This window comes from Corythoichthys intestinalis, chromosome 20 (assembly GCF_030265065.1).
Source record: "Corythoichthys intestinalis isolate RoL2023-P3 chromosome 20, ASM3026506v1, whole genome shotgun sequence".
Lineage (NCBI taxonomy): Eukaryota > Metazoa > Chordata > Actinopteri > Syngnathiformes > Syngnathidae > Corythoichthys > Corythoichthys intestinalis.
The window spans coordinates 18270998-18559355 of NC_080414.1; the positions used below are offsets into that span (position 1 = coordinate 18270998).

The following is a 288358-nucleotide window of genomic DNA, read 5'->3' on the forward strand; positions in this document are numbered from 1 at the left end:
GTGTTCCGGGACTTATTTGGGCTGATCCGGCACCTGTCGTGTATAGAAAGTAGTAATAATATAAAAACATTTTTTTTTAAATTAGAAAATAAAATAATATGCATAAATTCATTTACAGAACAAATCCCAAGAATTACCTGTTCTTTATAAAAATTTCATGTCATTTGAGATTTGTTGATGCACTGAAAAGCTGGACCAACAAATCACACCCCTGACATTAAAAAAATCGAAATTTGTGGGATCTGGGGAGCAAGCAGCCAGGATCAAACTGTATATTAACATGCCAAAAGGACAGTTGCATGTACTGTCTTTATTCAAAAAGAAGGAAGATGGTTCAAAACTGGTCAGAAAAGCAACAATAGGCGATGAGGGCAGCTGCAGCGATCATGCTAACGGGCGGGACCCAGTGCAGCAGGAGGCTAGCACCACAGCAGCGAGACAGGTTCACGGACAGCAAGCCAAGCCGGGTCAGGAGGCTGCTACCGAGGCAGCAGTTGGTCAGGTTCAGTGCCACCCGGAGTGTGGGCCAGCTACAGCGCCAGCAGTCAGCCAGGCAGACCACCAAAAGCTGGAGCAAGAGGCCAAGTACCCTTATGGGAAATTCGGGTTTGGGCTGCACAATTTGTAAGGCGGTGGGAACTTTGGGGCCAGAGAAGACAGGGAGGATAAAACTCACAAAAGAATGGGTTTGTGATCATTATTGTAATTTCTGATTTTTTTTTGTTTTGCGAGTGAAGCCTGTTGAGAAACTAATTGACTGTGTACTGTAAGTCCCACCTGTGGTTATGTGAGCAGTTGCCCTTGCTGTGCAGCGTATAGTCTAAATAATTTTAAATTGTTGTTATAACATTTATACCATGGATATTATCTGAAATTGAGGCCTGTAAGTCTCACAGCATGAAAAGTGGGCATTTGCGTTTGTTTTCAGCACCATTTTCTGCGTACGTTCCGGGACCTGTGCCCGTCTCGTCATCTCTGCGCTGTAATATGTACTTTGCGTTTTGGCACCTTATGATTTACAAATTAAGCACTGCTTGAAAGGAAAAACATGAAAGTTTAGGTATTTTGGTAGCTCGTGAGGAAAAAGCGGCATGGAAAATGAATGAATGAAAAAGATAGGAACGCTGAAGAAATGCAGACGTCGCAAGATGGCGCTAAACCCCCAAATATGCTGCTTTTTTGCTTCCTCATTGGACTAAACCATTATATCAGAGGAGCAGCTTGGATATATTACGTAGAATCGATTCTTGAAACAAAATATTTAAATTTTTAATTACAACAATTATTTACTTATAAAATATAAAAATTAAAGCCAAAACATAGAGAAAAACGGACCTTAAATGAATTGCAACGCCCCCCTTAACCGGCTCCTTTTGTCAATGGTATGGACTGACTGTCATGGCGCCCTGAGTTTGGAGCTATTACCGAGGCGTGAGCGAATTTTGGACAAAAAAACCTTTTCGCCATTTAAGTGAACGTTCATGGTTTGACGTCGACGCGTGCCGAGTCACCATGGCGGGCAGCAGTACGGCTCAGAAGACCTGGGAGCTCACCAACAGCATGCAGGAGGTTCAGAGCATCGACGAAATTTACAAATATGACAAGAAACAACAACAGGAGATCCTCGCTGCAAAGCCTTGGACCAAAGAGTGAGTTAACAAATGGACTCATATTGTTTGTTGTTTACTTATTGTTGGTCGATTAAAATTAATTTTGGGTTGTTTAAAGAGCACCAACACCGGAACTGAATGTGTGCGAATGACTATGCACAGTAAACCCCCGCTTACATGTGGTTCAATATTCGCGAAATACTTCCACGATGATGTGGTTACTGGGCATCTCTCGATAACAAATTTTAGTGTGCGTTAATTTATCTCATAAATAATAATAATAATTTATCTCAAATTATTGCGATATGCGATATTATTACCCATTTTTTTATTTTTTAAAAGCAATTTACAATAAAACAGTAAGAATACAGTATATATTTATAGATCAAGTAAACCCATTTAAACATGATAAATGTTTACTCTTAAATTAAAAAATACTTTTTAGAAATCACAACTAAAAACAATATACCATGCCTCTTTTAAGTAAAAGACAACAATATTATTACCACACAGAAACACAGAATAAATGTCTTTTTCAAGAAAATAAATTGCACTTAACAACTCAAGCATTTAAGCAAATGAAAACTTTTCCCCTCATAGCTTCTGCTATGGCGTTCCGTGTGTAATAACCTGATTGTATGTTTTCCGAGGCAACCTGAACGCAACGGTGATGTTTTGTTCATGTGACGCGGCAGTAAGCGACAAACAGCCTGCCGAGAACCTCAGGTTGATGAAGTGTTGTAGCGCCGTGTGTTAATAAAAAAAAAAAAAAAAAAAGTCAGCACGTCGTGTGTTTGATATCATTGCCACACACATAATAGGACACCATACAGCTTCCTTTTTAATGCTGTCCTTATAATGATGATCTGCTGCATCATAAATCGCTTTGTGGCTTTCCACCTCCATGATGGAGCGTTCTTCGTCCATGTTCGCTGGTTAAACTGTGAATAAGCAACGGGGCTGTTGACTCCAGGCCCGGCTCCGTTCATTTTGACGGATGCATCTTCGGCAAAAATAAAAAATAGCCTAAACCATCCGGCGGGCTCCGGCATGGTGCCGATGGTCCGCAGTCAATTCGGAGCACTGACGCGGCTGGTATAAGTTGAACAATCGGATGGATATAATGGGAACAGATTGGCTCAGGCGCTATTTTTTTGCCGGCTCTGGAACGAAAATGCATTTTGCGAAGTTGGTAACAAGGAAGCCGAACATTTAACAGCACGTCTGCCGCACGCATGTGCACGCGAGGCGATAAATCGCAGCGGAAAAATTACCGCCTTCATTTTTATTTACCGTGCGATAAATGCAATTATTGCATATTGCGACAGGCTTAGCGGTTACGTATCTCTCTTAACAGCCACCACTACTTCAAGTACGCCAAGATTTCTGCGCTAGCACTACTGAAGATGGTGATGCACGCCCGCTCCGGTGGCAACCTGGAGGTGATGGGTCTCATGTTGGGGAAAGTGGACGGCGAGAGCATGATCATCATGGACAGCTTTGCGCTGCCCGTGGAGGGCACGGAGACCCGAGTCAACGCACAGGCCGCTGCTTATGAGTACATGGCAGCCTATATTGAGAACGCCAAGCAGGTTGGTGGTGTGAACTGACAGACCGCTACTACGATATACGCTCGTGAGTTATTTCATATCACGTTGGTGTCAGGTGGGTCGACTGGAGAATGCCATCGGCTGGTACCACAGCCACCCTGGCTACGGATGCTGGCTGTCGGGCATCGACGTCAGCACTCAGATGCTCAACCAGCAGTTTCAGGAGCCCTTTGTAGCTGTAGTGGTAAGTATATGAAATGAGCTAGCGTTACTCTAAACATCTACACTGCTGGCCAAAAGTAATAGCACCCCTGCAAATCTGGCAAATAATGCTCAATTTCTCCCAGAAAATGATTGCAATTACAAATGCTTTGGTAGTAATACCTTCATTTATTTTGCTTGCAATGAAAAACACAAAAGAGAATGAAAAAAATAAATAAATCATTATCATTTTACACAAAACTAAAAAAATTGGCTGGACAAAAGTATCGGCACCCTCAGCCCAATACTTGGTAGCACAATCTTTAGACGAAATAACTGCGAACAACCGATTCCAGTATTCATCATTGAATTTCATAGAGATCTCTGCTGGAATTTAGACCTTTCTTCTTTGGCCAACTGTTCCAGGTCTGTGGGATTTGAAAGGTGCCTTCTCCACACTGTCATTTTCAGATCTCTTCACAGGTTTTCTATGGGGTTCAGGTCTGGACTCATTGTTGGCCACTTTAGAAGTCTCCAGTGCTTTCTCTCAAACCATTTTCTAGTGCTTTTTGAAGTGTGTTTTGGGTCATTGTGTCGTTGAAGACCCATGACTTCTGAGGGAGACCCAGCTTTCTCACACTGAGCCCTACATTATGCTGCAAAATTTGTTGGTAGTCTTCAGACTTCATAATGCCATGCACGCAGTCAAGCAGTCCAGTGCCAAAGGCAGTAAAGCAACCCCAAAAAATCAGGGAACCTCCGCCATGTTTGACTGTGGGGACCATGTTCTTTTCTTGAACGGCCTTGTTTTTTTCCCCTGTAAACTCTATGTTGATGATTTTTCCCAAAAAGCTCTACTTTTGTCTCATCTGACCAGAGAACATTCTTCCAAAACGTTTTTGGCTTTCTTGGTAAGTTTTGGCAAACTCAAGCCTGGCTTTTTTATGTCTCTGGGTCAGAAGTGGGGTCTTCCTGGGTATCCTACCATAGAGTCCCTTTTCAGACAACCACGGGTAGTACGGGTTAACACTGTTGTACCCTCGGACTGCAGGACAGCTTGAACTCTTTTGGATGTTAGTCGAGGTTCTTCATTTCCCATCAGCACAATCTTTCATTGAAATCTCTCGTCAATTTTTCTTTTCTGTCCACATCTAGGGAGGTTAGCGACAGTGCCACGGGCTTTACACTTATTGATGACACTGCGGATGGTAGACACAGGAACATTCAGGTCTTTGTAGATGGACTTGTAGCCTTGAGATTGTCCATGCTTCCTCAAAATTTTGCTTCTCAAGTCCTCAGACAGTTCTTTGGTCTTCTTTCTTTTCTCCATGCTCATTGTGGTACACACAAGGACACAAGACATAGGTTGAGTCAACTTTAATCCATTTTAACTGGCTGCAAGTGTGAATTAGTTATTGCTACCACCTGTTATGTGCCACAGTTACGTAACAGGTGCTGTTAATTACACAAATTAGAGAAGCATCACATGATTTTTCAAAGGGTGCTAATACTTTTGTCCGGCCCATTTTGGGACTTTTGTGTAAAATGATAATGATTCTTTTTTTTTTTTAAATTCTCTTTTGTGTTTTTCATTGCAAGCAAAATAAAATAAGATCGAATCATTTTCTGGGAGAAATTGAGCATTATCTGACAGAATTGCAGGGGTGCCAGTACTTTTGGCCAGCAGTGTAACTTGCTCTATCTGGTTGCTTTTCGACAGATTGACCCTACAAGGACTATTTCAGCGGGTAAAGTCAACCTAGGTGCCTTCAGGACGTACCCAAAGGTAGAGGGAAGCGAATTTTTTGTTTCCATGTGTTGCATTTTCATTGACATCTCTTGTTTCAGGGCTACAAGCCTCCTGATGAAGGGCCCTCCGAGTATCAAACCATCCCTCTGAATAAGATTGAAGATTTTGGTGTACACTGTAAACAGTGGGTCGTGTTCATCCATCCATATACAACAGGCAGACTCGTGTTCTTGGTCTTGGATTAGAGTTGTCTTTGTTTTTTTTGTAGGTATTATGCCCTGGAAGTAACGTATTTCAAGTCATCCCTGGACAGAAAGCTGCTGGAGCTCCTTTGGAACAAATACTGGGTCAACACGTTAAGCTCTTCCAGTCTCCTCACGGTAACGAGTTTTCCCATTATGGAAGCAATTCTGTCTCCACCCAGCGTGACTGAGTGAGCAGGCTTATCCAAACACAACAAGACGAATTGACTACACGTCAAAAAAGTGACAACAGCGCGATCCATTGTGCTTTAATGAGCCTCCCCAATGACGACGCATTCGCCTCACCTTAAGCAAACGCTTCCAGCGACTCGTCTCTGGCTCATCAGTCAGCACGTCTTTTTGTGTTTTTGTGTCAGAACTCGGACTACACCACGGGTCAGGTGTTCGACCTGTCTGAGAAGCTGGAGCAGTCGGAGGCCCAGTTGGGTCGGGGAAGCTTCATGCTCGGCCTGGACACGCACGACAGGAAGTCTGAGGACAAGCTGGCCAAAGCCACCCGAGACAGGTATGTCAAACTGAGAACATACTGAGTAAAAATATAACAATTCTATTACTTAAAAAGTTTTGAAAAATCTTAAAAAAAAAAAAAAAAAAAATGTAGTTCCCATTTTGAATGACAAATCTAAAAATGATGTACAATTAATGTGCCCTTTCGAAAAGAGATTTAAAAAAAACCACCTCGACCTTTTAATATAAAATTTGTCCATAGATAGACTTCATAGTGTAATTGACGGGACACAGGGCGTGGGGCCGATAAATAGGGGGCCTGCATTGTTGGTGAGGCCGTCAAAGCTGACCGAGTGCAATCACAGACAAAGAGCTTTTTTCGTTGAAAATTCTTGTGAATAAATGCTTAAATCCCTGAATTCTATGTAGATATGGACATAAAACAGTCTCGATTCTTGGTTGAAAGCAAAAAAAAAACGTGCAGGTAGCATTTATTTTACTTACATATTGCGAAATATGATGCCAATGCCTTAGCAGCTAATCTCCCCATTTTTTCACGTTTCAAAATGCATGCATGGTACGAAAAATCTAATTATTACCTTGACTCCTCGAACAAATCACTACTGAGACAATCCTTCTTGTTTGTATGTGGTACAGCTTTCGTACTTTTTGAACCAAAATCCACCGTTAGTTTGCTGCATGCGTGTTTGTGAATAGCTCCTCTTGATGTGGGCGGCCCCCTGCTTGAAGGAGTTGCGCAGTGCATGGCCGAGCTGACCTGTCAAAAATGACGTCTATGATTTGTCAACAATAAAAATTGGTCATTAGTTGCCAAGTTTGTCTGTGTTGCCTGAAATTTAAAGCTCACGTTTTCCCTTTTTTTCTGCCTTTCTTCAGCTGCAAGACGACCATCGAAGCCATTCACGGCCTGATGTCACAAGTCATTAAAGACAAACTCTTTAATCAAATCAACACATCTAATTAACTTTGTTCCAGCACTTGCTGGATATTATGTTTATGACTGAAAAGTCTTTTTACTGCACCCTTGTAGTCAGAAAAGTATATTATTGGATTAAATAAAATAGGTGAAAGTACATTGGTTTTGTCATTTCTCTTGGCTGACCCCGGTTTGACTTGGTATTACAATGGTATTCATTGTGCGCCATATTTTGGTGATCATCAAAGATTTGAAGCATTAGACACATTAACATGCCGGTTCTTTACTTGAATTCCTTGCTTTCAGACTACAAAAGGCAAGTTGAAAATCATTACAAGAAGTGCTGCCCCACTTCATCTTGAGGGAAAAAAAGCAGACACGTCTGACGCCCTCTCTATGGACTTCCCACCTCAGTTGAACATGACATCCAAAATATACATTTGGCCATTACAATACCCTAAGAAAACGACGTGACACTACATTGACGTGGACGCAGAGCAGCTCCCTGGCCTGAATGGCCTTCAGTGTGCTTCTGTTTCTGGCCTGTGTCACTGCCACTCCGTCGACCCAAACGGGAGGGCCACAACGCCTCGGGACGCGAAATGTGGCCGGGAAGCGGACGCCGCGGAAGACCGACTGATCCTGAGCAGAACCTTGACTTGCTTGTTCCATTATGTAATGGGGGACAAGCTACACTGAGGTATTGGGCCGGTGCTGAAAGAAGAGGAGGTGGTTCTGTTCTCTAAACTGTGAGGCAAACGTGGTAACCTCAAGCCCAGTGGTTCTTAACCTATCTAAAGTTACCGAACCCCATGGGTTGCACACGTGTATTAAAGCGAACCCTTTGGAATGATAAAAATCTTTTGTTTTCAAATTCAAAATCGATATAGCTCAGCTAGCAAGCTAAAACCCAAGTGAATTTCCATTCAAATTTCTCAATTTAGACAGCATGTTTTTAAACAGGTCAAAATGTACAGTATGTTTATATCTTATCAGACTACTAAACCAAGACTGGCCCAGAATTTTTCATTCAAATTTGGAGGAATATATCTTGTATTGTTCAACATTAAACCTGCTTGGTTGCATTAACCTTGACTGTGCTGTTTCTGTCATGTTTCTCTCAAATTGCATCAAATTTAATGAAAAACCTGGCACAAAAGATCGCTGAATTTGTACACAAAGAGGTGTTAAAAAAAATAAAATAAACATGATTCTTCTCAGAAATCCAATGTAAATTTTTGGCTTTTGATTTGCTTTTCTTGGAAAATGAAATTAAACCCGATTCGCTTCAAACTTCCTATTCTTTTTTTCATGTCAACAGTCTCATTATATCACATCCTTGCCTCACATACCATTTTAATGGCGTAAAATGTGACACAAATGTTGTTTTTATGTAAACACAGTGCACGTTACCCATAGGTCTGTTGTACTACCTCATACCAAGTGAGAGTCAACCTTCCACTGAGCAAACCAGTTTCTCCTCCCATCAGACAGAGGACTAGCAGTTGAAAGAATTGGAATAAAGCCTGTAAATTGGTGACTAACCAGTCCAAAACATGGTCTGAAACACCACTTTGCCTAGAATTGGTCACCGTCCAAAAACAGGACTCTGCATGTCTTAACCTTCACCGAACCCCTGGGGTTCGATCGAACCCAGTTTAAGAACCACTGCTCTAGTCCAATGTGTTACTTGACTACAAATGTATCTTTTTAGTTGTTATTGTAATTGTTTTATTAATAGTGTTTAAACCATTAAAGCAGACATGTCCAAAGACATGTCAAATGCGGCCCGTGGTCAAATTTCATCTGGCCCCCAGCCTCATAAAATGTCATAAAATCATTAACGTCTGGCCCGCACACAGATTTAATAAATTGGTCAGCAGTAGTGCTACTAGCATATCAAGTAGCTTACACACTTAATGCTGCTCCTCATTTACCCACTAAAAGGCAGCAGCACTCCAAGCAACATTACCCCGTGTGACCCTTTACTCCCAATTTTCTAAAATGGCGACAATCAACAAAAAAAGAAAGTTGACTGCGATGGCCGACCCTTCAAGGATAGGTGAAAATTTGACTATTTCTTCACTAAAATACGCAACATCTGTGTCTGCCTCATTTGCAAAGAGACAGTCGCTGTTTTTAAAGAGTTCAACGTGAGGCGATATTACCAAACAAGACACGCTGACATGTACAACAAGATTACAGGGAAGATGCGTAGCGAGAAATTGAAGCAACTTGAAGCTAGTTTAATTTTACAGCAGCAGTATTTCGCAAGAGCCCGAGAGTCGAAGGGGAACGCCACAAAGGCTAGTTGCGAGATTGTTGAAATTATTAATAAAAAAAATAATAAAGCAAATGTGACAGACAGAATGGCTTGCTAAAATGAGCTTAAATATATCGTTCTACGTAAAGGACGTCAGTCAAGGTCGGCCCCCCAAATTTTTACCACACCAAATCTGGCCCCCTTTGCAAAAAGTTTGCATTAAAATTTTATTTTCTTAGTCTAAACGAGTTTTGCGCTCGCTTCCGGTGCATTTTTCAGCGTTTCATGGTTTCCATGGTGACGCTTTAGCGGTCCCAACAACTTTTCGACGGTCTTTTACAACCTTTTTTTCCTCCCATTTTGACCAAACACGTGTTGTAAAACAATTCCGTTGAAAGGCACGGTATTTTCTAAAATTCTTAATATTTGAGTGCGTGGAGTCGAGGTCAAGCGCGATATGTGACGTACCGTACGTCATTGTTGTACTAACTAAATTAGCATCAACGGCTAACTAGAAGAGTCCGTTGCGACTTTTGTGATCTTAAATACTGCATATATTCTATATATTAATACAGTCAGCGTGTTATAATCTTGTATCACCGTCGTGTACGTGAAGAAAACAGTTCATGTCGCGCGAGATGTTGACATAATGACAAGTGAAGGGTTGGGTTATGTGACGTCATCGCCACGGTGGTGAAACACAATGACGTATTTCATATCTTTGGAGCAAATTGAGAGATACCAACCATTAGCAGTAATTACAGTTAACAGTATATTAATTATGATTTTTCCTTAGGAGGGAGACAAACTGAAGGCTCACCATGGTACGCCTGACCATAGAGCTGATAGCAAAGTCCAGATACAACTTTAAGAAAAAAATAGGCCTCTCTTTCCAGGACTACCTAAGGACCCTCACGCACCTTCATTTCTCTGGATACAACATTGAAGACATCGTGAGTAAACTTTTGTCCTTGAATCTTTCATTGACAGCGTCCAAGGTAGCCAATGAGTATCTAAAAAAATAATAATAATAAAATAAAAACAAGAACAGTTTTGTCTTGATTGTGCACTCAAAAAAATATGACCAATGGTTACTTTAAAAAATTGTGGCAACAAAGTGACACTTAATATAATTGAATAGATTTTAATGGCTAAAATTTTGATTAAAATGCATTGAATACATTAACTTAAACCCAAAAAAATAAGTATATGTTAACAAAAGCAACAGCTGAAATGTGTTGGATGTAGTAACAGACAACAAATGATGAGTTATATCACCAAAAGAATTTTAGTTTATCCTACTCTATTTTACAAGGAAAGCTGATTTACATTCACTAAATATCTGGGGGGAAACTGATTCATATTTACTGATAATCTAGGTGAAATTGAGTTATCTTTGTTAATTACATGGGTGATATTGATTTACATTTACTAAATATATGCATAAAATTGATGTGGATTAATAAAAAATAAGTTATATCAACTCATATTCTAGCACATTGTTGCTTAATTCAACACATTTACACTGTTGTTATTTTTCTGTACCTAAAATTTTTTTTTTAAATTATAATTTGTATGACAGGATTTCACGTCATACTGAGTGTTGCTTTGTTGCCATAATTTTTCTGGGTCTAGTTCACCCAATATCCTGACCAAAATTAGATAAACTGCGGCATCAAGAAACATCAACAGATTTCAGTGAATAAAACGGCAGCAGTATAACATTTATTTGTGCTAGTTGTGTTAAGATGTAAAGTCATGTAACAGGCCACATTGCCACACATGACAACACCAAGAGACAGCAATCTTTATAGAACACAACACAATTTTAATAATATTGGCAACCACCACTGACAGTCGTGGTTGCCCCAACTCCCATAATGCAATTCGGCGGAACATATAAGAATCGTAATCATAAAAGAATCATAAAGAATTCTGCTTTTAACACGCCACTTGAGTAAAAATGTTACGAGTACAATTTAATTTTATTGTAAAAACTAAATGCAGTAATTTAAATTACTTAAGACGTAACGGGGGGGGGGGGGGGGGGGGGGTCTTGGGCTGTGGCCAGGACACAAAATTAAATAAAAAAGATTAGCTTGTACTTTACATCCATTATATAACCGTATTACGCTATACTCGGGAAACTCACATTGAATTGTGATACTGAGACTTTTTCAATCATTGCAATGCTTTTAGTCGAATCAAAGAAAATGCAGACTGACTTCAGTCACTAACACTAGAACTTCATTTTGACTGAAAGTGCAGTAAAGTTGCCATGTTTAGTAATTTGCAGTAACACAAAGCAATGTTTAACTGCTGCAGACACTGGAGTTGTTAACTAAGAACAATTAAACAGGTCTTACTTTTAAGCAAACAGTAGTCTGTAAAATGTGTGGCAGACTTGTCGTCATGTGATGAAAAATGCCTTGGGCGGGAAAATAAGACCTTCCAAATTCCAATGAGTAAAATTGATCAATTTTGTGCACTTTTGACTTTCCTGATAAACATAACTAAATTCTACTCACTGGTTTTCAGATGATTTTATATACAAAAAAAAAACTAATTAAAATGCAGTTGATAAATTGTTAAAATTTGGTGAATTCAGCTCAGTGTGATTCTAAACTGCACAGTCGTTTTTTTTTGGATCAAAATCTCTTTTATTTTCCAAAATTTCACACTAGTTGTGCATGGGTTTCCAGTTCAAAAAGGAAAAGACAAAATGCGATGAAAAGCGGGACTGACATCCAACACCCACACAAATAAGTAAAGATACACGATAATATCGGTCACCGATAATTATCGGCCGATAGTGGAAATGATGACGTCACACAGATAATCCAGATAATAAAAAAATTCAACCGATAATGCAATCCGATAATTATATACTTGATTTTGCCTCCAAATGTGCTCAACCGAAGAATTCAGCACGCCGCCTCCTCAACCCCTCCCCTCTCTGAAGCCCCTGAGGGAGGAGGGGTTGAGGAGGCGGAGTTACAAGACAAGAAGTAGTTGAATATTATGGCGGCTGTACCTAAAAAAACGACGCTCTCGCCATCTGCGAAACATGTACCGTACAAGTTCCACGAGGCAGAAAGAACGTGTCCTCATTCAAAACCACTAACCCAGCAGCCATTTAAAACTGCATCACAAAGAATTTTGGAACATATACGAGGTTGCTGCTAGCAGGAACGCTAAAGCTATTGTAAACACTAAGCTAAACTACAGGGCTTGTGACGATACAGAGTCGGGCTGTTTGGGAATGCAGCCCAAGGCGGGTGGTAAATTCCGACGGAGCCCTTCGCTTTGGCCAGTCCGGCAGGCCGCCGCCGCCTCGCCATAGGCGGGGCGGGCCGAGCCCGGTTCCCCGGCCTCTGGACCTCCGGCGAACACCCCGGTTTCTCGAGCGTTCCCCCACGGCGTGCGAGCAGAGCCAGGACCCGAATACGCTGCGGTGAACCGGCCGGGGCGGGCGGGCGTATTATCCGGTACGAATGTAGCTGCCGCCGAGACGAGACAGTTTTTTTTTTTTTACCTTAATGACACGAGAACCAAAGCCCTGGATAAAAGAAATAATGCAGTTTATACGACCACCATTCTTCATGAAAAAGTGATGTCCGGTAAGCAAGCTTATCATGACGGCACAGTGGTTATAAGATAATTTAAACATGAAGAAAACGAAGTCAGCCAGTCAATAATGCATTCAGAATGTGAAATGACGAGCGGTCAGATGACTTTGTAACGCTGCCTTTATTTTCGGCTTAATAAAACTCAGGCACAAAACAACACGCACACGGATGCGAGCGCCAACTCCGTCCAAATAGTACTGCCGTGTAGCAGTTTAGCTGCTGTAACGCAAATGTCGTGAAAGCCGCAAATGTAAACAAAGCGCTGCAGAATGGGTACATGACATCTCGCTCTTTTGAGGTAATCATTTTCACAGTGTGCAACAAAGCATATAACAACTTAACTTATTTCTTTGCTCAATTACAGTCACAGTAGCTAATCAAATTCTTAAATCAATATTCTGTAGCCACAAATATTATTCAAAATCTTTCCTTCTTCAAGTTTTTTTTTATTTTTAGGATTAAGTATAATAATGTATTGCTTAAAACAAGGCTGTTAAGATTATTTTCAGCTAGCTATTTCTCTTCCAAGAAATCTGAGAGAAATACACTTGAAGCGATGGCAGATTTCACTTATTGCCAATAGATTTACACTTAAAACTGACTAGTTTTAAGGAGGTGTGTTTTGCAGCGGATTAATGTTATATATGTTAGGAATGGCTTACTTTTAAACGCATTTTTGTGCAACTTAGGTATTTACTCTGTAAGTAATTGTTGCCAAAGGTTTACCATTACACAATGTCAGACAATCTGTCATTATTTAAATGTTTGAATTGACGACTTGTTCATACATTGTGTTGAAAAAAATAGCAATAAATTACATTTTTGCACAGTAATATTTTCTTTTGTGTATACTTTAAAATTTTACATAAATCTTTTAATAGAATTATCGGCTTGACATTATCGGTTATCGGTTGGAATGAGGAGGAAATTATCGGTTATCGGTATCGGTTGAAAAATGCATTAACGTGCATCACTACAAATAAGTAAAAGAATAATAATAATAATAAAATAAAATGAAAAACAAACAAAACAAAAAGAAAACCAACAAAAATAAACCATTAAATTAATCCCCGTCACTGCCAGTGAACTTCGTGACCATTGAACATTGAGTTTTAGTAATAGTTTTGGATAATAAATATCAATACAATAAACAAAAGAGTTGCCAGATTGTGGAATGCCAAGGGCTTAAGAGGACTGACAAATGTTTAAAAATGGTCCCCAGGCACGTAAGAATCTACCATTAGAATAATGGAGAGAATATCTGATCTTTTCAATTTTCAAGCATGTCATTAAGGCCGTCAGCCATTCGGTATGTGTGGGAGGGAGGGGGTCCACCCACCTTAGGAGGACACAGTCTTTTTTATTATGTATAGTCTACTCTTATTTATTTTGCAAATATTACCAAACCCTGATCACAGTTTTTACAGTGTGGCAATGACATACTTATTTACTTTTTTTTTGCTGCATTTCCAGGGCGACCTCTCCGAATGCCGCAACCTGAGCGTCCTCTACCTATATGACAACCGTGTCACGCACATCCATAACTTGGACTTTGCTCACAACATGACTCATCTGTACCTGCAGAACAACAACATCACACGCATTGACAACCTGTCCCATCTGCGCAAACTCTACAAACTGTGAGTGAGTTTTTTTTTTCCTTAACCATTTGCGGTCATCACGTTTTAGGACCCACATGTGTGTTTTGCAGCTTCCTGGGAGGTAACAAGATCTCAATGGTGGAGGGCTTGGAGAACCTAGGCGAGCTGGAGGAGCTGCACGTGGAGAGTCAGAGGTTGCCCCCTGGGGAGAAGCTGCTTTTCGACCCCAAGACCCTGCGCTCCCTGGCCGTATGACCCACTTTTCTTCCTTTATTCACTGTACAAAAATAGTCATCCATCAGCTGTGCACTTGAAAACGATGCAGCGAGGTCAGATAAGAGGCCGAAAACACACGTACATGTTACAAGCCTCGCTGGTTGGTGGTCCATGTAAAGGGGATGTTGTTTGAAGATGTCAAAGAGGCCTGTGTGGCTCCGTTTAACGGCTCAAGACGCGTTCAGGTTCTTGTTTGTTTAGATCATTCAAAGAAATTGCTGTGCAAATTGAAAGAGTTCCAGATTTTTTTTTTCATAAATGTTGCCGTTTCACAAGTTTATCAAGGTGACTTAGATAGCAAGAAGCAGTGTTAATACAGAAAATACAGCCTTAAAAGGAGGACTCTGCCTCCCACTGGGAAATAGAGAAATCCAGAGTCACTGCCTGCAATAACTGCACAGGCCGTGATTGAAGTTACATTTTAACATTCTTGACGACCATACAAGTGTTAAAGGGATCCACGGATAGAGAGACTTGTAGTTCTTAAAAGATAAACGTTACTATGAGTTAAAATAATTTGATATTGAAACCCCTCTTGATCTTTCGTTTTTATACAATTTGTAAAATTTAACTAGTACGTCGCCATTATTGTTGATGTCGCAGGGCGGTGACGTCACATGGTTACTAGAGGTGTGCGAAATTTCCGATTCTTAGATTATTTGCGATTTAGCCGTGGAAGATTCGAGAACGATTCACAAACATCCAAATTCCGATGACTGAAATATGTGAAGTAAAGCGAAAGTAAAACAAACTCAGCGCGCCGCGCAGTCTTCGGGACGCAATGAGGAACGGAGCGAGAGTAGCTAAACATCATGCTTGTCATTACCCGGCCCCTCGGGTAATGCCAATGCTCAACTCACGGCTCTAGCTCAACTCATGCCGCGAGATAAAAAAAACAACAACATACCTGACTGCTGCCGAAAGCTGCTACAAAGTACGTCCACAATACATAATGTTAATGTAGATATCATATTTATATAGGACTAGATTTAGATTAGACTCGGTGGCGATAGCAGCACATGTAGAGAAAGCTAGATGCGGACGTTAGTAAACGGCCGCCATCTTAAAGCAGTACACTTCCCTGCAAGGCTGTTGTAGCGAACCTTCTAAGAGAACCTAATTAACTTTTTATCTAAAATACTCCTAAATCGGTAAAATATTGACTTGAATCTATCTTTAAAATTGTTTTAAAACTTTCACATGTCGAAAGTAGACAAAAGGGAAATTACGGAATAACAGGAGCAATTTTAACAACTTTAACAGTTGATTGACAACATTAAATTAATTGAATGTAGTTTAAAGCTGCTGATACAGAATGGGGATTTGAGTATATTATTTATTGTTTTTAACTGTTAACTTGAAACTGAAATAGTCGTTTGTTATAGGCTGTTAAAAAAAATATATTTTTTTTTACAGTTTTTGTTAACTAATGTACAAAACATTAGCAGCTAATAGCGGGGGGGGGGGGGGGGGGTGTCATCAATAATCGATTTATAATTGAATCGTACCCTCTGAATCGTAATCGAATCGTTAGGTGCCCAAAGATTCCCACCTATAATGGTTACACTGCCGGCCTGACCGACTCTAGCGGCATAAACATGTCATTTGTTCAACCCTTACAATTTGAACCCGAGAGGAATATTAATGAGCATAACAGCACTGTCAATATTTCACAAAACGAGCAGCAAAAGCATAATGGACAGGAAAGTCGGGATGAGACGAGAGTAGGAAAACAAAACGGTGTTCTGCCAAAATGTGCTACACCGGGGAAACGTTCTACAAGAGGTGAATTTGACACCCAGTACTACCATGCGCTTTCAGCTTGTTTTGTTCAGATGAATACAGACAGAACATACTAAAGATGCCTTTAGAAAATACTTAAATATAAGGGTGGTTTTAGATATGCTACGTGACTAATTCAACAGATCAACATGCTGCTTTAAAGCTATCACAAGAAAACACAATGCTTAAAGGTGTAAGAGGGAAACACATGCAAAAAGTATTTTAAGGCAATGAAAAGTTAATAAGAGACGCAATAAAAACACAAATAGTAGGTTCACTACGCTTTTAATCAATGAGCGCATGTGTTGGATGTCTCGCCGCGTAGAAGGAATTGCAGTAACCCGGTAGTATTTGTCGATTAATAGTGACAATCTACGTCATCACCCCTAGTGTCCATTGGTCGCCTAAAACATGGCGCCCTCCGTAGGTCAGAACATGTACTATATATTATAGATTTTTAAATCAATGGCAATATTTTATGTTTTCTCATAACATATTTTAGTAAAAGAGAACAATTGTGGCTTAGTAGATCCTACAAGTCTTTAAGTTTGAGGGTTCCCTTTAAAAAAGTTGACCACTCTATAATCAAGATTAAATTTATAAATGTGACTCACCTGTGACATGGGTAGTGTTGACAGTAAACAGAAGGCAGTCGACTGTCCATTTTCTGTCCTATATTGTTGGTTTTCCTAGTACAGGGAACTCAACAAAATATCCTACAGTCTGGCAAAATTAGTGACATCTTGCAATGCGAGCTCTGGCATATTAATGCTGAAGCATCACAAAATATTCTGAAATCTCAAGAGACATGCTGAAGTCTCATGAAGTCTCAAAAGATTTGTTGTAGTCTTATGAAATATGCTAGTTTTTTTGCTCATGTTCAACTATTGAAAGATAATTATGAGATTTTCATAAGATTTACAGAATTCTTATTCAACGCTTTGAATTCTTGTGAGGCATTCTTAAATCTCCCTAAATATTAGGAGTGGGAACCTCTTGGTACCTCACGATACGACACGATTTGTGATACAAAGCTCACGATAACGATGATCTGACGATATGGCGATACAACGATTATCGATACATTTGTAGAATATCCTAGAATGATTTTCTGACCAACAACTAATAAACAGAAAAACAAGCTTCTGCTGTAAATTGGAATGAGTTTATCACTAGTAGACGTCCAATCCATTTGAAATGGGAGGGTGGCAGCGAATTAACATTCGTTCATTCGCTGCCATCCCTCCCACTTCAAACGGATTGAACGTCTATGGCCGTCACTGGCAGCCAATGCCAGGCAATGAGGTAATTCTGGCATTTACCTGTTGATCTTTAGTTACTTCTTATTGATTTTGGGGTATTTTATGGGTCACTTCCTGTTGATTTTGAGTTACAGAACAGGAAGTGACCTGGGAATCACCCAAATGAATAGGCAGTGACTCAAACTCAAAAGGAAATGACCTATAAATGTCCTAAAATGAACCGCAAGTGACCTGTAAATACCCTGAAAACCCCCAGTCTAAAAGGATTGGGCGCCGTGCACCGTCAATGCCGCCTTAGAGTTAACTGAGACACTATTATGGTGGAAGATTTTGGTAGCAACTTGTTGGTTCCTTTTTATTTTATTTTTTTAAACACTGACACCTTTTTAAAACGATATCTCGGTTCTTGGCAGGAGCATATCGATAACCTTTTGGGATATAAAGTATCACGATATATCACCATTTCGATATTTTGTCACACCCCTACTAAATTTCATCTTAAATATACAGCAAATCTCCTGAATGTTTCACATTTTTTCCAGAAAACTCTGTGTGTCCTCAATGTCAGTAACAACAACATGGATGAAATCCGCGACCTGGCTGTGCTGAAGGAAATCCAGCATTTTTCCGCCTTTGACAACAAGCTGTACAACGTGCAGGTAAAAGTGCTTCTTTGAAAATTACTTTCCCTTGAAGTCCGCCCGAGCCGTGATTAGCGTGAAGGCACTCATGTAGCTGTACGCAGCCATGCGTGAAATGATATGGTGATACAGGTTCTACACAACCAAATCCTACAAATCCCACCGTTGGCTCGAATGACTCTCTTGAGGTTGGAATTATACAGCAAATCAGTGAGGTGCTCCCTGGAGAATTTTGCTTGTTGACAGCTTACAACGAGCGTCAGGTATAGCTTGATTTTTGTTCCTCATATCCTATTGGGAATTTGCTGATTGCTTTCTAAAGGGTGTCTCCAAACTTGGGACCGGGAATCGTTTTGAGTAAGTTTTTATTGTGAATATCAATTCAGAGAATGCTGATCTTGTTTAAACACTTTTTGTTTATGTTCTAAATTTTTGGAACAAGTCAACCATTTTAAAGAATATTTGGCTTCATAAAACTTCACAAAATGAAACCTTTAACATCACATTTTTAGCTCTTTTTCATTCATTTAGTTGCAATAAATACTATTTCGACAATATGACACAGAATTTCTTGAAAGCCTTTTACTTTCAACTTCACTATTTTAACACTTACTTTCCGGTTACAGTAGCCATTTTCTGGCATGTCAAGTTAAAGGTGCACAATGTAAGATTTGCACTTCAATTATTCATGAAATTACTATTATATTTCAATAGACATTAAAGAAATATGTTTTTGGAAATACTTTTATCACGGATCTCAATGGTTAACCAGAGATTTTCCCATTCTAAAAGACGATTTCAGCGTTGCAAATTTGTTCCTGTTTAGCTTCCATGTTCATCATCAGCCAATCAAGAGACAAGATTCCAGTCTTCGTCCGGGTTGCCACAGCTCTGTACTCCCCGTAAAGTAAGGCTGTGCCAACTTTGATAAACAGTCTGAATTATGTCTAGTTGACTACTCTCTTAATTAAAAAAATTTTAAAAACTTTACGGATCTCAAAGGATTCAAGACCACAAGAGAAGCAAAAACAGGATATGTATTCATTTGGCGTGGTTGTGCTACGTTATTTAGCATGTGGCTCTATTGACCGGTGTTCTGCTGGTGCTATGTTATTTACCATGTGGATCCATTGACCCAGGCAAAGATAAAATCTTTACACATGTATATATTTAGTGGGTAATTGAAATTAAAATGGATGGAGCAATTAAATCGTATTTGTGGATGCTGTCAATGCGTTACCAAATTATAAATTTATTTGCCAGTGAGCTTATACATTGAAGAAAGTAGCCCTCCCTCATTTTGGTCATGGTGACATAAACTAACATGGACCTTGTATCATGGCTCTTTTAGTCATCATTACATTGAAAACATCTTTCATGGAAAATTAAAATTAAGATGTACCTTCTGCAGAGGACTTGTCGCTTGCCCCTTTCAAGTTCTTTTCCTGCAGGTTCTCCAATGTGAAGCGGTATTCTGGCAATCCGAAGAGGGAGGGCATTTTGTGCTAGCAATGTTGTTTTTGGTAGCCCTTTCAATTTTCGTGTTAGTCTTTTGGACTATAATGTCTTAGTCAAATTTTACTCATTTTACTCCAGTTTTTCTTCATATAGTTTTGTTGACAACAACTCAAACTAATTTCATCTAGTTTTACTCAACGTTTCCGTCTGTAAAATTTAAAAGTATTACTCCAAAAATAAATAAATAAAGGTTTCCAACTTTTTCAAATGAACATTGACAGATGAGCAAAAACTAGTATTATAGCATCTACAAATCTATCATCAACTTGGTGATAATACTCACTCAACAGGTAAACAGTGGATTATTTTTAATTAATTATACCCACCTGGAAGCCACGAACTGTATTTAAAAAAAAAAAAGTTAGCCGTTTCCATTAGCCTAACGCTAACGCAAATGTGAATGCTATGCTAACGCAAGGAGTTACATTTATTGTGTTATGATCACTCAGCACAGACCTTTAAAGGCTAAAGCAACATTGCATATTCTCTTGCAAAGATAAAAAAAACAACAAATCTTACTGTGTGTTTCAAAACAAGCAATGGGGAGACAGGAGAGGACACTGGTAAGTAGGTTGGGGGGGGGTTGCGGCACGTCACATGAGTGGCACAACCAGACACTGCTACGATGCAGGCTAACTACACATAAAATGTCACAAATTGTGAACATGTGACAGAAACTATTGCGCATTTTCGTCAAAAACTGGCATTAGTCTCATTATGTTTTAGTCTCCCAAGAGACGTTTTAGCTCGTTATCGTCTTATCATCGTCATGAAAAAATTGTTAGTCCTTATAGTCTTCGTTGACGAAACCAACAATGTGTGCTGGTCAATATTTTGATCTAGTTGCAGTAACATTTTTGGCCATCAATCATACATTGTGCACCTTTAACACAATACATTTTTAGCAAGAAAATGGCACATAAGACATTTTCTTCTAGAGGACTTAATTACTCTACAACATGTCATTTTTGTTAGCCCGTATCTTATAATTTATAAAAGATGTCTGCTTCTATCGATCCCTCAAATACAGGCCTCTAAAAGAATCCATTGTTTTTTTCAGTTTATGGATCCCCCCCAAAATAGATTATGACAGGCAGTCAGCTTCAGTGACAAATGGGGAGCATCTTCGTCATCAATCGAAGCGCTGGTCAAATGCAGGTTCATAACTGGCCCATCATTAGCCCGGCTGAGCTGGAATTCCCAGCTTCCCTCTGGAACTGAAGGGGGGGGCTGATTTAGCCTCAGTGGCTTCTGAGTGACGGCCCTGACACGATCATTTATCAAAGCTGCGCTCAGGGGGTCCCCCCCCAACACACACCCCTCTGAACTGATTGCAGCGCCACTCGGTAAAGTGGAAGCGCTTTGGCCAAGACAGGAAGGCAATGAACAATCAGAGCGTGTCCAGAGAGTGTTCATATTTCCACAGCGTGGATTAATGTGCCTTTTGGATAAACATACAAGTGCAGACCCCTGGGGGACACTTGAAGTTAACATGACACCAGCGACACTGTTTATTAAAACAGACTGATGGCTTGTTTAGGAACTTTGTGTTAAAAATCCTTCCGTGTTTGTCTCTGATCAGCCACATACTAAAAAGTATACTTGCTGCAAAAATTGGACAAAGTGGCATGTTTTTTTTTCACCAAACAGGAGCTTGAAGATGTGTTGGGGTCCTGGCCTTTGCTCATTCAAATGGATCTACGGGGAAATCCTGCGTGTAAAACCGCCAAGTACAGAGACCGACTGATCATGGCGTGCAAAAGACTCCGTAAAATTGCTCAATTGTTGTTTTTTGCTCTTTTAAAGTCAAACATTTGTCAATTGTTTGTATTTCTATGGCTGCATAGAGGTATTAGATGACCGCGACATTAAGGAGGTGACCAGACAGTTTCTTGTCAACTGGAAAGCATCCAAAGAAGCCAAGAAGAAGAAAAAGGAGACGGCAGCGTTAAAGCCTGCGCCGTTAACAAGTAAGGGATTGTTGTATATTCCTATTCATTGTTCATTCAGTTGAATAATTAAATGCTATTCTACAGTTGCACCAGTAAATTTAACCATCAAACTCTGCATAATGTTACTTATTTTTTCAATTAAATATAGTACATTTCTTAAGTACAGTTCAGTTATATTGAATAAGTCCAACATATTTGAATTATTCTTTTTGTACAATTGTTATAAGTATTTGCTTGGTTATTTTTCTATATTTTTACTAGTGTTAATATTCAAACAATACTTTGAGGATGAAAACTTTTTAAACATTTTAATTTTGCCATTATGGTACTTGGACTACTCCGTATTTTTGAATGAAATGGCCCTTGGTGTAAAATGTTTGACAAGGAATAAATCGAAGTGTATTTTCACATATAAATGAGGTGGTTAAATTTTTTACATTATATAATGTATATTCTAGTGTCTCAATAATTTAGTAGAGGATATTCTTAAGAAAATAATCTTGCTTAATAGGGGTTATTATATAATTATGTCGTAACTGAAACAGCATACAAAATAATTTTACATCACAATCTATTATATTATGCATCCAAAGAAGAAAATTTGAAGTCTTGTATTCTAAGGGAGTATACACTGAAAATTTTGAAAAACGTCATCAAAAGGTAACAATATCAAGACTTATTGCAAGATACTATAGAACATGATATATTGTTATTATACTACTCATAAGCTGTGTATTTCCTTGTGTCGTAGAGAACGGCAGCATGGGTCAGGTTGGACCTCCGCCGCAGCCTCACATCTGCTGCCATGCACGCGCAAGGCTGGAAGCAGCAGCAGCAGCAGCCGCCTCAAAGGTCCGCTATCATCATTCATAATCTTTGAATTTGGGAAAATCAAATTTTATTTTTCTATTGCCTTCTAGGGTGCAGCAGTTAAAAAGCTTCCTGCACAGACAGCCCAGCTACATAACCGTCACATCAGGCTCATGTAAAAAAAAGAAAACATTTCGATGGAGGGACTAACTTTTTCTCACATAAAAAGCACCTTAATGCTGTTTTGTTTTTAAATATCATTTACTGATAGAAATGCCACATTTCTGACAATGTGTCTATGTTCTTGTATGAATTTTGTCTTAATTGAAATCATAAATGGCAAATTGTGACACGGGCATCCAAATGTGAGCGAGGTAATTAGGCAAATAAGCTTATTTGACCTTCCTCTACTTAGCTGGCGAATGAGTAGCCCTGCAGGATACTGTTACTCAGGCCTTACAAAAACAAAACCTTTTCTCCCCTGTTGGGGCCATTTAGTATGAAAAAGTTCTCTCATTGCTGGAATTACAGTTATGATACAGTAAGAACAATGTTTAGGGGGCATTTTTACAGCACTAAACTTTTGCATAGCTAATTATTTTCATTTAACATACCATTCATCAGGAAGTCTCTGGAGAATTCTCATTGTTGATTGCCCCCCAAAAAGTTTTTTTTTTAAATATCACCTCTTCAACTTGTCTTCACGGTCTATTGCAAGAAACCTTTTGATGGACAGGCCTTTCATCCTCAGTGACTTAAGAAGGGAAGAAAAGAGGGTGGGCATTTTCTTATAGGCCCACGAAGGCAGCCAATTAGAATGTGACTGCGGCCTGAAGCAGTAAGAGTGGAAAAGGAAGGGAACTCAGCCCTCAAGACTCAAACACCCAGAGAAAGAGAAGAGGAAAAGTCCAGTCACACTGGGAGGTGATTAATTAATTTGTGAAATCAATTCGAGACAAGCCTTTTTTTTTTACCCAGGTGAAGCATCCTGATTGTGGAGACAATTAAGGGCCTTTTTTTTTTTCCAATGGTGGTATGCTGGCTTTGATGAAGCCTTGTTGGAGAACTTCAGGTGGGTCTTGACTCTTGATTTTGGACATGATTAGGCTAATCTTTTGTACAATTACGGGTCAAATTGGCCCATGTCATACTGTATCGTTCCTTAGTAGGACCATAAAGTAGAATTGGGTATGAATTGTTGTGTGTTTACTCAACATTATATAATACAGTGCTTAATTCTATTTTTAAATCAGCTAGTCAATTTAAATTAAAAGGTGTCATGAGCATTTATCTTGCTTACTTTCTGTTTGGATATGTAAGCATTACAAAATGTTAACGTGCACATTTTGTTTGATGAAAATATTGATGGCTAATTTTTTGGTCAATTTGACTAAATTTGTGCATTTGAGAAACTGCCTACAACTTGTCAATGCTATCGTATAACTCATTGAAAAAGTTTGAATATTGTTTAAAATGTAAGAAAAACGAGTGAATTCCACATATAATTTTAAATGAGCTGATTATTGTTTTGATGGGTGAAATTGCATGTAACAAAAACGTGTGGTACAGTATTACATTGAACTCATATGCAACAATGCAGTTTCTCATTAAACTCTTATTTACGCAACAATCCTGTTTACTTCTTTCTCTGTCATACATATGAAGATAACATTTTCATGGGAACACAAGTGACCTTATTGACTCATTGAATCATTTTTTGCCGTTTGTGATAACGCAATATTATCAGTCAAATAGCACAATTCCCCCAAAACACTACTGTCACTTTTTTTTTCTATAAGTTATCCATCTCATGGAGTTGTTTTTTTTTTTTCGTTATCTGGAACTGTTGAGAAATGACTGCCAACGATGTATTATGTACTACTTAACCCTAAGTCAATTGAACCGTTATGAGAACTAAACGTAACGTGTGTCATCAAACTCGTAAGGTCAGTAAGATGGTCGGGAGGCAGACGCACCGAATGGAAAGCGTGACGGTGGTGGACGACAGCCCGGGCTCCAGTCCGAGCTCCAGCCCGGCGGGCCGTGCGCCGCCGCAGGCCGGCGGCAGGGGGCGGCCGGCAGCGGCCAACGCCGCGCGGGAGAGGAGCCGCGTGCAGACGCTGAGGAACGCCTTCCTGGAACTGCAACGGACGCTGCCGTCGGTGCCTCCCGACACCAAGCTATCCAAACTGGACGTGTTGATACTGGCCACCACGTACATTGCCCATTTGACTCGAACTCTGCAAGAGGAAGGCGTCGAAGAAGGCGAAAGCACAAGACAGGCGGAGGCGTTACACTCGCTCAAAGGGCAAGGATACCTGCACCCGGTCAAGGTCAGTCAATACAAATATTCATAGCATTATGAATTATTTTGTCATAAGTATAAAAAAAAAAAATACTAGTATTATTCCAAGTTTTAGAGATCATTATAGAAACAATGCTCACGCTAAAAAAAAAAAAAAAAAAAAAAATTTAAAAAAAAAAAAAAAAAAAAAAAATATATATATATATATATATATATATATATATATATATATATATATATATATATATATATATATATATATATATTTTTTTTTTTTTTAATTCATTTGATTTATTTCTGGACTAAGTATGAAAATTAATGCAACAATATTAAACCATGCATGTTCTAAAGATTGGTGAAAAAATATTTAGTCACTGTTTTAAAACAATAACAATATCTAATTTATTTATACCTGTACTTTATTTGCTATATGATTAACATTTAAATGAGCAGTATTACATATTTCAGAAAAAATATTTAGTCACTGTTTTAAAACAATTACAATATCTAATATATCTATACATGTACTTTATTTGCTATATGATTAACATTTAAATGAGCAGTATTACATATTTCATAAATCTGATCTTATTCAATTGTAATTTTTAGGCTTTATTTTTATGATGAACATTGATTATGTAAAACCAACTAAACTATTGATTTAAAACACATTTTACATTTACTTAAACTGCCTGCACTTCAAATTAATAATTGTACTATTACAATTAGCAAAGTAAATTACCGGTCATGGATACATATTTGTAATATAATTTGCATTTGGGTTCATTCTTTTATTTCCGAGTTGGTCACGACCAACATTAAAACACAGTAATAATATAGAATACTTAAAAATTTGATAATTTAATATTTCAAGGAGTAAACGCTCTATTTAAATATCACAATTTAGGGACAAAAATTTAGAGAAATGAAATTATTCTACGAAAACGTTAAATACAACTGAATGTATTATAGGCAGTGATTCTTTCGCCTACCACCTCAGGGAGCTCATGTATACCACTAGCACCATACTTGTGAATCACTCCAATACAGTCAAAACATAATGTATTTCACCTCATTTGCTGCCATTGACAGCGATACACATCCAATTTCGACTTTCCTATAGTCAAAACAGATTGGACGTCTATCCCCGTCAGTGGTTGAGTAATTGCATTTGATAGCGACCTATAAGTATTTGTATGTTAAATTGGAATATATCCTGTCACAGAAATGGCCGATGAGATCCAGACTGTACGTGGGAGCGAGCGGTCATTTCCTCAACACTCCCTCCGAATCTGAGAACCAAGGCCCATCATCATCGTCTTCATCATCATCCAGCTCCAAGTAAAGCAACCAATTGGTTGCCATTTGCATGAGAGGTGCTGAAGGACACATTTATTCCACTATATATACAGGGAGACGGTGTAAATTAATATATGATGAGATGTGTTTTACCAGTCTTGTTTGCATTGTGCAGCTCAATACATGCCCCCCCCCCACCCCTTATACCGCCTTTCCGTTGGTAAGATCTTTGGCTGTAATAATAATAAGCCAATCATGCTTGGAGTGTGCACTTTCAGCTTTTGCACTAAAATGCATGTGTGAGTAAGTTAACATCTGTCATGTGAAGTGGTCTGTCAGAGGGTCAACAATAGGGGGGCTCACCGGCTCATGTTCCCCCCCTATGGTAGTCCCCCCCCCCCCCCCCCAACACGTGCATGCTTTGAAAAGTGTTTGTGAATGAAAAGATAAATTTGAAAAGGATGTAATTATATTGTACTATATATCAAGGCTATTTAAGAGAAGTAAAGATGAATAATAATGAAAGCATGGGTCGTTTATTGAATTTTTGTACTAAATATATTTTGTATTAGCTGTGTATTTGTGCTTAACCCAAACAATTGATTAGGTTTTACGGAAAATGATTAAATTTTTGAAAATATGCATTTAATGTAAAATTATTTCCTTTTTTTTCCAATTTAAAATTACATTTTCTACTCAATAAATGGACTTTATCTAATCTTACATACATATTTGAAATAATCAACATATATTTCAAATTCAAAGCATACATTTGAGATTATATAAACACTATTTAGATTCACAAACTTCATTATACATCAACATTTAAAAAATATATGCTATTATTTTATCAAACATTATTAGAAACATGGTGCAGTACATTTATTTTCTGTTAGTTTCGGGCGTCATCGATGCTTACGTTTGCGCCCGGCTTTCTGTGCTCTACTGCGCAAGCGCGGAAGAGTCCTTCCTTCCTTTCCAGCAGGAAGACGAGAAGTACAAGGCGGCTGTCGCTCGTTGCTCTTCGTTCCTCGCGACAAATGACGACTTTTTGGCTGAATTCTCGACTGATCGGAGACTTTAGCAAGTGAAGAGGTGAGTTAAGGTAACTGGCACGTAGTAGGAGTATTAATAGTGGGTCCTAATGCACTAAATTTGGTTGAAGACGTTGGTTAGCTGTAGAATGTGTTGGAGGAGCTCGCATGGTGACCACGTGGAGAAGAAGTAACGCTCGCTTTCTGTCTCGTTTTCTAAATCCATAATAAACTCACGACTAATTTGAATTGTGTCCTATTTGCGAATATAATGTTTTTTTCGACTGTAGAGGTAAGTATCTGTCTGGCGTCCTGTGAAATACTCTGAAATTTAGATAAGTACGATTTTTCATGTTGAAACGGCAATTAAAACCAGTACTGTAATAATATTTTTTTTCTATCAGTGTCAGGGCTACTTAAAAATGAAATATTGTAATTGTTATATTGGAATATGTTTCAAATTTGTTTTACATTACCAAAATTAACAGTGGTAGTATTTGAAAAAACGAGGTATATTTATTGCAATCTATGCGATTTAAATATTACAAAATATACATATTAAAAAATAAACAAGTGCATAATAATAAAAATAAATTTAAAAAAAAAATAAAAAGGTTAGACTTTCCTAAGGGCGTAGGTTTGGTCTCAACATCGGTAAGGATGATATAACAGCATAACCTGCATGTACACTTTTTGCTGGGGACGGTACATTTATAAGACCAAATTAACTGGGTGAATGGGGGTCAGGGCTACATTTCTCACCAATATGAACCTAATGCAAAATCTGTATTGAGTTATACTTTCATGTGTATTGATTCAGGTGATACACCGTTCGATTCAAATCTTTGTTTTCAAAAACTACTAAAGAAACATTTTGAAAACTTCCAGAATAAATGTCTGGATTTTATCAGCAAATTTAAATTGCAATATTTGAACACAAATTATATTAACAAACACAAGAAATACAAACTTGTTCATCATCAATTAACTATTTATAAGGGGGTAATCCTTAGTTCACTACATGTCTTAGTTTAACATTAACAGTAGAAAACATACAGGAGGATATTTCAACGCAGCTTCCTCTTCAAGTTTGATAAATTCACACAGATTGTTATGCTCACTCTGATGCAGGTTGGACTTTCAGTAGCAAAATTAGTGGTGTGTTCCACACCTCCATCTTTTTACATTACTTACAGTGGCTGCTGCTGGCGGAAAAAAACTTCTAATTTCCCTCATCTTCGAAGGGGGCGGAGCAGGCGGCATGTTGTGCTTCTGTCTGGCTGTGAATGAGTCTGTGTGTGTGTGAGGGGCGATGGGGTCAAGTCATCAGCCAATCAAACGTGCGTTTGAAGGGAAAAAAATGGACTGGCACATTCAGCAAGTGAAAAGGGGTCTATGTAAGTCTGAACATAATGAAAGTACTTTAATTCATTTAATAATGGTCTGGTCAATTCTATCCTGACAACATATGGGAAGACAATGTAAATGACTTATATAACTGAAGTCATTAGAGGTGTGCAAAATTTTCGATTCTTAGATTATTCGCGATTCGGCCGTGGAAGATTCGAGAACGGTTCACAAACATCCAAATTCCGATTATTGAAATATGCCAAGTAAAGCAGAAGTACGACACACTCAGCGCGCCGCGCGGTCATCGGTACGCAATTAGGGACGGAGCGAGAGTAGCTAAACATCATGCTTCTCATTACCCGGCCCCTCGGGTAACGCCAATGCTCAACTCACAGCTCTAGCTCAACTCATGCCACGAGATTAAAAAAAAAAAACAACAACATACCTGACTGCTGCCGAAAAGCTGCTACATGCCACATTATGTTACGGTAGATATCATTTATATAGGACTAGATGCATTAAAGCTTCGGTAACGTTACCAGCACATCTACAAAAAACTAGATGCTGGCGTTAGTAACGGCCGCCATCTTAAAGCAGTACACTTCCCTGCAAGGCTGTTGTTGCGAACCTTCCAAGCGAACCTAATTAACTTTTTATCTAAAATACTCCTAAATCGGTAAAATATTGACTTGAATCTATCTTTAAAATAGTTTTAAAACTTTTACATGTTGAAAGTAGACAAAAGAGAAATTATGGAATAACAGGAGCAATTTTAACAACTTTAACGGTTGATTCACAACATTAAATTAATTGAAAGTAGTTTAAAGCTGCTGATATAGAATGGGGACTGGAGTTTTTTATTTACTGTTATTTTTGTATATTTGTTTACTGCTATATGTTAACTTGATACTGAAATAGTAGTTTGGTTTAGCCTGAGAGGATTTTTGAACAATTTTGGAACTAATGTACAAAACAAATTTAAAAAAAAAAAAAAAAAAAAAAGGAGTGGGGTGCATCAATAATCGTTTTATAATCGAATCGGAGCCTCTGAATCGTAATCGAATCGTTAGGTGCCCAAAGATTCCCAGCTCTAGAAGTCATTATATAATGCAAATAGGGTTGCTTAAAAGTTTGTGGGGACAATTTCAACATCCAGAAAAGTTGGTAGTGTTATGTCCCTACCGTCCCTATGCAAACCTACGCCCTTGGTTTGTATACGTCCTGGTAGACCATGATGGATAACGGGAATTAACAGACTTTGTCAATAAAGTCCTCTTGGAACACAATACGATTGAGTTTCAGTCAAGTTTGCAACTTTTTGAAGCCTGCCATCGATTGGCTCGCATCTTATTCCTTGAGGTGAAGTTATTAATCATCATGATAGACAAGTGAAAGTGTCTATATTTGTCGCAGCACAGAGAGGGGACGTGGCCTCTTGGCCATTATTTAGCCGCTCCCCACAATTTGCGGAAACAAGGTCGCGGCAGAGGTTGTGACCCGATGTTGAACCCTCAGCCTCAGACGCTTGTGTTCACAAGCTGTGTCGTGGCGGCGCACTTTGACCTTTAGGTAATCCGTCAACGGTATTGGCGATCCCGTCGGTGTACTATTGGTTAATCAATAGGGCTTACGTCTTAGGGTCATTATGAGTTGGATGTCTTTTTTTTTTTTATTTAAGAAATGATATTAAGTTGAATCCCCAAGACAACACTATCATGGCCACTCTTGCAGCATGAAATGATGAGTTCACATTTTCGCCGTTTACCCATCAGACAAACCAGTGGTGAGACCGTGACAACTGAATTACTTGCTGCAAGATAGGAGCCATTTTGTGAAAAATTGCTGTAAACGATTGTGGAACTAATGTCTTTCTCTCCCGATGTGACTACAGATGGGCAGCTCAACAGTGAAACATGATCATCTTTCTCTGTGAGTACACCAGCTAAAATAAACCACACTAACTAACCTGTCTTGTCACGAGCGCTAATGATGAGCTCACTTTTTCGCCGTTTACCCATCAGACACTAGACTGGTGACATTGTAACGACTGAATCGCTTGATGCAAGACGATCAATAGCTGTGTCAATGCACAAACACAATTGGAGAGTATAAAAATGACTTTTTTTCCCCCTGCAGATCATCAGCAACCACAAGGGACTGAATATTGGAAGGCTCTTGTCTTTGGTAAGAAAACTGTCAATTTGACAACTCTCCATTTTAATGGACATAATGATGAGCTCACCTTTTCGCCGTTTACCCATCAGACAAAAGGGTGGTGACACTGTGACTACTGAATTGCAATGCAAGAAAAGAACTTCGTAAATGAGCTTAATTGCTTCAAATTTTTCACTGTTTTTTGTGCCTACAGATAAACGGCGGTGTTCAGAAAAAAGGAAAGCCTACTTGAGCTCTTCTTGGGTACGTATTTTTAAAAGGTGTCAAACTGTTACATGCAGGGTTTCCCTCAGTGCTTTATAAGCCTACTGTGGTGGGCTTCTGCCAGTGGTGGTAAGTGGAAACCCTGCAAGCTGTCTTAAAATGTAATTTCTGAAATAAAGGATTAAAAGAAATCTACTTGTCGTCCTTACTTATCAGAACTGATGTGTATGTATCAAGCCTCTCCTCTGCTACTCCTCTGTGACATACACGTCTGCTTGTGGCGCGTAGGCGAGTATGAAGCGTAGGATGTCCTGGTGGAGTTGCTCCAGGGCTCTGTCCCTCCGAAGCAGGCTGTCTGCATCTGCCAGCTCGCCAGGAAACACAGCGTCGGGTGGGATAACGAGCACGGCAGTCCCTTTTCATGACTCGGTTATGTAGTTGTCGCGGAGAACATAAAGCTGTGATGTTAAATTTTTTAAAAACTTACCATGCTTGAGAGTGACAGAGTTCTCACAAAGGAGCACTGCAATCACTGCATCTTCCTCAAGAATTTGCCGTCTCAGGCTTAATTTGCAATGGGCCTCTGCTAAAGAGATCCTGTTTCAACAAACATGAAAAGGATCACTCGTAATAATCAAGTGCAGTTTTTTAACGACTCGAATGCTGATTTAAAGGTAGTAAATGAAGCAGAACACTCCTGATTTGACTCCCTCATATATTTCCAATGGTTTGATGCAGATGTCACTAGCTACATGACAAGTCTGCTTTGTGGCTTACTAGGGACGACAACGCCACTAGGTGGATGATAAGGGAACTGCAAGTGCATATATTTCATATATGGCGGAATACACAGACAAGGCTGAAAAAGCAGTTTCTGCTCTAACACTCCTCTATAAAATAAACTATTTTAAGCCAAAAGAACTGTGGTGTCTGATAGAACGATCTGTAAAAAAGTCACGGATATCTACCTCATAACTTATCACGTAATTGTATTTTTTCGTTACTGTCGCATTTTCCCCACTATTGTAGATAATCGATCCAAACAAAAATTGAAAAAAGTTTAAAAGGGTAAATATCTGAAAATCTCGATTACTCCTTGACGTCTGCAATTTCTACAAGGTGCCCCTTGTTATATTACTATGTTTCACCCATAAAATCCCAAAAAAATCCAGCTGTGGCCATTCACATCTGTCCTGACAATGACACATGCTATATGGAGTTTTTGGATCTCATTAAAATCGGGGCGTCTTTAATTCTGCTCTCGCGTTCTCTCACCTCCAGTTAGGATTTTGCCGTTTAAAAAAATATTAGGGCTGTCAACCGATTAAAAATTTTAATCGAGTTAATTACAGCTTAAACATTAATTAATCGTAATTAATTGCAATTCAAACCATCTCTAAAATATGCCATATTTTTATGTAAATTATTGTTGGAATGGAAAGATAAGACACACGACGGATATACACATACAACATACTGTACATCAGTACTGTATTTATTGTAACAATAAATCCACAAATGGCATTATTAACATTCTTTCTGTTAGTGATCCACGGATAGAAAGACTTGTAGTTCTTAAACGATAAATGTTATAGTTACAAGTTATAGTAATTCTTCATGTTTTCGTTTTAATAAAATTTGTAAAGTTTTCAATCAAAAGTAGAGTTAATATAATAGTAATAAGAATAAAAATAACAATAATAAACAGAGTGAAAAGTTTTACGTGTATTTTGCATAGCTATTTTGATATGGAATGCCAGTTCATTTTGCATTGTTGTTTAACTGTGTGTCAGAATAGGGCCTCATTACTATAGACTGAAGTGCTTTCCTTTTTGTGAACTTTTTTTTTTTTTTTTGAGAGATAGGAATATTATTTTTGTTGTGCTTTCACTAAACGATACTTATGTTTGTTGTGAAGGAGAAGCTTATGCCAATAAACAGCGTGGTCCAAAGAACGCCTGTGTCCACTCGCCTTTACTGTATAACATATCTGTACATATCTTACCCAAAATAAAACAAGAGACACATAATTGCCACTAAAAGAAAGAAAACTTACCGAAATATGTGTGGAGCACAAATAGCAATTTGCATTGCATTGTGAATACAGCATAAACGTCTCACAACTACTAATTCTCCCACGTTTAGAGGACATAACATGAGTATGGAACGGCGCTGCCCCCAAGCGGCCGGTGGCATTCTCTTCACTCTTAATGTCCACAAACGGCCTCATTGTGATGTTTGAGGCAATATGCCAGCGGGTCATTCATTGCATGCGTTAATTGCATCAAATATTTTAACGTGATTAATTTTAAAAATTAACGCCCGTTAACGCGATAATTTTGACAGCCCTAAAAAAAAAATATATTTTTTAAATGCCCTCCTGGTCAAAAATTTTTCCTCAGAAAATTGACATTTTAAGCTTTCCAATGATGTATCACACGTGCAAATCGGACAATTTTGAACGGACAATTTAGAAATTTGGCCAAATTGGGGGTTTCAGTGCGGAACTTCAAGTCACCCAAGTGTTTTCCGCCATTTACATTTGGTATAGTCGAAAGCTTACAGCAATTTGATGGAAGCTGCAGACATCTTGCTGCTATGGCTTTGTGAGCGGACTGCACGGCTGGCCATGTAATACCCATGTATTATCATCTGTGCGCTGGCACTTAAATCTACTTGAAGGTTTTGTGCATATGCCACCAACTGCAAGGAAATATGGATAAAAAAACATTTTAAAAAAAAAACATTATGGTTAGAACGTTTTCACACCTCCTCGTAGTCTTCACTGCCGATGTCCAGCGAGGATGGGTAAAGGTGTTCCCCGGGTTGTATTGCCTGCTGAAGGGTATGCACAGACTGTGCAAGGGCAGCCTGGTTCCCTGTGTGATCGACACATCGAACCACTAGTCCAAAGCTGTCTGCCAACTGAGGTGGTATAGACCCCAGTTCCTGTTCGTGAAGCGATAATGCATTGAACTGTTCAAAAGTAAATCAGGTAACTTAAAATTTTTGGCACCTACCGCTGCTCCCAATGCAATGTCAAACTCCCTGTTGGATCTTCGAGGAGCGCGCGTTGAGTCTGTGAGGGCCCAGAAGCTGCACAAGACAGGGAAGGACAGCTGCTCGTCTACATCTTCGCCATACTTCTTCCCAGGCATGAATATGGACACAGTGCGGCTGTCCAAAGCTGACACAGCAGTCAAATGATTAACATTTCTCAAATTATAAAACACTAGGCATGTGCCGGTTACCGGTTTCAGGGTTTACCGTTGTATGAAAACGTCACGGTTTCAAAACCACTAAAATTTTTCGTCCTACCGTAGTAAGGTATCGGCTTTATGTCCCAAAATTGCAGCGAGAAATCCGTGGCTTGGAGCGGCAGCGCTCACCCCTCCCCTCCTGTTGTTGCTCTGTCCTGTGTCTGTCGGTGACGTTACATCTGAGCCTTTTCCCCCTCGGAAAAGACAAAGTCGCTAGTTTGGGAGTACTTCGGCTACTGAAAAACTGACGGCCGCCCTTTGGGGAGGAAGGACAGCAAACATTCTTGCGGAGGGTTGTTTGCCAGGGGATGCAACACCTCCAACATTATTTCACATTTATGTGACCATCATCCGTCACTTTACACAAAATTTAAGGTAAGTAAACGCTGTCGTGAACGTTTCCCACCAGCTACGAGAGTTTACGCCAGCATGTTAAGTGTGTCTAGCGATGGTAAAACAAATACTATAACGTGAGCTTGTTAAAGAGGCAGATAACGTGGTTGGTTAGCATGCCAAGATGGCTAACTAGTTACCTCTCTACCATTAGCCTACGTTTGTAAAGTCTTCCGCCATAGTAAACATCTGTTCAAATAACATTTTCATAATACTGACTGTTGCTTTTTCTCTGGCGACTTTGTATTGAGAGGTGTGTGTGTGGAGAATGTGTAAATAAGGATACAAGCCATACACACACGCTGTCTCAATCTCGCTCTCTATTAATATTCAATTAATTCAAATTAATTGCAGTCGTGGTGTTTTACATTAAATCAGTTTGATCGTATATTGTTTAAGTCCAGTTGTATATTACCAAGGGTTCTTGTTCTAATGTGGAGCAACTAGAGCTGTGGCTGTGGGTTTAGTCTAAGTTTTACTTATTTCAATTTTATTCAAAATATTTGTTATTTTTTGTTATTTTATTTATTTTTACATTATATTCATGTTTATGTTCCAATTTGCCAAAATGTTTTGAAAAATTAAAATCGTGTTTAATGGGAAAAAAAAGTTTAAACCCATACATCTCAAAATAACCCATTTTAGAGCTATAATTGCAATACCACGGTATTTTTGCTTTAGGTTATCGTACCGTCAAAATCCTATACCGGCACATGCCTACACTAGACCAATTTTAGATAGCATTCCAGAGGTTACGTTTGTGAGAAAGCCAGTTATTTACAGGTACCATGTAAACACAATAAAGGTGTTGTCTGTCCCTTTAAGGCTATAAAGTCCCACAAAGATCCACCTGACTGAATAGCATCCAGTTTATCCTTTTTGAAGCCACTCAGATCTCCCAGCATGCAAACTCCGCCGCTGGCAAGCAAGACTGAGCCGGCGTGGATGTTGGCGGTGCCCACCCCATGCTCGTCCTGGGATAGGGACGCAAACAACTTCCCCGAAGCTGGATGTCGCACCCCGCGACGTGTGAAGTTTAAGGCATATGCCATTAACCTGGTAAACAAGGCAACTGAAGTTTAATTTATTCAGAGACATAATAGATTCAGAGCATTCTACCTGTCTAATATGAGTTTGTCATCTGTCGTAACCAAGAGATCCAAGTTGAATATTGTGTTTTTTTCAGTTGCTTCAGTATGCACCATGCTGAGTAACAAGCAAAGCTTCAAGGTGTTGAAAAGACCCGGAGGAACCACGTCCAGACCGAAGGACTGAGTGATCACAGCTGAGAACCTCCAAGGGGAATCTCTGGTGGCATGAAGTAGCTCCTTCAATTTAACGTTGATTTCATGTGGATCTACATGTAGAAAAAAAAAATCAGGTTTTTAAGGTCGCGAAAACCCTTTGCGATAAATCGTTTGGTTTTACATTGTAGGTGATTTAAAAAAAAAAAAAATCCTCCCCCACTTGTATTCAAGCACCTTTAGCCTCCATGTTGATACACAGTACTCACTAAAGGGAGCCACATTTCGTTTTTCATTCGTAGCACACGTCTGTGTTTGTTTTATAACAATTGAGCAGCAGGCAATAGCAAAACCAAGATTTGGCAGAAATCCAGACTTGCCCCAAAATCAACTGCGGCAAAATATGTCAGGTCGGCGAGAAAAAAAACCTAAACACCCACCCTATCCGTGAAATTGCAAGTGTGTGTGCATATCCGCAAATTGTAATAAAACAATCGTGTGTGCTAGGTGAGATGAATTTTTTTTTAAAAAAAATCCCTGTTATGTACTGCCAGGCCTCCCAGATGAAATGCCTTGGACATTCATCAATGTCAATGCTCATGAGTTAAAAAGGTTAAATGCTAACATGCTAACAGCTGCTATTCTAATTTAAAGCATTCTATTTCACAGTGCTTATACAAATGTTTATTTTCTGTGGTCTCCCTTACACTCCAGCTCCCACGGTTGGATGCTGCTGGCCTCGACACTCCAAGTGATGTTGGGCACCCGGTGAACATGCGCAGGTATGCCGATCACTCTGTAGTGCTGACCGATGCTCATCACGTTACAAAGCTCATCTGTAGGCGGACAAACAAAGCAATCAGTCCCAAAGGGAGCGAAAAAACTCGCATGCCACCTACTCGCCGCTGCCAAGACAAACAAGCGTGAGGCCCTTTTCGAAACAAAGATTCGGCTGTGAGCGAGTCATAATGAGCGCCCCTTTGCACCTATTAACATGTTCGTAACGGGAAGCCGGTGTATTCCATTCCAGAATTATGTTAATCCCGGCCGCGGAGTTTTGCTAAACCCTCCAGGGGTAGTGGCTGGACAGCGTTACAAGCGGGGACAGAAACACTTAATACCCCTCCGAACCAGGCACCGACATGTATTTATTTGAACTATTCCCCCTGCAAAGTTTGTGTTCCGAAGTGAGTTTCATTTAACAAAAGCGGCACAATATTAATGAGAAAACTCCACCGATGTGACTGTGTGTAAATAGTAGGAATTAAAATCGCATTATTCAGTGTTAGGAGTGAACATAATAGATGGAGTGCGTTTTACAAACAAATAGCGGCAATGTTTGGCCTGTTAATTTTGGGCACCTCTTTGCCTCGAAAATGAAATCTGATACACCACAACTCAACAGCACTAGTTTGATTTACTGTTCTCCCCAAAACAGTGACATCATTGTACAGTGAAACCTCCAAATTTGTGCTATAATTTTACTACGAACTTTCCCCATGAGGGTAAGGGTAATGAATGGTTCCCCGCATTGTAAAGGCTTGATTAATTCAAACAGGAAAGTTTTGTGTAACATTCCTCCCATTCAAGTACACAGATTAACTCTAGATACTTTAAAGTCTTTGTATTGTACCTGGGAAAAAAACATGGATTCCTGTCATTTGACCCATGTACTAAAGACAGAAATTGAAAACTCCCCTAATTTTTGACAATATAGACACATTATACTAAAAGGCACTATCACCTCAACAACCATAAAACAAGAACACAATAAATTTAACAACCCTTATTTTATGACACATATCTTAACTGGTAGGTCTCACATTCCTTACATTTAAAATTGTACTCTCTTGCATGAAATTTTGTTTGAAGAAAACTTCTAGTCTGTAGATGCAAATAAAAAAAGTTGGTGACATTGTAGGTGTAACTGATTTTTTGTGAGGCTGGGATTGAACCCTTTTATAACTGTAATCAAGTACCGTAATTTCCGGACTACAAGCCGCTACTTTTTTCCCTTATTTTGGGTCCTGCGGCGTGTGCAATGATGCGGCCAATTTGTGTATTTTTCTGACGGCCGCCAGCGGCGCTCGAGCATGGAATGTGGGAGTGAGACACGTGGAATATATGTGTGGAGGAAGACGCTAGTTTCCACTATTACCGGTAGTTTAACTTGGTGCGTTGTGCATCCGCCTTTGTGCATGAGTAGAATTGGCATACCTGCATCATGGAAAATGCTCGAAGAAATTAAATTGGCCATCCGAGTTGTATGGGAAGCTTTGATGACGAGCGGCGAGAGATCGTTTGCCAAGACTCGCCGCATGCAAAGAGCAGCTTTTGCACAGGTTTGCCGGGGGAGCCTGGCAGCGTGAAGCACTGTGAAAGAGCCCGCCATCACCAACGGGTTTTGAAGGGGCCATTCTGCTGCGTTACGAGGGGGACAGCACGGGCTAGGAGTGAATTTGCCTCATTATGGGAGACATTGAAGGCGACAACGAAGGAGAGACAGTAGGTGCGTAGCGAAGTGCATCTGAGCGTCTTCATATCCGACACTGAGGATGAAGACTTCCATGGTCTGAATGCACAGGAGGAAGATGAAGATTGCTAACAAAGACTTTTATGTTTTTATTAATCAGCACAATTAGTGCTGCACCGCCATGCTGATGCTATGTAACTTCCGTGCCGCTGCTATATAACTGCCGTGTTTGCCGGCGCTGTTTGGAACGAAAAGTTAAGGAGTGTTATTAAAATTTTGAAAACTGTATATTTCTTTGTCAATGTCTCTTGTTACTAAGTGGGCACACGCGGCTTATAGGCAGGAGAGGCTTATGTATATACAAAATGTTTTTTCCTTTAAAAATGTACTGGGTGAGGCTTGTAATCAAGGGCGCCCAATAGTCCAGAAATTACAGTAACTATTTTTGGTAAATTAAAAAAACCCCCATCAAATCCTGAGGTTCCTGACATTCCTATAGACAAGTTTCCAAGGTACTTCCACTTCACGTCTTTATGTCTGCAAGCTAGTTCTGTTTTACACTTTCTCCACCCAAAACAACAGTGGAGCTGGAGTAACATTACTCATCAAAATCCCTTAAAAAAGACAATTTGAAAATACCGCATCCATCTGCCATCATCACGACAGGGAAGGACAACATGTTCATGAAGGCAGATTTGGAACCGAGATCGTGCCACCACAAAGACCGGGTGTTTTTGTAGCCATGTTGCCACTGTGTTATGGAAGGTATGTTCTTCCTATCCGTGCATTTTAAGGTGTCAGGTGCTCAAAAAAATACTAAAGCTAAAATCTTGCGCATGAAACGACTTGTTGCCTTTGATATTGTTATTACGATAATGATTGTAATTACGATGATCTTTAATATTATTTACTACAACTACTGTATCTTCTGCTAGCCTATTGCTAATCAGTACGTGTAGCTGCTACAATTAAGTCAAAGCTAAGTGCGAGTGTTACAAGTTTTTTGTTCGTTTGTTTACAGGTGGAAAACGCTGTTAGGCAAGGGAAGATAAGTTGATGTGGCACACAGCAACACTTAGTGTACGTTGACGGACATATATCGGGACTACGTCGTTCTACCCGGGGGCGGCGGAGAGGCTGGAGGCGGTGGCTCGCCTTGCGGCGGACCGTCAGCTCGTTTCCGAGATTGAACTACGAGCTTTTTAACTGCACCAACTTTAAGATACGCTATTGGAGCTGGAATTACCGAGGACGGCGGGAGAAAACCTGTCTGGATGCAGCCGAAGGTCTCCGTAATGTCGGGAGCTCTGCTGTCTGATAACACATTCCTCGGATGGTCAACCTTCGTTAATATTTTTCTAATAATTTCATAAATTACTAGATATTGACCTGTTTTGCACATGCACCAATCGTTTTAAATAAAACAAGAAATGGAATCATGTTGTCCAAATGTTTTATTGCGATCAATATCGGCAATAAAAAAGAATGACATACTATTTTTGTATATGTGTACATATGTAGTAGTATTTCCTTGTAACAACAAAATCCGTGTCAGCCCTTCTGCATTCAGCAAATGTAATATAATTTGTAATTTCACCTCATTTTGGTCACTCAAGCTGCCAGCATATCAATCTATACCTCACATCAACACAGGCTGACAGGTTGTTTTAATTTTGTCCACGAATGATCAACGGAGTGATAAAACCAATCATACAATATCATCTACGTCATGCTGAATCCATTTTTGGAAATTCCATGGGTTCCTCTGGCTTAACTTTGCAATTTTAACTTTGTCAACACACTGCTTACGTCAACCGCAATTCATGTTGTTCTATCTAAACCGGAACTTCCGAGCAGACATTTTCCAAGATGGGGCCACTCATATTTTGCTCAGGAAACGTCTATGGCGGAAAACACTCAGGTGAATATTTTGGCCAAATTTCAAATTTGTCCTTTATGCATGTGTGATACATCACTGGAAAGCTTAAAATCTCAATTTTTGGGGGGGAAGAAAAAATTTGAACAGGAGGGCATTTAATTATTATCATTTATTTTTTTTAAATAGAAAAACCCTAACTGGAGGTGATAGCATGCGAGAGCATAATTGAAGACGCCATGATTTTAACGACATATTGTCGCATACTTACCTTGTTTCGATCCACAAACTCCATCATCAAGTGTCAAGACACAGATGTGAATGGCCACAGCCGGATTTTTAGGGGATTTTATGGGTGAAACATGGTAATATAACAAGGGTCGCGATGCAAAAATCGCAGACATCAAGGAGTGGTCGAGATGTTCTTTTTCATATATTTACTCTATTAAACTTTTTTTTTTCAATTTTTCTTTGTTCGGATGGATTATTTATCATCTAAAATATTGGGGAAAATGCGACGGTAACAAAAAAATACAATTAAGCGATAGTTATGAGGTAGATATCCCGTGACCTTTTTAAAGACACCATTTTTTTCATTGTGACGTAATTTGTTTAAAAGTATAAAATATGCGAGTGAATAATATTTTAAAGTCGTTATTTTTTAAAAGACTAAATATTAGACATCAATTAATGAATCTAAGCTAAAAATGACAGACATTTCGAACTATAAATATAATTACTGAGCTTCTTTTTATGGCTGGGTTGAAACAAAAGCTGTTGTGCGACGTCTGTAAACCGGGGTGTCCAGGGAGAAACGGACAAATTAAAAATAGTTTGTGGGCTTAATGCGCCATGAATCTGCTATTGCAGCATACAGACATATTGTTCTATCAAACAACAGTTCTTTTGGCTTAAAAAACAGCAGTTTATTTTAAAGAGGGGTGCAAGAGCAGACCTGCTTTTTCAGACTTGTCTTTGTTTTCTGTCCTACGTTCACATTTTAAGATATGTATGCATAGTGTTAACATTCTGTAGTGTGTACGCCAGCTCTCAATTATATATACCCTATTTTGAAAAATGATTAATAATCCTAATTTTTAAAAAAATCAATGAATAAATAACTATAAATGAATGCTTATAAAAACTGAATTTATGAAAATGAATAAAAACAGAAATACACTGATTATGTCCCTCAACAACACTGAAGGTGATTTTTAAAATTTCATTTATTTTTTAAAATTGGATAGTCTTTAAATGAGCACCCTATACGGGTAAATTCAGTTGTAAGTGGCCCCAAAAAACCTAATATTTACTTGTTGAAAACTGCAGGAAGCACTTAAGACTTTTTACAAAAAGTACCTCTGAGGAACAGTGTGACTGACTGGTATCTGAGCGAATTCTGTTGATGGGACCGAAGAGCATTGAGTGCGTCGCCGTGGATCAATTCCACAAGCTGCTTGTCTATCACAAAGAATCAAGGATTTATAGGTATTGTCATTTGCTTTTTACAAAAATGAATGGAAATAAATATTAAAGCAGTCTTCTGTGCTCTTTCTCACCCCCCAACACTCTGAACTTGACGTCCTCTTTGAGAGGGGAGGTGCAGGCGTTGCAGATAAAATCCTTTCTCACCATCACCGATTCCGTGGCTCCAGGCACGTGAACTCGGATGGTGTGGAATCCTAAAGCAATCATCATATGGTAGTTGTCAGTATCTCGTGCTACAAAATGATCCATGAGCAAAAGCTTAGTTGTCCGCAGTCCGCATAATCAGAGTTCCTTACCCTTAGAGAATGGGCAACGGTCATTACTGCAAAGGAACCTGGCCCCCCGAGTGTATTTGGTGACCCTTGTAGTAGCTATGACGAGGCCTTCCATGACAACAGGCCTCATGCTGCGACGCATGCGAGGAAAACTGGCCAGGTCCAAGGTGTACTCGGGGAATGGGGGCAGGTGCGTCAGCTTCAAAAGGACGTGAACCTCAACAGATCCAGAAGAACACTTGTTACAAGCCTGCAGCTAGCTATTCGCAAACTGACTTCTAAAAAAAAAAAAAAAAAAAGGGGGGGGGGTCACCAAGGGTAATTAGCAGTCAACAGAGCCTATTCCTAAAGTATTGAGCATTAGTTTTGCTGGTACAGTGTTGTTATAAAAAAATAAATAAAAAAAAGAAGAAGAAAAACACCAATTAAGGTAAATGACATTTTTCAAGTAAACGCATGTTGTATCAGATTAATTTTAGTTAATTTACCTGGCACTCTGTGTCTATTTTGTCCACAAGTGACAGCGTCTTTATGGCTGCGAAGCAAACCTAAAAGGAGTAATTACAAACAACCTGAATGCGACAACATTTGGGGGAGATAAAATTAAGTGTCCTTACGGACTGAAACAGAGAGGCAGCTCGCTCGGGGTCGTGCAAAATGCAGTCACCCAATTCAGGGTCCAACTCAACCACATCAGAGGGGTTGACATTAATGCAAAAGCGGTACACGGCCTCGTTATGCTGGTGGTCTATGAGCAAAAATGAATTATGCTAATTAGCCCAAAGCTAAGTCGGCATGACAAAATATAACGAAAAAAGTTTGTTTTTATTTTTTTTACCGTCAAATGACTGGCAGTCGTGGACGAGTTTCCTGAGGCCGCCGTTGGTGTTTAAGTAGGAAAGGACAGACTTTTGTAGGCTAAGTATGTCCGACATTTTCAAATGGAAACAAGTTGAATTTGCTAAATCGCGCTCATGAAAGTAGTTTCCATGGCAACCAAACGAGAGTAGCGGGAAGCTATAACTGACGTCATCAAAATGGGCCACCGTAAAGTTCATGCACACTTGCACAGTTCGCTCTAGTTTTCATCGGACACAATAATTCAACGCTCAATATTTTAATAAATCCTCATTTTTTTGTTGAAGTATTTTTTCCTTTACTTTTCATCTTTTGCTTGAGGCGAGAACAATTTCAAAACCAGACAAACAAAAGCAAATTCACATATATTCACATAATTTATTGTAAATAAGAATTCGTAATTTTTCGACACTCAAGGCAGACATTTTTCAAGATTTTATCTCATTACTGAGACCTAAAACCTAAGTGTTTGTCATAAACATAAAAAAAAAAACTGACCTGTGAAATGCAAAAAAAATAATAAGCTTTTTTGTGGTCTCAAGTAATTCTACAGCTGGTTCAAGAACACATGAAATCATAAATCTACATTAGGTGTGAGTCAATGACACACATTTTCTCATCCAATTCTGTCCTTTAAAGTCCAGTGACATTTTTTTGTTTTGACAAAGTTAAGGCACATTTTGGGGTGACATCAAGGCTGAATAAATGCCCATATTTTCTTAAAATAGCATCTTTCATCTTTATACATATATATTTATATAAATACAAATGGGTAAAAAAAAATATGATTTCTTCCAATCATAGTGTGTTCCCAATAAAATATTTTTAAGTGCCATTGCATGAATCATAGCTGCTTCCTTTGGCTTTGTAGAATACACATGATGCATTTTCTTCCCTTTTAAGAAGTGACAATGACGGACCGTTCGTTAGGGAGGGATAAATTATAGGAACGAGTCATCGGAGGGCGGGGCGTATGAGAAGCCCACAAAGGCGTCATCGGCTTCCATTACACTGGCGTTGACGATGGAGTGTTCCTGGGTCCAACAAACAGAGTTGGGCACCATTTCCTCTGTGAACTCGGGGTCAAAATTTGAGATGTCGGAGAAAGAGTTCTGTTCAAAAAGAAGACAAAAGAGAATATTTAGTTTTTCTTTTGTTTATATGTATTTTCTTTTACTTTTTTGTTCCTTCAATTAAAAAATGTAAACAAAATTAAAGTGGAGGAATATATAAGTAAAATGACATTAAGAGGCTCCAAAAATAGGATTAGGTCCATTTATAGTCGACAATTTCTAAACGATTCATCACCTATAGAAACAGTTGCTGATTAATTTGATACTCGATTCAACTGGGCAGCCCTGCTGTTAATGGCAGCCAATAATTACCACGTTGGGCGTAAACGGGGGAGGGATTTTCTTCTGTTCAAGATCATTCCAGTTGATGGAGGCAAAGAAGGGATGCGTTTTGATTTCATTCTGTAAAAGAAAACGTTTTGTGTTGCAATGACATTAAACATTCCACCAGATGGCGCTAACACAGTACTAAAAATGTGTTCACTCACCAAGTCATCTCTGGCTCCAAGTCGGAGTGCTCCATCTTTTTCCAGGAGGCCTTGCAGCAGCGACCACGCTGCGTTAGATGCACCTGCGCGTATTACCAACGGCTTGTGCAGAATGTTGTCATACATCTCGTGCGTGTCCCTGCTGTAAAATGGCGGCTACGGAAAAGGACTCTGATTATTTGGATAAATGTAATTTTTTTTAACTGATATTTTCGCAGACTTGAGGGAAGACTCACCAAGCCAAATAGCATCTCGTAGAGTACGGAACCAAGACACCACCAGTCCACCGTATTGTCATACGGCTGCTTCCTTAGCACCTCTGGAGCCAAGTACTGATGAGATAAAGCTTTCTCAGTCAAATTGTGTTATAAAAGTAGATTAAATTCAGTGTTAGTGAATATGTACCTCAGGCGTGCCACAAAAAGTGCTGGTAGTGTCCGTCTGGGAAATGCCTTCCTTGCACAAACCAAAATCTGTCAAAATGATGTGACCCTTTAAAAGAGGCGAGGGGGACGAGACAGGGAAAGTTTTAGTCGACATGTGCCACAACAAGCATTTCGTTTATTACACGAACGGGCAGCTGAGTGAGGCTATTGTGAGCCCCCGGAATGTTGGCCGGAGCATTTGCGGTTCCTGCATTTTCTGCCTGTTGCTAGGGTGCTAAGGGGGGTTCATTAGCTAATCCAATCACATGCAATCTGTTACAGATGGAACTAGAAAGTGCAGAATAAGGGGGAAATGTGGTACTCACTTCATGGTCAAGCAGGATGTTTTCAGGTTTCAAGTCTCTGGAAGGAAGGATTCTCATTTTAGTTTACTGCCTGCATCAATGTAGAAATTTATTAGTACATACCTGTATACAATGTTGAGCGAGTGCAGGTAGCCGAGGGCGCTGGCCATTTCGGCGATGTAAAACTTGGCTCGCGGTTCCAGGAAGGTCCGCTCTTTTTGAAGGTGGAAGAAAAGCTGACAATGACATTTAATTAAATTTTTTCAATTAGTTAACATTTTAATTGCATATTTGAAATTCAAAACAATACATATGTTAAAGTGTCATTTAATTTTAAATAGTCAGAATTAACCATTCAATTATTATTTTTTAAATATTTTTTTAATTGTGCTTATGTTTTGAAATTTTATTTTATTCTAATAAATAAATTGTAATTCATATTCATCCAAATTCAAAACAATACGTATGTTAAAGTGTCATTTAATTTTAAATTGTCAGATTTAACCATTCAATTATTATTTTTTAATAAATATTTTTTTAATTGTGGTTATGTTTTGAAATTTTATTTTATTCTAAAAAATAAATTGCAATCAAATTATTATAAAAATATTTTTGTGATTTTTTTCCCCCCCGTAATTGATCGACAACCATTTTGATAGTTGATTCGTTTATAGACTTTGTTGACTTGAAAATTGTCCAAATCTAAAACAGTAAACAATCTCTTTAAAATTTATTTCACAATTTTTTAAATTTAACGAAAAAGGCTGAAAAATAAATATTCTCTTGATTTTTTAAATTCCTTAAAAAAATCATTTACATATTTTAAACTGACAAAAACAAAAATATCCTTTGATTTCTGTGGTCCTCGATCTTTCATTGACCTCAGTGGCAAGTTTCTTTATTTTTTTGTTGTTGTTGTAAAAAAGCGATTTTCTTAGGCGGCAAAATGCCGTGGTGGGTCAGATCTGGCCCCCGGGGCAAAAGTTTGACACCTGTGGCTTAACAGAATCTTTTGTTTAATCAAACTAGGTGTGGAAAATCAGTCTTCACTTGGCGCTTGTGACATGCGCTAGCATCCTTGTCAATATTAGCATTCTCATGAATCAAAATGTCATGTTTTCTCTCTCCGACTCACAGTCACAAGGCAGCTTTTAAAAGCAAGGCCACAGAGGAAGTTGTGATAACGATGTCCATAAATGCGCTGGCTACAATTCGGCTTTCGAGTCAAACCCCTCTCACAGTGCTAGCGTGTTTTCATTTTTCCACCATCAGCTGTTTTTTTGTGTGTTTTTTTAAAATCGTGACTCACTACTCACTTCCCCTCCGTTGACGAAATCCAAGACAAAATACAACTTGTCTGTGGTCTGAAAGGAGTAATGGAGGCCCACCAGGAAGGGATGTTTCACATTCTTTAGCAGTACATTGCGCTCGGCCATGATGTGTTTTTGCTAAGAGACACAAAAATCAGCGTATGTGCTCGAAAAAAACTATGCGGTTGCATCTGATTTCACGCTTACCTCTTTTCTGTTGAGAATGACCTTTTTCTGTAGGACCTTTATGGCATAATACTTAGCGTCCAGCTTCCTTTTGGCTAGGAACACCTGCATAGCGTGAAAGACACATTGAGGAAGAACAAACCACAGCTGTGCTTGATTCTTACTTCCTCATGAACGAGAATTTGTTTTATAAATAAATAAATAAATAGTGACGACTTTGTGACTATAGTCAGTGTTGTTCATAACAGCAGTAGAGTATAACTGCCTTATTTCTTTCAGTAGTGGGTAATCTAAAACTTTTCCCATCTTTGCAACGCCATTACCGTTACTGAGGATGTGAAGGGGCACGTTACTACAATTTGGTTGAATGAAGCGCAAGTTGAGGACAGTTGATTTTGTCACACATTAGCTGCCTCCTGACTGGAGAAAGCAGACCGGTAGAGGGGAGGAGGGAAGGGGGTGGTGACGCCATTGCGAACGCGATGATGATTGGCTACGTAGGCGGATCATGCCCTGCTTCACTGCACGCTCTGGGAAACACAACAAGACAGCCATAATGGCAACAGGCCAGGGAATTTTAAAGGTACCGTTCTCAAACTTATTGTGCGGTAGGCCTAACATACACTTTCAGAGATTTGCACTGATTAATGATCAGTTTACATTTGTATTTTCTTAACAGACTAATATATTTGATCCAAATACATACCAAATGTTCTAAAATACATTATACAGTGATCCTCGCTACGTTGCGCTGCAAACTTTGCGCCCTCAGGCCATCACGGACTTTTTTTTTTCAATAAGAAAAAAAAAATACAGATGACCTGTCCCAAGCCAATCGTGTAGTCTCACTCTCGCTCCCTCCCTTTCCCTGCTCTTTGCTCGTCAGGCACTGCACTGGAGTTGCTTATTAAAGTTAACGATGCTGACAGATGTTTGTGTTTGATCTTGCCAGAGTCACAGACTTCAAAAGCGCTGCATGCGTTTATCATCGTTTAACTTGTTAAACAGTTGCTGTAGCAACTCATTGTGTGTAAGTGAGCAGCTTAAGAGGATTTGAGTAGACTCACTATGAAGCATTTGATAAACGCAAGCATTTTCCAACTTCTATATTCTTCTTTAAAAATAATTCGGTCGGACAGTAACATGTTTAAAACTTATCATAATTATTACATTTAAAGTGCTTCAAAAGCATTTATTAATATATCTATATATTTATTTATTTATACATTAAAAATAATGTTTAAATTATTAAATTATTATTATTAAATTATTTAAAAAAGTGAAAAAACATGTATCTTTTTCCAATGCTAAATCTGAATAAATACATTGAACACGGACAAAAGAAAATTTGAGGGGGGTGTGGGGGTGCGCTACTTTGCAGTTTTTCACTTATCGCGGCGGGTTTTGGTCCCCATTTACCGTGAAAAACGAGGGGTCGCTGTATAGTTTTTTTTATTATTCAATCAGTAAATACAAACATCTTTGATGTCAAAGATGTTATAGAATTTATAATGTAACTAGGGCTGCAGCTATCGATTGTTTTAGTAGTCGATTAACTGATGAATTAGTAAGTTCGAATATTCAAGTAATCAGATAAGGAACATGAAAAATTAAAATACCTGAGCGGAGCCTCAAACGGTGTATGTATATATATATATATATATATATATTTTTTTTTTTTTTTTTTTTTTTTAATGAGGATCTGTGTACAACAAAAGAACAATTGGCTAACTTACATAGCAAAAGTCCACCAGCTTAAATGCAATAAAATGCTGCCCTTGTTTTTGTAATGTACCTAACAAATGGTTCAGAAACTTATTCCGACAAAAAACGGCTAAATATACCTATAAACTAAATTACGAATGCATTAAAAGGTATGAAAACGCAAAGGGGTGGTAGACATCAATAGAACCGTTATGTGCCAAGATAACAAATATTGATAAAGTTAACAAAAAAATCAATCTCATTAATGAGCAATTATCGAAAATAGATCGAAAATGACAAACATTTCCGAAAGTGTTCCGGAAACAGCCGAATGGGGTGGAGACGTCATAACAAGGAAACAAAAGGTCGAGGCAGGCGCCATCGTTGTTTATCGACGAGAGAGTTGCGTTCGTGTTTTATCAAAAAATCGCTAAAATGGTTCAAACCTGTCATGCTATGTGGTTTACAAATAGCAATTTGTCGCAATGTAGTACCCATGAGTTCCCGAACGCGAGAAAAAGAGCTGGACTACGCAGACAATGAGTAAAGTTCGTCAGTGCTAATTTTGCAATTTTACAGGGAAAAGGCAACCTGACGAGCCAGAAGATGTGCCTACAACCTCAAAGAAAACAAAATTTATGCTACTTCCCAATCACTAAAGACCCACGAACTGCGAAGGAGTGAATTCGTGACCCGTATGTGAATAAATCGAGTGATTCGAGCATGTCTGTGGAACAGGAATATCAGCTTGTAGAGATCGCAAATCACGGCAACTTAAACGTACATTTGAGACAACAACTCTACCGAAGTGCTGGATTAAAGTCATTTCGGAATATCCTGACATCGCTATGAGCGTGCTGCAAACTGTGCTACAATTTCCAACATCGTGTATTTGTGATGCTAGCTTCTCTCACTCTCCCATCTCGGGACCATCTCGTCTTAACGAAACGAACTCAGTCCTCCCACTGATTCAGCGGGTGAGTTGTATTTTTTCCCTGCACTTAACAAGACGGGGCTAAAAACAAATGCTATTTTATATTTGCTGTATTTTTCTGCCGCACATTGCCGGTGTTCTGACAAAGTTGGCATGCGCGTAACGTTAAAAAGGACCGCGAATGCAGTGATTCCTAAGTACACACTACAAACTTTCTTTAAAGAAAGGAATATTAACTTACGTTTGCCATGTTTGGCGCACACAACAACTGCACGTAGCTCTCTCACTTAATGACTTCGCCGTGTCGTTAAGCGGTAATTTACGCCATTTTCGTGTTGCACATGTATGTTTGTGATGTAAATAGTTTTTTAGCACCATTGGATAACATTGAGAGTCCCACTGAATATAAAAGAGGGCTTTTTTCACTGCCACAAAAGCTTTGGGAGCAAAATTTTATAAGGGTGCAAAATTTGACAGGACACCGGTCCGTGAAAAAAAGACCCAAATCACACCGGTCCGTGGTGCAAAAAAGGTTGGGGACCCCTGCTCTAATCCCATTCATATTTGTGTCGGTTGGCAGAGCGAAACCGATGATAGCATATTAAATGATAATTATTTTATACATTACTTTATTTTGCGGTCACGGTCTATCAGCTTCACAAAAAGAAATGCAAAACAAACCATTCGGCGATTCTGTTGCCGCCGGTGTTTCATCAGTGTGATTGCTCTTCTCAGTGATCCTTTCATTAGGCTGCATTGGCTTTCGTTTCGGCTCAAATTGATAACCCAAAACACCAAAGAAAGGTTCATAACTCTCCTCGTCACCATTAGAAGAATGTTCGTTACATCGGATTCGTCGCTGCAAATAGAAACAAAATTGTCCGCCATCATCGCCGCCATTCAGTACTAAGCACTGAGCCGGGTGTTTCCCTATAGTGACGTCACGCACACAATATGCTAGATTTCCGGCATCTCGGGGGCGGCTCCTTTTAGCTTGACAATCGACCTAATTTCTATCATTTTCTTGGTGTTGCGATGTGTGTAATTACACGAAGTGGCATGATATGAATTCAAAAGGCATGCGTTGATGGATAAATGATGAAATATTAGCATTTGCCCAGGTGTTGTCATACCCTTTAAAAAAAACTTAGCTCAAACAAAAACGTTACGTTGGTCTTAACAGGGAGCAGTTGGATTCAGCCATGTGAAATGAGGCAGACCAGAGGGCAGTGTATCCACCCTAATCAATAAAAGTAAATGCAATCACTTTTAAAATAAACCATTACGACACTTTATTGAAACGAATACTTGATGCAACAAAATTTAGTTTGAATGTTTTTTTACTAATTGAATACTCGAGTTAATGGATTAATCGTTACAGCAGTAAATGTAACGTGTTCTACATGAAAAGTAACAAGTTACTTTGCTGAGTAACTAAGTACTCTTACAATGAGGTTACTGAGTTACTAACCCAATTACTTTTTGGGTGAAGTATTTTGTGCCTGTAACTAATTACTTTTTAAAAGTAAGATTAACAACACTGCTAATAGTCGTGTAGCATGTACATATATTGGATCATGTTTCTGTTTTACGTATAACTTGGGTGATTTGGGGAAAAAAAAGGCATTAAACTCTTTTTTTTTATGTTGTTTTCAGTTAACTAGTTTGTCTTGCTGTATGAAAAGCCAAATAAATAGAGCTGTGTTTCATGATAGTAGCACAGAAAGGTACATTTACAATTTAAAGCATTTTTCAAATGTTACCAAACTGCACTTCCCGCTTTTATATCATTTGCATACCTTCCCAAAACTTCCCTTCCCGATGACTTTCAAAAAGTCAAAGTCAGTAGGCTTGGCGCTGAAAAAACAAACGACGGCCCATCATTCTTCCAAAATTTCCTAGAATGTGTAAATCATTGCATATTGTGAACATACTGCGGGTTTCCAGAAGGCCCCAGGTTAATGTTTCTGGAAGATGAGTTGTTCTGTCAAAGAGCAGAGATAAAACATTAGCACGTGATATTAGCAAGTTCAGTGAAAATCTATATTTTTATGTTGACTCAGCATAATCTATATTAGTGAATTTCTAAACATTTTGTTCTGAGAAAGAACTACTTAAATACCTAGCGGAAACAAACCACACCAGTGACCACAAGCGAACAGTGATACAAGCTAATGCTAATAGAACATAATCAAAAGTAGGAATATGAAATAACTCTGAAATAACTGCAAAATAATAGACAGAAAATACGAACGTTTTGTTGAAACTCCACTTACTTTGTCGTCTTCATCTTCGGACGCGTCGGAGTTTTGCAGATTTTGCATTTTGTCCATTAGCAGGAAACTCCTCACATCTGGACTGCAATTTTTAAAAAAGCAACATAAGATGTATGTATGTATATTTACTGTACCTACAAAAACTGGGATTTTTTGGCAACCACTCGGACCCTTATTAATCCCTTACTTGTTGCAAAGCTGCGGAAGCGACACGATGCCTTTAATGAACTCGTGCAGCCCGGCTCGTCTCTGCTTGATGAACTCTATAACCGAAAATGGAGCGCGTGAAAAATATTGGCTCTTATTTACAAATTGTAGTGAAGTGAACCGATACAAACCGGGTTCAAAGTTATCGCCAAAGATCCTCTTGGCAGGAATCTTCAAGCTTAAAGACGGGAACTGTTTTTTTAACTGAGACAAAAAAGACCCACGTAAAGATCGCAAGTCACAGAACAAGTCAGAGAATGGCCGGCACTTACTGCGTTGTAGAGTTTATCGAACTCGGCGTATCGTCGGAAGACGAACCATTCTTGCTGGCCGACGTTGACAATCACTTTATAAACCTGAAAATGGTGAACAGTTATATTTTTGGAGGGTAAAAATGACCTTGGGCGTACCGTGTAGCGCTTTTTCTTGTCTCGTTGCTCATTGTGGCAAGGAATGCTAACGTTAGGCAGGTCCGATTGGTCCTCCATTTTACAGCAGGCGAAAAGTGATAATGAGGCTTGAGGAGTCAACGGTGCATCCTGCTGCGGGACCACAAAAAAATGAAAAAAATCATATAAAAATGGCAGTAAAAGCAGAATCATAGTATATTTGCATTAATAGTAAAACTTAATCTTGTAAATTTTATTTACAAAAAGAATGTAGCACAAGGATATAACAATAAAGGGACTTGTACAAAAACTTAAATGTGTGTTTTTTGTAATCCCGCCAGAATTCATTCAAGTGTACACGCGACAACTGCGCCAACGTACAGTACGACAGCGGCCATGAGTTATGTCACGTCTTCCGACAAAGCTCTTTGTGTGCCCGTCTCAGAGCTTCCATTGTGTGGTGTGCAGTGAGGTCAGCTTGGTTTGTTTAGCAGTGCTTTTGTCTGTCTCTCTTGCTTCGAGGAAAAAAACAAACATTTCTCTATTGATCTGGGAGCAAACGCATCCTGACAGGATGCGCCATTCTGCTCACGTCCAAGTGGGAGGAGGAACGCTAGCGTTAAAAGAGCTGGGCCTCTTTAGGATGCAGCCAACGTGACACTAAGGCCTCCTTTGGTTTTGGCTTTAGGTTTTTTGCACTGAGGATGAGATGGCATCAATAGATGCCATGGCTTTGAATGTTAGGCTATTGTCAAGATATTGCTAAAATAGATAAGTCACGGATTTACGAAAGGGAGGAGCAGAATTCAAAACATTAGGTACACCTGCACAATCCAGCAGGAGGCAAAGCAGTACTACTCCAAGAAATAAAACAAAAGAAATACTGTGCATATTTATAACACCAGATCTACTGTATTAAGAAAAAATACAAAAATGTGACTAAAAAAGTACAAAATTGTTTTATTAATAAATACACTTTAAAATAAACATTGGAAAAAATGTTTTTAACAGAAAAATATAGAGCAAGGGTTATTAAATAATACATTTAAAAATGTTGTGCAAAAAAAAAAGCAGAATTATTAAAAAAAAAAAAAAAAAAAAAAATCTCTTTGTACCAAACAAAAAGAAAATGTAAAATATGTAGGCACTATTTTAACACAAAAATGAGTGGAAACAAAAGCTAAGGTGTAATATTTATACTGTAGTTCATTTAAAAAAAAAAAAAAAAAAAAAGCATAAATATTAGACATCAAATTGGCCAAAGAATACAGAACTATTACTGTAAAAATACAAAACAATTTTAGTTTAAAAAAAAAATCAAAAAGTAAAGATAAAAAATATTAGACAGTTCCTATGCTGTTTCGTGCCTCATTGTCATCATAGATGTCAGCACCCAGTAAAATTCCTTCCATCTGAGCTCCACTCCAATGCCTAATGGACCTGAGCTCATGTTTTAACGTTCCAGAACAGGGGGAGTACAACATTATGGTACTTACAATTTCAAGTTCAACCAAAACAGATGTTTCTAAATATGGAATGCAGCAGTTTACCACAAGCACTACTTAATGGATGTAAAGAGAAACAAATGGGAATAAACCTGTTACTCGCTCTCTGCGTTCAAACCTCAGAGTGAAGCGACTTGTGCTGACAGGCATAAATATGCAAGGGCTACCATAAGGAATCCAAAATAGAACACTTCCTTCCTAAGAGGATATACTTCTTTTTTTTCTGCACGTTTGATACATCATGTGCAATTGGAGTGCACAGTACAAGCAAAAGTTCACTCTTTTTTTTTTTTTAATTAAAAAGGAATCTAAAAACCTTTACTGGAAAAATTCTGACTTAAATGTTGCTTATTTATCTAAAAATATGTGACAAAAATATTTTATTTATTTAATTTTTAATCATTGTATGAAAATGTGTAAAAATGGTGGACAAAAATCATGCATGTACAGTATTCGGGGGGGAAAAAGTACCAACAATGAAAAATGTAAAAGTTTTTTTTTTTTAATTATTTTGTTTTAGAAAATACTACAACATGGAAAAAAATCCTAAAACATACCGACAAAACAAAAACATTAGATGAAAAATACTTAATGTGTTACTTAAACAATACACTAAAATATACTTAATATAAAATGCATAAATCGTCGGCATCAAAATTTCAAATATTAAGTAAAAAGTACTAAAATGCTAGATAAAAACACCAATATTAGGAAAACAAATATTTGAATATTCAAATTCTTCAATAAGGTATAATGATAAATTCAAACTGAAATAGAATAACAAATAATATTACGCTAAATTACAAAAGAATTCCCTGGAAATCTAAAAATTAGGAATAACTTAAAAAAGTCAGTATATGAATATTAGAAAATATAAACTATTTAACTCAATTAAACCATCCATAATATTTATTGAACATTTAAATCTTACAAAAATACAGTGTAAATGAAATAGAATGGTAAATGTTTATATTATTTTAATGAATAAATGCTCCGGAATTAGAATAGCTTATTTAAGTAAATCAGCTGTATAAAAACCTCCGTCTGAATATTACAATGAAAGCAACCAAGCAATTAGGAAAGTCTGCGTTACGTAATATAGCAGCGACTCAACCTTAAAACACACATATATACATAAAAAGCTTTATTTCCCAAGAATAAATGAGCTATGACGGCTAGCCATTTCGACGTTAGCGATGCAAGCTTCGACAGGAAAAAAAAAGGTCACGTTGAAGTCCAGCTCGTACCTTTCGGTGTTTCCAGGCGGTGCTCCACGAAACCTCAGTCAACCCCACATTTGTGCTGTTTTGGTTAGGAAAAAAGGGACCCGTGCGCCCCCAAACCCTCCAAATCGACACGGGTGGTGATGATCTGCTGCTACCTGTGAGGTTCGGCGCAGAGAAGAAGGAAACATCAGTCTTTCCTGCGAGGAGAAAGTTCCGATGTAAATTCGTCACGGGACCTGAATGCAACAGGCGTGTAATTTTCACCTTGAATGCACGTTTCTTTCTGGTAGACCTTCAAAATAAAACACGATAGCTGTGTGAATTAGGGAGTAAAACATCATTAAAGATACTGTGATGCTTCCTATTAACTAAATGACACCCAAATGTTTTTTCATTTATTTTATAAACCTTGCAAAGATATAAATCCTCGTCTACAAACATTCGATGCATTTACTTTGTTTTACAATGTCCGGTTTTGTGTACTTTGCTTGACATACTTGAAATAGACGATGACTCAAAAATGCAGCGTCGAGCCTAAAATTGTGTTGAATGATGCCACCTACTGGTCAAATTTGAACATGCTACTAAATAAGCACACTTTGGTAGATATAAATTCATTTTTATTGAATACAAAAACGCTACAAATCCTGTTTAATCTAATCGTATATTTTGGTTGGGGTAACCAATGGAAAAACTTTACGTTAATGCAAATATTGCATTTTAAAAATAATAAAACATGGTGATCTAACTATTTTGTCCACTGGATGGCAGCAAAAACGTTAAATTATACTAGAAAAGCTAACTAAAAATCTAAACTCGAAATTCACATTTTAATGCCTTGAAATTGTACTCATTAGTTTCTCTTGGATGCTCTTCCAATCACATTTCTTTCTCTGCCATGTCAATCATGTCTACCCAGAGAGGGCCAAAATCTGATTTTCTCGTTGCTTTAACCTCAAAGGCATGTTTATGTGTTATGTGCATTTGTGTTTTATGTTCTTTGATATCTACACTTTCATGTAGTTTGACGTGTTCCGTGTTTTATGACGTCATCAATTTCCAGCTAACTTGACAGAGACCTCGCTGTCACTGGGTTTTGTTTGACAAAACAGTGAATACATAGGATAAACACATTCGTGGCAACTACCCTCAATAAAATTAATTGTGTGGTTGTTGTGAACCCCCTAGAGAGGCCCCGCAAGCCCCTACATAGCCAAATTCTGGGTCACTGGCGCCCGCGTGAAAGAGCCATTCTACTATCCCAAGTGACAGGAGTACTTGTCCGCTTCCTCAAAATTTCCACCAATCACACGACTCCTCTCGTAACACTTTTAGCCAATCAAAAGTGAGCCTCTCCTCGATTCTGACCAATCACAGGTGAGGCCGCCCACGAAGGGGGTTGGGCGCGAGAATCGGCGGGATGGAGAAACATCACCCCGTCGAACGAAGAGAGACAAGCATTTTCCTACAGCAAGTAACGAAAGCAAAATTTATCATGTTTTTAGCCTTTTAGTTCATATTTAAAGTGTTATGAGTGATTTTGTTACTACACGAGGACGACGTTAGTTCTTCGAAGGGATGTTACAGCCTTTGCACTTGCTTTTCTTTTCTTTTTTAGCAGAGCGAAAGTAATAATGACGACTTAATTAGCAGGATGGCTAGCAGAATAATGCAAATCAGAGGCCAGTTCCCACGGACGATTCTGTGGATATACGTCCACTTTCTTGGCATTTGAGTGTATTGAGGAATAAAAACACGCAGAAGAGGTCCGCGCTTCCCTGCGGTTGTCATGGACAACGCGAAGTCGTCACGCAGGTGGGTGCACTGACGTAAATTGAGATCACTGTCTTGGTACGTCACTTATGTCGATTGAGGACGATCATATGCAAATAAATGTTTTATTAGAGTATTTTAGCAAGAAGATTTGTAAATAACATGTATGTTATTGATTCAAATTTTAATTATGAACGCATATACATGCACCTGCTTGTTATCCTTAAGGGAAAAACTCGTGTAACGTTATAAGTATAATGTAACACAATAACTTTCGCTTTAAATATGCATAAATTGTAATTTTGACAAATATGTCTAAGACAAATGTATTTTTTCTGAATGAAATATATATATTTTTTTCATGTAATAAATATATTAATTACGTGTTAGAGTAATAACGCAACTTGATTTTTGTGTGTGAAGTCAGAATAGGGACACGATGAATCGATTAATTGGCAGTTCAGTTAAATGGTTAGCAAATTAATGCAATCATTTAGTGATGTTGTTGGCCTAAAAATGGTCAAAATTCTGTTTTTTTTTTTTTTTTTTTTTTTTTTTTTTTTGAGCCTCCTAATAGTAAATTTTCTCATTATTATTAGTTATTTACTTTTTTTTTCTTTCTCATTTTTTACATTAAAACAACAAAAAATGTGTGGGCGGCTTAATAGGTAAATTTCAAAAGTCCTTAGTTGTTGGAGTAAATTATTCTTGACCTAAAAATACATCTATTTTCTTGAATATTAAATATTCACTTATTATTATTATTATTATTATTATTTTATCTTTTCTATTTACCTAAAAAAACAACAAAGGAAAGAACAGTAAATACAGTGCTGCTCAAAAGTTTGTGAACCCCCTCAACATTTTGGAATTTTCTATTATTTCAACCTGATTTCCTAATCAATCAATTCAGTAGTTTTTTTTTGTTTTTTTAACAGTTGTGTTGTCGAGACTAAATTAAAAAGAGTTTTCATCAACTGATGTAGGTGCAAAATTGAACTGTTTGGTCACAACCAAAACCGCCATGTCTGGCGAAAAGTCAACACTGCATACCACCAAAAGAACCTTCTCCCAACAGTGAAGCATGGAGGTGGGAATGTCAAGATCTGGGCTTGCTTTTCATCCTCAGGACCTGGACAACTCCACATAGTCCAGGGAATCATGAATTCTGAGGAATATTGTCAAATCCTAGAACATAACCTGACGCCATCTGTTTTGAAGTTAAAGCTTGGCAGAAGGTGGATCATGCAACATGATAATGATCCAAAGCATTCCAGCAATACAACCAAGGAATGGCTGAAAAAGAAGAAGATTCGTGTTCTGGACTGGCCCAGTCAAAGTCCTGACCTAAATCCCATTGAAATGCTGTGGCGGGACCTGAAGCGAGCAGTTCATGCCAGACGCCCATCAAACCTCTCTCAACTGACCGCGTTCTGCAAGGAAGAATGGGCAAAAATCCCCCAAAGTAGATGTGAGAGGCTGATTAGTCACTACAGAAACCGTTTGGTTGAGGTAATCTCTGCAAAAGGAGGCGCAATATCCTATTAACTGAAGGGGTTCACATACTTTTGCACACATGATATCTGAGTTTTTCTGAAATCAACCACTTTTGTTAAATAAAGAATGACAATATAACTATTTCTTTTGTTTCAGTCCATTATTTGGAATGTCAGTATTGTGGATTTGGGTATAACTTAACATTTAATAAGGTTATTTTAGGTTTTTTTACAAAAAATCTGACCATCGCTGTGGGGTTCACAAACTTTCGAGCAGCACTGTATATATATATGTATATATTTTAAATTTTGGGGGGGACAAAGGAAAAATTCATTTGTCGTCAGGAATTTGTCATTTTAAGTGATAGTCTTAAAAATTACACTTCGCACCATCATAAGTTATGATGCTTTTAATGTTTGACTGCCAATGACGTTGATAGACGTCCGATCAATAAAATGACTTCATTCAGACTTCTGTGAATTTAAATGAGTTGTCACTAGTATCTGGCAGCAAGTCAACCTTAGATTCGATTATTCTGTGAGTTAATATTTGAACACAATTGGGGATTTGTCACACCCCAACTTACCTCTGGAGGTGAAAGAGCCCGTTGATAGCTCAGGAGAGCCCTCACCCTTCCTGTTTCTACTTATGGTGTTGACAGAAGCAGTTCCTGCCAACATCCAAGTGACTTACTAAGAGTTTCCACACTGATGGAGCTCTGGAGGCAACACAGTTTCCCTCCAAAAATATTGGATGAAAAATACACAAGCATTAGGTAAATGTACAACTATTTGGAAAAAATCGGTTCAAATGGACGTCTATTGCCGTCGATGGCCCGTGAATGAGTTAATAACACAATTTACAATAGGCAACAAATCTTGTCAACTACATTACACCATCTTTGTTCTTTTAAGTGATATACATAAAAGAAGAAGGCAGAGTCTCCTTTCATCATGGATCAAAGATGCACACTATGTAAAGCTAATGAATGAATGTTACCATCATACATGTTCATTTTGAGTCAATCGGCAACATGTTTGCTTGCAGCCACAACGAGGACGACGCCGACACTACAGAGAGGAGCAAAGAAAAGAAGTTTTTTTGCAAAATTAAGTGGTCCCGCGACGAGGTAACGTTTCGATATTTAAGTTTGACTGCTTTACTTGAGAAGAATTGGGCCAAATTTTTCTTTTGGTTTTTCACCCAAGGACGAAAAGCTGAAAAAGCTCGTGGAGCAACATGGCACAGATGCCTGGAAAGTTATCGCCAACTTTTTTCCTGTACGTGCATCGTTGCGCTATGCTAGATGGGAGAAAGATGAGTGGTGGATGAGTGTATTGAGGTGTTTTTTTTTACACGTCAGGGGAGGACAGATGGTCAGTGTCAGCACCGCTGGCAGAAGGTACTCAACCCCGAGCTGGTGAAAGGGCCGTGGACAAGGGAGGAGGATCAGAAGGTAAGAAGATACGGGAGACAGAAGGTAGAGCAAGCGACATTTTTATATACCGCCAAAATGAAAACGGTCTTGGCTTTGGCCAGGGGCGCCAGATTCAAATTCTCCACTTACATCATTGCTAGTAAAAACAACATACAAGTGCTTGCTTTTAGTGCTTTTCCTGTAGGGAGGGAATGCAAAACCCATTTATGAATGAATAATGCAGTGTAAAGTAGGGCTGCCACAGACGATTCTTTTAATAGTTGACTTATCAGAGATTATTTTTGATATGAGTCAATCAGCTTTACTGTATATATTCTATATATTTTTTCTGAACACTGGAATCCTTTGTTTAGGTGATCGACCTGGTGCACAAGTACGGCCCCAAACGCTGGTCAGTGATTGCCAAGCACCTCCAGGGCCGCATTGGCAAGCAGTGCCGCGAACGCTGGCACAATCACCTCAATCCGGAGGTGAAGAAATCATCGTGGACGCAGGAAGAGGACCGCATCATTTACGAGGCCCACAAGCGGCTGGGCAACCGCTGGGCCGAGATCTCCAAATTACTGCCTGGGAGGTAAAATGCCCTGCTAACATACAAACATGTGAAATTGTGTACAGAAAATGTGTATTTTGACTCAGGACGGACAACTCCATTAAGAACCACTGGAACTCGACAATGAGGAGAAAAGTGGAACATGAGGGCTACCTGCAGGACACCGCCGCAAAAACGTGCGCGTCGACCCACGGAGGGGCCGGCAAGAGACGCCAGCACTCGCCGCGTCAACCTTTGACACCTCTTGAGGCACCGTGCTGCGAACAGAGCCCCCAATCAGCCGCGGCACCACCCGACCATGTCCGCCTCCACTCTTAATTTCATGTTGATTGCACTTCCTTTCACTTTTAATGACTGGTACATTTTTTTCTGTTTTTCTAGATGCTAGACTACCATTCTGATCCGATAGAACGCCAGCTGATGGACTCTTCAGGTTTTATTTTGGTGAGTTTCAACCATTTAAACTGTCTTCACTGTATTTTTTGGACTAGACTGTGTACTTAAAATCCATAAAATTGACTGTGTTTTGCATAAATTATGGTTGTGCTTAATGTCTTTGAAACAATTCAGTGACCTGCCAGGCTTATAAAGCACTGGAGGAAACCTTGAAATAAAGTAATAAAACAATAGTAACAATATTAAAAGATAAAGAACAAATGACAAATGTGGTGCACTGATCCACTAATGCACCTTACGATAATGAAAAATATACTCGTTCATTAATGGCACACGTTCTAGTCTGAATAATACTAAATTTTTGTACTTTCCTTTGTTGATTCTTGTGAAAACTAAAGCTGCAGACTCCAATTTCCTGTGATTTCTTTTTGGCCTCCTTTCCCATGTCATTTTTTTGCCGTAAATCTGTTTTGGTGTTGTCCTCTTCTATCCTTGCTAACTCCGTCCTTCTTTAACATCCGCCTCCTGCCACACCCGTGACAGCCAACCTGCCCCGATGATCCCGACAGAGAGAAAAGAATAAAGGAGCTCAAGATGCTGCTTATGTCAGCCGAGAGCGAAGTCCTGCGCAGAGTCCCATGTGTAAGCGTAGCACACTTCCCAGCACCTGTTGGGTGTTAGCTGGTAGCTTGCCTGACTGCCTTTGTATGTGCGTGACATACATACGTTGCAAAAAAAGTAAAAAAAAAAAAAATTCAATTACAAATGATTTTTTGCAGTGTATCTATGCAAAAACAAGAATGGTGCACTTCTTTTTTCTTGCTGTAGTGCACAGGTGTCAAACTTGTCGGCAGATATGACCCGCCATGTCATTTTGTGTATTTTTATTTATTTATTTATTTATTTATTTTTTGCTCAATCTTTGTAGTCCTCAATAAGAGATCAAGGACTGCAGACATGAGAGAATACTAGAATATTTAAGTTTTTTCCTTTTTCGTACTAAAAAATATAAAATAAAATGATATTTATTGTTCTTCCCCTTTTTTGAATGTATGTAAATAAATGTAAATTTAAATAAGAAAAAATAAAAATACAAAATAAATGTTGGACTTGAATATTTACTGTATTTTCATTTAATTGCCATATTTTTCAGACTATAAGTTGCATTTTTTTTTCATAATCATGTTATTTATGCTATAGGTATCTGAATAACTGAATAGCTATGTTTGGTGTGATCCTGCCTTACGTTCCATGTTGATGCCTTTCTCTCTGTTTGAAGACCGGTATCCTCAGGGGTGAGGTTAACTGGCAACACCTGTGGCTCATTCGAAGAGCCTTTTTAAGCGCAGGCCAAACAAACGCACACCAGTTGCCAAAAGATTCCAGCACAAGGACTTAGAAGTCTCACTCCTGAGAAGCCCATGCTTCCCGAATACACCTTTTGTAGCTCGTTTTTCCCCTTTAGGTTGACTTTTTGTTTGACACTTTGTTTTTTTTAATTAAAAAGGTACCGCCTCTGCAATTGGGTCCACGGCATTTCCTGATAGTCTTACAACATACAGTGGTATGAAAAAGTATGGAATCTATGTAAAGTATGGAAGTATGGAAAAAGTTGGAATTTCTGACATTTCTGCAGAAAATCACCATCAAATGTCAGCTGATCTTTGTCAAAATCACACAGATGAAAAAACTGTCTGCTTTAACTAAAACCACCCAAACATTAATAGATTTTCATATTTTAATGAGGATAGTATGCAAACAATGACAGACGGGGAAAATAAGTTTTATGTTGCCCTCCCTTTGGCAGCAATAACTTCATCCAGACTGATGTAACTTCCTGTACATCAGTCTGGCACTTCGATCAGGTATAATCTTGGCCCATTCTTCTCTACAAAACTAATGTACTTCAGTCAGATTCCTGGAATGTCTGGCATGAATCGCTGTCTTTGAGCTCCACCGCATCTCAATGGGGTTCAAGTCTGGACTTTGACTTGGCCACTCCAGAACATGTATTTTGTTCTTCTGAAACCATTCTGAAGTTGATTTACTTCTGTGGTTTGGATCATTTTCTTGTTACAGCATCTTACCTGGTGTTTTTGTTTTATAGTGGGCAGGGCAGCTTTAAACCACTCATCAGTGATTGGGCACACACCTTACTCACCGACTAAAAATGTTAAGTAAAAATTGGTTTCAATTGCTCTTTAAGTCTCCTTAGGCTGAGGGTTCACTTCCTTATTTTTGCCCGTTCTGTCGTTGTTTGCATGCTATCCTCATTGAAATATGAAAACCTATAAATGTTTGGGTGGCTTTAGTTAAAGCAGACACTGTATTTTCATCCGTGTGATTTTGACAAAGATCAGATCACATTTGATGGTGATTTTATGCAGAAATGTGAGAAATTCCAAAAGGGTCAGATACTTTTTCATACCACTGTATGTTACGTCAACATACCAAGCACATTCTCAGTTCGTTGTTTATGTTTATGTAACGTTAGCAGTAGGGCTGCAGCTATCGATTATTTTAGTAGTCGATTAATCGATGAACTAGTTAGTTCGAATAATCGAGTAATCGGATAAGGAACAGGTATTAACAGGTATTAAAATACCCGAGCTTACCCACAAACGTTAAAAATAAATAAATAAAATAAGGATTTATGTACAACAAAAGAACAATGGGATAACTTAAACAGCAAAAGTCTGCTAGCTTAAATGCTATAAAAACGGCAATTTAATTAAAAAAACAAAAAAAATTGTTACAATGCTCTTAACAAATGGTTCGGACACATATTCCCACAGAAAATGGCTAAATATACCTGTAAACTTAATTACGAATGCATTAGAAAACATTAGCTCAAACAAAAACTTAGCTTATGTTGGTCTTAACATGGACCAGCTGGATTCAGCCACGTGAAATGAGGCAGACTAGAGGGCAGTGTAGCCACCCAAATCAATAAAACTCAATGCAAACACTTTCAAAATAAACCTTTACAACCCCACTCTAATTAAACGAATACTCGAGGCAGCAAAATTGATTCGAATATTTTTTTCTAATTGAATACTCGAGTTAATCGATTAATCGTTGCAGCACTAGTTAGCAATAAACACATGGGAAAAACACCTAACTTTTAAGTAATGTGTGTTACGGGCAAAATGACATTTTTAGGTAGGAAATAAGATTTCTTTTTATAAGATCTAGAAGCGTTTTTGAGTGAAAGCCGTGAATTTGTTTTTTTTTTTTCTAGTCATCTGAGATGCAATTGTTGGTCTTTTTCAAGCCTTTTTACAATGTATATGGAAAACGAAGACATTGTCTGAAATTTGTTCAATATTAGGCGAAATGTCTCATTTTTTCGTGTATATTTATAATTGCTCTTTACCTAAAAAAAAATATATGTTCTATCCAATTACTCGATAGAATTTTCAGTCGAATACTCGATTACTAAAATATTCGATAGCTGCAGCCCTAGTTAGCATAGCGTATACTCATTCAGCCAGTTATTCTCTATTCAATTTTTATTTTAAATTGCCTTTTAAGATGTCATATCTGTTCTTAGTGTTGGATTTTATCAAATAAATTTCCCTCAAAAATGCAACTTATACTCCGGTGCGACTAATACGTTTTTTTTCCTCTTCATTGCGCATTTTTTGGCTAGTGCGACAGATACTCATATGTGACTTATAGTCCGAAAAATACGGTAATTAAAACATTTTGAAAATAATACATTTAAACAAAAATCATGGATACTGTTTTTCTCCTTTTTTGATAAAAAAATAAATTATAAATGAAATGAAAAATATACAGTAGAAGAAAATATTTTTCTGAGGAGTCATTTTATCGGCGATTTTTTTGTCGATTAACTGTGGCAGTCCTAGTTGTGGCCTGTTACAAAGATGAGTTTGGCACCCCTGCTCTAGTGTTTCTCTAGTTGCTAGTTTCCCATCTCGCTTCTCATCTGGACTGGCCTGAAGCTGCAATCACTCCATCGCCATCATTTAGGACCCCTCGCCATCTCAAGCTCGCTCATTCTTACAACTCACGGTCTATTCCCAGAGCTCGCAGCCGTACGTGAACTGGTCGAATGGCAGGAGCGGCCAGGAGGTGCGGGTCAATGTGACGTCCTGGTCAGAGCCGGAGAATCCGCAGGGAGGCCCCAGCCAGCTGAGCGCAGTCCCTGGCGTGTTTGTAGCTTTAGAGCCCAGCATGATGCTCACTACCCTGCAAAGCATACGTGACTTCACGGAGTCCATGGAGATGTTAGACTCGGTAAAGAATGAAAATACTTTTTTGGTTCAGGTAATTTTTTTTGTTTCAGTGCACTGAAAAATTCAAGAAAAAACTACCAAACCCATCCATGTTTGTATTTGGTGAATAAATGAGACAATTAATGCACAAATATGAAAAGGATTACCAATTTTAAAGCAAAATAAAATACATCAGAGGACAATTATTTTGATACAAATGGAAAAATAGTTGATAAATATACAGGGTGGGGCAGGGCAACTTGCTAATTTAAATTTGGTGCCCTGAAGTGATGGTTGCTCTGCGGATGGTAGGGATTGACTTATTTGAGAGGGTGGGGGTTAAAGTTTGGTTTAACGGGCGTTATTTATTTTGTGTTTATTTTTCAGGAACCCCAGTGAGCATCATGGAGTGGACAAAGCTGGAACCCGCTTTCGCTGTTGAGGCATTCTTTTTTTTCAAGTGGTCGCTCAGTCAACGCAACTTGCATTCAGTAGACATTTCAATATTGCCCTCCGTTCCACACCTATCTGGTTCAGCGTTGGCTGGAAACACTCATTGATCATATTTACATAACAGTCAGATGTCACCTATACTGCCTGTTTGTTTTCTTCCAAAAAAAAAAAACATGGGCCAGTTATGCCAGCTCGCAATAGTGCATACCAAACAGTTAAACGTAGTAGGTGTAGAGGAAGTCAATGAAGTTCTCTGGAGTTTTCAGGACTCCAATAGCGCGTGTTTTGCTTATTTACAGATCCCGAAAGATGGAAGTTAGCATCATCACTGAAGAAAATAAGTGTGTCGACAGGCAAGCCCAAAATCGCCTCACATCCATTTTCACGAGCAATAAAATCGCATGGATTAAGTTGCACCATCGCTAATTTGTAGGGATAATTCAATTCTTCATGGAAGATTCGTCTCAGAGAACGAGCAGACAACCCAAGAGCAGATGCGTGTTTGCGGGCAGACCGCCGGGGAGATCCAAAACAGATTGTCTCACCGCGTCAATGTCACATCAGCCGTTTCCCTGAAGTTGTTTACTCTTAAACAATTGACGGCAGGCCAGGAACACGACAACGGAGGGCAATATTGAAATGTCTACGGAATGCAAGTTGCGTTGCGACGATTGAGCGACCACTTGAAAAAAATGCCTCAACGTCGTCCACTCCATGATGCTCATTGGGGTTCCTGAAAAATAAACACAAACTAAATACCGCACAATAAGAACCAAACTTTAAGCCCCACCCTCTCAAATAAGTCCGTCCCTAACATCCTCAGAGCAACCGTCGCTTCAGGGTGCCAAATTTAAATAAGCAAGTTGCTCTGCCCCACCCTGTAGCTGTCAATAATACAATTATATTAATTTGGCAAATGCTAAAATGTGAGAATAGATCTACTCAAATATTAGACAAAATGTTGAAAAATGTTACATTTCACAATACAAACTTAGCGGGAAAAATACAGAAATATTACGAAAGAGAAATATTCGAGAAAATGTTACAAAATGCCAAAACAATACCTTGAAAATAATTCACAATAGTACATAAAATATGTTAAAATAAAAATGCTGAAGTAAGAAACAAAATGTTCAAAACTTTTTTTTTTTTGGGAACTTTTTTTTTATGTTCAAAACTTTTAACAGAAAAACAAACAGCTGGAGGTTTTACAAAATATTGAGAAAATGGGGGGAAAAAATGTATTTTTAAATGTTAGTGGTAGTATATAAATGAATATTATTTATTGTTTAAACTATTTTAAAAAAATATGTATGTATATATATTGTAATGTACAGAAAAATGCAACTATGAGTAAAAAATATTAGAAAAAAATACCAAACAAAAATTTTATATGGCAAAAATATACCAAAGGAACGTATTCAACATTGACATACGATGGGTTTTGCCTCACAGGACCCCTCAGCATGGAGCGACGTGGCCAGTGTCGACCTCGCTGAGACGGCGGCGGCTCTCTACCATGACCAGGCCACCTTCGTCTCTCTCCTTCACGAGACGAGTGCTGCCTCTTCCAAAATGTCCACCTCCAGGAAGCGCAAGAGAGAATTGAGCGAACCGTCGCCTTTGCGTGATAGGACCTACTCTTCGTTTTTGGAAAACGTTTCCAACACGCCCAAGGGAACCCCCACCAAATTGCTACCGTTCACGCCGTCACAGGTAAACCGCATTGCTCGATATTCTCGTCATCCATTAAGTCTGTAACAGCAATTTTGACATTCCTTATCTTGTAGTTCTATAATAAATCAACCTCAGAGCATCTGAATTTGGACTTCCCAGCGCTCACCTCCACGCCTGTGTGCGGACAAAAGTGTCTCCTCGCCACACCCACGCACCAGAAAGAAAATGATGGGTAGGTTTTCTACTACATGAATGGTGTACCATGCGACAAGAGCTGCCACAAACCATTGATTTGATCATCGATTCATCACCGATTATTTTGGCAATTAGTCCGCTAATCAGCTGAGATGTAAATCACGTCAAAAGCAGATGATTGTAAGTATCACATTTTGATTTATTACGAGTTTTTCCAGTCAAAAATGTCTCTGACGGTTAATTGACTCCCAAAAAAGCCAAAACAAACAGACTGAGAGTTTCTTTCCAAGAGCTGTCACTGTACTCAACTCAATTTTGCACTGCTAATGCCACAACATTGTCACATGCTGCTCACTAGTTAATATGTTCTCAGACATCTGCTCAATCTGGGTACTGCATATGCAATATTTGCACAGTCAAATTATAGCATTTTTGCACTTTTAAATCAATATTTATACACAAACTGTCATTTGTATCATTGCACATCAAGCCAACCATCTTCCTCGTCTGAGTACTGTAAATTATCATATACAAACTGTTATATTACTACTACATCACCACTTGCTGCTCTTCACCTATTTACTTTATTCCCACCCTGTGTACACTAAGGGTGTGACAAAAAATCGAAATGTTGATATATCGTGATGTATCCTAAAAGGTTATTGATATACTCATGCCAAGAAAATACATGTTGTTTTCAAAAGGAGTTACCGTTTACAAAAAAGGAACCAACAAGTCCCAAAATCTTCTACTAGAATAGTATAGGACTGCAGCTATCGATTATTTTAGAAGTCGATTAATCTATCAACTAGTTAGTTCGAATAATTGATTAATTGGATTAAGAACATGTAATGCGTTGCAGAATACATTTTAGGAAATGTAAAAAAAAAGCCTTGCTAAGATTGCTCTTTCAAAAGAGCATTAAACGCGATTACAAAATAAAATTCCTTAGTGTTTGTTCAAACGATGCAGAATTGCACTTTCATTTAAAAATAAATTAAAATACCTGAACTTAGCCTCAAACGATATTAAAAAAATAAATAAATGAGGATCTAAATACAACAAAAGAACAATTGCCGGACTTGCATAGGATAAGTCCGCTAGCTTAAATGCTGTAATATGCTTTTTTTGCAATGGTCTTAACAAATCGTTCAAACACATATTTCCACAAGAAACGGATAAATACCTATAAACTAAATTACTAATGCTTAAAAAACATATTAGCTCAAACAAAAACTTACCTAATTTTGGTCTAAACAGGGAACAGCTGGATTCAGCAATGTTAGACACGTTATGGCATTGTCACTGTTGCCAGTTGCCACTAGACGGCAATGTATCAACCAAATCAATAAAACTAAATGCAAACACTTTCAAAACAAACCATCACAACGCCCATGCTTCGAATACTCGAAGCAGCAAAATTTGATTCAAAGCTTTTTTCTAATCGAATTACTCAAGTTAATCGATTAATCGTTGCAGCACTAGAATAGTATCTTTGTTCACTCAATGGCCGCCATTGACGGCGCGAGACACCCAATCCATTTAGGAGCCGTTTACATGGTGACGCTGCAACAACAAGACGCAACGATTGTGTTCCGGATTGGCCTCGCCTTTATAAGGTGACGGCGAAAACGGAAGGCGAAGACACAAACGTTTGATTCCGGCCTCCAAAGTGGAACGATTCCATTGCGGGGAATGCCCCGCAACCATATGAATGGAACACTCTCGCTCCGATGACGTCAGCACTCGCACACGTCACTTTGGGCATGCGCAGTCGCTGCTAGTAAACATTCAAAACAGCAAACATGGTGGAACGTTGGCTTTAATGTACTGTTTTTATAATATTTTTAATTTAAATGTATTTTATGTTAGCATTTTTGTGCCTTTTGAAGCAAAAGAAAAAGCCCAGTGGGCGCTTTCGGGCTGAGGTGGTTTTGGCAAATAAGTACATCAATGGCTGTTGCCTTGTAAAACTGCACTGCCCGCTAGGTCCTGGCATGAATACTACATCGTTTTCGCGCGAATTTGCGACATCGTTCGAATGGAGACAGAACCAGGACGGAACCATGTAGATGCAAACATGAAATTTTTCGTATTCTTGGAGCGTCACAATATAAATGGCCCCTTAGCCTGGGGCGAATGAACGTTCGCTCATTCGAAACCATAGCATTCACACCCAGTCTTTCTGATTTTTGGGGCATTTACAGGTCCTTTATGTTCATTTTAGGGCATTTACAGGTCATTTCCTGTTGAGTTTGAGTCACTGCCTATTTATTTGTGGAAATTTCCGGGTGACTTCCTGTTCTGTAATCCAAAATCAAGAGGAAGTGACTCCCTAATTGCCCCAAAATCAACAGGAAGTGACAAAATCAAAAGCTAATGACCTGAAATTCCCCAAAATTAAACTCATTGTTTACCATCGACCGCTATAGACGTCCAATCTGTTTGAAGTGGGAGGAATGGCAGTCAAAGAACAAATGTATATTCCCGGCCATCCTCCTATTTCAAAGGAATTGGACATCTACTAGTGATAAACTCAATTCAATTCACAGCAGAAGAATGAGAAGAGCTTGTTTTTCTGTTGTTTACTTGTAGGAATTGGACATCTACTAGTGATAAACTCAATTCAATTCACAGCAGAAGAATGAGAAGAGCTTGTTTTTCTGTTGTTTACTTGTAAAGCAAAACATCGTATGATGACCTATGTATCGTTAATCGTTATATTGCCATATTGTGAGATCATTGTTGTCTTGAGCCTTGTATCGCAAATTGCAATGACAATAAAGGCTCTCTATTCAATTTCTATTCTAAAATAGCTGCTGATTCATTTGACTATTGATTAGCTGTCGATCAATTTTGGCAGTCCTACATGCAACCCAAATGTACTTGTATATAAATATATGTAGGGGCTCGATTAATCCATCAACTAGTTAGTTCAACTAATCGAGTAATCAGGTTAGGAACATTTCATGTGTTGCAGAATAAATTTTAGGAGATGTAAAACAAAGGCTTGCTAAGATTGCACTTTCAAAAGAGCAATAAATGCGAATCCAAAATAAAATTCTCAAACGGTTCTTTAAACAATGCAGAATTGCACTTTCATTTAAAAATACATTAAAATACTTATAAAATAAATGAGGATCTGAGTACAACAAAAGAACAACTGGCTAACTTGCATGGCAAAAGTCCGCTAGATTAAATGCTACAAATTGCTAACAATTTTTTACAATACTCTTAAGAAACCGTTCACGTTCAAACACATATTCCCACAAAAACGACTAAATATAAACTAAATTATGAACGTATTAAAAAAACATATTAGCTCAAACAAAACTTACAACCTTATGTTGGTCTTAACAGGGAGCGGCTGGATCCAGCCATGTGAAACGAGTTATTTCATATTGACTGTTGCCACTTGAGGGCAGTTTATCCACCCAATTCAATACAAGTAAATGCAAACACTTTCAAAACGACCCATTACAACACTACTCCTGATTAAACAAATACTCGAAGCAGCTAAATTAGATTGAAAGCTTTTTTTCTAGTCAATTTACTCGAATAATCATTGTAGCACTAACTATAAACTGAAAATTTTCAGTTCCAGAACACCCAAGTTACGCAAAATGGTCACAATTCCAACACCGAGGACACCGACACCCTTCAAAAATGCTTTGGCAGCTCAGGAGAAAATGCACGGCCCGCTAAAGATGGAGGTAAGAGTGTTGAAAAACTTGATTGTTCCCAGAATTAATTGATGGATATTTGTGTGTTGTTCCAGCCGCAGCCTTTGGCCTTCCTTGAAGAAGATATTCGCGAAGTTCTGAAACAGGAAACCGGTGCAGACATTTTTAACAGAACCACGGCGGTGCAGCCTGACTACAGAGCTTGGAAGGAAAATGTAAGGACCGCACGTGCGATCCTCAACCAGCCCAACTCAGTTTTTTTAACCATTTTTTTGTGTGTTTCTTATGCAGATGGACGGTCCAGCCAGAAAAGTACGCAAGTCTCTGGTTCTGGAACCCTGGGGGGAAGATGGTCTCTGCGTGGAACTGTTCCAAGATCAGCTCAATGATGCGCAGGTCAGTTTTGGTTGACATCACAAAATTATTTCAAAATGTTGCAGTGAGGAAAAAAGAATCACAGCATTGTTATTGTTGGTGTATTTGAATAAACAAAGCAAAGTAGTAGTAAAAAGTATCAAAAGCATTTGACGAAAATAAAAAGATATGTGGGAAAATGCGTGTATTAATTTATTAAAAAATATGTAAATAAAATACTTGACGAATACAATTTATGGATAACGAAAAATATCAGGACACAAAAATATTCGATACAATACAAATAAATATATTTTTTAAAAAAAACAAATATTAAAAATGTGACGATATCACAACATATATATTTTGAAAATATTTGATGAATTACCGAAAAACTGTTAAAATGTTGCAGGAAAAAACTACAAAAATATTATAAAAAACAAATACACAAATTAAAAAAACACATTAACATTAAAAATGTCACGCTATCAGAAAATATATATTTTTTTAAATACACAAATTACCCAAAAACGTAAAATATTGGAAGAAGAAACTACATTAATATTAACTAGGCCTGCAAGCAGGAAAGAGCCCTAGCAGTTTGGCACAACTCGGACGTCGCGCAACTCAGACGGCACGCAAGTCAGGGTAGTAGCAGATCGTCCCCCTCTCATCATCTCATGAGAACCTAACTTGCTCGCCTCTTTTTTGGGGGATTTTTTGGGACATTCACACCCATAGGAGAAAAAAACCCTATTGAAGAGGGTCCTACAAAAAAGGTGCTACTGAGCTGTGCAGCCACACCCTTATTCAAAACCAAAATGAATCTTCTAATTGGACCAATTCGACCAAGTGTCACGCTATTAGAAAATATACATTTTGTAAATAGACAAATTACCCAAAAACTTAAAATAATGGGAAAAAAACTACAATAATATTAATAATATTCTATAATATTAAATACAAATATGTAAAAAAAAATACAAATAACAAATATTAAAAGTATAGATTCTAAAAAGATTAATTATCTAAAAATTACCCAAAAAATGTAAATAACTCAATATTAAAATTTTTTTTAGAAAAATATTGAAATAAATACAATATTAATTAAAAATATGTAGAATTTAATATGAAATAAAAATTAACAATATGGAATTAGTTCAAAAAATATAGATTTTATATACATGCATACACACACACACACGTATATATGTATATGTGTGTATGTATTGTGTATGTATGTGTGTATATATTAGGGCTGTCAAAATTATCTCGTTAACGGGCAGTAATTAATTTTTTAAATTAATCACGTTAAAATATTTGACGCAATTAACGCACATGCCCCGCTCAAACAGATTAAAATGACAGCACAGTCATGTACACTTGTTACTTGTGTTTTTTGGAGTTTTGTCGCCCTCTGCTGGCGCTTGGGTGCAACTGATTTTATGACCATGAGAATTGTGTAATTATTGACATCAACAATGGTGACCTACTAGTTTACATTTTGATAGAAAATTTTACAAATTTTATTAAAACGAAAACATTAAGAGGGGTTTTAATATAAAATTTCTATAACTTGTACTAACATTTATCTTTTCAGAACTACAAGTCTTTCTATCCATGGATCGCTTTAACAGAATGTTAATGTTAATGCCATCTTGTTGATTTATTGTTATAATAAACAAATACAGTACTTATGTACAGTATGTTGAATTTATATATCTGTCTTGTGTCTTATCTTTCCATTCCAACAATAATTTACAGAAAAATATGGCATATTTTATAGATGGTTCGAATTGCGATTAATTACGATTAATCAATTTTTAAGCTGTGATTAACTCGATAAAAATTTTAATCGTTTGATAGCCCTAATATGTATATATGTATTTATATATGTATATATGTATAAATGTACCATGCCTCCTGCCTGTTGTCAGCTGGGATAGGCTCCAGCACCCCGCGACCCTCGTGAGGATAAGTGGTTCAGAAGGTGAATGAATGAATACTAAATTTAAAAAAGGTTTTTCATAATTTCCTGCCTTAACTGAAGTAAAGAACATATTTAAAAGGTGGAAAGGCGCTATTCAAGTGTAACACCATTTACCATTTATTGCTATTCTGCTCATTCAGGTTCCTGACGAGAGTATCATATCCAGTTCGACTGAGGAGGATAAGGAGACCCCTCCTCCTCCCGTGGCGATGGCGTCACATCCGCCTCGCCACTGCATGGGAAAGAAGCCCCTCAAGCCGGCCAAACAGGTGACTGACACTCAACCATACAGCGGAAAAGAATGGGACGCCGTCGTCTACGGCAAGACAGAGGACCAGCTGACCGTCACCGAGCAGGCCCGCCAGTACCTTGACCTGGCGCTCTCTGGCTCCGCCCCCAGGGCTCTTGTGCTCTAATGGCAGCCAATGAGTTTTTTAAAAGTCGTTTTTATACTTCTTATTGTTTAAACAGGGGTGTCAAACTCATTTAACTCATTTTGCTGCCATTGACGGCATGAGACGTTCGCCTCTCCCAGTCAAAACAGATTGGACGTCTCGTGTTGTCAATGCGCGGGAATGCTAGGGCTGCCATGATTAATCGACTGAGCGATTAGCAAATGAATCGGCATCCAGTGTGGTAGTCAGTAACCGATTTAGAGACGTTATTGACCTCGATTTATTACAAATCCTATTTTTGAGCTTATTAAAACAATTAATTTTGCATTTTTATTTTCCCTTTAAAAAAAAATATTTTACAGTATTTTGAAATGAAAGTTTGTTTTTTATTAAAAAAAGGAAAAACAAATATTGTCCTTTATATTTATTTATTTTTAACTTAATTTATTTACTAAAGGGGGAAAAACATTTTGGATTTAATTCAAAAATTAAAAGGAAATAATCGTAAATATTCTCTGGTTTTTTTGACTACAGAAATTTTACATCAATTTGATTTTAGTGAAAAAAATGAAGGTGATGCATGTGATGCACAACATAATAATCTGGCCCCCGGGCTAGAAGTTTGACACCCCTGGTTTAAGACGAGCACTTGTGATTGTTTTTAGTTTTTATTTTGTAGGTGGAAAAAATGAACGTCCGTCAGTCCGCAGCCGACTTGAATGTATTTCAATGGAACAGAAAGGGTACCTTAATGTTGACTTGTATTTATTAATATGATTAGATGTTAATATAAATCAGAGAAGCATGAATAGCCGTTCTAAAATACATTGTAAACAGCGCTTGCTGTTATTTATTAACTAATTTATTTATTGACAAGAGCGACTATGGAAATACTTTAAAATTGGTGACCTTTTCAAATCCAGCCAATCATCATTTAACTGTTTTTTAGCTGTTCCTAACCATATTTCTGACCTCTAATCATAGAGAAATTGCACTCTTTTTTATGGTTTTTAATTCTAGATTATTTCTTCTCGTTCATGAAGATGTAGAGTTTGTGTATTGGTGTGAATTTTTATTATCCTAATCAAACACTGACATGAGTTGCATATTTTACCATACGACTTAAAGCGTGTCGGACCCCCACTTCGGATTTAAAGCGACACTATTGGGGTCTTTTTGTTTTGTGTAATCTGGATGATCCCGTATTACAAGTGAGAATAAGAAGGGAATCCTGTCAGGGGGATCAAGTGGAAAGATTAAGAGAGGGTATGTGTATATATTGTTTTGTTAGGAATGGAGTTAATACAGTTTATCAATAGAAGCAATACTACTGTAATCAGGCTTGTATTTTTGTAACAATATTTTCTAGCCAAGGTGTCAACCTGCTCTGAATTTCAGATAAATAAATCAAATTTTTTTTGCCTGAATATTGGGGTTTATTTTTGTTTTAAATTCAGTGAAAACAGCAATAGTGAAGTACCCACTTTTTTTTTTTTTTTTTTTTACCGAAGTAAGAGTACAAATACAGCGGCAAAAAAAAAAAAAACAGACTTCAGTAAAAGTACAAGAACCTAAGAAAAAATTTACTCAAGTAAAAGTACAAAAGTACCTGCTTTAGAATTTACTTTACAAGTAAAAAGTAAAAGTATTTTCTCGCACATCGATTGCGCCGAAGGCATGAAAACGAAACTATCAATTTACAATGAGGAGGGAAAAAAAAGTTAGAGTAACGTGTAATGCAGGCGACAATTTGAAAAGTAGTGGAGTGAAAAGTACTGATACGTGCTGTAAAATATAGTGAAATAAAAGTAATGTATACAATAATATATAACATATTTGTACTCAAGTAAAGTACAGATACACAAAAAAATATACTTAAGTACAGCATTAGAGTACTTTTACTTACGTTACATTCCACCCCTGTAAAACAGCACAAAAAATTTAAGCATTTTAAATCATAAGTTAAAAACAAAACATTTAAAAGCAAGTTCTAAATTACTTACCGTATTTTTCGGACTATAAGTCGCACCTGAGTATAAGTCGCACCAGCCATAAAATGCCCAACGAAGAGGAAAAAAAAACATATATAAGTCACACTAGAGTATAAGTCGCATTAATGGGGGAAATTTATTTGATAAAATCCAACACATAGAGCAGATATGTCATCTTGAAAGGCAATTTAAAATAAAAATACAATCGAGAACAACATGCTGAATAAATGAACAGTATGATAATGTTACATGATGCATGAACAACAAAATGCGAACGTGGCCGGTATGTTAATGTGACATAGCTATTAAAGAGTTATAGCATAAAGAACATGCAAGTTCACTCCAAAATACCAAAATAACATGTGAAATGATATAATAATGTGTTAATAATTCACACATAAGTCGCTCCTGAGTATAAGTCGCACCCCCAGTCAAATTATGAAAAAAACTGCGACTTATAGTCCGAAAAATACGGTAAATGGATTGGACATCTATCGCCATCAATGGGTGTGAGTGATGATATTCAAACCCATTGATGGCGATAGATGTCCAAGTCAGTGGCAGTGAATGAGTTAAAAAAAATACTTGAATTGTAAATAATTAATTAGTAAATATTTTATGTTTTTCATTAAGATTTTGCAAAATTGAACTGTTAATTGTCAGATGCCCAAAAATGTCTGCAAAGTAGCATCAATGCGAGTTTCATTAGCGACTTATATTTTTTCCCATTATCCATTAGCATGAAGCTATTAGACTTTTAGGCTTCATGCCTCCAAAAATCCTCCACATGACCTCAGGTGTTTGCGACAGGTGAGCGGGTGTGGCGATGGACGCGAGCCCTCTCAACCCGCACAAGAGTCCCCTTCCCGGGGGTCAGCTGCCGGGCTTAAAGGGGCCCACTGGGCCATGACTTAATGCCCCCTGCGGGGCCCTTTTGTCCTGTACACATTCACTCAATTGGCCACCAAACGGGGGGAGAATAGGACCACTGGCCTTATGGCACCCGCGTATTCGCACGCCACGTTGTTTTTGGTCAATGCGGCCGTGTGTGCGTACAAGAGGGTCTTTTGTCAGGGGGCGACTCTGGCAAAGATGAGGCGGAGCTCATTTGCTCTTATTTGGCTCCTAGCCTTGAGTTGTTGATTTTTTGGGCAGAACAAAGGGAAACCGGGGTCACTTTGCTAATGTTTTGGAGTCTTATGCCACCGTTTTTTTTGTTTTTTTTTTTTTTTTAATTTCAAATTAGGAGCCTATGATAAACTTGTCACATTAAAATCTTTACTTACTACATTAAAATGTGTAATGAATCACTCTTTAACAACGTTGCATGTTATAACTTTTATAACCATTTTAAATCATTAAACCTATAATTTTAGATGTGAAATTTATAACATGAAGTAATTAAATAATGTGAAGTGTTTCACTATGGAGTAAAAATGTGAAATTTCTCACGTTACATTGAATTTATATGACAATTTGATAACATGAAATTTATCACATTAGAATAGAATAGAATATAGCCCAGCCCTTTATTGTCATGGTAAACTAACGTAATTTTCGGACTACAAGCAGCTACTTTTTTCCCTCATTTTGAATCCTGCAGTTTATAGTCCGGTGCGTCTTATTTGATTTATTTGGGTTAATAGGTAACACTATATTTGACAGCGGCGTCATAAGACTGCCATACGACCGCCATAATTATGACATGACACTGTCGTCGGTGTTAATGAATGCTTATGACAGATGTCATTAAGTGTCACCTGGAAAATTTAGTCACTAACTCCATTTATGTCCCGCTAGGATCTTTTACATCTATTCAAAAGTGAGATAATTTGCCAGATGACACAAAATGACATCTGTCATATGCATTCATTAATGCTCCTGTCAGTGTAATGTCATAATGTCAAATACAGCGTTATCAAATACCATAACTAGCAATTGATGAAACAACTGAAACAATAACTGAAGAAATAATTAGCACAGAACATGAATTTTGATTGTTATTTATGTCTGTAGCGCTGCAATGAATGCTAGGAGGCATGTTGAAGGACAACGGTGTTGAAAGCAGGTGGAGCAGTGATGGCCAAATGAAGCTTCTTGAAGCCTTGCATCCAATTGGTTCAAAGCTTCATGGTGGTTCATTTGGTCTTATGACAGTCTTACGATGCCGCTGTCAAATAAAGTGTTACCGGTCAATATATTTTGGTGAAAATGTCCAATTATAAAGTGAGGACAGCTGCGTCTTATAGTCAAGTGTGGCTTATTCATGAACAAATGCCATTTTCGTGTCAAATTTGGTGGTTGCGGCTTATTGTCAGGTGCGCCTTATAGTCCGAAAATCACGGTAATCACATCAGAATATGAAACTTAGCATGTTATAACGTCGTTAAAATGTTCAATTTAGCATGAAATTAATCAATTTAAAACATGAAATTCATCAATTAAAATTTAAAATTCATCACATATATATATATATATACACACACACACACACACACACATTCAGTGGGTAAATAAGTATTTAGTCAACCACCAATTCTGCAAGTTCTCCTACTTGAAAAGATTAGAGAGGCCTGTAATTGTCAACATGGGTAAACCTCAACCATGAGAGACAGAATGTGGAAAAAAAGACGGAAAATCACATTGTTTGATTTTTAAAGAATTTATTTCCAAATTAGAGTGTAAAATAAGTATATGGTCACCTACAAACAAGCAATATTCTTCTTCTAAAGAGGCTCCACTCATTACCTGTATTATTTGGCACCTGTTTTAACTCATTATCGGTATTAAATACACCTGTCCACAAACTCAGTTAGTCACACTCCAAACTCCACTATGGCCAAGACCAAAGAGCTGTCGAAGGACACCAGAGACAAAATTGTTGACCTGCACCAGGCTCGGAAGATAGAATCTGCAATAAGTAAAACGCTTGGTGTAAAGAAATGAACTGTGGGAGCAATTATTAGAAAATGGAAGACATACAAGACCACTGATAATCTCCCTTGATCTGGGGCTCCATGCAAGATCTCACCCCGTGGCGTCAAAATGATAACAAGAACGGTGAGCAAAAATCCCAGAACCACACGGGGGGACCTAGTGAATGACCTACAGAGAGCTGGGACCACAGTAACAAAGGCTACTATCAGTAACACAATGCGCCGCCAGGGACTCAAATCCTGCACTGCCAGACGTGTCCCCCTGCTGAAGAAAGTACACGTCCAGGCCCGTCTGCGGTTCACTAGAGAGCATTTGGATGATCCAGAAGAGGACTGTGAGAATGTGTTATGGTCAGATTAAACCAAAATAGAACTTTTTGGTAGAAACACAGGTTCTCGTGTTTGGAGGAGAAAGAATACTGAATTGCATCCGGAGAACACCATTCTCACTGTGAAGCATGGGGGTGGAAACATCATGCTTTGGGGCTGTTTTCTGCAAAGGGACCAGGATGACTGATCTGTGTAAAGGAAAGAATGAATGGGGCCATGTATCGAGAGATTTTGAGTGAAAATCTCCTTCCATCAGCAAGGGCATTGAAGATGAGACGTGGCTGGGTCTTTCAGCATGACAATGATCCCAAACACACAGCCAGGGCAACAAAGGAGTGGCTTCGTAAGAAGCATTTCAAGGTCCTGGAGTGGCCTAGCAAGTCTCCAGATCTCAACCCCATAGAAAATCTGTGGAGGGAGTTGTTGTTGCCGTGTTGCCAAACGACAGCTCCAAAACATCACTGCTCTAGAGGAGATCTGCATGGAGGAATGGGCCAAAATACCAGCAACAGTGTGTGAAAAGCCTGTGAAGAGTTACAGAAAACGTTTGGCCTCCGTTATTGCCAACAAAGGGGTACATAACAATGTATTGAGATGAACTTTTGGTATTGACCAAATACTTATTTTCCACCATGATTTGCAAATAAATTCTTTAAATATATATATATATATATATATATATATATATATATATATATATAAATAAATAAACTACTAGGGTTATGCCTGCATAATATTTGTAAAAAATTCAAATTTTCTTTCATAATCTTATTGCCATGGCACGGTCTTAATTATTTTCCCTTGTTGGAAAAGTGCTCCTTTTTCTGTACACGCACACACTCACGTGTCGCCTTTGTGTTTGGTAGACAGCAGATGGCGGCCCATTATGAGGCTGACAGAGCCGTCATCTGGCAGGCCACCCGACTTCCCTCCCCCTACTCCTCACCAATCGACCCTCCCTTGCTCCGTGGCAACACACATTTTTGGCGGGAGAGTCCGTCCCGTAATTTGGATGCGGCGGCGCATCCATATAGGTCAGCGTCGGGTGTCACATGACCTGTGAACGCTCCCTTGGGGACTCCTCAGGTTTTTGAGGACACCCTCCCTTGAGCCTCGCTTGTGAATTTTGTGTTGGCGCAATGACTGAATTACTGAAGTGGGCTTGAGTTAGAAAAAAACCAAGATTAAAAGATAGTTTTTTGTTTTATTTTGAGAAAAAACATTTATTTAAAACATCAATCAGGATGGGCGTAAACTGGGGAGGGGTCTCCTTTTAGTCCCCCTCAAAGGCTCCATTGGTGCTTCCCTGACATTCGCTCTTCCTGCGACGCCTGGACAGCATCCTGTGCAGCAGGCCTGGGGAGCGCTGCATCTGTGGGGAGTCGCGGGGGGTGCCGGGGGCCAACGTGGGCCCCCGCATGGGGTCTTGCTCCGCTTGCCCTCCCGAGCGGCTCCCCCCACGTAGGGCTTGCAGAATGTGACCGCTGCATGGGCCACCAAGAGGAAAGAACACAAAACAATAGAGATGATGAGTCTTCTGACCTCAATGTGCACAACCCAAGTGATCATTTGACCGTAATAAGGTGTAATATAAGGGGGGGAAGTGAATTAGAAATGTGAAACAAAAGTCACAGAATTAGGAGAAATTGTAATTTTGTAAAAAGATCGTTTCAAGTATTGTGAACTCCTAAGTCAAGGCAAAAATGTTTCATTTTCATGAGCGCTTCCTTCCTGAGCTGTGGCTTTAATGAGATGCTATGAGGCGGGATGGGGCGTGCTTTGTCAACTAATGAAGGACCACCTGTTTGGGGGGGATGTGTTTGTGTTTGGTGCAAGGGCGGATATCCCGGGGGGGAACGGGTGGGACCCGTTCCCCTCCTCAACTAAGCTGTCTCCACCAATAATTTGGGACACAATTATTTTTGGAGCTGTAGACTTAAATCAAAGTTAAATCTATTCAGTTCTTATTTTAGTCGTGCAATAATGTGCTATTTAAATACTGTATTAGAATCTTTTTCTCTCCCCTCCCTTCTCTGAAAATGGTTTTAGTCCACTCCACACGGTAGAAAATGAACTCCGTACCGTCTGCCCTCAGCATAAGTGCCAAGAGTGCAACGCTGCAGGATCGGATGAGACATCCATAGACAGTCACAAAAGTTCGAAAACATCCCGTGAACTAAAATCTCGAGGTTCAGACTGTCTGCATCATTTCTCCTGCATTGTTCAAAGGTATAACTCTCCATTACTGAGTGCTGTTAAACTAAGGGGCCGTTTACATGGTGACGCTGCGACACCAAGACGCAACGATTGTGTTGCAGAATGGCCTCACCTTTACACGGTGATGGCGAAAATGCAAGGCGAGGATGCAAACTTTTTATTCCGGCCTCCAAAGTGGAATGATTCGGTTGCGGGGAATGGAACATGAATGGAACGCTCTCGCTCCGATGACGTCAGCACTTGCACATGGCACTCTGGGCATGCGCAGTCGTTGCTAGTAAACATTCAAAACAGCAAACATGGTGGAACTTCGGCTTTAATTTACTGTTTTTATAATATTCTTAATTTAAATATATTTTATGTTTGCGTTTTTTTGCCTTTTGAATCAAATGAAAAAAACTGCGTGGACGTCATTGCTTGGAGTGGGCGGGTATGTTGTCTTCCGGGCTGTAAAAGTCGTTGTCAAGGAAATGTACTGCCCCCTAGGGCCTGGCAAGAATACTATATCGTTTTCAGGCGGAATTGCGACATCATTCGAATGGAGATGGAACCAAGACGGAACCATGTAAATGCAAACATGAAATGTGTCGTATTCTCGGAGCATCACCATGTAAACGGCCTCTAAGCCAAAAGCTTAATAATAGCTAAGCATAAGGTGACAGTCACAGACAGAGAAGAGAGGAGCTGCCTATTTATATTAGAAATAGTTCAGATTTTAATAACATTTTAGATTAATTTCCGGGAAGTATATTTATTAAGGTTTTAGAAAAGTATTTTGTCATACAGAATCAATTATTCACCACTCTTAATACCGCTCTTATATTGCTAGGAAAGTAAACAACAACATGTAAACAGGTTTCGTGAGTACTAATACATTTCTTATTATCATAACACTGCAAGAGAGGTTTAGAGAGAACGAGAAAGATTACGTAGCATAAAATGATACCATTCATCGTAGGAGTGGGAACCTCTTGGTACCTCACGATACGATACGATTTGCGATACAAAGCTCACGATAACGATGATCTGACGATATGGCGATACAACGATTATCGATACATTGGTTAGGAAATCATTCTACGATTTTCTACAAACAACTAATAAACAGAAAAATACGTTTCTGCTGTGAATTGGAATGAGTTTATCCCTAATAGACGTCCAATCCATTTGAACTGGGAGGGTGGCAACATTCGTTCATTCGCTGCCATCCCTCCCCCTCAAACGGATTGAACGTCTATGGCAGTCAGTGGCAGCCAATGCCAGGCAATGAGGTAATTTTGGGCCATTTAAGATCATTTACCTGTTGATTTTCAGTTACTTCCTGTTGATTTTGGGGTATTTTATGGGTCACTTCCTGTTTATTTTGAGTTACAGAACAGGACGTTACCTGGAAATCACCCAAATGAATAGGCAGTGACTCAAACTCAACAGGAAATGACCTGTAAATGCCCCGAAAATCGGACCGAATGACTGTGAATGCTCTAGTTTTCAATGAACGAACGTTCCCAGTCTAAATGGATTGGGTGTCGAGCACCGTCAATGGCAGCCTTAGAGTTAACTGAGACACTATTATGGTGGAAGATTTTGGTAGCAACTTGATGTTTTGTTTTTTTAATTTATTTAAAAACATTGAGAACTTTTTAAAACGATTTCTCGATTCTTGACAGGAACATATCGAGAACCTTTTGGGATACAAAGTATCAGGATATATCACCATTTCGATATTTTGTCACACCCCTAATTCATAGAGAAAAGCAGAGTTTTCTGATTATGAAAAATTACTAAACCGACTTAGATTTTTTTGGGCGCGATAATTAGTTCACTCATTGCATGTTCACTTGATTTAAATCATTTGGTTCCCCCCCAACAATTATTCTCTAAGTTTTGACTGTTTATTGCCCCCCCCCACACACACACACACACTTTGAAAACGTATCTCCGGCCCTTGTTGGGAGGGCAACAGCTGTCAGGAGCTGGGGTTCGTTCCTACCTGGCATTGTTGCAGCGTCCGTCGCCGTCCGAGAACGAGGCGGCTCTCTGTGACACGCTCCTCGTCCACCTTACGCCGGCTTTGGCGGACACGTTGTCCTTTAAACATAGAAAGAAAAAACATTTGTGATTTGACATTTAAAAGATGGAGTATTTTGAGTTAGGAGCAACCTGTCCAAGCTCTGGGAAGTGGCCGTCCTGCAGGTGACCTGAAAGATCATGGGACAGCACCGTTATGACATCATTGGTGGACAGCTCCAGCTCGTCGGGCCAGTGGGGGATGTAGCTGTGCATCGACGCCATCTAGTGGACACAACCGCAAGGATCAGGAGAAAGGAAGTTATGTATTTGGTTCCATATGTCTGTTTGTTCAGGATAATTGAAGAATGAATAAAGGGATCATTAAACTTGCAGGATATGTTTGTAATATGAAATATAAGAGGTGATTAATTGCCAGACCTCCCAGTTAAAGGGGATTGGACGACTACCGCCGTCAGTGGCAGCCAATGAGTTAAATTTTGGGGTTGAAAACGTGGTCAAAGGTCAGTGTGCAAAAACGGAGAATTTAGAGTTAACTTAGTTCACTTTTGGGATCGTGACTTCGAAGGTCACAGTGCTAAATTGAATTTGGAGGTAAATAAGGTAAAATTGGGGTCAGATCAAAGGTCACTGGGCTAAATTGGTGAGGTCAAAGGTAACAGGGACGAATTGAATGTGAAGTAAAATTATATATATATATATATATATATTAGGGCTGTCAAAATTAACGCGTTAACGCGCGGTAATTAATTTTTTAAATTAATCACGTTAAAATATTTGACGCAATTAACGCACATGTCCTGCTCAGACAGTATTCTGCCTTTTGGTAAGTTTTACAGCAAGGCTTTTTGTGCTGTCTAACAGCGAACTCTTGTGGTCGCTTTGCGACATGGTTTTTTGTTTTCTTGCCAGTTCAATATGGCTGCACAACATCTCTGTTGTGCTTATATGATCCTTGGACAAGATTTGTCCGTAAGTACGGTTGTTGTAAAGAATGTACATATTATGTTAATAAGCGAAATGTTACATTTTTTGTATGAGACGCTTTTTGTTTATGTTTAGTTAACCTGTACAGCGTGCTAAGCTAACGTTGTTGCTAATGCAAAGCTTGTGTACTTTTTTTTTGTAGTTTTACAACGGTCTAAAGAGGACAATGGTTTGAGGCCATTTTATTAATAAATCAGATGAAAAAGGAAGAAGTCTGATTATTAAGGCGTCGTTCACTAACTGTCTAGCTTTGGAAAACGTAGACGCTTCGGAATGAGGACAGCATAGACAGATTTAAATGACAGTAGAGTGAAATGCCCACTACAGTCTTTATGTACCGTATGTTGAATGTATTTATCCATCTTGTGTCTTATCTTTCCATTCCAACAAATTATTTTACAGAATATATATATATAATTTACAGAAAAATATGGCATATTTTATAGATGGTTTGAATTGCGATTAATTAATTTTTAAGCTGTAATTAACTCGATTAAAAATTGTAATCGTTTGACAGCCCTAATATATATATATATATATATATATTCCACCACCAAAATGAATTGTTTTGAATTCATAATCTAATTCATATGTTGGGGGTACAGAATTAAAGTAATTATTATTATAAAGTATTTGGAGTACAAAAATGTAACTGGTCTTTTTCAATACAGTACTACAATTGAGTAGCCCTTAACACTTTGTCACGTCTCGGAAGTCTTGTTAATGTTTTGTGTTGGTTCAAGTCAGATCCTTTTATTTTGGTAGTGGTGTGCCTCCTTGAGCAAACTTTACTTCCTGCTCTTGCCAATCAGGCTGATCATGTCCACCTGTGACCTTCTGTATATATAGCCTGCAGCTAACCATACCCTTGAAACAATCCACATCTCACGGTTACTTCCTCGTTGTCTACATGCTGTGGAAATGGACGTAACACAGGGAAAACTCACTAGTCATCTTCCATTCAAAATACAATTAATTTTAAGGTGACTCTTTTAGTTTATTAGTGTGAAAGGTAGGCGCGGGTCCGTCATTTGCGGTGCGTGGAAATATCCCCTTTTGGTGCCTTCAAGAGACACCAACAGCATTTAACCAACTGTCTTGGTGGTAAGAGCGCTCGCCGTTCGTCCTCCCCAAGTAATGAATCCAAGTCTGAACGGATCGTGTCGTGCAGCTCTAAGTAATTAGGACGTATTGTTAACGTTATTTTTTCTCAGGGGAAATGTATTTGTACTTTCAACCTGTCATATACAAACAGTAGCCACCTCCTCAATGTTGAAGTATTATTGGGCCAAGCATGAGAATTAAGTTTCTGATAATCCCAAGATAAACACAGGTATAGAGCCATTCCGTTACCTACCCACAGTAGCTTTTTTGGTAATTTATTAGAAATCGGTAATTAAGCTATAATTTATTTATTGTCCACTTCAGTTTTTTTCTGATGGGCTATGGTAGCACTTACATGACGAAGTGGGGAGTCAAGGAGGCAATGCAACTGTTGATGAAATTGCAAAAGTGCAACGATGAATGGCTGAGCCGAACATGGCACGCAATGCAGATTTACTTCAATACTGGAGGAGCCAATCCAAACCTCTTTCAAGTGGCTGAGAAATTCTTGTGCATGCTGGCATCGTTGTTCCATGCGAGTGTGTGTTGTCCACAGCAGGTGAAATTGCTTGTTTTAAAAAAAATAAAAAGGAACCAACTAAATTTTAAACATTAAAAAAAGCAGTTTTTTAATAAAATTTTATCAGAACAAAAAGTCCACAAGCATCCTCATTCACCCATTCATTTTTACTTACATTTTTACATTATAATATATGGTCACATAATTTAAAGATATGGAATAATGCAATACGAATGCAAAGACTTAAATGATTTGATTTTACTATGTCGTCAATTCAGTGTCAGTCTGTCAAGTGGGTTGCCTGTAGTGATTATTTATGTCCAGCAGGTGTCAGTATTCAATGACACTGTATCCACACTGTGTCAACACAGTGTGTCACTGTGTCGACACGCTTCATGAGGTCTCACGGACCGGTCCCATCACTACTTTTGTTACTTTGTTGACTTTGCTCAGAATTTTGGTATCCAGCAAGTGCTGTGAATTTTTGTTAAATTTGCTTAGAATTTTGGTGTCCAGCAAGCGCTGTGATTTTTCGTTCTCTTTTTGAACTCCTATGAACTGAAAATAAATATTTTTGTTTAAACGGAACATTCGTGCATTTGGGTCCTCAGTGAATCCTTGTCACACTTTGACACATGAAATGACATTTTTTTGAATATGTGTGAACTGACATTGGACAATTAAGTGTTTTCATCAACGATGACAATAAAGAAAACTTTCATGAAGGAACAATTTTTTCGTGATGATGTCACGATGACGAGCTAAAAACCATAAGCGGATTTTAAGGGGGGGGGGGGGGGGGGACAGGACCCGTCTGGTGGCCGAAAAGTGTCATTACATGTATTGAATTTCCTAATATATACAGTATATAAAAGTTGGAAAGCAATAAAACTGCAACAAAAATGAATGAAATGAACATGGGTTTTATAATGGGTCGAAATTATTCCTCGAGCACCTTAGACCGTCATTTGCTTTGCATATAATGTAAAATATATATAAGAGAAAAACTTTTTTTTTTTTTTTTTTCTTTGATTGAAAATATATATATACTTTTTTTTTTATTGAAGCAACTTTTTGGGTGATGCCCTAATCATATTATGGCCCAAACACAAAAAGGATTGCTTCAATCAAAGAAAACTTGAAAAATTAAGTGTTCAAATACAAATTTTTCTATCTCAAATATTTTTTCTATGATTGAAATTTTTCTTTTTTTAATTGAAGTGATTTTTCTTTTTGAATATATTTTTTTAAGCAACTTATTCTTTGAATAATACAGAAAAATGTCCTAACCAAAATGTCACCCAAACACAAATCAACATTACTTCCATCAAAATGTTGCTTCAATCAAAAAAAAAAAAAAACTTCAATCCCCCCCAATTAAAAATTTGATTAAATTGAAAATTCATCAAAGAGAAATAGCTTTCACATGCATATTTTTAGTTTATAATTTATTTTTGCATTCATACATTTTTTTATTGAATAATAAAGACACATCTACCTCCATATGGCTCCGCCCAGGGGATACAATTTTTGACTGGGGTAACTACATTGGCATGACACCGGCGGGCGTACCAAATTCAATGGATGACGATCTTGGCGAAAACTATTGCCTAAGCAGCCTGATTTTGAATTCCCCTCAAGAATGATGGGAAACCAAAAAACGCTCATTGTCAACTTTGTATTGCTGAGACAGTTTTTGGGTCATCAACATGTTGTGCCCCCCTTCCCCAAAAGTCAAACCCCACCTATGCTAAAAATGTGTCTTGGGAGACTAAAGCAGAACGAGATGGATGCCAGTTTTCATCTGACTAGACGAGAACGAGATGAAAATTCGCCATAATTTCCGTCATAGGTTCATAATGTGTGATATTTTCTTATCGTATGTGTCTTTAGCACGCATCTTAGCGTTTGGTCAGGCCACTCATGTGACGTGCTGCACCTCATCCCTGACCCCCCACACGGGCATTCCTTTTGTGAAACACTTGTGTCCGGGGCTGCCTGGTAAGTTTAGTTTTTCTTATCTCTGCTATGCAATGTTGCTTTATCCTTTATATTTCATGTGGTCAGTTTGATTCCTTTGAATATATTGTCATTCAGCTAAAAAAACCCTTGCAGAGCTGCCTTGGTAACAATTTACAGACCACCAAAGTATAACACAATGTTTTTTGATGAGCTTACCAAAATACTGTCTTCCGTCTGCATGGACTTTGATTGTGTTGTTTTAGTGGGTGACTTTAACATTCATGTTGATAATCCTGAAGAAGGATGTGCTAGAGAGCTTTTAAATATTTTGGATACATTTGGTTTATCTCAGCATGTCACAGTTCCAACACATAACAGAGGGCACATACTGGACTTAATAATATCCAAAGGTCTTAACATCTCTGAGGTCACAGTGAATGATGTTGCTCTGTCTGATCACTACTGCATTATGTTTAAAATGACCACCCCTGTCCGTCCTCTGAAAAGGGAAACAGAGGTGATTAGGAAGCGTTACATAAGTGATAACACATGTGCGTTATTCACACAGGCCTATGCCTCATCATTAACCCCTACAATAGCTCCAGTGGAAGAACTTGTAAATAGTTTCAGTTCCAGTGTAATGACTGTAATGGACACTATTGCCCCGATTAAGACAAAAACTCTGTCAAGAAAGAAGAGGTCACCCTGGAGAAATGCCATACCAGCTATAAAACAAAAGCAAGTTTGTAGACGAGCAGAACGCAGATGGCGAAAAAACAAACTCCTAGTTTTTTATGATATCTACAAAGAGAGTCTTCGCAAATACAACCAGGAACTGAAAAATGCTAGACAATCATATTTTTCAGAGATCATTAGTAGAAACACTAACAATACTCGCACATTATTTTCTGTTGTTGACAAACTGACAAACCCACAAGCATCAATACCTCAGGAATTGGCATCTGAAGTGTCCTGTAATAATTTCGCAGCATTCTTTACACACAAAGTACTAAAGATTAGACAGACTGTGTGCAACTCCGGATTAACAAATGTTACACTAAACGCCTCCCAAAATGTCCCCCACGTCAATCTTAGACAGTTTAGCCTCCTGGACTATGCCACTTTAACAGAAATTGTGTCGAAATTAAAGCCCACAACATGCTGCCTTGACATCCTTCCTTCAAACTTTTTCAAAACTGTTTTTCATTGCATAGCCCCAGACATACTTCAGATTATAAATACTTCCCTCCAAACAGGAGAGTTTCCTCAGACTTTAAAAACTGCAGTAATAAAACCTCTCCTAAAAAAACCTAATCTGGATGCCTCAACCATTAGTAATTACAGGCCAATATCAAATCTGACATTCCTGGGGAAAATTATCGAAAGGGTTGTGTTTGAACAGATCCAGACTTTTATGATGCAAAACAATCTTTTTAACTCATTTCATTCTGGATTTCGGCCACAACACAGCACCGAGACCGTGCTTATCAAAGTCCTAAATGATATTCGTCGGAATACTGATGCAGGCAAATCATCTGTTCTGCTACTATTGGATCTCAGCGCCGCATTTGACACGGTTGATCACAACATACTACTCAGCAGATTGGAACAGTGGGTAGGACTTACTGACACTTCTTCAGTGGTTCACATCCTATTTACATGATAGAGATTTCTTTGTGTCAATTGGAAACTATCAGTCAGAACGAACCAAATTCATGTGTGGAGTCCCTCAAGGGTCAATTCTTGGACCACTCTTATTTAACATCTATATGCTTCCGTTAGCTCAGATAATGGAACAGTATGACATCTCCTATCACGCCTATGCAGATGACACACAACTGTACATTTCTGTGTCCCCACATGATTATAGTCCCTTAGTCTCCCTGAGTAAATGCATTCATCAAATCAATGAATGGATGTGCCAGAATTTTCTCCAGTTAAATGTGGAGAAGACAGAGGTGATCATTTTTGGGCCAAAAAAGGAAAGTCAAAGATAAGCAGCCAACTTAGCACAATGTCACTTACAGCTACAAATCAAGTCAGAAACCTTGGCGTAATTATTGACTCAGACCTAAAATTTGATAGCCATCTAAAGTCCGTCACTAAATCCGCTTATTACCACCTAAAAAATATAACCAGAATTAAGGGGCTTCTGACTCAACAAGACATGGAAAAACTTATGCGTGCATTCATTTTCAGTAGATTGGACTACTGCAACGGTATATTTACAGGTCTTGATAAAAAATCAGTCAGGAAGCTGCAGCTAGTACAGAATGCTGCAGCCAGAGTCCTCACAAATACAAGGAAGCTGGACCACATTACACCGGTTTTGAAATCGCTACACTGGCTTCCAGTGAGTCAAAGGATAGACTATAAAATACTACTGCTCGTCTACAAAACACTTAATGGCCTTGGACCAAAATACATGCTTGACTTGTTAGATTCCTATGAGACATCTAGACCCCTAAGGTCGTCTGGAACGGGTCTTCTGCATGTTCCAAGAACAAGAACCAAGCAGGGTGAGGCAGCATTTAGTTATTATGCTCCTCACCTCTGGAACAAGTTACCCGAACGTCTGAAGTATGCTCAAACTGTTAGCTCCTTTAAATCAGGGCTAAAAACACTTTTGTTTGGCACTGCATATCCATAACTGTCTATATATTTCAACCTACCTGCCTTCTATTCCTCTTGTGCTTATCTCCATTGCTGATTTCAATGATTATTATTAGTAGTAGTTTTTGCTTTATTTTTATTTTTGTTTTATTTTTATTTATTTATTTTTATTCTGTGATTAAATGCGATCATTTGTCTTGGTTTTTACGTTGTGTTGACTTAAATGTGATTTTTATGGTCTTCATGTGATGTAAAGCACTTTGAATTGCCTTGTGTTGAATTGTGCTATATAAATAAATTTGCCTTGCCTTATAGGTCTGTGCTGAGTGATCATCACACACTTAACTAACTTGTAGCGTTAGCATAGCATTAGCATTTAGCGCAGTGACTCGCTGAGTGTCTTCTTAAGCTCTTGGAAAACTTTATATACAGTTCGAGGTGTCCAAGTGACTTTAATTGATTGCATATAATGTGCTATTTTCCTGCTGTGTGTATTATCATCATGAAGATGTTGATGTCCTTGTAGACTCTACAATTATGTGCTCGTCTGTCAATGTTCATTCAAAATCGGTGGAAACTATTTATTTATTTATTTATTCATGGACTAAAACGTTTATAGACGAAGACACTTTGAGAATTGTCGACTAAAAATGATGAAATTTGATGAGTTTTCGTTGATTAAAACTAGACGAAGAAGAACACATTTTGAAATAACTAAAGACTAAAACTACCATCATTTTCAGACTATAAACCACTACTTTTTTCCCTCATTTTGAATCCTGCGCCTTATAGTCCAGTGCGGCTTATTTGGTGATTTATTTGGGTTAATAGGTAACACTTTATTTGACAGCAGCGTCATAAAACGGCTATAAGACCAAACGAACCACCACGAAGCTTTGATCCAATTAGCTGCAAAGCTTCATTGCTTTAAGAAGCTACATTTGGCCACCACTGCTTCCTTAAGGGAGACAGTCAATCTCTGCTGCCACCTGCTGTCAACACTGTTATCGCACAACGTGCCTCCTAGCATGCATTGCAGCGCTATAGATATTGACAACAGTGGCACTATAAAACTGTCATGAGACCATCATAATTATGACATGACACTATCATGGGCATTATTGAAAGCTTATGACAGATGTCATTAAGTGTAATCCTGCAGATATGTCATTAACTCTATTTATGTCCAGCTCGGATCTTTTACACCTATTCAAAAGTGAGATAATTTGTCGGTAGCGCTGCAATGCATTCTAGGAGGCATGATGAACGATAACAGTGTTGCCACCAGGTGGCAGCTGAGGTTGACTTTCTCCAAGGGAGCAGTGATGGCCAAATGAAACTTCTTGAAGCAAGGAATGCTTTGCGGTCTATTGGTTCAAAGCTTCATGGTGGTTCATTTGGTCTGATGACAGTGTATTGATGCCACTATCAAATACATGTCAATTCAAACTTTCACCCGTTAATATCTTTTGGTGTAACTATCCCATTATATAGTTAGGACAGTTGCGGTTTTTTGTCCAGTGCGGCTTATCTATGAACAAAAGCCATTTTCGTGTCAAATTTAGTGGGTGGCGGCTTTTAGTCAGGTGAGCCTTATAGTAATAAGTATTTTTGTCCAAAAGGCTAAGACAAAAATTATAAGGGCTGCCAAAAAAAACACTAAACGCAAACATGAAAATGTTGAGTCTACTAGTACATGCATTTTAAAACACACACACACAAAATATATACTGTATATATTATACATATGGCGGAAAATACTCAGGTGACGAAGTTCCGCTCTGAGACCCCCAATTTGGCCAAATTTAAAAATTGTCCGATATGCATGTGTGACACATCACTGGAAAGTCTGGAAAATCTCAATTTTCTGGGGGAAGAAAAATTTTGAACAGGAGGGCTTTTTTTTTTTTTTTTTTTTTTTTTTTAAAACAGGAAAACCCTATCTGGAGGTGAGAACACGCGAGAGCAGAATTACAGACGCCATGACTTTAACGAGATAGTATCGCGTACTTATCTTGTTTCGATCCAAAAGCTCCATTTAGCATGTATCACCGAGTGTCAAGACACAGCTGTGAATGGCCACAGCTGGATTTTTGGGGGATTTTATGGGTGAAACATGGTAATATAACAAGGGTCGCGATGCAGAAATCGCAGACATCAAGGAGTGGTCGAAATTTTCTTGGTTTCATATACAGTATTTACTAGAGATGATGCTGATCGATCGGGTCCGATCACATCATTTTCAGTATCGGAATCGGCAAAAAAATATCGGACATGCCTTTTTTAAATATATATATATATATATATATATATTTTTTTTTTAATTAAATGGTTTTCTAATTGTATTTAACGTTACAGACATATGTTACTCTTCCAGAGTCTTTAGTTTAAGCTTAAGGTAATTTAATTTAAGCAAATTTATCGCGTTAACGGCGAGAATTAATATTTTTTTATATTTATCACGTTACAATATTTAATGCAATTAACGCATGTGCTGCATGACCCACTCACACATTGTCGTGTTCAATCTATAATGGCGCCGTTTTACCCATACAGTATATAGAGCTAAAAGGTAGTGTAAAATGAGTAGAGTGAATTTTGGCAACCTTTGGAGCATTTTTTTTTAAATGGCTAAAGCAATCCCACTCCCAACGATTAGAATAATCGTGGGAAGCAATGTGGGGGAGAAAGGTAGAACTTGATCTCCTTCTGGTATTTCCCAACGCAGAAAAGATATATCAATTGGTATCACGACGCACAGTCATGGTTGTACTTACCATCATGCATTTGGGCAGAAGTTAAATGGCTACAGTATTGTTTACTGAAAGCTCAACAAATACACTAGATGGCAATATTTAGTCACAATATACAAAGTCACATTTATCCTTTAAGAATTACAAGTCTTTCTATCCGTGGATCCCTCTCACAGAAAGAATGCTAATAATGTAAATGCCATCTTGAGGATTTTTTGTCATAATAAACAAATACAGTACTTATGTACTGTATGTTGAATGTATACATTCGTCCTAGTTTTATTCATTTTTTTTCTTAATGCATTGCCAAAATGTATATGATCGGGAAAACTTATCGGGAATGATTGGAATTGAATCGGGGAGCAAAAAAAAAAGCAATCGGATCGGGAAATATCGGGATCGGCAGATACTCAAACTAAAACGATCGTGATCAGATCGGGAGCAAAAAAAACATGATCGGAACAACCCTAGTATTTACCCTTTTAAACTTTTTTTTTTCAATTTTTCTTTGTTTGGACTGATGAAACTGCTTTTTCAGTCTTGTCTGTGTTTTCCGCCATATATATATATATATATATATTTTTTTTCATATTGTTACATGACTGTCACCATTGACGACAGCATTCAGTGAAGTGCAGAAACGCTGAATGAAGCGGATTACTAGTCAACGGGATTAACGGGCGCGCAGCACCACGGCTGGTGAAATAGAAAACCTAAATGCAGCCTCTGAGCCGCTCCTAAATATCTCTCTTGCGCAAAATCGGCTCAGTATCGGCTAGTACATTGAAGCCTTATTATTGGATTTTGACTTGGAACGCTCTTATCTCAAATCATATTTTTTTGCTTTCAACCTAATTTGTACACGGGGAACTTCTAAATTGAGGCGTCATCGTGTGATAAATGAAAAAGGACTCACCTTGTCATCGTTGCCTTTGTACGGATGGCAGGCTGTTGGAAAGAGCTGTCAATACAGTTCCAACAACAACAAAAAAAAACTGTTGCCATTGAAAGGAATGGACGTCAAATCCATTTTGATCATACGATCGCTGCCAGCCCCCCATTTAAAATGGATTAGACGTCTATCGCTGTCAATGACACCCAAGCACGTGTCGACTGACCTCGAGGGGTGAGCACTGTGGTGAAGACCTCCAGTTGCTGGTGGCGGCTGTGCAGGTAGACTGTCTGCATCTCGGGGAGGCTGCCGGTGGCAAACTGGCAAATGAACGCCAACCCGCCAGGCGACTTTGTGGCAAAACAAATGCAAGCGCTTGGAAGTAATTGATGTCAAGTTCAGGTCCTTGTCCTGAATGGTGTGATTCGCTAAATACAACTAAGGCCAACAGGTTTACGTAAGCAAAAGTCGCTGTTAAGCAGCTTAGAAAAGGGATCTGATTGATTAGGCCGATTCTTAAAAGAGCACGGCGGAGATTAAAACAATGCAGAGGAATTATTAAACAGATAAATATTCCTGACGGATTTGGGAGAATTATAATAACTACACATTTGTACATCTTAATAATACAATACAGTAAGACTTTATTTGACAGTATGTTCTTAATACTGTCACAAGACCTTTATAATTATGACATGATGCTGTCATGAGCATTAATGAACGCTTATGACAGATGCCAGAAGTGTCATCTGGAAGTTTATGTCACTTTTGAATGGATGTAAAAGACAATAGCTAGTGTGCTGTGGCAACTCATTGTGCAAGTGATAGGCTGTTCTCAGCAGCGTGAGTGGATTTGAGTGGACTCACTCAATGAAGCATTTAATAAAGACAAGCATTTTTTATGTTATTCTTGTTTAAAAATAATAAAGATGCACCGATACCAGTATTGGCAGGGGGGGTGATCCGGCCTGAAATGGTGGTATCGGCGAGTACCAACAAAGGGGGCGCCGATACCTTTTACCGGTTCAGTATTATAACTAGTGTTGTTCCGATCATGTTTTATTGCTCCCGATCCGATCGTTTTAGTTTGAGTATCTTCCGATCCCGATATTTCCCGACCCAATTGCTTTTTTTTTTTTTTTGCTCCCGATTCAATTCCAATCATTCCCGATAATTTTTCCCAATCATATACATTTTGGCAATGCATTAAGAAAAAAATGAATAAAACTCGGACGAATATATACATTCAACATACAGTACGTAAGTACTGTATTTGTTTATTATGACAATAAATCCTCAAGATGGCATTTACATTATTAACATTCTTTCTGTGAGAGGGATCCACGGATAAAGACTTGTAATTCTTAAAGGATAAATGTGACTTTGTATATTGTGACTAAATATTGCCATCTAGTGTATTTGTTGAGCTTTCAGTAAATGATACTGTAGCCATTTAACTGTTGTGCCCAAATGCATGATGGGAAGTGCACCCATGACTGTGCGTTGTGGTAACAATTGATATATCTTCTCTGCGTTGGGAAATAACCTAGGGTGTTAAGGATAAGATCAATCACTACCTTTCTTCCCCACATAGCTTCCCACGATATTTCTAATCGTAGGGAGAGGGATTGTAAGGCTTTAGCTAATTAAACAGATGCTCCAAAGGCTGCCAAAATACTCTCTACTCATTTTACGCTGCCTATTAGCTCTATATATAGATAAAACGGCGCCTTTACAGATTAAACGCGACAATGTGTGAGTGGGTCGTGCAGCGCAAGTGTTAATTGCGTTAAATATTTTAATGTGATAAATTATAAAAAAAATAATAATTACCGCCGTTAACGGGATAAATTTGATAACCCTACCTTAAGCCCAAACTAAAGGCCCTGGATGAGTGTAACATATTATGTCTGTAATGCTAAATACAATTAAAAAACGATTTAATTAAAAAAAAAATATATATATATATATATATATATTTATATTAAAAAAGAGAATGTTCGATATTTCTTTGCCAAATCCGATACTTTGAAAATGACGTGATCGGGATGCCGATCGATCGGGACATCTCTAATTATAACAACTGCTACCAAGAGAAAGGGGGCTGGACCGGAGCAACAAACCCTGGTCAGCTCACTTATTCTACTTTACTTTTATGGTCTTTTACTGAAATGCCGCAGTAATTTGAAACCGGTTTCAAAAGTAGGGTTGCCACATTTCAGAAATAGAAATAAGGGACGCCCCCTTTGCGCCCAAAGTTGTACAGGCGACAAAAAAAGGGACATCCCCAAAACTCCTAAAATGCATAGAAATGTATCAATTTATATATATTCCGTATTTGTTCAATACGGAACGCAACTTTTAATCCCCAATTCGAAACGATTCCTTATTTCAAAGGACAGGTGGCAAGCCTATCAAAAGTGTTGTAGAAGTAAGCTTAGTGGCGAAGTGTAGGTTGCTGCTGGTGCACAAAGAGGGAGGCTAATCGAGGGACAGAATGCTATGGCTAATTATTACTTTCATGAAAGTTGCACTGTTTGGCCTTTGAGAGCCAAAATTCAGAGTTTAAAAAAGTTGAATTATTATTCATTCATTATATTTGTACTTTCTTACTGTTGGGCTAGCATTATACATGTTTTAATTTCAAAAATTTAGCACTATTTTGGCCTTTGAGAGCCAAAGGTTTATTTAGCTATTGTTACCCACACCAGGTATGCAATAAAAAGTTCTACTGGATTTACTTATATATAAAAATTTCAAACAAAGTGGTATCGGTATGGTATCGGCCGATACTGCACAGCCAGGTATCGGTATCTGGGGCAAAACTTTAAAAATCACATGATGAAGGCGGCACAGCGGGACAGTAACATGTTGTAAATTTTTGTTTAAAAAACTTTTTGGTATCAGAATGGGGCTCTGTATCGGCAGATTCTCAAATTCAGGCGACCCTGACGCAGGTGCAAAAATATTCGATCGGGACATCCCTAGTGATAACCATTGGCTTAGCGCTTTGGATATCAATTCGATGGGGAGTATATTTCAACAGAACACCTGCGCCAGCCTCCCAGTGACTGTGTTGGTTTGCATGTTCTACCATGCTTCACCCCAAAAACATGAATGCTAGGCTTATTGAACACTCCAAATTGTCTGTGGGTGTGCGTGGATGGTTGTCCGCCTCTCTGCACCCTGCAACTGGCTGGCAACCAGTTTGGGTGTATCGTGCCCGTTGTTAGCTGGAATAGGTTTCCTCGACCCTCTGAGGATAAGCAGTTCAGAAGATGGATGAATGAAAAATCAACCCCAAAAAAGGGTTTTCTTCCATTTATGGACTATGCTAAGGCTGCAACAACTAATCGATTGAAATCAATGCCAACTAATTTGATAATCGATTTTTGCCGGCAGCTATGAGCAGTCCCGTTTGGGTCCTTGCTTGTGGGTGAGGCTGAGCCAGTGATTAGAGCAAGAGAGAGTTCACTGCTAGTCTGCGGCACACAGGGTGAGTTGCTGAATCAATTATCACATAAGTGTTTTTTTTTTTGTTAGATTCAGTGTGCCTCCATCAGAGGTGAGTAAATGAAGCCAATTGTATTGTTTGTATTCTTTGCTGATGAGATGTTACAACTTAGCACGGAGCGCTACGCTGGTTAGAAATTATGCTAATCATTGTCTTAAGTGTCCGTTAGTATTGTTTTGGAGAAGCATATTAGCACTTGAGTTGTTAGTTGTCTAATTTGTTATTCAAGAAACCAGACATAAATCCTTCCATATAAAAGCTTAGTCTGTCCTTTCAACACAAACTCAAACTGTAAATTGTCATACAAGAGAGAGTGCTTTAAAATTGGATTTAGATTATTTATGAACGGATTAAAAAAACGGAATTAGTCTGCCTCCTAAATAAACTAAACATGCCTAAAACAACTTCAAGTTAAATTGTGAAGGTAATTGAAAAAAAGTGACATTTACTTAATCGTCCGATTAATCGATTATAAAAAAAATAATCGTTAGTTGCAACCCTAGTGCTGACAATCTTGATTGTGTTTTAAAAATATGAGTAGTCCATCTCAATCAAAGCTAATGAGTTAGTTTTTAATAGAAAGAAAATGCATTTGTTTCAATTAGTTTATGCAAAATGACAAACTTTCACATTTGCTGCAATACATTAATGTAGGGTTGCAAAAATTCCAGATGAAATTTGTGGATTTTTTTTGTGAAAACCTTTATTAGCACTAACTAACATAACAGTTTTGAGAAGCATTCAGTTCTTTTTCGGGTGAAAATTTACAAGTCTTTGCAGTTTTTCAGTCATCGCTTGCCAGGTTTGGACTTCTTTCCCATTGGAGCTTTTCCTCGCTGGGGTTTCCCTCCCCGAGCGCCCTTCTTGCCTTTGCCTTTTCCTTTGCCGCCAGCCGGCGCATGATCTCGCCGTCCCTTCCTGCCACCCCTCTTGGCGCTTTTGGCTGCGGCCGCCTCTCGGTCTTCCTCCCTCATCTGCTTGTTAACGGCTTTGGTGACGTCCAGTTTGGGCCTCTTGGTGTCCATCAACTTGAGGAGCTCCAATTGCTTTGTCTTTTCTGAGGAAAAGTCGCCGATGAGTGGCTGGAACTTGCGCTTCTTGCCTAGTGGTGAGAAAAGTTCGGGTAAATTTTCACAGGAAGATTAAAAATCAGTATGTGTGCACTTTACGAACCGGTGGATTTGGGTGTTTTCTCCTTGGGAAGCCCCTCCTGGAACCTCCCCACGGAGGCGGTGGAGGTCCGCGCCACGCCAGCGGCTCGAACCAGCTCGTCTTTGGACTGCTGGGCGACGGGCGCAAGACCCACGCCGGGCACTTTGATTTTCTGCGCGCGGGCGATGTTGCGCAGCCGGTTGAACTCGTTCTTGGCAACCCGCTCCTTCTTGGCCGCCACGCGTTTCGCAAACTGGTCTTCGTTGGGGTCGGCGGTTTCCGGGACCTCGATCAGCCACTCCTTGGTGTCGTCCTTGGCTCGCTTGTAGCCCCAGCGTCGCCGCCACTCTTTGGCCGTCTCGTCCCACACCAAGTTGGTCTTCTTCTTCTTTTGGATGCCTTTTAGCTTGGCGAATTGCTCCCACTTTGGAGGGAAAGAGAAGTCAACAAAAATTATCGCTTTCTTTTTATGAGCCATTTCAGCTAGGTGAATGATTTAACAAATTTTAAGCATTTTTTTTCGACAGGAAATTTAGCATCTTTTCTCCAACTTGTAGTTAACAACTCCCTAAGCCTAAACCCTAACCCTAAGTTGGCACCACATGAGATGCAAGTTTATATGAAAATGATGTCATTCGTTTGTGCTATCATTTAGAAGATATTTTCAATTCTTCTATAAGTCAATCTGAAGTCAATCAACCCCCATTTTGATTTAAAATTGTTAATGCTTGGTTTGTGCTCCTATCATTTTTTAGATATTGAGATATTAATTTCCAGTGATGACGTCACGCTCCCCCCATTTATTGCAAAATGGACTCGAAAGTGCATTTCATTTATGCAACGTTTGTGCTGTAAAATTTTTCACTTGTGCCGTTATCGTTTTATAGAGATATTAATTTCGAGTGATGACGTCACTTGCAGCTTTTCCATATCCAACTCTCGCGGCTGACGAAGCGTACAAACTCAATAACAGAAGGGTATCCCAACACAAGCGCAAATGTATGTAGCACAAACAAATGGCCCCCTTTCAAGCCCATTTTGCAGTCGATAAAATATTTAGATATTAATTTCGAGTGATGACGCGACTTGTAGCTAGGGTTGGGCATTGTTTGAAACGATTCCGGTTCCAATTCAGATTCCACGTTTCGATTCCGGTTCCGAACGATTCCCAATTCCGATTCTTTTAAGATCAAAATAAACAAATGAAGGGTCCAAAAAATTGCATATTAAAGTCTAAACTTTTCGACGTTTTTTGAAATTAAATGAACTTCTCACATGGCTAATTATAACTTGTATATAAATATCAGTCTTTAAACTAGAGCAATTTTTTCCCCCACTCGGCAGTCAGGGCATCGAAACAAGGAATCGAAATTTAAAAATTCGAACGATTCCGGGAGCATCGGAGTTTTAGAATAGGAAAATATGTATATTTTTTACGGGGAAAAAAAAAAAAAAACTGCTGATTTTTTTTTTTTTACCGTTTTTGAAAATATAAAAAATAGTCATTAAAGAGTTCAAGTAAAACATGAAACAAATACTGAACTTTTTTAATTAAACAAAGTTTTTTTTTTTTTTAAATACTGGTTTTAGGAATTGTTTCAATTTTTCCCGACTGATCGCTTCCAGTCGAAATGGATTAGACGTTTATCGTCGTCAATGGCAGCAATCACAGTTTAAATGGATTCGACGTCCATCGCAGTCAATGGCAGTGAATAACTTGAAAATAAAACTGACCAAAACTCCGCACCGAAAACTTGACACTATCAGAATTTAACTTACAAAAACTCCTAAATAAACAAGTTATCCTAACCTTCGTCGGAGGTTTGGGCTTGGGCGGTGGCTTTTCCCGGGGTAAGGAGGTCGTCGGCTCGGGTAGTTTGGCGACCACGGCCTCCTGGAGCCTCTCCGTGGGAAGCTTCCACAGCTCGTTGATAAGAAGCTGCGTGTTATCGCGGGCTAGCGAGCGGAGAAACTCGTCCTTCTCCTCGGCCAAATTGCGACGCTCCACGCGGTTCTTGTCGCATGCCAACAGGTTACCCAAATCGAAGTCCAGCTCTAGCTCCTTGTCCACGGCGATACTGCGGAGCTTCTCCGCCTCATCGCGCTCCGCTTGGGCGAGGAGCTCGTCCACGTTACAAGTAGTTGTGGCCATGTTGGAGCGGGACGGGAACAGCGTTATTCGCACGTGTTTTGAGAAAACACTGTCACTTCCGGGTTCAAGCATTTCCGGGTTAAAGTTGAATATGTTAGTTTGCACAAATTATACACGAGAGGGCGACATTTTCCCATTGTAGCTCAATACATACCTCAACATATGCAACTTTTTAATTAGAGCAAACAAAATGTTATTATTCTGATTATTATAATTTATTTATTTATTTTTATTTGTAATCCAACTATGATAAGGTTATAGAATTTGGGGAATTAAACTGCACTGTTGTTATTTTCTCATGTTGTATTATTTAAAGATATAAAATAAAAATAAAAAATATATACATCATATATACATACATTCAAACCTTTTCTTTTAAAAACCTATTTGTCTTGGTAATTCATTTCTAAGGGTATTTTTATTTTTGTGTTCTCTGTTTTTCTGAATCATTTTTTTCACTGTGTTTCTGAGTAATTTAATGTTGTTTTTCTGAAATTTATTTGTATATTATTTATATATTTTTTAAAAAATATGCTTCCCCCCATTATTCTAAATATTGTCTTTTTCTTCAATCTGTAAAAAAAAAAAAAAGTGGGAGGAAAATAAGTAAATAAAATGGGGAAAAAATTATGATAATAATAATAATAAAACTCAAAATAAAGTACTTTGCAAAACTGTTGTTTTTTTTTTAAAATTTGTCAAGTGAATGTAATATGGCTCCAAAATTCGCATATTTTTGAAACTTAAATAAAAACCTTGTGACTTTTTCTACATTTAAATATATTTTTTTATTTTAATTTTTCCAATTAAAAATATTTATTTTTCCATCAACCCTGAGAGAATCACAAGCTAAAACTGCATTCCCTATTTTATTTCAAGATATTCATATTGTTCTTTTTAACAAGTTACTCCCGAAAGTCACAGCCCATAATTAGAAATACTTTGGTCCCTTCACTTTTATGACTAAAAAAGTAGCTAAGATCAACTTTGAAACAGGATTAACGTCAGCGTTTCCACTGTGATTAAATCCATTGATGTATATTTGTATAAAAATACATGCAGCATTAGTCAAAGGTTGTTATTTTGGTCCTTTTCCTCCCTAATTTGAAGGAAGACAAGTGCCCGATAACGATACGATGATGCTATTATTTAGGGCGCGCCGATAATTACGTCGTTCGCCGCCTGAATGCTAACGTGCCTGACAGGCGCGCAGATAAGGTCACAAGCGAGTGGACGGCGGATAATTGGTGGCCCATAGTCCCTAGTGGGATTTCAAAAGACGCCTTAGGTCCCCACTGACGTGAACGCATGACGTCCGGAAAGCAGATAGTTAGGAAATAGAAACTAAAAATTTGGAAACGTCAGCAAGCTAGCCGCTAGCAGCCGGCGTTAATTATCCGTATTTTGGGGGTACATAAAGCTTAAAAAAAGAAGCAAAATACTCTTGTCAAGTGTTGTTTTGACTGGCATTGAGCTGGTGTTATTTTAAAATAACCCTCAGAGGACTTGATAAAAAGTCAAAATGGCCGCCTTTTTCTTTTTTTCTGTTTTGCTGACTTTTGGATGCAGGGATGAAGGCAGCAAATAGGATTACTTTTCACAGGGTTTCTTTTATAGCACTTTTTTGCCCCTTGACGTATTGAAGCTTTTCATCAAATGGAAATCCTCACGCAGGTTCTTCTGCCCAAAGTGTCTTTGAACGTCTCCAGTGAGCTCTTAGTGGGAATCAAAAGGTCTTTTGACAGAGATGATACACCTTCAGTCAGCCCTTTACAATGTCGAAAGGGCTATTTTTACATGCAGGAGTGCTCCAAATGTGTCAGTGTGAAAGGGTTTCTACACATTATTCTTGTTTTTTTTCTCAAAAACTTTGCTTTTATTTTGTTGATCTAAAACTTTGTATTGAAGGAGATAGTACCTTTTCTCGTAGGCACCGTCTAACTGTTTGCATTACTCTAACACACTTAATATAATCAATCAGAAAATAGTATCATTTCTCGTATAAACTTTTTTACTGTTTGTATTACTCTAACACACCCAATGTATAATAAATAGCACTTATACCATAGTTTAGGGAAAACAAGCAGAATATAGGGCATTAAAGATACACGACGCGTTCTTATCACGGAAGCCCAACGTGTACGTCATGAGCAAGATTGACGCACCAACTCTCGCAAACAGTCAAGAACAAATGGCGGGACGGTCTGTCCCAACACAAGCAGCACCCGAGAATGCCCGATATCCAACTGATAACACGACTGACAAGACTCCAAGAGCCCCTTTAACGCTGAGGTGGCAAAATCCACAACTCTCGTTGCCCGGACAACAGTAACTCCCGAATCCTCCTGTCCAATCCACAAACAGACAATAATCCCAAACACACTATTCTTCCTGGCCATGGCCCGCCCCCCAAGAGCCTTCAAAAGACTGAATGTTTAACTAAGCGTTGTCATTTTTTTTCGTGAACCTTTTGTTGACTTTTGATAGGGTGACCTTGGAACAATCTTGCCTAAGTGTTTCTGTTTTGCCTTGCCGTGTTGATCTCTGTCGACCTGAATAAATTTTCAACTTGTTTTGGGTGAGCCTTCTTTAAACCTTTCAAAATTGAGTCAGTATAAAGGGTTAAGAACACATGGTGGGACAGTCTGTCCCAACACAAGGAGCACCGGAGAATGCCTGATATCAGACTGATAACACAACTGATAAGACTCCAAGAACCCCTTTAACGCTGAGGTGGCAAAATCCACAACTCTCGTTGCCCGGACAACAGTAACTCCCGAATCCTCCTGTCCAATCCACAAACAGACAATAATCCCAAACGCACTATTCTTCCTGCCCACGGCCCGCCCCCCGAGAGCCTTCAAAAGACTTGAATGTTTAACTAAGCGTTGAAATTTTTTGGGGGGAACCTTTTGTTGACTTTTAATATGGTGACCTTGGAACAATCTTGCCTCTCCTTGCCTAAGTGTTTCTGTTTCGCCTAGCCGTGTTGATCTCTGTCGACCTGAATAAATTTTCAACTTGTTTTGGGTGAGCCTTCTTTAAACCTTTCAAAATGGAGTCAGTATAAAGGGTTAAGACTAAGATGAGCGCGCGTAGTTTGGCCCTTCCGTGATTCCGGCGGTCAGGCTGGAAGATCAGATTCCTTCAGTATCTAGGGGAAAAAATCAACATAATACCGACAAGGATGGAATTTCAACCTTTTATTATGCATTCAATGGTAAATTATTTATGAGTTTTTTTAATGTAATACATAAGGCTGCAGCAACTCATCGATTAAAATCGATTCATAATTAGTTGCCAGTGAATTTGATAATCAATTTTTGCTGGCAGCTATGAGCCATACCATTTGGGTCCTTGTTTGTGTGTAATGTGAGGCTGCACTTGAGCGCCAGTGATTACAGCAGGAGAGAGAGTTCACTACAACACTCAGGTTGGGTTTCTGAATCAATTATATTACGAAGTGTTGACCGTTAGCTTGTCTTTTGTATTGTTAGATCCAGTGTGCCTCTGTTAGATTTGAGTAAATTAAGCCAATTGTATTTTCTGTATTGTTTGTTGATGAGATGTTACTACGTAGCACTGAGTGTTAAACTGGTTAGCAGTTATGCTAATAAGTGTCTCAAGTGTCTGTGTGATGTTTTGGAGAAGTATATTAGCTTTTGAGTTATTGTTAGATAGTAAAGGTTCTTTTAATAAAGATGCCACGCGCATAAACCCTTTCATATTACAGCTTCGAGTTTTTCAACACAAACTCCCATTCAAACTTAATTGTCATACAAGAGAGTGTGCTTTGAAACTGGATTTTGATTGTATTTATATCAGCGCTTTCCCCACAAGAAAAAAAATGTCAATTAGCAGCACTTTAAAAAAAAAAAAAAAAAAAAAAATGTAATCAACAGGACTTTTGTCTGATTTGTGTACTGAGAAATTCTTTTTATGTTTTATACTCAGAACCTTTATTAAAAACTTAAACAAGTTTTTTGTACTTAACTGCAGTCTACAACTGTACTGTTTTAAGTCAGGAAGCTGTAATAAAATATTTTTTGGAAGGCTATAGTCATCCATTTTGTCTTCATTGATACTTACAACATGCCTAAAACAACTTCAAGTTAAATTGTGAATGTAATTGAAAAAAGTGACATCTACCTGATTAATCAATTTTTTTATTAATTGTCCGATTAATCAATTATAAAAATAATCGTTGGTTGCAGCCCTAGTACTTTTTTAAAATTTTAATACAATTTTCAATTCAATTTAAATTGTTTTTTTTTATACATCATAGTATATTATTTACGTACTAATTATTACCACAAAATACTTAATAATTAATACTTTTTTTTTTTTTTACTTGGAGAAATTAATTGAATTTCTAATTTCACATTAAATTTTTTATTCTGACTAATTCATTGAATTTCTAATACAACACACGTGTTTTTTAGTTTTTTTAGATTTTGACTTGTAGTATTTTGTACCTCTGTTACTGTTTGTACAGGAAAAAAACAATACATAAATGGTAAATGGTGTTACACTTATATAGCGCTTTTCCACCTTTCAAGGCGCTCAAAATACCTTTTTTTTTTTTATGTAATTTGCAATTTAGTAACATCATTTTAAATTCAAAATACTCTATATTTTTGAAAATACAATTTCTGATTCAATTTATTTTTAATTTAATATTAAATACAAGAATTATTATGAATAATTTTCTATTATTTAACATGCAAAACAAATTTTGAATTTAATTCATTGTTTTTACTACACTTTATTAAATGAATGAATTTAATTTCTATTTTAACTTGTTAGATTTTCAAAATTTATATTATTCATATTATTTTATATATTCCATTTCTATTCATATGTTTATTATTATTATTATATATTATGCATTTATTTTATGAGTTATTATTTATTTATATGTTAGATATCTTCATGTTCTTACTATACTGTCCCCAAGTGGTCATGCTAAGTACTTTAGAAGGAACACCACAATGTCAATTGAAATGAAGCCAAAACAATTGTCTAAAACCATTTCAGCCTTAACTCATTCACTGCCACTGACAGCAATAGACGTCCATCGCCGTCAATGGCAGCAAATTGTTACAATGTAAAAAAAAAAAAAAAAAAGTCTTTTGTACTTGCAAGTTAAATACAACCAAACTGCAGTTCATTCATGACATTTTTTCCACTCGCGTGACGCCCGAGGGACGGATGATTACGTTTGTTCAAGTCACCTCTAAACTGCTCATGCACGACAAATAATATTCACCTAGCCGCCCAGGCTTAGGCACTTTTCGTGATTACATTGGCCGCTTCCTGTTTCCATCTGCTAAAAATGCCATTTTGGCGCAAGGTAAGACCCGAGGCCCGAGCCAGGCTATTCGGAGGCGGATAATAAGAGCAAATATTGACCGGGTCTGTCGTCCGTGTTTTTTGTTGGCACGGAGACGCAAAGCTTGGCAAATATCCATCGGGCCCTCAGGTGGGGTCGGAGAAATCCCCTTTGAAGCCTCTCCATTAATGAGCACCGGGGCCACCTTACGTGAGGGGCATCCAGGGTCCGTATTGATCCCTCCTTAATTAGGCCTCCGAGTGCACATCAGCGCATAATTAGACTGATAGTGGGTGGAATGAATGCGGGCAGATACTAATTTGTCCCAGGAGAGAGCTTGTTCACCACAGGAAGGAGGAATGAAGAATTGGGTCAATTAGACATTATTTTCTCAACTTTTGTCTGAAACATATTCACGTCTTCTCTGTATTGTTTCGGACAGAAAAGGAAGGACATGGAAAAGGAAGGACGGGCTCGGACTCGGCGTAAAATGCTACAATTTTAATGATGCTGCACAGTGTACAGTAAATGTAGAATTTAATTTAGGTTTAGTTTAGTTTGAGTATTTTTGTTGTATCTGTATTATGTATATATATTTCTGGAGTGTGTTTTTGTTCGTCTCGACTATATATTATCACATAATTTTTTATTTACATCTTTCCGTTATGGAAGGAAGACGTTATGTACTGTTTGTATGTCTGTATGTTTGTGATCAAGATAACTCAAGAATGAAAAAAGGGATTCTTATTAAACTTGTTAAGTTTGAAATATGAAACAGGTTGAATTTTGGGGTAATGAGGTCAAAGGTCATAGAGGTAAAAAATTACTTACTTCATAACAGATTAGCCTGTAGGTGATATGATGAGAAGAGAAAGGGTGAAAGGTCAAAGAGGTCAGAAATATGGTGCTGCTTTGAATTTGGCTGGTTTTACTTTTAAGTCAAATAATATTTTAGAATTTTAATTACAGGTAGTCCCCGAGTTATGAACGAGTTCCGTTCCTACGCTGACGACATAACTCGAATTTCCACATACAGTAAGTTGAAACCCTTTAAGCACCCCTAAATACCAAAATAAGCATGTTATTTTGCCTCATTCAAATCTTAATATCCGAACATTTAAATATGTAAACTAAAGTGCAATCACATTCGTAATTGAATGGCTTCTGGTTTTTGAAATGTAAATAAACCAGTCTATTGTGATAAAACAACAAAATTGCAATAACTGCATTAACCATCAAAGTGAAGTCTAACTGTAACTGTAGTCTTGAAACAAATTTGAATCAGGAAAAACATTGCAATAAAACAATGCAAACCGGTTAAACTTGAGAGTAGCTGAGATCTGTCATGACAGAACATCGCTTCAATGATATCTGGCGCAGTCTAGTGTCGTGAATGGGTATAACGTCTAGACCGCGAATATAAGACGACCCCCGCTTTTTCAGTCTTATTTCAATGCAAAAAACACATTCTTATATTCGGGCCAATACGGTAGATAGATAGGGAGATAGATAAATGGATAGATATTATTTCTCTCTGGTGACACTGATCACACCATAGTTCTTTTTACAACTAACATTTATTAATTTGTCACTGTCAAACTATGAACACACAATTAGAAAGTAAGATACAGTAATGACAAAGAGAGGACAGTAATGCTATAAAGTAAATCAATAGAGAAATATTGTTAGGTTTTGTGTTTGTTTCCACCTAGTGTGCCTTGTCTCTGTGATTGCCCATTGATTTCACCTGTTGTGCCTGCTCCTAGTGTATCCTCCAACCGGCATCCTCCTGTGTCACCCACCTGTTCCTCTTTGACTCGTTACCCCGTGTCTGTGTCTGTATAAGCGCCCCGTTTTTGTTGAGTCTTTTCGCGACATTGTCCACGTTCATGTCAGTGTTTTTGCCAGTTCCTCGTCCTGCTTCGACAGTAAGTTGATTTGCTAGCTTGCCTTCTGTTTGCCCTAAGAGTTTTTGAATTTGCGGGTCGTTTTGTTTGTACTTTGTTTTTTGTTGGCATTAATCAAAACATTTTCCACCGCCTGACCGCCTTGCCTCCCTTTACCTGCATTTGGGTCCACACCACCTGCCCGCCTGCGTTTCCTTGACACATATTTGCATACAAAAACATACCTCAATGGTTGCACAGTAATACCGTGGGAGATGAGGTCCAAATCTTGGCCAATTCAACAAGTAAAACGGCTGCTATTAGTGGCAGCGGTCCAGCACTGAAGATGAACGCTGTTCAGTAAGCTAGCGGGCTTATAGCGAACTAACAGGGGGCATCACCGAGCCCGTGCTGTTTACAGTTTCTCTGCCTTCTTGAAATGTTAACTGGTGTTCACCCCCGCACATATACTGTAGTATAAAGAAATACTAGATATGCATAGCAATTACTGTAGAGACCAACCATTTGCATTAAACCTGATAAATAACAAAATTAAATGACAAAATAATATACTGTACTGACCATCAATGCAGAGACGTGGCGTACGAGACGAAGTTGTGTGACCAAAAAAAAAAAAAAAAAAAATGAGTGGAGGAAAAACAGCGGCCGAGACACGTCGTAAAGTCGAAATCCCGAAGGTCGGGTACGTCGTAACCAAGGGACTAATTGTATTTTTTTTCCAAAGTATTTTGAATATTGAAATACATTTTTAATCTTTTTATTTTAGTTTTACAGTGGTATGTAAAAGTATCTGAACCTTTTGGAATTTCTCACACTTCTGCATAAAATTGTCAAAATCACACAGATGAAAAAACTGTCTGCTTTAGCTAAAACCACACAAACATTTAAAGGTTTTCATATTTTAATGAGGATAGTATGCAAACAATGACAGACAGTGGGAAAATAAGTTTTATGTTGCCCTCCCTTTGGCAGCAATAACTTCAACCAGACTGATGTAACTTCCCATACATCAGTCTGGCACTTCGATCAGGAATAATCTTGGCCCATTCTTCTCTACAAAACTGCTGTAGTTCAGTCAGATTCCTGGAATGTTTGGCTTGAATTGCTGTCTTTAGCTCATGCCACAGCATCTGAATGGGGTTCGAGTCTGGACTTTGACTTGGCCACTCCAGAACGTGTATTTTGTTCTTCTGAAACCATTCTGAAGTTGATTTACTTCTGTGTTTTGTATCATTGTCTTGTTGCAGCATCCATCCTCTTTTTAGCTTCAGCTGTCTGACAAACAGCCTCAGGTTTTCCTGTAAAACATCTGATAAACTTTTGAATTTGATCTTCCATAAATTAATGATTGCAAGTTGTCCAGGCCCTGCGGCAGCAAACCAGCCCCACATCATGATGCTCCCTCCACCGTGCTTCACGGTGGGGATGAGGTGTTGATGTTAGTGAGCTGTTCCATTTTTCATCCACACATGACGTTGTGTGTTATTCCCAAAACATCCAACTTTGGTTTCATCAGTCCACAAAATATTTTGCCAAAACGTCTGTGGAGCGTCCATGTGCCTTTTTGTGAACATTAAACGAGCAGCAATGTTTTTTTTTTTTTTTTTAGAAAGCAATGGCTTCCTCCCTCCGTGGGCTCCTCCTATGAACACCATTCTTGGCCATAGTTTTACAGATAGTTGATGTGTGCACAGATATTGGACTTTGCCAGTGATTTCTGTAAGCCTTTAGCAGACACGCTAGGGTTCTTTTTTACCTCTCTGGGTATTCTACGCTGAATTCTTGGCATCATCTTTGGTGACGGCCACTTCTTGGGAGAGAAGCAACAGTGCCAAACTCTCTCGATTTGTAGACAACTTCTCTGACTGTCGATTGATGAACATCCAGACTTTTAGAGATGGATTTGTATCCTTTCCCAGCTTTATACAAATCAACAATCCCTGATGAATTCTTACCAGGTGTGTTTTATAGTGGGCAGGGCAGCTTTAAACCAGTCATCAGTGATTGGGCATACCCCTGACTTAAATTGTTTGGTAAAAATTGGTTTCAATTGCTCTTTAAGTCCCCTTCGGCAGAAGGTTCACTCCCCCCCCCCCCCCCCCCCCTTCTGTCACTGTTTTCATGCTTCACTTCCCCCCCCCCCCCCCCCCCCCTTCTGTCACTGTTTTCATGCCATCCTCATTACAATATGAAAACCTATGAATGTTTGAGTGGCTTTAGTTAAAGCAGACACTGTTTTTTCATCTGTGTGATTTTGACAAAGATCAGATCACATTTGATGGTGATTGTATGCAGAAATGTGACATTCCAAAACGTTCAGATACCTTTTTATACCGCTGTACTTCAGTTAGTATTTTTTTTTTTTTTTTAATTTTATATTGATTTTTACTCCACTATTTAAAATATAATGGTATTTTCCCCATTAAATCTTAACCGTTTAATGGCTGACCCCAAGAATAATGAACAGAAAATTCAGATTTTTCACATTTGAAAACTTTGTGTTCCATAAACATAATTAAAAAAAAAAAAAATATACAAAAAATAATATGCATATGTGTTTTCTAATTTGTAACATAAATGATAGATTAGGCGTTACATGCAGTTCTCGTGATAATACAAAAATAACTCAAGTCAAATTGAACACAATACGGTTTTAAACAGTTTTTTTTCCTGCAATGAGGTCTAGAAATGCTTGTATCAAATTTAATGCATTTGTCAATATAGGGTTATATGTTATTCTTGAGTATTTTTATTTCCTAATGTACACTTGTATTTTTTCCGAAACAACTTTTAGTTCCTGTTTTTTATTGCTCACTTTTTTAATTGTCATTTTCCTGTTCATGAATTCAATATAAGTCGACTGTGTGTTACTTTTTCAAGCATTTTATGAACGCAAATAACACGTTTTACATTTTAATAATTAAGAATGATAAAACTGTGCATTGCAGTTCCAATCCGACCCAAAGTGACTCCAGTGGGCTTTGCCTCCGCTTCTTGATCAATATGCCGATTTGATGACATTCACGTCCCTTTTCGCCCGGCGTGATGCAACCGCGGCAAAATTCAACACATTCACCTAAGCGTCCTCGGCGTGGCCGCTTGACAGTCGCTGAGCGCCCCCCCTGATCCCCGGAGGAATGATCCCAAGCTATAAATAATATGGATTGTATACGTCTATGCCCTGGAGCGTCGCTATAATGGCTTTGATATGGAGATTAAAACCACTTCAACCCTGGAGTTTGAGTCAAACAACTCCTCAGACGAGTTTCAAACACCTGGAGGCTTCAACAGTTAGAGTAGACTACTTGACTATCAATGAGACGCCATATTTAACGCATTTACTGCCATTGACGGCGCTGGATGTCCAATCTATTTTGACTGGAATGGGATCCGATATGGCGGAGTGACTCCACTAGAATGGCAGAGTGACTCTACATACAGTGGGAGAAAGAAGTATTTTGTCAACCACTAATTGTGCAAGTTCTCCCACTTGAAAATATTAGAGAGAGCTGTGATTGTCAACATGGGTAAACCTCAACCATGAGAGACAGAATGTGGGGGGAAAAAAAAAAACTGAAAATCACATTGTTTGATTTTTGAAGAATTTATTCGCAAATCATGGTGGAAAATAAGTATTTGGTCAATACCAAAAGTTTATCTCAATACTTTGTTATGTTCCCTTTGTTGGCAATAACGGAAGCCAAACGTTTTCTGTAACTCTTCACAAACTTTCCACACACTGTTGCTGGTATTTTGGCCCATCCCTCCATGCAGATCTCCTCTAGAGCAGTGATGTTTTGGGGCTGTCATTGGGCAAGACGGACTTTCAACTCCCTCCACAGATTTTGTATGGGGTTGAGATCTGGAGACTGGCTAGGCCACTCCAGGACCGTGAAATGCTTCTTACGAAGTCACTCCTTTGTTGCCCTGGCTGTGTGTTTGGGATCATTGTCATGCTGAAAGACCCAGCCACGTCTCATCTTCAATGTCCTTGCTGATGGAAGGAGATTTTCACTCAAAATCTCTCGATTCATGGCCCCATTCATTCTTTCCTTTACACAGATGAGTCGTCCTGGTCCCTTCGGCGTCAATTTCCATAGGACGCGTTTCACGAGCAGAGCGTCTGTTGAGCGGCTCGATCGGTTCACGCGAGGATTGCAAGATCGCGCGAGAATAGCGGGTATTAAAAGGTAATAAAACAACAACACTTTGCCTTTCAGACCCTGCGTATTGGCCAGCTTTCTTTTTGAAAGAAAGAAGAAAAAATAAGTCATGTGCTAAAGCAAAAAGCAATCCCAATGACAAAGATTTTAACATTTTTTTTCTTATGAACATTTTTATAAGCTTTATTGATGTTTTTTCTCAAGTTAAAGCACCACGCAGGAATTAATTTAATTGTGTAGCAGGATTTGTGTATTATTCGTATTAATTGCAGGTGTTTTAGCTCATTTCAGTTTATTTTATTTATATAGTAAGTTACGATTGCATATTATTTTGAAAATCGACCGGATCCACCGTATTTTTACACGAGTGACTTCCGGCCTGCCCGATCCTACCTTGTAGTACTGACGCAGGGGGGCCGGGTGTCGCGTCAAAAAACAAACTCTGCTGTTCTTTTCGCGTGCGTCGCGTTTAGCGCTTCTGGGACGCGTCTAACACGCGGACGCACTGCGACTGGTGTGCATTGGCTATTGACTTTAAGGGCCGCGTTTCGAAGCCTAATCGCGGCGAGATCGTTGACGCGACGTTCACGTTGCTGGTGTGTTTGAGCCTTTAAATGGGAGGCGACTGGCATGTTATTATGACGCATCACGTAAGAGCCTACGTCACCACGTAGATTAGGGTGTTGACTGTTGACCCGGGGTTTTGCTTTCACACTGCATGACGATCAGAGCCGAGGTGATTTTAACGCGGGTCGCTTGGCGGGTTGATTGACACGGGTCGAGGCGGGTCGCTGCACCTTTCCCACTGCCACCAAAAGCCGATTGTTAGTGGGTTGACACGGGTTTTTTGGCCAATGGGAAAGGGGTATAACAGACGAGCATTGTACTTCGACATATTTATGTAAAATAAACGCTAACTGCACTTTTTTATTTGCTGTTAACCAAGAATCTTGAAAGAATTCAGCAATTTAAGCATTTATTCACAAGAATTTTCAACGAAAAAAGCTATTTGTCTGTGATTCCCCTCGGTTAGCTTTGACGGCCTCGCCACCAATGCAGGCCACCTATTTATTGGCCCCGCGCCCCGTCGATACATCATGAATTATATGCTTTACATAAAAACTAGGGCTGTCAAACGATTAAAATTTTTAATTGAGTTAATCACAGCTTAAAAATTAATTATCGTAATTAATCGCAATTCAAACCATCTATAAAATTTGCCATATTTTTCTGTAAATTATATTTGGAATGGAAAGATAAGACACAAGACCGATATATACATTCAACATACGGTACATAAGTACTGTATTTGTTCATTATAACAATAAATCAACAAGATGGCATTAACATTATGTTAAAGTGATCCATGGATAGAAAGACTTGTAGTTCTTAAAAGATAAATGTTAGTACAAGTTATAGAAATTTTATATTAAAACCCCTCTTAATGTTTTCGTTTTAATAAAATTTGTAAAATTTTCAATCAAAAAATAAACTAGTAGCTTGCGATTCTTGATGTCAATAATTAAACAATGCTCAAACCCATAAAATCAGTCGCACCCAAGCGCCAGCAGAGGGCGACAAAACACAAGTAACAAGTGGACATGACTGTGCTGTCATTTTAACCTGTTTGAGTGGGGCATATGCGTTAATTGCATCAAATATTTTAACGTGATTAATTAAAAAAAATAATTACCGCCCGTTAACGCGATAATTTTGACAGCCCTAATAAAAACATTAAAAAAGTTCTCTTTCTCGTCTCATCCAAAACACGTTTTCAGCGGCTCATCATGATGTCATCATCATGAAAAAAATTGTTCGTTGACGAAAAATATTTTTGTTATCGTCACCGTTGACAAAACCAACACTGCTTTTATGCGACTTGTCCTGTTCAAACCGTCAAGTTAATGCCATACTCGAGTCGGAAAAACACACCAAAAAAAATTGTATTCGTGCATTAAGACCTGCGGTATGAACCTAGCCAAAGTGACTCTCCAAACATGGCGTAGTGACTCCACTAAGCTGGTAGATTGACCCCACAAACATGGCAGAATGATTCCACCAATGTTGCAGTGGAATCAGTTAACAAAAATGATCTTTTTTAATCTAAAAAAAAATCCAAACGGAGTACCTGAAGTGAACTGTACTGATGTAAACAGAGCTAGCATGATAAGCAAATCAAGCGTTCCATAAAGTGTAGCCATTAATCCCTGATCGTAAAACATCACTTCACGACAACTTGTGAAAGTCAAAATAAAACAAACACATGGCCGAATGCCCAGAAAAGTGAGACTTCACCGCCATGTCCAATGAAACTTTTACGAGGCCTGAACATTTTCACATTTTCATGGGGTTAGTAAAGATTCTACTTTGCCGCGTGGAACGTAATCCTACTTCTTGGCGTGAACTTTTAAAGAATCATTATTTGGCAGCGGTTTGCCCCCTCTAGCTCGCATTGACAGGCGATGCAGAGCGACAGATGCCAGGACTGGACGGCGACGTCGATCGGGAACAGATAACAGAAGCGTCCTTTCAAAGTGTGTGAACCGCCGCCGGATATTTACCGCTTGGCTGCCCATCAAAAATAACCGCTCAGAGGCTCGGAGTTACGTCATAAGACCTCACATATTTATAGATGTGAAATGTATATTTATACACATAGCGTATTTCTATACATCAAATGGCGCGAAGGCGAGAACTGACAATGACTTGACGGCCTGGTGAAGACTCCAAATCCCACCTCTAATTAATGTTTACATAAGCGTCTTGTGTAATTGGCGCCCTGGCACGTCGAGAAGCTTTGAGGGGGCTCCTGGCGGAAGCTCGGGGCAACGGAGGGAAGCCCACCTGATTTCACGCACGGCCCAGTGAACTGAACAATTAGATGACGAGAATAGCAATTAGAAATTGAGGAAGTACCGGAGTCTTGTCCTTTGAGGAAAATCTAACAGGCGAAGGATAATTAAAGCAAAAAAATAATGACTGTGCTGATTGGTTAGAAATTCACTCACGGTAATAGATTTCCAATCCTTTCGAACTGGGAGGGCGAATGATCTAACTAAAAAAAAAAAAATCATAGACTTCATAATGATTGACGGGCCTGCATTGTTGGCGTGGCCGTCAAAGCTGACCGAGTGAAATCACAGACAATAGGCTTTTTCTGTTGAAAATTGTTGCGAATAAATACTTAAATCGCTGAATTCTTTATAGATATGGACGTAAAACAGTCTCGATTCTTGGTTGAAACGAGAAAAAAAACGTGCCGTTAGCAAATATTTTACGTAAATATGTCGAACTATGATGCTAGTCTGTCACTCAATGTGGCGGCCGCCAGATGTAAACAGAGCTTTTCAGGTAAAAATTCTTGTGAATAAATGCTTAAATCCCTGAATTCTTAATAGATATGGAAAAGCAAAAATAAAAAATATGCAGTTAGTATTTATTTTACGTAAATATGTCGAAGAATGATGATGGTCTGTTGGACAAAGTGGCGGCAGCCTCACGACAAAGAGGTTTCTGCATTGATAATTCTTGTGAAAAAATGAAAAATATGATAATTACCTTGAATCCTCGAACAAATCACTCCTGAGACAATCCTTCCTGTTTGTATGCGGTACAGTTTTCTCACTTTTTCAACAGACAATAGGCTTTTTCCGTAGAAAATTCGTGTGAATAAATGGTTAAATCCCTGAATTCTTTATAGATATGAACGCAAAACAGTCTCGATTCTTTGTTAAAACAACAAAAAACCGGGCAGTTACGCATTTATTTTACGTAAATATTTCGAAGTTCGAGGCTAGTCAGTTAGTCAATGCGGCGGCCGCCATTTGTGAACAGAGCTTTTCCGGTGAAAGTTCTTGTGAATAAATGCTTAAATACCCAAATTCTATATAAATATGAACGTAAAACAGTCTCCATTCTTTGTTAAAAGAGTAAAAAAAAACGGGTAGTTAGCATTTGTTCTATGTAAATATGTTGAAGAATGATGCTAGTCTGTTAGTCAATGTGGCGGCCGCCATTTGTAAAAAGAGCTTTTCCGGTGAAAGTTCTTTTGAATAAGTACTTAAATACTCGAATTCTATATAGATATGAACTTAAAACAGTCTTGATTCGTTGTTAAAATAGCAATAAACAGGGAGTTGCGCATTTATTTTAGGTAAATATTTCAAAGTACAAGGCTAGCCTGTTAGTCAATGCGGCGGCCGCCATTTGTAAACTGAGCTTTTTCCGTTGAAAATTTTTGTGAATAAATGCCTAAATCCCCGAATTCTTTATAGATTTGAACATAAAACAGTCTCGATTCTTTGTTAAAAGAGCAAAAAACCGAGCAGTTCTGCATTACGTAAATATGTCAAAGTTCGAGGCTAGTCTGTTAGTCAATGCGGTGGACGCCATTTATAAATAGAGCTTTTTCCGTTAAAAATTCTTTTGAATAAATGCTTAAATCCCCGAAATATTTATAGATATGGACGTAAAACAGTCTCGATTCTTTGTGAAAAGAGAGAAAAAAAAAAAGGGGGCAGTTATGCATCTATTTTACGTAAATATGTCGAAGAATGATGCCAACGCCGTAGCATCCCCTCTTCCTATTCCCGAAGGCCGGTTGATGGGGGCGTGGGTGGCCCGGGGGACCACCCTGGATCCCTGGGGGGGTGACGATGGCCCCTTTGCTGGGCTGCTGGAGGAGGGATGGGCTGCGCTGGCTCACCCCCGCCACCCCCACACCAACCCCCATCGTCGCCCTCCCTCCCCGGGCTGGCTGGGTGGGGGCGTCTCCTCTCGTCTGCGTAGCTGTCGCATTCTTGATGTTGCTCGCGCACGGCTGGATGTGATTGGGCGGGCTCGGGTTGGGAGCTTCGGTGCCGGGATTGGCGATGGGGCAGCCTAGGGTCGGTTGCCAGCGGGCATACACTCACAAGGGATTCACACGATTACTGGTTCCTAGCTCACGGAACTGATTTGTGTACACTCCACCCCTCCCAATCACTTTATCTTACAGACACCCCCCCCCCCCTCCCTGGTCAACAGGCCCCCCACATGGTGTCAACCATAATACATCTAGGTGATGATAGCACCAACATATCTATAGTTAGTGTAGTCGTTCAATGTATTTCTTGTTGTTGGTTTGTGTTTTCTTTCTTGTGTAGAAAAAAAAAGTGTCCTGCCCTCGTGTTTATTCTCCAAATCAGCAAGTTTTGACCCAGTCTTTTGTTCACCTCTTGAGTTTGGTTGTACGTTGCTTTTGGGAATTTTGTTTGTACTTTTGAGTTTTGTCACTACGATTAAAACATTTTTGAGTTCGTTGCCACCCTGCCCTGCCTCCTTCTTTTCCTGCGTTTGGGTCCACCTCGTCCACGCATCCTTACATCAGGTTTGAGTAATGTGAATGCAGAGGTAGGTAGAGTAGCAAATAAAATTTACTGAACTAAGAGTATAGATTTCATAATGTATTGACGGGACACGGGGCGCAGGGCGATTAATAGAGGGCCTGCATTGTTGGCAAGGCCTTCAAAGCTGACCGAGTGGTATCACAGACAAAGAGCTTTTTTTGTTGAAAATTCTTGTGAATAAATGCTTAAATCACTGAATTCTTTATAGATATGGACATAAAACAGTCTTGATTCTTGGTTAAAAGCAACCAAAAAAAAACGGGAAGTTAGCGTTTATTTTATTTAAATATGTCGAAGTACAATGCTAGTCTGTTAGTGTATGTATGTATCCACCACAGACAGTCATTGTCATTGTCAATTTACCATCATGCATTTGGGTGGAACAGTTAAATCGCTACCGTATCATTTAGTGAAAGCACAACAAAAATGATATTCCTATCTCTTAAAAAATAATGTTCACAAAAAGAAAAGCGCTCATTGCGAAGAGAACTGGCATTCCCAATCAAAATAGCTATGCAAAATACATATCAAACTTACTCAGACTTTGCTTTGGCTAGATCTCTAATTTAAAACTCGCCATTGACACCTTGTGGTGTATTTCAATCACTACGTTACGTAGTTAAAGACACTGTGGAAGAACGGCAGGGAACCCATGAGACGTCCCGCTCGGCGACGCAAACAATGGCGAGCTATTAGTTTATTTTTTCATTGAAAATTTTACAAATTTTATTAAAACAAAAACATTAACAGGGGTTTTAATATAAAATTACTAGTACTCAAATGTATCTTTTAAGAAGTACAAGTCTTTCCATCCGTGCATCCCTTTAACAGAAAGAATGTTAATATTGTTAATGCCATCTTGTGGATTTATTGTTATAATAAACAAATACAGTTCTTATGTACATTATGTTGAATGTTTATGTCCCGTCTTGTATCTTATCTTTCCATTCCAACAATAATTTACAGAAAAATATGGCATATTTTAGAGATGGTTTGTAGAGATTTCCCGATCGATCGGCATCCTGATCGATCGGGTCCGATCACGTCATTTTCAGAGTATCGGAATCGGCAAAAAAACATCGGCCATGCCTTTTTTAAATATATATATATTAGGGCAGTCAAACGATTAAAATTTTTAATCGAGTTAATTACAGCTTAAAAATTAATTAATCGTAATTAATTGCAATTAATCGCAATTCAAACCATCTATAAAATATGCCATATTTTTCTGTAAATTATTTTTGGAATGGAAAGACAAGACAAGATGGATATATACATTCAACATACGGTACACTACATTCAACATACGGTACATAAGGACTGTATTTGTTTATTGTAACAATAAATCAACAAGATGGCATAACATTATTAACATTCTGTTAAAGCGATCCATGGATAGAAAGACTTGTATTTTTAAAAATTTTTAGTCCAATTTATAGAAATTTTATGTCAAAACCCCTCTTAATGTTTTCGTTTTAATGAAATTTGTAAAATGTTCAATCAAAAAATAAACTAGTAGCCCGCCATTGTTGATGTCAATAATTACTTACACAATGCTCATGGGTGGCTGAAGCCTATAAAATCAGTCGGACCCAAGCGCCAGCAGAGGGCGGCAAAACTCCAAAAAACACAAGTAACAAGTGCATATAACCCTGAGCTGTCATTTTAATCTGTCTGAGCGGGTAATCTGCGTTAATTGCGTCAAATATTTTAACGTGATTTATTTAAAAAATTAACGCCCATTAACGTGATAATTTTGAAGCCCTAATATATATATTTTTTAATTAAATCGTTTTCTAATTGTATTTAACGTTACAGACATAATATGTTCCACTCATCCAGAGTCTTTAGTTTAGGCTTAAGGTAGGGTTATCGAATTTATCCCGATAACGGCGGTAATTAAATGTTTTAAAAATGTATCACGTTGAAATATTTAACGCAATTAATGCATGCACTGCACGACCCACTCACGCATTGTCGCGCACAATCTGTAATGGCGCCGTTTTACCTATATAGAAAGATAAAAGGCAGCGTTAAATGAGTAGAGTGAATTTGGCAGCCTTTGGAGCCTTTTTTTAATTGGCTAAAGCCTTACAATCCCTCTCCCTACGTTTAAAACTATCATGGGAAGCAATGTGGGGAAGCAAGGTAGCAAATGATCTTTTTCTTAACACCTTATGTTATTTCCCAACGCAGAGAAGATATATCAATTGGTAGCACTACGCACAGTCATGGTTCCAATTCCCATCATGCATTTGGGCATGGCCACAGTATCATTTACTGAAAGCTCAACAAATACACTAGATGGCAATATTTAGTCACAATATACAAAGTCACAAGTCTTTCTATCCGTGGATCCCTCTCACAGAACGAATGTTAATAATGTAAATGCCATCTTGAGGATTTATTGTCATGATAAACAAATACAGTACATAAGTACTGTATTTGTTTATTATGACAATGTCGAATGTATATATTCGTCCGAGTTTTATTCATTTTTTTCTTAATGCATTGCCAAAATGTATATGATCGGGAAAAATGATCGGGAATGATTGGAATTGAATCGGGAGCAAAAAAAAGCAATCGGATCGGGAAATATCGGGATCGGCAGATACTCAAACTAAAACGATCGGGATCGGATCGGGAGCAAAAAAACATGATCGGAACAACCCTAATGGTTTGAACTGCGATTAATCACGATTAATCAATTTTTAAGCTGTGATTAACTCGATTAAAAATTTTAATCGTTTGACAGCCCTAAATTAATTATTCACTATTGACAAAAATAACGCCGTTATACTCTAACGCCGTTATTAACAACATTGTTGTTGATTAGTCAGTATTAATCATGGCAGCACGTTTGTCCATAATAGTCTTCTATTATGATTTCTGTATGGCGTATTGAACTTTATTTTGGGTTTTCCGATTGGAAAAAACAAGTCTATTCACAGATTCTTAAATACACATCTGATGTTGCGTGTTCTCGTTTTGCCTGAGAAAAGAGAAACTGGTTGCACATTGTTACATCTTATCATCTTCTCGTCTTCTCCGATATTTCCCGAGCGTTGCTGTCTGCCGCGTCCTTTCGCATTTGGCCAGGTCTCGTCAAAAAAAAAAAAAAAAAAGAAAAAAAAAAAACATGTTGGTCCTCCTTCCTCTAATGAGCTTTTCTCCATCTTTATGTGAGCGTATACTTCTGCTCGGTTCATTAAGACATCTCACTTGGCTTTCTGGAAAGCATCTTCACTGACCTGCGTCTACTGTTTTATGACCCATTATGTTATCTATAAAAAAAAAAAAAAAAAGGATTTTAGTGCACATTTTTCTAGTCTTGTGAAATGAAATTTTCAACAAAAAAAAGGTCAGCGGAAATAACAAACGCTTTGTGAAATGACCCAAGCGTTATCACGCAGGCCGGCCCGTCCTCACGCCGAAGCGTAACTCGCTGTGACTGCCGGCGTCTAAAAAAGGTTACATGCTCGACCGACGTCGCCCGCAGTCTTCTGACAGTTGTCGTTCATTAGCTTGACAATAAGCTCTTCTTACACTTTTCGGCGACCGGAAGGACGACATTTTAGCACGCCCGCCTGGGTGACGCTGACGTGAAATGAGCGGGACTGGAAAACAATATTTTTTAAGGTCAGTGAAGCTCCGGGCCACAAAGCCACGTCGGGGATAGAAACAGATTTTCTGCTTGGTTTGTGACAATTCAATTAACTCCTTTGGTACCAGACTAGGTATATGTATCGGATTCACAACGTATGTGGTGTCGTAGTTACCCCTCATTTGAATATTATTACATAAAAATAAGTCTTAAGCCCCTTTCACACATACCTGAACTCCGGTTGATTCCCGGGATTTAAACGGGTAGCCCTTACAGTGGGGCAAATAAGTATTTTGTCAACTACTAATTGTGCAAGTTCTCCCACTTGACAATATTAAAGAGGCCTGTAATTGTCAACATGGGTAAACCTCAACCATGAGAGACAGAATGTGGAGAAAAAAAAACAGAAAATCACATTGTTTGATTTTTAAAGAATGCATTTGCAAATCATGGTGGAAAATAAGTATTTGGTTAATACCAAAAGTTGATCTCAATACTTTCTTATGTACCCTTTGTTGCCAATAACCGAGGCCAAACATTTTCTGTAACTCTTCACAAGCTTTTCACACACTGTTGCCAGTATTTTGACCAATTCCTCCATGCAGATCTCCTCTAGAGCAGTGATGTTTTGGGGCTGTCGTTTGGCAACACGGACTTTCAACTCCCTCCAAAGATTTTCTATGGGGTTGAGATCTGGAGACTGGCTAGGCCACTCCAGGACCTTGAAATGCTTCTTACGAAGCCACTCCTTTGTTGCCTTGGCTGTGTGTTTGGGATCATTGTCATGCTGAAAGACCCAGCCACGTCTCATCTTCAATGCCCTTGCTGATGGAAGGAGATTTTCACTCAAAATCTCTCGATACATGGCCCCATTCATTCCTTCCTTTACACAGATCAGCCGTCCTGGTCCCTTTGCAGAAAAACAGCCCCAAACCATGATGTTTCCACCCCCATGCTTCACAGTGGGTATGGTGTTCTTCGGATCCAATTGAGTATTCTTTCTCCTCCAAACACGAGAACCTGTGTTTCTACCAAAAAGTTCTTTTTTGGTTTCATCTGACCATAACATATTCCCCCAGTCCTCTTCTGGATCATCCAAATGCTCTCTAGCGAACTGCAGACGGGCCTGGACGTGTACTTTCTTCAGCAGGGGGACACGTCTGGCAGTGCAGGATTTGAATCACTGGCGGGGCATTGTGTTACTGATAGTAGCCTTTGCTACTGTGGTCCCAGCTCTCTGTAGGTCATTCACAAGGTCCCCCGTGTGGTTCTGGGATTTTTGCTCACCGTTATTGTTATCATTTTGACGCCACGGGGTGAGATCTTGCATGGAGCCCCAGATCGAGGGAGATTATCAGTGGTCTTGTATGTCTTCCATTTTCTAATAATTGCTCCCACGGTTGATTTCTTTACACCAAGCGTTTTACCTATTGCAGATTCAGTCTTCCCAGCCTGGTGCAGGTCTACAATTTTGTCTCTGGTGTCCTTCGACAGCTCTTTGGTCTTGGCCGTAGTGGAGTTTGGAGTGTGACTGACTGAGATTGTGGACAGGTGTCTTTTATACCGATAATGAGTTAAAACAGGTGCCATTAATACAGGTAACGAGTGGAGCCTCGTTAGACCTCGTTGGAAGAAGTTAGACCTCTTTGACAGCCAGAAATCTTGCTTATTTGTCGGTGACCAAATACTTATTTTCCACTCTAAATTGGAAATAAATTCTTTAAAAATCAAACAATGTCATTTCCTGTTTTTTTCCACATTCTGTCTGTCATGGTTGAGGTTTAACTATGTTGACAATTACGGGCCTCTCTAATCTTTTCAAGTAGGAGAACTTGCACAATTGGTGGTTGACTAAATACTGATTTGCCCCACTGTATGTATTGGATTCACAACGTATGTGGTGTCGTAGTTACCCCTCATTTGAATATTATGACATAAAAATAAATCTTAAGACCCTTTCACACATACCTGAACTCCGGTTAATTCCTGGGATTTAAATGGGTAGCCTTTATGTGTGAAAGCAATTTCCTGAGTCGAGTGACACGGTGATGACACGGACATTTACCCATAGGCGGAGTTTGACTTTTGGGTCAGTGGGGGCACAACATGTTGATGACCCGGAAACGCAGTGTCAGCAATACAATTAACTTACAAGAATATTTATAATAATAAGTTGACAATGAGCGTTTTTTTTTTTTTGTTTCCCATCATTCTTGAGGGGAATTCTAAATCAGGGTCCTTAGGCAACACTTTTCGCCAAGATCGTCATCCATTGAATATGGTACGCCCGCCGGTGTCGTGCCAATGTAGTTACCACAGTCAAAATTTGTATCCCCTGGGTGGAGACATATGGAGGTGGATTTGCGTCTTTATTATTCAATTTTAAAAAAAAGTTGCTTCAATTACAAAAAAAAAAGTCACTTCAATCAAAAAAAAAAAAGTGTTTGCAAAAATAAATTTGAAACAAAAAAAAAATGCACGATAGCTGCACAACAACTGCAGCCGAGCTGTAAATTGCTCGGCGAAGACAATCGACGACCCAGTCATCATGTGAAATTATCCGGGTAAGTAATGTGTGATTTTCCGCGTCGGAAACTTTGAAACATCACTCGGTTCGGGTTAGCATGTCGGCTAGCTGTCACCCCTCTTGGTTTGTTTACATTCTCCGAAGCCGGGGAAGGGAAATGACATAAGCCCGATTTAGGTGGCATAAAATATCGTGAAGTCAACAGTTTTGACCATTATGGAGTAATTTTGCCATGTCGTCCTGAATAAGTGCATTTTTATTATTTCATATTCCATTTAGCACAAGACTGTTTTTTGTCATGACCATGCCATTTATTTATCAATTGGGGAAAAATACTTGGATAAAAACAATATCCTGTAAAAATATTGAAGTAGAGAGATAGAAACATTTTGCAGCTCTCTTCGTCGCGTTTTCCTCGCTGTGAATAATTCCCCCTCAACGGGCTGACTGGTTCTTCTCAAGCCATTTATTTAACTATTGGGGAAAAATACTTGGATAAAAAGAATATCCTGTAAAAACATTGGAGTACAGAGACTGAAACAATGACATTTTGCGGCTGTCTTTTGTTGTATATGATTCTAATTCACATAATAATCCTATTTAAGACTTTTTTCTCCTGTCGTACGCACTTTGATATCACATAAAATTCCTCAAAATGTTGAAAAATTGGATAAAATAGATAAACTCACCAAAAAGCTTGTCTTCCAAAGCATTTATTTACTCCGTCTGTGCATTTTAGTGGGATTTGTGCCAGTCAATCCACCTCAGAAAGCCACATTTTGGGTTAAAACACCAAAGTTACTTTTTGCCTGAGATCGTGGATTCCACCCCGATGCCCCTCTGTCCGCATGCCCGAAAACTGTAAGCTTGGGGCGGCCGCGAGAGGGTTGCGATCTGCCCAGATCCGCCGCGCTGAAAGTGGTAAAAAATGTCCACGTTCTTTCATTCCAAACATTCGTCACTTTTTATCCGTGGATTGCCGCTCATTAAAGTGCCTATGACAGGATAAAAAAAAGTTTTAAATAGCCTTATCCTGTGAATTAGAATAATATTTTGAGACGATTCGACTATATACAACAATTTGGCAAAGCGCAGATGACGAGAAATTAGTCTTTTAATCTTTCGTTTAGCCACGCCTACTATTATAGGGCTCGAGCGTCCCCAACAGGAGGATGACATCGGCAGGGTCATGGTTTCATCTGATTTAGAATTCAGCCCATTGAGGGGGAATTATTCAGGGTGAGGAAAATGCGATGAAGAGAGCTGAAAAATTTCAGTTTCAGTCTTTCCACTCCAATACTTTTACAGGATATTCTTTTTATCGAAGTATTTTTCACCAATTGCTAAATAAATGGTATTGTCGTGACAAATAACAGTCCTGTGCTAAATGGAATATGAGATATTAAAAATGCATTTATTTAGTACGACTTGGCAAAATTACTCCCTAATGGTCAAAACTGTCCACTTCTTGCACCTGCCAAACTATATTTTATGCCACCGGAGTTAGACCGGCTTTTGTCATTCCCCTGCCTCTGCTTCGGAGAGCGTAAACAAACCAGGAGGCGTGACAGCTAGCCGACATGCTAACCCGAACAGAGTGAAGTTTCACAGTCTTAGTCTCGGCTTTCAAAGCGAAAAATCACACAAAACTACCCAGGATCATATTACACGGCGGTGGGGTTGTCGATTGTCTTCGCCGATCGGCAACCTGCCTGGCGTCACGCAAGTTACTGCTCATCGTACTCGTTCCCTGCTGCGGGCAGGAGAACTCGTTTGCTGAGGAAGCAGCTGGACAAACCGGCCGACGTCGGAGGAGCGCGTAGCTGCCACATGGTCAACACGAATATGGTGTAAAATCATGCTTTACTACACAGCGAAGACGTAAACAGTGAGAAAGCGGCGTGCAGTTGTTGTGCAACTAACATGGCAGGATGTTTCTGAAGAGAACTTTTCTACATGTCCGTCCATGATCAAACGTATGTAAATAGTCCTTTATTTAAAGTTTGTAGTGTTTACTTTGAAATCGCTGTATTCGCGGCCGTTTTTAACACAAAGTTGCAATTTCTAATGGGGTTGAAAATTTGACAGCACACCGGGCATACGAAGAGGGCAATAAGCCGAGTATAGCGCTCTCCGGGCAGGCACGCGAAGGACCGAGGAGGGTGTGCGGCCGAGTGGCATTCTCGGTGGACAATCGGCCACCAAATGCAAGCCACCTCTGTATTAAAACGTGTGCAATTATCCCAGTATTTGACATAATACAAAATACGATGTTTACTCACTTCCTCGTAAGTCCAATGATCTTACAGTAGTAGGGCTTGTTTTGGCCAATATCCACGGTGAATGGGAACCTTTTGAAACCCAAAAATTCTCACACGCCTCTCTCTGGTGCAGCAACAATTTTCTGCAGCACATTTGGCTGGCGTGATGCGAAAAATAAACAAATTAATCCGCAAAATCAGATGAATCCGCAGTCCATCTGCATGCTATAAAGCAATGCTGTATCGTGAGATGCTGACCCGGGTGACTTCACATTCGCATTTTGCCTCAAAACAGGAAGTTATTCATTTTCGTGGCGCGGGATTTAAAAAATTGAAGAAATAAAACGATCGCTTCCACACACATCCAAGCGGTCCATTTCATTCAGGAGCATGAAATACCGCGTGAAATATGAAATAAACATGCTTTTTGGATCCGCCTCAGAGTGCCACATTTTGGCCTAAAACAGCCAACATTACACATTGTCTTTTAGTCCAAACCAGAAGTGCAAACCATGGGGAGTAGGTAGAGCCTTAATTAATCGCGCTTAAAAAAAAAAAAAAAAAATTTAATGACGGCATCAAAACGCGGCTTAACTGACAGTTTAACTGACAACGATAGCTTATTGGTCAGACTTGCTGGATATGTTTGTAAATATAATACTGAGGAGGTGATTACATTTTGGGCTAGTGAGGTCAAAGGTCACAAAAGTCAGAAATATGTTTGTGTTCAAGATAACCCAAAAAGAATAAAGGGATTGGCATTGTTGCAAACTCCCCAGTATGGAAAGTAGCTATTGGCTGTCCTAAAAGTCACTAGATGACGTCATTGCATAATTTGCATAATTGGCAATTTGCATGTAATTGTAATGGTTGCTGTAGGAGAGAGGAATAACGTCATGGGAGAAGCAAAAAGTGAGTATAAAAAACACACCAGAAAAAGTCACTAGATTTTGTCGCTAGTCGCCAAGAGGCTTTGGAAAGTCGCCAGATTTTGCAAGAAAGTCTCCAAATTGGCAATATTGGGAATTGGCCATGGTGTTAAAGGTCACAGGTCAGAAAAGGAATTTTGCGATTTGATAACAGATTTACCTATTTAGCTCATATTTCCAGGGTAGATGACAACAGAAAGAGTGATGGCATTTTAAGTAATAAAAAAACAACATATTTTAAAAAATGTCTAATAATAATAATTCATAATATAAAAGTTTATCCTATTAAACAACCAAAAATAGTCACTTGCCGTAATTCAAAGAACATTTAGCTTAAAAACACCCATCAATGGCAATACAGCGTCCAATCCAATTTTACTGGGAAGGCTGTCAGCGATCCAGTTGCAGATCCAGTCATAATGGATTGGACATCTGTTGCCGTCAATGGCAGCCAAACAATGAAATACAATAGTTTTTTTAATCAATAGTTTTTAACTTCTTCAATTTAACCAACCATAAAAATAAGTACAATTATTTCTGGACTAAAAACGGTGAATCTAGGAAGTTGGATAATCATGCATAGGAGTTCAAATTTATGAAAATAGATTTGTTTTAAACATTTAAAATTATTTTAGGAGTCAAAGCTTTTTTTGTTCCATTTTTGACAGGTTCTTGACGTGACAATTTCTTTCCCATTAGTGGCCGAGTGACACTCTCCTCTTGAATGGAGCCAGTTATGACACTTGATGACAGCAAATGAACCTTTAAGGCGCTTTCTCAAACACAGACAATAGGACTGATGCCCGCGTGTACAATTGTAGCATATCTTCAATTTGCATCATAAAAGTAAGGCGGGTTATGTGCGAGAACAGCAGGTGCAGCTGATATGAAGACATTAGGCGGGTGATGTACCTGAGGTTTTTCTCAGAAATTCCATCAGTGTAGAAATATATGGAACAAATTCCCCTTCGAATGAATCAATCGGGTTACAGGTCGGAGCCTCTTCTTGTGGGTTCGAAATACAACAACTGACTTTCCCACACTATTGTCCCAATTCACTTTTTCCTTGAGTAGCCTTCATGCTTATTATGATTTAAATCTTAAATATTATCATTTATAATCATTTAAATCTAAATATTATCTACCTGTTTCCTCAATACATTCCTTCCAATAAATTCCTTGCCTAAATATCAGTAATGTCCAAATGTAGCTTTTCCGAAATAGCCTTCCCCTATTACACTATTTCTGATATTTTCCATAGGTAGCTTTTCCTCAAGTGGCCTAGATTTTCCTTGAGTAGCCTTTCTCCTAATATTTATACCACCATTGTCCAAAGGTCATTTCTCCTTGAGTAGCTTTTCTCCTTGTGATCGCTTTACACCCGATATTTTCCAAATTGAACTTTTTCTGAAGTACAGTTAGCCTTTCTCATAACTGTAAAACTAGAATTGCCCAAATGTAGCTTTTCCCCAACTAGCCTTTGTCTTTATGATCATTTAACGCTTGATATTTTCCAAATGTACTGTATCTATTCCTTAATTAGTCTAATTTATTTATGATTGCTGTACACCCAATAGTGTCCAAATGTACTGTAACTTTTCCTCACATAGCCTTTCTACTTGCCTTAATCCCAGTTTTGAGCAAAATTACCTATTCCTTAATAGGCTTCCTGAAGTAGCCTTTCCTCTCTTCCTCTGATTTTGATATTTTCCTTTTGTTGTTTATTCTTGTTCATTTCTTGTTTATTGCTTTATACTAAATATTGTCTGGATGCACTGTAACCTTTCTTCGTATAGCCTTTCTACAGGCTTTAATCCCAATATTGAGCTAAATTACCTGTTCCTCAAGGAGCCTACTTGTGGCCTTTATTCCGTTCCGCTGATTCTTATATTTTTCATTTGTAGTTTTTCCTTAAGTGGCCTTTCTCCTTATGATTGCTTTACACACAATATTATCCAAATGTACTGTAACTTTTCCTCGCATAGCCTTCCTATTCACCTTAATCCCAGTTTTGAGCAAAATACCTGTTCCTCAAGTAGCCTTTCTATTCACCTTAATCCCAGTTTTGAGCAAAATACCTGTTCCTCAAGTAGCCTTCTTGAAGTAGCCTTTCTTCTGTTCCTCTGATACTTATATTTTTCATTTGCAGTTTTTCCTTGAGTAGCCTCTCTCCTTATGATTGCTTTACACACAATATTGTCCAAATGTACTGTAACGTTTCCTCGCATAGCCTTTATACGCACCTTAATCCCAGTTATTGAAGTAGCCTTCCCTCTGTTCCTCTGATCCTGCTATTTTAAATTTGTAGTGTTTCCTTAAGTAGCCTTTCTCCTTATGATTGCTTTACACCCAATGTTGTCCAAATGTACTGTAATGTTTCCTCGCATAGCCTTTATACGCACCTTAATCCCAGTTATTGAAGTAGCCTTTCCTCTGTTCCTTTCATCCCGACATTTTCCATTTGCAGTTTTTTCCTTAAATTGCCTTTCTCCTTATGATTGCTTTACACCCAATATTGTACAAATGTACTGTAACCTTTTCTCGCATAGCAATTCTACTCACCTTAATCCCAGTATTGAGCAAAATTACCTGTTCCTCATGTAGCCTTATTGAAGTAGCCGTTTTTTTCCTCTGATCATGATGTTTTCCTTTTGTAGTTTGTCCTTAAGTAGCCTTTCTCCTTAAGCTTACACTAAATCTTGTCCTGATGTACTGAATTTTTTCTTTGCATCGCCTTTCCTCTCAATTTAATCCCAGTATTGAGCAAAATTACCGGTTCAGCAAGTAGCCTTCTTGAAGTAGCCTTTCCTCTGATCCTGATATTTTCCATTTGTAGTTTTTCCTTAAGTAGCCTTTCTCCTTATAATTGCTTTACACTAAATATTGCGCGCATTGTGTTACTGATAGTAGCCTTTGTTACTGTGGTCCCAGCTCTCTGTAGGTCATTCACTAGGTCCCCCCGTTTTGACCCCACGGGGTGAGATCTTGCATGGAGCCCCAGATTATCAGTGGTCTTGTATGTCTTCCATTTTCTAATAATTGCTCCCACAGTTGATTTCTTTACACCAAGAGTTTACCTATTGCAGATTCAGTCTTCCCAGCTTAGTGCAGGTCTACAATTTTGTCTCTGGTGTCCTTCGACAGCTCTTTGGTTTTGGCCATAGTGGAGTTTGGAGTGCGACTGACTGACATTGTGGACAGGTGTCTTTTATACCGATAATGAGTTAAAACAGGTGCCATTAATACAGATAATGAGTGGAGCCTCGTTAGACCTCGTCAGAAGAAGTTAGACCTCTTTGACAGCCAGAAATCTTGCTTGTTTGTAGGTGACCAAATACTTATTTTCCACTCTAATTTGGAAATAAATTCTTTAAAAATCAAACAATGTGATTATCTGTTATTTTTTTCCACATTCTGTCTCTCATGGTTGAGGTTTACCCATGTTGACTATTACAGGCCTCTCTAATCTTTTCAAGTAGGAGAACTTGCACAATTGGTGGTTGACTAAATACTTATTTGCCCCACTGTAAGCTGCACACAGACTACTTTTCATTTTGTCAGTGTTGTCCCATGAAAAGATATACTTAAATATCAGCAGAAATGCGAGGGTCAGGGGTGCACTGACTTTTGTGATATATTGTGTCTACTGTATAGAAGCTTGTAATATAGAGAAAGTGGCTTGATGGCGTATTTCCATCGTGACGTAGCTTGTTCCCACTGCAAGGTTCGCGCTACTCCCCTTGTTGAATAATTAAAATAGTTTTAAAGCAACTTCACACAGAATTATTGATAATACAATTTCATAATGCTTTGAATACTTAATACACGTCCACTTTACAATGAAAAGTTAGTAGGGTTCACACTGCATAATTAACAAGGTTGGTTTTACAATGGGCTTTGGTAATATTTCAAGTGGTTAATCCTTGCTGTATTTTGTTCAGAGTTACAGACATAGCTGTTGTTTTGCTTTGTTTTACAACGTAAAAAAACTCGAAATGTCACTTCTTGCTTGGCTATGCTCGCAGCAAAAGGTCATTGTTCGCCTGTCCGGCGAAATGTTTTATGGAAGATAGTAAGATGTGGTAAAGCGAAACCGACAACTAAATGGACTACATGAAGCACCTGAGTAACAAGTTGAAAGCAATCTTGCTGATTAGAACGGGAATGCTCAAATTATTTAAGGGAGCCACGCGGCCTTTCAATCAGTCGCCGGGGAGAAAAACGGAAAATCATTTCCGAACGCCAGGTCGCCATTGCAATTCCCCTCATCGCATTTATCTAACTCTAATTAAGGAAACGTCGTTTAAGCCGAATAATCTCTTCCGCTGACGAGCGATTTGCAAAGGAGGCGAAGCGCGTTGACCACGAGCTGTTTGCTATTTGTGTCAGCCGACATGTGTCCCTGATGATGGGAGTTGACGCCTCGCCGCCCCGAGGCCACGTCACGGGTCGCTACGGCAGGGAGCATTTAACACCGGTGCCAATTCCATCACTTGAAAAGTGACAGACATCACAGAGGAATGGATGTCCCTTTAAAAATGAAGGATGAAAACTGGTCAGGGAGGCGGCAAGATTAACTATGCAGCTGCAATTGATGCTTAAAACAGAATCTGCAGGAATTTATGGCAAGTTGTGGAAGTGTCCAACACAAGACAGCAATCTGCATTGCTTCTTACTATGTCTGGCAAATGAAGATATTATGCAAGAAGGAACCTTACAAAAGCCGAAAGGTCAAGGTGCTTTAGAACAATGACAAACATAGTTCATTATAAATAAACGGCAGGAAAGTCCTATACAATGACATGAGCAAGAAAAAAAAAAAGAAAAAAACCCCCACAACGCATCGCGATAAAAGTCAAAACGGCAAATAATGTTTATCTAATATTAGGGCTGCATGCGTTAACGGGCGGAAATTAATGTTTTTAATCAATCACGTTAAAATATTTGACGCAATTAACGCATGCGTTGCTTCAAACAATTTACAATGACGCCGTTTTCGCAAATTGAGAGCGAAAAGGCAGAGAAATGCGAGTGGACACAGGCGTTCATTGGACCGCGCCTTTTATTGGCTTAAGCTTTGGCAGTCACTACTAACAGTCATGGTTGCCCAACTTCCCATCATGAATTTGGGCGGTGCAAGAAACAATCTTTTTCTTAACACGCTTAATTGAACACAACGCAGAAAATACTGTATACCATTTGCAGCCACCACTGACAGTCATGGTTACCCAACTTCCCATCATGCATTTGGGCGGAACAGTTAAGTCGCTACAGTATCATTTCGTGAAAGCACAACAAAAATAATATTCCTATCTCTCAAAAAAATAATGTTCAGAAAAAGAAAAGCGCTCAATGCAAAAAGAACTGGTATTCCCAGTCAAAATAGCTATGCAAAATACACATAAAACTTACCCAGACTTTGCCTTGGCTAGATCTCTAATTAATTTAAAACTCGCCATTGACACCTTGTGGTGTATTTCACTTTATGTAGTTAAAGACACTGTGGAAGAACGGCAGGCAGCCCGATGTGATGTCGCCGCTTGGCGACGTCAACAATGGCGAGCTATTAGTTTATTTTTTGATTGAAAATTTTGCAATTTTTATTAAAACGAAAACATTAAGAGGGGTTTAACAAAACAGAAATTCATATTGTTTGATTTTTGAAGAATTTATTTGCAAATCATGGTGGAAAATAAGTATTTGGTCAATACTAAAAGTTCATCTCAATACTTTGTTATGTACCCTTTGTTGGCAATAGACTCTACTCACCTACGTCACAAAATGACGTGTCGCTGTATCCGGCCGCCATATTGTCTGTATTTTTTAGACTTATTCTCATTGTTTTCAATTAGTCGTGCAAGTTATAGAGCTATTCATGGAAGCCCCGGTGTTATCTGACGCTGTAAACTCATTGGATGCGATGCATAAAAGGCGTTATGTGGAAAAGCTTCAGTTTATCCATTCGCCAGATCCATATTTGATGCCTAAATCGATGTTTTTCGACCCGCTGTCTTCGCCGTCTTTGCCTGACATCTGCTAGCTACCCTGATATTTACAACTATCTTGTCCACACAAAATCAGCCTATTCTCACGAAAGTTTGAAAAACTTTAAGAGCTTGGAGGCTTATAAATACTTCGTTGCTGGTTGGGTGAAACAGGTCCTCGTCCACGAAAATTCGGCAGGAATCTATCGTGTGCTCGGGAAGGTGAGTTACGAAATTTTCAATTCAAAATCTTTTTTTCTTGCTAACATCCACTGTCAAGTCTAATGTATTTCATGTCATTTGTCAATGGAGCTAGGGCTTTTAATGTTTATATGGTTTAGCGATAGCACTGTCACTACATACATATATAATAAGTAATAAATATGAAGTGCGATAGCACTACTCCAGATTGTCCCTAGATGAATTTATTTTTGGGCTTTTGACCTCAATAGTGAAATTGTAAATTAATTGTATGACAACTGTCTGATTATCCCCTTATAATTATATATTTTCAGGTAGTTCATTCACAACGTCTGAGTGTATGTTGTCGGCGATTAGCCTAGCAATGATCTTAATTGTGGTTGTCAGCCCAAAACCCTCCAAATATATATTAAATGCATCTTACCAGATATAAAATGACTACTACATAATCTGTGGTAGTCGTTTGGAGCCCAGTTTTCTCGTCGAATTGCAGCAGTCAATCTCGCTCTCCTCTCCGGGTCTCTCGGAATACGGTAAAACTTCAAGTCTCTCCGTCTATCTTCTCTGTTTTTGCAACCGACCGCCACACACGACTTCACCATTTTGATTATTAATGTTAACGAGCAGAAAAACACGCCATAATAGGAGGAATTTACAAAGCGCTAATGCATTAACATGACGAGTATACGGACAACATGGCGCGGGGGCGTGGCTGTGACGTCACGTGAGTAGGGTCTATAATGGAGGCCAAACATTTTCTGTAACTCTTCACAAGCTTCTCACACACTGTTGCTGGTATTTTGGCCCATTCCTCCATGCAGATCTCCTCTACAGCAGTGATGTTTTGGGGTTGTCGTTGGGCAACACGGACTTTCAACTCCCTCCACAGATTTTCTATGGGGTTGAGATCTGGAGACTGGCTAGGCCCCTCCAGGACCTTGAAATGCTTCTTACGAAGCCACTCCTTTGTTGCCCTGGCTGTGTGTTTGGGATCCTTGTCATGCTGAAAGACCCAGCCACGTCTCATCTTCAATGCCCTTGCTGATGGAAGGAGATCGGTTATCAAGGTCCCTTTGCAGAAAAACAGCCTTAAAGCATAATGTTTCCACCCCCATGCTTCACAGTGGGTATGGTGTTCTTCGGATGCAACTAAGTATTCTTTTTCCTCCAAACACGAGAGCCTGTGTTTCTGCCAATTTTTTTTATTTTGGTTTCATCTGACCATAACACATTCTCCCAGTCCTCTTCTGGATCATGCAAATGCTCTCTAGTGAACCGCAGACGGGCCTGGACGTGTACTTTCTTCAGCAGGGGGACACGTCTGGCAGTGCAGGATTTGAGTCCCTGGCGGCGCATTATGTTACTGATAGTAGCCTTTGTTACTGTGGTCCCCACTCTCTGTTGGTCATTCACTAGGTCCCCCCGTGTGGTTCTGGGATTTTTGCTCACCGTTCTTGTTATCATTTTGACACCACAGGGTGAGATCTTGCATGGAGCCCCAGATCGAGGGAGATTATCAGTGGTCTTGTATGTCTTCCATTTTCTAATAATTGCTCCCATGGTAGATTTCTTTACACCAAGTGTTTTACCTATTGCAGATTCAGTCTTCCCAGCTTGGTGCAGGTCTACAATTTTGTCTCTGGTGTCCTTCGACGCTATTTGGTCTTGGCCATAGTGGAGTTTGGAGTGTGACTGACAGGTGTCTTTTATACCGACCAGAGGTTGCGCTAGACTTTTTCGTTGTCTGTCATTTTGACAGACAGTGTCATAAAAATCCGGTCATAATCTATTTTTACCCGTCACTTACATTTTTTAAATGATAATAATGACAAATTCAATAGTATTTAGTTTTCATTCATTTTTAATTAATATTCTGTCCGAACAAGCTTAACAAGAGGCAAACAGACAGCGGAGTGCACCAATCAGCGACGTGCAGACGCGTTGGCAAAGCGACGAGGGCAGGACGAGGGACTTGCGCGCGGAAGTAAACATACGAGGAGAACGGAGTTTATTCAACATGGCTAGCGCGAGACAGACTGTTGTCAATGACTCGTGTCGATGTGTTTTAGCTCATTTAAAACTGAATTTACCGCGGATTGGAACATATTCTCGGCTCTCCCGTTCACCATCCGTGTTGTTGTAGAGACGACTTTTGGCGCGCAAGAGTGCCGTTGCTCGTGAAGAACACGTCACGCAAATAAACCAATCTGATTTGTCGATTGATTTTGTACCTACACGAGAGGCTGTGTCCCAGACTTTTCTCTCAGTGTTTGAAAAATAAAGGGAGAACAGTCTGGCTGTGCCAGGCAAACATTCAGTTGCCTTGACATTTTTCCGAGTAAGGCCAACGACGTCATGCATCAAGAGAGACAATAGCTATTTAATATGTTCACTCGCCACCCCGTGGTCTGGGGTGTGAATTGCAACCTGTCAAAATGACAGATAGACTTCAGTTTTTTCCGTCACCGTTTTAAAAAACCAGTCAACGACGGAAAATATTCGGTTAACGCGACCCCTGATACCGACAATGAGTTAAAACAGGTGCCATTAATACAGGTAACGAGTAGACTCTCGTTAGACCTCGTTAGAAGAAGTTAGACCTCTTTGACAGCCAGAAATCTTACTTGTTTGTAGGTGACCAAATACTTATTTTCCACTTTAATTTGCAAACAAATTCTTTAAAACTCAAACAATGTGATTTTCTGCTTTTTTGTCCCACATTCTGTCTCTTATCGTTGAGGTTTACCCATGTTGACAATTACAGGCCTCTCTAATCTTTTCAAGTAGTAGAACTAGCACAATTGGTGGTTGGCTAAATGCTTATTTGCCCCACTGTATTTTGCGTTCCGGCACCTTATGATTTCCAAATTAAGCACTGCTGGTTCCTAGACAAGGCAACAATCTTCTGTTTTCTTCATATGAATGGGCTGTGACAACAAGACAGTATATAGCATTTTCCTATGAAGACAAACATCCAAACTTAGACCTAACAGAGGCATTTATGGGAAGTAGTGGAAGTGTCCAACATGTGACAGAAATCTAGTATTTTCTTCAGGGAGACAAAATGGAGGACTTTCATACATAGAAAACCATCTACAATGAGAAATATGAGAGAAAAAGTAGCCATAAGTGTGTAAATCAAAAGTAAAGAAGCTGTGAAGATTTGTGGCAAGTATTGACTCGCTCCCACACTTGACAACAATCTACTATTTTTTCCATATGTACGGGCTGTGATGACAAAATAAAAAGAAATGAGTCAATGAGTCCAGAAATCAACTTTAAAGAAGCTGTTGAGATTTATGGCAAGTACTTACTCAATCCTACACTTGACAACAATTTCCTGTCTCATTCATGTCTTTCCTGTTTAAGAATAAAACCTGGCAAAGTTTTGTAAAAGGTAACACACACACATCGTAGCCTCCCTCATAATGTCATTCTAGGAGGAATATTTAACACAGATGTCATTTTCACCACTGATTGGACGATTAACCCCGTCATGTAATCAAAGTATGCAATGTAATTTCCCCCCACAGCCTGCTGGAATGTAACTACATCGCAGGATCACAGCGATGTCCTTAACCTCATTGTGACAAATACGCAGCATGCCAAAAAGTGTCAGGCTTTAACATTAGAACAGAAAGTTAAGTGAAATCTCCAACGTGGGTAATTGCCCCCGTTAATTGCTTTGCACTCTAAGTGCGAAAACACGGACTTTTTTTTAATCTACATCACTCTGCTTGGGATTCTAATGGCTCGTCTCATCCTGGATGGCGCGTTCCATCTCGAGAGTGTGATTTGGCGCCAGGCCCTCGCTGGGAGGCGGATGGCCCGAGAGGCTGGTGACGCGGGTATATACGTGCGGCAATGAATCAACGTCGCATCCCTCCCCGCGTCCGTCCCTTCCTGACTTGGATGCAGATGCCGATTCATTCATTAAGTGCAACGCAGAGAGGGTCAAGTATTAGGGACATCGCCGCATTATCCGGGAGGGGTATTAACTCATTGACTGTGGTTAGACGTCCAATTTAATGGATGCCTCTCCAACAACACTGCCGTTTCCTCCCAGTTTAAACGGATTGGACGTCTGACACGGTCAATGGCAGTCATTGAATTAGGAATGAAAACAATTTGGGTACAACATTTTAAAGTAAAGTGGGAAGTATCCCACAAAATAGTGCGGCGTCATATCAAATAAATGGTAGGGCTGTCAAACGATTAAACTTTTTAATCGAGTTAATTACAGCTTAAAAATTAATTAATCGTAATTAATCGCAATTAATCGCAATTCAAACCATCTATAAAATATGCCATATTTTTCTGTAAATTAAATATATATTCTGTAAAATAAATTGTTGGAATGGAACGATAAGACACAAGATGGGTATATACATTCAACATACGGTACATAAGGACTGTAGTGGGCATTTCACTCTACTGTCATTTAAATCTGTCTATGCTGTCCTCACTCCGAAGCGTCTACTTTTTCCAAAGCTAGACAGCTAGTGAACGACGCCTTAATAATCAGACTTCTTCCTTTTTCACCTGATTTATTAATAAAATGGCCTCAAACCATTGTCCTCTTTAGACCGTCGTAAAACTACAAAAAAACAGTACACAAGCATTGCATTAGCAACAACGTTAGCTTAGCACGCTATACAGGTTCACTAAAAATAAGCAAAAAGCGTCTCATACAAAAAATATAACATTTCACTTACTAAAATGATATGTACATTCTTTACAAAAACCATACTTACGGACAAATCTTGTCCACGGATCATATAAGCACAACATTACAATGTAGGCGTCAGCCCGAGACGTCGTGCAGCCATATTGAACTGCCAAGAAAACAATAAACCATGTCGCAAAGCGACCACAAGAGTGTGCTGTTAGACAGCACAAAAAGCCTTGCTGTAAAACTTGCCAAAGGGCAGAATACTGTCTGAGCGGGACATGTGCGTTATTTGCGTCAAATATTTTAACGTGATTAATTAAAAAAATAAAAATAAAAAAATAGGCGGCACGGTGGCTGAGTGGTTAGCACGTCTGCCTCACAGTTCTGAGATCAAGGGTTCAATCCCGGACTTCGGCCTTCCTGTGTGGAGTTTGCATGTTCTCCCCGTGCCTGCGTGGGTTTCCTCCGGGAACTCCGGTTTCCTCCCACATCCCAAAAACATGCATGGTAGGCTGATTGAACACTCTAAATTGTCCGTAGGTATGAGTGTGTGCGTGAATGGTTGTATGTCTCCTTGTGCCCTGCGATTGGCTGGCAACCAGTTCAGGGTGTCCCCTGCCTACTGCCCGTAGTTGGCTGGGATAGGCTCCAGCACCTCCGCGACCCTGGTGAGGAATAGCAGCATGGAAAATGAATGAATGAATGAATAATTTAAAAAATTAATTACCGCCCGTTAACGCGATAATTTTGACAGCCCTAATAAATACATTAAAAAAACAAAACAATTACATTAAATTAGAAGTTTTTTTTTTTTTTACTATTTGAATATAACTCATGAATCAAATCACTTAAAACACAATTAAGCCATCTAATATGTTAAATTGGAAATTGTAATAACCATTTTTTTGTAGTGCTGCAATGAATAATCGATTAACTCGAGTAATTCGATTAGAAAAAAGATTCGAAATAAAATTAGCTACTTTTAGTATTCGTTTAATCAAAGTGGCGTTGTTGGTTTGTTTTAAAAGTCTTTGCATTTAGTTTTATTGATTTGGGTGGAAACACCGCCCTCTAGTGGCAAGAGTGAATATGACATAACTCATTTCACATGGCTGGATACAGCTGCCCCCTGTTAAGACCAACATTAACATTAAGTTTTTGTTTGCGCAAATGTTTTTTTTTTGATGCATTCATAATTTAGTTCATAGGTATATTTTGCCGTTTTTTGTGGGAATATGTGTTTGAACCATTTGTTAAGAGCTTTAAAAAAATAAAAAGATAAACTTTGGCATATTATAGCATTTAAGCTAGTAGACTTTAGCTATGTAAGTTAGCCAATTGTTCTTTTGTTTTACATAGATTAGATTTACATAGATTATTTATTTACTTCTACCGTTTGAGGTTCAGCTATTTTAATTTTTTATGTTCCTTATCCGATTACTCGATTATTCGAACTAACTAGTTAATCGATTAATCGACTACTAAAATAATCGATAGCTGCAGCCCTAATTCTTTAAAGAGGATAAAGAATACATGACAGTGCTTACTTGTATGTTCACTTTCAATTATCTACTGCAAGAATGCTATTGAGAGTTACTGATAACTTGTGAATGTAGCTTCCCATTATTTGTTACTATTAGCATCAAGCTAGTAGACTGTACGGTAAGTCCATGCTATAAATCCACAAGGTAAAAGTTTGTTTCATATTGAGTTTGATGTTAAACTTCAACACAAAATGGCAAAAAACTATATACAATGTGGCATGAACGCAAAGGTTCCTCATATCTCGAGACACCACTGTATTTAATGTTAGTGTACATCAATTTAGATCCCTACATTAAGCAACAATTCAATCAAATCAATCGAAAAGCAAAACGCGGATCAAATGTCACATTTTAGATAGGACATTTTGATAAAATTACGTTTTCAGTCCAATTTTAAAAAATGTTTAAGCTAAAAAATGGTCCAAAGAATCAAACTGATTTATCTAAATTGATTTTCTTAAATATGTGCATAATATCATATTAAATCGATCGAAGGCCCTTAAATTATAATTTGGCTTTGTAATCGTTTTTCGTGGTCAATGGGGGCCAGAAACCGCCGCGATAAGGGAAAAAAACCACGAAGTAGCGCTACCCCACCACCAAAAAATTGTGTGTGTTCAATGTATTTATTCAGATTTAGCATTGGAAAGAGATACAATACATACAGGACATGTTTTTTTTCACTTTTTATAATTGAAAAAAATAATTATGTATATACATTAAGCCTGAATGATATATCGTTTAAACATCGCCACTGCGATGTGCGCATGCGCGATAGTCCCATCGCAAGCACTTGCGATAGTTTTTATTTTTTTTTAATCCACGTACGCCTTGCTTTCTGCTATGCGCAGAGCCTCACACCCTCCCTTTCCCAACCCTTTCCTCTCAGTCACTGCGGCACTTGCTTATTAAAGTTAATGATGGCTTTGATCTGGCCAAAGACTTCACACGGGCATCTGTCAATCATCGTTTAACTTGTTAAACAGTTTCTGCAAGGAAGCTGCGCTGGAATAAATGTGTGTGTGTGTGGAGACGTTGGAGACATATAAATGCCAGAATTGATCATGAGGAGTTTGAAATTATTACATGTCACTCCAACGTCAGAGCTAAGGCAGATGAACAGAAGCATTTAATAAAGCCAAGCATTTATCTACTATAGTACTTTTATTCTTGTTAAAAAATGATTTGGTTGGACAGTTATGTTTAAAACTGATCATAATTATGACATTTGAAGTGCTTAAAAACCATTTATTTATATACATTTTTTAAATCACTTTTGGGGGGAAAAGTGAGGAAAAAAACATGTCTTATATGTATCTCTTTCCAATGCTAAAGCTGAATAATACATTGAGCACAAAAAACACACAAAAAAAAAAAAAAAATTGGGGGGTGCGCTACTTTGCGGTTTTTCACTTATCGTGGCGGGTTCTGGTCCCCATTAACCACGAAAAACGAGGGACCACTGTCCACTGTGGTGATGGTGAGTCATCCAAAGTCTTTCCAAACAGCTATTCAAGTCATCTACTGAAAATTTCTTTAAAAAAATATATATACATTTTTTTTTAATATCGCAATATAATATCGCAAACCCCCCAAAAATTGCAGCAATAGTTTTTTCCAATATCGTTCAGGCCTAATATATATATATATATATATATATATATATATATATATATATATATATATTAATAAATGGTTTTTAAGCACTTCAAATGTAATAAATATGAATACTTATTATAAGTTTTAAACAAGTTATTGTCCCACCGAATTATTTTTAAACAAGAATAAAGTACTGTAGTAGAAAAATGCTTGACTTTATTAAATGCTTCATTGAGTGAGTCTACTCAAATCCGCTGGAGCTGCTCACTTACACACAATGAGTTGCCACAGCAACTGTTTAACAAGTTAGACTATGATGTCGCCGCTTTGAAGTCCGCAGCTCTGGCACGATCTAACCCAAACATTTGTCAACATCATTAGCAACTCCAGTGCACGGGCTGACAAACAATGAGCAGGAAGAGGGAGCAAGAGTGAGACGACGCGATCGGCTCGGGACAGCTCATCTGTATCATTACTATTTTTTTAATCGAAAAAAAACAAACAGCAGTATATTGTCAATTTATATGTTGCCGGGTAAAATAAGCTAATGACTAGGTTAGGTAAGCTAAGGTTGATCAAGATCAGGTAATTATATATCTATATATATTATTATACACTGTATATCGTGGTACCTCTACTTACGAAATTATTTGGTTCTGGAAGTTTCGTAACTTGAAAATTCTGCTGAAGAGACACGTTTTCCATGTAAAAGCAATAATCCATTGCAAGCCCCGCCCAAAATTCAGACATAAATCTTTCATAATGCATCAAAATATGTTACAAATACATGTTACTTTTAGATTATTGCACAATAAACATAAAATTAGAGTTGCGTAATGTAAAAAAAACAAGAATAGAGTAAAGAATAAAAGTTAATACACTCATGTAAAACTGTCGGAACACGAGGGGCGAATGAAGAGGATGCTGGGATGCACACATACTCATATGGTAGAGGTCCTTCTTTGCCAATTGGATGCCAGGAATGCTAGGCAATAGCCAATGGCAGCACAGCTATAAGTATGTTATGTACAGCCATACTGTATTTTTGCCTTTCGTATCTGGAAATGTCTCCCGTAACAAGAGGTGATATTTTTCCATTGAGGCGTGTCTTAACCTGAAAATTCTGTATGTAGAGACATTCGTATGTAGAGGTACCACTGTTTATAAATTATAGAAGAAGGGAGGTCTACAAAGGATCCACGGATAGAAAGACTTGTAGTTCTTAAAAGATAACTGTTATTATGAGTTACAATAATTTGATATTAAAACCCCTCTTGATATTTTCGTTTTTATGCAATTTTAATATTAGTTTAACTGGTAGGTCGCCATTGTTGTTGACGTCGCAGGGCGGTGACGTCACTGGGTTACGCTGCCGGGCTTCATGACTCTTGCGACATAAAAACGTCATCTGTTCAAGCCTTTCGATTTGAACCCGAGAGGAACATTAATGAGCATGACAGCACTGTCGATATTTCACAAAACGAGCAGCAAAAGCAAAATGAAGAAGAACGACGGGATGAGACGAGATAAGGGTATGACAAAACCCGTTCGGCCCAAATGTGCTACATAGGCGAAACGTCTTTTAGTTTGTTTTGTTTAGATGCATACAGACAGAACATACTAAAGATGTTATAAGAAAACAATTAAACGTAGTATTATCAAATAAGGGTGGTTTATATACGCTACGTGACTAATGTGGTCAACAGATCAACAATCTGCTTTAAAGCTACCACATGGGAGGGAAACACAGGCAAAAAGTATTTTGAGGCAATGAAAAGGTAATAAAAAAATCCATAAAAACTAGGGCTGTCAAACGATTAAAATTTTTAATCGAGTTAATTACAGCTTTAAAATTAATTAATCGTAATTAATTGCAATTCAAACCATCTATAAAATATGCCATATTTTTCTGTAAATTGTTGTTGGAATGGAAAGATAAGACACAAGAATACAGCACATAAGGACTATTTGTTTATTATAACAATAAATCAACAAGATGGCATTAACATTATTAACATTCTGTTAAAGCGATCCATGGATAGAAAGACTTGTAGTTCTTAAAAGAAAAATGTTAGTACAAGTTATAGAAATGTTATATTAAAACCCCTCTTAATGTTTTCATTTTAATAAAATTTGTAAAATTTTCAATCAAAAAATAAACTAGTAGCCCGCCATTGTTGATGTCAATAATTACTTAGACAATGCTAATGGGTGCTGAAGCCTATAAAATCAGTCGCACCCAAGCGCCAGCAGAGGGCGGCAAAACTCCATAAAACACAATTAACAAGCAGTTAACTGTAACTGTCATTTAAATCTGAGCGGGGGGAGTGCTTTAATTGCGTCAAATATTTTAACGTGATTAATTTAAAACATTAATTAACGCCCGTTAACGCGATAATTTTGACAGCCCTAATAAAAACACAAATGGTAAGTACTCGCCAGTCTTAATCGATAAGCGCATGTGTTGGACGTTTCGCCGCATCGATGGTATTGCAGAACACCGGTAGTGTTCGTCTAGTGACAGTGACAAACAACAGCATCACCTCAAGCGTCCATTGTGCGTATAAAATATTGCGCCCTCCGTAGGTCAAAACATGTACTAAATATGATAGATTTTTAAATCAATGGCAATATTTTATGTGTTTCTAATAAGATATTTTAGTAAAAGAGAACAATTGTGGCTCTTTAGAGCCAACAAGTCTTTAAGTCTGAAGTTCCCTTTAAAAAGTTTACATATCTAGTTCAAATGCAGTGTTTTTTCTTTTTTTACTGTAATTTTCATAAATCTGACAGATTGCCTAAAAATAGATCATTATTTTCATGTCTTGTGGTAACATGCCAGCAGGTGTGGCATGAATAAGTCTATTATTGGCGAAAACACACATACACGCACTCATATGAGTCATCCCGTCTAAACTAAAGCACTTTGTCAGGGCTGGTGAGTGGGATGTAAGGTTGGGTGGTGGTGGAGGGGCGGGGGGGGGCGTCCATTCACAGGCACGCCGAGAACCGCGCAGAATCATATAGCGAGGCGCTCTCACTATATATACAAGTCCGGTCAGCACCTCGTTCCCATCTGAAGGTATCCACCAGCACCACCACACGACTGCACTCGTGGGGGGAAAACAAGGAGGACGGCGGGCATCGCGCCAAGCATACCCGGCAAGCAACACACCATCACCGAATTGGATCTCCTGTGCACTTAGTGAAGGTATGGCCAGAAATCTGCGCAAAGGTTCATGCGTAAAATTGTGCGTAAATGCGCATGACGCAGCAACTAAAGTTGTCATGTTTTTTAAATTTTTATTTTCCCATGCAGATTTTTTGTTCGCGCCTGACATGAAGCTCAATTTCCTCGCGACCACCGTGATTCTGCTCGTTGCCTTCCTACCGCGCCGCGAATGTCGGGCTATTGAGAGCCCCGCCGGAGCCTTGCAAAGCCCCAACGCTCAGCAGTTGGAGCAACTACAACAGCAACACAGGTCGGGTCCCATCCTGGAGCGCCTCGGGGAGGAGTACTTCATCCGACTGGGCAACGGAGACCCCAACTCTTTCCCCCCTTCGTCCATGTACCCCCTAGGAGCCGCGGGGCTCTTGAACCGCGCGCTGCAGCTGCAGCTGACTCGCCGGCTTTTGCAAGGCGGCTTTCGACATGACGACTCGGCGGAGAGGGGACGTCGGTCCGAAGACCCGCCCATCTCCTTGGACCTCACCTTCCACCTGCTGCGGGAGATGATGGAGATGTCCAAGGCGGAGCAGTTGGCCCAGCAAGCCCAGAACAACAGAAGAATGATGGAGCTCTTCGGCAAGTGAAGACCAAAGACCCTGAAATCCACCCTTAAAAAAAAAACTATTTATTTTTGTTGCTTTATGATTTACAGCTCAAATGGATGTTAAATTATGAAAAAAAAAAACTTTGTATCCCAAGAAAAAAAAATGCTTTTCCCCCCTGTACATATGACATTTTTTGTTTGTTAATAAACTGATGTGCAAGCAGTCATGTGCAGGAGAACATTATATATTTAAACATATATTTTCTAATAAAAAAAAAAACAACGACAAAGGCACGGATCTACATTTCTCTGTGGAAATCATATGCTCTAATCAATTTCATGTCACTAATATTCTCAGATATTTCATGGTAAACATGATAGATACATTTTAATGCAAATATTTTTTAGCTAATTGCACTTAAACGGCTGTAATTTTAACACTCATTTTTAGTTGAAATCATATTGACAATTCTGATAAGGCAACATACAGTATTTCAATTTTTTTTTTTATTTTTATTTTTTTAAATCCTCTTAAAAATAATGGATAGTCAAATAGCATATTGGTGAAAACACTTTATAACATATTAAAATGTCAAATTTGAAAATCTACATTTTGATCATTAATCTATCTGGATTATAATCCTGACAACCACTTTGAAAATATCATTAAATTGTCCACATATACTGTTCAATAAATAGTATTAAATGATGAATAGAAAATTAAATTCTCGTTAATGTAGAATAAAAGCAAAATCCTGCTGTATAATAATATACATATATTTTTAAATCACCCATTTGCACAGTGTACACAAACTGAGTTGCATCTTTCCGGAGTCTTGCCTACACAAATATCGATTCATATATAATCCAAGTCGTGGGTTAGCACTGCAGGATGCGCTTCAAAAATAATAATAAAGGTGTCATAATACATTCTTTGAAACTTTTTGCCCCCTCCCCTTCCGAGTGACAAGACACTTGGATAGCGTGTTAATGAGGGTGTTAATGAAATGTATATAAGTGTGTATGTGTGTGTGTGTGCTGATCCTTGAGCGACACTGTCCGTGCAGACTAAACAAAAAGGCTGTGAGTCATCCTTCTTTGACTCGAGAATCAGTGCTGCATTGAAAAATGCTCACTTTTCGTCTTATTGAACCCTGCAGTTGCTTTCAAATTCAATGTTGTGTCCCTCACCTTTCAATTTCAACCAACAAATATTAGAAAAATGTGCTTCAAGGTTTTGGTCCACGTAAAGGTCCCAATATTTCTAAAATCTAAAGTAAGCGAGCAACAAAAAACAACTATGTGGCTTCAACACATCCTACGAAAAGACTCACAGGCATGTATTCTTTATCTTCTGAGGAGATTGATTACTGTAATTTCCACACTATAAGGTGCACCTGACTATAAGCCGCAACCCACCAAATTTGGCATGAAAACGGCATTTCTTCATAGATAAGCCACACTGGACTATAAACCGCAGCTGTCCTCACTGTATTATGGGATATTTACACCAAAATATATTAACCGGTAACACTTTATTTGACAGCAGCATCATACGACTGTCTTAATACCAACTGAACCACCATGAACCAATTGGCTGCAAAGCTTCATTGCTTCAAGAAGCTTCATTTGGCCATCACTGCTCCCTAGGGGAAGACAATCAATTAATTGCTAGTTATGGTATGTGGTAACACTTTTTCTGACAGTGGCGCCATAAGACTGTCATTAGACAATCATAATTATGACATGGCATTGTCATGAGCATTAATGTCATTTAGTGTTATCTGGCAAATTATTTCACTTTTGAATTGATGTAAATGATCCAAGCTGGACAAATGGAGTTAGTGACATATTTTAAGACATAAAGACATATTTATGACACTTCATGACTTCTGTCATAAGCATTCAGTAATGCCCATGATAGTGTCATGTCATAATTATGGCGGTCTTATCACGCTGCTGTCAAATCAAGTGTTACCTATTAACCCAAATAAACCAACAAATAAGCTGCATTGGACTATAAACTGCAATTCAAAAGTAGCGGTTTATAGTCCGAAAATTTCGGTAATTAACACAAGGATCTGGATTATTTGCTTTTCTATAGTGTTGCACTGATACCATTTTTTTGGCTGACCGATACTGTACCGATACAATGTTTTTAAAGAATATATATATATTTTTTCTTTTAATACTAAATCACTGCATACTCACTTGGGTGTAAGCAAATTGCTATCATGCTCATTGCCTGCCATATACCGCGCTAGACGTCGAGTCCATTTGAAGTGAGACGGTCGGCAGTAAATAAACATACGTTTACACATGCATAGAACAGCCATAACTAGCCCTGCAAACAGGACTGAACGGGCCTTCCCAGTTTGGCGCAACTCGGACGGCACGCCGCTCAGGGTGGTGGCAGATCGTCCCGCTCTCATCATCTAATGAGGAACTAACATGTGCTTGAAACTCGCCTTTTTTTGTGCGGAACCTCTTTTGTGTTGTGGGCATGGTTGACGGAGATGTTTTTTTTAGGGCTGTCAAACGATTAAAATTTTTAATCGAGTTAATTACAGCTTAAAAATTAATTAATCGTAATTAATCGCAATTAATCGCAATTCAAACCATCTATAAAATATGCCATATTTTTCTGTAAATTATATATATATTCTGTAAAAATAAATTGTTGGAATGGAAAGATAAGACACAAGATGGATATATACATTCTACATACGGTATATAAGTACTGTAGTGGGCATTTCACTCTACTGTCATTTAAATCTGTCTATGCTATCCTCACTCCGAAGCGTCTACTTTTTCCAAAGCTCGACAGCTAGTGAACGACGCCTTAGTAATCAGACTTCTTCCTTTTTCATCTGATTTATTAATAAAATGGCCTCAAACCATTGTTCTCTTTAGACCGTAGTGAAACTACAAAAAAAAAAGTACACAAGCATTGCATTAGCAACAACGTTAGCTTAGCACGCTATACAGGTTCACTAAACATAAACAAAAAGCGTCTCATACAAAAAATATAACATTTCGCTTACTAACATAATCTGTACATTCTTTACAACAACCATACTTACGGACAAATCTTGTCCAAGGATCATATAAGCACAACATTACAACGTAGGCGTCAGCCCGAGACGTCATGCAGCCATATTGAACTGGCAAGAATGCAATAAACCATGTCGCAAAGCGACCACAAGAGTTTGCTGTTAGACAGCACAAACAACCTTGCTGTAAAACTTACCAAAAGGCAGAATACTGTCTGACATGGGACAGTGCGGGACATGTGCGTTAATTGCGTCAAATATTTTAACGTGATTAATTTAAAAAATTAATTACCGCGCGTTAACGCGATAATTTTGACAGCCCTAGTTTTTTTTTATATCTTTAGATAAGAAATACATGAACACACCTAGGTTAAAAAAATCCCTATTGAAGAGGGCCCTACAAAACTAGAGGCGCCACAGAGATGTTCAGTAACGCCCTTATTCAAAGACCAAAATGAATCTTCTAATTGGACCAATTCGACCAAGTGTGTCAAATTTCGTGGCTTTATAAGCTGCCTAAGTCCCTGAAGGGATCCACTTCCTTTTAATGGCGAACAAAGGGTCGTCATGGCAACAAACAGAGAAATGTGGACATGGGCCTTAAAATTTAGTATTACAAAAGGTCTTGTAACTACACTAACCAATCTGAAAGGAACTGGACATGTATAAGTAAACTGAGTGACTTTCTGTTGCCACTAGCTGGCGTTGTAGGGTTGATGCAAATGATCCCTACAGGACCCGACAGGGTATGACGCTCATCAAACACGGGAAGTTGCCGCAGATATGTTGTAAGTTTGTCAGGTTTTGACTGCTCAAATTTTGTGGTGAGACAAATTAGTGACAGTAATTTTCACGTTCATGTTTGGACCCCTCTGCAGCAACAAATCCTCGATATTTTTCATTCGGCAACTGAACACATGTCATAAGTATCCCCTAATGCAGGTTTGAGGTCAATTGAGCACAAGTTCATTCGGTGCCACCCTCCCACTCCAAATGGATAAGACATTTATTTATGATAAGCTCATTTCAATTCATGGCAGAAATATGACCTTTCATCGCCCCTCCCAAAATGGCCTTAGCGCGGCCATGTTGGTAGGGTTGACATTCTCATCAATAATATATTGGCATTCAAATTTAATCAATCTTATTTTTCTCAACCAATTTTCAAAGGATTATTTTATTAGCGACAAAGCATCTGCTATTGATGGCGCTAGACATCCAATCTATTTGAAGTAGCAGGGCTGGTGGTCATCTTGAGTAGGGCAACTAGATCTCGAAAATGATATATCACGCAGAATATTTCTTAGTACTCCTCGATGATGTAATTTTAGTGCAGTATCGGTCCTGACACCAATACGAGTATCACTATTGGTCCATACTAATTTCGCATTACTTTATAGGGGAAGGAAGTTCCGAAATTTAAGTTTTGAGTTGAACTTGTATTTCAAGGCACCACCATAACGTAGATCTGAAGGACTGTGCATCTAGAAATGACCCAGAGGTGCTTTCACAATTCCTTTTTAATAACTTTGAGTGTGATAAGAAATAACTCGAACGTCACAGGGCTTGTTAGTAACGTCTACTTATAAAGTTAGTTTTTAAAAAAGGACAAGTTGCGTATTTTCTAAGGGTATTTTGTGTTTAAGTAGTAAAAACATGAATAACACATCCACAATCACAAGAAAGACGTGGAGAAAACACAGCGGAGGTCAAAGTTCAGTCGATGTGCTGTCTTCGAGGTTAACCTTTGTCATTTTTTCTCCCAAAAGAATCCTGACTGACTTGGAGGAACACTTCAGATGGACGCTACGCTCTTAGCCGCGGCGGATATGGGATTCGTTGGTGCGGTTGCTGCAGCAGGCGGAGGAACGGAAGAGCCGCCGCTTGTGGCTGTTGCGACAATCGGCGCCGCTTCTACTTGTGCCGCTCCTGGCGCTGGTACATCCTCGTCCTCATCATCGTCATCGTCTTCTTCTGTAGAAGAAGAAGCGTCAGAGAGAGCAGTGATGTCACGTAAAATCAGTGTCACTGTCACCTTGGAGGAAGTCGATGCTGCCCAGGACCTTGCGCTCTCGCCGGAAGTCGGCCGTGAAGTGATCCATGTTCTCGTAACCTCGCTCGACTTTGTCCAGGTGGGATGTACTGCAAGCTTCTGCTAGTCTGAGTGCAAAAAGAGGCCATGGTAGCCTGGTAGTGTGGGCTAAAGTTCCTTGTTATTTGGTAAATTATTACCTCGTGTTGGGATTCTACATGTAAGGTTTCTATCTAGTTCAGCTATTCAAGTTCTGCTCTGAAAGTGGGTAAAATAGTACCTGGTGTTGGGCTGGTTAAGGTTTCGACCTAGTTTTGGGGTAAAGTTCCAATCAGAAGGGGATGAAGTTGTACCTGGAATTTGGCTAAATATCTGACATGTCTAGCTAAAGTTTCAGCTAGTCCCGGGATTACCGTAATTTCCCGAACATAACGCGCACTTTTTTCCCCCAAAATGAACTTGTAAAATCATGGTGCGCATTATTCACAGGTACATGGATGGAGACAGAATGATGTAGAAATGTATATAAAAAACGATTTTTCTTTAAATTGACACGGCCATGTTGTGTTGAAGAAACGTATGCGGCGATCCATTGCCGACCATTACGGTACGTTACGTCACCATTTTGTTTTGGTAATACTTCACTCTGATCGGCCGAATGATTTCGTCCGTTTTAAATCCTGCTTTTTTCACTCTTCATAAAGCACAGAATTTAGTTTCTTGAACTCATTTGAGTCAACGTTTATCGCAGCCCTGCAACTCGGACCATAACAAACGTAACACAACACCGACTTCCTGTGTCCGTCAACTATATCTGTCCCTTGGGAAACTCAAACCCAAATAACAATAGTTCCCATTGTTACTGTCGTGTCCACAGCGATGAGCCCTCTTGGATTTTCGAATTACGTTCTCGCTTTCATTTTACTGTATCAATCCATGGAAGAAACATTCATTCATCATGATGAAACGAGCAAGTTATACAGCAGCCTTTAAAAGAAAAGTCACATCTGTTTTGTTTTCTCCTGGATTCTGGTAAGTTGAAGAAGTTATCAGATCATATTATTACTGTACATATTGTCAGTTTACGGTAATGTTTTGAACTACCAATGTGCTATGCTTGTGCTGTGTTTCACCAGTCAGTAAAATGACATTTCTGTATCTGTACATGAGCTCTGTTTTCTTGTATTCTTCTATTTATTGGTGCTAAAATTAGGGTGCGCGTTATACACGGGTACAATAATCTTCCCTAGCTTTTACAAGTAAATTTGGGGTGCACGTTATACACGGGTGCGCCTTATATTCGTGAAATTACGGTATGTTGTGACCTAGATATGGGTAAACTCATACCTTGCCCGTTGGGCTAAAGATCTTACATGTCTAGCTAAGGTTCTACCTAGTACTGGGATTTAGTTTCTGTAACATATTTATGTCACACTGCTTTTGCCATAGTGTGCACTTCCTGTGGCTGTGGTATTACAGTATAAAAGGAATCTCTGTGATGTGTCTGGGGCACATATGCTGAGAAGCATGGTGAATAAAGAAGTGTTGTTCCATTCAAGTCTCGGCCTGACATGTACTTAGATTAAGGAAGTACATAACAAAAAGCGGCGACGAGGATGGGATATCACTTCTTTATTCAGCGTGCTTCTCAGCATATGTGCTCCTAACGGGTCACAGAGATTCCTTTTATACTGTAATACCACACCTACAGGAAGTGCACACTATGGCAACAGCAGTGTGACATAAATATGTTACAATTTAAACTTCAATATGGGTAATTTATTACTAGTTCAGGGCTAAAACACACACAAAAGGTTGCTAGTATTGTGGTATAGTTTTAAATTCTGACCTTAAATCAGGATAAAATTCTCAGTTTTAGTTGTGGGCTAATGTAGAGGTGTTAACTCTTGGCTGTTCTACGTCAAATTTCTATCGACAATTCCTTCCTAGTCTGGACCAATTCTGCAATAAGTTCTTACTAAATCGCTAGATCTTAGGGTAAAGTTCCTTAGTTCTGGATTAAAGTTCTTTGGAAAAATATTTAGTGAGCCATGAACTGTGCAAGGTCTCCTACTTAAAAAGAAGAGAGAGGCCTGTAATTTTCATCATAGGTATTACTTAACTATGAGAGACAAAATGAGGGGAAAACATCCATAAAATCACTTTGTCTGATTTTTAAATAGTTTATTTGCAAATTATGGTGGAAAATAGGTATTTGGTCAAGAACAAAAGTTCGTCTCAACACTTTGATATATTCTCTTTGTTGGCAATGACAGAGGTCAAAACATTTTCTGTAAGTCTTCACAAGCTTTTCACCCACTGTTGCTGGTATTTTGGCCCATTCCTCCATGCAGATCTACTCAGGAGCAGTGATGTTTTGGGGCTGTTGTTGGGCAACACAGACTTTGAACTCCCTCCAAAGATTTTCTAACGGTTTGAGATCTGGAGAGTGGCTGGGCCACTCCAGGACCTTGAAATGCTTCTTACGAAGCCACTCCTTTGTTTCCCAGGCAGTGTGTTTGGGATAATTGTCATGCCGAAAGACCCAGCCATGTTTCATCTTCAATGCCGTTGCTGATGGAAGGAGGTTTTCACTCAAAATCTCACAATACATGGCCCCATTTGTCCTTTCCTTTACACAGATCGGTCATCCAGGTCCCTTTGCAGGAAAACAGCCTTAAAGCATGATGTTTCCACCCCCTTACTTCACAGTAGGTATGGTGTTTGGATGCAATTCAGCATGCTTTCTCCTCCAAGCACAAGAAGTTGGGTTTCTACCAAAAAGTTACATTTTTGGTTTCATCTGACCATATGACATTCTCCCTAGCAAACTTCAGATCGGCCTGGACGTATACTGACTTAAGGCCGAGTTATGCTTCTGCGGCAGACCTATGGCGTCAAGGCAGACCCGATTTACGACCCTCGGCCGTAAGGTGACGTGCACCTTCACAGATTCCTCAATGGGCGTTACGTCAACGTGTGGTGACGTAACACAAATGGACTGTGATTGGTCCGCTCAGACTGTTGTTTCCGGTTCAGCGCGAAATCATTGCCACTTTCAAACATTGTTGTGCTACACGCAAAAATGGACCAAGCTGACGAGAGGATCATCAAAGAGGTCCGCAAGTAGAACAACCTCTACAATGTTTCGTCAAGACATTACAAAGATTGCCTAATGCAGGGGTTTTCAACCCAGTCCTCAAGGCACACTGTGGGTCCTGGTTTTTGTTCCAGCCGATCCAGCAGAGACAGTTGAACCAATGAGGCTTCTGCTAAAACAAGCCACACCTGACTGCAATCAACTGATTGCACTTGTAAAACACCAGATTGGGGAAAAAGTGTTGTCATCTTGTTTGGTAAGAATGAAATCCTGCACCCACAGTGTGCCTTAGTGGAATAGGTTGGGAACCCCTGGCCTAATGGCAAGCAATTCATGGAAGGAAATTGCTGAAAATACAGGGCTGGGGGTCAGCGATTGCGTAAAAAAATGGAAGAACCTCCGAGACAAGTGTGTGTGTGTTTGGAAGCGAATGGCCACACGAAGCTGTGAGACATTCGGCCAAAACCTGCCAGCTTTTTATCACTTTGGTTAGTGCACTTTATCATTTATTGTGTACATATGTTTGCTGTGAGTCTGTGACTTATTTACATTTTACACTTCAAGTATATGAAGAATAAAGCACAGGTTTGGTGTCAAAAGAGTTGTTTTGATGTTTAATTTTCAACAACAGAGTTCACACACTTGATACATCATCACTGATTGAGAGAACCTCGTTGCTTTTATGATAACGTGTTTACCATCAAGGCTTCCAACGCAGTTTGGCAAATCCCATAGCTGCCAGAAATCTGCTATAGCTTCCCACTGGCTGGTTGTAGGACACGGCAAAAAATCGGGCTGGAGGGCTGTCCACAATTCTTTGCAGACCTCAGACAAAACGCTGGACACATTGCTCGACGCCAACTTGAAGCTAGCCGCTTGCTGGCTTCCATCCGAGACTAGAATTCGTAATGTAACTGCCAGTCTCTGTGCGGAATCAACAGTCGGACGGACCACCTGCGCAACCGTCTTCTGTGTCACCTGCACCTTCAACATTTGTATGATCTACATCTGTTGTTTGATGTTGATAACCTGAAGATCCACATTCAAGCATTCCATCTCCGTTGGCATTGTTGTGTAACCGGAGGAAAACTATAGTAGGTCGACAAGAGTCCCCCAAAACCGTACAAACACAATGCCACACCCTTTTAGTGGCTTGGCGGTGAATTACAGAGCAACGCGTTCCGTTGTCGCAGAACTATCGAACGCTTATTGATGCCGTAGGGTCTACATTGTCGCCACGCTGTCACAGCAACGCAGAATCATAACTCAGACTTTAAGCAGGGGGACACATCTGGCACTGCAGGATTTCAGTCCTTGGTGGCGTAGTGTATAACTGCTTTATACTTTGGCCCCAGCTCTGCAGGTCATTCATGAGGTCGCCCCATGTGGTTCTTGTGATAATTTTGACCCCACCGGGTGAGATCTTGCATTGAGACCCAGATCGAGGGAGATTATCAGTGATCTTGTATATTCTCCATTTTCTAATAATTGCTCCCACAGTTTATTTCTTCACACCAAGCCGCTGACCTATTGCAGATTCAGTCTTCGCAGCCAGGTGCAGATTTACATTTTTGTTTCAAGTGTCCTTTGACAGCTTTTTGGTCTTGGCTGTTTGAGTGTGACTGTTTGAGGTGTGTTTGTGGACAGCTGTCTTTTATACTGAGAATGAGTTCAAACACGTGCCATTAATACAGGTAACAAGTGGAGAGGACAGATTAGCCTCTTAAAGAAGTTATGGCTCTGTGGGAGCCAGAAATCTTGCTTGTTTGTAGGTGACCAAATCTGTATTTTCCACCATACAGTAATTTGCAAATAAATTCTTTACAAATCGGACAAAGTGATTTTCTGGATTTTTTTCCCATATTTTGTCTCTCATAGTTTAGGTATACCTATGATGACAATTACAGGTCTCTCCCATCTTTTTAAGTGGGAGAACTTGCGAAACTAGTGGCTGACTAAACACTTTTTTGCCCCACTGGAGCATACTCACTGTTTGAGGAGAGGCTTTGTATTCTGGAAAAGAGAAACAAAATAAAGTCAGCAACCATTGCAAACAGACAATGGGCATTTTTCCGTCCAACCTGCAGGAAGACAGCCATTTCTTGCTCCTCCATGATCTCCAGCCCCTTCTCCACGATCTTGCAGCTCTCCTCCAAGTGGTCTCCGTACTTTCTGGTCAAGCCCCGGATGTAGCTGACCTTCTCTTCCTGCTCTGCCGTCACTTTAACGCTCATGTCGCGCTTCTTGTCCTCAAGGATGGTGTATAGCAGGTCGAACTTCTCACACACGAGATTCTTCTGACGCCGACTATTCTCCTTTTTACGAAATGTTGGAGGAAACGTATTAGGAAACGGTCAAACTGATGTTGATTCATGTGTCGTCTGACCTCTATGGCGCGACAGGCCTCCTCCAGTTGACTGATGATGCCTTGCAACCTGTCGTTGTTGCCTAGCATCATGGCGATACCGTCGTTTAGCTCGGTCTATGTGAAATCAGCCTTTTGTTATTTTTGTTTTGTACTTTTTAAAGTTTATGTGGGGTAGAGCGCACCTTTTTTGTCTGATAGATGCTGTTGATGGGCTGCACTTCGCAGTCCTTGTGCACCCCGAACACCTTACACATTGAGCACGTGGGCACATTGTGGGTCACGCAATAGATGTTGATCTTCTCCTCTTTATGGACGTCGCACATAGGCGCTGCCGCCTCCTTATGCTGGGGCGCTGGCGTGCTGCCACTGTTTTTAATTGACAGGAAGAGCGATGTCATGTTGATAATGTCAACGTAAGTTTATTGACGAGCCGTCGGGGCCCGGTCGAGCATGGCATGCTTATCCCGACGGACCTGCCTGACTCCTGCTTGAACATGTCGATGATGTTCTCTACCAGCAAGTTCCGCTGCAACCCGTAGACACCGTGGCGGTCCAGGATGACCTCGTGCCTACATGACGGGCATTTAAAGCGGCCGCCAGATGCTAACGAGCCGCTGCGGCTGGTCGGAAGGTACGGGTTGGAGGCCTGGAAATGGTGAACATTGGAATATGACCACAGCACAAAGGCAGCAATCAGCACACGACTGCTAAAAGAATATTTTTAATGTGTTGCCACCCTAAAATTCACAAGTCTTTGGCATTAAGAAAACAAACCCGAAAAAAAAAACATAGATCCGATGTACAGTATCTCTTTAGTTGTCATCATGAGCTATTTACGTTCACACAAATGTCAAATGTTTCAATGACACGAGGTTAGCTTAAAGTGCTAAAATGGAGTACTCGTGTTGTCATGTTTCTAATGGATAAGAGAGATTACAAATAGCTGTCAAGAGGTTTGTTTTTTTGTACCTGGAAGACATCGTTGGCACATTTCCTGCAGAGGTTGTGCTGGCAGGGCAGGATGACCACGGGTTTTGTAAACATCTCCAGGCATATGGGGCAAATGAGCTGCTTCTCCAGGTTCTCCATGGCGTTGATATCACTCCTAGGCCAAAAACAAGACGTCAGGAAAACAGCGTGTTAGGAAAACAACACGAGGCCCGAAAGGACTAGGCCCCGGCGGCTTTTTTGTGTGCGTCTCTCTCTTGCTGCTGGTGTCACGTCTGTTTTTAGAAGCTACTGCACTCACGTCAATGCCATTTATACCTTGGCCATATTTGAAACTGAGAAGGGAAGTGGCCGACAGCTGATGACTGCCAGCACCCCCCCTTTATTGACACTGTGAGGGCTTCGTGTAGTGCCTCTAGCTTTAGCCATTAGTAATTGCACTGCTGCAAACAATAACAGCCACCAAAATAATGCCAAAAGTGGGCAGCTGTTCTAACACAATTGACATTTCGACAAGCTAGCTATTGTTTTAGAGGTTATTTATTAAAAGGAGGCTTGTGAATGTCTTGTATAATAAATACTTTGGCCCTGAATACTATTAGTCAATTAATTGAGAACAACCTAATGAATAAACAATTAATCAGTTAATTTAATATAATTAGTTTTTAATATTAAATTAATTATTTGGAGCATTTTTTATGATAACCGTGGTGGGATACTTAGAAGCAAGTATTTTCTGAGGTGGTATTTGGCAAAAAACTGTTTGCTCAATTGTTATTTGAGAATCACGTGAATAGCGTACCGCACGAATGCTATTTTTAGACCGTGGCGTCGCATCATGAAGCGGAAGCGGGACATTATAGACACGCCTTTGATAAACTAGTTTTCTCCAGTAATCTTTCAAAAACGAACATGCCGATCAAACTACAAACGACTCTAGACATTACGACCGTCCCCATATGAAAGATGTTTTCTTCATATGTTTCCCGAAACCAGAGACTCAAAGGTCGGACGTCCGAAAGACCAGTTTAACGCCAGCAAGGTGAAGTTATTCACCGACAAATGACAATCCCGACCCATTGCCTGCCACAACGTCCCCCAAAGAGGTAAGCCATTTTGATATTTTTACTTATTTTTCAGCGTGGCGTTTTGCCGTGCTGCTTCTTTTTTTAACAATGAATGACCTGAAAAACAAAAGTGATATCTGACTGCCACCGTTGTTACCCTTTCTGCTGTAAAGAAACAACTTTAGTAAGGGGGAAGTGTAAATAAATAGAATTAAGATTGTTCGTTGGCTGTCACTGAGTAGAATTTGCGCTCACTACACAAAACTAACAATATAAATTACACTCAAGAAGGGTCAGAGACGTAAAACAATCAGAGGATGTAATATATAAGAAAGACAGGGCATATGGGGGTAAAGGATAGCTTGTTGAAACAGGAGAATGTCATTGTCAGTGGCGTAAGGAAAAAGGTGTGTATCAGCTCGGCTCTTTTTCAGCCTTCACTCAAGCCACCTCTTTAACTGAACCATAGACTTCATTACCTATTGATGTGACACTTCGTCATTCTTTGCGCAATGCCTTACCATAGGGGGCCGAGCTTGAATCTTCATTTAGCAATAGTCAGTCGAAGGCGGCACATGGTCATGTCAAAGCCGGGTTTAAGCTTGGATTTTGGAAGAACTACGAAAGCTGTAGGCTACTGCATAAAAAAACAGGAAGGATTGCCTCAAGAGTGATTTGTTCGAGGATTCAAGGTAAATATTGTATTTTTTCGTACCATGCCTGCATTTTGAAACGTTGTGAAAAAAAATCAATGTGAGAACGGGAACCGCATCGTCATTCTTTGACATAAATATGTAAAATAGATGCGTAACTGACCGGTTTTTAGTTCTTTCAACAAAGAATCTAGACAGTTAGACAGATATCTCGATTCTTGGCAGCAGCATATCGATAACCTTTTGGGATACAAAGTATCACGATATATCAACATTTCGATATTTTGTCACCCCTAGTTTTACGTCCATATCTATAAAGAATTTGGGGATTTAAGCATTTATTCACATGAATTATTGCCAGAAAAGCTTTGTTTATGCCAGGCGGCCGCTAGCCTCATTCGCTAACAGTATATAGCAGTGTTCACCAAAACTGGACCTCGATGCCATCTATCCTGTCATGTTTTGTACATCTCTCTCTCCCCTAACACACCTGAATCAAATGATTATGTCATCAGCAACCTCTCCAGAAGCCTGATAATGATCCTGAATATTTGATTCAGGTGTGTTGGAGGAGGGAGACATGGAAAACACGACAGGAAAAATGGCTTCGAGGTCCGGGTTTAGTGAACCCTGGTATATAGTGTATAATGATTATAAAGGGCTATTCTATTCTATAATAAGTTGTGATTGTATATAGAATTCATTAGTAATCTATTTACATATTATTTATAATTGATTCTTCATGTTTTCCTTAAGTATTAAGTTTCTGATGTTAAATTGAGTGATTTATTAGCTGTTGAAAACTTGCAGTAAATTTAAAAAAAAAATAAAAAAATTAAGTGCCGGTTTTTAGTCAAAAACTTATTTGATATGTTAAATATTGCTATTGATCCTTAAAATATAGGTGATTATCTTTGCATTTGGTGATTTTGGTGCATCTAATGTAAAATCTAAGACTTTTACAACCATTTTAAGTTGTGTTATACTTATATAAAAATTAATCGGGATTTTATAAGGGCACGACTTTGAACTTTTTGATGCCGCTGCTCATGGAGACTATTATATGGATAAGGTAGGTGTCTGTTTTGGTTTTAGGTCGGTAGCAGCTTTGGTTTTGAAAATATTTGAATTTGAAGTTTTTTAAAATAGGCCCAACTGCGAATCGGCCCCGTTTCCCGTGTCATGTCAATAGGTTATGAAGCCTATGACTGAACATTTATCTGTATGTTCTTACACATCTTTACCAATTCATAACACCTGGGACATCATTTTCGGACAGAATTGGTAGGTTTAGCTCTGTAAACATCTCCTTTGCACACTGTTTCCATTCATTTACTATTAAGGACAAACGGTGCTGTGTCCCCCCTTAGCAACAGTTGCTAACGTCATGAATTTTAACGCGAGGAAGTGACGTGTAGCGTGGGGTACGTCATTTAGCATTCCTAGCGTTAGCTTCGCCAGCGACCTAACGTTGGTGGGTAGGGGTTCTTCTGCTCGTTTCAGATACTGTAGTTCTCCGTTTTAAAGTAACTTTTAACAGTTTTTGTGTTATGTACGACATACTCAGCGTATAGGTGAGTGAGTCATGAGAACATTTACAAATAAATGTTGTTTTAAAGGTGGATGCAACAACAACAAAGCAAGCTTTGTTGGAGAGTCTTTCAACACATTAAAAAAGTAAGGTGTTGACGTTTCACTTTTCGATCATGTAGTGGTTAGTGTTTCGTTGGACTAGTGAAATTTAAAAGTACTTCTTGAAGCAGTAAGATTTTCAAAAATTCATGTGTATACCTATATTTAATTAACTTTAAGAAATTTTTTTTTTTTTAAATGGAGAATGCGGGCATCGGTCCCGCTAGCTCTCGCTTGCACCTGCTGCACTCTGCTGGTAGAGTAAACTAAGCCCAAAAAGTAAGCCAATCAGCGCAGACCTCATGGTCTCTGTTGAGCCAATCGCGGCCTGAGCTGGTGGGTTTATTTATCGGCCTTTGTGTCGTAGCTTCATAGCAAGTTGACAGAATTGTTTTAGCACACGGTAAGTTCGAAAATATTTTTCTCTTTTAACAGATAAATATTTAATGCGTACTGTTATACACATTAATGAACTCGTTCATTAAAAATATCGAGTCTCATCATATGTATAACGTACATCTCCGTTTGGTTCAGAGCGTCAAACGGTTCAGCTAACATAAGCTATCATAATGCGTTGATTCAAACCCTTGCTTTAGGAGATTCCGCCCCGCTGAATACAGTACATTATTCACAGTATCGTCATTTTATTATTTATCATCAAAGCTATATTGTGTGCATCCCATAACTCTATGAGACCATATACCCCAACGCCAAAATAAAGAACAAAAAAAAAAAAATGGTATTATACAACCAAGTGCCATTTTTATTAACTCGACGTTATTACGTTATGAATTCATACTAACTATATGTATGTTTATATATATATATATATATATATATATATATATATATGGCGGAAAACACAGACAACACTGAAAAAAGTTTCTGCTCTTGCACTCCTCTTTAAAAGAAACTGCTGTATTTTAAGCCAAAAGAACCGTTGTGTTTGATATAGACAATATGTCTATATGCTGCCATAGCAGATTCATGGCGTATTAAGCCCCAGAACTATTTTTAATTTATCATTTTTACCCTGGAAACCCCCGTTTCCAGACGTCGCGCAACCGCTTTTGTTTCAGCCAAGCCATAAAAGGTAATTATTCAAATTTATTATTTAAATGCCTGTCATTTTTAGCTTAGAATTATTAATTGATGTCAAATATTTTGTTTAAAAAAAAGACCACTTTAAAAAATTATTCAGTCGCATATATATATATATATAAAACGTTTAAACAAATTACGTCAATAAAAAAAATGGTATCTGTAAAAAAGTCACGGATGTCATCCTCATAACTACCACTTAATTGTATTTTTTTTTTTTTGTTTCTGTCGCATTTTCTCCGATATGTTAGATGATAAATAATGGATCCAAACAAAGAAAAATTGAAAAAAAAAAAATGTTTAAAAGGGTAAATATATAAAAAGAAAATCTCCCCAACTCCTTGATGTCTGCGATTTTTGCATCGCGACCCTTGTTATATTACCATGTTTCACCCATAAAATCCCCTCCAAAATCCATCTGTGGCCATTCCCAGCTGTGTCTTGACACTCAGTGATACATGCTGCATGGAGATTTTGGATCGAAACCAAGGAAGTATGTGATATCTCGTTAAAGTCATGGCGTCTTTAATTCTGCTCTCGTGTGCTCTCACCACCTTTAATTCCCCCAGAAAATGGATATTTTAAGCTTTCCAATGATGTATCACACATGCATATCGGACAATTTTGAAAGTTGGCCAAATTGCGAGTCTCAGAGCGGAACTTGAAGTCACCTGAGTGTTTTCCGCCATATGTATACGAAATAAGGTCCAATTCTTCCTAAAACAAGGTGGTTGTGGTTTGGGCCTGCTACTGTCAAGCCAGTTTGGGTAAAATGTTGCCTTTTTGTAAATTCTGACTGCTGAGTATAAAAAGAGAAATATAAATTAAGTGTTTTGATTTATGATTTCAAAGAATATAAATATTTATAGTTGTTTCCTTCCGGTATATGTATGCATACCCTGTTTTGCGCCAAACTCCTCAGGGTCAACTCCTCATGGGGCCGACTGAGGAGGCAAACAGCAGTGAGGTTGCGGTGGCAGGGAGAGCCAGAGCCAGGTGTAAGGAGGAGGTTCTGTCTGAGGCCACTGCCTCTGTGAGACTGAATGGAGGGGTAAGGAGGAGGTTCTGTCTGAGGCCACTGCCTCTGTGAGACTGAATGGAGGGGATCCTGGTGACCAGTTCCTGGTTCTGGCTCACTGCAGGATCCAGTTTGGTAAACACCAGGGCCAGAGGTTCCGGTGGCTGCTGGAGAACTCAGTGGGGTATGCAGTGTATCAGGTGTGCTGCATTATGGAGGAAGAGGAGAGTGTCAACCCGCTGTCAGCCAGTAAGCACCTCTTCCTCAGCTACACCTCTCAGATCAGGGAGGTGGAGGAGGCTGTGGAGTTGTACCACAAAAAAAACAGGTAATGCTGCTGGGGGCCCAGAGGACTAGGGACACTGGATGTTTGATGGTTGAGTTTGGTGACTTCAAGGGCAGGTCCATGAAGGAGGTGTATGAAGACCCAAGCAAGGAGGCTCAAGACTCTCATCACCTACCTGAAGAGGCAAAGGCCAGGCCCAACGCCAACATGGCCCTCTTCCAGGCATAAAAGGTGTCCTGTTTTGAACAACAGCTGTAGAGCCACGTTACCCATCTCCGTTTCACCGCGCAGCCCGAAGACCGCTCTTTACCTGTGGTGAGCATCAGGTGCAGGTCGACGTGTGCAGGTGTGATTGTGACATTTACTTGGTGCTTAGTGTTCTATGTTTTACAGGTAGAGCTGCTGTGGAATTTTTTGAGGAGGGAGATGACCAGGAGATGGTGATCGCGGCAATTTTTTGTGCTATGTACGACATACTCAGCGTATAGGTGAGTCAAAACCTGATTGTGTGAACATTTACGAACCGATGTTGTTTTAAAGGTTGAAGCAACAACAAAGCAAGCTTTGTTATAGAATCTTTACGCTTTAAAAGGTAAGGTGTTGAACAGAGCCGTAGAAAGAGAGTCGCGACACTCTGGTATGTGTGTGTACATATTCCTTATTTTATAGACTGTTTGACCTGAAATGCAAAGAAATCACGTTTAGCAAATATTTTCCGCTTAAGTCAAATTTTGAATATAGCCTCTGATTTTAGCAAAACCAAACATGTACCTTTTTAGAGGCATTTTTCATTTAGTTTGGACCCAAGCAACACAAACAAAATGATTACAAGACAAGAACGAAGTTGTAATATTTTCTGTAACATGGTGTAATGTATAACAATAACTTAATTTTTTTTTGAACAATTGGTGAAATTGGTGTTGTGGTTCATTGTTTACACCTAACATTTTATAGATCAGTGGCCTGCGATGGTTGGTTGTGCAAAATGGTTTCCCCAAAGAACAAGAGCAGCAGAAAAAATGGATGGCAATGGTCAGCCGTCAAAACATGAAATAAAAGGCTTTTTTTAATGTTTTTTGCTATTTGAAAATGGGCTACGTGCCCACAGCCAGCAGGCACCAGCAGCAGTCACCAGCAGAAATAGATCATGAAAATGTGGCCTAAAAAAAACAACATTAAATTAGTTTTTTATTATAAATTTGTGTTTATTGTTTGTTGACATCACTTTTCAATCTATATACAGATTTCTAAAATATAATAGTGTCAAACATTTTGGTGAAAAGAATACAGGTTGTCATGAATTGACTTAGTACTCTTCCATGAGGGCGATACCAGCCATTTGTATGAATGCAGTCCGTCCTCGTAGAAGCCATGTTTGGAACTACCCGAGGCTCCACTTCCCGGAAAACCCGGAAGTAAAATCGTATAATGGATCCCTATGGGAGTGTTGCGACTCTTTATACGGCTTTGGTCTTGAAGTTTCACTTAATTTTTGATTATTAAGTTAGTGGTTAGTGTCTTGTTGGACTATTGAAATTTAAAAGTAGCTTTCGAAGCAGTAAGAAATTCACAAATACATGTGTATACGTATATTGACATGAAAAAAAGAATGGAGAATGTGGGCATCGATCCTCCTACCTCTCGCTCTGCTGCACTCTGCTGGTCGAGCAAAGTAAGCCCAAAATAAGGGCAAAAATAAGCCAATCAGCGCAGAGCTGCGCAAAAGGAAGCCCAAAAAGGAAGCCAACTGACCTATCAGTGCAGACCTCATCTGTTAGCTGCTGCACTCTGCTGTTAGCGCAAAGTAAGCCAATCAACGCAGACCTGATGGTAAAGTAAGCCCAAAAAGTAAGCCAACTGACCTATCAGCGCAGGCCTCATGGTTTCTGTTGAGCCAATCGCGGCCTGAGCTGATGGGCTTATTTTTTGGCCATTGTGTCATCGCTTCATCGCAAATTGTCATAACTGCTTTAGTTAACGGTAAGTTAAAAAATATTTTTCTCTGTTAACAGATAAATGTGTAATGCGTACTGTTATACTCGTTCAGTAGAAATACTGAATCTCATATCTATAACGTACATCTCCGTTTGGTTCAGAGCACCAAACGGTTTAGCTAACATAGGCGATCATAATGCGTTTATTTAAACCTTTGCTTTACGGAGATTCTCCCCCGCTGAATACAGTAAGTACATTGATCACAGTACCGTCATTTTATTTATTATCATCAATGCTATATTGTGTGTATATTGTGAAGAGATAGGCTTCAGCTCAAGCTCCAGCACATGTCCCCACTACTGCTGCCTCTGCTGCTCCACCTGCTGCCACAGCTGGCTGCCACTGTGAAGGCCCTGTTGGCTCGTGGGACACATCTGTCTGCATCACAACTGGCACAGAAGCTAATGTGTCCAGCCAAACTCTTTAAGTATTCAGGTGATGTGCATGTATTACAGTTATTACTGTGTATACCAAATATACTTAAAAAGACATCCTGTTTTGAACTACAGATGCAGAGCCACGTTACCCATCTTGGTCTCAGCGTGCAGACGGAAGACAGCTCTCTACCTGCGGTGAGTATCAAAATAGTGGTAACTGTTATGATGGACTAGTGAAATGTTAAACTAGCTTACGAAGCTGTAATAAATTCAAAATACATGTGTATATGTATATTGAATGAAAAGAAATAATGGAGAATGCGGGCATCGATCCCGCTACCTCTCGCATGCTAAGCGAGCGCTCTACCATCTGAGCTAATTCCCCGTGCCCCATGCTTGTGGAGTGTTGCCCCTACATCATCGTCAGAATACACTGTGCAGCAGTAAAGATTTTTACTTATTGTTACTTATTATTGTCTTCTTATAGCTAATCTTACAATGCCACTGAAGTAATGTTTTATTGACAGGGTGTCCATGACTGTGTGTTACGATCTCCAAAATATATAAATGTTAGCTAGGTGTTTAGCTCCTTCGATAGCTCAGTTGGTAGAGCGGAGGACTGTAGAGGTCTTTCTGACACTGATATCCTTAGGTCGCTGGTTCAAATCCGGCTCGAAGGAATCATTTTGCATGATTTGTAATAAATGCCCAAGTGCTAGACACTGTGCATTCTTATAAAATCAGATTTTTGTCAAAATTTCTGATTACTGATCATAGCGCATTCAGAACATCGTATCCATTATGTACTAATGACAGATATGTAATGAGTGAGCCGTAATGTGTTTATCCGAGTGAAAGCTGCTCACGTAAGTGCTATTTACATAAGTGCATGGAAGTCACATCATGAGCCGAAATTAAATGTAGCCTCTCGTGTACAGCAATCACATTTTCTCGTGGCAACATGATGTTGGAGTGTTATGTCTATATTCTACTAAATCTATGTAGTGTATATGCACGTAAATATAACATTTGCAACTTGAATCTGCAAATTCAAAACACATAGTGATGCTTCCATATTTTAGGATTTACGGTTTCATCTGTATTTTAGCATCGTAAAACTGAGTTTGGCTGAGAAAAACGGTGAGGTAGTGCCATCTAGTGGTAAAGAAAGCAAAAACATTGTGAAATCAGATTATGGTCTATATTTAAATGAATTAACATTTTAAACATAGATCTTATAATTACGTATTGATTATGTATATATATTTTAAATTGAATAATTGATACTTTAATGTATTTACCATCCGCGTTTTAATGATTAATTTACTCATCTGATTCCAGAATTTGATCCAAGCTGTATTTTGCCACCAGATGGCGTAACAAGCCCAGGTGATGAATTGGATTGGACGTTTCTCGTCGACAATGGCTGTTAATACGCAAACATATATCCATCTAATTTATTTAGATCATTCAAACTTTGCTGTAGTAGAAATTAAATGTACATTTTGCAAGGTTGCTGAGGAAACATTAACTCATTTTATTGGTGATTGTCCTTTTCATTCAGATTAACAATAAAAATATTACATATTGGCAAGATACAGTAATCAGCAAAATCATGGTCTTTTTATACTGCTAGACAAATTTCACATATTCAAAGCTAAATTCTGTAAATTTTCGTCAAGTTTCAAAGTGCTTTTATTTGAGATTAATCGTTACTATGAGCCTCTTTACCAAAAACTCAAGTCAAATTGCAAAAAATGTCTCACCATTTGTTGTCAACTAGCTTCAGGTATAATAATCTTGATTTTCTTTTATAGTAATCCGTTAGATGTTCGGCCAACGGTACAGAACGGCAACTCGGCAAAGTTGAATGACTCTCGCATCGTCGCGAATACCGACCGAATCAATTACCGTTGCGAAACCTCTTGGGATTCTTCCTTCGCACCCCTCGAGGGAAATCAGCAGGTACTCAAAAAGCTCCCTAGCCTTACTTGGCGGTGGTGCATTTGCTTTAATTAATTTTACTTTCTGGAAATGGACTTGAGATGTCGTAATGACATATCCCGGCCGGGAAAAAATACTTCAACTTTCACCATTGTCAGGCCTGAGGTGACCTTGATCTGGAAATTATCTGTATGTGTGTACTCTGGTTTCAATATTGAGCAAATATTGTAATTCAAGATTGTTAAGATCTCTCAAAGCAATCCTGCACCATCCTTCAGAGGCACCCGGAAATTGTAATCTAGCCAATTTTAACATTAATCCGATGCTAAAATGATACTCAAAAGCATCATTACACATGAATAACGCAACATCAATGTCCAATATGAGCAATGTTCATTTAATGTGTCTTTTCAGACATTGGGCCATGTGCTCGATCGTTCCTGGCAAGCTGCTTTCAGACATGAAGGCTGAGCATTAGCGTGCTCGTTAGGGGTAGACCGTAAAGTCAGACTGAACAGTAACACATTCTTAATAAAAACATCAGCTCGCATTGTTGTCATATGATAGCTACCTTATTAGCCTCTATGTTCTCAGCGATACTACGATACTACCATCAGCGATAGCAACCACTAATGATACAGAATCGTGACTGGGTCACCAGACGATACATTTTTATTTAAGGTTGGAGTGAAGTGAACCCTGTACTGTTGTATTCACAGACATACGTGGCCGAAAATGTCATTCCATGTAAATGACTTTCCAATATATGAATTTAAAATTAAGACTTTGCCGGTAAAATGTCTGTAAAAGTTGTAAAGCGATACAACAAACAACAAAAATGAATGAAATGAACATCTTTTTTTAATATAATGGTTCAAAATTAATTTTCGAACAGATCATGTGACTAGCACCTTAGAGACTGTCATTTGCTTTGCTTAGCCAAAACCACCAGAGGACAGAAGAAACAAGATGAATATATGTTTTTTATTTTCAAACATAAGCTTGAAGATGTGGACCATGAAACGCCGGAGACCACTGCCAAAATGATAAGCAGAGTTTCAGTTTGTCCCACTAAAGATGCTAATTGTACAACAGAGCCACAACTTGGCGTCCCATATTCAATGGATGACGTCCTTGGCCAAAAGCATAACTGTCCTAAGCAGCATGATTTTGAATCCCCCTAAAAAATTATGGCAAACAAAAAAAACGCTCATTTTCAATGTATGATTGTAAATATACCTGACTGGAATAATCAGTCAAAAAGAAGGCCATCTCCTGTTTTGCCTGTCGCCACCTGACTGGAATAATCAGTCAAAAAGAAGGCCATCTCCTGTTTTGCCTGTCGCCATTTTCAAACACCACAGTGAGGATTTACTTCGCAAGTGTATGAGTGACTGGAAAAACTTAGCGTTAAATTGAATATCTCCGCGGAACGCAAAAATCGGCGTCAACTTCTGGACAGAAAAACGTGCACACTCACATAGCTGGGACGCCTGCAGTTACGAGCATGGGCTAAGCTATTAACTGAGCATATATCTTGTAACTTAATTTTATAGCTGACACCGCTTTTCGTGGTCATCAACATATTTTGCCCCCACGCCACAAAAGTCAAACTCCACTTATGTTCACTGACAAGGGCATAGGTTTGGTCTCAACATTGGCAGGGACGATATAACAGCATAACCCATAATATTTTGTTCCGGATGGGACATTAATAAGACCAAACATACTGGATGAACGGGGGTAAGGATTACATTTCTCATGAATATGAACCTATATGATTGATATGCTAAATCAGGGGTGCTCATTAGGTCGATCACGATCGACCAGTCGATCGCAACGTTAGTGTGTGTAGCTCCCGGCAACCCCAAAAAATGTTTTAAATTTTTTATGTACATATTTAATTATGATAATGTTGTGTGTATGTTGGGTTGTGTGAGCAACATATGAGGTAATGCAGCACCCATCTCTCTCTAAGCAACTTCTTGCTCACAATTTTCTGGTTCTATTGTTTCCAGCAGAGTTCACTACATTTCTCACGGTCTAATTAACGTTAACAGTAGAAAACACAAAAAGAAGGACACTTCTCTCTAACCAGCTTCGTACTCGAGTTTTGCAGGTTAGCAAGTTCACACAGTTTAATGTTATGCTAAGTCTGTTGCAGGTCAGACTTTCAGTTGCAAAATGAGTGGTGTGTTTCCTACCTCCACAACATTGGCATCTTTTTAAATTACTTACAGTGGCTGTTGCTGGCAGAAAAACCTTGTAATATACCTCGTCTTCGAAGGGGGCGGAGGAGGCGGTATGTTGTTGAAATGTATGTCAGGGAGTGTGAGCGCGTGTGTGTGTGTCGGGGGCGGGTCAAGTCATCTGCCAATTAAACATTTGTTTGAGGGGGAAAAATGGGCCAGCACATTCAGCAAGGGAAAAGGTAAATGTAAGTTTGAACATAATGAAAATAATTCACTTAACAATGGTAAGGTCAATTCTATCCTTACAATATAAAGAAAGACAATCGCAATTACCTGCATAGTTGAACTCATTATATAATGCATATAAGGTTGCTTAAAGGTTGGTGGGGACAATTTGAGCATCCTGAAAAGTTGGTAGTGTTATGTCCCTACCGTCCCTATGCAAACCTGCGCCCTCGTTCAGAGTATTTGTTTTGGTAGTTCGTAAAAAAAAGAATTCATGAATAACGGGTGTATTGGACGTCTAGTACCGTCACAATGGCAGTCAATAAATGAATCCTTTGTGTTTATTTGGGGGGTAATCCACTCACCCACTGTGTGTATCCAACTGTACTTTATCCAACACATACAGACACACACATCCAAATCAATAGTATGTTTGGATGCCAAATAAACACACATTTGCTGAGTGTGCCTTTGCATTTGCAATATCTTGAGTCACTACTGCTGAGCTCCTGAGTAGTATGAGTCATGAGAGGAAGGTAATCACTGGCAATGGTGTGTGTGCGCGTGTGTTTGTGGAGACCGCTGCAGGGCAAGCCCCGTTGTGTGGAGGAATACCCTTGAGAAAACCACCACTCGGAAGAGGTCTTGGGAATGGAGCCAATAGGAACGCGGCCTTCATTCTTAACAGGTCTTAGCAGCCTATCAGCGCGGCGCTTACATGTGACGCCGATTTCCTATTGGTCGTTTTTCTTTTTTGTGTGCGGCTCCCCCACAACAGCACCATCTCTGGCAGGTGGTGTCGCTCTCGAAAGAAACGGCAACCGCAAGACCGTTTAGTATCGTTTTGGGAGTCTTTAGAGCAAAATAAACTGGTGTAGTTTGTGTTTTAGCATTCAAAAGGAGAATAATTTATGTATCGAAAGTCGTGATGCTTCTCGACAGGCCACCGGGAACGCGGCGGACAAGCTAGGAACGAAAACGTCGGGGTTCCCCTTTCTCTTCCTCTTCCGAGTGGCGGCCACTTTTGTGGTCGGAAGACGGGGGAAAAAAAGAAACGTTTTGGAAATACTTGGGACAAGAACGAACGCGCGAGGAAGGGGGGTAAAGACAGTAAGGACAATAAGGAGAACACCCCTCTCCGAAGCAACAGCTCCACCACGCCGTGGCGGCTCGTCGAGGTCTTACCCCCCGGAGTTGGGCTCACCCTCGGCAGCGATATGTCGATTTGAGACGGCAAATCTCCATTTTTGTTTTTTCGTTGTTTTTGTGAACATGCAGGGCCACAAAAGCAACGGACGTTCACTTCTGCTTTGAGAAGGAGAGAGAAAGAAAAAAAGGGGGGGACAAAAAATGAGGAAGCGTCTTCATAAAGACCCCGAAAATGGCAAGAAGGTCTCATTGTCTGGTGGGTTTTCGGGCCTGGATTTGAGCAGAACAAGGAGGAAAGAATCTCCATGAGAGTTGAGTTTGTCGTAGTTTCGCTTTATTGGCATGACAATGACACCAAAGGAACTCAAACGGTGTTTTTGCCCTCATCGGAAGTTGTGCCTCAGTGGCCCACAATGAACACAAACGCTTTCAACTGGAATTGCAGATCAGAATATTGACATTGTTTTGTGTTGCTCTATTTTCCAAGTATTTCTTTGTTATCTCCCTGACTATTCAATGGAAGTATGCTATCAGCTACCGGTGTTGCCTCTGGACAGGCCGGTTCCGAAGCACGTCCTGAGCCGCAGGGGAGCCATCAGTTTCAGCTCCAGCTCGTCGCTCTTTGGGGCTCCAGATCCAAGGCAGCTTTCGCAGGTAAATACTTAAGCTTTTCTCCAATTCAGACTCCATTAAACTCATTGTATAGCCACCCCCCAAATGGCAACGCTCTTTTGTGAGGCCTTTAAAAAGCAGAATCCAGACGGCTGGTAACCAACAGGTAAACATGATTTTCCCAACCCCACTCATTGTATAGCCTCATCCCTTATATGCTCATTGTGTAGCCACCCTCTCAAATTGATGTATTAATTCCAGAAGCTCTAAATAAAACCCTGCATATAGCTCTTTTCAGCCCGTGATGGCAGATAGTTCTAGCAGGTAGACATCCACTTATTGTTTACCCTCGCATTTTGCACTCATTGTGTGGCCACCACCCAAATCTTTGGGCTTTGGGGCCACCAATACCATTTAGCTAATTTTTCCCCCTTTTTTTTTTCTTCCGGTTTTGCATTGTTTAGCCACCACTGAAAAGGTTGTGCCCACCCACAAAATCACTCATTATGTAGCCACCCAATTTTGCAGAATTTTCCTGAGGCCTTCAAAAGTAGCACCTAGTGCCTCATTTCGCTCAGCCCCAAACCCTCAACAGCTTCAGCTGGGACTATTTTTTCCCCATCTAATTGTGTTGTCACCTCCCAAACGGCTGCACTCTTTTGTGAGACCTTTAAAAGAAAAAGCAAAATCCAGACAGCTGGTAACAAACTAATAAACATGATTTTCCCAACCTTACTCATTGTGTAGCCTCATACCTTTTATGCTCATTGTGTAGCCACCCTCTCAAATTGATGTATTAATTCCAGAAGCTCTAATTAAAACCCTGCATATAGCTCTTTTCGGCCTGTGATGCCAGATAGTTCTAGCAGGTAGACATCCACTCATTGTTTACTCTCACATTTTGCACTCATTGTGTGGCCACCACCCATATCTTTGGACTTTGGGGCCACCAGTACCATTTGGTTAATTGTTTTTTCTTTTTTGCATTGTTTAGCCACCACTGAAAAGGTTGTGTGTATTGTTTTAGAAACCACCCACAATTTCACTCATTATGTAGCCACCCAGTTTTTTCAGCATTTTCCTGAGGCCTTCAAAAGTAGCACCTAGTGCCTCATTTCGCTCAGCCCCAAACCCTCAAAAGCTTCAGCTGGACATAGACTTATTTTTCCCTACTCATTGTGTTGTCACCTCCCAAATGGCCGTGCTGTTTTGCGAGGCCTCTAATAATAATAATAATAATAAAAAAAGCAGAATCCAGACAGCTGGTAACCAACAGGTAAACATGCTTTTCCCAACCCCGCTCATTGTGTAGCCTCATACCTGTTATGCTCATTGTGTAGCCACCCTGTCAAATTGATGTATTAATTCCAGAAGATTTAATTAAAACCTTGCATTTAACTCTTTACAGCCTGTGATGCCAGATAGTTCTAGCAGATAGACATCCACTCATTGTTTACTCTCACATTTTGCACTCATTGTGTGGCCACCACCCATATCTTTGGGCTTTGGGGCCACCAATACCATTTAGCTAATTGGTTTGTTTTTCCCCCTGCAATTGCTTAGTTACCCCTGAAAAGGTTGTGCGTATTATTTTAGAATCCACCCACAATTTCACTCATTATGTAGCCACTAAATTTTTCAGCATTTTCCTGATGCCTTCAAAAGCAGCACCTAGTGCCCCAAATCCTCAACAGCTTCAGCTGGATATAGACTATTTTTTCCCAACTCATTGTGTTGTCACCTTCCAAATGGCTGCGCTTTTCTGCGAGGCCTTTAAAACAAAGCAGAATCCAGACTGCTGGTAACCAACAGGTAAACATGCTTTTCCCAGCCCTGCTCATTGTGTTGCCTCATACCTTTTATGCTCATTGTGTAGTCACCCTGTCAAATTGATGTATTAATTCCAGAAGATTTAATTAAAACCTTGCATTTAACTCTTTACAGCCTAGGATGCCAGATAGTTCTAGCAGGTAGACAGCCACTCATTGTTTACCTTAACATTTTGCACTCATTGGGTAGCCACCACCCATATCTTTGGGCTTTGGGGCCACCAATGCCATTTAGCTAATTGGTTTGTTTTTTCCCCCGCAATTGCTTAGTTACCCCTGAAAAGGTTGTGCGTATTCTTTTAGAATCCACCCACAATTTCACTCATTATGTAGCCACCAAATTTTTCAGCATTTTCCTGATGCCTTCAAAAGCAGCACCTAGTGCCCCAAATCCTCAACAGCTTCAGCTGGATATAGACTATTTTTTCCCAACTCATTGTGTTGTCACCTTCCAAATGGCTGCGCTCTTCTGCGAGGCCTTTAAAACAAAGCAAAATCCAGACTGCTGCTAACCAACAGGTAAACATGCTTTCCCTACCCCACTCATTGTGTATCCTCATACCTTTTATGCTCATTGTATAGCCACCCTCTCAAATTGATGTATTAATTCCAGAAGCCTTAATTAAAACCCTGCATTTAAGTCTTTTCGGCCCATGATGCCAGATAGGTCTAGCAGGTAAACATCCACTCATTGTTTATCCTCACATTTTGCACTCATTGTGTGGCCACCACCAATATCTTTGGGCTTTGGGGCCACCAATAGCATTTACCTTTTTTTTTTTTTTTTTTTTTTTTTTTTTTTTTTGCACTGTTTAGCCACCAATGAAAAGGTTGTGCTTATTTTTTTAGAACCCACCCACAATTCCACTCATTATGTAGCCACCCATTTTTTCAGCATTTTGCTGATGCCTTCAAAAGTAGCACCTAGTGCCTCATTTCACTCAGTCTCAAATCCTCAACAGCTTCAGCTGGACATATACTATTTTTTTCTCAACTCATTGTGTTGTTACATCCCAAATGATCGTGCTCTTCACTTTTTCACACTCATTTTGTATCTAGCCCTCAAACAGTTGCACTAATCCTCACTGTTTGGGCCCCCCATCCCAGACAACTATCACAGGTAAACAAACTCGTTGTGCTCATTGCATAGCCTCCTCCTAGCACCAAATAGTTGTATTAATTCCTGAGGCCTTAAAAAGCAACGTTTACCAAATAGGTCCATAGGAATCGTGCAGGTGGTTGCTGTTTGTTGAGGCCCAATACAAACCCCTGCAAAGCTCTCATGTTTTCTTATCTTTTTTTGTGGCTTTTTAACCACAGACCATTTTTCCCCTCAACGTGTGCGTGTTAGTCATAGATAAAGGCATCGTTTTGGCATTTTGCTACATCTGTCAGCGGGAACACGCCGACGCCACCGCGCTGTTATTTATGTCAACATCCCTTTGACACATTGGCAGAAACAACATAAGTCACGCTTGAACTTCCTACTTTGTCACTCGTGGAAGTGTGCCTCTAATAGGCCTGCATGTTTTGTGTGGTTGCAGAACAAAAATAAGAAACATTTTACATCCTCTTTTTGGAAAATGATGGTAAACGCTTCTGTCGCCTGTCAGTCAGAGACACCTGGTTCCGATTTGGGACTTAACCTCATGTTTAGTTTCAATTATTTAAAAAAAAAAGTCACTCCAAATGATCATCAAACTTTGACACCATGCTTTGTCCACAAGTCTTTTCCAGTCTTTTAGTTACAGACCAATGTTTATATTTCTCATCGGTTTTCTTTTTGCAGTACAGCTCTTTTCCTTTCGCTTACTCAAGAGCAGAGTCTTCTGCAAACCTTGCGTTATGCTGTTGGAAATATTTATGAAGCATGCAGTCACCACCTGACCCCTGGAGCACCCTCTTTGCCCTATTAGTGCTTTGTGCACGACCCTGCCCTACATACGCACCCATGTGTGTCCGCTTTGAAGCTCGCCCGCTGTCACAGAGGGACCATCTTTAAGTGTATAGTGAGGGCTATCAACAGGCCTCAGTGTTGTTTGGCCCTTTGTGCTCTGGAGTCTTGAGCTTGGCTTATGATATCCATGAACTGAAGCACTATAACGGGTTAAAAGTATCAGAACTGTACGTACAGTGGTAAATTGGAACTAGGTTTACAGTTACAAATCATGTTAGTGACCGTGTTTAAAGAACCGCCTTGTAGGAAAACTCAGACCTCCGGTTTGACTTACAAAAGGCAATTAGCAGAGTGAACTTGTTCTTAACTTATTGGCTGTCATTGACCGCAATAGACCCTACTCACGTGACGTCATAGCCACGCCCCCGCGCCATGTTGTCTGTCTACTCGTCATGTTAATGCATTAGCGCTTCGTAAATTCCTCCTATTATGGCGTGTTTTTCTGCTCGTTAACATTAATAATCAAAATGGTGAAATCGTGTGTGGCGGTCGGTTGCAAAAACAGAAGATAGACGGAGAGACTTGAAGTTTTACCGTATTCCGAGAGACCCGGAGAGGAGAGCGAGATGGACTGCTGCAATTCGACGAGAAAACTGGGCTCCAAACGACTACCACAGATTATGTAGTAGTCATTTTATATCTGGTAATATGCATTTAATATATATTTAGAGGGTTTTGGGCTGACAACCACAATTAAGATCATTGCTAGGCTAATCGCCGACAACATACACTCAGACGTTGTGAATGAACTACCTGAAAATATATAATTATAAGGGGATAATAAGACAGTTGTCATACAATTAATTTACAATTTCACTATTGAGGTCAAAAGCCAAAAAATAAATTCAACTAGGGACAATCTGGAGTAGTGCTATCGCACTTCATATTTATTACATATTATATATGTATGTAGTAAGAGTGCTATCGCTAAACCATATAAACATTAAAAGCCCTAGCTCCATTGACAAATGACATGAAATACATTAGACTTGACAGTGGATGTTAGCAAGAACACAAGATTTTGAATTGAAAATTTCATAACTCACCTTCCCGAGCACAAGATAGATTCCTGCCGAATTTTCGTGGACGAGGACCTGTTTCACCCAACCAGCAACGAAGTATTTATAAGCCTCCAAGCTCTTAAAGTTTTTCATACTTTCGTGAGAATAGGCTGATTTTGTGTGGACAAGATAGTTATAAATATCAGGGTAGCAGATGTCAGGCAAAGACTGTGAAGACAGCGGGTCGAAAAACATCGATTTAGGCATCAAATATGGATCTGGCGAATGGATAAACTGAAGCTTTTCCACAAAACGCCTTTTATGCAACGCATCCAATGAGTTTACAGCGTCAGATAACACCGGGGCTTCCATGAATTGCTCTATAACTTGCACGACTAATTGAAAACAATGAGAATAGGTCTAAAAAATACGGACAATATGGCGGCCGGATACAGCGACACGTCATTTTGTGACGTAGGTGAATAGGTTCTATAGACGGATAATCCATTTGATACGACCCTCCCAGTTCAAATGTATTGGATGTTCACTAGTCATTTAAATCGACAGCAGGAGGATGAAAAGAGCCACATGTTCAGACGCCTGTCGTTGTCAATGGACCAAAATGGGGACCGGATTTTAGGAAAACCGAAGCAAAAACTGGAATGGATTATGTAAATTGGTGAGCTGTAAAACCCGGACCGGACTTTCAAAAAACTGGATCGGAAGTCTAGATTGGAATTTTTCCGTGTCGGCCGATCCGATGCGCATTTTTTTGCCCAAAATCGGCGTCCGAGCCGATCCAAATATTGGATCGGGACATCTCTTATACTATATATATATATATATATATATATATATATATATATATATATATATATATATATACACAGTGGGGAGAACAAGTATTTGATACACTGCCACTGTATACATATATATATATATATATATATGTGTGTGTATGTATGTATGTATGTGTATAACTATATATCTGAATTGTACATAATGTGTCAGGCTGGATCAAAGTTTACAGTTATAATTCATACCTCAATGAGCCTGACTGAAACCTACTGCCTCGCAGGAACATGGTCAGTCCACAAGTGTGACTTACAAAAGGCAATTAATGCTGTGCATTTGTTTTTCTTGAGTTTAACAAAGAAATTAAGTCTGGTCGCAGAGCAGTTCTACATCCACAAATCCTGCGTCCCAGCCCGTATTTATTCCTTGCGGCCGCTGTGTGTTTCTACACGCGGTTCTGCCGGCCTGTTGTTTGTGGAAGCAGGACTGGCACGGCAGAACAGGGGCTGACGGGCATGTGCTTGGCAATGTGGGCAGTGGTTTGGCCCGCCGCCAGACTCGCAGATGGCCCGAGACTCTTCAGTCTTTTTTCCCCTCTTTCGGCTATTTTGTTCTGCTAGCACACAAGCCCTCTGTTTCTACCACTCCCTCTTCACCACCACCTTCTTCTTGCCTCCGCTGATGACGACAGTCCGTCTTGTAAACACAAGGCCAAGGCGGGTTAAAGAGTCGAGCGAGTTGTGGGGAAGTATGTCGCTCTGTGGGAATGCTTACATCAGCTTGTATGGAAAAATGCGGCGGAGGAGGATAACAAAAGGCCTCATCATCTATCTGTTAGTGCTGAAAGTCTTGTTTTGATGAGCTGAGGTTGACTGAAGTTCCGCTGGTCAATTACTCGAATGAAGACTGGAATGAAAGGACTAGAAGTGCGTTGCAAGGAGTCACGAGCCTCCCGTTTCACACATTCAGAGATTTCAGGAGATAATTTTACTGCCTTTGTGTCCTCGCGGTTCCACATCGCTGCGATCTCACAGCTTTGTGGCTTTTATCGTTCGGCTTCTTGAAATGACTGAAGTCCTGTTTAGCATGCCAAGTGCTGGAGTGCAGTATGACTTGGAACACTGAACCTCTATAAGGCCTCCAGGCTTTGAGTCTTCTTTATCCTGCAATAGGCACTATATGTTAATGCTACAACAGCTGGGCTAGCAGTAAATGAACTGGACCCAGCTGTGTATTGTATTACCCTTCAAACACTGATCACTTAAAAATTTACATATATAGCAGGGGCGCAAATGATGAACTGTGATGTCGCAGGCTAGCCTCTTCAACTTTTGTCACAGTCAGATAGAAAGATCAATAAATAGATAATGATGATAAGGAGGTCATGAGGCATTGGAGAGATAATGGAGGTCAGTCGCTTGGACAACGAAAACGCCCTTCGGGCTAGCTGCCCTATCATAGCTGGCCAAATCGCCATCGTCATCACCCCAATCGTCATTGGAACCATGCCAGTCTCTGGCCTAAGACTGACTTCTGATCAGAGGTGTTTGGACACACCGAGCGATAAGCACGTGCGTAAGAGCCGCAGATAGCGGCGCTCGCTCCGCAACCACACTTTAGCCGTTTCAGTGTGTATGGATGATAAGCTGTCACTGGAAGAGAGAGGGAGAAAGAAGGAGGGAATAGTTTGTTGATTTAAACTGCAGCGATAAGGCCGTGTGCATCTGTGCAGGGCTCTTGCATTGACGTCTGTTCAGGATGTGGTAAGAATGCTGAAAGAGCCAAGTGTTTCACAAGCGTCCTCAAAGGCTGTTTCTTTTTTTAACCCCCGCGCTGCCGGCTGGAGGTTTTCTGTGAAAATTCCTCGGCTGGTCCAGCAGTCTGCGGCCATGTTTGTCACCAAGCAGGAACGTGTAGTATTTAGTAAACAAACGGGAGTGAGCCCTCGCATCCTGCCTTCATTTGGACGCAAGACACTGGTCTTCTTTCTTGTTGTGTTTTCCTCTGCGAGGGGCCCCCCTCTTATCACATGACTGTTCTGTTTTTGTCGAGCGCAGTCGGCCATGAGAACACGACTCCGGAGTTCTGACGGACACGTTTGTATTTATTTACCTTTTCATGTTTGGATTTAACCCTCAAATACTTGCCGAGACAAAGCTGACCCAGGGAAGCAATTAGAGGCTGGGGATGATTGTTTGAAATGAATGAAATTCTTGTGCAGAGTAGACAGTTCCCTTCCCCCCACACGAATGAACAGTGGTGCCTTCATAGAACACTGGTAAAAGCCCACATAAAAGGCAGTTTATGGCACCCGTTTAACATGGAAAGAAAAGGTTGCTGATAGGTCACTTCTTATCTCGAGCACGGGGACCAATTCAGCTGTTCTTCAGCCAGCAGCGGCCTCTCAGAAACTGAGAGTTGATCTCGTAAAACACTCCCGCAACAAGTTGATTCCAGCCAGGGCTTTTGTGTAACACGCACACACACACACACAAGCGCCGGCCTGGTCCGACTCAACCCTCGGTCGAGGCTTAGCACTCAGTTACTGGAATGTGCTGCTGCAAGAGGTCGTAAGCTTTTAACTTATGAAACTGACTTCAGCTGCTTTACTGTTTTCTGTATCCCTCAAAGGAACAACCACAGTCGTCGTCTGTTGTTGCTTCACTGTGAGAAGCACCTGTCCTCACTCAGGAAGTGTGAGAATTCCGTAACAGGCACCGTAACAGTCGACCGGCACTGAAAGAGCATCTGAAGACATTGTTTTGCAATGTTGTGATGACAGGATGTTTGTTTTTAAAGGCCGTGAAGCGATTCGGATGTGGAGCAACTTGCCGATATTGGCCTTTGCCAAAAGAGCTTATGTTTTCACATGCAACTCCTTCACCTCTATTTTGTAATTGCTCAACCATAAGTTGGTGTTCTGGTTGGTGGTTAGCACATCTCTCATCTCTTCTGGTCAACACACTAGCATCAAATCAAATTTCATCCGGATCTGCTTCTGATTGAACGGAAGAGATAGTTAAGCCTGTCCGGCAAATCTAGTAATAATTTGCTCTGCTTGTGTAGCGTAAAACGTGAAATGGTCTTTATCCATAACTCGTATTTTTAGCCTTGGTAGAGGTCTCTACTTAACAAAACCACCGAAACAAGTTTGACACTGTAGTGCAGCAAGGTCGTTTCAGTTTGCATCGCACGTGTAATGTTAGCCTCAGTTAAACTATAACGGTCATTTGCTAATCGAGAAGCCCCCGGGCTGACTTGCATAGTCAGTTTCGAACATCATGTGACCTAAGCTCCCACACCCACTCCTCCTCGTTCGTGACCTCAGAAACCTGAGTCTCGCAACCTCAGGCGGAGAAGCTGAGACAAGATAAGAAACAGAGCCACGTTTAAATGAGGTTTTCATGGAATTGCAATGGGGACAATGGACACACTTATTATGTTAAGGGTGGACTGCAAACGATATGAAGAGATTAGTCCATTCTCAAGACTGCTTCGAGCGTAGACCATCTGTCTGCAACGCCAGGTGTTCGACAAATGTAGAACACACATTAAAAGAGTTTGAAAAAAGCCAGCCTTGTGTTTTCTAAGATTTAATACTTTAGGACAACGCATGGTAAGTGATGGGAATGCAATCTCAGGATTGCTACTTCCTGTGGGGGGTTTCAAACCAAACTATGTTCTGGTCCAACATTATCTAAAAATTTTACTTTTCAATTAATTGGTATTCTCTTTACTTTGATTTACATTTCATTTCTGATCCTGTCATGCTGTTGTCTTGTCATGTATTTTAGAGTCCTTGCAATAGTGTGAGAACTTTGGTTTTGACGCGACAATTCTTTGTTAATAAAAATGACCAAAACAGGACATATCTAAAAGAATCAAGCACAAATGAGGCAATTCAATATTCTGGAATCTTAGGCATTTATCTGAGAGAAGGCAAAAATCTCAACTCTCGAAGGGAACAATATACAGAGGAAGGCTTACATGACTTTTTTATAATGCTGTCACAAAATCGATCTGCATCGGGCGCGGCAATATTTATCATGACCTCATTCCACTGTAGTCCGGCGAATTATATTTTCCATTCGACCCCAACCCTCTCCCTCCGCAAGTAAAAGGAGGTCATTGGCCGGCAGACGGGGAGAAATTTTAATCCCGCCTTGTTCCACGCCAGAGGCTGTAGGGCGAATGGTATTGACGCCAAGCAAAGCAAAAAGACATGCAAACAGTCACACATACGGTCTTGGTACAGTAGTTTAATACAGTGACCTTCTTTTGGCTGTCCGCCGAATATTATTGCCAGTATTTCCCATTCGTTTTAACATCCCGTACTCAAACATCAATTAAAGTTCTTTCACCAAGAGCCACATTCTGACACCCCAGGTCTCATTACCTTGGTGGAGCCACACCTTTGTTTAACACGATTTATGTATGGTTATAGTACCGCCTTGTCCTAACAACAGCGCATTGATGCAGGTTGTTTTGCATACCTGCCTTTCAAAATATGCACTGGATAAAATGAGCACGTGACCTCAAAACACACAACATTCTGTACTGGATGTGCACAAAGAGTCTTTTGACATCCACTATGAACTCTATAGTTGAAAGTATAATACAGCGTCCCTCAGTTGTTTCGGATGTGACCATATTTTACCTTTAGTGTGTTCAGTTTTGTATATACCCAGACATCTGCGAACCTTCGTCACGTTCCTTAAAAAAAAAAAAAATCAACTAAATAAACACACACTGTGTAGTCGGCACATGCTTGGACACAATCTATACGGTTCGCACCAAGTGATGGTGCTGTGTGTAAACACAGGGGCCTGTTTACACTAAAATACAGCTTTTTGCAGATGACCCAACCCAGTGTTGAGCTGTTTGCTGACGGGTGAAATATTAGCTCTGTATTGACTGGTGGTATGACCTCAGAGGGCATGCGCTGTCCGATCGGTGTGTGTGTGTGAAGGAGACTTTGGCAAATTTTAGATAATGTACAGGGAAAGTGTGTTGGTGTTAGCCGTTAAATGTTAACTGAGTCTAGATGGACAAAGGAAGGTCAATCAGAAAACTTCAGGTGAGAATGTTGCTAGATAAACAAATTTTTAAGAGATTATTAGTTTAAGACAGTGCTTCTCAATTATTTTGTTACGCCCCCCCCCAAGGAAGACGTAAATGTTTCGCGCCCCCCCAACTCTGCCGCCACTGTAAATAGTATCATTTGTCTATAATATTGCTATTATAAGTACGCCACAGCCTAACATTGTGTCCTTTTTTTCTATTAAAGAAAAAAAGTAACATAGATCAACTTATAATAAAGTATAACTTTAGTAACATTGTTTTGCTTGTAACAGGAAAGACTTAACGTGCATCAATTTGCCTGAAGTAAAAAACAAACCAAAAAAAAAAAGTCACATCCAAACTGTAAAAATACACTCAAGGTACATTTTTGACCATTTGATACTGAAAAATAAAATGTAATAAAATCAGTAAATAATAACAAATTCAAATTGATTAGAAACATTTACTCTTTAGGACAACATGCCAAAAAATTTGACCCCCCAAAAAAACAAAACTGAATAGAAGGGGGGGGGTGTCTTTGGACAGAAGGAAAGTTTTTATTTTCGCTGATTCACCACAGTGCTCACTGGTTTACTGATATAACACTGACAAAGCGGGACGATTGTAACAATTGGCAATATTCGGCACGTTTTCGCTGAAAAACAATCAAGCGCCTTATCAATGAGATTGAGGTCTAATGTCTTTAAGTGGCGTCTTAACTGATTTGGCTTCAGGCTCTCCCCTATAATCATTTTTAGACTCAGTAAACAGTAGTCTTTCCTCATTTCCCACTATATTTAAAGTCAAAGCCAAACGGCAAACGGCCCGAAAAAAGCGCATTCTCGGCGGCCGAGGGACAACCGTAGGTGAGGGCGGTGGTCGTGACGATCCCAAGCCGAAAACGGCACTTCTCGGCCGGACACGTGAGAACCGGAGAAGACAGTGGGTCGCTGCGTGAGTCTAGCTCTGCATGAGTCTCTTCCGTGTGCTCTTGCTTACTTCAAAAATACTGCGCGCACTTTGAAAATGAGAGCGCCACTGCCACCCACGGAGTGGATGTGCAAGTACACTTTATTCTAGTACGGCAAAAAAAAAAAAAAAAAAAAAAAAGCACACTCGTGCCACCCTGGCATCGCTCTGCGCCCCCCTGGGGGGGCGCGCCCCACCATTTGAGAAGTACTGGTTTAAGAGCATGTTAAGTCTTTGTTATTTAATCAACTTGAAGATGCAGAAGTGGTTCAGTGGGAATGTTCAGATATTTATTCAAAATTATGACATTTTTGGTCTCTAAGGAGATGAACGTCAAGAAACAACTGGGGAAAAATCCAGAACAATGACATTTAACCATTGTGGTAAATCCGTGTATCATTCATTCTATTTTTTAGGTAAGATATGAAATTAAATGAATGACACATGGCAGGGGTAGACAACAATAAGGCAATCAGCCACTGGCCCAGGCATTTGAAGTTCACTGTTCCAACTATCAAAACCACCGGCCCAAGTCAACGCGTCAGTTATCGATCCCAATAATCACGAAAAAGAATAATTTGCTTGAATAACATGAATAACATTCATTTTTTCAGCGGCATATTTAATTTAAAAAAGTGGAGCAAAATGGTGCAAAAACATGAATGTTGTGCAAATAATCCTATTCTATAATCATTTATAATATATAATGTACAAACAAGATGCGTAGCCTAACGCATGCAGCTACGGAGTGCTGTCACCCCACACAGATTTTGAGTCCATTGGTTACATGACCAGGGACTTTTTGCGTTAAAATGATGTTTATAATTTTTATTATTTTTGTGTAACATGGGCGCGTAACAAACTAGCGTGTGGCATCAGCATTAGAGGTGTGCGAAATTTCCGATTCTTAAGATTATTCGCGATTCGGCCGTGGAAGATTCGAGAACGATTCACAAACATCCAAATTCCGATTATTGAAAAATGTCAAGTAAAGCGGAAGTAAAACACACTCAGCGAGCCGGCGCGGTCTTCGGGACGCAGTGAGGAACGGAGCGAAACTAGCTAAACATCATGCTTGTCATTACCCAGCCCCTCGGGTAATGACAATGCTCAACTCACGGCTCTGGCTCAACTCATGTCGCGAGATAAAAAAACAAAAACATAGCTGACTGCTGCTACAAACTACGTCCACATAATGGTACGGTAGATATCATATTTATATAGGACTAGATGCAAAATAACAGGCTCGGTGGCGTTAGCAACACATGTACAGAAAGCTAGATGCGAAATGACAGACTTGCCGGAGTTAGTAAACGGCCGCCATCTTAAAGCAGTAGACTTCCCTGCAAGGCTGTTGTAGCGAACCTAATGAACTTTTTATCTAAAATACTTCTAAATCGGGAAAATATTGACTTGAATCTATCTTTAAAATAGTTTTAAAACTTTGACATATCGAAAGTAGACAGAAGGGAAATTATGGAAAAATGGGAGCAATTTTAACAACTTCAATAGTTGATTCACAACATCAAATTAATTGAATGTAGTTTAAAGCCGCTGATACAGAATGGGGATTTGAGTATATTAGTTGTTTTTAACTGTTAACTTGATACTGAAATAGTCATTTATTTAAGCCTGCGAGGCTTTTTAAAAATTTATTTATTTATTTATTTATTTTTAAAGTTTTGTTACTAATGTACAAAACATTAAAAGCAGCTAACAGCGGGGCAAGGGTGGGGCTCATCAACAATTGATTTATAATCGAATCGTAACCTCTGAATCGTAATCGAATCGTTAGGTGCCCAAAGATTCCCACCTCTAATCAGCATGTACCCGTTTTCAACTTTACAGCGTGCACCAACCCAGAACAGTAATGACCCAACCAGAAACATAAATAAACCCAAATCAACTACACTGACCACTTGCACGTATTTTAATGTTGTCGGGAAACCAAACACACCAAAAACATTTTATTTCTTGGGAGTTCCAGGGGGAGAGCCCAATGCCTGGGCAAAGTTTTCGTGTCTTCCCCTTACCACCCTGTGGAAGTCTCCCTTGGCTTGGTTGTCGTTGCAACAATTTAGAAGTCAAAGAGATGACAAAGGCAATTATGGCTAAAGATTTTCAAGCTAAACTGTCGTAATGACGTTATTTTCTCCGTAGTCACGTGGATGAATTAATCATGTTATGTTCGTACCAAAGGTTTCATACTTATAACTTTTCTCGAACTTACTTGTCTGCGAATGAGGGCATTGATCTGCACACCTCGAAGTAAATCTTTTTTTTTTTTTTTTTTTTTTTGTCTCATCGTTGCTGAGCCAATTCCAGTGGTCTCGCCACTAGGGCCTTTTCTTTTCATATTGGATTTCTCTTTCCCTCAACTTCGGTGACTTTCTCTTTCTTGAGTGGTCTTTTTTTCCCTCGGTGCTTGGCCGGGTGCTGGGGGTTTCAGAAATATTGTGTCTTGTAGTATAACGTCAGGTGGGTACTGAGATACTGACAATTAATCAGTGGTAGTTATCAGGTTGCGCGCGTTCACGTGGAGTCAAGCGAGCGAACAAGGTTTGTTTACGCCCCACGGAGAGCACTGTAGACTGTAAAGGTTTCTTTGATTGGGATAACATAAAGTCATCAAAACACGGAACAGCTGGGAATCATTGTGAAGGAAGATTTGTTTTTAAATCTTTTATCAACGCATTATTTTTACTGGCCCCAACAGGCCAGTGGTGGGAGCATTCAGGTGTCCCTGACTGTTTTAAAAGTACGTCCGGGCCATTTATATTGATGACCCCTGCATGGATTGTATTGCGTTCTGAAATATACATGAAAATCCCTAATCCACAACATATCTGTTAGAAACAGTCCACTAATTATGAATGGGACTTTTAGAAACCTGACCCTCAAACTCAGTCATCATCTAAATGGCCAAGCACCGCTGAGGCAGGCGTCCAGTAATGTGGGCTTTTTGCAGAAGGGGAAACCCTATCCTCGGGAGAGCCCCAGAGGCGGGGAGTCGGCCCGTTGTCCGGGCCATGTTAAGAACGCAGAGAGTCGAGCGCGTAACCCCCACAGCAGGTGTGTGTTGACAGAGCAAACACACTAGCCAAAGTTACGTCTGCTACAAAATCTCTCGTGACTCAGCTGCCTCAGCCGCCCCCCGCTGAGGCCCACCGAGCCATGAATCCGTTTCGGGCGCCGCGTTCCCGTGACGAGGTCAACAGGAGCGCGGCGACACTGGTAGTGTTGAAAACGTATGTTCATTCAGCTGTGACAAGAGAAAGGCTGTGAAACGAGAACAGAAACTCGCTCGACTTGGACCAAATTGGCTAGGAAAGTACCCAAACTCAGGAAGTAAGATAGAGCGAATGTGTCTGTTCTAGGCTCATAAAATCTTAACTAGTGTATCATAAAACTCAAAAGTACAACTATTCACCCTTGAAATGCTTTGTCTTATGAGCAAAAAAACTGACATTCACCCATTTAAAAAAAAAAAAAAAAAACTATCTTCGCTCCTCGTGTCTGTGTGTGTATACTCAGCTGGCCTCACGTTTGGATCCTCGACTGATTACAACACTGTATCACGAGGGTGATAAGTAGTTGTGATACATTTATCAGTGTTTATGTACACACACACACACACACAAACGTATCGATGATGAAATTCTAGTGTTGCAACATTGTGGCACCCATCCTGATTATGGCGCCTTAAACTTCACAAAGTGTTACTTTACAACGGTGTTTTATTATCTTTCATGTGTCTTCACGCAGAGACGCGGAGCCATATCCTACGACAGCTCGGACCAGACGGCGCTGTATATTCGTATGCTAGGTAAGTGTTTCTTCGTACAGTTCAATGGTAAGCTCAGGGTCCATTTTGTAAGGGCTTATAACATTTAGCAGGATGGAGGAGGGTGTGGAGATTATGGAAAGATGCTTGAGCTGGCATGTCCACGCAATCCTATTTTTGAAGCCTTTTGGTAATCTCTCCATTACAATGATCTTAGTTTTTGTCAACCATTAAAGCAAAAGGGTATGGGTACATTTTTCCACATCAGAAATTCATACATTTTCCCCTGGCTTTTTTGATGACATTCTTGCACAGTTGACACATGCTAAAATTTTCAACTCAATACCGATACTCAAAAAAAAGTACTCGATGCCATTTTCGGGACTACATTAATAAGCACAAAATTATTATTATTATACTTTTTAAATTAACTCTTTCATTGCCATTGACACTGATGTCCAATCATACGGTTCTTAAAAATCCAAATAAAACTTTAAATAAATTGAACTTGAAATGGGTTTATCAATAGTAGCCTTCCAAATCAATTTTAGGTGAGGTTTTATCACTAGTAGATGTCCAAATCTATTTGAAGTGGGAAGGATGACAGCAAATGTTCATTCGCTGTAGAGCTGTCCCGACAAGTCGACCTAGTTGACCTCATCGATGATATAAATGCGTCGACGAGCACACCATCCTGTCGACGGTTAATAAAGAGTTATAATGTATATGCGTGGAAAGTTCAGAATGACGGACGCACGTGATTCAAGCGGCGAAAGCGGCACAAAGCCAAAAAAACGCACCAGAGTGACCAAAGCATGGACATATTTAAACAAAACTAAGAAGTGTACACTGTCGTGTGCAAAGCTTGCATACCAAGGCAGCATGTCGCCATGATGAACACCGGAAGTGCCGTCAACCAGGTATAATTTTGGAAAACGACAGGAAACAACAAGCTGGCGGATAGTAAGTCCATATAACAACATGTTTTTATTGAAGTTGTTTTATGTGGGTCGTACGACAGAGTATTAGGGGCTGATGTCGTGCTAATGTAGCTGAATAAGTAGAATAAGTAGCTACTTTACGTAGGGCGTAGCCGCCACAGTTAAAATCAACAATATTGAAAGCATCTTGTGTTTTAGAATCGGTTTTACAAATAAGGAAATCCTTATTATTTTGCTTTATCTACATCAAATTATAATCAATAAAAGAATTTATTCTAATGCTTTGTTGTAGCTCCAAGCGAAGGTACATGCATGTGAAGCGTGTAGCGGCTCACAGCTACATTACGCCTATGTAATAATGCGACTTTTGTTTCTCGTAGTAATATTACGACTTTAATCTTGTTCTGTTTTCTTGTGTCTGTTTTGCTTTTACTGTTTTATTCTTAGTCTTTTTCATTTTATTTATTATTTTCTTTTTTGCCAATGTGCACTTTGAGATTTGTTTTTCAAATGTAAAGTGCGTTATAAATAAAATGCATTATTATTATTATTATTTTTTTAAATTATTTGGCCCTAATATGCCATCGCCACTCTAATGCTTAGATCAATATAGACCTACTACAAAAAGAGAAAGTAAGAATTTTTTTGAATCCTGTTGGAAAAGTGAAGTCAGTGTTTTGAATCTGTTTACATTTAAGTGTTCCAAAATCTTTTTGTGAATTATCGTGAAAAAAAAATAATTGCAAGATTAGTTAAAAAAAAAAAATAAATTATTAGACTAGTCGACTAATTGTTAAAGTCTGCAGACTAACCGGGAGAAAAAATAATCGTTTGGAACAGCCCTTATTCGCTGCTATCCCTCCCACTTCAAATGGATTAAAGGTCAAGCGCAGTCAATGGCAACCAAAGTGTTAACAAGGAAAATGCAAAATTATACTCCATTACTCCTAAAAGTAGTGCAAAATCAAATTTGACAAGATTTCTGGTGACCCGTGGTCATGCAAATACAAATGAGCATTGATTAGGGATACAACATTTCAGTATCGATACTTAATACTTTTTGATACTTTTGACAACCCTACATTCTAGGAATAAACATTTAAAAACAGCATTCATGGTTTTTATTCATGTGTAGGTTTACACATTTGTGTTTATATAGGGAATAATTTGGGAATCAAACCCAAGTTTCAGGTTTACTGGTTAACATGTATTTTTCTGGACATTCTCTTTTTGTTGCAAGTCCAACAAGTCTCAAGAAGGAACTCGTAAAAATTGGCCAATATAAAATAGAAGTGATTGATACATCGATTGGTTCATCAATGGCCCGAAACGCAAGCATTGATCAACATCATCATATTTTAGTTATGCAGTTTTGTGAAAAAGAATGATTTCAAACTGCCTTCTCCTTAGAGGTAGATGTTTAGCAGTTAAAGGAAATGGAATAAAGCCTGTGGATTGGGTGCAAACCAGTCAGCAGTGTTCACTTCCATATCAAGGGTATTCTGCCCGCTTTCCTAAGAACATGCTTGCAACTGTATTTAAAATGAGCAAAACACAATTTTTCATGGAAAATTCATGCTGCTCTAGATTAAGAAGGGCGTACAAAAATTGGGCCCTGTATGTGTCTAATATCTTCTACGAACTCCTTACTTAGACTTACTTACCGAACCTTTGGGATTTGATCGAATCCAGGTTAAGAACCACCGCTTTCGGTGACATCTTTGCGTAAATGTGTACATAATATTGTATCAAATTGATCAATGGCCCTTATATTGAATCAAATCATGACAGAATTTGTAAAACCAGTAAATATCAAAGTGTTTTTTTTTCTCTCTCAAAGAATCAATGTCATAACAGTCATGAGATGGGTTCTTGACACAAATGAAGAAGTGGCTTCTGTCATTTCAAATTGCTGTTTTGGTTAGCGAGACATTTATTTGGATTAAGCGGATGGCGTCATTTAGCGGAAATGCAGTATCTGGTATCGACTGCTAAACAGAAGAAACACAGAAGTCTGAATGGCTTCCAGTTGTTGATGTTGTGAGTCAACAGCTGCTGTGTGTTTTGTTTGAGCAGAGTAAAGGCGCTTTAGCTTTTTTTTTTCCCTTTTTCTTTTTAATCCTTTCAGTCGACCGAGTACGACAGCGGTTTCTCTCCTACGTCACAGGCGCAAAGCATCTGTCTTTGTGGAAGGCTTCTATTCATCGCACGCTCACAGTGTCATCCCGCCATCGCTCAGAATTACATGACCTACATCCACCCCCCCCCCCCCCCCTTAATGCACTGCAGATGTGGGCGAGAGGGGGGGTAACGCGGACTCCGTGACTCTCGAAACGTTTGCTAATCACGGCGTCAAGTGCACGCACGTGCCCAGTCAGAGCACATGCGGATGCGTTCACGCACGCATGAATCCGTCGCCTCCGGCAGTATGATTCGTTTTGATTTATGACGCGCACGTGCGATGCCGCTGATTAGACACGCGTTCCTTCAGAATAACTGATTCCTACAATATCGGCGAAGGCAAAATGGCCCTGCAGGACGACAGGAGTGGCAAGGTCAGCCAGTAGGAGGCGCCAATGAATATCGCTACCCATACGTGGACGTTTGTCTTTTGAAGAAATTAAATGGAATCCAAAATGGCTGACCTTTCCGCAGTGTTCAAGACTTTTTAGCGCGGCTGTTCACGATAAACACGCTGACCAAATTTGGTGTTGCTAAATGGACGTTTACGTTAATAGAATTTTCAAAAATCGTCACAAAGATGCTACTGAATAAAAAAAGGTAACACTTAAAATGGCTGTCCTTTCAGGAGTAGTCAAGACTTTTTATGTCGGCTTCTCACGATAAACACGCTGACCAAAGTTCATGTTGCGAAATGGAAACCGTCTTTGCTGACTGAATTTTCCAAAAACGTTGCGTTACTTACGCCCTGAACAAACAAACTCAAACTTGCAGTTTCAAACCAAAATGTTGTCTTACTGGGTCTTTTCAAGTATTCCCATTTGAGAGGTTTTTTTTGTCTCCTGACTAGCAAGGACAAGTTGCTGAGTGGAACCAGTTTTTAAGAAAAAGGTCAAGAATTTCTTTAAAGTGTTGACCCTAAAATTTCACTTGAAACCAAAATGGCCTTCGTCTTTTCAGGGTTGGGTTAGTTTTTGTGGGTCTACTTCTGATCATCATTCTGTCAATCACTGTGAATGAGTGAAACATGCCTTCATATTTGTATTTGTCATCAGACATAGCCATGCTCTGCTCACACAAAATGATAAAAGCAAAAATGCATCTCATGTTTGTGGTTTAAATTTGGTATTCAGTGTACAAAATTGCTGACTAGTTTCTCACAGTCGTAAAATGGCTGCTTAGACACTAAATGGATGACTTTGTTTTTTTTGTATATGTTCGAGATTCTGACTTTTTCGAGACATTTTGTCGTGTGTTTGTGTATGAATGTGAGAATTTGCAATTAGAAGTGCCATGCTGGAAACACAATGCACTGTTACACCTCCGTTAAAGGATAAAGCACCGATGGCTGAGTTAATTACATCGAGATACTGACGACAGTTTCTGTGTTGTGATGACATTGCATGCGCAGCACCTTCGTCTGTCTTTTCCTCTTCTGTGTATGTGTGGTTTGCACATGAACACTAGGGCTGCCACGATTACCGTATTTTTCGGAATATAAGTCGCACCAACCAAAAAATGCACTATGAAGATGAAAAAAACATACAGTGGGGAGAACAAGTATTTGATACACTGCCAATGGGAAAACCCATTAGCAGTGTATCAAATACTTGTTCTCCCCACTGTAAGTCGCACTAGAGTTTGTCGCATTTTTGGGGGGCAGTTTTTTAAAAAATATCAGAAACCAAGAACAAACATTTTACGTTGAAGTAATGATAGTAAAATGGAGAACAACAGGATAAATAGTAAGGGTGTAACGGTACAGGTAATAGTATTGAACCGTTTCGGTACGTGGTGCTTGGCTCGGAACGGATGCGTACCGAACGAGTTTCTGACTTAATATAACCCTTACTTTTCGAGGCTGTGAGTCGATCGGGTTACAGTTTCTTTGTGTAGATTATATTTACTTCGTCTTCTCTACTATAATGAGGACCAACACGGTAGGACAGTATAACCCAGAAACGTCAACGGCGCGACGTTGCGTTAGAGTCAATCAGCCAATGCACACCAGTCGCAGTGCGGCCATGTGTTAGATCCGTCCCAGATGCGGCTCAACGCGACACAAGTGAAAAGAACGGCAGAGTTTATTATTTGACGCGTGACGCGGCCTTCCTGCATCAATACTACTACCGGTAGCGAGGATCGGGCTGGAAGTCACTTGTGTAAAAATACGGTGGATCCGGTCGATTTTCAAACTAATATGCAATCGTAACCTACTTTTTGAGTCCATCAGATCTCTTGAGTGGTAGATCGGGGCACAGTTGACTTGTCTTTGTTGATTTACTGCTGTCTTCTCTGCTATAATAATAACCAACACGGCCCCGTGTTCAATGCAGAACCCTCCTACTACAACAAAACAAGTAGGAACTAATATTCACATAGGAACTAAAGTTTTACAACATAAAATATACAATATAAATGAATACTATATCACATTTGTAAAATATAAACACATAATAAAATAAATAATAGCCAATTTAAATAAAAAAAACTGAAATGAGCTAAAACACGTGTAATTAAATAATACACACATCCTGCTTACACAATTGATTAATTTCTTCGTGGCGCTTTAACTTGAGAAAATCCACCAATTCAATTCTTTCAACTTTTGAAAACTGTTCATAAGGAAAAAAAAAGTTTCATTGAGGCATTTCATTTGTTAAATAGATGTTAAAATCTTTGTCATTGGGATTGCTTTTCTCTTTAGCACAGGACTTTTTTTTTTCTTTCAGAAAGAAAGCTGACCAATACGCGGGGCCTGAGAGGCAAATTGTCGTTGATTATCTTTAAATACCCGCTACTTTTTGCGCAGAATTCTAGCTTCGTATAGGCTAATGTTCCTATTGTTGAAAGCACAAAAGTGTGTAATAAACAACTAGCACATTTATATTTTGCATTTTTTCTTACTGTGCCGAAAATGAACCGAACCGTGACCTCAAAACCGAGGTACGTACCGAACCGAGATTTTTGTGTACCGTTACACCCCTGAAAAATAGTAAGTACACATCTCTTAATGTAACATATTAAGTTTTTTCAGATAACTGTATCCTAAAAAAACAGAACATAACAGGCTGTTGGGGGTCCGAGTGAAAAAGACATATATAGGTCACACTTGGGTATAAGTCGCAGGCCCAGCCAAACTGTGGAAAAAGGTGTAACTTACAGTCTGGAAAATACGTTAATCGACAACTATTATGAGTATTTGCTTAGTAATATTTTTTAAAGGGATCCACGGAGAGAAAGGCTTTTAGTTCTTAAAAGATAAACTTTATTCTAAGTTAAAATAATTTGATATTTAACCCCCTCTTGATGTTTTCGTTTTTATATCATTTGTAGAATTAGTTTAACTAGTAGGTCCCATTGTTGGTGACGTCGCAGGGCGGTGACGTCACGTGGTTACACTCCCGGGCTTCCAGAGTATGACTCAAGCGACATAAATATGTCATCTGTTCAAGCCTTTCAATTTGAACCCGAGAGGAACATTAATGAGCATGACGGCACTGTCAGTATTTCACAAAACGAGCAGCAAAAGCAAAATAAACTGGAAAGATGGGATGAGACGAGACGAGAGTATGACAAAAGCCCTGTTTTGCCAAAATGTGCTACACAGGCAAAACGTGCTACAAAAGGTGAATTTTACACCCAAAGTACTACCGTGCGCTTTCAGCTTGTTTTGTTTAGATGCATACAGACAGAATTGACTAAAGATGCTTTAAGAATATACTCACATGTATTCATATCAAATAAGGGTGGTTTAAATACGCTATGTGGTCAACAGATCAACAATCTGCTTTAAAGCTACCACAAGAAAACACAGTGCTTAAAAGTATGAGAGGGAAACACACGCAAAAAGTATTTTGAGGCAATGAAAACGTAATAAAAGACTCAATAAAAACACAAATAGTAAGTAGTCGCAGCTTTTAACGGCTGTCCGCATGTGTCGGATGTCTCGCCGCCTAGAAGAAATTGGAGTAACCCAGTAGTGTTCGTCTAGCGACAGTGGTAATCTACGTCATCACCCCAAGCCTCCACTGCGCGCATAAAACATGGCGCCCTCCGTAGGTCAAAACATGTACTAAACATTATTGATTTTTAAATCAGTGGCATTATTTTGTGTTTCTAATAACATGTTTTAGTAAAAAAGAAAAATGGTGGCTTATTAGAGCCAATAAGTCTTCCCTTCCCTTTAAAACCAATAAATAAGGAAAAACATCAAGTATTCTGATTTGAATCAAATTTAGCTCCAGTATTTGCATGTGTACTCTTACAGTTACCCACATATTATTTGCGGTTCAACCTCTTTTAGCACATTGTTTTTTCCCCAATGCAGATTTACTAAAATGTAAATGTCAGAGTACTATAACGGTAAATAACGTGATTTATATACGAGCCATTGTGTCGATTCATAGCACAAATAATCTGGGATGAACCGACTATCAAAATGTATCATTTGTGGCAGCCCTACTTATAACACAACGATACACACTCCCAAGTCTTTGGCTTGTTCCACCTCTCGAACCACAATTGCGGCTTTTCACTGCCACCGACTCCTGATCCAATTTCCAACGCCGGCTTTCCAAAAGTTTATTTTCCTAATTCGCGGTGCTGCCACAAGGATTGGCGTGAATAATAACTATTGAATGAACCGCTCACACACACATTCTGCCGCACTTGCATGAGCCTCGAGGAAATAAGTGCAAATTTCTTCCAGGAGATGTGAGAGTGAGAAGTCAGGTCGGATTTGAACCAGAACGCCGAAGCTCCCATCCGTATCTGTGCATCGACTTCCGAAACCTTCACAGTGAGTACGATTGGCCGCCGTTGCGACCGCCGACCCTCCACCACCTCTCCCTCACGTGAAGCCAAAAGTCGTGTGTCCCATCAACGCCTCGTCCGTGAACATCACAACACAGACGCATCGTGTGTGTGTGTGTGTGTGTGCGCGCCTCACGCTGCTGTGTTTCCAGCTTGCAGCCGCGGTTGATTCAGTCATGCTGCTTTTGTGTGTGTGAGCACTGACAAAGCAGGTCTGCTTGTGCCAGGCCAGACAAAAAGGCTTTACTGGTGGGCGGCTTCGTCAGCACCAAGCTCGGTCGGAAGTCATGTAATTAGCTTGCGCTTAATAAAAATTGCTAACAGTTTTCGGAATTTACTAACCGTTATTCGCGTCTGTTTTTTTTTTTCCTTTTTACACGTGTGTCTATGCAGCACGCCTCGGCGGTGGATCGGAGACGACTGTGAGCTCTGCACCCGAGAGAAGGGTGCGCCGGTTGCTTAGTCTTCAGAGGTTCCTGCACTCGTCTCGCTTGTTGCGGGGTCTCGCCCAGCACAACCCTCTACCTATTCTAGATGAGGACTACTCTGGACAGGCCCGCGTAAGAGAGACACGCTGTTGGATGTGCGATTCTACATCCAATGTGGCGGGCATGCAGCATCATGGTCAGGGTGCGTTCTTGTTTTGCAGTGCATGCTGGAGAAAGTGGGCAACTGGAATTTTGATATTTTCCTCTTCGACAGGTTGACAAATGGTGAGTAGAAACGTTACATGCATTTTTTTGGTCAAATTGCACCACCTACAGGCTACCTAATGCGTAACTCAACATTGTAAAATGAAATTGTGAAAACACTAATAACAAGTCAAATGCAATTCTTTCTTTTAAAGACTGAAAAAGTGAGCTCACTAGCAGCTATGGTGAGGCACTGACTAGGTCTTTACTCAGTGATTATTGTTCTATTTATATATATTGACTTATAGATAAATTGACTCAAAGCTATATTGTCGTAAAAGATCCAAATTCAAGTTCACAAAGGTCATGTTCGCTTAGCTTGCCTCTAATAATAACAAAAAAATCATTTAAATCAAATCAAGTTTGGAAGTTTGGTTTTGTACATTTTATCATTTTAAATAGTTTTTTTGTTTTTAAATTGTACGACTATTACAGTATTTTTTCCCAAATGAATATTTTTATGGGCAATATGCTTTATTCTTTTAAAATTTAGCTTCTCTTACATTTGACCTTTTTCTTCTTGTGTTGGTAGCGATGCAACTTGCACGTTTTTGACATATATGTAAAATTATAATGATTAATGTGAGGACTTTGCTTAGTGTAGCGATTTTTTTTATAATGGCTTAGTTTATTGGTCAAGCAAAATTAAAAAAAAAAAAGTTTTCTCATTTTTTTCCCTCGAATTTTGTAACATTTCCCTCACTTTGAGTTATGCTTTTTCCTTATAGCCTTACAACTTAATTCTCATTAGCTTATGACAACTTATTCTTATTTTTTTTCCTCGTAGTGATGTTTTCCCAGTGTTACAACTTTTTGTCACCGTAAAGGTTTCTTGAAGTAATTCTCAAAATACTAATTTTGTGACTTTTCTCAAAGGAAACAGCCTGATTACGCTAACGTTCCACTTACTGGACCAGTATGGCTTAGTAGAGCTGTTCCGTTTGGATGTGGTCCGGCTGTGGCGCTTCCTGGTCCTGGTCCAGGATGACTACCACGCCCACAACCCTTACCACAATGCCGTGCACGCCGCCGACGTCACACAGGCCATGTACTGCTACCTGCGTGAGCCTGCGGTGAGGATTCAGGAATCTCCTTTGAGCCCGTTTGGGGTGAACGTGTTGGTTATTCCCGACTGCCTGTTTGTCGAGTGCAGCTATCCAAATCCCTGACGTCATACGACATCCTACTGGGCCTTCTGGCCGCCGCCACTCACGATCTGGACCACCCTGGAGTCAACCAGCCCTTCCTCATTAAGACTGACCACTATCTGGCTTCGCTCTACAAGGTTGAATATATATGCTACAAGAGTATATACAGCGTTACAAAGTAGTCACCAATTCAATGATTAAAAAGACACCTTGTGAGCTATGTTTTTTTTTTTTTTTTTTTAATTTGCTTGTAATACCTCAGAATACCTCAGTTCTGGAAAATCACCACTGGAAGTCTGCCGTGGGTCTGATCAGAGAGACTGGCCTCTTTACCCACCTGCCCGCCGAAGACAGGTGTGTCCACTAGGGGTGTGACAAAATATCAAAATTGTGATATCTCGTGATACTTTGTATCCCAAAAGATTATCGATATGCTCCTACCAAAACTCAATATACAGTGGGGCAAATAAGTATTTAGTCAACCACTAATTGTGCAAGTTCTCCCGCTTGAAAATATTACAGAGGCCTGTAATTGTCAACATGGGTAAACCTCAACCATGAGAAAAAAACAAAATCACATTGTTTGATTTTTAAAGAATTTATTTGCAAATCATGGTGGAAAATAAGTATTTGGTTAATACCAAAAGTTCTTCTCAATACTTTTTGTACCCTTTGTAGGCAATAACGGAGGCCAAATGTTTTCTGTGACTCTTCACAAGCTTTTCACACACTGTTGCCCATTCTTCCATGCAGATTTCCTCTAGAGCAGTGATTTTTTTGGGGGGGGCTCTCGTTGGGCAACACGGACTTTGAACTCCCTCCACAGATTTTCTATGGAGACTGGCTAGGCCACTCCAGGACTCCAGGGATCATTGTCATGATGAAAGACCCAGCCACGTCACATCTTCGATGCCCTTGCTGATTTTCACTCAAAATCTCTCAATACATGGCCCCATTCATTCTTTCCTTTACACATATCACTCGTCCTGGTCCCTTTGCAGAAAAACAGCCGTAAAGCATGATGTTTCCACCCCCATGCTTCACAGTGGGTATGGTGTTCTTCGGATGCAACTAAGTATTCTTTTTCCTCCAAACACGAGAGCCTGTGTTTCTGCCAATTTTTTTTATTTTGGTTTCATCTGACCATAACACATTCTCCCAGTCCTCTTCTGGATCATGCAAATGCTCTCTAGTGAACCGCAGACGGGCCTGGACGTGTACTTTCTTCAGCAGGGGGACACGTCTGGCAGTGCAGGATTTGAGTCCCTGGCGGCGCATTGTGTTACTGATAGTAGCCTTTGTTACTGTGGTCCCCACTCTCTGTTGGTCATTCACAAGGTACCCCCGTGTGGTTCTGGGATTTTTGGTCACCGTTCTTGTTATCATTATGACGCCACGGGGGTGAGATCTTGCATGGAGCCCCAGATCGAGGGAGATTATCAGTGGTCTTGTATGTCATCCATTTTCTTATAATTGCTCCGACAGTTGATTTGTTTACACCAAGCGTTTTACCTATTGCATATTCAGTCTTCCCAGCCTGGTGCAGGTCTACAATTTTGTCTCTGGTGTCCTTCGACAGCTCTTTGGTCTTGGCCATAGTGGAGTTTGGAGTGTGACTGACTGAGGTTGTGGACAGGTGTCTTTTATACCGATAATGAGTTAAAACAGGTGCCATTAATACAGGTAACGAGTGGAGCCTCTTTAGACCTCGTTAGAAGAAGTTAGACCTCTTTGCCAGCCAGAAATCTTGCTTGTTTATAGGTGACCAAATTCTTATTTTCCACTGTAATTTGAAAATAAATTCTTTAAAAATCAAACAATGTGATTTTGTTTTTTTTTCCACATTCTGTCTCTCATGGTTGAGGTTTACCCATGTTGACAATTACAAGCCTCTCTAATTTTTCAAGTAGGAGAACTTGCACAATTGATGGTTGACTAAATACTTATTTGCCCCACTGTATTGTTTTAAAAAGGTGTCACTTTTTAGAAAATAGATAAAAAGGAATCGACAAATTGTTACCAAAATCCGATCAAATCATAAAGGATAGTCTGTGCTAACTGACATTGACAGTGCTAGACGCCCAATACATTTAGATTGGAGGGGCGAATGAACGTTCGTTCATTCGAAACCCGAGCATTCGCAGCCAGTCTTTCCGATTTTCGTGGCATTTACATGTCACTTCCTGTTGAGTTTGAGTTACTGCCTATTCATTTGGGGAGACTCCCGGGTCACTTCCTGTTGTGTAACCCAAAATCGGCAGGAATTGACCCATTAAAGCCCCTAAATCAACAGGAAGTGACCCAGAAAGGCACCAAAATCAACAGGAAGTGACTGAAAATCAACAGCAAATTATCTGAAATGCCCCAAAATTAAACTCATTGGTTAGACTACCAATTCAAATGAATTGAACGTCTGCTAGTGATATTCACAACAATTCACAGCAGAAGGATGGAAAAAAAAGCTTGTTTTTCTGTATTATTTTTCTGTTTATTACTTGTATATTAAAATAGATTTTTTTTCCCTGACCCATGTATCGATAATTTTTATATAACTATATTGTGAGATAGTTATCATGAGCCTTGTATCGCAAATCGTATCCTAGCACGTGGTACCCATAGGTTCCCACCCATAATGTCCATGCAGGGCAACGATTTTTTCGGTTTTTTTTCTCGAACCTTTGATTGACGCCTGTGTTTGTGTTTTGGCGCACGACAGCATGAGCCTGGAGCGGGATTTGGGCTCTTTGATCCTGGCCACGGACATAAGCAGGCAGAACGACTACCTGTCCAAGTTCCGTCTGCACTTGGATCAGAACAACCTGTGCTTGAGTAACGCCAGCCATAGACACTTTGTGCTACAGGTGATGCATTTATTACTTTAATATAATAATGTTCACTTTTGGTGACCTGTCTAAACTCGAGTTTACAAGCACATAACTTTATGATAATTGTACAAACTTTTCCTCAAAAAGTTTAATGGGCGTAGCATCATTTTTGTGTCGTCGCGCTTGAACATTTTTGGTAAAGGTGTTGTTTTTCATAATGTCAAGACTTTGTTTTTGATGTTTCTCCTAAAGTTATACTTCTTGTTTTGTTAAGATTTTTTCTCGCAGTGTTACAATTTTAATCTTGCAATGTTTTGGTAACAGTTGGACAACTAGTTTCATTGCAGTGTTATGACTTATATAATTTGGGGAACAGTGGAAAAAAATAGGACTTCAAATTTGCCATGATGCGACTTTTCTTAACTGTTAAGTCACAACTCCTCTCAAAATTTTACGTTTTTATCTAATTTTGTCATAAATTTCTCATGAAAACATTTTGACTTGTTTCTTGCTATGTTAAAACATTCTTCATAATCGATTGCAATTTTAATTTTTCGGCTTTACTTTTGTGAATTTTTGTATTTTTTTCTTCTCTCGCAGTGGTACGACAGTTTTCGTAATTGTGCGGACTTTATTTGTTCTGACACGGGGTGCGGGGCCGATTCATAGGGGGCCTATTTCCGTCAAAGCTGACTGAGTGGAAACACAGACAAGAGCTTTTTACGTTGAAAATTCTTGAAATAAATGCTTAAATCCCTGAATTCTTTATAGACACAGTATGTACGTAAAACAGTCTCGATTCTTGGTTAAAAGGAAAAAAACAACAAAAAAACGGGCAGTTAGCATTTATTTTGCGTAAATATGTCGAATGTGCTGCTACTCTTTAAGCCACTGTGGCACCGCCTCATCACCATGAAGAGCTTTTTACGTTGAAATTTTTTGTGAATAAATGCTTAAATCCCTGAATTCTTTATAGATATGGATGTAAAACAGTCTCGATTCTTGGTTAAAAGCAAAAAAACGGGCAGTTTGCATTTATTTTATGTAAATATTGCAAATTATAATACCAATGCTGTAGTGGCTAATTTCTCCCATTTATTTTTTTCACAACGTTTCAAAATGCATGCATGGTATGAAAAATATAATTACCTCGAATCCTCGAACAAATCACTCCTGAGACAATCCTTCCTGTTTGTAAGCGGTACAACCTTCGTACTTTTCAACCTAAATCCGGCGTTAGATCGCTGCGTGCGTGTGTTTGAGAATAACTCCTCTTGATGCTGGGTGTGGGCAGACCCCCTACTTTAAGGCGTGGCACAGTGTCTGAGGGGTGTGACCCGTCAATATAATTATGAACTCTTATGTGATGCTATTTCCAGGTTATTCGTAGTTGTCGAGGTGAACGAGAATATGTAGAGATGGTTAAAGTGGATAATTTAATTAAGAGGTGGTTGGCTGGCAATGAGTGAAAATAACAACAGCGCCCGGTGCAAAGTCTGCAAAAAGACTTTTTCGATAGGGACAATGGGGATCAAGTTTAGAAGCTTTCTGTTTTAGCAGCTTTGTGTTTACAGTGAAATGAAATAAGTTTTTCACTTCATAGTAATTGTTGCGACATGTTTTGGTCTTAAATTATATTTTTAAAGTCTTAAAAATGTCTTAAATAGCATTACATTTGTCTTTTAAAATGGTGGATTGAATTCTAGCATTTGTCTATGGCAGATGGCCCTGAAGTGCGCCGACATCTGTAACCCATGCAGGCCGTGGGAGCTCAGCAAACAGTGGAGTGACAAAGTCACTGAAGAGTTCTTCCAACAAGGTCAACGCACGTTTTGAACGCAATCATTAAATTAAAAAAAAAACAAAGATAAAATGAACAATTTTCTTAATCTGTAAATATTCTGAATGCAGGTGACGTTGAGAAGAAGCACAACCTAGAAATCAGCCCACTTTGTGACCGAGCCAATAACACAGTGGGCAAAATTCAAATAGGTGAGTGAAGTTTGCAAAACTCTTGACTTTATACAGTGTTGCCTCTACTTACGAACGTCTGTACATACACACGCCTCAATGCTAAAATGTGGCCTCTTGTTACGAAAGAAATTCCAGGATACGAAAGGCAAAAATACAGTATGGCTGGTACTCGTAGCTCCCAGAGTTTACTGAATGTAACATACTTATAGGTGCTCTGCCATTGGGTATTGCCTAGCATTCCTGGCATCCAGTTGGCTAAGCGGGACCTCTACTGTATATGTATGTGTGTATCCCAACATCCTCTTCGTTCACCCCTTGTGTTACGACAGCTTTACATGAGTGTATTAAATTTTATTCTTTATTATTGTTTTTTTATGTTGTGCACAACTCATATTTTATGTTTATTGTGCAGTAATCTGTCTGAATTTTGGGGGACTTGGAACAGATTAGGGCATTTACATGGAAAACGCGTCTCTACTTACAGAATTTTCAAGTTAAGAAACTACTTCCAGAACCAATTAATTTCGTAAGTAGAGGGTACCACTGTACTTGAAAACATATTTTTTTCCTGTGGCTGTGTCTTACTATGAAAAAACATTTCAAGTGGGAAAAACAATTCTACATGGACTTAAAACATTGTTTCCACTCCAGATAACATGATAAACATATTTCAATCTAAAACGGATTATATATGGCGAAAAACAAGACAAATCGCTTTTGGAACGAGGAGAAAACTCGTCGTTAGTGTTGCGAAAGTGTTGAACTTTAAATCTTTTACGGCCTGTTGAAAGTACTGGGTTAACGAGATTTACACAACTAAACAAGCGAAAAGGTTGCAAAATGCGAAATTAGACGTCATCAATCGGTCTCTGCGTGATGATGTGACCATCAGCGCATAGCTAGCTTACGTTGAACCACAGTGGATACAGTTGCTCAAAATCCCTACAGGAGGATCGTGTTTTGTCAATTTTAAAGAAATTCCTCACCATTTATCAAAAACAAATGTACTCTTAGAAATGAATATTGATCGTTTTTAAGTACTGCTTCTGTATTAGAGCAAAAATAGCATATTTTTAATCTGTTACGAGGTCTGAAAACACCACAAGAGGCATCTGTCCCTCATATAGCTTCAGTTGTCTAAATAAACGGCTCTGTTACAAACAAAGGAACTTATTTTGCCCCCATTTTTATGTCGTACCGTATTTTCTGGACTATAAGTCGCATTTTTTTCTGTATTTTCTGGACTATAAGTCGCATTTTTTTCTTAGTTTGGCTGGGCCTGCGACCTATCCTCAGGTGCAACTTATATGTTGATACTTATGCTATAGGCGGGCCCTCTAAACTAAAGATGAAGAATTGAATAGCTTTGGTGGTTATTTGGAGTGAGATATTGTTTTATCGTTATCTGAAGAACTGTTAATATGCCAGCATGTCTATTTAGCATGTTGGGGGGGGGGGGGGGGGGCGGGAAAAAAAATACAGGTAGTCTCCCGTGTTACGATATACCCGACTTGTGTGATTTAGACTTTACGACACCTGAGTCCTGTCGTTTTTTTTGTTTTGTTTTTTTTTAATTAAATGTTGACTTTTGTTTTGTGATGCATGCTTTTATTTTGGCGCAGGAAGCGTAGGGCAGGTACACGAGCGCATGTACACATGCTTGTGAAGCATCCAGAGGCAATGGCTGTATATAACACCTTTTGTACTGTTTATTCTGCGTTTTCAAATTGCGTTCGAATACTTGGGGCAAGTTTAAGTGATTGTTTTTGATGATGTGCGGACGCTAACTGATACATGCTAATCGTTTGTATTGTTTGTTATTGCTGTGTCAGCAGCTACTTGTAAACTCAAATTGAATGGCGTACCGCACGCAACATATCACTTTTGCTCTTCATGACGTTAGTAACTGTTGCTAGGCAGGTCAAGTCCCTAATGCTAAATAAATTAATAGTGTGCGAATTTTTACTGAGCTAAACCTACCAATTCTGTCCGAAAATGATGTCCCTAGTGCCAAATTCACTGGTAAAGATGTGGAAGAACATACCAGTTAAAGAGATGGCTTGAGTGTCGGGGCTGAAAAAGACGGGAAAAAGAGCCGACCTGATGCAGAGTTAGCTTTTTTATAGACACCTTTTTCTTGTGTGCATTGCCTTACGCCACTGACAATGACATTCTCCTGTTTCAACAATCTATCCTTTACCACCATATGCCCTGTCTTTCTGATATGTTATATCCTCTGGTTGTTTTGCGTCTCTAGGAGGTAATTTATATTGCTATTTGTGTAGCAATCGCAAATGCTACTCAGTGACAGCCAACTAACACTTTTAATTTTTTTCATCAATAACAAGTCTTAATTCTGTAATTTATTTACACTTCCCCCTTACTAAAGTTTTTTTTTTTTTTTAAGTAACAGTGGCAGTCAGATACCATTCTAATATTTTTCCGGTCATTCATTGTCAGACAAGCAGCATGGCAAAACGCCACACTAAAAAATAAGTAAAAATATCAAAATGGCTTACTTCTTCAGGGCAGGCAATGGCTCACCATTGTCATCTGTTTGACCATGGCCCCCAACAAAATGTTTACTGCATATGAAGATGAATGGCTTCACCTTGCTGGCATTAAACTGGTCTTTTGAATGTTCCCAAAAGTTGTTCCATTGTTCACATTTTTTTCTCCGAGTTTTTGGCTTAGGGAAACGTATGAAGAAAACATCCTTCATATGTCGTAATGTCTATAGTCGTTTCTACAAGGTCCATAGCAGCAGTGTTCACTCGGCATGTTGTTTTTTGAAATATTACCGACAGTTAACAAGCAGTACTAACGTGGATTGTGTGTGAGGGCGCTTCTATGTTGACCCACTTCCGGTTTAGGATGGTGACATCACGGTCTAAAAAAAGCATTTGTGCAGTATTTGTGCAGCTCACTGTCTAACTAGGACTTAGCTCCAACGTCTTGGCATGGACAGTACAATGACGTATACTACATGTTTTTGGATAGTTACTTTGTGATTTTGGCAGGTATGTAGGGGTACTTAAAGGTTTTTTTCTGACTTACGCAGAATTTTGCGTTACGTCGCCAGTGTAGGAATGGAACTCATTCGTAACCCGGGGACTACGTGTAGTTTTTGGTGAATCTCAGGTGTAATTCTTATTTAGAACTAGTGAGGAACTTCTTTTAAAATTGCCAAAATAGAGATTTTTCCTCTCACGGTTGCCCTCCTGTGGTGACTTTTTGCAACTACCTCCACTGTCGTGGCAGTAAGCAAGTTGAGTTCGGATTGATTATTCTAATCAAATGTAGTATTTTGCTCTCATTTAATTTTTTTTTTTCTATTGTCTTCATCAGGCTTCATGACGTATGTGGCGGAGCCCCTGTTTGCCGAGTGGTCCCGTTTCTCGGACACTCGTTTGTCTCAGACCATGCTAGGTCACATGGGCCTCAACAAAGCCAGCTGGGGAAGCCAAGAACAAAGCCCAAGTCCAGACCCGCCTCCGCCGCCACTAGCGCAAGCCTCTCCAAAGAAAAACCTCAGGGAAGGAGAGTATCCTGACGCCTCTTGACACAAAAAGACACCCACACACACTGGGGGGAGCGCCTTGATCCCATTTGATTTGTCTTCTCGCTAAACCACTGATTTTATTTAATTTATTTAATTTCAATCGTTTTTTTTTGTTTGGTTTTTTTTCGGACGTAGAGCAATACGTAGATACCTCAGTTGGCTCCTGCTGTAATTTCCCTTATTATTTTCTTCTTTTTAAAATTTTCTTTGTATTTATTTGTCGCTCCAAAAGACATTTGAAGTGCCATTTGATGATGAGTATTCCCACGCGCGCTCGTGGGTCACGTTTGTATTGATTCTTCCAAAAAAAAAACAAAAAGTGACAAGCCCAGTCGTTTGCTGCCTCTTGACCAACCCTGACTGTTTACTACTTTTCATCATACGCTCACATCAGAAGCACAAACCAGCTAAAGCCGCGTACACATAATATTCTCGCTCAAGCACAAACCAGTCGAAGCCATCCATACGAAAATACGCCGAAACTTGTTTTGGGGAAAGCAGAATGCAGCTGAAGCCATACACGCATTTTGAACTCTTCCGCTCTGAGCCTCTCAGGGTTTTTGTCAAAGAAAACGGAGGAGGATCCTCTCTTAAAGGGCCACACACACTCACCAACACGCACGCAAGCTGTACAGATGCCTTACGACTATGCACAAGCGACAAGCTAAGTGACCAAACCCCGCCATGAGGATGACAACGATGAAGATGACCACATTCCACGGTGTGAAACCCTCCCGTGAAGATTAGCAGGTGTTTGTCTCCCCCCCCCAGCCCCACTGTCGCTGTTGAAAAGTGCTGTAAGACTGTTGTTGTCGTTTTCTTGCAAACTGTTTACAATTATCGCGACAGCCATTTTGTTTTCTCGGGAGAAGGAAGGAGGAGCAAGACTGGAGGGTTTTTTTTGTAAAGGCTTTCCGCGCGCTCTTTTTCCACTTTTTGATACGCGACCATTGTTGTTTTTGGAAGAATAAAAAGAAAAGCCATTGGTGATGAAAAGGTGCTGGACTATTTTTATTATGTTTCAGTTCTGTATGTTTGTGTTTAGGGGTGCATGATATCCATTTTTTGAAACCGTTATCGATAACTTCCTGCTCCTCAAAGCCGATACCGATATCAATAACCGATAATAAATATATAATTTTTTAAATGTATAACCTGAGTTTTTGAACACCTGGAGGTTGAAAAAAAAAAAAACAACTAGTAGTGGATTCAACATAGATTTGCCTTTGATCTCACCAGATTTTTTATAATGACATAAACGAAACGGTGCGTTTCACTTCTGCACTGCCCGACAGCCAGCTAAGAATGAATGCACTTCCATAAACCACAAAGCTTGGTCTTTTGCTTTTATGTGAAGACACTCATCTTAATATTGTGAAAGTACAACAGAAAAATACACATATTCAATACCCAATATACAACAAACTGCAAAATACACAACTATTATATGTATAGCATTGCACACTAGCTTGAGCTACTAAAGCATTGGCTGGCTTCTATAACACAACTTATGAAGTTCTGTACATCTGACCCCTTCACCACAGAAGTAACCATATATTGCACATCCATATGTTATAGTAAACATAAAATACTTTCATATATTTCCGAGGCGGAAACGTAAAAGAAAGCATTCACGGCTGTCAATGACACCGCTAGACACCGCAATGTGTAAGTGATTGAACCAAATTACTGTAACAAAAAATAGATGCAGTGAATTATTCTGACCAGCAGGTGGAAGCAATTCCCCACAAATGGTCAACTGATTTCCCATACAAGTGTGTAAACTGTAACGCCAGAACAGTACATATTATCGGTCCTATTATAAATGTTATTGGAATTATCGGGATGACGTCATAGTTCCTATTATCGGACCAATAATTATCGTGCACAAGTATTTGTGTTCAAGATAATTTGAAAATGAATATAAATGTCAAATACACTTTGTAATATGAAGCCAAAGAGGTGATTAAATTTTGGGGTAATGAGGTCAAAGGGCACACAGGTCGGAAAAGGCATTTTGAGTTCACTTCAAAATAGATTAGCCTATTTAACTCAAAATTTGCTGGGCAGTTCAGGGTGTACCCTGCCTACTGCCCGTAGTTAGCTGGGATAGGCTCCAGCACCTCCACGACCCTCGTGAGGAAAAGCGGCATGGAAAATGAAAAGGTGACATGTTAAGAAACGGTCAAAGGTCAGATATGATTGATTGAATTTGCCCTCTTAGGTGGGAATCTGTCGTTCTCAGTGCTGCTCTAGTTGAATGTGCATTGAGTTTGTTTCATATGCAGTGGTACCTCTAATAACGAAAATTGGTTCCAAAAGTAGTCTCATAAACTGAAATTTCCATAAGTAGAGACGCGCTTTCCATGAAAAAGCCCTAATCTGTTCCAAGTCCCCCAAAATTCAGACACAAATGTTTCATAAAGCATCAAAACATGTAACAAATACATGTTACAATTAGATTACGGCGATCCCTCTCTATATTGCGGTTCAAACTTCCCGCCCTCAGTCTATCGTGGAGTTAATTTAAAAAAATACTGTATTTTATTTTAAAATGTTAAGATATATGCATGTATACATGTACAAATAATTTATCTCATTTATATCATAGTTATTACATTTGCAGTGTGTAAATTCCATTTATAAAAAAATTTTTTGGGGGGGGGGTCCAAAAAACGAAGGATCACTGTATTGCACAATAAACAAAGTAAGAGTCGTGCATAATGTAAAAAACAATAATAGAAGTTAATACACTAGCGTAAAGCTGTCGAACAACTCATGGCCAAGGGGCGAATGAAGAGGACGCTGGCATACACATGTACAGTAGATGTCCCTCTTAGCCAGTTAGATGCCAGAAAGATGCTAGGCAATAGCCAATGGCAGAGCAGCTATAAGTAATGTTCCATAAGCTGGGAGTATCATGGAATTTCTTTCGCAACAAGAGACAATATTTTCCTGTTGAGGCGTGTCGTAACCTGAAAATTGTACGCTGAAAAAAAAACTGGTGGATTTACTTGGTAAAATTATTAACTATTTGCACTTACTTTAAATTTTACTGCTTGCAATATTAAATTCAGTTCACAAGCAGTAAAAATTACTTAATAGAAGTGCAAATTGTTACAATGATTTTATCAAGTAAATCCACCAGTTTTTTTTTTTTTCCCAGTGTAGAGACGTTCGTAGGTAGAGGTACCACTATTGATAAAAGACAAAAATATCTGAAATTACATTTAAAAATATTCTGGGAAAGGGTGTGTAATATTAAAATGTCAAATTTAAAGAGAAAATTATAAAATGAGAAAAAGTCAATTTTTTTGAGACTGCTTTTTTGAAATGGGAGAAAACAAAGTTTGTATAGTAAGCCCAAAACTACTCAAAAAAAAAATCACAACTTTATAACATTTAGACTTTTCTGACTTCTTTTAACTTGGTAAGATTTAACTTTTTTTTTTTTGCACAAAACCCAAGCGGTTTACGCATTTTGTTTTCAAACACACCAGATCAGACTTGACAGTTTTATTCATTTAATACATCTATCATTGCACGGTAATTAAATGGAACACAATTCCAATTAAAATCAAATATTGGTCCATCCTCATATAACCAATAAAATTACCAATACTAGTGTATAAATAACAGCAAATACATGTTGGCTGCACGTCATCGTAATTTAAACACTGGCATGTAATAATAAATCATGTGAATTCTATCTAAACAGTTATTGATAAAAAAATCACATACAATGAAGTTTGGCATAGAAATTTGTTGATTTAGTGTTTGGCTTAATGCATAAATTGGCACACACAGGACATGTACAGATCTTTGCTTGTATATAAATAATCATTATGAACTGTATGACCACAGAGTCTTACTATACATGAGAGTGGCAACACAACATGTTTTATATAAGTTAAAAAGTGCACCAAAGCACGATGACACAGAATTGACAGGAATATCCCTTTTGTGCTTCTATATGAAGAAAAATGATTTGGAATGTTCCCGAGTCAGTAAGCTGCATTCATTCCCTTAGACAAACTTCCGCTTGCCAGTTGATTTCAACATGTGCTGGCCAAACTATCAAAAAACAAAAAAGTGATTAATTTTTGCCCGTGTATCGGAATTTGTCAAAATATTTTGTGATTTTTATATTACCAGCGGGCTTTCGGTCGGCGTCTTATTGACGTGTTCCGTCTGGTGATTGCGTTGCGGGTACGTGTGCGCAAACTTCCTCTTGAGCGCTTGCGCGATTAGCGAAGCTGCGTCGTCCGTGGGCTGCTGCAGCTTTTCATGATTCGCCGCGCTCGCCGGGCGGCTGGGGGAAAAAAAAAAAAAATCCACCCCACAGCTCAAACGTCTATGGCCGTCAATGGCAGCCAATTAACATCCTTTGACAGTGTTATTGTACTCACCTTTTAACAGATCTCAGCTTGACTTTATTCATGTCTTTGAGGATATCCAACATGCTCGGGATATCGGCATGCGTTTTTGTCTCTGATGGGCCTTGCGGCCTTTTTCCGCGGCGCTCCTTGATTAGATCCATGGCGGAAAAAGAGCGCTGAAGTCCTGGGGGAGGAAGTGGAGGAGGAGGCGGAGGTGGTGGGGGTGGGGGAGCAGGCGGTGGCTGGAGAGGGCTTGTCCCAGTGGAGACAACTGAGGTCAGTGGAAAGACAAATGTTGAGATTATGACACTGCTGCCATCTAGAGGAGCCTCGATATAATTGCACGGTTAAAATTCTAGCGCTTGAACTTATTCCGCTCCTTTTAATGGCACATTGAATATGACAAATTTACATTGTCAGTGATTAAACTGCACTCAATTTAACTCGTACCCAAAAAACACTCACCGCAGACCCTCAACCCCAGAGGTAAAAATAATCCAATGATAGGCAAATCCCCATTGGCTCTCATTGACATTTCAACGAGGACCCACACAAAAAATAAAACATCGAATTTCAACCGCTTTTTTTTTTAATTAAAAATTAGGCTAGGTTCCAACATTCAACTGGTCCCCTCAAATAAATGCCCATTGTTGCACACTGACATTCAACTAAGACCTCTCTTACCCAGAAAACAAAAAAACCCAACTCAGACCCATTAAAATCCATCAAGGACCCACAATTTTTTTTTTGCCTATACACATTTCAACAATACGAAAACAATTAACTCTTCACATGTTCATACTTTCCGACCAAAAACAATCTTTATAACCAAAAAGTCTCCATCAGCAAGAAAATTATTTTTCTTACCCGTTTGTGCGTTCTTCTCCTGCGCCAACACAATCTGTGCGATCTGCGCTCGCAGCTTGGCCAACTCAGTCTCAAGCACGCCGATTTTCTGAATTGCCTCATCGTTGGCAGCCACCGGACTCCGAGAATCCGGGGTCTCTCGTCGGATGGTGGGAAGAGAGCGCCGTCTTACAAGGGGTCTTTTCCGGGGACGGGGTGGGCGGCCCCGAAACACAACACCGCGGGGTGGTCCTGAACTACTACAAAGGAGTGAAATTATCTTAACTGCAGGGACTTATTTGCCATCTTGTTCTTTTCACAACTTCTCACCGAGGGCTGTCTTCATCTTCCTCCTCCTCGTCATCATCCTGATCAATCCAGGAGATGTCGGCGAGCGAGGCGACGGCGTGCTCCCTCCTCAGCCCGCCCGAATCACCGTTGAATGGGACCAACTATCACAAAGAGGCATGTTAGCATTTGATCTGTTCTCATTTTACATGTAAGACTTCAGAAAGACAAGAAAGATTCAGAGAAAGGTCTCGTCGTCGCGAGCAAACTGACCAAAAGCAGACAGACTGCATTCCGCATAGGAGAGGTAGAGGCTGTAAAGAAGAAAAAGGGAGGGAAAAAAAGTCTAGTTGAAAGGCACGGAAAAGAAAGTGAGATAGTAACAAGAACCGACTGTTTATGGTTGGAGCGCTCACACGAGTGTCAACATGAGACGAGCTGTGATATCAACAAGTTGTCTTCGCAGCAAGGTCATGGAATCTTTCACAAAAATAAACACCCTATTTGAATAAAATACTAAAAGGCTTACCTGAAAGTGAACCCTGGGGCAGGGTTTAAGAGGAAGGTTGCTCGCAATCCTCCTAACGATACTCCTTGTGGACCCATAAGGCTTGGCGGATCCAAATGTCTAGTGGAAAAATATTTTCTACTTATGATTCCACATAAACGAGACTAAAATTAATCGGTTCACCTACCAGGTCCATCTCGATGCGTTCATAGTGTTTACTCATTGCTCCTGAGACACTGAGAATGGGATGACTGACACATGCCCCAATACGGATGATATCATCACCGGACGGGAATCTAAAGGACATTTTTTGTTAATTCACTGCCATTGACGGTGATAGATGTCTAGTTGATTTGAAGTGGGAGGCCTGACATTGACTAGCTGCCGATCACCTTCCAGTTAAAAATAATTGGACTGAAATCACCGTAAGTGCCGGGCAATGACTTAAACAACACAAAACAATGCATTAGCTAAAATAAATGACATCATATGACAATTATTGATGTTTTTTTAATGTTATTTGTAGAACTTCAATAAATTTGCATCATGTCAAACAGTCATGACATCACATATTTTGCAAAATGTATTAAGAAAACTATTAAAATGATCATAATCGTGGTAGAAACTCGAAATTTAACAATGTCTTCTCAATTGCAATGTCGAATATGACAATGTTTTAAAAAACTTGGATCCGAAAATCTGTGACTGTTCAACTTTAAAACCATGTAAAGCATATGGGGATTTTATATCCCAATATTTAACGATATAATTAAACATTTTTCTCAATTTTAATAAAAAGCGTGGCTACCTGATGCTAACAAGCTTAGCCAGCGGTGCTAACCAACTTTTTGGGTCTCCGAAACGAACGATGTTACAAAAACGAGTAAAATGAACACTCTAACGCGGCTTACAATGTTTCCTAAAACATAGAAACGTCAACAGTGTGTGTGAATACCTTTCAAAGTCTGGCTCAAAGCTTTTCTGACACCCTTTTGAGAATTTCCACCTTGTTTAGCAGCAGGACATGTTTGTACCACAAGAGCGGAGAAGGTAGTCATTAAAATCTTTGGACCAATTGGATTATGGGGATTAGGTCATCATTTTGTTGCAATAAACCGCCGCTATTGGGCAACCACGTTGATTGTCACATGTTATAGCCAATGGAGTTGATTCATTTCAGTAATAGTGTTCATTGATTGGCTGTTAGTTCCGTCACTCAAAATAGACTGTCCAACCATGTAGAAGAACTCTAGAGTGCGTTGAATTGTAAATGTTGTGTGTCCCGTTTGAAATGTGTCTTATATTAACAGCTGGGTGCCACTGTACCGGTTTCGAGTATGAATGTAAAGGAACGTACCGCGCCCGACGTGCCACAAAACCCAAAACAGTGTGCACAGCTGCTAGCTTAAACGAGCATTGGAAAAGAAAAGGCGGAGGGCCCTCAGTTAATGAACTAATATTATTAAAGGTTGTTTAAAAAAACCGTGGCGCTTTATCTCGGTGTGACCCCTTTGCCTCTTGTGTCATTGAGGTTCGGCTGCGGTTGTCTCATGGTTTCGCCGAACACTCACTGAAAGGTAAGGGCGAAATGAGTTGGCTTTAGCTTAGCTTAGCAACTAGCGACCCGCCTCGGTCTTTTAACAAGCAGGGCGAGATGCGAGGTGAGGCTCAGGGTCGAACCAAATAAGATTAATGTACATATTTTATATGCATTCAAATGCTTTTATTTTAATTATATGAACATCTGTTACGTCCTGACATGTTGAGTTTAATGGAACGACTCCGACGGCGCTGGAAAATAAATTTAAAGCAGCTATAGCTTGTCATTTGTGACGTTACGCACAATAGGAACATTTAATGAAAATATTTGTGTAATAAATCCCTCTAAACTTATTACCTTATTAGTTGGTCGACTATTGTGTTATACAAGTGCTCTAATGATAAATAGGCCAATTGCTACTTTAAGCTTCTTAAATTCCCTTTTCTGGTTAATTCCTAATCTGTGTTACACCACTTTGTTTCTTGAAAAATAGGAAACAAAAAACTTTTTTTCCCCTTTAAATTAACTGCTCAGCGTTATCACGCATGTAAATAAAATGTTTATTTTTACAGTAGTGAGCTTGTGTGTGATAAGCCATTTCAGTGATGATCACATATCAATGCCATCAACAGGCATAGACGTCCAATTTGTTTGACCTGGGAGGGCTGCTGGCCTCTCCCAGTTCAAATGGATTGGACCTCAGTTGTCAATGGCAGCCAATTAGTTAATTGTTCAAAACATACATTCTTATCATACTACATTGCTAAGCCTGCATGTGTTACATTTTCACTATTTTTGGGTGTCTTAGCCAGGTGGAGGTCGGTTGGATGCACGTGGCCGCCGGACGAGAGGCGCCATGAGTGCGGAGTTGGACGCGCTGACGGTGGTCAACCAGCTGCGGGACCTGGCCGCGGACCCCCTCAACCGCAGGGCCATAGTAGAGGATCAGGGATGCTTACCGGGGCTCATCCTTTTCCTGGACCACCCTAACCCGCAGGTGGTCTACTCTGCACTGCTAGTAAGTACAACATAAAAGTTTTTTTTTTTTTTTTTTTACTAGTTTAAGAAGAGCATCTAGGATAGGGGTCGGGAACCTTTTTGGCTGAGAGAGCCAGAACACATTTTTTAAAATGTAATTCCGTGAGAGCCATACAATATGTTTAAAACTAAAAATACAAGTATTGTGTGCATTTCATGTAATTTAAACACTTTTGAAGTACAAGGGTTTGGGTTAGTCTCTAAATTCTTTTTAATAACATTGTTATGCTGTTGTTAATCAATGATGAGTATTTCTTACCATTAATGGGACTTCTGGTGCTGCATGGTTTTGCTGATGATTTTGCTTCATGCAGGCGTCGAGAATCTTAGGATGTGTCTCTTTTCATGTTCACGAAGCGCCAGTAATCCTATTTTCCCCACCACGCAGGGAGCACAATCAGTGTATAACCCAAAAAAGTTTATCCATCGGTAGATTTGTTTCTTTACCGAACTCAGTGAAGGACTTGAATAAATCCTCCCCTCTTGTTGTCCCTTTCATAGTCAGAACCTTGTAATCACGCTGAATTGGGATAAATTGCTTACGTCTGTTGACTCATCCAAAGCGAGAGAAAAAAGAGTGCCGCATTTATGTCCTTCACTTGCGTTGCCTCAGTTTGATTTGACGTCATGACGGTCTTTATCCGAAAAGTCGTCAAAAACTCTCCACAAAGGCAAATTCCTCTGTCAGTTCCTGCTGAAAAGTACGATACTTGTCTTTTTTTGTTTTTCCCATCTTCTCAAATGGGTTTCTAAAATTAGCTGACAAACGTGGAAAATGAAAGCGAGGGAAGTTTATACTTTACGCACATGCGCACATCGGCCGCTATTTTCGACAGCAAAATACAGCGACCCCACTTGAACAGCGTAGTGTCTCTGCCTCATCTGCGTTGCCAATACGACTCATAGATAAATAAAAATATAGATAGACAATGACGTGTATGTTTGCCACTTTCCCACTAAAATTACTGCGAACCGGCTTTCCAGTTAATGGTTGTAGTGTACGGACTACGTGTCCCATGATCACCCTGGGTTCACGCAGCCAATTGCATGTGACTTTGGGGAGGATCTAACGTAGCATATCTAGGTTGCTATTTGATGATATCTAGTGCAAATTGCGCGAGTGTTGTCGGAGCATTAAAAAAAGTTAACATAAGCCGCAAAAGTCACGTCTGCTCATTACTGCACAACACCAGCATATGACTGGTTGCCGTTTCGTGCAATGTGCAAAGGAGTATAATGAAACTTTTTTTCTTTTCTTTTTTTTTTCTTCTAATAATTAAATATTTGTCTGCCAGCCAGATGGAGCCGACAAAAGAGCCAGATCTGACTGCCGAGCAATAGGTTCCTGACCCCTGATCTACGATAATCAGAGCTGACACGATTACCGTAATTTCCCGAATATAACGCACACTTTTCCCCCCAAAATTTACTCGTGGGTGCGCGTTATTCACGGGTACAGGGACGGACACAAAAAAAATTCCATCATGATTCATGTTCCATTGTAAGCATGGACCAGCACAATATTACCTAATCCGAACGACAGTGATATAATAATCAAGTTTCACGTGGTAAATAATTGTTTTCGTGATATTTTTTCACATCTAATAAAATTTTTTAAAAAATTTTGTACTATTTGTTTATTATTTACCGGTACATTTTTCTAACTTTTGCGTTGCAACATGCCGGCACACGGCGATGTTGTCTTGAAGAGAACGTGTACGGCGATCCGTTTTGTATAAATGTTGACCGTGTGGCGAGCTAGGACAGGAGTCTGAGGAAGAGTGTCAAACCACTGAGCCAAGCCGCTTTGTTTTATTTACATTGAAACTCACAAAGTAACAACGTACGTCTTGCACGCAAATCACAGGACTTTTGTTTACTTCCGGCTGTTCCCTTAGCTAAACTCTTGCCCCCGGGAACTACACAACTTGCCAACATTAGTTCCGCCGGTGAATTCTGTTAAAACTCGCTGCAACTCCTTACTTTGTGAAAACTATTATCGTATACTGTGAGCAATTTTACCACAGAAAATTAATATTCTATTTAAAAAAAAAAAATTTGACAAAAGGATTAAAAAATGCTGCAACCGCGTACTTTATAAAAGTTCGAGACACGAGACTCATATTCATTGGTGCTAAAATTAGGGTGCGCTTTATACACGGGTACTAGAATTTTCCCTAGATTTTACTGGTAAAGTTGGGGTGTGCGTTATACACGGGTGCGCCTTATATTCGGGAAATTACGGTACTCTGGTATCAAATTATCCAACAATAATTTTACAAGTTGATTGTTTAGAATTATTGTTGACCTAAAAAATGTCAAAATCCTATTTAGTTGACCTATCCAATAAAATAACTATTATTAGCTGTTTAACTTGATCACATTTTAATATTAATCCAACTCCAAGTGTTTTATGTAATAATAAATGTTCTAAAGCAACCACTGAAGTGTAACCACACGGAGAGAGAACCATGAGATGCATAGTGGGTTGCTGCTTATATAACACCAGTGTGTGTTTTATAATGCCACAAAATGGCTGTATGCTTAAATGTCTTGCCTTCACGTGTGTGTACGCAGGCTGTGCGCTACCTGGCAGAATGTCGAGCCAACAGGGAGAAGATGAAGGGCGAGCTGGGCATGATGCTGAGCTTGCAGAATGTCATGCAGAAGCAAGTGGCACGCACACACGCTGCATCAAATTGTTTAATATAGGCTTTATTTTAGCGGTGTCCTCCTGTTGTGTAGACAAGTCACTCAAAAGTTTGTCATGTTTTTTGTTGTTGTTTTTTTTAAACATTGTCTAATGATTGATTTATAAAAAGCTACAGAACCCTAGTTTTTATTGCAGATCTCTGCCATGGCCAAGCAATGATACCACTTAGTGTTAAAGTTTACACAAACCTAAACTAAAACACAAAGTTTCTTTGTGTTTTAGTTTAGCTGTATTTTATTTTTTTATTTTTATTTTTTAAATTCCAAGACATGACGGGTCAAACATACAAATTCTGATAACATTAATTTTTGGGTTGTTATTGACGGTGATAGATGGTTAATCCACTAATGGCAGTCAATCAGTTAAATTATCTGATTAATCAGGATTTTAAATGACAAGTTAGATCCGAAATTCAGTCAAACCTGTTAAATAACGTCCAAGGTGTTAATAATAGTAAACTTAATACTGTAAAAGTTAAAATAAAGTAAAAAGTCATATGATAACAATACTAATGGAAAAGCTAAATTAGAAAAAATGCATATGGCGGAAGACACTCGGGTGACTTGAAGTTCCTCTCTGAGACCCCAAATTTCAAAATTGTCTTATATGCATATGTGATACATCATTGGAAAGCTTATAATCTGAAATTTCTTGGGGAAGAAAACTTTTGAACAGGAGTATATTTAAAAAAATAAAATAAAATAAAAATTAAACAGCAAAACCCTATCTGAAGGTGAGAGCACGCGAGAGCAGAATTACAGACGCCATGACTTTAACGAGATATTATCGCGTACTCACCTTGTTTCGATCCCAAAACTCCATGTCGCATGGATCACTGAGTGTCAAGACATAGCTGTGAATGGGCACAGCTGGATTTTTTGGGGGATTTTATGGGTGAAACATGGTAATATAACAAGGGTAGCGATGCAGAAATCGCAGACATCAAGGAGTGGTTGATATTTTCTTTTTCATATATTTACCCTTTTAAACGTTTTTCAAGTTTTCTTTGTTTGGATCCATTATTTATCATCTAATATATCGGAGAAAATGCGACAGTAACAAAAGAAAATACAATTAAACGATAGTTATAAGGTAGGTATCCTTGACTTTTTTACCGTCACAATTTTTTTCATTGTGACGTAATTTGTTTAAAAGTTAAAAATAGGCGAATGAAGAATTTTTTAAAGTCGTTTCATTTTTTTTTTTTTTAAACGAAATATTACCAGTAGACATCAATTAATGATTCTAAGCTTAAAACAAAACAAAAGCGGTTGCGCGACGTCTGTAAACTGGGGTTTCCAGGGTAAAACTGACAAATTCAAACTAGTTTGGGGGCTTAATGTGCCATGAATCTACTATGGCAGCATATGGACTTATTGTTCTATCAAACACAACAGTTGTTTTGGCTTAAAATACAGCATTTTCTTTTAAAGAGGAGTGCAAGAGCAGAAACTTTTTCAGTCTTGTCTGTGTTTTCCGCCATATATCATGAAAGAGAAATTTTTGATACTTAATGGCATTACATAGGATTTTTAAATCACTACTTTGATCAGAAATAAAAATAAAAAATGAGGAAAAACATTTTTGTTATGTAGTTTTACAAGTTCAGTTTGATCTTAAATTCAAGCCATTCTATCAAACGAGGCAATGGAAAAGAATTTAAACAATTGACTTCAAATTAGTTCATTGAAGTTCAACTCCAGTCCTCTTGGTGGCTGTAATGAACATTAAATAAGAGTATGAATGCATTGTCAATGTACAGTGAGACATTGAAAATACTGCAAATGACAAAAAAATCGATAACTAGCAATCCAGACAAACTGTCTAAAAAAAAAATACACAAAATCTAGACATCTTGACATCCAGTTTGTAACGTGGTCTTCTTTTCAAGGAGCGCGTCGCCCGGGGAAACCAAACTGTTGGCCTCTGAGATCTACGAGATCTTTCAGTCTGCAGGCAAGGAAGAAGCCGAGCAGGCCGAAGCGGCCGCCGCCTCCTGTCGACGTAAAGCTCAGTTCTTCCTGGGCTCCAACAACAAGAGGGCCAAGACTGTAGTGTTGCACATTGACGGACTGGACGATTCCGTATGTAGCCTCTTACGATACAGCTTTTACACATTTAAGTTGGATGTTAACTTTTTGAATCTTACAACATTTCCCCTGTCGTAGACTCGTAGGAGCCTGTGCGAGGAGGCCTTGCTGAAGATCCGAGGAGTCATCAGCTTTACGTTCCAGATGGCTGTCAAGAGATGCGTTGTTAGGATCCGGTCTGACCTCAAAGCTGACGTAAGCACAGACTACAACAACTAAGAATTACAGCACACCAATCTGTACTTGTTATATTAAAAAAAAAAATACTTTGTATGGTGACAGGCATTGGGCACAGCCATCAACTCTACTAAAGTGATGAAAGCTCAACAGGTTTTGAGGACGGACGACGGAGGGGAGGTGAGGAACATGCCAAAAAATGACGAAAATATGTCATGTAAATGCAGCTTATATACTGTATTTTGTACGGGGATAAATCATCAATTGCACAAGGATATCAGTTTTCTGGACAACGATAGCTTTATTATAAGGCCTGTGATGATTCGATTATCTTTGTGCGTTATGTACACTTTTAACACAATCGGTAACATTTTTCCAAAAGCACTGGTGACAAACTTCAGACCTGGGGGCCAGATCTGGCCCACCACATCATTTTGTGTGGCCCCTGAAACATGTTAGTCAACCACGTTTGTCGCTAAAATAAAATTTAAATCAAATTTTTGTATTCCTCAATGAAAGTTCAAGGACGACATAAACTACATAAAGTTGACTGTTTTTTTTTTTTCTTATAAAATTAAAAATGAATGAATTCATAAATCATACAAATAAAAAGAGAATATTTAATTTCTTTAACTTTTTTGTTATTTAAATTTATAAAATATTGATAAAAAATAAAATGGGGAAAAAACACAAAATACAATCAAATATTCTAAAGTCTAAATACTTAAAAAATACATATATAAAAAAAAGAGGATTTGCAATTAAGAGGCTGGGAAAAAAGTCACAATCAAGTTTGTTCTTGGTTTATTCGAGCTTCCATTTGTTGTCAGTTAGTCAATTAAACGCTGCAGGCATAGTTGGCAGACAAAATGCCCCTCCAAAGCAAACTGAAACTACCAGAGGGAGTCCCCGGGTTAGGATCGAGTTTCGTTCTGACGCTGGCGACCAGGGGTCGCGTTAACCGAATATTTTCCGTCGTTGACCGATTTTTTAAAAACGGTGACGGAAAAAACTGAAGTCCACCTGTCATTTTGACAGGTTGCAATTCACACCCCAGACCACAGGGTGGCGAGTGAGCATATTAATTAGCTATTGTATCTCTTGATGCATGACGTCGTTGGCCTTACTCTGAAAAATGTCAAGGCAACTGAGTGTCCGAAGTTTCTTCAAAAAGCCCCAAAACGACGATGGTGTTGATAAAAGAGGTGAAAAAACAGGGACTGCACAAGCGGGCACGCAATTCAAGTCCATGCGCACCAGGAGGAAGGTGTAAGACTCCGTTCAGACCACAGCAAGTGAACTGTTAATTTCATTGTTCCATAATGTAGCCTACCTACTGTGGCCACAGTCAGCTGTTTTTGTCACTGCGGAGAAAAAGTTACATATTCATCTGCTTGATGTGTGATGGCACGGTGTGGATTCTCTGTTAAGCTTGTTTGGACAGAATATTAATTTAAAATGAATGAAAACCAAATACTATTGAATATGTTGAAGCGGTATGCAATTTTAAGTCTTGTTAGCTCGAATTGCTGTGTCCAGCCGCTGTAGCTCTGCTGCTCTCTGTGAACTCTCTATTCAAGCCCGTGTAGGTTCACTGGCTCTTAAGTGTCTCTGTCACGTGACTGTGTCGTAGCCGCTAACGTGCTCGGCCAAATGGACACACAAGTACGGGAGGTGAATTATGCCAAACAAAGGGTCACCACAATGTCATTATCATCATTTTAAAAATTTAAGTGACGGGTAAAAATAGATTATGACTGGATTTTTATGACCCTGTCAGTCAAAATGACAGACAACGAAAAAGTCTAGCGTAACCTCTGCTGGCGACATAACATGAATTTCCATTTAAGTCGGAATTAACCCTTTAACTACCCCTAAATATACCATAAATCCCGAAACAACTATCCAAAAACATGTATTATATGTCATTGTACTGTCCTCGCCAAAATCTTGGAGCTAAGTCCTAGCTAGCTAGCGAGCTCAAATCCGAAATGACAATGTCAGATGTCCATGTGGTTTGCTGACTTTATTCAGCTGCTCATGACATCAACACTCGTTGAATGAAACTGAAATAACAATGAAATTAAATCTGTTTCATCTTCAATAATAGCAATTCAAATTTACGTTTAAAACTAGCTGTTGATGCAGCAATAACAATGAACACAAACAATTCGCATGTATCAGCATCTTAGAAGTTGCGCTAGACTTTTTCGTTGTCTGTCATTTTGACTGACAGGGTCATAAAAATCCGGTCATAATCTATTTTTACCCGTCACTTAAATATTTAAAATGATGATAATGACATTGTGGTGACCCTTTGTTTGGCATAATTCACCTTCCGTACTTGTGTGTCCATTTGGCCGAGCGCGTTAGCGGCCACGACACAGTCACGTGACAGAGACACTTAAGAGCTGCGCGCGTTCCGGCTTGAATAGAGAGTTCACAGAGAGCAGCAGAGCTACAGCGACTGGACACAGCAATTCGAGCTAACAAGACTCTTAACATTGCATACCGCTTCAACATATTCAATAATATCGAGTTTTCATTCATTTTAAATTAATATTCTGTCCGAACAAGCTTAACAGAGAATCCACACCGTGCCATCACACATCAAGCAGATGAATATGTAACTTTTTCTCCGCAGTGACAAAAACAGCTGACTGTGGCCCCAGTAGGTAGGTTACATTATGGAACAATGAAATTAACAGTTCACCTGCTGTGGCCTGAACGGAGTCTTACACCTTCCTCCTGGTGCGCATGGACCTGAATTGCGTGCCCGCTTGTGCAGTCCCTGTTTTTTCACCTCTTTTATCAACACCATCGTCGTTTTGGGGCTTTTTGAAGAAACTTCGGATACTCAGTTGCCTTGACATTTTTCAGAGTAAGGCCAACGACGTCATGCATCAAGAGAGACAATAGCTAATTAATATGCTCACTCGCCACCCTGTGGTCTGGGGTGTGAATTGCAACCTGTCAAAATGACAGGTGGACTTCAGTTTTTTCCGGCACCGTTTTAAAAAATCGGTCAACGACGGAAAATATTCGGTTAATGCGACCCCTGACTGCACATCATCAGAAACAATCACATCAACTCACCATACACATAATAAACTGTACAAAAGGTATTATATACAGGTGTTGCCTCTGTGGATGCTTCACAAGCAACAAATGTGCTTGCAGCTTTTTCCCCTCTCACTCGGGTGTGTGACTTCTTCGTGGGAGCAAATGGCTCTTCTTTGTGTGCGCACGTGCGCTGTACTTCGTGTGCGCAAATACGTTCTTCATGTTTACATGCGCTCTCACTCACGAGCAGAAGGACGACCTGCTCTACGCTTCCTGCGCCAAAATAAAAGCATGCATCACAAAACAAGTCAACATTATTATTAATTTTTTTTTAAAAAGACTGGAAACTCCAGCATCATAAAGTTTAAATCACGTAAGTTGGGTACGTCTTAACCGAGGGACTACCTGTATGTGGCCGCATTAAAAATGAGTTTAACACCCTTGACTAAAGCCATAAAAAATAGAAAAAAACACTGGTCCTCACGAGAAATCAGTACCCAATATGGCCAGCAGAGGTCAGGCTTAGCTCAATTATAACTTCTAAGTATTGCACTCATGTTTTTCCACTTTTGTTTTGTTGATATGCTACTACTAAGTGACACGTGTGTATGGATTTTTTTTTTTTAATGAAAAATGCAAGTTCAAACCAGAGCTGATCCAACTGAGATCAGTGCTGAAATATGACCACTCACTGCCATGTGTGTCTGTGCGGCAGCTGATCATGCCATTCCAGGAAGAGGGCGAAGGCGCGTCAGCGGTGGAAGAAAACACGGACATCCCGGACTACCTGCCAGAAGAGGAGAGTCCATCGCAGGACCCGGACAAGGCGGTGACGCGCGTGGGTTCTGTCACGGACGGAATAGGCTGGCTCAACACGGCCGCCAACTTCCTGACTCGCTCCTTCTATTGGTGACCCGAGCCGGTCAGGCCGTGGGGGGTGGGCTTAGCCTGGACTTGAAACAAAACACACACACAAATACAAAGTTATACAGCGTGTGTATATAACCAGTGTACACTAGTAACTGTATATCCCTACACTAGAGGACTTGAAATCAGCTGACACCAAGGACGCTCGTTCCGATACGTTGGGAGATGATTTTTCTGCATGATTTATTTTTTCCCCATTTCAAGAATATTTCTCATACTAATATTTTGCGATTCATGTTTTTGTCTTTAATTTTTAGCATGCATTAGTGCCAATCTTACCCCCAATCTTTCGTGTGCCTTTTTTTGATTATTGTAATTATTATTTATTCATCTTCAGAGCGTCCCTGGAGAATGCTGAACACATGGATTTTTTTCCCTTCGGGGGCCATTTTTCTTATTGCGATTTAATGATGTTAAAAAAAAGAAGAAAATGTTTGAATTGTTATGAAAATTTAGGCGTTAAATAATTTAGAGGTCACTTCCACAAAACTCAAAACAAAAATTCAAACAAATTTTTTTTTTTTTTTTTTTTTTTTTTTTTTTTTTTTTTAGTGTTTAAATGTTTAAAGTAAATAATTACAGTACTTAATGATGGAACATTTTTGTTACATTTATTTAACTTTCAGAATGTTTTAGCGCTCCTTATTTAGGCATAATAAACACATTAAAAATGAATAGGCGTTGGGCTTCATTCATTTTTTTTTAACATTTAAAAAATATAAAATCAAGTTAAACAGTACAAGTGAGTTTTTTTTTTTTTTTTTTAGCGAAAACCATAATAAATAGATATCACAGACAATAATTTGGGGAATTAAATGGCCCCTGACAGGAAAAAAGTCCCCCCATCCCTGCAATAGCACCCCTTAACAACACACAAGTATGTTCCCACATGTACATTTTGTAAATGGTGCTTGACCCCCACCCCAACAATCATAAAACATTAGTCACTTTTGTGTGGTTTGTTTTTGCGCGACTAACTCCACAAAAACGGAATCTCTGCTGCCGAAAGTGCTTACCTCACATCCCAGGTTGACTTGTTATCTTCCCCGGCATTATGTCTCTCATAATTAACGTCCTGTACACAGCAACGCTACGCCGTGCAGTGCTGACGAGGCCACTTGTCTCGTCTCTTGTTAGTCCAAGTCGAAAAGCGGCGGCGTGACCTAAATCTGGCGGCGGTGGCTACTTTCTGGTGAAGCAATAACACTTTTTTTTTTAATCATTGCATTGCTATTACCAGTATTCATGTTTTGTTTGTTTTAGCATTAGTACGACTCACATGTACAGATATCCACCTGTGTACTACACTGTAATGCTCATTCCCATCAAATGATGATAAAATTGAAAGTCAACAATGGTGGTTTTTGTGTTTTTATTTATTTTTGAAAAAAATGCTAATTCATATTTCTTTAAATAAGAGTGGCCTGAGGGTAGTGGGGGAGACAATCCAGCTGCCACAGCCTTTGCATGGTGCTGGTGGCCATGCAGCAGGCAGCAGCCACGGCCCAGCTGCAAGCCCTGGAGCAACGCTGGTGGAGCGAGAGGGGAGAACGATGTCACTTCCTGTTGAGGCACTTTATTAGGTACACGCACACGCAACCCATGGTGATTCTATACAAGAGGTTTATGTACAATGTTGGATTTTGATTCCATTTTGTCTGTACTAATTTGTGGTTGTAACAATATTTTGCATTGATGTCCCAATTTCTAAAATATAATAGGAACATTTTTTTAAATTACACACAAAAGCAGGTTTACAAATTAAAATTTCATTGTAAAATAGTTGGAACACGAATGTCTTAATAATTTAGGAACCAGTAGCGGAACAAACGGGTGCGTTGACCATAAAGTTGACTGTCCATCACGGGGAGGGGGATTGGGTGAAGCAGGCTGGCAGAAATATTATAACACTTAAACACCTTTGCAGCTCCGTGCATCATCTTACCTTTCTGTTTGACCCTCCCCTTGCCCAACCTTGCCCACTTTGTGACCACAAACCGGGCCCAACAGAGTCCCGGTTCCACCCCTGGTCAAAACACTTGCAGATAAATTAAAAACAAAATAATTGGATGTATTTGACAAAATATTTAAAATGTAGATTTTATATTAATATAATATTATTGGATGTATTTCACAAAATATTTAAAATGTATATTTTATATTAATATAATATTAATACAGCGGTACTGCTACATACAAAGTTAACTCGTTCCAGGACCTTGTTTGTAAGTCAAAATGGTCGTATGTCGGGAAGGATTTTCCCATAAGAATACATTATAATTCCATTAATTTGTTCCACAGCCCGAAAACCTACACTAAATCCTTAATAAATGCTGCTGGTACTATTGTAATAGCAATTACACAGAGCAAAACAAATAAATCAGGTATATAAAACGTGTATGTATATAAATTAATTATTATTATAATAATAGTAATAATAACAAAACTTTAAAAATGTAACAAATCGGGTTCTAATATGGCGGATGTGTTTTGTGTGGTGTACCTGAACACACTGCGTGGCTGACTTGACAGAGTGAGAGAGGACTTTTTCACTTTTCATGTTCAGCTGCGGCGGACTGTAGGCATGTTGTGTTGCACAAATTCTGAAATAAATGATTAAAAACCTGACGAAGCTGGCGATTTTTTTGGCGATGTTACCACAATAATAATCGTCACCTAAACATAAAGAATGGTGAACGGAAGTCAGAGGTGGACCGTCGGGATCGTAGACATTCTACGACCGTATTGTCAAGCCAGTTCATAGATGCGCACACCACGCTAATATTTTTCTATCATTTCCATCTTCATTTCAGTGGTAAGCGTCTCCTTTTTCCTTTTTTCACCACCTGCATTAACATTATTGGAACCCATGTTGATTTCTCTCACAAAAAATTTTGCCATGCGTCCGTCTTGCGGGAAAACAAAGAAACTGCGGCGCTGTCATAAATCGTCGTATTTCGAGCATGTCGTCGGATGTAGAAACAAATGGCGAGTCAAATTTTACGTCGAAATGTTGAAAAGACCTTCGGCAGTCGAAGCGATCGTATATCGAGGTACCACTGTATATAGTTTTAGGAGTACATTACTAATAAAAAGTTATTTCCCAAAAAATATTTTTTTTAAAATTTAAATTAAAATTAAAAAATTAATATCATAAAATACAGTGATCGCTCGCTACTATGCACTTCAAACTTGGCACCATCAGGTCATTGCCGATTTTTTTTTCAATTAAAAAAAAAACAAAAACTTAAAACTTCAGATACATGCATGTATACATGTACAATTCATTGTTTTCTTTTATATACATCTCATTTATATCATAATTATTACATTTGTGTTTAAAAAAAAAACATTTATTAAAATATACATATGGCGGAAAACACTCTGGTAACTCCACTGCACTCTGAGACCCCAATTTGGCCAAATTTTAAAATTGTCCTGTATGCATGTGTGATACATCATTGGAAAGTTTATAATCTCAATTTTCTGGGGGAAGACAAAAATTGAACAGGAGGGGGGGGGGAAAAATGAAACCCCTCAAACCTAAGTCGAGGTGAGAGCATGACAGCATAATTAAAGACACCATGATTTTAACGAGATATTGTCGCATGCTTACCTTGTTTCGATCTAAAAAGAAAAATCGCAGACGTCAAGGAGTGGTTGAGATTTTCTTTTTCAAATATTTACCCTGCTAAACTTTTTTTTTTTTCCAATTTTTCTTTGTTTGGATCGATTATCATATAAAATATCGGGGAAAATGCGACAGTAACAAAAAAATGCAATTAAACGATAGTTATGAGTTTGATGTCCGTGACCTATTTACAGACACTATTTTCTTCATTGTGACGTAATTTGTTGAAAAGTTTAAAATATGGGAGTGAATAATTTTATAAAGTTGTTTCTTTTAGAAATAAATAATAGACATCAATTAATGATCCCAAGCTAAAAATGATAGACATTTCGAATAATAAATATAATTACTTACCTTCTTTTTTCATGGCTAGGTTGAAACAAAAGCTGTTGCGCGGTGTTTGTAAACTGGGGTCTCCAGGGTAAAACGGACAGATTAAAAATAGTTTGAGGGCTTAATCCGCCATAAAATTGCTATGGCAGCATATCGACATATTGTTCTATCAAACACAACAATTCTTTTGGCCTAAAATACAGCAGTTTATTTTAAGGAGGGGTACAACAGCAGAAACTGCTTTTTCAGCCTTGTCTGTTTTTTCCGCTATATACATATAAGGATTTTTTTTTGTTTTGGATTTTTTTTATTTTTAATGAAGGGGGAACAAATTGAAAAAAAACAATGTCTTATATGTATCCTTCCAATGCTGTTAAATCTGACTAAATACCTTGAACATACCAAAAGTTTAATGGAAATAAGCTCCGCCTCTACTTCGCGGATTTTCTCGGGGGGTTCCCATTCACTTCAAAAAATGAGGGATCACTGTAGTTTAACACAAATTTGATGTATCTAATATCTTAGGTTAAAAAGTGTCTAAAAAAACCCCCAAAATAATAGTTGTGAAGTAGGTGAAAAAAATGTTTCGGATAGAAATATAGTATATATATATATATATTTTTTTTTTTTTTATTTTTTTTTATAGACAGTAAAAAAAATAAAAAAAACTTTTGTACTGATACAATAATATTAACTAATAATAACTACCACTTGCCCAGCTACTTTAAGCAGGTGGTGTCGTACACCCTGAATTGTGTGCCAGCCAATCGCAGTGTACAAGGAGAAAACCAACCAACCATGATCACATAAGTACTGCTGTCACTCAATAGTGTCAAGTTATCATACTATAATAATACTATTACTTTAATGTTGTACGGTATATCATTAGCTTTTAAAAACAAATGAAGCTGCACTTGCTGAACCTGCATTTCAATATACAATATATTAAAGCACTCACTCACTCGCAGGCATCATCAGTATCCATGCAACCATAAGCTTGCTTTTACTGTTGCATACAGTAAGAAAGACACTTTATTGTGCATTAAATGACATTCTGGAGCGCTTCGTATGCTTTCACATAATCATATTATATATGATATTACTGCTGTTTGAAAAGCTTGTCCACATAGGACACCTTGCCTTCCTCTCTGATAAAAAACAATCAACATCTTCCTATCGTTGCGCCTCTTGAGTCTATTTGCATGCGCGCGCAGCGAGGCCGAGTCAACGCTATCGGCCGTAAATCCCGGCGGCGATGGTCGGGGTGGCGGGAAATGATGTGACTCTAGCAATTTATGTCAAATAACTTTTGAGGACGTGGCGAGCGCAGAGGGAGCGATAACTCTCGGTCTTCTTATTCCTTCCCCCGGGAGCTTTAATTGAGACATTTCTCTTGATCTGTGTTGTTGAGATATAATGTCGTACTTTATCGCGCCTGAGCGAAGGTCATCTGATGACTGTTTTAGCTTGACACTCAGCTAAAGATGCAATGTAGACTCGGAACTTATGAGAATAGAAAATTATATTTTCCAAATAAAATGAGTTGAATTGATACACTGTAAAAAGTAAAACTTCTTATCCGTCATGTAAACTCAATATTTTAAGTAGACATAACTCTAATTCTTATTTTGAGTTTAGCTCGTATATTTTTTAAAGGGATCCACGGATAGAAAGACTTGTAGTTCTTAAAAGATAAACGTTATTATCAGTTAAAATAATTTAATATTGAAATCCCTGTTGATGTTTTCGTTTTCATACAATTTATAAATATAGTTTATCAAGTAGGTCGCAATTTTTGTTGACATCGCAGGGCGGTGACGTCACATGGTTATGTTGCTGAGCTTCCAGAGTATGACTCTAGCAACATAAACATGTCATCTGTTCAACCCTTTCAATTTGAACCTTAGAGGAACATTAATGAGCATGACAGCACTGTCGATTTTTTACAAAACGAGCAGCAAAAACAGAATGAACAGGAAAGACGGGATGAGACGAGAGTAGAAAAAAAAAAACTGTGTTCTGCCAAAATGTGCTACACCAGCGAAACATCTACAAGAGGCGAATTTGATGCATACAGACAGAACATACTAAAGATGCCTTAAGAAAATACTTGAATGTAGTAATATCAAATAAGGGTTGTTTAAATAGGCTATGTGACTAATGTGGTCAACAGATCAACAATCTGCTTTAAAGCTACCACAAGAAAAAAATGCTTAAAAGAATGAGAGGGAAACACATGCAAAAAGCATTTTGAGGCAATGAAAAGGTAATAAAAGATTCAGTAAAAACACAAATAGTAAGTATTCGCCGCCTTTAACTGATGAGCGCATGTGTTGGACGTCTTGCCGCGTAGAAGGAATTACAGTAACCCGGTAGTATTCGTCGAGTGACGGTGACAATCTACGTCATCACCCCGAGCATCCATTGCGCGCTTAAAACATGGCGCTCTCCGTATGTCAAAACATTTACTAAATTTTTTAGATTTTCAAATCAATGGCAATATTTTATGTGTTTCTAATGACATATTTTAGTAAAAGAGAACAATTGTGGCTTATTAGAGCCTACAAGTTTTGAAGTCAAGGTTCCGTTTAAGTCGATTAATTAGCTCAGTTGTGCCAATCTTGAGGGTTCGATTCCTGCTTGGAAATTAAAAAAATAATAATAAGAATTAATAATAATAAATACAGCCCTACAACAAAGCAGAGTCTTGAAATGCAGTTTATGGTTTCCTCACATATCAACCATAAGAGGTCGCCATTGCACTTTTCAACCGTATCACTAGATGCGATAAAGTTGTGGCTAAAATATGTATGCTTGAAAAGCCTGGCAGCCCGCCAGGCTTATAAACTACTGGAGTACTCTGTTTTCACATTAACTGAAGTCCAGTTCACTTAAAATGCTGAGTTCAATGTATTTATTTATCCAGTTTGCTTCGAATGTTAAGTTTTTACTATGAACTTTTTTTACTTATAGCTTTGCCTTTCCAGCCCATCAAAAAGCACAACCAAAAAGATGTCCGCCCACAATGTTGATAACAAGATTTTTAGCTGCTCGCTCACAAGTTCATAATAGTGGTCGTAGCTCATTATCCACCCACTTTGATTTGACTCAACCAAAAAGGGAAGGAAGGGTGGGTTGAGTTGATTTTGGGGGAGGGAGCGGGGTGATCTCCGGCTTCTGTGACGAGGCCACGTCCGCCCGCCGACAACCTCTCTAGGCACACTCGATTGGTGGGATGAATTATGGCTGTTGAGAATTAAAAGGTCCCCGGTGTCAAAATAATTCATGATATTATGCATATTTGGCCGGATATGTGGATTAGAAAGATAATAAAAGATGCGGCCGAGTATGGACTGCGAGTGGCGGCGGGGGTTGGCGGTAGGTTCAAGGTCCAACAAGTGCGTGCACATATAGGCCCGTCACTCAGCATGTGTGTGTGTACGTGCCAGACCGCGCCACACACACACTCGCACACAACCTGAAATTTGAGCATAATTGTCCCAAAACGGCTCATCAGTGGATCTGCCTGCCGCCATTAGGGCTCGGCAATATGGTGTGACATTCACATTCGCCTCTGTGACAGGTTATTAGAGTGCCATAATTAAGCTGACTATCCTGGCGAACAGGAAAAAACACAGCATTTAAATAATAAATATGTGAAAGAGTGTTTTGTTGCCATGTAAAATTGGAAAGTGAATTGGAGTTGCATGTGTAAGTACACGTTAGAAGGTTTTTTTTGTTTTGTGTTTTTATTTTTTGTGATGCCACCGTGAAAAGAAAGGATTGTTTTGAATGCACCACTCACCACACGGGTTAAGACTGTTTGTTTTTATTTATGCACCGTTAAGTGTAAATGGTAGGCTGTTTTATTCTTCTTCAATCCATTTTGATTAATCAAAATGGGATTGGACATCCACCACCGTCAATGGCAGAAAACATGTCAACAATATAAATATGATATTAATATTCTTCCAAATGTTGTTGTTGAGTGCAGCCGTGTGAAAATTCGAGCGAAAAAAAAAAAACCTAAAGGTGCGATTTAAAATTTATGCTGGCTATTACACAACTTAAGACAACAAGTGGACGTTGTTGTGCGCAATGAATCCCATCTGCTCTCCCCCCTTTCGTCCACATGGTGTGTGAATATGATAATACCTGAGAAATGTAATATAACAACATCCTTGTGCTTATACAAGAATCAGCTTCAGAACATTAATCTCCTATTTAAGAAGCTTTTAATTACCGATATGTAAAGCCCACCTTCACATAACAAAGTGTTGATGTTAAATAGTAGAGCAGTGGGTCTGTAGTGTTGCTTTTGTGGCACGCTCGCTGAACAGAAGGTCCGCAGCGCCTCCCCCCTCCTTCATAACGGCGGCAGATGGCTGCAGATGAATCCCTCATAATCATGTCAGGACGGCTCGTCCGATCCCGATTCATCTCTTTAAACACATTTCATGCTTGCACAAAGATGGAGGCGGCCGGCGCGGCACAAAAGTACACAAAGATTGTCCTTGCAAACAAGTGTTCCCGCTCCCTAACACCACTTAATCATCGGCGCTCCTGTTACAGCCGCTCCGACGCGTCATTGTCTTTTTTTCCACAAGTCACGCGATAATCGTGTCTACGCGGCCGCCCTTATAAAGTATAAATCTTTCTAACAAGCTTTCATCGGGCGCTGACAATTTGCCATAAAGTGAATTGTGATTTTTTTTTTTCCCCTTTTCCATTTCTGTCTGCCCCCTCTCCGTGATAATTGTGGATCAGGTGATGGTGGTCTCACCTCATTTCAAAGGCCATGCTCGACTAGGGCCATTCTCTTCACTCAAAGGCCACATGATTGCACAGCACCCCCTCTTCTCATTAATCCCTCCTGAGTGGCTGCTCTCTCTTCTCGCTCACTTCCATGTTCCACATGGCAGATTTGTTTAGCTCTTGTTTTCTGACTGGATGCCCTCCTCCGCCTCTACATTAACCCCTTGAGGAAGGACCACCACCCCCTTTCCTAGCCCGGTTCCCCATCCTCACGTTTTCATTGCTGTTATTTCTAATACCCTTGACAGGATGGATTTGGTTCTTTAGCCTTGCTCCTCTTTGACAATTCACTAGAGAGGGTTACCCTCACTGTGTTGTCATAGGCTGTCATTGGTCGACGTCCAAGACATCAGTTGCCATGAATGGCACTGATAGGTGATCACTCCTTAGCGCCAAAAACATATTTATACTTCTTTTAGAACCTAAATTTCATACCAAAGACAAATTTATACATCTTTACCCAATGGTGGGTGAAGAACTCAGTTCTCAATCTGAGTCCGAGTCACCTAATTTTGCGAATCTGCCGACAAAGGAAGTCATTTTAAACATGTTATTGTCCCACTGAATTATTTTCAACAAGGAATAACTTAGAAGAATATCTGTCTTTATCAAACGCTTTATTGAGTGAATCAAATGTCTGTCTTTATCAAATGCTTTATTGAGTAAATCCACTCAAATCCACTCAGGTTGCTGAGAAACCCTCACTTACACAATGAGTTGCCCCAGCACACTACCGCTAATGATTAACAAGCTCAACGAGCTCATGCATTCGCTCCTTTCAAAGTAGCGCTCCTTAGCTTCTCTGGTATGATCAGAGTTTCAAAGCTGTCACTCATCGTTAACTTTAACAAGCAGCTGCTTGGTGAGCAAGAAAAGCAGTAGGAGGGAGACTGTGAGGCTGTGTGAGCATAATACAGAGAAACAAATAATTAAAAAATTAAGAACCCAAACCCAACCCTTTTCACCCAAATCCTATTCTCTGAAAAATGCCGCAATCGGCCCGATTTCCTATCACGTGATTGGATCAGGACATCTCTAAAAAAATGTATTTGTTTATATGTGTATATATATATTAGGGCTGTCAAAATTATCGCGTTAACGCGCGGTAATTAATTTTTTAAATTAATCGCGTTAAAATATTTGACGCAATTAACGCACATGTCCCGCTCAGAAAGTATTCTGCCTTTTGGTAAGTTTTACAGCAAGACTTTTTGTGCTGTCTAACAGCGAACTCTTGTGGTCGCTTTGCGACATGGTTTATTGCTTTCTTGCCAGTTCAATATGGCTGCACGATGTCTCGGACTGACGCCTACGTTGTAATGTTGTGCTTATATGATCCTTGGACAAGATTTGTCCGTAAGTATGGTTGTTGTAAAGAATGTACATATTATGTTAGTAAGCGAAATGTTATATTTTTTGTATGAGACGCTTTTTGTTTATGTTTAGTGAACCTGTATAGCGTGCTAAGCTAACGTTGTTGCTAATGCAATGCTTGTGTACTTTTTTTTTTGTAGTTTTACGACGGTCTAAAGAGGACAATGGTTTGAGGCCATTTTATTAATAAATCAGATGAAAAAGCAAGAAGTCTGATTATTAAGGCGTCGTTCACTAGCTGTCTAGCTTTGGAAAAAGTAGACGCTTCGGAGTGAGGACAGCATAGACAGATTTAAATGACAGTAGAGTGAAATGCCCACTACAGTCCTTTTGTACCGTATGTTGAATGTTTATATCCATCTTGTGTCTTATCTTTCCATTCCAACAATTTATTTTGCAGAATATATATAGAATTTACAGAAAAATATGGCATAATTTATAGATGGTTTGAATTGCGATTAATTGCGATTAATTACGATTAATTAATTTTTAAGCTGTAATTAACTCGATTAAAAATTTTAATCGTTTGACAGCCCTAATATATATATATATATATATATATATATATATATATATATATATATATATATATATATATATATATATATATATATATATATATATATATATAAAACATATGGCGGAAAACACAGACAAGACTGAAAAAGCAGTTTCTGCTCTTGCACTCCTCTTTAAAATAATCTGCTGTATTTTCAGCCAAGAGAACTTTTGTGTTTGATAGAACAATATGTCTACATGCTGCCATAGCAGATTCATGGCGCATAAACTATTTTTATTACCCGTTTTACCCTGGAAACCCCCGTTTATAGACGTCGCGCAACCGTTTTTGTTTCAACCCAGCCATAAAACGACGGTAACTAATTATATTTATTATTTCAAAATGTCTGTCATTTTTAGCTTAGAATCATTAATTGATGTCTAATATTCAGTTTGAAATAAATAAATAAATAAAAATTATTCACTCGCAAATTTTAAACTTTTAAACGAATAACGTCACAATGAAAAATTGGTGTCTGCAAAAATGTCACCGATATCTACCTCATAACTATCGCTGAATTGTTTTTTTTGTTGTTGTTGTTGTTGCTACTGTCGCATTTTCTCTGATATGTCAGATGATAAATAATCGATCCAAACAAAGAAAAATTGAAAAACAACGTTTAAAAGGGTAAATATATGAAAAAGAAAATCTCGACCACTCCTTGATGTCTGCAATTTCTGCATTGCAACCCTTGTTATATTACCATGTTTCACCCATAAAATCCCCCCAAAAATCCAGCTGCGCCCATTCACAGCTGTTTCTTGACACTCAGTGATACATGCTACATGGAGTTTTTGGATCGAAACAAGGTAAGTATGCGATAATATCTCGTTAAAGTCATGGCGTCTTTAATTCTGCTCTTTCATTTTCTCGCCTCCAAATAGGGTTTCGCTGTTTAATTTTTTTTTTTTTTTTTTTTTAAAGCCCTCCTGTTCAAAATTTTTCCTACCCCATAAAATTGAGATTTTAAGCTTTCCAATGATGTGTCACACATGCATATCGGACAATTTTGAAATTTGGCCAAATTGGGGGTCTCAGAGCTATATATATGTTAAAGAGAGCAAGATCTGATTCAATATTTAAAGAAAGAATCACAAAAATTATTAACTGCTCAATTTTGTTTAAATTTTTGTTTAAAATTGACTGCACTGTAAACAGAAGCTTAACAAGCTCAAAAAACTTAAATGTAGCTTAATTGCGGTTTTCAAGTGACTATCAGGCGCATACCCCCACCTACTGTACCTACTGTGTTGGTTTTTAATGGTCAATATCTTCACCTGCCTAATCTTGCTTGTACTTGTGTTGCTGCCTCTTGTGCCTAATTACAGTATAGTTGCATGGGGTTTATTGATTGCACCCGAGACATGAAAACGAAACTATCAATTCACAATGAGAGAAAAAACAAACAAAAGCAACGTGTAACGCAGGCGACAACTTGAAAAGTAGTGGTGTAAAAAGCAGAGATAATTCTTGTAAAATGTAGTGACGTAAAAGTAAAAAGTACCACTTCATTTTCTTACTCGAGTAAAGTAAAGATACAAAAAAAAACGTACTTAAGTGCATTAATGAAGTACTTTTACTTCGTTAGTCTCCAGCACTGTCTTTACCTAAGACGGAGGCAGAAGTGATTGCTGTGTGAACACTACAAGAGACACTCAGCTTCTTCCAAAATGTCAAAAAATAAGTGATCAAATGCATTCAGAATCAGCTTCTGTATCACAGGTTAATACGCATCTTACTTTTAGTTCATTCTTGCAGCTTCACAGTCCTTTAAACACTGTGGACGCTGTGCACCTGAAGAGATGAGAGTGGGACATAGTGCATCTCTGGACGTCTATGGGCAATAGGTGGGGTTCAACTGGCCCGGAAGCTCTTCTTTCAGCGTGATGATTGGATGATCTGTCGGAGGATGAATCCTTTTTTTGATTGACAGCGAAATGAGCAAATCAGTGATCTTGTCATTTAAAATCCGTGGGAAGAAAATTTGAGTTTTCATTCCGTTGTTCTGAGTTGAATGGGAGACATTGATAATCATCTTAGGGACTTTCTTCTATTTCTGGTGTTTTTTTTCTTTTGTAGCTGCTTGTGTTTGTAGACTGTTTTTTGTAACTCTTTGTTCATTTTCTTACCAAGCAGCTTGTGCTGCTGAGCCCCTCCACCGTCACAAATCACTCACATGTGGACACACTTTGAGCTTCCCCTCTGTGAAATACCAGCATCCACCATTGGGCGGAGGCTAAGTATTTAGTTCCGTATATCTCCTTGTCTTTGTTTGTGTTCGAGATAACCCAAGAACGAATAAGGGGATATTATCAAACATGCAGGATATGCATGTGATATGAAGAGGTGATTAAATTTCATGGTAATGAGGTCAAAGGTTCGTACGTTTGTGTTGATGACTCAAGATCGGATGAAGTGATTTTTATCAAACTGCAACATACGTTTGTAAACAGAAACGGGAGTGGTAATTAAATTTTGGGGCAAAGAGGTCAGAGGTGACAGGTCAGAAATGTTTGTGTTCAAGAAAACTCAAGAACGAATAAAGGGATATTATCAAACGTGCAGGATATGTTTGCGATATTAAGAGGTGATTAAATTTTGGGGAAATGAGGTCAAAGGTCACAGAGGTCAGAATATATAACTTGCTTATGGATCAACTTATTTAACTCAAATTAGGCAGGATTGCTACTATGAAGAGAAGAGAAACGGTCAATTGCCACAAAGGTCAGAAATATACCAGTGCTTTAAATTTGGTTGCTTTGGCAGGAAATGAAATTCTACATTACAGTTCTAAAGTGAACAAAGCAATTGTTCCCCCGTCAAACTTTTTCTGGGTGAGTGCGTCTGTTAAATTATTCATGAAGAAGGAACCAGCCGAAGAACTGTGATTAACATGAAATAACAATTTGCTAATTTATGGAAACTTGCAATTAGCTCGCCTTATTCGCCGTGACCGCATGAAACATTCATAAACACACGCGGTGATTTCTTAGATTTGACTGTCGCCATCAAGTGTGCAACTTTTGTGGAACACTTAAGACTGACATTTAATGAGTAGCCCGAAAAGTCGTCGTCTCTTGTCGGCAGGCTGAAACGGCCAGGCGCATATTGCATTAAACCTAAAATGTACGATGATTGTGTTACATCAAACCCCCCCAAAAAATAAAAACGGAGTAAAACACGCCGAGTGAGACCAATTTAACTCTATTTGCTGATTAATTTAGGCCCACCTGTGATGCTGGCTGTGCTAAGTAGCTACATCAGTTCTAATTAGGGCCCTCACAGAGTGGCTCGCTTGCGGAAATGAGGGTATTAATGATCACGTTTAGCAGATATCACAGTGACAAACGGCGATGGAGGAGGAAGACTTCCTCCAAAAAAACATCTCGGTTCTTCCTCACTTCCTGTCCTTCAAGCAACCTTGTTAAGACGCGTCATTCGTCATTACGGTGACACTTCCTTGGACTCTTTGTGTGAATAGGCTTTTTAGTAACTAGAGCTAGCTTGTTTTTGTCGTGTATTTGAGGCGGGCCATCAATTTGTCGGTATTTAAATGTTGAAAAGCTTCCAGAGAGAGCCGCGCCTCGGCTGTCCACGTTGTCGTCCAGAATAGCGTGATATTCATCATCATCACAGCCCGCCATTAAACGATGTCACCCTATTAAACAAATCAAATTATCATACTTGCCATTCGTTAAACTCAAAGACACTCGGAGGTGGAGATGGAGCCAAAGGGCAGAGCACTCCAACATTCCACTTTACCACCTCGCCACTTCACATTTGCATGCGGGAGGTAGACCACAATGTTAGGTACACATGCAGCTTTTAGTTATGGGATATGCAGTAAGTGCAAATAGGAAATACTTGGATTTCATTTCCATGGATTTTAGTCAGAAAAATGGAAAACACAACATTTCCTATATGTTTTCCTATTTTGATATACGTATATAATTAATTGATGCAATAGATGAAAAGCAAGGTACAGATACAGCTCATGGATTTTATTTAATTTTTAAAGTTAATTTTGAATCATTATTATATTAATTTGATATCAAAATGAAACCTTAAATACATTAGGCAGATGTCTTTTTTCGTCTTTTTTGATTGTTAGTATTTTTAATGTTTAGTATGACCTAAAAAATGGGTTTGTTCTAAATGTGTTGTATATGACATTTCTTATATATAGATTACGTACATACAGTGGTATGAAAAAGTATCTGAACCTTTTGGAATTCCTCACATTTCTGTATAAAATCACCATCAAATGTGATCTGATCTTTGTCAAAATCACGCAAATGAAAATACAGTATCTGCTTTAACTGAAACCACCCAAACAGTTATAGATTTTCATATTTTAATGAGGATAGCATGCAAACAATGACAGAAGGGGGAAAATAAGTAAGTGAACCCTCTGCATAAGGAGACTTAAAGAGCAATTGAAACCAATTTTTACCAAACATTTTAAGTCAGATGTATGCGTAATCACTGATGAGTAGTTTAAGTGGTGCCCTGCCCCACTATAAAAAACACACCTGGTAAGAAATGTCTTGATTAGAAGCATTGTCTGATGTGCATCATGGCTCGGTCAAAAGAGCTGTCTGAAGACCTGCGATCAAGGATTGTTAAATTGTATAAAGCTGGGAAAGGATACTAAACCATCTTTAAAAGTCTGGATGTTCATCAATCGACAGTCAGAGAAGTTGTCTACAAATGGAGAGATGTTGGGACTGTTCCTTCTCTCCCAAGGAGTTCAGCGCAGAATGCTCAGAGAGTTAAAAAAAAACCCTAGAGTGTCTGCTAAAGACTTACAGAAATCACTGGCACTGTCCAGTATCTCTGTGCACACATCAACTATATGTTAAACTATGGCCAAGAATGGTGTTCATGGGAGGACTCCACGAAGGAAGCCACTGCTGTCTAAATGAAACATTGTTGGTCATTTAATGTTCGTAAAAAGGCAGTTGGACACTCAACAGAGTTTTTGTCAAAAATATTTTATGGACCGATGAAACCAAAGTTGAATTGTTTGGGAGTAACACACAATGTCATGTGTGGAGGAAAAATGGATCAGTTCACCAACATCAACACCTCACCTCCACCATGAAGTATGGTGGAGGGAGCATCATGATTTGGGGTCGTTTTGCTTCCTAAGAGTCTGGACAACTTGCAATCATTAATGGAGGAATGAATTCAAAAGTTTATCAGGATGTTTTGCAAGAAAACTTGAGACCGTCTGTCAGACAGTTGAAGCTAAAAACAGGATGGATGCTGCAACAAGACAATGATCCAAAACACAGAAGTAAATCAACTTCAGAATTGTTTCAGAAGAACAAAATACGCGTTCTGGAGTGGCCAAGTCAAAGTCCACACTTGAACCCCATTGAGATGCTTTGGCATGACCTATAGACATCAATTCATGCCAGACATCCCAGGAATCTGACTGGACTACAGCAGTTTTGTACAGAAGAATGGGCTAAGGTTAGTCCTGATGAATGTGCCAGACTGATCTGCAGCTACAGAAAGCGTCTGGCTGCAGTTTTTGCTGCCAAAGGGGGGGGCACGAAATATTAAACGTGATTTTTCACTTACTTATTTTTCCCCCTTCTGTCATTGTTTGCAGACTATCCTCATTAAAATATGAAAACCTATAAATGTTTGGGTAGTTTTAGTTAAAGCAGACACTGTGTGAGAAATTCCAAAAGGTTCAGATACTTTTTCATACCACTGTACATACATACATACATTCATACATACATACATAATCTTATAAAATGTATCAAATTTAGATATTTCCGTTGTAATTACTTGATTCTAATATAAATCAAATATCTGTACTTAATAAAACAAATATATCTATTATACATACTTTCACAAAATAAAAAAATAACCATGATTATGAATAAAATGTAAAATACAGTCAGTATTTTAATCGATTTTGTCTAACAAAAAGTAAATGCAATATACATAATTATGGTTATATTATAAATGATTCATAACAAAATCTACAAATCACTCAATAAGAAAACTTTGTAAATAATTCCAACTAAATCAAAAGTATGCAGAAACAGAACAAAAGATGCTAAACTTAAAGTGAAAGTGTCCGATGTTAGAGTTTATTTATCGATTATTGACAAAAATGTTTTAAAATTCATTTTGATACAATACAATGCCTCCAAAGGGCATCGATGGCAGCCAGTCGATTAATGATGCAATGACTGGATGTTTTAATGAAGTACAGCCTGAATTGCTACTTTTCTTCCATTCCCTAATTTTTTCTCGCCGTTTTCGAAGCTCCGGAACAGATGAATTACATTTCCATTCATTTCAGCGCGGAGTGATGTTTTACGTTGCTAGAACGTAGAAATGACAAGAAAACAACCATGAGCGACTCCGAAAGTAATATTTAATGTGCACATTTTCTTCTAATGACTTCTTTAATATTCCTCCACTCCCCTTCCATCTGCTGCCCAGCCCCCACCGCACTGTATGTTTCCGTCACACGGTGGCGTTGACCCGCGCTGTCGTCTCCCTGATTAGCTCCCTGATTCACTTTCCTTGTGCGCTAATGTGCAATCAATCACCATCAATTAGACAAAATGTTCAATCATTAAAAGCATTATCATCAATTAAAGTAATGATCACTTCCTGCCAACGCTCCATGACCACACATTCACGCACACACTTTTCTCCTCTTCCGCACTTCTTCTATGATTCTGAAACTTATTTTCAGCCTTTAATGATGATGCACACATGCACTGATTGCTTCTACATAATGATTTCTTCGCAACTCTTAATACATGCATTTTTAAAGCTGAAAAATGGTAATTATGTTCTTTTTGAAACCATAAATATTTGTTCTTTTGTCACTGGAAGAAACTCATTTATTAGTAGTCTTAGGAGTCTTGTACATATTTTTCATGTTATAATTATTCAAATTTAATATGTAACTTGGCATTTTAATGATCATAATTTATATAATCAAAATAAGGTCAGCAAAAAAGAAAGAAAATGACTGAAAATGTTAAATTTACATTAACAATAAACTGTGTTTTTCATACCTCCACCAGTATTTTCTTATATGTTATGAATATTATTATTTACCCAATATTTGATATGACTAAGATGACTAAAACATTAATAAATTAGTAAGGGGAAAATATAAATTTTTTTCATTTATGTATTAGCATTGTAACTTACAATAATTTTTGCATATATTATTGCCATTACTATTAGTTATTAAAATTTTATGATGATAGACATTGATTTACAAAGGTTTTTTTTTAAGTTTTAAACTTAAAGCAACACTAGGTAACTTTTCAACCTTTATAAAATATTATCGCAACATTTGTGATAATATGTCGAGTGACAACCAGTTGAATGACACCTCTTTTATATCTTGAGGGGGTCTGTATCGTTTTCACTGGCACTAATTAACTTTGAGGAGGGTGGCAGGAACCTTGTCACATAAAAAAAAAAACCTACAAATGTGCTGACTGCTTTACGGCATACGCCACTTCCCCATTCATTATAAAGACGGAAGTGGATGCGAACACTTTCGCGCGAGTTCTGCAAAGATGACAGAGCAACAAAAGAGACAAAAAGTTTTGTGCGAGGAGAGAAAAAAGGCAGGCTACCAGGATATAAAGAATAAAAATTGGTTTGGCTTTCACTCGGTGACGTAAGCCCCCCCACCCCCCCTTCACCTCCCAACAGAACTCATCAGCGCTGACTTGTTCGGATGGGGTTGCTAACCGTCATATGCTATTGTTTAGCCAAAACTGGATTCATTACCTTTTTAGTATTCATCCTTCACACAGCTGCTGGAAACAGAAATATTGTTTAATCCATCTGCATGCGACTGGGATATGAGGATTTTACGACACTGTGCGGGTGTGCACTGGTCCTCATGGGAAACACAGTCTTCCTTAAGGCAAAACACGACTACTTTTGTCCACCGGCATCGCAAAAATCGACCAAAACTGAAGCGTTACCAAGTGCTGCTTTATTATATATACATACTGTATACACTTTAGGAAAGATTTCAAATAAAATGTATTATTAAAGTAATTTTTTCCTTTACGCATTTTTTACACAGCTTGTAAAACTACTTTTATATTAAATTGTTTCATTTTGAATAGTTGTCCTATTTCTTTTGTTTTTAATAATTGTTATATACACTCACCGGCCACTTTATTAGGTACACCTGTCCAACTGCTCGTTAACACTTAATTTCTAATCAGCCAATTACATGGCGGCAACTCAGTGCATTTAGGCATGTAGACATGGTTTAAGACAATTTCCTGCAGTTCAAACCGGGCATCAGTATGTGGAAGAAAGGTGATTTGAGTGACTTTGAACGTGGCATGGTTTTTGGTGCCAGAAGGGCTGAGTATTTCAGAAACTGCTGATCTACTGGGATTTTCACGCACAACCATCTCTAGGGTTTACAGAGAATGGTCTGAAAAAGAAAAAATATCCAGTGAGCGGCAGTTCTGTGGGCGGAAAGGCCTTGTTGATGCCAGAGGTCAGAGGAGAAAGGCCAGACTGGTTCGAGCTGATAGAAAGGCAACAGTGACTCAAATAACCACACGTTACAACCTAGATAGACAGAAGAGCATCTCTGAACGCACAGTACGTCGAACTTTGAGGCAGATGGGCTACAGCAGCAGAAGACCACGCCGGGTGCCACTCCTTTCAGCTAAGAACAGGAAACTGAGGCTACATTTTGCACAAGCTCATTGAAATTGGACAATCGAAGATTTACAAAACGTTACCTGGTTTGATGAGTCTCGATTTCTGCTGCGACATTCGGATGGTAGGGTCAGAATTTGGCGTCAACAACATGCAAGCATGGATCCATCCTGCCTTGTATCAACGGTTCAGGCTGGTGGTGGTGGTGTAATGGTGTGGGGAATATTTTCATGGCACTCTTTGGGCCTCTTGGTACCAATTGGGCATCGTTGGAACGCCACAGCCTACCTGAGTATTGTTGCTGACTATGTCCATCCCTTTATGACCACAATGTACCCAACTTCTGATGGCTACTTTCAGTAGGATAATGCGCCATGTCATAAAGCTGGAATCATCTCAGACTGGTTTCTTGAACATGACAATGAGTTCACTGTACTCAAATGGCCTCCACAGTCACCAGATCTCAATCCAATAGAGCATCTTTGGGATGTGGTGGAATGGGAGATTCGCATCATGGATGTGCAGCCGACAAATTTGCACCAACTGTGTGATGCCATCATGTCAATATGGACCAAACTCTCTGAGGAATGCTTCAGCACCTTGATGAATCCATGCCACGAAGAATTAAGGCAGTTCTGAAGGCATAAGGGCGTCCAACCCGTTACTAGCATGGTGTACCTAATAAAGTGGCCGGTGAGTAATATAATATATATATATATATATATATATATATATATATATATATATATATATATATATATATATATATATTGATGGATGTATTCATTTTTGCTATTATTTTATCATAGTGGTTCATGCAGGCTTCATTATTTTCTATAAAAGCTTTATCTATAAAAAGGCAAAGTCAATTCAATCAAAATTACCACCACTAATGCATATCCCTTTGAGACGCTGATTTATCGTGAGCCTCTTTTCTTCTTGATTTTCCTTCAAGCTCCTCTGTGCAGTGTTGACAGTAGACTAGTCATTGTAACAATGTTACGGGCCTGCAAAGAAAAGCCCGAGGGGCATTCCGAGGACCTGTCAATGCCTCCCTTCAATGTGCAAAGCGTTTTAGTGGCTTCACTGCTTTAGCTCGGTTCCACCTGAGCAAAGAAGGCGCCTCACCGGGGTCAACCTCCCCACCCACCCAACCTCACTGCAGTGCAAATGAAATGGGCCTGAACATTGCACACTACCCTGACTGGGGAGCTCCATTAAACCCAGCAGTCACTGTCTGTATTGATATGGATGTCCATGATCACAAACTGGAGCAACCATTCACTTCCTAGTCTTCATAATGACATCACAGAAGGCTGTTTTACAATTGTGAACTTTGACACCGCAGTAACCGCTCACCTTGTATGTACCTGAGCCTGTCTCAGGAGTAGAAAGGCAGTCAGCGATGTCAAATGGTTGGAGTCAAACTAGATTTAGATTACCAGTCTAAAATAAGTTGACCTGGTGATTATCACAAACATCACAAAGTATCAAAGTTGTATTACATCATTGTTGTTTTGGTCAAAAATGACGATAACGAAAGTATTTCGTTTGTGAACAATTTTTTTCTTGTCAAACATGGCATGGGAAGCTAGAACATAACGAGACAAATGCCAATTTTCGTCTGACAACACAACAATGAAAATGCGACATAGTTTCTGTGATATGTTGCAATGCGTGACATTTTCATAATGTACTTGGAGTATGTCAGCTTGCATCGTGGCAGTGTTTTGGTCATGTCATTCATTGGAGATGTGCTGTGCCTCTCCGTCACAGGAGTTTAGGATGTGTATCAAGCTAGGATGCACTCTTGCTTGTTTGGAAACACATGGTAAGTTTTGTTTTCTTATCTTGGCAAGAGAGAATATGTAATGTTGTTTTAGCCTGTAACGGTCTGTGCTGAGTGATCATCACACACTAAATGTACCTCGTCGCCTTAACATAGCATTCGCGTTAGCATTAGCATCAGCATCACTTGATCATCACACACTAAATGTACCTCGTCGCCTTAACATAGCATTCGCGTTAGCATTAGCATCAGCATCACTTTTAGCGTGGTGAGCATTCTCTTAAATGCTCAAACTTTTTTTTTCTTTTTAACATACTGTATAGTCCATGGCGTCTACATGGGTTTAACTGAAAATAATGCACAGTCCTTGTAGACGCGACAATAAGTGCTTGTTTGTCTGTGTTCATTCGAAATTTTCGGAAACCCTGATTTATTTTTGGACTAAAACATTCAAATTTTACATGTGAAAATATTTTGAATAACTGTCGACTAAAACTACACGAAGACAAACACATTTCGAAATGACCAAAAAAAAAAAAGAGACAACGATCAATAAGTATTTTCATCCAAAAGACTAAGACAAACATGAAAGGGGCTGCCAAAAACAACACTGTATTATATACTACGTATGTGTGCTATGCAGTGACGATATTGTTGCAGTGAATGGTATTTTGTAATGATATGTTAGACAATGTGATGATGGTATTATGCTTTATCGCAAATGCTATTGTAATAACATAAAAATCACGATGTATCGTAGATAAAATCATTACAATACATTTAAGAACATAAGTAAGTACTTGACCTCCATTGCCATTGCCTCTCAAGTACAAAAACCATCATTTCGCATTTGGTTTTGTGACGTGTGACCATTTATCTACTCAATTTCAGGAAAAAAAAGCAACTTCATTGACAAAAATTGCTCTAACGATGGCACAGAGTCGTTGGTGCGCTACGCTACTTTTGCAATGAGGCATTGTTCTCTCAATCACTGTGATGAGCGTGAGCCCATTGAGAGATTTGACAGCTCGTCCTCTCTGTCTTCAGTGCACCAGCAATAACTAAAAGTGTTTTCCCGGAAATCCTATTAGAACATTTTGATTCCGGGTTAAATCAAATATCTCCACCAAAAGTGCAACATTCCTCTAAATAGGCCAAAAAAGATTGATCATTCGTGAGGAACAAGGAATAAAGCGTTTGTTTTCACGCTGTGGTTAACACGGCGCGCCTTTAACGGGGTCTTCTTGTTTACTTCGTAAAAAGAACAAAAAAGGAAGCAGACGCTAACGCGGCTAATGATCTTTTAATTGGCCATTTTGAGCCGTCACCTTCTCCAGACTGACAATTACGCTAACGATGTCTGATGAGGTTACTTGACGCTAACTACATTAAAAGAAGAAGACGTCAGCCCTAATGACTCCTGGTGTTAAGCACCTTAAATGGGCAAGGTGAAGACTAGAAGAAGATGAAGGGATGCACACATTTAGCGCTTAAGCGGTTAACGCGGTTATTGCCGCCTTTTTTCCTACTTGCTCTGTGTTGCCGTATCGGCAAAAGGTAATCTTGCGGCCAGTTGAGCCATGACAAACAGGGACAGCTGGCCTAATTGAATCATTTGAGCTAAAGACAGCTCAACTCGCGAGCGAGTCGCCAGCCGTGAAATCGCGTCTGCGCTCGCACCGACCGATTCCTTTTACGACGGGCCGTCTCTTTCGCTCTTGCGCCAACTGGAAAATAACGCAGCTCCCACTTTTTCTCATTAACAGTCATGCATTATTGACGTTGAAATTAAGCAAAATGTTGACAGATTTGGCTAGTAGTTAAGGAGCGACATGTAGCTTTCAAGCTCTTTTGTTCTCTATCGCAAGACATCGAGATGTAGCGTGGTGATATCATTTATACCGTGAGCTATGATGTCATGACAGATGGTCATGTGATGACATTGTAGATGGCGTGCTGTGATGTAGTTTAGATGGTGTTGAAATGATGTACAGTGGTACCGCTACGTAATTTGTTTCAGGACCTTGTTTTTAAGTCGAAATGGTTGTATGTCGAGCAGGATTTTCCCATAATTCCATTAATTCGTTCCACAGCCCGAAAACCTACACTAAATCCTTGATAAATACTGTTGGCACAATTGCAATTGGCAATTACACATAGGAAAACAAATAAATTCTTAAATAAAAATCGGAATTATCATAATAATTCCTGTAATAATGTAACGAAACGGGTTCTAATGTGGCAGATGTATTTCTGCAAGGTGTACCTGAACGCACCGCGTGGCTGACGTGTCAGAGTGAGGGATGGCTTTTTACTCTCACTTGACTTGTTAAGCTGCAACGGACAGTTTGCCTGGTACACCAGACTCACCGCTGTTCCAGCTATTGAGTCTGGCCACCATTCACGCGGATACAATTTCCAGGGCGGAGCAAGCCACAGCAAACAGACAGCGGAGTGGACCAATCAGCGACGGGCAGACGTGACGTTAGCAGTGGACGTTAGTAAAATGACGAGGGCAGGACGAGGGACTTGCGCGCGGAAGTAAACATACGAAGAGAGCGGAGTGTATTCAACATGGCTAGCGCGAGACATACTGTTGTCAATGACTAGTGTCGATGTGTTTTTGGTAATTTAAAACTGATTTTACCGTGGATTGGAACATATTCTCGGCTCTCCCGTTCACTCTCTGTGTTGTTGTGGAGACGACTTTCGACACGCAAGAGTGACGTTGCTCGTTAAGAACACGTCACGCAAATAAACTAATCTGATTTGTCGATTGATTTTGTACCTGCTCGAGAGGCCGTTAATGGGCTGGTTCCCAGACCTTTCTCTCAGTGTTTGAAAAATACAAGGAGAGCAGTCTGGCAGAGCCAGGCAAACGGACAGTAGGCATGTTGTGTTGCACAAGTTCTGAAATAAATGCTTGACTCATTCACTCCCAGTCATTTTCACTGGTGCAATCCCCTTCGCTCCCGGTCGTTTTACTGGATTTTGACTGATTTTGCAAGGCCCACAGAAAATTCTGTTCTATTGCTATATAAACATGGAACCCACCAAAAGAAAGATTAGACGACTCTCTTCTTTCAGCAGGAAAAAGAAGTTAGTACATATCTTCTTCCATTCTTTAGAAATCAGCATTAGAAAATAGCTTAGTTTGAGCAATTTTCCAATTTCTGATGAAAAAAACAGAGAAATTGAGCTTTTTGTAAAAGCATACATTTCAAACATAACTTTGACTTCAACACAGCTGTTTTTTGCTACTGTGACATCCCAAACATCTGAATAACGTTTTCATTCTACAAAATAACATAAACAACAAGATAAATAGAACTTTTGACAGCAAAGTAACAATTTATTTGCACATGGCTGGACTGTTGGGCTGGGAGATGGCGCTGTTGTGGCCACCGCAGCTGTCTCGGCAGATGGGGTGGGCTTTTCCCACAACACGGCCTGTAGTGTCTCATCAAGATGGATTTTTTTTTTTCAGTCTTTCTTTTGTGGTAACCACTGCCTCGTGGCGGTGTTCCCCTGGGGAAACTTGTGTGGGCATACTGTGTTCCTGGAGGGGAACTGGTTTGGCCGTGTGTGTTTCTGACTGAGTCGTGGGAAACTGGAGGGTGCGGGGGACGCAAGCGGCTGAGCACGGCGGCGCGGGCTCTGCTCGGCGAGCAGCATGGACTCAACGGCATCGTCCGCTGCACTGGTGGTCCCAGTCGTTCTGCTCGGTCATCCAGCGCCTGGCATCCCGGGCGTCCTCCCAGTTGTTCTGCTCGGTTGTCCGCCGCCTGGCATCCTGGACGACCTCGTGGTAGTCGCACTTGGTCGTTAGTCGAATGGCGTCCAGGACATCCTCCCGGTTGTCCTGCTCGGACTTTCCGCGCCTGGCGTCCTGGTCGTCCATTCAGTCGTCTTCTGCCGGCCGTTCGTTCCGTTGAATCGGGTTGTGGGTCTTACGAAATGCGCTACTGCCCTCCAGTGGCCAGTTTTATTGCTTTAAAATGGATTTTCAGCCTTGTGCTTTGGAGCAAAGTTTCATCAAAACCTAGAGATGTCTCTTGTGAAAAAAAAAAAAAAACGTAAAATACGTTTTTGGGACACTGAAACAATTACAAATAGAACTTATTTACATGTTTTTGGGAGCAAATGAGTTAAAAACCTGACGAAATCTGTGATTTTTTTGGCGATGTTACAATAACAATGATTGTCACCTTAACTTATAAAGACTGGCAAACTGGCAAACCACCAGGATCATAGACCGTTTACGGTCGTATTGTTGAGCCAGTTCATGGATGCCCACCCCATTCTCATATTTTTAATCATTTCTGTATTCATTTCAATGGTAAGCCTCACCTTTTTCCTTTTTCACCACCTGCACTAACATTGTTGGAACCCATGTAGATTTCTCTCACAAGAAAATCTGCCGTGCGTACGCCTTGTGGGAAAACAAAGAAACTGCGGCGCTGTCATAAATCGTTGTATTTCGAGCATGTCGTCGGATGTAGAAACAAATGGCAAGTCAAATTTTACGTCGGATGTCGAAAAGATCGTGTGTTGAAGCGATCGTACGTCGAGGTACAACTGAATTGTGGTTAGTGGGTCACAAACTTGATGAAAGGTTTAATGTAGACATGGGCCAAAAATTGGTATGAAGGTATATTGAGCAGAGGCGATTGCTCTAAGACTGCACGGGAAGCTGACCATCCCCCAAAATGTCAAAAAATAAGTGATCAAATGTATATTGTTGTGTCTACATGTGATTGACTAAATATGCGCTACAATACGCTCAAATTTGGTCCAGAATTAGCATATTACTGGTTACAATGCAGCTTGCTGTTCATTCATTCGCGCAGCTTTACAGTCTTTTAAACAGTGTGGACGCTGTGCGTCTCCAGAGTTCAGAGTGCATTGTTCCACTACAGCTAAACAAGACGAATCATTGGCGAAAGGTTGGGTTTATCCCACCCTTTGGACGCTTTGCATCTCTAGGGTCAATGGGCAGTGGGTAGTGCTCGGCTGGCCCGAACGCTCTGGTTCTCTGCATAATGATTGGATGATCTGTCTCAGGCTGAATCCCTTTTTGATTGACAGTGAAATGAGCGAATCAGTGATCTTGTCATATTAACATCCACGGGAGGCATTTTAAAATTTTCATTCCGTTGGTTCTGAAGTAAACCGGAGACTTTCATAATCATCCTAGTGACATTATTGTAGCTGCTTGTGTTTGGAGATCTGACTTCAGGCACTCTAATTTCTTTTTCTACTGAGCAGCGGGTGTCGCTGATCCCTTCAACTGTCACAAAACTCTCACAGGCGGACACACTTTGAGCTTCCCCTCCTTGAAATACCAGCATCCACCACTGGGCGGAGGTTATGTATTTGGTTCCGTATATGTCTTTGTTTGTCTGTGTTTGTGCTCAAGATAACTCAAGAGCGAACAAGGGGATATGATCAAACTTGCAGGATATGCTTGTGATAATGAAGAGGTGATTAAGTTTTGTAGTAATGAGGTCAAAGGTCACAGAGGTCAGAAATACGTTTGTGTTGAAGATGACTCAAGGTTGAATGAAGTGATTCTTCTCAAACTTGCAGCATATGTTTGTAAATGGCAACGGGAGAGGTAATTAAATTATGGGGCAAAGAGGTCAGAGGTGACAGAGGTCAGAAATATTTGTGTTCAAGATAACTCAAGAACGAATAAAGGCACAATTACTAAAGTTGCAGGATATGTTTGTGTTATGAAAAGGTGATTAAATTTGGGGGGTAATGAGGTCAAAGGTCATAGAAGTCAGAAATACAGTTGTTTCAAAATGACTCCAGATCAAATGAAGGGATTATTATGAAATTTGCAGCATATGTTCTTAATCCGAAATGGGAGAAGTGATTAAATTTTGGGGGAATGAGGTCAAAGATCACAAAGGTCAGAAAATAAATTTCACAACAACTTCATCACGAATCATCTTATTTAACTCAAATGAAGCTTCACTTCATTGAAATACCAGCATCTGCAACTGCTATCGAGGTTATAAAAAGTCAAGGTATCAGATACTGGAGAAAGATCACCGTTTCGATAATGAACTATTTTCAGAGTCAGAAAATTGCTGTCTGGAATACAATCAGCTGCTTGCAAAACTTGACTTAACAACCACTGTCTTTTGATATTTTGATTAATTTAATTAATTAATTTAATTTTGATATTTAGTAATCAATTTTAACTAATCTTTTTTATACTCCAATACCTAATAAATCCAAAAATCTAAGAAATCTAACCCCGATTTTAGAGCTTTACGTTTTGGGATATTGTCCACACTGTAGATATTATAATGTCTTGTATGATATCAAAGACATCAGTTTGTATTATGGAGCATTGTGTACTGTGGATGATATTGTGAAATCATATTTTGGGGTGTATTGTCAATGGCTTTGACATTTTTCAAAAAATGCTGGTAAATGTAGACCTGTTTTCTGTTGTCAAGTGCAAGGATTCGGGGTGTATCATAGCAGGATTTTGATAATGTTATTGAGTCTGTATTCATTGTATTATGATAATATAATAGACGTATTGTAGATAGCATCTTTTTTTCATGGACATTAACATCTTAGATGGTATTCTTAGTATTGTAATGTAATGTATTGATGTTATTGTGAAAATATAACAGACTTTTTGACGTATTGTGGTCCATATATTGATATGGTAGTGTATTGTCTATGATACTGTAGTAATAGATTTCGAAGTGGACCGGAAATATTGAGATATTGTATATGGTACTGTGATATCATCGGTGTTTTAAGATGGAGATCATTTTGTGATGATATTGTGGATTTGAGGCCGTATGATGGACAGTGGTTTGATGACATCATCAACTTCATAATGTATCGTCGACAGTATTGTGATATCATAGATACTGTGATGTATCAGATGTTGTTTTCAAGATATCATACATGTAGGAATGTATGGTAAATGTTTTCTTGATTCCCTCTCGTTCTCTCTCCAAGTGGAAGCGGGCGCAGCCGAAGCCGATTGGCCCACGTCCAGGCCTTCATCGGAAAGTAATGCTCTTCACTGAACTGAGTTATGAGCATCTGTTTGTCACACGCCGGCGCACTATCCCGCCTCTCCCAATCAAAGCGCACCAAGGGGGCGGCGGGGCGACGGTGTGCGCAAACATCTGTCATTGGCCGTTTGATAATTCTCCACAAAATCAACTTACAGCGGGGGTCTTCAGATACGTACGCCTGTGATCTAGTTTCTTTTGTCGCGGTTTTTTGATCACTGTGTTTCTAGATGCTAATGTGTGACGCTGTCGGTTTGATTCAGGAACACGAACGGGAAAAATCAAGGACAGCGCGACGGTGGCGTGGTCACCGTTGATGTTTTCTCCCCTTGTCGCCGCATTTCAAAGGTTAGCATTGATGCTGCCACCTGCGCAGCATATTAGGTTACGGTCTGTGTGGAAACCTTTCCCTAAAAAGTTTTTTAAAGACTGATTTTAAAGTATCCAAAGCCTTTGTTTTTGTTTATCTTTTGTTAGTGGCCAATCCCGGTTGAGCCATGTTGAAGGGGGTGTTGGCCTGGCGCCCCCTAGTGGGAACAGGAAATGCCCTTTTTTATGAGACAGGCTCCTCCTCCAAAGGAAAATAATCTATTGACCTCAAACCTGCATCAGGGGAGCCTTAAGACATGTGTTTAGGTGCTTGATGAAAAATATTGAGGTTTTGTTGGAGTGGAGGGGTCCAAACAGGAAAGTGAAAATTACTAGCCATTTTGTCTCACCACAAGTTTTGAAAAGTCATAACTTGGCATATATACAAGATATCTGCGCCAAACTTCCCATGCTTGGTCAGTCTTACCCTGATTAGTTCTGTAGTGGTTATTTGCATCAACCTTGTAGCGCCAACTAATGGCAGAAGAATTTGAGGCCTTTACATGTTCGAAAACACACCATAATTTGCACATACATGTGGCTTTGTATAAATTTCAATAATTTTGCTACGTTGTGAAAAAACATAACAAAATGGCTCAGTGGCGCCCCCTTGAATTTTTCAAAAAGGCCCCTCAAATTAGGTTTTTTCAATATAGAGCGATGAAATTCGGGCAGTCGATACGTTGTGCAAAATTGTTCCAAAAAGTCTCTTGCACCCATATTTCAAACCCAACAGGAAATTGGGTATTTTGGATTAAATGTGAAATTTTTATCGATTTACAGAGTGCACATTTGAGACCTTGGCGCCTAGGGAATTAGTTGGATCCTCCTCAAAATTGGCGAGACTGTTCATGACACATACGACATCTTAAGTTATCAAAATGGTGTGTTTTCATTCCTGGGTGGGGTGCCAAAGTCGACCATTTTTTCGGCAAAACACCAAATTCAGAAAATGACTAATAATTCCCTCATACAACGTTCAATCTATTTCATATCTAGTAAGTATGTGAGGTACCCCAGCCTGAACACGACTGCATTGAAATATGACCAATCATGCCTGGCGCCCCGTAGTGGGAACAGGAAATGCCCTTTTTTATGAGACAGGCTCCTCTTCCAAGAGAAAAAAATCTATTGACCTCAGACCTGCATCAGGGGAGCCTTAAGACGTGTTCAGGTACCTGATGAAAAATGTTGAGGTTTCGTTGAAGCAGAGGGGTTCAAACAGGAAAGTGGAAATTACCGTCTTCATTTCGTCTTGCCAAAAATTTTGAACGGTCATAACTCGGCAGATATACAACATATCTGCGCCAAACTTCCCATGATTGGTGAGAGTCTTACCCTGAAGGGTCCTGTAGGGGTAATTTGCATCAACCCTACACCGCCAACTTGTGGTAACAAAAAGCAACTAATTTTACTGATACATGTCCAGTTCTTGTCGTAATTATGATTTAGTATTAAAATAGACAATAGAATATAAAAAATATAATAAGGAAACAATATTACAAATAAAATAATTGTCTTTAGAATTTGTAATACAGGTAGTCCCCCCGGGTTACGACATACTTCGACTTTACGATGCTGCGCTCTCGTCCGCCATTTTGTCTTCGTCATTTTTTTTGTTTGTTTTAGTTACGTAAATATTACCACACTGGACCTCACAGTATTTTATTTTTTACTGTTTTCACTAAGCATGAAGTTGTTCAGCTTGACAGACAGCAAACAAGGCAATTGTGGTCTTTGAAGCTTTTGACTTCCTTCACTTTTGACAATTTGTATAGCTGTAACATACTTATGTTCAAAACAAAACATATTTAGGAATAAAACACTTAACACAAAACAATTGGTGTTCAAACGTAAATCTAGACTGATCAATATGTAAATTTAGTAGGTCAAATTAGCCTAATTTGACGAACTAAAGTCCAAAAATCTTAAATGCTATAAATGCTAATGTATTTACAATTCTCATAGCAAATCACTCACACATAACTCCACAAACTGTAGCTCTAAACTTAATTCCAAATGCATACACACATACAGTATATTAGCTGAAACAACTTATTGCCTTATGTGGGCCAAACCAGAGTGCAGCTGTCCTTTAACCGTATTAGACGAGTCTGCTCCTCAGTCATACAAAGCGACAGTCCAGCCGGACCCAATGCTGATTCTAGAGGGCAGTGTAACCGCCATCATTAAAAAAAAACAAAAAAAAAAAAAAAACTTTTGGACTTTTTTAATAGTTATTTTGAGATTTAATGGTATTTAAAACGGTCAATTCCGATTTACGCGGCTATTTCGGTTACTATCGCCAGCGTAGGAACGGAACTCGTCCGTAACCCGGGGACTATCTGTACTAAAAACACTTTTTCATGATATCCTCATGACTCACGATTTATTATTAAATTAAAAAATATAAACTTTAAGAATGTTACATTAACTCATTAAAAGTGTGTTGCAAAATTTGAAAAAAAAAAAGTTTCAGGAGAATATAAAATAACACATGAATACTGTCACATTATAGCCCTTTTCACACATATATCCAGGGAAATTCCCGTACAAGGTAACGCGGGATTTACTCGCGTCATTGCTTATATATGTGAGAGTCCTGGTTTAACCATGGGAGAGTCCTATTTTGGCCTGGGTATGGTCCAATTGTGGCATGGGTGAATTCATCAATAAAACATAATGAACAACACCAATGTAACACGCAACACTATATCACTCTCACATTAAAACTGTTCAGACAATAAGGACACTCAAGATTCCAGTTCTCTGTGTTTGAGCAGCTACACTGCAAAAACACACCTCCTTAAAACTAGTTAAATCCCCTCGTTTTCAGTGTAAATCTACAAGAAATAAGTGAAATTATCTGCCAGTGTTTCAAGTAAATTTTACTCAGATTTCTTGAAATAAGAAAAATACCTTAGAAGACATTTTAAGCAATAAACTAGTATATTTAATCTTTAAAAAGCTTTGAAAGGTCAGAAACGTTCTCAATTCAAGAATAGATATTGTTCAAAATAGGGCTGTCAAACGATTAAAATTTTTAATCGAGTTAATCACAGCATAAAAATTAATCGTAATTAATTGCAATTCAAACGATCTCTAAAATATGCCATATTTTTCTGTAAATTATTGTTGGAATGGGAAGGTAAGACACAAGACGGATATATACATTCAACAAACTGTACATACAGTAAGTACCGTATTTGTTTATTATAACAATAAATCCACAAGTTGGCATTAACATTATTAACATTCTTTCTGTTAAAGGGATCCACGAGTAGAAAGACTTGTAGTTCTTGAAAGGTAAATGTTAGTACAAGTTCTAGTGACTTTATATTAAAACCCCTCTTAATGTTTTCGTTTTAATAAAATTTGTAAAATTTTCAATCAAAAAAATCCCTGCCGTTCTTCCACGTAGGGTAGTGATTGAAATACACCACAAGGTGTCAATGGCGAGTTTTAATGTACTTAGAAATCAAGCCAATGAGTGTATTTTGTCCCTCGACTGACGCTGTAGTTCCCTGTTTCCATTGTACTTCACGGTCATTTGAGTGCTGGCTTCACAACGTACGAGACCGCTGATAGTTTGTATATTATGACTAAATATTGCAGTGTATTTCTTGAGCTAAATGAAATGTTTGAATAGAGTTTAACCAAGGTCTGAGTAAGTTTTATGTGTATTTTGCATAGCTATTTTGATTGTATTTTTTTTTTTAGAGATATTATTTTTGTTGTGCTTTCACTAAATGATACTTATGTTTGTTGTGAAGGAGTTGCCGAAGCTTATGCCAATAAACGGCGCGGTCCAATGAACGCCTGTGTCCACTCGCCTTTCTCTGCCTCTTAGCTCTCAATGCGCAAAAATGGCATCATTGTAATCTGTTTGAGGCAATGCATGATCGGGTCATTCCGCGCATGCGTTAAATGCATCAAATATTCTAACGTGATTAATTTAAAAAATTAATTACCGTCCGTTAACGCCATAAATTTGACAGCACTAGTTCAAAACATTATTTGAAAGCATTTTTCTAGACAGCTGTCGCTCATTGAGTGACATTGCAAAATGGTACGGAAAACAATTTTGTTGGTCTAATTAACTAATTAACTAGATTAGTTCTAAAATTCAATTATATATTAATTAATACTGTAGCACTTGCAAAGATTGGCAGCGGAATGTTGCTTCAGTAAATCAGCAGAGGAGTCAAACTCACTTTTCTCCACCAATGGGGTCGCTGTATCGAAAGGACCAATGAGAGCGTCGCGTTGCCGTATCGAACGCACCAATGGGAGCGTCGCGTTGCCGTTTCAAACGCACCAATATGAGTGTCGCACTGACATATCATTGAGACGCTAACAGACAGTAGTCCTATTGGTGCTACAATATGTTTCTTTTTTTTATTTATTTATTTATTTTTTTTTAAAACCTGTCCTGTTCAGCTGTTTGACACAGAGAATGGAAGTCTAAGTGCCCGGATTCTGAACAGTTTTAATGTTTCACATTGAGAGTCTGACATACTCCCATTGTGATCATTCAAAATACCTTTTTATTATGACAAAGCAGCGAACAGGAAGGGATTATGGGGGGACAGAAGAAAAGAAATACAAAAGAAGAAGGAAAAGAAACACATACACAACAACTAGAAATACATTGAACATCTAAACTAGTTACTAATATGCTGGTGCTATCGTCAGCGAGATGTATTTCCGGTTTACACCATGTGGGGGCCTGTTGGCCAGTGAAAGAGGAGAATGGGGGTGGGGGTGTCTATAAGCTAAGTGATTGAAAGGGGTAGAGTGTACACAAATCAGTTCTGTGATCTAGAACCCAGTAATCGTGTGAATCTCTTATGAGTGTAAGCCCGTTGGCGACCAACCCTACGCCGCCGCATCGCCAATCCGGGACCCCCAACCAGAGCATGCCCTACCACATCCAGCAGCACGCAGGCCCCACCGGGCGCGCGACAGCCACGCAGACGGGCGGAGAAGCTGCGCGGGCGCCAACCCAGGGCCACGGCCCCCACCCAGCCAGCCCTTGGGGGGACGGGGGGCCATGCGCCATGCTACAATATGTTTCTGTTGAATTTTATTTTTCTGCGCTTCATAGATTTTCTTGCACGCTGAGTGTGTGCAAGCAGTGCGCGATTGCGCATGCGCGCAGTTTAGAGTGAACATTGCTAAGACGCGACCCGTGAAATGTCCGGGTAATCTCCGTGTAAGTCGACCCGGGAAATTGTGTTCACATACAAGGACTACACATTTAAATTCCGTGATTTTCCTAGTGTTTCGGCGAGTGCGAAAGGGGCTTATGTTACCAATTTTACAATAAATTCAAAAAGAAAAGAAAAAAAAAAAAGGCAAAATGTGTTGCCGTACAAAAGTAAAACTCTACAATAAAGAATAAAAATGACAGGCAAAAACTAAAAATTCAAATAATAATATTATTTTAAATATTTCACCACAAAACATTCAAAAAAAAATTATAATTCAGACATTTTTTTCCAAAATACACATTTCAATATTTTAATATTTTATGAGAATATTATCATTAAAAATGCAATTAAAAAAAAAAAAACAGTATTATGAAAATGGTGACAATAAATGTGCCACTGCATAAAACTAGTACATCAGGGAAAATGGGAAGTGCTATTGTTATGAGAGGCGGGTGACTGCCTGGACCCCAATTGCTGCTCAAACACGGTTCTCCGCGTGCGTGTGTTTGTGCACGCGCCTCTCTGGCATGGACAGCATGGCGGCAGAAGGCCCATAAAGCCGCCCTGTGTTAATTCTGCCGTAATTATCACGGGTGCCACATGTTAGCCAGGATGTCCGACCGCTGCAGAGCCACTCGGAGAGTTTGCGGGGCGAAATCCTCGCCGAGCAGGGGTGACAGTTGGCGGCGGTGATTAGAAAAAAAAAAAAAGTAGGGGATGCTTGTGCTTCTGGAGCCTTGCCTTGCACTTCTCATTTCCTGTGGCGCTCCTTTGTAATGATGTGTTTTGCGACGCGCATGCTGCTGAATAACTGGTTCATTTACTTCACACACATGTGTCAAACACAAGGCCCGGGGGCCAGATTTGGCCCACTGAATCAGAGAATACAATGTATATATATCACTTGCGTTGATTTCAATTTTCCTTGGTAAGATTTATCTATTATTATTTTCTTTTTGCAGACGTCCATGTCTGGACAGAAACCAGAATACTCACCGTTTTCCCTTTTACTAAAGAAAATGAGTAAAAACATATGGCGGAAAACATTCAGGTGACTTGAAGTTCCGCTCTGAGACCCCCAATTTGGCCAACTTTCAGAATTGTCCGATATGCATGTGTTATACATCATTGGAAAGCTTAAAATCTCAATTTTCTGGGGGAATTAAAATGATAACTGAACAGGAGGGCTTATTTATTTATTTATTAAAAAAAAAAAATTTTTAAACAGCAAAACCCTATCTGGAGGTGAGAGCAGAATTACAGACGCCATGACTTTAACGAGATATTATCGCGTACTTACTTTGTTTCGATCCAAAAATTCCATGTATCACTGAGTGTCAAGACACAGCTGTGAATGGCCACAGCTGGATTTTTGGGGGGATTTTATGGGTGAAACATGTGAAACAAAGGACGTGAAGCAGAAATCGCAGACATCAAGTAGTAGTCGAGATGTTCTTTTTCATTTACCCCTTTAAACGTTTTTTTTTTTTTCATCTAACATATCGGAGAAAATGCGACAGTAACAAAAAAAATACAATTAAGCGATAGTTATGAGGTAGATATCCGTGACTTTTTTACAGACGCCATTTTTTTCATTGTGAGATAATTTGTTTAAAAGTTTAAAATATGTGAGTGGATAATTTTTGAAAGTCGTTTTTTTTTAAATGAAATATGAGACATCAATGATTCTAAGCTAAAAACGACAGACATTTTGAATATGAAATATCATCAATTACCTTCGTTTTATAGCTGAACAAAAGCAGTTGCGCGACGTCTGTAAACGGGGGTTTTCAGGGTAAAACGGACAAATTAAAAATAGTGCGGGGGCTTAATGCGCCATGAATCTACTATGGCAGCATATAGACATATTCTTCAATCAAACACAAGAGTTGTTTTGGCTGAAAATACAGCAGTTGCTTTTAAAGAGGAGTGCAAGAGCAGAAACTGCTTTTTCAGTCTTGTCTGTGTTTTTCGCCATAATAAAAAAAAAAAGAAAAAAAAAGGAGATTTTTTTTCCCCTTCAAATTAAATACCGTAATTTTCGCACTATAAGGCATGCCAGATTATAAACCACCACCCACCAAATTTGACATGAAAACAACATTTGTTCATAAAGACCAAATGATCCACCATCCATGAAGCTTTAAACCAATTGGCTGCAAAGCTTCATTGCTTCAAAAAGCTTCATTTGGCCATCACTGCTCCCTTGGGGGAAACAGTCAACCTCTGCTGCCACCTGCTGTCAACACTGTTGTTGCCCAAGATGCCTCCTAGCATGCATTGCAGCGCTACAGATGTAAATAACAATCAAAATTCATGTTCTGTGCTAATTATTTCTTCAGTTTCTGTTCCAGTTGTTTCATTAATTGCCTGTTATGGTATTTGGTAACACTTTACTTGACAGTGCCGCCATAAGAATGTCATTAGACAATCATTATGACATGACACTGTCATGAGCATTAATGAATGCTTATGACAGATGTCATTTATGTGTTAGCCAGCAAATTATTTCACTTTTGAATGGATGTAAAAGATCCGAGCTGGGCATAAATGGAGTTAGTGACATAATTTGCCGGATGACACTTAACTCATTCACTCCCAGCCATTTTCACCGGAGCAAGGCCCTTCGCTCCCGGCCGTTTTACTGGATTTTGACTGATTTTGCAAGGCCCACAGAAAATTCTGTTCTATTGCTATATAAAAATGTAACCCACCTAAAGAAAGATTAGACTTTCTTCTTTCTTCAGAAAAAAGTAAGTTCATATATTGTTCTATTCTTTAGAAATCAGCATCAGAAAATAGCTTAGTTTCAGCAATTTTCCCATTTCTGATGAAAAAATGGAGAAATTGAGCTTTTTGTGAAAGCATACATTTCAAACATAATTTTTTCTATTTTTTTGCTTTAGTTGGATCCCAAACATCTAAATAATGTTTTCCTTTTACAAAATAACAGAAACAACAAAACAAATAGAGCTTTGGATAACAAAGTAACAATTCATTCACTCATAACTAACCGAAAGATGCCGCTATTGTGGCCGCGACAGCCGGTTAAACTTTTTTTTCATTGTTGCCTGTCTCAAAAAGATGATTTGTTTTTTGGGAGTCTTCGCGGGCTCTGCTTGCGAGCAGCACGGACTCAACGGCATCTAGTGGTCCTGGTCGTTCTGCTCGGTCGTCCAGCGCCTGGCATCCATTCGGTCGTCTTCCGCCGGCGCCCCGGCTTTGCGGCTTGGCCTTTTGTTGCCGTTGAATAGGGTTGCGGGTCTTACCAAATGCGCTGCTGCCCTCCAGTGGCCAGTTTTATTGCTTTAAAATGGATTTTCAGCTGTGTGCTTTGGAGCTAAATTGAATCAGAACCCAGAGATGTCTCTTTTGAAAAAAAAACAAACGTAAATGACGTATAAATACGTCTTTGGGACACTGAAAAAATTAAAAATAGAACGTATTTATACGTTTTTGGGAGCAAATGAGTTATTGACATCTGTTAGTATCATATCATAATTATGACGGTCTTTTGCCAGTCTTATGACGCCGCTGTCAAATCAAATGTCACCTATTAACCCCCCCCCCAAAAAATCAACAAATAAGCCGCACTGGACTATAAGCCGCAGTATTCATCATGAAGGAAAAAAGTAGACGCTTATAGTCCGAAAATTACAGTATCTAAATAAATAAATAAGAATAGTCCTCCCCGATCAAAGAAAAATCTGTTGTCATCAACGGCAACCAAGGAGTTAAAATGTCTAATTCTATAATTTTAAATGAATGTTTTAAGTGCATTAGTGATGTTGCTACATGATGGCACATCATAGCGAGCAAGCGCTATCAAATGAATGCCGTAATGAGCATCTTGCTGATATTTATATGGAACATTAGCATAATCATCAGTCTGCGTCGGTAAGTGGTCCTCTTCTTCTGCTCCCCTGGGAGTTGGCGGCTGAGAGCCACCGCCGGCCTCCCTTGCGACGCGAAACTCGCGTGCTTTGGCAGGACGGCGGAGATTCTCGGCGGCGGCGTGGACACCTTTCGTACCCTGCTTCGCGTCTTGACTTTCCTCCCGGGTTTTGGAGCGTCCATCTGTCGCTGTTCGCGTGCGCGACACGCTAGCAGATTTTGTACATAGCGCAGTGGAGGCGCTAGCGGTTTATGGCACGTGAACTATGTGCGGCCATGTTGATTGGGGGGTTTGTGTCTGTGTTTTTGGGTGAGCGTGTGTTTGTAGGGTTTTTTGTCTGGTGGAGTGTGTGTTTTTGTGCCTATTTGTTTGTGCGTCTGACTTTTTGTATGTGTTTGTTTATGTACATTGTTTATTTTGTCTTTTGTTTTTGTTTATGTGTGTGTGTGTATGATTTTGCGTTTCTAAATGTGTTGATGCGTGTGGGTGTTTGGGTGTGTGAGTTTGTGTTTTTGTCTGGTGGAGTGTGCTTTCGTGTTTTTTTTTGAGTGCATGTGGTTTGGTGTGGGTTGTGGGTATTTTCTTGTGGTTTTCTATAGTTGAGTACATGTTTTGAGTGTTGTTTTGTGGTTTGTTTGTGTGTGATTGGATTATGCATTGTGTTTTTTGTGTGTGTTGTGTTTTTGCTAGTATGTTTTTGTATCTTTGTGTGACTTTTTGTACCTTTTGGGTTGTGTCTTCTTGAGTCAGTGTTTGTTTTCATTGTGTTTTATATTGCTATGCTGTTTATGTTCTATTTGCGTATTTGTGTTTGTCCATCTCAAAATTTAAATCGTTAATAATCATGGAATCCTTGAAAATGAATGCGTATTTAAAGAAATGTAATTTACATTTTTAAAGCAACACTAGGTAACTTTTTAACCTTTATAAAATATTTTCACAACATTTGTGATGATGTGTCGACTGACAACTAGAGGTAAGATCGGGCCTAAAAAAAATCCCGGCCCGGTTCGCGGGTATAAAAGCCCGACCCGACCCGAGCCCGATCAATTTACTTGATTTGCAGGTCCGAGCCCGAAAAAACCCGAAATTTAATTTTTTTATTTCTGAGGATTATTTTTCATATCTATTTTGATTGAGAATTTGTGAATGTCAGTCTTTGCATTGTTGTTTAACTGTGTGAGAATAGGGCCTGATGAATACATATTGAAGTACTTCTCTTGAGGGATATGAAAATTATTTTTGTTGTATTTTCACTATATGATACTTCGCCTGTGTCCACTCTCCTTTTTCTCTGCTTTACACCTCACTGTGGATTTAAAGGAAAACGACGGCGTCAGTCAAGGGACAAAACGCACTCGTTGGCTTGATTCCTAATTAATTTAAAACTCACCGTTGACACCTTGTGGCATATTTAAATCACTACCTTACATAATTAAAGAGTGACATGTTTTTTAATTTTTTAAAAGAGTGACATGTGGAATTCTGGCAGCATGGCCATGTGACGAAACCGCCCTGTGACGTCAACAACAATGGCGACCTACTAGTTAAATAGTTTTACCAATTTTATTGAAACGAAAAAATCAAGAGGGGTTTTAATTAGGGCTGTCAAGCGATTAAAAATTTTAATCAAGTTAATTACAGCTTAAAAATTAATTAATCGTAATTAATCGTAATTAATCGCAATTCAAACCATCTATAAAATATGCCATATTTTTCTGTAAGTTATTGTTGGAATGGAAAGATAAGACACAAGACGAATATATACATTCAATTTATGGTACATAAGTACTGTATTTGTTTATTAAAACAATAAATCAACAAGATGGCATTAAGATTAATATTCTGTTAAAGTGATCCATGGATAGAAACACTTGTAGTTCTTAAAAGATAAATGTTAGTACAATTATAGCAATTTTATATTAAAACCCCTCTTAATGTTTTCGTTTTGATAAAATTTGTAAAATTTTCAATCAAAAAAATAAACTAGTAGCCCGCCATTGTTGATGTCAATAATTACACAATGCTCATGGGTGCTTAAGCCCATAAAGTCAGTCGCACCCAAGCGCCAGCAGAGGGCGAAAAAACACCAAAAAAACACAAGTAACAAGTGGACATGACACTGTGCTGTCATTTTAATCTGTTTGAGCGGGGCATGTGCGTTAATTGTATCAAATATTTTAACGTGATTAATTAAAAAAATTAATTACTGCCCGTTAACGCGATAATTTTGACAGCCCTAGTTTTAATATCAAATTATTCTAACATGTACTATGATTTTTCATTTAAGAACTACATGTCCTTCTATCCGTGGTTCCCTTTAAGGCAAAACACTACCGCATTTGTCCACCTGCATCGCTAAAATCGACCAAAACTCAAATGTTACCTAGTGTTATTTTAAATATAGTAAATATTTTTTTTTTTCTTTTTTAGAATATCACTAACTAATTCTGGCTGGGAATGATCGCCCAGTCAAAATGGATCGGACGTCTGCAGCTGTCAATGGCAGCCAATGAGTTAATGCATCGTGATTACATATTGAAATCAATAAACAACATTCCAAATGACATTAGGTGCATTTAATGAAAATCTTAACACTTACCACATCCCGTCTGTCATGTTCGCAGATGTCACAGGCCGCCTAATTTGATCGCTTAAGGACGTACGGCGGGCCGGCTGACAGATAAATCTGATGGAAATTAAGGCGCAATTAAACATTTCATCCGGGCTAATTGCTGGCGCTGGATTTGGCGCCATGTGACGACCGCACGCACGCGCTGTCTGAAATCAGCAAGCATAACACTTTTTAATGGGCCACAGCTGTCTTACGGAGTCTGCGATATTCGCGCCACAACCGTCATTTACGGGGAGAGAAAGACTTCGAAAGAATGACGACGCGCGTAATAGCGTCGTTTTCATTCTGGCTTCAGAGTAGCGTCGAAAGGTGGACGCAGATTCGCAGTAATCATTCCCGCCGTCCCTGCCAAGCAATAAGCTTGGCAAAGCGGGCCCAAATGTGGAAACAGCTTGGGAACAGATTGATGCAGAAGGGTGAAAAAGGCTGAGAGAGTGTGTATGTGCGCCACACGCCGAAGCCAAGACAAACAAAAAACGGACGCCTTTCCTACAAATAACTGCGCCCCTGTGCACTCCACTACTAGTTGGGCGAACAAAACTTGAGAGGAGTTGGTCTTTGCTGTTGTTTCATGGCTATTTTTCTCGGGTTTGCTCTTAAGAGTTCCATGTCATGTTTAGACATGTGCCGCTATGAGATTTTGACGGTACGATAACCGTGAGCAAAAATACCGCGGTTTTACGGTATCACGGTATTGCAATTATAGCTCCAAAATGTGTTATTTTGAGAGGTATGGGTTAAAAAAAAAAAAAATCCGGGATTTTTTTATTTTTCAGAAAATATTTGCAAATTGGAACATGAATATTATGTTAAAATAAATAAATAAACCAAAAAAAAAATATTTTAAATAAAATTAAAATAAATAAAACTTATAGACTACCCACAGCCACAGCTCAGGTTGCTCAAGATTGGAGCAAGAACTAAATTAATTGCTATAAAAAAGTAAAAACACTTCTAAATAAAATTGAAAAATATTGACTTTTTTTTTTTGAGGGGGCAAAAGCTCAAGTGAAGTTTCACCATTTTCAGCCACTGTGTCAACTCTAGTCTACATGTCATGCCTTTGTGTTAAAAAGACGCAGAATTCATAAGTTAATAAGATAAAAATGGATAAGTTAGTTAAAATGTGAACGCTGTTGTGTAAAGGTTTCATCTAAAAACACTGGAAGTGAGACATCTCCTTGTCCAGCGAGCGTACATTTGTGCTTAGGGCAAGATCATCTGTCGCAATTAGCGATCTTTGATTTTATCCCTTTTCCTTCATTCAAGCTTGTTTCTCAGTGGCCGTGAGATTTATAACCTCGACGAAGTTGCTCTCCCAGATAAGACTAGGCTAACATTCGTCTTTGTAAGTTTTTAGTTAATTTGTATTTTGAATTTGAAAGGAAAATGTGTGTTTTGTTTTTGGCGAACTTTTTCCATGGATGACTTCCTCACATTCTGTCGTGTTTGTGCTAATGAAGCTACTCACACGTGTAAAATACTATTGTACAACGTTTTAAAACTGTATATTTCAGTTTCCATGATTTGAGACCTCCATAAATTCAAAAAAGGTACGCCTTTTGTTTGGAGTGTTTATTTTTTGGTGTTTAGCAGAATAGCGTCACTGACACACACACATCAACAACCGGAGAGGGAGGGGTGAGCGCTGCCGCTCCAAGATACTTCTGGCTGCATTTTTGAGACTTGTAAAATAGCGAATAACGTACTACGGTATGATGGAAAATTTTAGTGGTTTTGAAACCGTGACGTTTTCATACCACGGTAAACCTTGAAACCAGTAACTGGCACATGTCTAGTCATGTTGCACCGATACCGATTCAGTGGTGCCTCTACTTACGAAGGTCTCTACATACGGAATTTTCAGGTTATGACATGCCTCAATGGGAAAATATTGCCTCTTGTTATGAAAGAAATTTCAGTATATGAAAGGCAAAAATACTGTATAGGCTGCTACTCGCAGCTTCCAGAATTTACTGAACGTAACATACTAATAGACCCTACCCACCGACGTCACAAAATCACGTGGTCGCTGTATGGTTCCGCCCCCTTGTCCGTCATTTTGTGTCTGTATTATCAATGGTCTCAATTGATCGAGCAATTTATAATCCATTTCATGGAAGACCCGGTGCTTTCGGATGCCGTAAACTCACTTGATGCGTTGCATAAAAGGCGTTATGTGGAAAAGCTTCAGTTTATCCATTCGCCAGATCCATATTTGATGCCTAAATCGATGTTTTTCGACCCGCTGTCTTTGCCGTATTTGCCTGACATCTGCTAGCTACTCTGATATTTACAACTATCTTGTCCACACAAAATCAGCCTATTCTCACGAAAGTTTGAAAAACTTTAAGAGCTTGGAGGCTTATAAATACTTCGTTGCTGGTTGGGTGAAACAGGTCCTCGTCCACGAAAATTCGGCAGGAATCTATCTTGTGCTTGGAAAGGTGAGTTACGAAATTTTCAATTCAAAATCTTTTGTTCTTGCTAACATCCACTGTCAAGTCTAATGTATTTCATGTCATTTGTCAATGGAGCTAGGGCTTTTAATGTTTATATGGTTTAGCGATAGCACTCTCACTACATACATACGTGTATGTTATCGGCGATTAGCCTAGCAATGATCTTAATTGTGGTTGTCAGCCCAAAACCCTCTAAATATATATTAAATGCATTTTACCAGATATAAAACGACTACTACATAATCTGTGGTAATCGTTTGGAGCCCAGTTTTCTCGTCGAATTGCAGCAGCCCATCTCGCTCTCTCCTCTCCGGGTCTCTCGGAATCCGGTAGAACTTCAAGTCTCTCCGTCTATCTTCTCTGTTATTGCAACCGACCGCCACACACGCCTTCACCATTTTGATTATTAATGTTAACAAGCAGAAAAACACGCCGTAAATAGGAGGAATGTACGTAGCCGTAACAGGTAGACACGATGTGTTGACGGACAATTGGGCGGCACCGGTCAGGAGGGCGGAGTTGTGACGTCACATGGGTAGGGTCTATAGCTGCTCTGCCATTGGCTATTGCCTAGCATCTTCCTGGCATCCAATTGGCTAAGAGTGACCTCTACTGTATGTGTGCATGTGTAGCTCAGCGTCCTCTTCATTCACCATGAGGTGTTCCAACAGCTTTACGTGACTGTATTAACTTTTATACTTTATTCTTTGTTTTTTCTTATTATGCAACACTCTCATTTTATGTTTTTGTGCAACAATTTATTTGTAACATCTATTTGTTACATATTTTGATACATGTTTATGCTTTATAAAAGATTTATGTATGAATTTGGGGGGGCTTGAATTAGGTCTCTAATTACGGAATATTTAGTTTATGAAACGTACTTCAAGAACCAATTAATTTTGTAAGTAGAGGTACAGCTATACTAACATAGGTATCGGTACAGATATGGCACTAAAATGACGTCTTCTGCATCGAGTAGTACTAGTGATGCACGACAATGCATTTTTCAGCCGATACCGATAACCGATAATTTCCTCCTCGTTCCAACCGATAACCGATAATGTCAAGCCGATAATTTTATTAAAGATCTATGTAAAATTTTAAAGTATACACAAGAGAGTTTTCAGTGTAAATCTATTGGAAATAAGTTAAATTAACTGCCAGCACTTCAAGTATATTTCACTCAGATTTCTTGAAGAAAAATGGCCAGCTGAAAATAAGATTAACAGCCTTATTTTAAGCAATAAATTATTATATATAATCCTTAAAAAAAAAAAAAAAAAACTTGTCAGATATGTTCTTTATTCAAGAATATGTATGGTTCAAAACATTATTTGAAAGCAATTTTTTCTTGATTTAGGTGAAAAATGACCTTATTTTTTTACATGTTTGGGCTTAATAAGAACAAATTGCAATATTTAGTTCAAGTAAGTGGAATAATCTGGCGCATTCAACTAGTCTTCAACACTCAAACAAGATGGGGAAAATTATTTGACTAGATTTAAGAAGAATGATCTGATTAAGACGTCATAAATTTAAAGCGTACTGAATGCATTACTGACTGGATGACTTCTTTGTGTCGTTTGGTGCATGTTACAATTATCAACTAACCACTGTGCCGTCGTGATAAACATGGTTTGTTGACATCACCTGTGTAAATGTCCGTGGTAAAACTGATGTGATCGGCATGTCTTTCACGAAGAATCGTGGTCGTATAAACTGCATTATTTTTTCATCCAGGGGTTTGGCTATCGGGTCATTTCGGGAATTTCCTCCCGCCTGTGCCCTTCAGTCCGCCCGGCTGCCAAATTAGCACCCGCGCCAGGCCTCTGTCTTGAACCGGAGTGGCGGCGGCAGCAAAGTTCGTACCGTATATCCGCCCGCCCCGGCCAGCTCGCTGCGGCGCATTCGGTGCATGGCTCTGCTCTCATGCTCTACCCGCCTAGGGCGAGGCGGCGGCCTGCCGGACCGGCGGGCTCCGTCAGAAGACAGCTACTTGTCAACTATCGATCTCGTGAGGTGTTTAGCCATAGATGGGAGTTTACCACTCGCTTTGGGCTGCATTCCCAAACACCCCGACTCCGGGAGGACCGCAGCGTCTCTGTATCGTCACAAGCCCCGTAGCTTCCTTTATAGTTTGTTTGTTAACAATAGCTTTAGCATTCGTGCTAGCAGCAGCATATTCGTTCCAAAAATCATTGTGATGCAGTTTTAAATGGCTGCTGGGTTAGTGCTAGTGGTGTTCAATGAGGACGCTTTCTTTAGGCCCTTGAGGAACTGTTTTGTAGATGGCGAGAGCATCGTTTATTTCATTTCACACACGGGAAAAGCAACGCACGCTAGTGAGAGCGCCTCAACACTGATGTGTAACACCGCCTCCTCTATGACGCCGTACTCCTAAACCCCTCCTCCCACAGGGGCTTCAGAGAGGGGAGGGGTTGAGCAGGCGGCAGTGAAGAAGTGGAGAAAACTGCTTGGTTGCGCACATTTGGAGGCTAAATCAAGTATGTAATTATCGGATTGCATTATCGGTTGATTTTTTTATTATCTGTATTATCTGTGTGACGTCATAATTGCCATTATCGGCCGATAATTATCGGCAGCCGATATTATCGTGTATCTTTAGGTAGTACTAAAAAAGCCAAGCTATGCACGCCGTCATAAAATTGGAGCACGCGTCGCCCCTTCCGAGATGATGCTAGACGGTAAAGGGATCTGACCTTTTAGCCAGATTGCCGGAATCACGTGAGCAAGGCAAACTGCCGGAAACGCGCTAGTGCAATTCCAACAACCCAGGGCGGCAGAACTCCGACAACCCGGCCAAAAGGCCAAACTCCACATGTTCACCTTGGTCTTAACTCCTTTTACTGACACAATTTGAAAAGCTGGAAAAAGGCTTTGAAACACAAGTTGACAATTTATTCCAAGTCGGCAGCAATCATACAGCACAGAGAGACCCAGGCGAAGAGGCAAACTGAATCCAGGATGACCATATCACTAGTCAACAAAAGATTCCGGAGAAAAATGACAAAAATTAGTTAAACATTCAGTCTTTTAAAGGGTCTGGTGAGGTGTGCTGTGGTCCGGAAGAAGGGTGTGTTTGGGGGTTGTCTAGGAATATTGTCTGTTGTCGACTGGACAGGAGCATTAGGGCGTTACTGGTGTCAGGGCAACAAGAGTTAAGAATTTTGCCATTTTCAGCGCCACGTGAGTGCTGAGTGTTCACTTCTCGGTCGTGCGTTCCTCTATAACAGATGTTCCTTTTGGAAAGACAAGATGTCCCGCCATTTGTTCTGGATTGTCCAGAAGAGCTGATTGCGGGATTTGATGGTGCAGATGTCGGCTTGTAGATGTCTTGCTTATCACCTGCTTGTCGGCGTCAATCTTGCTCAGACAGCTGCACGACGCGTGCGTTGGGCTTCCGTGGTCAAAAGGCGTCCTGTTTCTGTTCTGCCCTTATCTGTCTGTTGTCTTGGCGCTGAAAATTCTAATCATTTCAAGTCCAACTGTTCATAATATCAAATATATTCTGCTTCTTTTTCTTAAATTATTATATAAATGCTATTTAGTCTATATTGAGTGTGTTGGAGTAATACAAACAGTCAAACAGTAAATACAGTTGTGGTCAAAAGTTTACATACACTTGTGACGGACATAATGTCATGGCTTTCTTGAGTTTCCAGTTATTTCTACAACTCTGATTTTTCTCCGATAGAGTGATTGGAACAGATACTTCTTTGTCACAAAAAAACATTCATGAAGTTTGGTTCTTTTATGACTTCATTATGGGTTAACAGAAAAAGTGATCAAATCTGCTGGGTCAAAAATATACATACATGGATCTGTAAAAGCGAATCATTGACTTGCACAAGTCAGGAAAGTCACCTGGAGCCATTTCAAAGCAGCTGCAGGTCCCAAGAGCAACAGTGCAAACAATTGTTTGTAAGTATAAAGTGCATGGCACTGTTTTGTCACTGCCACGATCAGGAAGAAAACGCAAGCTATCACCAGCTGCTGAGAGAAAATTGGTCAGGAGGGTGAAGATTCCACCGAGAATCACCAAAAAGCATATCTGCCAAGAATTAGAAGCTGCTGGAACACAGGTGTCAGTGTCCACAGTCAAGCGTGTTTTGCATCTCCATGGACTGAGAGGCTGCCGTGCAAGAAGGAAGCCCTTGCTCCAAAAGCGGCACCTTAAGGCTCGACTGAAGTTTGCTGCTGATCACATGGACAAAGATAAGACCTTCTGGAGGAAAGTTATGTGGTCAGACGAAACAAAAATCGAGCTGTTTGGCCACAATGCCCAGCAATATGTTTGGAGGAGAAAAGGTGAGGCCTTTAACCCCAAGTACACCATGCCTACCGTCAAGCACGGTGGTGGTAGTATTATGCTGTGGGGCTGTTTTTGCTTCCAATGGAACTGGTGCTTTACAGAGAGTAAATGGGATAATGAAGAACTAGGATTACCTTCAAATTCTTCAAGATAACCTCACGTCATCAGCCCGAAGATTGGGTCTTGGGCGCAGTTGGGTGTTCCAACAGGACAATGACCCCAAACACACATCAAAAGTGGTAATGGAATAGCTAAATCAGGCTAGAATTAAGGTTTTCGAATGGCCTTCCCAAAGTCCTGACTTAAACCCCATTGAGAACTTGTGGACAATGCTGAAGAAACAAGTCCATGTCAGAAAGCCATCAAATTTAACTGAACTGCACCAATTCTGTCAAGAGGAGTGGTCAAAGATTCAACCAGAAGCTTGCCAGAAGCTTGTGGATGGCTACCAAAAGCGTCTAATTGAAGTGAAAATGGCCAAGGGACATGTTACCAAATATTAGCGCTGCTGTATGTATATTTTTGACCCAACAGATTTGATCACTTTTATTCTGTTCACCCATAATATAGTCATAAAAGAAACAAATTTCATGAATGTTTTTTGTGACAAAGAAGTATCTGTTCCAATCACTCTATCAGAGAAAAATCAGATTTGCAGAAATAACTGGAAACTCAAGAGAGCCATGACATTATGTTCTTCACAAGTGTATGTAAACTTTTGACCACAACTGTATGAGAAAAGATACTATTCCCTGATTGATTATATTAAGTGTGTTAGAGCTATATAGCGAGAGATCAATGTCTATATATATATTTTTTTCTTCAAAAAACAGTGATAGACGTCCTATCCATTTTGACAGGGAGTAGCGAATGATCCAGTCAATGGCAGACAATAAGTTAGAAAGCTACAGAGTAGTTCAACTTTGTATTAATATGTAAAATATTAATAATATAATTTAGTAATATTTATAACATAAAATAGCATCACTAAATATGTCAAGACTGCTTACCAAAATCAAACAATCACGATCAATTAAAACGTACAAACAAAACAAACTGTCAAATATTGAAAGTGTGACACCACCTTCATCTCGTTCTCTAGATACGGTCATGTTTTGTGTTGTAAAGTATAAAAATGAAAGTGTCTCAGTATGACCATGCTTTTGTGCCGCAAGCTTTTAAAATCAGCGTCGTACATTTGCAGCGAGACATCTTAGTTCCTGGAACTCAGCCCGCGATACCCCACCGATGTGCACTTGGACATGCTTTCAGATTATGCCCAGTATAGCTCGCCCCCAAGGCCATATTGACCTTCATGCCTGGTAATTCAAACTATGTAGAGCAGGGATGTCAAACCTGAGTCCCTGATTCGGCCCACCTCATCATTTGGTGTGGCCTCAGAAAGCAAACTTGCATTGACTTCATGTTTTTTAGCTGAAATAAAATGAGAGAATATTTACTGCACCGTCGTTTTTAAAGAAACTTAAAATAAAACAAATAATTTAAAAAATATTGTTTGTTCCTTTAAAAAAAACAACAAATTTTCAGACTATAAAACGCAACTCTTCCCCCCATTTTGAACCCTGCAGTTTATAGTCCAGTGCGGCTGATATATGGATTTTTACCCGCTAATGAGCCACGTCTTTTGTTGTACCAATAATCAGTGATTCCTCACTACTTCGCGCTTCAAACTTCGCACCCTCAGTCCATCACAGGTTTTTTTTCAATTAAAAAAAAATACAGATGAGCTGTCCCGAGCAGATCGCATAGTCTCACTTTCGCTCCCTCCCTCCCTCTCCCTGCTCTTTGTTCCCCAGACAGGCAGTGTATGTGCACTGGAGTTGCTTATTAAAGTTAACAATGTTGACAGATGTTTGTGTTTGATCTTGTCACGGGCTTCAAAAGCGGCACATGCGTCAATCATCGTTTAACTTGTTAAACAGTTGCTGTGGCAACTCATTGTGTGTAGGTGAGAGGTTTTGAGTAGACTCACTCAATGAAGTGCTGCCTTGGAACAGACAGGCTCTGTGTGCGCATTGTGCGGGCGGGGGAATAAGGAAGCGCGCACTGGAATGAATCTGTGTGTTGGGCGATGTTCGAGGCAGCCGGACATGTTGTGTTCGCGGCAATAAATGCCACATGTTAAAAGTGATCCTGAGCAGTTTGTAATTTCCACATGTCACTCCAAGAGTCACAGCCAAGCATTTTTCTACGACAGTGCAGTACTTTATTCTTGTTTAAAAATAATTCGGTGGGACAATAACATGTTTAAAACTTATCATAATTATTACATTTGAAGTGCTTAAAAAACATTTATTTAAAGAAATAAAATAAAATAATAATAAAAAAATATATACAGTATATATTATTTTTTATATATATATATATATGGCCTCAAATGGTAATAATACAATCGATATATATATTTTGTTGTTGAAAATTAAAATTTGGGAGAAAAAAGTGAAAAAACATGTCTTATATGTATTTCTTTCCAATGCTAAATAAATATATTGAACAAAAAAAAAAAAATTGGAGTGAACTACTTCGCAGTTTTTTACTTATCGCGGCGGGTTTTGGTCCCCATTAACTGCTAGATATGAGGGATCACTGTATCCCACCATATCATATGGACAACTGGGTTTATAGTCCAATGTGGAATATATATATATACAGTGCCTTGCAAAAGTATTCGGCCCCCTTGAACCTTGCAACCTTTTGCCACATTTCAGGCTTCAGACATAAAGATATAAAATTTTAATTTTTTGTCAAGAATCAACAACAAGTGGGACACAATCGTGAAGTGGAACAAAATTTATTGGATAATTTAAACTTTTTTAACAAATAAAAAACTGAAAAGTGGGGCGTGCAATATTATTCGGCCCCCTTGCGTTAATACTTTGTAGCGCCACCTTTTGCTCCAATTACAGCTGCAAGTCGCTTGGGGTATGTTTCTATCAGTTTTGCACATCGAGAGACTGACATTCTTGCCCATTCTTCCTTGCAAAACAGCTCGAGCTCAGTGAGGTTGGATGGAGAGTGTTTGTGAACAGCAGTCTTCAGCTCTGTCCACAGATTCTCGATTGGATTCAGGTCTGGACTTTGACTTGGCCATTCTAACACCTGGATACGTTTATTTTTGAACCATTCCATTGTAGATTTGGCTTTATGTTTTGATCATTGTCCTGTTGGAAGATAAATCTCCGTCCCAGTCTCAGGTCTTGTGCAGATACCAACAGGTTTTCTTCCAGAATGTTCCTGTGTTTGGCTGCATCCATCTTCCCGTCAATTTTAAACATCTTCCCTGTCCCTGCTGAAGAAAAGCAGGCCCAAACCATGATGCTGCCACCACCATGTTTGACAGTGGGGATAGTGTGTTCAGGGTGATGAGCTGTGTTGCTTTTACGCCAAACATATCGTTTTGCATTGTGGCCAAAAAGTTCAATTTTGGTTTCATCTGACCAGAGCACCTTCTTCCACATTTTGGTGTTTCTCCCAGGTGGCTTGTGGCAAACTTTAAACGAGACTTTTTATGGATATCTTTGAGAAATGGCTTTCTTCTTGCCACTCTTCCATAAAGGCCAGATTTGTGCAGTGTACGACTGATTGTTGTCCTATGGATAGACTCTCCCACCTCAGCTGTAGATCTCTGCAGTTCATCCAGAGTGATCATGGGCCTCTTGGCTGCATCTCTGATCAGTTTTCTCCTTGTTTGAGAAGGAAGTTTGGAAGGATGGCCGGGTCTTGGTAGATTTGCAGTGGTCTGATCCTCCTTTCATTTCAATATGATGGCTTGCACAGTGCTCCTTGAGATGTTTAAAGCTTGGGAAATCTTTTTGTATCCAAATCCGGCTTTAAACTTCTCCACAACAGTATCTCGGACCTGCCTGGTGTGTTCCTTGGTGTTCATAATGCTCTCTGCACTTTAAACAGAACCCTGAGACTATCACAGAGCAGGTACATTTATACGGAGACTTGATTACACACAGGTGGATTCTATTTATCATCATCGGTCATTTAGGACAACATTGGATCATTCAGAGATCCTCACTGAACTTCTGGAGTAAGTTTGCTGCAATGAAAGTAAAGGGGCCGAATAATATTGCACGCCCCACTTTTCAGTTTTCACTTATTTGTTAAAAAAGTTTAAATTATCCAATAAATTCACGATTGTGTCCCACTTGTTGTTGATTCTTGACAAAAAAATTAAATTTCATATCTTTATGTTTGAAGCCTGAAATGTGGCGAAAGGTTGCAAGATTCAAGGGGGCTGAATACTTTTGCAATGCACTATATATATATATATATATATATATATATATATATATATATATATATATATATATATATATATATATATATATATATATATATATATATGTACAAATACAGATTTATTGTAAATTTTGGAGGGTGTAGTTCATGATCACGCGTGTCTTACAGTCAAGAAATTACAATAAATTCAAAAATTAAAACAAGGTTTACTAATTTTCCCCATTTTTTTTTTTTTACATTTAAAATCATAAATCAATAAAGATAAAAATGAACAACAAATAAACACTTCGATAAAAAAGAGAATTTAATAAATTCTAATTTAATTTAAAAAATGTTAAATAAAAATGTAATGAAATTTAATTAAAAAAAAACAACACACTAAAAACAGAATATAGTAATTACTTTCCCACCCCCTTTAAAAAATATAACAAAATTGCTATTAAGAAGATTAAAAAAAAAAAAAAAGAATTTGGACAATTTTGAAGTCAGCGATGTCTCGAAACGATTTATTGACCATCGAAATAGATGACGATTAATTTGTTAATCGATTAGTCAATTCCTAGGTTACCTGTCATTGACGAGTTAAACATTCAATTCATTTTGACTGGAACTCCCGGTTGAAATGGATGGAAATGGATATTTAGCTCATTGACGGCGCTTGACGTCAACAAGCTAAATATTTATACGTGTTGGCCGAGATAAAGAAAAATGGGAAGTGAAATTAAACATTCTTGATTTGATTGGCAAACTCTCGAAAATCTGAAACCGGAGTGTATTTTTAGTGAAAGCCCATTTGTGTATTTGCATAGCCTGGAGGTGACTCATGACACAGGCTGGCGTACAGTATGTCATTTTGTACACTGCACGAGTCACAAAGAGGAGGAGGAAAATGGGTAGGGGGGTTACACATGCTTATAGATAGCCGGCTGTTGTCCTCTAAAGTGCAACTTCTGGCCCGTGGGGTTAACAAACGCGAGATGAGTAGGACATTGAGTCACCGTCAATGGCAGTGAAATCTGATCATTTCCATATTATACAAAAAAAGAATCATGCGTGACAAACGCGTGCTGACGTCGCAGCCCTCCAGGTCATGAAGGGCATATGTCAAGTATCGGGACAACAGACTCCGTGCCAGCGTGTTGTTAGAATCGCGCGTGGGTGCACATTTGGCGCAACGCGTGTAACGTTAGCGTAGCATGCGTCGATGTGGTGTCTGAGAAGGTGAAGTCGCCAGAGAATTCGAGCATATTCTATTATGTTTTAATCCTCTACTTTATATTTCACTTGTATTTAGGAGTGGCTTGAGTTTCTTGCCGGAACTCCCTGACATAAAGGTCTCGACGGAACTAGAATTATTATTATTATTTTTTTTTAAATTTCCCCTCATTTCCACGTCTGACATCGCCATTTCAGTGCTTAGCTCGCTGTCTAGCTAGAACTTAGCTCCAACATCTTAGCGAGGATACTGAGCAGCTTGGCAGAGCTCCGTGGAATAAATAAATAATAAATATCGGTAGAAACGGATGAAGCTACACAAGCACTTTATTAGGTTTGTTGTTAACACTTGTGGACTGTGGTATGAAAAAGTATATGAACCTTTTGGAATGTATTACATTTCTGCATAAAATCACCATCAAATGTGATCTAATCTTTGTCAAAATCACACAGATGTAAAAACAGTGTCTGATTTAACTAAAACCACCCAAACATTTACATGTTTTCATATTTTAATGAGGGTAGCATGCAAACAATGACAGAAGGGGGAAAAAATAAGTAAGTGAACCATCTGCCTAAGGAGACTTAAAGAGCAATTGAAACTAATTTTTACAAAACAATTTAAGTCAGGTGTGTGCCCAATCACTGATGAGTGGTTTAAAGCTGCCCTGCCCACTATAAAACACACACCTGGTAAGAATTGTCTTGATGAGAAGCATTGCTTTATGTGCATCATGGTTCGGTCAAAAGAGGTGTCTGAAGACCTGCGATTAAAGATTTTTGATTTGGATAAAGCTGGGAATGGATACAATAGAATCTCTAAAAGTCTGGATGTCCATCAATCTACAATCAAAGATGTTGTCTACAAATAGAGAGAATTTGCCACTGTTGCTTCTCTCCCAAGGAGTGGCCGTCCACCAAAGATGACGCCAATAGTTCAGCGCAGAATACTCAGAGGTAAAATAGAACCCTAGAGTGTCTGCTAAAGACTTAAAGAAATTACTGCCACAGTCCAATACCTCTGTGCACACATCAACTATATGTAAAACTATGGCCAAGAATGGTGTTCATGGGAGGACTCCACAGAGGAAGCCACTGCTATCTTGCTCGTTTAATGTTCGCAAAATGGCACTTGGACACTCCACAGAAGTTTTGGCAAAATATTTTGTGGACTGATGAAACCAAAGTTAATTTGTTTGGGGGAAACACACGTCATGTATGGAGGAAATATGGAAGAGCTCACCAACGTTAACACCTCATCCCGACCATGAAGCATGGTGGAGGTGAGCATCATGATTTGGGGCTGTTTTGCTGCCTCAGGGCCTGGACAACTTGCAGTCATTCATGGAAGAATGAATTCAAACATTTATCAGGATGTTTTCCAGGAAAACTTGAGGCCATCTGTCAGATGTTTGAATCTAAAAAGAGGATGGATGCTGCAACAAGAAAATGATCCCAAACACAGAAGTAAATCAACTTCAGAATGTTTTCAGAAGAACAAAATACACGTTCTGGAGTGGCTAAGTCCAGACTTGAACCCCATTGAGATGCTATGGCATGACCTAAACACAGCGATTATTGCCACACATGTCAGGAATCTGACTCAACTACAGCAGTTTTGTCAAGAAGAATGGGCCAAGATTAGTCCTGATCGATCTGCCAGACTGATCTGCAGCTATAGGAAGCATCTGATTGAAGTCATTGCTGCCAAAGGTGGGGCCACAAAATATTAAATGTGATCGTTCACTTACTTATTTTTTCCCCCTTCTGTCATTGTTTTGCATGGTATCCTCATTAAAATAATAAAAAACCTATCAATGTTTGGGTGGTTTTAGTTAAAGCAGACACTGTGTTTTCATCTGTGTGATTTTGACCACGATCAGATCACATTTGATGGTGATTTTATGCAGAAATGTGAGAAATTCCAAACGGTTCAGTTCATTTTTCATACCACTGTATGTAAGCATGACTTTAGTAGATTGTTTTAATCTCGGAGATGCGTGTGTGGCAGCCTGCCAGGTTTTCTAACAAATGTGTTTTGTTGCAGTCATATTTTCGGGATCAAAGCACCATTCGGCCCCGTTCTCCCCCCGAATCTTTTATCAAAACGGCGTACAGGACCGTTGCGGCCCACTTTCACCCCGGTTGTATTTTGAGCCAACATGATTTGTCAACTAATAAATAACTAATCGATTAATAAATGAATTGACAAGTATGTTGATAGTTAGGCAATTGCTTGGAGACATTGTTAACCTAACAATTGTCCAAATCACTTTTTTTTTTTTTTTTTTTAAATTAAAAGTAAATATTGTCTTTTGTACTTTGCATTTTTATTTTTGTGTTAATTAAATATCTAAATAAAGTAAATATCCTCCTTTTTGTTATTTGTTTGTTTCGAGTAATTCATTTAATTATTACATTCAATTAAAAAACAAAAAAAGCAAAAAAAAAATTTTTTTTAAATTTAGTTTCATTTATTTTTTTTTAAACAAAAAGGTACTTTAATGAATGTATTGATTTTGTATTTTTATTTTTAAAAAGTGCATATTTAATTTATATTTATTATTATTATTATTTCTCTAGAAAAATGTTGAATTTTAATGTGATCAGTTCAATTCAATAAATATATTTTTAGAAACAGAGAATATTTATTTTTATTTTTGATTAAAAAAGTTAACATTCTCTTAATTTTTAATTCACCATGTCTTTATTTAGAATATTTTTTTAAATCTAAAAACACAAAGAAAAATGTCAATATTCTCTGTTGTTCTCAATGAAAACAAATACATTTTTTGAGATAGGGATTTATGGTTTTTCTTAACTTTTTCGCCAAAATCATCAATATTAACACAAAAAAAGGCTTGAACTACTTCAGTTTGTGTAATGAATCTAAAATATATGAAAGGCTAATGTTTATCAGTACATTACAGAAAATAATGAACTTCATCAGAATATGCTAATTTTTTTTAGAAGGACCTACATTCATTTATTATTTTTATTTTTAAAAAGTGCATATTTAATTTATATTTATTATTATTTTTATTTCTTTAAAAAGTATGTTGAATTTTTATTTAATCAGTTTAATTGAAAAAATATATTTTTAAAAACAGAGAATATTTTTATTTTTGATTACAAAAAGTTAACATTCACTTAATTTTTAATTTACCATGTGTTTATTTAGAATGTTTTTTTTAATTTAAAAAAAAAAAAAAAAAAGGTCAATATTCTCTTTTGTCCTCAATGAAAGAAAATGAATTTCTCAAACTTAGACTTCTACAAAAATCAGCTTTTCTCCGTTTTTGATTTAAACGATCGCTGCCATCCCTCCTTGTCAAAATGAATTGTACATCAACCCCCGTCAATGGGAGTCAATGAGTTAAAACCAGACTGACGAAAATAATCTCTGACATGTTAGAAACCAAAAATAAGTCATTATAATTTATGTTAAAATCTCATCCTGTTTAAAAATAATAATAAATCCAATTAACTGATTGAGAAGTTGCCCTCTGTCGATTATGACCTTTTACATGACACCCATCCTCACCTAACACTATTCACTACTAGGAACAGGTGTTTGTGTGTGTGCAGATGCTTTAACACAGCCATCAAATGCCCTGACTCCATGTGTGTGTTTGCTTTTTTGTTTTTTTGGACAAGTGTGTGAAGAAGTAGAGTGTATTTGCAGAAGAACAGCACGGCTGCAAAGAGGAGTGTGTGCGGAGGGTGGCGTTGTTGCGGTGGTGGCGGGGTGTGTGTGTGTGTGGGGGTGACTCCTGAGGGAGGCCTAATGGTTCCACTCCTTCCTGCACAGAGATAAAGACTCATAATAAGCGTGTATGCTCACCATCTGGCCCCGCGCATGTGGCCCTTATGGAGGCGCAAGCAGCGCAATCTGTAAACGATCAGGAGCCACGGCGCTCCCCCCGGAGAGGCCGCCATGCAATCAAGGTGACAGATGGTGGCGTCCTCATCGAGGAGATCAAAATCACCTTCAATAAACTCTGACTGGAATGGGCACCGGCCCCTTCCAAAAAGTCACTTTGTCAGTCAAACCAAAGCCAGCGCCACATTTGCATATTTGGACATTTTTGGGGGGGATTTTTCCGTCTGACCGAGCTGCGCTTGTCCTGACGCGGTGTGGGCGAACGGGGTTGCCAGGACATTGAGAACATGATGATACTAATGGGAGTGGGTGGTGGGCTGGCAGGAGATTTGCAAATTGACAGGTGCTCAATTTATAGACTAAAGTTCAGCGAGCGGGGATGCGGCCTTTGCATTATTTCAACAAATGGGGAGAAAATCTCGGCTAATATAGTAATTTTTCTTCACGTTAACAAGCATTTGCAGCGTTCAAATGCTCCGTTTATTCACGAATTCATTTATTATCAAAAACTGCAAATATATTAGCAATCTGAATCAAAATTGTGAAGTAATTGCACGTTTTTTTTCTCATGAAAATTTGCGGAAACTGACCCATTGGCAGCTATTGACGCCCTCTGGAGGCAAGGTATTGCATTAAAAAAATGGCAAATGAATAAACTGTAATCTCAGAAACTTCCATTTCATGTTTAGCATCCTAAAGTGTTTTATTGAGGTTTTGAGTTTGCTAGAATCGCTCACAAATTAATACTAATTTACCAAACTGGGATGATATTAGAAATCTGATTAAATGTAAGAGGTAATTGCATTATCTTTCCTCCTTAAAAACTAGTTGGGATTAACTAATTGGATGTCATTCAAACCCTCTGAAAAATATATATTGTGGTAAAAAAATATTAGGGCTGTCAAACGCTTAAAATTTTTAATCGAGTAAATCACAGCTTAAAAACTAATTAATCGTAATTAATCACAATTTCAAACCATCTATAAAATATGCCATATTTTTCGGTAAATTATTGTTGGAATGGAAAGAGACACAAGAGGGATATATACATTCAACATACTGTAAAAAAAGTACTGTATTTGTTTATTATAACAATAAATCAACACGATGGCATTAACATTAACATTCTGTTAAAGCGATCCATGGATAGAAAGACTTGTAGTTCTTAAAAGATAAATGTTAGTACAAGTTATAGAAATTTTATATTAAAACCCCTCTTAATGTTTTCGTTTTAATAAAATTTGTAAAATTTTCAATCAAAAAATAAACCTGTAGCTCGCCATTGTTGATGTCAATAATTACACAAAGCTCATGGTGCTGAAACCCAAAAAATCAGTCGCACCCAAGCGCCAGCAGAGGGCGACAAAACACCAAAAAACACAAGTAACAAGTGGACATGACACTGTGCTGTCATTTTAATCTGTTTGAGAGGTGCATGTGCGTTAATTGAGTCAAATATTTTAACGTGATTAATTTAAAAAATTAATTACCGCCCGTTAACGCGATAATTTTGACAGCCCTAGAAAATATATAAACATTTAAAAAATGAATAAACTAGTGCTGTCAAATTTATCTCGTTAACGGGCGGTAATTAATTTTTTAAAATTTATCACGTTAAAATATTTGACGCAATTAATACATGCACGGAAGGACCCAATCATGCATTGCCTCAAACAGTTTACAATGACACCGTTCATTGAGAGCGAAAAGGCAGAGAAATGCGAGCGGACAAAGGCGTTCATTGGACTGCGCCTTTTATTGGCTTAAGTTTAGGCATTTCTTTCACAATAATTATAAGTATTGTGGCAAACGACATGGGGAAGAGTGACAGAAGACAATGTTTTTCGTAATACGTTTAATTGAACACAACGCAGACCATACTGTATACCATTTGCGGCCACTACTGACAGTCATGGATGCCCAACTTCCCGTCATGCATTTGGGCGGAACAGTTAAGTCACTACAGAATCATTTAGTGAAAGCACAATAAAATTAATATTTCTATCTCTTACAGGAGATGATCTGTTTCTCAACATGCTTAATTGTACACAACGCAGAACATACTGTTTAACATTTGCAGCCACCACTGACAGTCATGGTTGCCCAACTTCCCGTCATGCATTTGGGCGGAACAGTTTAGTCGCTACAGTATCATTTAGTGAAAGCACAACAAAATAATATTCCTATCTCTCAAAAAACTGTTCACAAAAAGAAAAGTGCTCAATGCAAAGAGAACTGGCATTCCCAATAAAAATAGCTATGCAAAATACACATAAAACTTACTCAGACTTTGCCTTGGCTAGATCTGTAATTAATTTAAAACTCACCATTGACACCTTGTGGTGTATTTCAATCACTAGCTTACGTAGTTAAAGACACTGTGGAAGAACGGCTGTGACGTCCCGCTCGGCAACATCAACAATGGCGAGCTATTAGTTTATTTTTGTGATTGAAAATTTTACAAATTTTATTAAAACGAAAACATTAACAGCGGTTTTGATATAACATTACTATAACTTGTACTCAAATTTATCTTTTAAGAACCACAAGTCTTTCTATCCGTGGACCCCTTTAAGAAAGAGCATGTTAATAATGTTAATGCCATCTTGTGGATTTATTGTTATAATAAACAAATACAGTACTTATGTACAGGATGTTGAATGTTTATGTCCGTCTTGTGTCTTATTTTTCCATTCCAACAATAATTTACAGAAAAATATGGCATATTTTAGAGATGGTTTGAATTGAGATTAATTACGATTAATTAATTTTTAAGCTGTGATTAACTCGATTAAAAATTGTAATCGTTTGACAGCCCTAGAATAAACTCTAACATTAGAAAGTTTCATTTTAAGTTAAGCATCCTAAACTTGGGTTTAAGTGTGCTTTTGATTATTATGCAAGTGCTCACAAATTATAGTGATAGTTTTCCTTATTAATTTCCCTAACTGTTAAGATATTAGCGATCCGATTATATTTGGTGACGTGAATAAAATCTTTCTTCTACAAATGTAAAAATACACCACCTAAAATACATATTTGTCTTTCAAAAGTCCTTACCAATCACGTTTTCTTCAAAATAATCGCCTTCTTACCCTCATTTGAATCATTTATGGAAAAATTCCTCCACCAACCTGCCACCAGTGGCGGATGCTGGTCTTTCAATGAGGGGTGGATCAAATTGCATCCGCCTGTGAGTGCTTTGTGACGGTGGAGGGACTCAGCTGCACTCGCTGCTCGGTAAGGAAAGAAACTAGAGTGCCAGAAGTCAAGTCTCCAGACATAAGCAGCTACAATAGAAAAAAAAACACCAGAAATGAGCAGGATTTTTTGCTAGTTTTTATTTTTTAACAAAGAAAGTGTCGCTGGAAGATTATGAAAGTCTCTGGTTCAACTCAGAACAACGGAACGAAGATTGAAAAATGCCTCCCTTGGATGTTAATATAACAAGATCACTGATTCGCTCATTTCGCTGTCAAACAAAAAGGGACTGAGCCTTAGACAGATCATCCAATCATCAAGCTGAAAGCAGAGCGTCCGGGCCAGCCGAGCCTTGCACACTGCCCATAGACCCCCAGTGAGGCACAAAGTCCGATGGGTGGGATAAACCCAGCCTTTAGCCAATGACTCGTCTCATTTCACTTCGCTCTCAACTCTGGAGACAGCATCCACACTCTTTAAAGCAGTGGTCCCCAACCTTTTTTGCACCACGGACCAGTGTAACGTGGGCCTTTTTTTCACTGACCAGCAATGTTTGGCAGAAAATGACAGTAAATATAAAATAACACAATAGGGCTAGAAATGTAAATTAAATACAGGGAAGATGTCACTCACAAAACACTAAATCGACCATTTTTAACAGCGGCCTCTCCTAAAACTTGGCGGCAAATTGGTCGCAAGCATAAGCATTTCTTCTCCAATCGTGAAAGGTTTCTTGGCTTTAGCAATGCGGTTTGCCATGAGATATGATGCTCTCAGTGCAATCGCTTTTGTTGTCTCGTTTGCTAGCTTTCAGCCACATATTATGTAGAATTGACTTGGCTGTAGGCTCCTCTTCTTGCTAGCAGGTGGCCTTTTCCCTGTTAAAAAGCTGTCCAAAGACGTCGCCACCCGCAGCACACAGCCATCAGTAGCTAAAGTTACTGTTTACATTGACTGGTGCTGGGCTGCTATAGGTGTGCAAACACCCCGGTAATTGCGGCCAACCACTAAATGGCAATCTGCGCAAATCTTTCCTCGGATTAGTCTACTGAGTAGACGGATATTGATACAAATGCTCCACGGACCGGTACCGGTCCTCGGCCCGGTGGTTGGGGATCACTGGTTTAAAGGACTGTGAAGCAACGCTAATGAATGAAAAATACGCCGCATCGTAACCAGTGATAAGAAACTAATTCTGACTAAAAGTTGAGCGCGTTGTAGCACATATATAATATTACGCCAATTTAGTTTACACACAACAGTATACATTTGATCACTTCTTTTTTTGACATTTTGGGGGAAGCTGAGCTTCCCTTGCAGTCTTAGAGCAATTGCCTCAGCCTACATTACAGATTTGTCCTTCAAAAGTCCTTAGCAACCACCTTTTTACGCTGTCTAGCCATCATTTATGGAAAGATTGCGCCACCAACTTGCCACCAATGCAACTGAAATTAGCAGCTAATGTTAAAGTTGCTCAAACATGCAACTTCTTTCCTGTGTTCTTAGTACTTATGATGCGTGTACTTTCGGGCTGTAGCTACTGATTATTTTAGTAGACGATTAATCGATGAACAAGTAAGTTCAAATAATCAGGTAATCGGATAAGGAACATAAAAAATTAAAATACCTGAACTGAGCCTTCAAACTGTATAAACTGTATGTAAAAAATAAATAAATGAGGATCTAAGTTCAACAAAAGAACAATTGGCTAACTTACCTAGCAAAAGTCCACTAGCTTAAATGCAATTAAATGCTAACGTTTTTTTTATCATACAATGCTCTGAACAAATGGTTCAAACTAGGGCTGTTAAACAATTAAAATTTTTAATCAAGTTAATCACAGCTTAAAAATTAATTAATCGTAATTCATCGGAATTCAAACCATCTCTAAAATATGCCATATTTTTCTGTAAATTATTGTTGGAATGGAAAGATAAGACACAAGACGGACATAAACATTCAACATACTGTACATAAGTTCTGTATTTGTTTATTATAATAATAAATCCACAAGATGGCATTAAAATTATTAACATTCTTTCTGTTAAAGGGATCTACGCATAGAAAGACTTGTAGTTCTTAAAAGATAATTTTGTGTACAAGTTGTAGTAATTTTATATTAAAACCCCTGTTAATGTTTTCGTTTTAATAAAATTTGTAAAATTTTCAATCAAAAAAATAAACTAATAGCTCGCCATTGTTGACGTCGCCGAGCGGGAGGTCACATGGGCTCCTTGCCGTTTTTCCACAGTGTCTTTGACTACGTAAGGTAGTGATTGAAATACACCACAAGGTGTCAATGGCGAGTTTTAAATTAGTTAGAGATCTAGTCAAGGCAAAGCCTGAGTAAGTTTTATGTGTATTTTGCATAGCTATTTTGATGGGAATGCCAGTTCTCTTTGCATTGAGCGCTTTTCTTTTTGTAAATATTATTTTTTTTAGAGATAGGAATACTATTTATGTTGTGCTTTGACTAAATGATACTGTAGCGACTTAGCTGTTCCGCCTAAATGCATGGTGGGAAGTTGGGCAACCATGACTGTCAGTGGTGGCTGCAAATGGTATACAGTATGCTCTGCGTTGTGTTCAATTAAGTAAGTTAAAAAAAAAGATCGTCTCCTGCTCTGCCCAAATGCATGATGGGAAGATGGGAAACCATGACTGTCAATAGTGGCTGCAAATGGTATACAATATGTTCTGCGTTGTATTCATATAAGTGTGTTAAGAAAGAGATTGTCTCCTGCTCCTCCCAAATGCATGATGGGAGGTTGGGAAACCATGACTGTCAGTGGTGGCTGCATATGGTATACAGTATGTTCTGCGTTGTGTTCAATTAAGCAAGTTAAAAAAAAAAGATCGTCTCCTGCTCTGCCCAAATGCATGATGGGAAGATGGGAAACCATGACTGTCAATAGTGGCTGCAAATGGTATACAATATGTTCTGCGTTGTGTTCATATAAGTGTGTTAAGATAGAGATTGTCTCCTGCTTCTCCCAAATGCATGATGGGAAGTTGGGAAACCATGACTGTCTGTGAACTAAATTACAAATGCATTAGAAAAAATTAGCTCAAACAAAAAAAAACCGTTGGTCTTAATAGGGAGCAGCTGGATTCAGCCCTGTGAAATGAGTTTTGTCATATTCACTATTGCCAACTCAGTATACCTAAATGCCAACACTTTCAAAACAAATCATTACAATGCCACAATAATTAAACGAATACTCGAGGCAGCAAATTGAATTTGAATCTTATTTTCTAATCAAATTACTTGAGTTAATCGATTAATCGTTGCAACACTAGTATACCTTACAACACAACTTTAGGATGCTAACTTTGGAGTGGAAGTGTATGAGGTATAAGTTCATTTATTTAGAAAGCTTTAGGATATTAACCTAGAAGTGGAAATTTCTGATGTTAGAGTTTATTTATAAATCCTTTTAAATGTTTTTTATACAGTACATCACCTATAGAGGGCGTGGTATCTCATTTTGACACTGTTTGCTTTCAATAAATCGACACTCGTACTGGAAAATAATCTGTATATGAGTAAACTGAGCTACAAGCTCAGTCAAGGATGTTTTTGCGGCTGATTTTTTTCCCTCGCATGTGATGGAGCAGCATGTTCGGCCTCCGCACCGCGCGCCTCTTCTTTCCTCGCCGTGTTTGTGTCCTCAACGCAATTTCACACATCCCCTTCATCTGATGCGCAGCTTCTGTCAGCAACGCCAGTATGAGGAAGAAAAAAAAGCGGGTGGGCCCGACTCGCCCGAGCTTATTTTGCACCACAAGTGCAAAAGTTCAAAATGGAGGCACCATCTGCTCCTTATAACGCTAATCTGGAAAAGGGATAGCGGCTGCAAAAGCAACGCAGGGTATCGCCACACTTCTCCCTTAGAGTGATTAAACTTCCCTTTATGCCTGTACTTCCTCCATAAAAAATAATCATTCTGCGGTGGTCACTTTTATTGTATTTTTTAACCTTTTTAGCCCCTTGACCACTCTGGAGGTCTCACTTAGGTAATTGCCGCATTTATTTGATGAATTGGACAAATTCCATTGTGCTCTACCACTCGTGTTTAATGACCACTGTCTTTAATCATTAGATATATTTTTTTGTTGAAAAAAAGTACATGTTAAGCGGGTGCACTTAAACTGATAATTTGATCAATTACACTAATTAGTTTCACAAGTTCACAACAATAAAGCGGCTTTTAGTTTGGCCTTAAATCTGCAAGCATCGGCAAGGACGACAGCGCTTCACTTAAGGTTAAAATAATACTACCTTAAAGGAAAAAAAAAAAGTCCAAATTGGATTGCTTTTACTTTATTGGATTTGACTTGGCGGGCAGTTAATGCAAAGTTAGTGAGGTCGTGATACGAGATCTTCTTTTTGGATGACTTTTACTTTATTAAATGTGCATGCTCTTTGCCTTTACAAGTATAGTGTCATGTTTTCTTTAATATGCATTTTATAGCCAAGGAAACGTGACTGACAAACATTTTTTATTTAAGTTATACTGTATGTCATATATTTAGGGCCCGAGCACTAAGCGTGCGAAGGCCCTATTGTTTTGCAAAGGATTATTTTTTTATTTTATTTTATTTTTTTTCAGGGCAAATGAAAACGGCCAATTTGGAGGCCTGAACATGCACGAAAAGTCACCAAAATTTGCACATACGTGCGGAAAATTGTAAATTTCGATAATTTTGAAACGTTGCAAAAAAAAAAAATAACAAAATGGCTCAGTGGCACCCCCTTGAAATTTTAAAATTGGCCTATAACATTAGGGTCTGTCAGCGTAGAGCAATGAAATTTGGGGGGTCTATACCTTGTCCAAAACCGCTCCAAAAAAGCATTTACACCCATATTCCAAACCCAACAGGAAATCGGTTATTTTGGATCAAATATGACATTTTTAACGATTTACAGGGTGCACATTTGAGACCTTTTCGCCAAGGGAGTTAGTTGGATCATCTTCAAAATTGGTGAGACTGTTCAGGAGACATATGAGATCTTAAGTTTTTAAAATGGTGCGTTTTCATTCACGGGTCTGACCTGGGCGTGGTTCCAAAGTCGGCCATTTTTTCGGCAAAATGACAAATTCAGTAAATGACTAATAGTTCCTTGACACAACGTTCAATCTTTTTCATATTTGGCATGTATGTGCGGTATCCCACCCTTAACACGAGTGCATTGAAATATTACCCATTAGGCCTAGCGCCCTCTAGTGAGAACAGCAAATGCCTTTTTTTACGAGACAGGTTCCTCCTCCAAGGAAAAAAAATCTGTTGACCTCAAACCTGCATAAGGGGAGCCTTAAGACCTGTGTTCAGGTGCCTGATGAAAAATATTGAGGTTTCGTTGAGGCGGAGGGGTCCAAACAGGAAAGTGAAAATGACCGTCAACAATTTGTCACGCAAAAAACTTTGAACAGTCATAACTCAGCAGATAAACAACATATCTGCGCCAAACTTCCCGAGCTTGTTGAGAGTCATACCCTGAAGGGTCTTGTAGGGGTCATTTGCATCAACCCTACAGCGCCAACTAGTGGCAATAGAAAGTCACTCATTTTTCTAATATATGTCCAGGTCTTTTCAGGTTGATCATTGTAGTTTCAAGACCTTTTGAAATACTTATTTTACGGCCCATGTCCACATGTCTCTGTCTGTTGCCGTGACGACCCTTTATTCGCTCCTTTTTTGTAGTACTCTCTCCAATAGGGGTTTTTATCTCTTAGGTGTGTGAATGTAAAGAGGCGACTTTCGAGCATGTTAGGTTCTAATGAGATGATTAGAGAGGACGATCTGCCACCACCCTGACCTGCACACTGTCAGAGTTGCGTGACGTCCGAGTTGCGCTAGATTGCGAGGGCCCGTTCAGTCCTGCTTGCAGGCCTAGTTTACTTTGGTCTTCGGTTTTGCACTTCTATATTTTTTTTTAAATCAATATATTTTTGTAATATTAATGATTATTTTTTTATTGTACAGTTGTACCTCTACTTACCAATGTCTCCACATACAGATTTTTCAGGTTAAGACACGTCTCACTGGGAAAACGATGCCTCTTGTTACGAAAGAAATTTCAGGATACGAAAGGCAAAAATACAGTATGGCTGGTACTCGCAGCTCTCAGACCCATACTTACAGTGGGGCAAATAAGTATTCAGTCAACCACTAATTGTGCAAGTTCTCCCACTTGAAAATATTAGAGAGGCCTGTAGTTGTCAACATGGGTAAACCTCAACCATGAGAGACAGAATGTGGAAAAAAAAAACAGAAAATCACATTGTTTGATTTTTAAAGGATTTATTTGCAAATCATGGTGGAAAATAAGTATTTGGTCAATACCAAAAGTTTATCTCAATACTTTGTTATGTACCCTTTGTTGGCAATAACGGCGGCCAAAAGTTTTCTGTAACTCTTCACAAGCTTTTCACACACTGTTGCTGGTATTTTGGCCCATTCATCCATGCAGATCTCCTCTAGAGCAGTGATGTTTTGGGACACAGATTTTCTATGGGGTTGAGATCTGGAGACTGGCTAAGCCAGGGGTCCCCATCTGCCGGGCCGCGGACTGGTACCGGTCCGTGGCGCATTTGCTACCGGGCCGCACAGAAATAATTAACCCTGTGCCCCTGCTTAACACACCAATATCTCTGTCTACTCTTGATATAATACTACGGGATAGATTACAATGTCGTCATAGAAGTCCATTGATTGGACTGCTAGCAGTACATCTTGTTTGTGTATATATTATATATCTATGTGCGCTTGTCCTCGATAATAACGTATTACTAGGCCGCGGGCGCAGCACATTTGTTCCCAGAAATAATTAGCCCCCACACGAGCGAAGATAACTGGAAAACAGACGTCTTTGGAGATATTTTTACGGCGAAAAGGATATTTTTACGGCGAAAAGGGCACCTGACGAGCCCACAACCTCGAAGACCCACGAACTGCGAAGGAGTGGATTCGTGACCCGTTTGTGAATAAACCGAGAGATTCGAGCATGTGTGTGCAACAGGAAGATCAACTTGTAGAGATCGCAAATGATGGCGACCTTATTAAACGTACATTTGAGATAACAACTCTTCCGAGGTTCTGGATTAAAGTCATTCTGGAATATCCTGACATCGCGACAAGAGCATTGAAAAGCTTGCTACAATTTCCAACATAGTATCTTTGTGAAGCGGGCTTCTTAATTAATGTTTAACGACAAGGCGAAGTCGTTAATGGTGAGCGCGGTGTGCAGTTGTTGTGCGCAGCTTACATGGCAGGATGAATCTGAGGAGAACTTTTTGACAAGTCCTTCCATGATCAAACGTAAGTTAATATTCCTTTCTTT

The 288358-nt window shown here is 39.1% G+C and overlaps 13 protein-coding genes, 1 long non-coding RNA gene and 2 other non-coding genes across 33 annotated transcripts; 9 read left to right on the forward strand and 7 right to left on the reverse strand.

The window, feature by feature from the left end:
• Positions 1 to 1367: 1367 nt before the first annotated feature.
• Positions 1368 to 6932, forward strand: cops5 (COP9 signalosome subunit 5). Its single transcript, XM_057824529.1, has 8 exons — positions 1368 to 1649; positions 2968 to 3202; positions 3276 to 3404; positions 5082 to 5147; positions 5210 to 5295; positions 5380 to 5491; positions 5731 to 5879; positions 6719 to 6932. Exons 1-8 carry the CDS (start codon positions 1513 to 1515, stop codon positions 6804 to 6806), a joined length of 1002 nt encoding a protein of 333 aa, XP_057680512.1. The 5' UTR covers positions 1368 to 1512; the 3' UTR covers positions 6807 to 6932.
• A 2362-nt stretch (positions 6933 to 9294) lies between these two features.
• Positions 9295 to 24111, forward strand: ppp1r42 (protein phosphatase 1, regulatory subunit 42). Its single transcript, XM_057824530.1, has 9 exons — positions 9295 to 9419; positions 9818 to 9974; positions 14124 to 14290; positions 14362 to 14500; positions 18114 to 18230; positions 21381 to 21498; positions 21578 to 21700; positions 22434 to 22534; positions 22603 to 24111. Exons 2-9 carry the CDS (start codon positions 9843 to 9845, stop codon positions 22669 to 22671), a joined length of 966 nt encoding a protein of 321 aa, XP_057680513.1. The 5' UTR covers positions 9295 to 9419; positions 9818 to 9842; the 3' UTR covers positions 22672 to 24111.
• On the forward strand, positions 23469 to 26213 carry LOC130908764 (transcription factor 24-like). Of its 2 annotated transcripts, XM_057824533.1 has the most exons (3): positions 23469 to 23564; positions 24439 to 24825; positions 26023 to 26213. In XM_057824533.1, exons 2-3 carry the CDS (start codon positions 24448 to 24450, stop codon positions 26140 to 26142), a joined length of 498 nt encoding a protein of 165 aa, XP_057680516.1. In that variant the 5' UTR covers positions 23469 to 23564; positions 24439 to 24447; the 3' UTR covers positions 26143 to 26213. The 2 variants fall into 2 exon arrangements, with proteins under 2 accessions (XP_057680516.1, XP_057680515.1); XM_057824532.1 differs by lacking the exon at positions 23469 to 23564 and having other exon boundaries at positions 24391 to 24825.
• mcmdc2 (minichromosome maintenance domain containing 2) lies at positions 24603 to 42858 on the reverse strand. Its single transcript, XM_057824528.1, has 15 exons — positions 42707 to 42858; positions 42486 to 42616; positions 42357 to 42416; positions 41890 to 42085; positions 41665 to 41787; positions 41465 to 41566; positions 36464 to 36592; positions 35632 to 35869; positions 35363 to 35568; positions 33880 to 34046; positions 33629 to 33808; positions 33423 to 33562; positions 31347 to 31456; positions 31069 to 31274; positions 24603 to 24732 (listed from the first exon to the last, which is right to left on the reverse strand). Exons 1-14 carry the CDS (start codon positions 42801 to 42803, stop codon positions 31108 to 31110), a joined length of 2046 nt encoding a protein of 681 aa, XP_057680511.1. The 5' UTR covers positions 42804 to 42858; the 3' UTR covers positions 24603 to 24732; positions 31069 to 31107.
• LOC130908765 (uncharacterized) lies at positions 27077 to 33719 on the forward strand. Of its 2 annotated transcripts, XR_009061648.1 has the most exons (5): positions 27077 to 27191; positions 30372 to 30409; positions 30617 to 30664; positions 30849 to 30898; positions 31076 to 33719. It is a non-coding gene; the product is annotated as an uncharacterized LOC130908765 (long non-coding RNA). The 2 variants fall into 2 exon arrangements; XR_009061647.1 differs by lacking the exon at positions 31076 to 33719 and having other exon boundaries at positions 30849 to 31056.
• Positions 42859 to 43060: 202 nt separating the features above from the next.
• Positions 43061 to 54981, reverse strand: sgk3 (serum/glucocorticoid regulated kinase family member 3). Of its 2 annotated transcripts, none has more exons than XM_057825053.1 (17): positions 54776 to 54981; positions 52045 to 52173; positions 51907 to 51990; positions 51766 to 51838; positions 51615 to 51690; positions 51428 to 51509; positions 51086 to 51135; positions 50951 to 51008; positions 46535 to 46618; positions 46334 to 46465; positions 45141 to 45253; positions 45039 to 45075; positions 44693 to 44779; positions 44524 to 44619; positions 44288 to 44443; positions 44112 to 44201; positions 43061 to 43838 (listed from the first exon to the last, which is right to left on the reverse strand). In XM_057825053.1, the coding sequence occupies exons 2-17, from the start codon at positions 52120 to 52122 to the stop codon at positions 43668 to 43670; spliced, it is 1467 nt and encodes a 488-aa protein (XP_057681036.1). In that variant the 5' UTR covers positions 52123 to 52173; positions 54776 to 54981; the 3' UTR covers positions 43061 to 43667. The 2 variants fall into 2 exon arrangements, with proteins under 2 accessions (XP_057681036.1, XP_057681035.1); XM_057825052.1 differs by having other exon boundaries at positions 43063 to 43838; positions 52045 to 52176.
• A 1236-nt stretch (positions 54982 to 56217) lies between these two features.
• On the forward strand, positions 56218 to 73744 carry mybl1 (v-myb avian myeloblastosis viral oncogene homolog-like 1). The gene is made up of 15 exons (XM_057824593.1): positions 56218 to 56569; positions 59072 to 59153; positions 59233 to 59304; positions 59388 to 59480; positions 59816 to 60036; positions 60102 to 60315; positions 60397 to 60459; positions 60955 to 61053; positions 64462 to 64674; positions 66561 to 66821; positions 66896 to 67014; positions 70576 to 70690; positions 70756 to 70875; positions 70952 to 71056; positions 73145 to 73744. Exons 1-15 carry the CDS (start codon positions 56544 to 56546, stop codon positions 73418 to 73420), a joined length of 2079 nt encoding a protein of 692 aa, XP_057680576.1. The 5' UTR covers positions 56218 to 56543; the 3' UTR covers positions 73421 to 73744.
• A 6158-nt stretch (positions 73745 to 79902) lies between these two features.
• On the reverse strand, positions 79903 to 94129 carry si:dkey-97a13.12 (uncharacterized). The gene is made up of 5 exons (XM_057824851.1): positions 93959 to 94129; positions 93757 to 93788; positions 83034 to 83165; positions 82864 to 82961; positions 79903 to 80140 (listed from the first exon to the last, which is right to left on the reverse strand). Exons 1-5 carry the CDS (start codon positions 94026 to 94028, stop codon positions 79930 to 79932), a joined length of 543 nt encoding a protein of 180 aa, XP_057680834.1. The 5' UTR covers positions 94029 to 94129; the 3' UTR covers positions 79903 to 79929.
• Positions 87406 to 144742, forward strand: crhb (corticotropin releasing hormone b). Of its 5 annotated transcripts, none has more exons than XM_057824847.1 (4): positions 87406 to 87513; positions 97135 to 97228; positions 143743 to 143871; positions 143980 to 144742. In XM_057824847.1, the coding sequence occupies exon 4, from the start codon at positions 144000 to 144002 to the stop codon at positions 144471 to 144473; it is 474 nt and encodes a 157-aa protein (XP_057680830.1). In that variant the 5' UTR covers positions 87406 to 87513; positions 97135 to 97228; positions 143743 to 143871; positions 143980 to 143999; the 3' UTR covers positions 144474 to 144742. The 5 variants fall into 5 exon arrangements, with proteins under 5 accessions (XP_057680830.1, XP_057680831.1, XP_057680833.1 ...); XM_057824850.1 differs by lacking the exons at positions 87406 to 87513; positions 97135 to 97228 and adding an exon at positions 106857 to 106917 and having other exon boundaries at positions 143980 to 144142; positions 144241 to 144472; XM_057824848.1 differs by lacking the exon at positions 97135 to 97228 and having other exon boundaries at positions 87412 to 87513.
• rrs1 (ribosome biogenesis regulator 1 homolog) lies at positions 97894 to 100613 on the reverse strand. The gene is made up of 3 exons (XM_057824845.1): positions 100209 to 100613; positions 98420 to 98822; positions 97894 to 98348 (listed from the first exon to the last, which is right to left on the reverse strand). The coding sequence occupies exons 1-3, from the start codon at positions 100548 to 100550 to the stop codon at positions 98035 to 98037; spliced, it is 1059 nt and encodes a 352-aa protein (XP_057680828.1). The 5' UTR covers positions 100551 to 100613; the 3' UTR covers positions 97894 to 98034.
• Positions 144743 to 148193: 3451 nt separating the features above from the next.
• On the reverse strand, positions 148194 to 156276 carry trim55b (tripartite motif containing 55b). The gene is made up of 8 exons (XM_057824844.1): positions 155956 to 156276; positions 155460 to 155632; positions 155169 to 155352; positions 155005 to 155100; positions 154700 to 154933; positions 154609 to 154631; positions 149522 to 149646; positions 148194 to 149460 (listed from the first exon to the last, which is right to left on the reverse strand). The coding sequence occupies exons 1-8, from the start codon at positions 156073 to 156075 to the stop codon at positions 149282 to 149284; spliced, it is 1134 nt and encodes a 377-aa protein (XP_057680827.1). The 5' UTR covers positions 156076 to 156276; the 3' UTR covers positions 148194 to 149281.
• Positions 156277 to 156848: 572 nt separating this feature from the next.
• On the forward strand, positions 156849 to 204104 carry pde7a (phosphodiesterase 7A). Of its 8 annotated transcripts, none has more exons than XM_057824271.1 (19): positions 156850 to 157040; positions 159274 to 159331; positions 161310 to 161438; positions 161530 to 161733; positions 161803 to 162006; positions 162085 to 164121; positions 164196 to 164258; positions 169703 to 170227; positions 185563 to 185623; positions 193415 to 193504; positions 193912 to 194078; positions 194168 to 194231; positions 195087 to 195283; positions 195364 to 195495; positions 195621 to 195712; positions 198075 to 198219; positions 199906 to 200002; positions 200095 to 200175; positions 203506 to 204104. In XM_057824271.1, exons 8-19 carry the CDS (start codon positions 170090 to 170092, stop codon positions 203718 to 203720), a joined length of 1479 nt encoding a protein of 492 aa, XP_057680254.1. In that variant the 5' UTR covers positions 156850 to 157040; positions 159274 to 159331; positions 161310 to 161438; positions 161530 to 161733; positions 161803 to 162006; positions 162085 to 164121; positions 164196 to 164258; positions 169703 to 170089; the 3' UTR covers positions 203721 to 204104. The 8 variants fall into 8 exon arrangements, with proteins under 8 accessions (XP_057680258.1, XP_057680254.1, XP_057680257.1 ...); XM_057824277.1 differs by having other exon boundaries at positions 156851 to 157040; positions 170131 to 170227; XM_057824275.1 differs by lacking the exon at positions 169703 to 170227 and having other exon boundaries at positions 156849 to 157040; positions 193418 to 193504.
• Positions 164376 to 164448, reverse strand: trnaa-agc (transfer RNA alanine (anticodon AGC)). The gene has a single exon. It is a non-coding gene; the product is annotated as a tRNA-Ala (tRNA).
• On the forward strand, positions 164652 to 164743 carry trnay-gua (transfer RNA tyrosine (anticodon GUA)). Its single transcript is given in 2 exon segments — positions 164652 to 164688; positions 164708 to 164743. It is a non-coding gene; the product is annotated as a tRNA-Tyr (tRNA).
• Positions 204105 to 207173: 3069 nt separating the features above from the next.
• On the reverse strand, positions 207174 to 210803 carry mtfr1 (mitochondrial fission regulator 1). Of its 3 annotated transcripts, none has more exons than XM_057824540.1 (8): positions 209928 to 209952; positions 209762 to 209860; positions 209506 to 209546; positions 209275 to 209396; positions 208966 to 209204; positions 208129 to 208369; positions 207872 to 208031; positions 207174 to 207793 (listed from the first exon to the last, which is right to left on the reverse strand). In XM_057824540.1, the coding sequence occupies exons 3-8, from the start codon at positions 209530 to 209532 to the stop codon at positions 207746 to 207748; spliced, it is 837 nt and encodes a 278-aa protein (XP_057680523.1). In that variant the 5' UTR covers positions 209533 to 209546; positions 209762 to 209860; positions 209928 to 209952; the 3' UTR covers positions 207174 to 207745. The 3 variants fall into 3 exon arrangements, with proteins under 3 accessions (XP_057680523.1, XP_057680521.1, XP_057680520.1); XM_057824538.1 differs by lacking the exon at positions 209506 to 209546 and adding an exon at positions 210696 to 210803 and having other exon boundaries at positions 207177 to 207793; positions 208966 to 209201; positions 209928 to 210036; XM_057824537.1 differs by lacking the exon at positions 209506 to 209546 and adding an exon at positions 210696 to 210803 and having other exon boundaries at positions 207196 to 207793; positions 209928 to 210036.
• Positions 210804 to 211089: 286 nt separating this feature from the next.
• armc1 (armadillo repeat containing 1) lies at positions 211090 to 222651 on the forward strand. Of its 2 annotated transcripts, none has more exons than XM_057823772.1 (7): positions 211090 to 211317; positions 212093 to 212298; positions 214896 to 214987; positions 216923 to 217115; positions 217200 to 217316; positions 217404 to 217478; positions 221077 to 222651. In XM_057823772.1, the coding sequence occupies exons 2-7, from the start codon at positions 212137 to 212139 to the stop codon at positions 221272 to 221274; spliced, it is 837 nt and encodes a 278-aa protein (XP_057679755.1). In that variant the 5' UTR covers positions 211090 to 211317; positions 212093 to 212136; the 3' UTR covers positions 221275 to 222651. The 2 variants fall into 2 exon arrangements, with proteins under 2 accessions (XP_057679755.1, XP_057679754.1); XM_057823771.1 differs by having other exon boundaries at positions 211091 to 211317; positions 212089 to 212298.
• The last annotated feature ends 65707 nt before the right edge of the window (positions 222652 to 288358 follow it).

What these genes read in the sequence shown, in the direction of transcription:
- cops5 (XM_057824529.1), top strand. Translation starts at nt 1,513, where the DNA reads ATGGCGGGCAGCAGTACGGCTCAGAAGACCTGGGAGCTCACCAACAGC. An exon ending in ATATTGAGAACGCCAAGCAG is followed by an intron (nt 3,203 to 3,275) that starts GTTGGTGGTGTG and finishes CGTTGGTGTCAG; the next exon opens with GTGGGTCGACTGGAGAATGC. An exon ending in GCCAAAGCCACCCGAGACAG is followed by an intron (nt 5,880 to 6,718) that starts GTATGTCAAACT and finishes GCCTTTCTTCAG; the next exon opens with CTGCAAGACGACCATCGAAG.
- ppp1r42 (XM_057824530.1), top strand. Translation starts at nt 9,843, where the DNA reads ATGGTACGCCTGACCATAGAGCTGATAGCAAAGTCCAGATACAACTTT. An exon ending in GATACAACATTGAAGACATC is followed by an intron (nt 9,975 to 14,123) that starts GTGAGTAAACTT and finishes CTGCATTTCCAG; the next exon opens with GGCGACCTCTCCGAATGCCG. An exon ending in ACAAGCTGTACAACGTGCAG is followed by an intron (nt 18,231 to 21,380) that starts GTAAAAGTGCTT and finishes TTCACCAAACAG; the next exon opens with GAGCTTGAAGATGTGTTGGG.
- LOC130908764 (XM_057824532.1), top strand. Translation starts at nt 24,400, where the DNA reads ATGAGAACTAAACGTAACGTGTGTCATCAAACTCGTAAGGTCAGTAAG. An exon ending in GATACCTGCACCCGGTCAAG is followed by an intron (nt 24,826 to 26,022) that starts GTCAGTCAATAC and finishes ATCCTGTCACAG; the next exon opens with AAATGGCCGATGAGATCCAG.
- mcmdc2 (XM_057824528.1), bottom strand. Translation starts at nt 42,803, where the DNA reads ATGTCGGACATACTTAGCCTACAAAAGTCTGTCCTTTCCTACTTAAAC. An exon ending in AAATAGACACAGAGTGCCAG is followed by an intron (nt 42,086 to 42,356) that starts GTAAATTAACTA and finishes GGATCTGTTGAG; the next exon opens with GTTCACGTCCTTTTGAAGCT. An exon ending in CCAACCGTGGGAGCTGGAGT is followed by an intron (nt 35,870 to 36,463) that starts GTAAGGGAGACC and finishes TTCTACATGTAG; the next exon opens with ATCCACATGAAATCAACGTT.
- sgk3 (XM_057825053.1), bottom strand. Translation starts at nt 52,122, where the DNA reads ATGGAGGACCAATCGGACCTGCCTAACGTTAGCATTCCTTGCCACAAT. An exon ending in ATTTCGTCAACGGAGGGGAA is followed by an intron (nt 45,254 to 46,333) that starts GTGAGTAGTGAG and finishes TGTCATTGTCAG; the next exon opens with CTTTTCTTCCACCTTCAAAA. An exon ending in ACGAGATGCTATTTGGCTTG is followed by an intron (nt 44,444 to 44,523) that starts GTGAGTCTTCCC and finishes CCTTTTCCGTAG; the next exon opens with CCGCCATTTTACAGCAGGGA.
- mybl1 (XM_057824593.1), top strand. Translation starts at nt 56,544, where the DNA reads ATGGACAACGCGAAGTCGTCACGCAG. An exon ending in CCATGGAGATGTTAGACTCG is followed by an intron (nt 64,675 to 66,560) that starts GTAAAGAATGAA and finishes TTTGCCTCACAG; the next exon opens with GACCCCTCAGCATGGAGCGA. An exon ending in ACAGAGCTTGGAAGGAAAAT is followed by an intron (nt 70,876 to 70,951) that starts GTAAGGACCGCA and finishes TTTCTTATGCAG; the next exon opens with ATGGACGGTCCAGCCAGAAA.
- si:dkey-97a13.12 (XM_057824851.1), bottom strand. Translation starts at nt 94,028, where the DNA reads ATGCAGACAGTCTACCTGCACAGCCGCCACCAGCAACTGGAGGTCTTC. An exon ending in ACAAAGGCAACGATGACAAG is followed by an intron (nt 83,166 to 93,756) that starts GTGAGTCCTTTT and finishes TGTGTCCACTAG; the next exon opens with ATGGCGTCGATGCACAGCTA. An exon ending in GGACGCTGCAACAATGCCAG is followed by an intron (nt 80,141 to 82,863) that starts GTAGGAACGAAC and finishes TGGCCCATGCAG; the next exon opens with CGGTCACATTCTGCAAGCCC.
- rrs1 (XM_057824845.1), bottom strand. Translation starts at nt 100,550, where the DNA reads ATGGCCACAACTACTTGTAACGTGGACGAGCTCCTCGCCCAAGCGGAG. An exon ending in AGCCCAAACCTCCGACGAAG is followed by an intron (nt 98,823 to 100,208) that starts GTTAGGATAACT and finishes TTCCCTCCAAAG; the next exon opens with TGGGAGCAATTCGCCAAGCT. An exon ending in GAAAACACCCAAATCCACCG is followed by an intron (nt 98,349 to 98,419) that starts GTTCGTAAAGTG and finishes TCTCACCACTAG; the next exon opens with GCAAGAAGCGCAAGTTCCAG.
- crhb (XM_057824846.1), top strand. Translation starts at nt 106,866, where the DNA reads ATGAACGAGTTCCGTTCCTACGCTGACGACATAACTCGAATTTCCACA. An exon ending in AACTCGAATTTCCACATACA is followed by an intron (nt 106,918 to 143,742) that starts GTAAGTTGAAAC and finishes TCCCATCTGAAG; the next exon opens with GTATCCACCAGCACCACCAC. An exon ending in CTCCTGTGCACTTAGTGAAG is followed by an intron (nt 143,872 to 143,979) that starts GTATGGCCAGAA and finishes TTTCCCATGCAG; the next exon opens with ATTTTTTGTTCGCGCCTGAC.
- trim55b (XM_057824844.1), bottom strand. Translation starts at nt 156,075, where the DNA reads ATGGAGAACCTGGAGAAGCAGCTCATTTGCCCCATATGCCTGGAGATG. An exon ending in GTGCCAACGATGTCTTCCAG is followed by an intron (nt 155,633 to 155,955) that starts GTACAAAAAAAC and finishes CACCATTTCCAG; the next exon opens with GCCTCCAACCCGTACCTTCC. An exon ending in GCATCTATCAGACAAAAAAG is followed by an intron (nt 155,101 to 155,168) that starts GTGCGCTCTACC and finishes GATTTCACATAG; the next exon opens with ACCGAGCTAAACGACGGTAT.
- pde7a (XM_057824269.1), top strand. Translation starts at nt 165,934, where the DNA reads ATGACTCTCGCATCGTCGCGAATACCGACCGAATCAATTACCGTTGCG. An exon ending in GCTGTATATTCGTATGCTAG is followed by an intron (nt 185,624 to 193,414) that starts GTAAGTGTTTCT and finishes AATTTCTTCCAG; the next exon opens with GAGATGTGAGAGTGAGAAGT. An exon ending in ATAGACACTTTGTGCTACAG is followed by an intron (nt 198,220 to 199,905) that starts GTGATGCATTTA and finishes TGTCTATGGCAG; the next exon opens with ATGGCCCTGAAGTGCGCCGA.
- mtfr1 (XM_057824537.1), bottom strand. Translation starts at nt 209,963, where the DNA reads ATGAGTAAACACTATGAACGCATCGAGATGGACCTG. An exon ending in GAAGATGAAGACAGCCCTCG is followed by an intron (nt 209,205 to 209,274) that starts GTGAGAAGTTGT and finishes ACTCCTTTGTAG; the next exon opens with TAGTTCAGGACCACCCCGCG. An exon ending in AAGCTGAGATCTGTTAAAAG is followed by an intron (nt 208,032 to 208,128) that starts GTGAGTACAATA and finishes TTTTTCCCCCAG; the next exon opens with CCGCCCGGCGAGCGCGGCGA.
- armc1 (XM_057823772.1), top strand. Translation starts at nt 212,137, where the DNA reads ATGAGTGCGGAGTTGGACGCGCTGACGGTGGTCAACCAGCTGCGGGAC. An exon ending in TTGACGGACTGGACGATTCC is followed by an intron (nt 217,116 to 217,199) that starts GTATGTAGCCTC and finishes CCCCTGTCGTAG; the next exon opens with ACTCGTAGGAGCCTGTGCGA. An exon ending in GGTCTGACCTCAAAGCTGAC is followed by an intron (nt 217,317 to 217,403) that starts GTAAGCACAGAC and finishes GTATGGTGACAG; the next exon opens with GCATTGGGCACAGCCATCAA.